We start from the raw sequence: 288,358 nt of genomic DNA on the forward strand, positions 1-288,358 counted from the left end.
TTATGCAGGACAATGCTCAATCCTAGAAAGTACTCCACTGCTTGGCTAGCCAATAAAAACCTTCCTCACCTGACTTAAAAGATTCAAAGATTTACAGTAAGGGAAGACAGTATGCCTCTATGGTATATGTACAGCATTTGGGACGATGTGGTTGCTACTTCAGCAAAACGTTCATGGATGGAATGCTCATGGTAGGTGAAAAGAAGAGTGGTGAATATTTTTGCAAGATTTTATTCAATAGTTTTTTTGTCTTTTGTGTTACTTATTCATTTTAATTATGCTAAAAATGAGGAAACAGGTGAATCTTATAATCTTACATCCACAGACACTAGGCGCAATTTTACCACAGGAAACCACAAGATTTTAGACACTAGGCACATATCCTCGAAAAAGACAAGAACTGCCTTATAGAACAGGCTACAGTTACAGTGCTGCGTATATGGTACTTCTTCTGAGAACCAGAGCTTGTTGAATCTGTTTACTAATCACATTTAACCTACAGTTACTGACAAAGTTTTATATTAGGAGTAGCAAGGTGGCGCAGCTGGAAGTGTGGTTGTTGAAGTGCCAATATATCACCTCAGGTTATGTGTGCCAGCAGAGCAACTGATATATACTAATGAGCCAACACATTAGGACTCCCACATTCACCCAGAAATGTACATGGCCAAGCCTATTTTGTAACAACAGATCATGTCAGAAATATATTAAATGTTGGTAGTTACTCATAGTACTTATAGTACTCATAGTTACTCAGCAAGTGACCAAGTGACTTTGATAAGGACCAAATCATTATGGCCAGACGACTGGGTTAAAGTATCTACTTACAGACAGTGGTGAGTACCCACCAACAGTGGTCCCAGAAGGGATAACCCATGACCTGCCAATTGGGTAAAGGCTATGGTGTCTGGGAAAGTCCAACACAAGGGCTACTGTGGCTTAAATAGCAGATAATACTGGTCATGAGGTGAACTACACAAAAATGCATCAAACCCCTCTTTGTATGGGGCCATGCTGAGGCATGCCATTTAAAGTGCCCATGCTACCTCCTGTCCACCATTAAGGCATCAAAACTGGACAAGCAGGCTAACTCCTCAAAAAGATTCCAATACCCGGTGGAAATGTGTTACTTCTTATTCAGGAGAAACTCTATTCTGAATTATTCTGGTAGCTTAAGGCCCTGTGTAATTCTTTTAATTCTGGAAAAAAATAGAAGTTAAAACAGTGTAACTCTCGGAACCTTCAAAAACAGTCCCCATTTAGCAGTTTCCAGCACTCAGTTCCTCAAATAAAATATTTTGGAACCTTGGTGAAAATGCACATATACACACACAGTACACAAATAGAACAGGCATATCCAGCTCTGTGTCTCAAATGGCACCCTACTATGCATTCTTCACAAACTCCAAAGTATATTATGGGTGCTCTGCATTCTCTAGTCTAAATTGTTTAGGCACTAAACTACTACAGTGCATTGTAGGTTTTTAGGAGTGCACAGCATAGTCCAAACATGATTCTAAATGGCAAAGTTCCCTTATAAGTGCAATATATAGTCAACAAGTTGTTTTTGAACATACAATTAAGTGTCTATCGAGCATTAAGAAGAAAGCAGAACAAATATTTAACCCAGTGTGCTGGCAGTATACTTCATACAAAAAAGATGCCACGTAATATGATTTGCACCATAAAGACTGTGTAATGGCACTCTGGTAGAGCAGTGATCTATTACTGTAGCCGTCCGGGTTCCAATCTCAGCGGTACTATTGGTCAGCTGTGCGTCCACACATACGATTGGCTATGTCTGGGAGGGTGGATTTGTCTGAAACCAAATACCCTGATGTCCAGGGTATCTGTGCGTTCCGCCCAGTGTTTCATATAACGCAGTTGCTGTAGTTCTGGATCTCAAACTGCTTTGCACTGCATGCGGTGAGAACTCCTGCATGTGATTAGCCAAACTGTATTATCTGTCACAGCACAGGGAAGTCCCCTATGTGTTTTATCACATAATTAAATAAAAAAGTAATTATATTTTAGGCACAATATTACCACAGGAAGGACACACATACACAGTTAATAAGGAAAAGCACTTAACTCTACAACGACATTAAAGGAATGGCTGTTTATACCCCTTATTAAGTTTTTAATAAAGGCTCATGTCATAAACAAGTTAGTTAAATAAATAATAAGACATGAATGATTGAGAAATAGGATTCTTGGTTTCATGGACCCTTTAGAGCACACACACACACTGTCAGTAGCATAGCAGAGGCACCATTTCTCTTATGGTCTATATGCCAAACTTTCTTTAATTGTTTGAAGTATACTGCCAGTTTTACACAAATAAAAGAAAAAGAGAATGAAAGAGAGAGCTTTCTAAAGGATTTACTGTTAGTATGTATGCTAATATATCATGATTAGTACGGCTCCACACTTTGGTCACCGAAGATTCGCAGGTGCCAACTCTGCAGTGAAAACACAGTCATTTAAAGGCATGGTGATTCCAGTTAGTCCACGTTTCACAAAGCTGCTCCCTCAATACGCATTAGATAAAGTCTTCAACATCATTAAAGTCCAAATATCAGTCTGCTGAAGCCAGCTTCTTTTCCCATCCAACACTACCCTGTACAGAGAGGTCCTAGAAGTGATTATTGATGGGTGATATGAAGAAGCTGCAGAGTGTAACCGAGTAATATATTTAGTAAGACTCTGTAGTACTGATGCACTATTAAGGTATAGATACAGGTCCAGAGATGCCATAATCAAAGCATCAACAGGTGCATCTCCAAAAAATAGAATACCATGAAAATGGTCATTTTTGTTTATAATTAATTAATAAGGTAAACTGTCTTTTATTTTATATTCATTACATGAAGTGACATTTCAAGCCTTTTTTGTTTTAATGTTGATGAGTATGGCTGATAAATTATTAGAATATTCCAATAGGAAAAGATATACACCACTAAAATGTCCCACTTCTGACAAGGATGTTCATTTATACACTCAACACTTGGTTGACACTCATTTACCACAAATTATGCATCAATGAGGCACAGCATGGTGTCCCTAAGCTTGTGGCACTGCTGAGATGTTATGGAAGCCCAGGTTGCTTTAGTAGTGGCCTTCAGTTTGTCTGTCATTTTCCTCCTGACAATCCCCTATAGATTCTCTATTGGCCTAAGGTCCAGACATTTGGCTGGTCAATCAAGAACAGTAATATCATAGTAGTAGTAGTAGTTTTGGCCATGTGGGCAGGTGCTAAATCCTGCTGGAAAAGAAAATCGGCATCTCCATAAAGCTTGTCAGCAGATGTAAGCGTATTGAAGATCTAAATACTTCTAGATGGCTGTGTTAATAAAACACCAGCAGATGACATGGCACTCCAAACCATTACAGACTTAATACTTCACATCTTGGATTCTGTGTCTCTCCACTTGATTTCCAAATAAAATGCAAAATTTACTTTCATCTGAGTACGGGTAAGACGCCTCTATTGTCGTCTCTGGTTCTGGAGTGGCTTGATATTAGGAATAGAGCAGTTGTAGCCCCTTCCCTTGAGATGAATGTGGTGGCTCTTGATGCTCTGACACCAGTCTTAGTCCAATCTTTGTGAAGCTCTCCCGAGTTCTTCAATCTGCTTTTCTTGACAATGCTCTCAAGGCTGGAGTCAACCATGTTGCTCGTGCACCTTTTCTTACCACATGTTCCCCATCCAGTCAACTTCCCATTGATATGCTTTGATACAGCACTCCTGCGGACAACCAGCTTTTTAGCAATGACTTTCTGTGGCTTACCCTCCTTGTAGAGGGTGTCGATGATAGTCTTCTGGACAACTGTTAGGTCAGCAGTCTTTCCCATGATTGTCGTTGCATGTGCTAAACTCGACCCGGTTTAAATATTAATTTACTCAAACGTAAATTAAATGTTCTAGTAAACTGATATACAGGTTTTTTTATAAGCTTTAAGCCCTAAGGATCAACATTAAACAAAGGCATTAAATAAATCACTTTACATGTAATGAACATAAAATATGCAAACCTAATTTTCGGAAAAGCTGAGACTTGTAAAATGCAGTAAAAAAAGATAAAAGTAGCACTTAAATGACAAAAGTAGCATTTAAGGCCTGCAACACACTTCAAAAAAGTTGGGACAGAGGCGTGTTTACCCCTGTGTTTCATCATTTTCCTATTAATGAGACTGTTACAGTTTAACAAGTGGAATTTTACTCCATCCTTGCTTGATATGAGACTTCAGCAGCTTAACAGTCTGTCACCACTGTCTGATTCTTTTTTTGGTAATGCACCATACCTTTTTAAGTACACACACTCTGTCTTCAAAGCCAAACTGTTGTAGTGCAAGGCCTGGCATTTTCTTTTACTAAAAAAATCATGGGCTTTCCAGGAAAAGATGTTGCTTTGATGGCAGCAAGAGTCTCTCCTAAATCCCAATACATGCCATCTTTGCCAATGGAATCTTGACACATATGCAAGTCACCCATGCCCGAGGGCACTGATGCATCCCTATGCCAAGAGGTTGGCTGTTGCACCTTTCACTATTAACAGTCTGGATCCATTTTTGTCTTTGGCACAGATAACTTAACAAGTATTTTCCTAAAAACCAGCTGAAACAAGGACATATATGACCACAGCACACATTTCAACTGTCAGTTGGGCCATGTGAGATGAGCCCAGGCTTGTGGCGTTTTGTACAGAATTGATGTCTGGCTTTCACTTTGTGTACTAGAGTTTCAGGATGCATTACTTGATGCAGTTGTGAACTGTGTTAAGTGACAATGGTTTTCTAAAGTACTCCAGAGCCCATGTGGCTATATTTATCACAGCAGCAAGACAATATAACATCTGCGGGCTCGAACAGAACCTGCAAGGACTGAGATTTTCTCTGGATTTTGTGAAACTTTTCACAATCGTATATACAGTAGATGGTAAAAGACATAACTTATTTGCAATCCTGAGTTGAGAAATGTTCTTTTTGAACTGTTGCTTTGGTGAGGTTTGGTACAAGCCATGACCCATCATTGCACAGACTGATCCTTTGGTGGATCCTGCTTTAATACCAATCATGATTCTCTCACCTGTTACTAATTTACTTGCTTATTGCGGAATGTTTCAGAACACTGTATCCTAAATATTTTATCAAATTTTCACTCCTATTTTACCTTGTTACAAATGTTTGAATGTCTTGCAGGCATTAAATTCTAAAGTACAATTCTAAACAAGGTTGATCAGTGAACACATTGGAAATCTTTTCTTTCCACTGTTATCAGTTAAATAAAGATTTAAGAGACTTAACAAATCACCCTCTTGTTTTATAGCATTTTACTACATTTTCTGACTTTTACAAAAAGGAGATTTGCATGACAGTTTACCTTTTTTTAAATTACATTATGAACAAAAACTTATTTTTTTTCATGATATTCTATTTTTCAGATGCACCTGTATGGTGAAGCAGCAGAATCCAGTTCCTTACATGCCCCTCAGGCAATTATTCTTCATTAGTATTGACTAGGTGTTGGGTTTGATTTAATGAGGTCAAAGTGCAAAAAGAGAACAAGCTATGGGGTCACTGATGCAATAATCAGTGGAACAAGAGGATAGTCAGTTGCTGCCAAGCTCATCAGGCATGTCAGTAGTATCAGTAGTACTTTCCAGACCTCCTTTTGCACGCCAGATCTTCACTGTCCGATCACTGTAGACGGAAAGAAAAACAAGAAATGTCATTATAAATATATTGTATTGAAGTATCTGTGGTAAAAATTATGAACTGTCCAGTGCAAACTGCAATTCTACTCCTAATTTTGTAAATTATGAGCAACTACACAAGAGTGATTAATTTCTAGATCTTGTTTCTGCACAGTTAAATGTTAAAAGTTAATCAACACTGAATTGTCCTATAGGTGAATGGGTGTGTGAATTGTGTGTGTGTATGTGCGTCTGCTCTGCCATTGACTGGAGCCCCGTCCAGGGTGTTACTGTGTGCCTTGCGCCCATTGAAAAGCTGGGATAGGCTCCAGAACCCTGCCCCGTGACCCTAATTGGATAAGCGGTTAAGAAAGTGAGTCTGACACTACAATGACAGTCTGTCTGGGTGAGCTTCCACGACCACTGCTGCTCCCTCGCACCATGGGTGGTGCTCTTACAGGGTGTCCCTAACCTCAGGAAAGCGGGATGTCACAATAAGGGTATTCTGTCAGGCAATAGGCAAGGCCCATATAATTGAAACCAGGGTGAGTTGCCGGGAAACAGTGCTAACATTCGTCCATCATCAAAAACCGGAGTGAACCTCCCAGTCCGGCATTGCGACTTTAAGAGAAGAAGGGTGCCAGCTAATGCACAGACAAAGGAGACAGGGTCGCTGACAAAGTCCCGACATAAACTGTAAGCCATGCCACCTGGGTAAATTAGTGCTCACAGATCCCAGGTGGCTGTCATTAGAAGAATGACAAGCCACCATGTGACACTGTGCTCCCTCTGACAGGTGAAGAGAGCCACGTAAAAGGGCCAGATGTGCAACGTGGGCAGACTGCCGGCCGTCACTCGACAGCTGCCCCGTTACAATATATCCCTGACATTTTTATATGACCAAATGTATGAGGACACCTAAACATAAGCTTGCTTTGGGTTTCAATTCAAATAAATGGCAATTAACATGTAGGTGACCCACTCCACCTTTGCACTGGCTGTGCCATTGGGCGGCACGGTGGCTAAGTGGGTAGCACTGTCGCATCACAGCAAGAAGGTCCTGGGTTCGATCCCCAGGTGGGGCGGTCCGGGTCCTTTCTGTGTGGAGTTTGCATGTTCTCCCCGTGTCCACGTGGGTTTCCTCCGGGTGCTCCGGTTTCCTCCCACAGTCCAAAGACATGCAAGTGAGGTGAATTGGAGATACTAAATTGTCCATGACTATGTTCGATATAACCTTGTGAACTGATGAACTTTGTGTAAAGAGTAACTACCGTTCCTGTCATGAATGTAACCAAAGTGTAAAACATGACGTTAAAATCCTAATAAACAAACAAACAAACAAAAACTGTGCCATTGTTTTCTGTGGAGTGAGGCGGTTCTGCTTAACTTTGCAGCTGCACTACCTTGAGCGTTGCACACCGCTCCTAATTTTCCTCCCTATCTAGTCGGATGCAATTACCTGATTGCATTACTCTTTCTCCACTCCTTACTGATGAAAGCCGTGACTAACATACACCCCCTCCGACACGTGTACGCGACTGCATCTTTTTACATGCATAGGGAGAATTCATATGGGGCTCAGTCTCGCACAATACAAAGTCATGCACTCATCTCCGTTATCCTCTGATGCAGGCACAGATCAGCCAGCAGAGGTCGTAATTGCATCAGTTATATATAAGGCCCTAACTAATTCATGCCTGTGAAAATCGCGTCACATACCCTGAAATGAGCCATCTCCCGTGTAAAATGCAATAGCTGTGAAATTCGAAATTTAACATTTGTGTTTAGCGATTTAACGTTTTTCATTCGCGTAGCATATAAAATAGGAGGCGCAATATGCAATATAAGGTGGTCCTAGCAATCATATGGCAATTAAGTCAGTGTAACAGAGTTTTTTGTGGTGTAGTGTGCTGACAAGGTTTGATGTATGTGTTCACATACTGAGTGCATTTTGTCCCTTTGAGGATTTTATAGTAAATGGAAAAGTGTGCTTCTCTACACATGTGATCAACCTCAAAAGAACAAGCCAGTAAAGTATTCTGCTCCCGATAGTTGTCTATGTACAGTTTATTTATTTCTTTATAAACTCAGCAAACTCTAAAGACGCTCAGTTACACTAGCAATCGGTTAGACGGTTAGATGCCCAAGATGTCGAAGTCAGAAAAACAAATCTTGAGTAACTGCAAAACTCCCAACCAATTCTGTGAACGCAGAGGGGGCTGTGTCGAAACACGGACGAGTATTTTCGCTGAATGTTCTAGGTTAACATTTAAGGCTGTGCTGTGTGTTGTAGCATCTTTTTATTCTATCATTCGTTTTATGAGTGTTTTCTTCTTTAAAAATATGTGAAATCTGTGATTTTTGAAAAATGAGGTCTGTAAAATTAAGCACATTTTCCCATGAATTTAGTAGAGCTCTAGTTATGAGGAATCCCCCCTGGCATCCAACTCTGATGGATGAGCCAATCATTGTTCGTGTAGGCGCCCAGCCTGCCTGTGGCAGAGCTGAAATGTAAACTCACGAGTCAATGTGTGTGGGTGTGTACGTGGTACTCACTCAGACGCAGTAAACACTAAGCTGCTGTTGGTAGAGATGCCATTGATAGGGCTCTCGTGTCCCCGAAGCTCTCCGAGCGAGCTCAATGTGTCCGTGTGCCAGAGTTTTAGCACTCCTCCTCTACATCCGCTCAGCAGTGCAGGAGAGCCTGGCACCACACCCAGAGCACACACCCAGTCCCGATGGGCATTCGGTACCTGCTGCTCCAACACACAAACAACTCGTAAAAAAATGGTTTAGTCAACTTATCGATTGAGTTCTATAATTTACATGCAGTTCTTCAGCCTTGACAGAACTCACTTACTGCCTGACTGAACAATAATCCTCTCTCTGGCGTGCAGCAGGGATTTATTGATTTATGAAGCTTACCTGCAGCAGGTCTTTACGAGCCAGGTCCCATTTCTTGATACCATTATCTCGTGATCCACTGAACAGGCAGTCTCCCTGTACGACCACCGACTCGATGCCGTCATAGTGCGGAGGTTCCAAGTTGTAAGTAGGACTGATGCTACCCAGAGCTCCTTCTGTTACATCAAACATCTACAACAAGAAAAATAGGCCATCAAACAATAATCCTTTGACTGTATGGCCACAACTATGTGGACACCTAACCATGGGCTTGCTGGCTGTTCCATTTAAAAACCATGGACACTGAGGCGCCCAGGTGGTGCAGCAAAATATTTCGCTAGCACACCAGCGCCGAGATTCTGAACATGTCGGTTCAAATCTTGGCTCTGCCACCGATCAGCTGGGCGCCATCTAGTTCCTGCAGCAGACAATAATTGGCCACCTTGTCTGCTGGGTGGGATGACCGAACTAGGTGGGTGGGGGGACCCTGATTAGCAGATAGAGGTGCCAAAAAGAAGGGGTCCGCTAGGACTGCGCACGTGTCAGAGGGCACGCAAGCAGTGATCCCCAGAATTTACATTTTCAGCATTTAGCAGACACTCTAATCCAAAGTGACTTACAGAAGAGCTTCCATAGTAAATATTACCTTACTCTAGTTTAAGTAGACACCAGTCCAAGAACACAAATCTGCTAAAACCCTGATAGAACCAAAGGTTTTTTTTTTTCCCCAGAAATGTATTGAGCATTAGTAAGTAAGTACATGTCTACAAGTCAGTTTAAGTGCTTGGAAAGAGGAGGGTTTTTAATAGTTTTTTAAAGACAGCGAGAGACTCAGATGTTCGGACAGACAGGGGAAGCTCGTTCCACCACTTGGGTACTAGAACAGAGAAGAGCCCTGATGCTCGTCTTCCTCGAGTCCTGGTTGGAGGATCAAGTCAAGCGAGACTAGTGGCTTGGAGGTTGCGTGGTACAGAGCGGGGTTTGATTAGAACGCAAAGGTAACTTGGGGCTGGTCCATTTTTGGCTTTGTAGGCGAACATCAGTGTTTTAAACTGAATGCGTGCAGCTACAGGAAGCCAGTGAAGAGATCGCAGCAGTGGGGTGGCAGCGTTTAGGTTGGTTTAAAACCAGGCGAGCAGCAGTAGAAGACGGAAGAAGGGGAGAAAATGCATAGATAAATAGAAAAAAAACCATGGACATCAATATGAAGTTTGCGTTCACTTTGTGGTTATGACAGCTCTCACTGTTCTGGGAAGGCTTTTTAAACAATTAAAATGTGTCTGTAAGAATTTTGTCAAACAAGAATTTAAGAGGCACTTATGGTTCACTGCTGACATTCTAATTTGTCTCAGATTTATACAGTGACCTGCACAGAGCACAGAATTCAACCACAATATTGTTACTTCACATCAAATTTGTGAAACCATGTCTATGTGACCTTTCTAAGAAAAGAGCTTTTCCTAAACTCTTATACAACTGCATGAACATTATTTCATATAATTGATATTATATACCTGCTAGTAATAAGTGTGTCTGAAATAATAATTATAAATAATAATTTTGAGGGGTTTCCCCAAACTGTTGACCACAGTGTCTCTTCCAGTATAAAACATCCTAATAAAATGAACACCATAGAGTGAGATAAGCACATTCACCTTTATGTAGTGATCTTTAGAGCCAGTGATGACCAGATCTTGGCCGTTGCTGGAATGATCCACAGTTAGACACATAACTGGGCCGAGATGACCCGTCAGTTTGCCTGTAGAGACAAATCTAAAAATAGCAACACATAAAAGTAAGTTAAATAGCAAAATATTACAATACCATTACAGTTTATTCAGTAATATGATACAATACAATGTGCTTTGTATCAGATGTGGGTAAAAATTTGCCACTGGTAGGCAACTACTAATTTAACACTTATGCATAGTGACATTTTGTCACTTTTTTGATATTTTATTTATGCATTTCCCAATTTAGCATATTCAATTTGTCTTCCGCTGCAGGACAATTTGGTTGCTTGCCTCACGTGCACAGCCCTAACCCTTTTATTTGCCCAAACTTTCTATGAATTCGTATGTGAGGCCAGAATTTGCCATGCCATTTGCGAATTCATAGCCATGCCCTGATCTCCAGGCTCCTCCAATTCCTGTACAGATGCCTCAGGCATCAAAGACCCCACCCACTTTTTCGGTCCAGTGTCTTCCCACAAGGCAGACTTAATTGCCAATTATGCCCGCTGGGGAAGGGGGTGTGTTGGGGGCAGTGTTGAGTTTCAAACTCAGGGAGTTCAGCACTGGTGTGCTAGTGGATTATCCCCCTGTGCCACCTGGGCACTCATTTTGGCACTTTCTAAACCAAACTTTACAGTTGGCACTATTTGGAAAGATATTTCTATTGTAGCATATTGATTATTCTAGTTTGCTAGAGTCCATTTGTGGTGTGCTTTAAACCACTCCATCTATAGCCTGCCATTGCACACTAGGGCACATCCAAAAGTAAAAAGCCTAATTATTATGTTAGCAGGTGTATCAAATTATACAAACACAGAATACTCGGAATCCTTGTACTCTGGAATTCCTTTACATCTCAAAAACATGCATGTTGGTAAATGCCTTCAACTGACATAAGTTGTAGTGAATAAGTGGGTGTTACCCTCTGTTAACATTTCCCTTATTAGTATAAAACAAGTATTAATGATGAATGTATGAACGAGTAAAAAAGTGCTTGGGTGGCACAGTTGTATGAAGTCAGATGGTTGGGCATTTACACAGATTGATTGTTTATAACTGAGGGGGAAGGGAAGGACGAACTGTCTAGCCATTGGGAGGTGCACTTGTCAGGGCGCTCTCAGTGCCGGCCCCAAGTCCAGACAAAAATAAGAAAAGGTTGCATTAGGACAGGCATGTGGATTAAAAACTGTGCCAAATCAGGTATGCAGATAAGAATGATCCTTTGTGGTGACCCCAATACAGGGGCTCAATACAAAATATGAAAGGGTAAAAACATGTACACCTAATTTTAAATAAATCAATTGATTATTTGCACATGATATTATTAATATTCATCTTCGGTCACTGTGAATTTTGCGTGTTCTCCCAGTGTCTGTATTGGATGACTGGCTGTACTAATGGTCCTAGATTGGATTGACTACGTGAATAGATAAGTGTGGTGCCCCATACTGGATTTCCTTACTGTACATGGCCTGTATTCTTGCCTTCCGCCCACTGTGCACTAGGGACACAGAACCCTGTAACCCTAATCAAACATTCATATGAACATGAATAATTAAATGTTTAAGTTCTGGTCGCTGGAAACTGTAAAGTTCCTCTTAAGCCCTGATTGTAACAGTGTTATTGTTTTAATGACATAAAACATAAACAGTTATACTATGACAGACTTCAACATTTGATCTCGATAGCTGTACCTTCTTAGGTCCCACATGCGAACGGAGTTGCCGGCTGCCACATACAGCACTGTGCCTGTGGGGTTGAGGGCGATCTGGTTGATCTGATTCTCTCCAGCAGGTGTAGTCACTGTGCGAGAGGTGTTAGCTGCACATGCATCACCAGTGCTTACCTGACCTGAAGATCTAAAAAGCAGAAGACGGAACAGTGTTATTCAGAGCAAGCTGTCTGCTTTAAATAATACAGTTATCATTCCAGTGGCACTTGGACCTTAGGATGGTTCAATAAATATTTAACAGGATAGGTGCAGTAAGGCTGAAGGCACTGACGTGAGCGTGCGGATGCATTTGGCAGAATCGCGGATGTCCCACACTTTGATGTAGGAGGTGGATACGGTGAAGACCAGGCTGGAACTGTAGCGTACAGACACCACGTTGTTTGGGTGGCCACCCAAAGACATGATCTCCTGCCCGGTGACCAAATTCCACACCTTACATGTACGGTCTAAGGAAAAAAAAACCACACAGCACTAAGAGACTTAAAGGAAATTACAGAGACAGACAATGTCAGTCTCAAATGCCATAAAAAATGTAGGTTAACAATAAACAAGTTTACTATTTTTTATATGAAACAATATCAATAAAGCTGTACCAGCAATCTATTAAAGCTAGCCCACCATCGCTGAGATCTGGGTTCAAATCTCAGACGATGTCTGAAAGGGGTGGCAAAGCCTCGCAATGGACTAGCCTGCTGTGACCCTGACCACGATGGAGCAGTTGATGAAAATGAAGAAAAAAAAAAAAAAGAAAAAAAAAAAAAAGAAAAAAAAAACACTTAGTCTAAAACAATTATGAATGCACTTTTTATAACTTATTATCATATTACATGAAATTATTTCAAAATTTTACAAACCGTATTAAGCACTTAATTCTCAATAATTCTACTTATTGTAGAAATATATATTTTAGTATTATATATTAAAGTATATTTTGCTTTTACTTTATCTCAATCCCTCTAATTTATTTTTAGTTGAAACCAGTTATTGCTCAAAACGTAACTTTATTCTATTTAATTATAGTTTATATCTAAATATATCTATATTTGATTGACTTATTTCTCATTCAATAAAATTAGATGTGTATTTATGTGCCCATTTATTTAATTTCATCCCTTTACAGTTTGACTCTGTAAAACTATAATATACATTCTATTATAGTTACGTTATAGTACATAAGCAAAATATAAAGGATGCAAAGGATAGTCATGTAAGGCAGGGTTTTTTTAATCTTTCTGGACATGGGCCCCCTCTCCATGTGCCGACTGCGAACTTGATGAATGAACTTGGTTTTGGAATGAACAGCCTTGCTAGTGGAGTCCTTGGCTGAAACAACGCAGTGTTACCTTTCCTGATTCCCACTTTCTGTCAGTGGTCAGAAAACTCAGGTGAGCTAACTTTTAGCTCCACGGGCAGAATGAGTCTAACTTGACTACGGCTCTGTGGTAATACTCAGTTTAATTAAGCCTCCGACCTGTAAGAAAAGCGAGTCACATAAAATTTTCTGTAGTAGCTGGTGTTTATTTAAAACCACAGCATTCATTAATAACAGTAAAAACAGAGAGATGACTGAGGAGAGAATTTCAGAAAATGTACACGCTTTGCGACACACGAACCGACTCCTGAATCACTTATAGAGATACTGTGAACCGAGCATCTCCCACTATACACCTCTCTTAAAGACACACACACACACCCATGTCCTACAACAGAAGTCATCAAAAGACAGCAGTCCTTTTTTTTTTTCAGACTGAGCTGGATAACATTAAACGTACGAGTGTGCATGGTCCGCGAGACTAATCAAATATGTCTCCTGTGGGTGAAAAATGAATTGCTTTAGTTTTAGAAGTAAAAAAAATCTTGCAGTGTCGCGCCCCCCTGGACAGGTACTCGCACCCCCCCCCCCCCCCCCCCCCCCCCCCCACAGATTGAAAACCCCTGATGTAAGGGACAGTCATCTGAAAATGATCTATCAGAAGTGAGTCCAGTTATGCAAGCCATACCTTTAGATCCAGTAAACAGAAGATCATCAGTAGAGTCAACACACAGCACAGCTTTACTGTGGCCCTCAGCCACATGCACACACTGCAGAGTACCAGCACGACTGCTCTTCGACATGGGCACTGGATTTATCACTCCTCTGAGAAGGCATACACAACATGTCAGACTTAGTGTGGAATTGCTTTCAGCACAGTATTGAGTTTTTGAAAGGACAGTGCTACGGAAAAGGAATTGTCTTGGTTCTAATTGCTTTTGTTATTGCACAGGTTTACAACAAATGGTTCCAGATTAATAAACAAAAATAATGATTCACAAAGGAAATTTGTTTAAAAATTTATTTAACCATTTAACCGTTAACCATTATTCCATTTATTTAGGAAACAAAGTTATCCAACATGCAAATCACTCTTATAAAAATATTTTAGCCAGCCATGTAAATCAGCCTTAAGCAGTCTAGACTAGGCTGCTAAAGTTTAATCATGAATTCAACTAAAACAGAAGATCCCATATCCAATGCTTGAAAATACATAAGCAAGTTTACATCTAAATAGTTTAAAAAACAAACAAACATAAAATGTTTTGTGGTCTAGTCAGGACCTAAGAGAGATGCTGCGGAGAGACCTGAAACAAGCAGCTCATGTCCAAAATCCTCAGTAGTGTGTCTGATCATATCAAATCATTCAAATCATATCAAGAGTTCAGTTGGAGTCATTGCTGCTTAAGGCAGTGCAACCAGCTATGCAAGTGAAGAAGACATTGTTTTAAGTGCATGTGAACTATATCATTTAAGGGTTTTGTTTATTTATTAGGGTTTTAACATCATGTTTTACACTTTGGTTACATTCATGACAGGAACGGTAGTTACTCATTACACAAGGTTCTTCAGTTCACAAGGTTATATTGAACACAGTCATGGACAATTTAGTATCTCCAATTCACCTCACTTGCGTGTTTTTGGACAGTGGGAGGAAACCGGAGCACCCGGAGAAAACCCACGCAGACACTGGATCGAACCCAGGACCTTCTTGTGTGAGGCGACAGTGCTACCCACTTAGCCACCATGCCACCCTCATTTAAGGGTTAAAGGTTTTAAATCCTTCAGTGAGAGATATGCAATAACAAAGGCAATTGAATAATAGGTAATTGTTTATATCTCATGCAATCATCTTTGCACAGTGCAGCCATCATGTAAATCTAGTAATGATTAAGTACATTATAGCAGATCATACATGCATATACATGCACATAGTTCAGCATATCAGCCACATGCTGCAACGTAAATGTAAAATTAACCAAAAAATGCTCGAACTTAATAAAATTTCCCATAAAATGAATAAAATCAGACCTTTCACCGCTCTCAGGTAGAGGAAACAGCAGTGCTAACTTTAAAAAGGCAAAATAAAACTACAGTACAGTAAATAGAGGCGACATGGTCAGACGTAGGGGAATAGGGACCTCTGGTGGATACACAGTCGGACACTGGCTTCCTTTATCCTTATACAAATACTGAATCTTAAAATAATAAAATGTTATTTTATTTATGATATGTTGTATATAAAATATCATAGCACTGATTCTAAAACTGTGGTAAAGTATCACTGGTGATACTAAAGCCCTTTCTCTCCCCCCAAGTGCTAAATGACTGAAAGAGTTGCTACATTAACTGACAGAAAAAATGACTACTAAATAGATACCTTAAAAAAATACATTTACATACTCATTTTCAGATGCTTGGCAGGTTTTCTTTATATACTTTTAGATTAATATAACCATTCAAATCATACCTCACTACAACTATAAAGCACACATAGCTAATGCTACTTTTTGTAGAATTTTATCTAACATTGTCAAGGCTGAAATGAAACTATTCTATCTATATGACCTGCTGTAGTAACATCTCTAATCCTTGTAATCAATTGTAATAAAACTAAACTTTGTAATTGTGCCACATTATCCAGAAATGCAAGCCTGAGCGCTAATCATGCCACAAACCAATCAATCAGTATTCTTTTGCAGTTTAAGACACTGCATCAGTGTACTTATGTAGAGACTGATCACTGAAGACATGTAAAGGGTGTGATCGGAACATCAACTCCACTGCTTAACTGATTAGATCAATCATTCAAAGAATGAATGGACATTTTGAGCTCGTCTGGTTGGGAAAGTAACGTACACATCATACATAATTCTTTTAAAAAGAACAATACAGCAAATACACAGGTTTTATGTTAGCTACAAGGTCTGCAAAAGTATTAAATAAAACTAAACTTTGAAATTGTGGCTCAACACAGAAATGTGTGCCATATTATCCAGAAGTGCAAGCCTGAGCGCTAATCAGGCCTCAGATCACTCTTTCGCAGTTTAAGACAGTATCTGATTTCAGTGTGCTTATGTGGAGACATCATTGAAGATGTGTAAAGGGTGTGATTGGAGCATCAACATTGAAAGGGTGAATGGACATTTTGAGCTCTCCTGGTTGGAAAAGTAACTTACACATCATACATAATTCTTTTAAAAAGAACAATACAGCAAAAATACAGGTTTTATGTTAGCTACAAGGTCTGCAAAAGTTTGTGTGCATGTGGGGGGTTCAATAAAACTAAACTTGGTAATTGTGGCTCAACACAGAAATATGTGCCATATTATCCAGAATTGTGGCTCAACATTGGAATGTGTGCCATGTTATCCAGAAATGCAAGTCTGAGCGCTAATCATGCCACAAAAGCATTTAACCAGTACTCACAGTTTAAGACACTATCTGATTTCAGTGTGCTTATGTAGAGACTGATCATTGAAGATGTGTAAAGGGTGTGATGGGAGCATCAACTGCACTGCTCAACTGATTAGATCAACCATTGAAAGGGTAAATTGACATTTTGAGCACTCCTGGTTCGAAAAGTAACTTATATGAGCTTCCATGCACCTGACCAACTTAAAGCTTAACTATATGAAAGCGATTTTCTGTCCAATGGCATCTTATGCCTGTACAAACAATATAATCAAGTAGCATTTGGTTTTCTATAATTCAAACCAGTGATCCAGAGCAAGACCAGAGTCCTAACTTTTTATGCTAAAAACAGTAAGAACATGTCTGCATAATGGATTTTGCATAGTTTGTGTTTAAGCTATAAGCTGCTATTAATAATTATAAAAAGAAAGAGAACAAGAGCATCAACAGATACAAGGTTCCAGCCATGTTTTCCTTTTACTCAAGTTTATCTGCTTTGGGAGGACACAGATTAGCAAATGTAAACCTCTCTGAATTGGGTATATATTCGTCTTGAAACAAAACCAACAAGATAAATGCTGATTGTTCAAAGCTATGGAGCTAGAGGCAAAATAGTACATTGTATCCATCATATTACTGCATTAAGTGCTTTAGTCAATGCCACCAGTTTAAAGGAAAGTGTGAGTTAGACAACTGCAGAAGTATTTACAAAATGTATAGCAGCTTGCAAAATAACCCTTATATCCTAAATGTAGGACTACTCACACCAGGCAATGTTGACCAGCAAATCAGCATGCTTCTTCAAAAGCAGGGAAGATTGTTAGGGGAAAAGGGTTTAATTCCAAATGAAATTCTACTGCATGTGCTGCCCTCCATAGCACCAAGCATGGCAGATATTTTGCAAAAATCAGCTCAAAAAAGGAGTAGGGATGTCCTCCAGCCATTAGAACAGTGCTAACTCTTACTGTTTGATCTCTTGGGCTTTAGCCCTGTCTGCTGCTGCTTGTCCCTTGTCATAGGTCTTCCTGCGTGTCAAAGGGGAGGCTTCTGGCACTCGCTTTTCCAACCCTGCTGAAGGTCTGGAGCCAGAGTTTCTAATTTTAATTTCATTACGAAGAAGACAAAAACATAAAACAAATATCCATCAAAGCATAAAATAAAAATAAGCAAACATAAAACAGCATGCAAAAATAATAAGCATACTTGATAATACCATAAAGAAAAAATGCAATTTGCGGTTTTGCATTTTTTTGATGCATTACTTTTCACATGCTCTCTAAGGTAATATTACAACATTCTCTAGTTTATTGCAAAGCTTATAAAGTTTTATATATAAAATGCTAAAAAAGCGGCTGTGAAGTAAAGCAGAATGGCTTACATTTTGTTGTTCTAATGTATGTAGTTTAGTGCCAGATAAAGCATTTTGCTAAATATATTTAATTTTCTTAAATAATCATGTTTATTTAATAAACTCTTCACATACATTTAAAATGTGAAATCTATAATCATAATAAATCCATGATTTGCTTTTTGGTGCTTTTCATACCACACTGCACAGTTTCTAAGGATTCTAATTTTTCTCTGTTTAAAAGCATACTTCTTTATCGGTTAAGATTTAAAAAGACAATAAGACATGACTTAAAGACTCTTCTGCCCTGCTTAAGACAAGGGCACCTTTGAGGTGAGAGATATACCCACATCATTTTTAAACAGGGTATTTTTTTGCTGAATGCAACCTAAAACAGTACAGTTGGTCCTTTTACCTTTTTTGGAAACTCAAATGTCAGACTTGCCATGTGCACATTCACCAATCAGTTTTGTTTGTTTGTTTATTAGAATTGTAAAGTGTAAAGTTTTTACACTTTGGTTACATTCATGACAGAACAGGTAGTTACTCATTACACAAGGTTCATCAGTTCACAAGTTTATATCAAACACAGTCATGGACAATTTTGTATCTCCAGTTCAGCTCACTTGCATGTCTTTGGACTGTGGGAGGAAACCGGAGAACCCGGAGGAAACCCACACAGACAAGGGGAGAACATGCAAACTCCACACAGAAAGGACCTGGGGATCAAACCCAGGACTTTCTTGCTGTGAGGTGACCCACTTAGCCACCGTGCCGCCCTCACCAATCAGTAGTCACTACATCAGATACCTTTGGAATGGATTTGTGATTCGATAATACTTTGAACAAATGCATCAATAAAACCTTTTAAACACATATTCACTTATTTTGACTCATATTAAAATAGCAATCATTCATTGTGGACAAGAATTTCAGTTTAATATTTGTAAAAATTCTTACCCAATTCAACTTCACAGTTAACTTATGGCCACGACTAGTTTAGCAATTTGACTGTAAATGTCAGGACTGAAGTTCCAAGATGTGGTAATACGCATGAAAAATGGAAAAATAAAACTAAAAATAAAATAAAAACTAAGAAACCTTCCAGGCAAACATACATCTTAAAAGCAGCTGTCACAATGCATGCATGAAAAAAGCATTTGTAGTTGTTAGTGTTGTACCAAACGTACATGGTACCAGTCCTAGTAGACAGTGCAGCAGCAGGGATCATGTAGTCCCTGACTGTATTACCCACAGTCTCTAGGTCAGGGCCACCTTCAGGAGTTTCGGGCATCAGAGGAAGAGGATTGGTGAAATCTCCACTGGGTGTGTCAGGACCAGAATCACAGTTATTGGCATAGAGCAACTCCATTTGTGTGGTAGTTCTTCTACGAGCCTATAGAAAAGAAAACAAATGCACATTTTGTGGTTTCTAATCATGATATATAATGCAGACCTAAAGAGAGACATAAAGTCAAGCTGACAGGACATTTAAAAACATTTAATATATTTAAATGCTGGTTGGTGTTATGATGGACAATGTGCTACTTCCTTGCAAGTCACAGCATACAATTACTTAGTCGATACAATTAAGAAGAAATGTTCACCAAGAACTATGTTCACAGCCCTTCAGAAAGCTTTACCTTACTCTTGGACTTGGTTTCTCCACAGAGCTTTAGGAGATCAGATGCCAGCGTGCTGCAAAGTAGTAAAGCTCAAGTTATGACATTATATATCATTACATTATATATAATAATTTATTATTATATATTATACTGACTATATCTACAAGCCTCATAGAAATACATAATCAGTGACCAATGCCAAGTACAAGGGTTCTTCAAAAAGTTTCCGCACTTTTTAAAACTCTATTTATTAAGAATTTAAAAAACAAATTACATCACTTTTCTAGTCACCTTCCGATGCATTTTTTCCAGCGTCGTACCAACTTTTTAATGCCATCAGAAAACAAATATTTTGGTTGAGAGTGTAGCCACTGATGCACCACTAAATTCACATCATCATCACATGTAAATCTTCTTCCCCTTAAAGCTTCTTTGAATGGTCCAAAAAGGTGGAAATCAGATGGCGCTAAATCCAGACTATAAGCTCTCAGTCTCTCAGACACGAACAATTACTACTCCTCCCACCCTCACTGTTTCCAACTAAAATATAAAAGTGCAGAAACTTTTTGAAGATCCCTCAAACATTTTTTGATTTGTGGGATTGTGGTCAAAAATCAGATCTTGACTGATGACTTACTTTCCATCAGCGGCAGGACTCGGTGTTGATTCATCACTGCTACTGTCATCTTCATTCTCTAAACAGAGCCAGAACAAAACAAACGATAAAAAGACTACAGATCTGGACCGATCTTAGTGACAGTGCAGTGCAACCACTACTCTTATTTTACTTCTAGGTGCCACTCTGATGTTTTTGTTATTGTGTACTTCAATCAGTAGTTACGCTCACCTTGAGTTAACAGAACTGTTATAATCTGATTAAAGCTGTGCACTGATATTCTAGAAAAAGCAGATGAGGGCAATGTGAACTTTGCCATGCTTGTAATTCAGTTCTGAAACATGGGTCCATATGGTCCAACCGGGTCTCAAAATCATGAGGTCCATGTTTAGTATAGTTATAATGAAGAAGGAAACCTGAGAACAGGATGTCTTAAGCATAAGGAAACATTAGTATGCGAACCAGGAGATTTGTTAGGGGTCATCTTGACCCCTCTATGGACTTGGACTTTCAGCTAAAGTTAATAGTTAGCATTATTTGTGTAGCTGGAGAACATGTAGAAGTGGGGGCCACTGGCATGGAGAAGCAAGGAAAAAAGGGGTGGAATGAGGGACTCCTCATGCATCTGCAGGTGTAACTGCCAGTCTGTGGTTAGTCTGATGGGGAAAAACACCCATGCACTCAAAACGCAGTAGCGGGGTGATAGGGGCTGGTACTTACCAACAGGAATGTTACCTAGCTCTGTTTCAATTCAGGCAATAGGGGGAACAGAAAAAAAGGCAACACACAAATCAAAACACATTCCCACAGTACAAACGTAACCAAAATCAAACCAAACAATACATTTTACAGAGGCCTAAAACTGCTGAAAAGATGCTTTAAATGATACAAATGTCAAACCAAATTTTAGTTTTTAAACCATATAATAACCGAGCATCTATTCAGGAGTAAAATTAGAACAAAAGAAGTCGGTCAGGTCATGCAGTGGTTCAAATCTGACCAGCCCTGTAAATGTCAATGCGTGTAAGTAAGGTCAAAAGGGCACTTACTTTTAAAAAATACCCATTCATGACCACCCTACAGCAGTTTTTTCCCCTGCCAATTCACTTTTTTTTGCCATAATCTAAACCTTTAATGAAAGTATTGCTCACACTCTGATAAGCCATAACATTAGGACCACCTGCCTGATATGCTCAACAGCTCTGACCCACATAAAGTGGAATCCACAAAAAATCTGAAGGAATTCTGTAGTATTTGGTAGTAGGACATGACCAGCAGGTGCTTTACCTTCTGATCATCCACACTGCATTCTGGGGCAGCACTTTCGCTTCACAGCAAGCAGGTCCTGGGTTCAATCCCCGGTCCGGGTCCTTTCTGTGCAAAGTTTGCATGTCCCCGTGTCTGCATGGGTTTCCTCCGGGAGCTCCGGTTTCCTCCCACAGTCCAAAAACATGCAGTCACGTTAATTGGGGACACTGAATTGCCTAATAGGTGAATGGCTGTTGGTACGTGTGTGTGTATGTGTGTCTGCCCTGCGATGGACTGGCGCCCCATCCAGGGTGTCACTGTGTGCCTTGCGCCCATTGAAAAGCTGGGAAAGGCTCCAGCACTACACGACGACCCTAATTGGATAAGCGGATAAGAAAGTGAGTGAGTAGTCACTCAGGTCTTTATGCTGGTCATAACTGCTGAAGTTAATATGTATACAACGAGTAACTACCATCAGCCCAATATTTAATAAATGACAGTGCCATGCACATTTTGGGGTGTTCCTAATGTTTTGGCTCATCACTATATACTGTATATATAAACACATACACACCGTTTAAATGTGTATGGGAGATAACTTGGAGAATCCAATTCCCTTTGCTTTTGGGAGGTGGGGTAAAAAAAAGACAATCTGATTTTATTATAGAACTTATAGTAGTCTTTAAAAACAGAAAAGTAATTATAATTAAAAAAGCCTGAAAAAGGCCAACAGATTTCTAGTAGACTATGCAGTAGAAAATATCCATAATACATTATACAACTATGTACTTTAAATCAAGTACATCACATTTACTTCAGTGGCAGGGGTAGTTCAGTGGACTAATAATCAGAAAGTTGTTGGTTGCCACTGTTGGGTTTCTGAGCAAGGCCCTTAACCCTTAATAGCTCAAACTGTATTTAGTCATAACTGTAAGTCACTTTGGATAAAAGTAGCTGCTAAATTCCACAAATGTAAATGTGTGCAAGTACAGCAGGGCTGGCCAGAGAGGTTGAGAAATCAGTGTGTGCCAGTGCAGCTATAGACTATAAAAACCGAGAGGCTTACCTTGCAGAGCATTTCCCAGCAGTGCATCCAGCTCTGGGTTAAACTCTGCTTTCTCCTTCAGCATATGGAAGAGCAGTTGGTTCTGAGTGGCACTGTTTATCTCGGTCTGCTTAAGCCGACCCTCCATCACCTTGATCTGAGACTCCTTCTGAGCTGCTTGCAAACCCTGAGACAACGCCCACACGACTTAATCTGAGAACTACTACACATTCAGATGCAGATTATAAGTATACAACACAATGTGCAAGTGGGAGGTTTTCTTGTTGAGTCTGTAAGAAAATCTATTATTACTGCTATTTAATAATTAATTAATTATTAATTATTTTAATAACGCTCTAACAAGTACATATTTGAACACCCACAATGATTTTCACTCTACTCTAAGTCTGACTTGAACTAAATGCTGATTTATGTCTTTATGTCTGTGGGATGCACTCACTCCCCATTCACAAAGAATTTGCATCTTAAGACTCAAATGGCACAATTATTCAAATGTAACCCACTCGAGTCCATGTAGATGAAGGTTATGATTGGCAACATTTCTTTTAGGCTGCTCCGGATATTAGATTTGGCACAGGTTTAACACAGTATACCCTTCCTGACGCAACCCTCCTGTTCCCCTGATGGCTAGGTTTATGTAATGCCATGCGTCTTCTGTAACTGTGAGCCTAGCCTAGGATTCAAACCCCCGGAACGCAGTCACATGAGTTCACAGGTGTAGGTTAAGATCACCAAAGATAAAAGCAATAAGAATTGCATTAAAAGTGGCAGTAACAAAGACACAAAATGAAAAGCAGGAATAAAATAACACCAGCTATCGATACAAGTTTTGAGTCAGGTTTAAGGGATAAATGGTATTTACTGCAACACTTAATAGTGTCTACTGTATATGGTTTGAATTGGATTTTACTGTCACACAAGGTGCAGAAGCAGGTGCAGAAGCAAACTCCTGGGCTCTCTAGAACATCATATAAAATTTATAAAGTCAGACATACTTGCTCAAGGAGTTTATTCAGACTGGGAAAGCTGTTATGACTGTGAGGCGGATTCTTAAAGTCTTTTAGTATTAACTGCACAATTACAAGAATAAATAAGCTGATAAAGATCCAAAGCTTTGTCCTGATGTACTTTAAACTGCCTTTGTATTATTAAGAGGCAGCGTGCATTCCTGAATTATGCCTAGTGTAACTGGAATAGCCTTTAGATTCAACTGTACTCTGATTATAATGATCATTATTCTTCTCCTTTTTTAATTTTTAGTTGATTAATAACTAACATTTTTGAATTATATTAGAAAATTTCTCTTTATCCTCATTTTGACACATAAAAAGAGGTTGATTGTACTATTGTCTTTTTGGGACCAGTTGTCTTTTTTACAAGTATTTGATATCCAGATAAGCATTCGATTAGTAGTTGTTTGATGGACAGGGGTGTGTGGCCTGTCTTGTCGTGGAAAAATAAGGTGAGATGATCAATGAAAACAAAGATTACATGGACTGGACTGGAAGAATTTATTGGCAGGATTGTGGGTTCTTTCAGCAGTGGAATAGCTGAAGAACAAGAAACAGAGCTGTGGCCCTCTTATACTGTTCTAGTCACAACCACATTGGGTGTTGGACTCTGGAACCTCTATTCTGTGCTAACTGTTGTTTTTCATCTGCTTGACATGTAGTCAGAGTCTGCACTTATTCCAGGGCAACGCTTGTCAGACCTCACGATTGAACTTACAAGACCAAATCACAAAAAACTGGCCTTTAGTATTCCAAGTGGCATTTAGTCACATCTGATGGTAAATTGTGAGTATGCATGGTTTTTTTTTCATTTCTCCCCTAATTTGACTCCCAACCTAGTTCCGACTTCCTCTCTGCTGATGTTGATCTATACTCTGACCGAGGAGAGCCGCGACTAACACACGCCCCCTCCAACACGTGTGCAGTTCATATGTGGATCAGCTTTGTGTACAGAGAGACACACCCTGATCCCATTATTCACCGTCTCTGTGCAGGCGTCATCAATCAGGTCGTAACAGCAACCCCCACTGAAAAACAAGCCAGTCGTTGTTTGTGTAGGCACCCAGCCTGCCGGGTGGCAGAGCTGAGATTCAAACCGACGAGTTTGAGATGTCAGCTCTGGTGTGCTAGTGTGTTTTAACTCTTCACAGACACAGACTAAAAGTAATATTCAAAACCAGAACAAAATGCACAAAACATTAACTACAACTAACTAGCACTGAACATTAACACATGGGTACCTTATTAATAGCCATGGTCATGAAGTGATCCATGAGGAAGCGAGCCTCGGAGAGAGTGCAGGAGCTAATCACAGCAGAAACATCCACCGTCTCTCCTTCCTCCTACACACAAACATTTCAGATTTATAATATCTTTCTAATCTTAATACTTATTTATTGGAGTAGATATGTATAGAATCTGTGGGAATCTGTACTGTACCTTTGCCTCCTCCATTTGCATGATGTTGGCCTGGCATTCAGCAATGCTGTCATTGATGTAATCAATGTTGGCCAGCAGGGACTCCAGTTCCTCGATCAGAGACTGCACAGCCTTCTCACCTTCAGGGCCCTCAGCGGCCAACTTTTCCCTCTTTCTGCCTAGCTTGTCCCTCCGGCGTGTTAGCTCCTCACGTTGCTATGGGCACAGTACACATGTTTACATGCAGCCTAATAATCTGTTTATAATCCAGATCAAAGTAGGGTATATGGCTTCAGCCAATAAGAATAAAATTCTTCCAATAAAATGTTAATAAATATCTGACATGCCACACATGATAAATATTTAAAAGATTAGAGTGGAAGGGTGGGGGCTGTTTAATATTTTAAATGAAGACATAAATACCCCCTGTAGAGGGCGGCAATTCATCTCTAGAGATCAGACTCAAATATTGACATATTACTCGAACCTTTTCCCTTTATTTCCCAATCTAGTCATTTCCACTTCGTGATTGTTAATCCGTTATTGCTTGCACAACCCCCGATCTGATCAAGTACAGCTGATCCAAGATCCTCCTGGACACTCATTCAATCTGCGGCTGCTTCCTATAAACTGCCAGTGCTGGGTTCCCACACTGAGCCATATTGTGTATGGAGAGCCACGCTAAGCTTCAAAGTGGGCTTTTATAGTAAAACTGCACTAGAGCACAGCTTGTGATGAAAAGGTAGCATTAAGTATGGCTACCCAAACTACAGCATAGTTCTCAGGATATAGGTACATTTGTTAACCTCAATTATTCAATAACTAAATTTATAAGCTGATAAGACAGGAATGACCACGCAGAAAGCAGGGCCAGATGTGCTCTCTGAGGCTTCCAGCTCCAAAACCTAATGCATCCTCGAGTACTAAACTAGATTATTCCCTCACACGTGCACAAACACTGTTCCCACGTAATATCACCCTGAGAAACATGCAAAGCATCTACCTTCTCAATTTAATATTTTATCTCTGAGACTAATTAGGAGAATCAATTTATACCTTGAGAAGCCGGTTCATATCTGATTCCATGTTGGATATAGTCATGCGCTGCATGATAATGTCAGAGATGCGCCGTTCCAGACTTTGCCATTTTAATCGAGCTACACGGGTATAATAAATCCCAACAGGTCTGCGATGGTACAGTCTGCTGAGACAAGCAGTTAATAAGCTATGAATATTCATTCGTACAGACGGAGTCATACACACATAATAACAAAAAAAGAAAGAAAAAGAACACACATTTTAATGTTTAATATGTACCTGGCTCTGTTTGGTGCTCCTGAGCCTGTGTGTGTACGTCCAGTGGGTGGTCTATAGACGGAGTCCTGTACACCCTCAGGTAGGATGTTTTTCCTGTTTACCTTACCTGACATGGGTCGAACCTGCCGCCTTAGAGCTGTCACCTGCAGAACAAGCCACCATTAACCTACTGCATTATCTACACCATTCACCTACTTTTTCACTCTGTGTAGAACATGTCTTACCTCCTCAGTCTTTCTGCGCAGTATAAGTTCCTGCTGTCTCTTTTGGGCCTCAAGCAGTTTTAGCTGGTGCTACACAGAATCAAGAACAGGCAAGAATAGGCAAAGCATATTAAAATACACTATATGTACCAAAGTATTGGGACACACCTCTTAATCATTTAATTCAGATGTCAGATGCAGCATAGTGCGTAACATCGGCAACACTCCGAATCAATAACTTCAGAGATCCAAACCTCCTCTGGCACAAAAACTGTGCCCAGGAGCTTCGTGACATTGGTTTTCATGGCTGAGCAGCTGAATGCAAGCCTTACATCACCAGTAAAGCATTGCGCCACTAGACTCCGTATCTAAATATAGAATTTATCAACCAAGATTTGTTTGGTGCCCAAAAGCCTCCATTGTTTTGCACTAAATCTTGAAGTTTATGTCATAACTAAATATGCAAGCTGATGGAATGGTGGAACTGGCAGTCATATGCTTCATCAGATCTTAGCATTGAAGTTAATTCCAAAAAAAGAGGTCTTAATAGGGTGTTGGGTGATCATGAGCCATTGAAATAACTTCAATTTAGTCCAAGGAACTATACTTTGGGGATGGAACCTTATTTCTTTAAGTTCGGTAATTAAAAAAATACGATATAACACTATGCAATGTTTATTAAACTGAAATAATTAAATGAGACAAATAAGCAAAATCTGAAAGAAAGCAATTACTTTTTTACATATATAAACATACTCCAAACTGAAGCAGAAATCTGAATAGCATAGTTTAACTTATTTTTATGGGTTTTATTGTAAACATGAAGCTTTAATTGTTAGTGGATATCTGATTCTAAATGTATTTTAGTTAATAAATATTAAAACTGTCTGCACAGTGTCATCATGCACCTCCTGTTTCCTCTGGTCCTTCTTCAGGGAGGCTATCTCACGGGTTCTACGTGTTTCTGCCATCCGGTTCTTCTCCTGCTGCTCCTTCATTTGTTTCATCAGACGCACCTACAAACAGTGAACATAAACAAGCAGCCTGTCAGTTGTGTGCATGTAAAGTGCCTGTATTAGGAGGTTTTTATTTTATTTTTTATTTTTTTTACACTGGTTTGGCTTCTGTAGGTTTCCTGTAGAGCTTGACAAAATCAGTAAACCTCTGTAAGATAGTTTTAGTTCTTCAATACTTCTGTTTAAATCCTCGGCAATGCAAATTATACACATGCTTAAAATTTTTTTTTGTTTGTTTAAAATCAGTTGGTCAAGGCCCGTATATTAATCACTACCATACATAAAGACCAACAGTAATAAAAAGTCTTTAAGTCCTAAATTAGGAACATGGTTTAAACAATATATATTTAGATCAGTAATCTATACATTTACAAAAAATATGACTTAAAAAAAAGTATTATTTGACATCATTATTACATATAGTTATGATCTTCTATATTTAATAATTACATTTGGGTTTAACTTGAGTAAGATTAGTCTTTTTAAGAAAATTCCAGAAAGGCTGAAAATAATATATCAGTCTGGATAGAGTTCCAAAGCCATTTTAGATGCTGGAGGACTCAAATCACAGTGTAAATTATTATCCTCAAACAAAGAATGGCTGAAAGTTTTTCTAAAATGGGATTCAAAAAGGTGATCTATTATGCTTAGCAATGAAAAAATTATAGCCAACCAATAGAAACATAAGCTTTTGTAATAATGTGCTTTGGACAGAAAAATAAAAATGAGACTTTAAGAACTCCTGTCTTCCAAACATGCTTGGAACCAGCTAAGAACCATTGCCAAAAACCCTACCTAATTTTCTGATGTCTAAAAGACTGTTATGATCGACAGTATTAAATGCAGCACTAAGCACAAAAGGCACTAACACTGATATTTAGCCATCACCAGTGAGAATGTCATTCAAAGTCCTCATAAAAGCAGTCTGTGTGCTGTGGACGGAAACCTGACGACTTTCTCAATAATTTTACACATGAAAAGAAGATTAGAAAAAGGGCTATAAATATTAAGAGGCAACCCATTCACTATTTGCGGTAAATTATTTCTTTGCATTTCTTAGTTTCCTGGAACTGTACCAACAACAAACTATTAATATTTTAGTATTTTTTATGAGCCTCTACCAAACTGCACAAAAAGTATGCAATTTTTGATAGATGATTTTTCAGCTGCTAGCTTCAAGTTGCATTGTAGGTTAGAAAGGCTGTTTTCTTAAATCCATTTACCAATATTTTTGAGTTTAACACGTCAACCAAAGAGTAGATACAGCCCAAACAAGATTATTTAAATAGAACTTACTTTTACTTAAGTATTTAGACTAGGACAGCTGTAGCCTAGTGGTTAAGGTACTGGACTAGTAATGAGAAAGTTGCCGGTTCAAGCCCCACCACTGCCAGGTTGCTACTGTTGGGCCCTTGAGCAAGGCCCTTAACCCTCAGTTGCTTAGATTTTATAATTGCTTAGATTGTTAATATGTTTCATTTCTACGTTTTAACTACCAGGCTGCATTGTCATGGTGTTCTGTGTCTACCATAAATTGTTTTTGTTTTCACATATTTAAATGTAAGGCTGTTGTGAGCATTTTGATCTAATGAACAGCTAGCAGTGTTAAAATATCAATTATAAAACGGATAGTTCCGGTCCTAAAATCTGATTGGCTGAGCCGCGTTCGAAGCCGTTGTAAAATCCCCGATAAATGCACACCTATGACCACCTCACATCATTCCATATGAATACGCCACTGAAAAGAAAAAGTTAATGTTAATTTCGCCCTCATGTTGCCTAGCAACACTGTTACTCGAACTATTTTGCGTCGCGGAAGAATGCTTTATTGTAAGTTTATACACAATAAATACATTTATGAATTAAACATTGTTAAATGTGCTAAAATCACAGTAATGCACGGCCTCTCGTGGCTTATTGCTTTAATAAAATATGTTAAAATGTAAAATAATAAAACAACAAATGGGACGTTGTAGCCTAGCGGTTAAAGTACTGGACTGGTAGTTGTAAGCTTGCTGGTTCAAGCCCCACAACTGCCAGGTTGCTACTGTTGGGCCCTTGAGCAAGGCCCTTAATCCTCAATTGCTTAGACAGTATACTGTCACTGTACTTTGGATAAAAGCATCTGCTAAATGCCAAAAATGTAAGTGTAAATAGTACAAAGAAGTGGTTAGAAATACCAAAGTCTTTGACTACAACAACCAATAACCAAGTCCAGATTTTGTGTAGACTCCTTTACAAAATGAGACAGACCAACAGTGTCCAATAAAGCAGAAGGTTCTTTGGTAGTTTTATACATAGGACTATTTATGTAAACATTTAAATCACCAATAATGATCAAGCTATCCATATCAGTTTAAATAAAAATAGAAATGGTCTTCAGTAAACACAGTAGAATTATGTTCATGCTATTTTGGCACTTTGGCACCCTGCTCTACAAACAGGACAAATATGCGTGTAACTACGTCTTACTTTGGTTTTCTTCATTTCCACAACCTCTTGTTGGAGCTTCCTAAGCTGCTTCTCATACTGTGATTGGTTCTTGAGTAGACGAGCGTGTTCTTTCTGTGCGGCCTGTAGCTTCTGCAGTTCTTTATTCATCACACTCAGTTTCTTCTCATATTCTGCTTTTATTCGTTTGGCCTTGTCTTCAGAACAAGACTCCACAGAACCTAGAACATCCACCGGTTATGTATGTGTATGAATATGTAAACCTATCAGAGGTAATAAATGGCATAAAAAATACAAATAATGGCATGACGTTCTTACCCATGTTGTGAAGTACGCGGTCTCTCTCCAGCTGTGTGTTGCGGATCTTGCTCTGCAGCATCATGAGTTTCTGTTCATACTGCTGTTTGAGTGTGTGCAGACGTCGCTGGCTGTTTTCTAGTTCATCTATGAGCTTCTGCTTAATGGCTATCTCACATGTAATGTTGGCCAGGTCTGCCTGAAAGTTTTCTGTACCACACACATCAAAAGTTCAGTTTTCAGAAACATGCTGCAGATTTTTATTTCAGGTTCTATTCATATTGAACTATTCTCAAAATGTACAGAAAACTAGTAGTTTCATGATAACGGAGATGTGTATCTCAGTGTTCTTAATCTATTCTATTTATCAGGTCTGTAATGTGTAGACCAATTAACATAAAACAACTGTAAAACGAATGGAAATCTGATCTCCTTTAAAACAAAGTTACATGAAAGCAAAACAATTTTGTTAAATACTTTCACAAAATCTTCGCAGTATGCTAAAAACAATCCTCTACTGTCACTTTTCATAATATGGTACTTTTTTTGTCTTGAATTATTATTATCACTACATTGTGTAATAATAATGCATTTACCAAAATGTTAGTTTTTTTGTATAGTAATATTACACTGCTTTACTTTTTAATTCCTCATTATTAGTAGTAGCAGAATTAGAGAGATGTTATTGTTTTACTGTCTGATCACAACTGTTATTTAGTATCAAAATATATTTATTGGTGTCTGTACTAAACATTAGGGGTGGGTTTATAAAATCGATTTTTCGATTCGAATCGATCTTTATTTGAACGATACGATATCGATTCATATAAACGCGAGATCGATCTTTTAAATACACCCCTTTTTACGGTGCACACGGAAATCTGTTACCATCTTTAATTTCGCGTGACCAGCCAGTGTTTTTTCATGCAACGAGATCTGACCTGCACATCAGTTTAGCATGGCAGAAGCTCAAGTTATGACCACTACACAACTTTTTGCACTGATTTTCGCTCGGCGACGGGTCGGTGCTGGATTCGGGAGGAACTCGGTGTTCGCTCTGCGATCAAAACTTGGCTCTCAATCAATGTGAGAAACAGCGAGGGGAAACACAGGGGAGAGGTTGTAAACAGGTGGTGGAGCGCAATATAGTTTCTATCAGAATACATCAGCACACGAGTTTTACAGTATTTCTGACCTGATCGTTCTCTACAAAACAAAATATTTATTAACCTCCAACTCACTACAGAACAAGCCATGCTGCTCGTGTTGCCAAATCCACTCAGATTCATTTATTTCATCAGCGCACAAACTTTGATCTCTCGCTACTTGTTGATGTGCATGTTTGGACGTGGTATCATTAAACCTTTCATCACTTCTCACATGTGTTTTCGTGACAAAACGTAGTTTTGGAGACCAGAGAAGCTCGCCTGTGATTCCCCCTGGTGATGGTGTAGTGTAAAACCCCCCATCGCCGATCAGTCGTGTAGTGTGAACATTACAGCGACCAGGTGTTAATCAGAGTGTCGTGTAGTGTAAACTTGGCATAAGCTGTTCAACAGCCAGGTGTATGTTTACATTACATTTACAATGTTGTAGTGTGTCAGACATATAAAATAATAATAAAAAATGAATGTTACTGTTTTCTGTTTTGGATTAATTATTTATGTAAACAAAATACACAAATATTTTTAATAATGAGTGTTCTTTGTACAATTATCACATTCGTTCTCTGAACATCTGTACATATTTAAACAAAACCTGTTAATGTAACTCAAATATGCCTAAATGTGTTGAATCGAAATTTAATCGAAAATCGAAAATCGAAGATCGAATCGAATCGGGACCTTGTGAATCGGAATCGAATCGATCCAGGAAATTAGTGGCGATACCCAGCCCTACTAAACATTAGGATGTATTGTATCGAAAACCCTCCAATGTAACCAAATTAAAACAATCATGCAAAAGAGTGAGCAAAAATTCTTAAAAAACTCATCTTAAACATGTAATTGCAGTCGTTACTGCCAAGGGTGACACAGTTGTTAGTTTTAGAGGGCAATTACTTTTTTTTACATGGGTGATACAGGTTTGAAAAAAAATTGTCTTCAATAAATGGAATAATCAAAAGTTGCATTGAATTCAGGTAATACAACTAAATTTAATATGTTACCAATAAGCAAAGGTGGAGATAATTGGGAAGAGGCAAATACTTTTTACAGCACATGAAATCCGACAAAATTTTATGACTTTATGTTTATGATTTTGTCAGTGTCATGACTGTGTTCACTGCATTGAACGGTTTTCAGTTCTTTTCTCAGTACAGTTAATGCTCCCTGTTGCAGTCTAATGTTCTCAACCCAAATCCAAATCTCAGCAGTGCCACCAGGTTGGTTGAGCACTCAAAAGACACAATACACCAATACAGAGGAAAGACAGGCGGAATATGCATTCACCCAATGCCGCTGCAAAAGTGATGCCTACTGTCTAACAGATGGGTGGCTGCTTCACATGTGTTGAAGGGGAGATGTGCTTAATGGCAAGCATAGGAGTTGTGTATGTGGCAGAGATCACATGTGCAATAGAGAATTGAATATAATTGTATATAAGAACAGGTAATTGAATATAAGTAGAGATAAGAGAAGTAAATAGAGCAGTATTTAAGTTATTTTGGAACAGTATACGAGTGGAAAAATATATATATAAAAAAATGCACCTTTCTCATCCAACTCAGAGTCAGAGTCATCAGAGCTTTCATCAGCATCTATATCCTCCTCTTCATCATCTTCCTCTTCCTCATCAGCATCCTCATGATCACTGCCTTCTTGAGCCTCCTGCATAAAGAACAATGTGTTTGGGCAGTGAACTAGGTGTTTTTGTTGGTGGACAGATAACAGATAAAAAGTGAAACAGCATACCATATCTGCCTCCTCTTTGAATGGCTCAGGCTGCTCTCTCTCATTTCCCTTTTCATTGTCATTATCAGGGCTTTCCTCCTTAACAGCACTGAGACATACAAACACATTCACTTTTGTTGTGAGCAGATTAGGGTAAAAGTAATGACTTCATTATGCATGAGATTAACTTGTTAAGAGTTTTTGATTATGCTGCTTACAAGTAAAAGGCCATATTATTTGTGCATGGCGAGTTAAAGACTTTAGAACAAGTGGATTGACTGAACACAGAATGGTAATTAGTTGTTAGTTTATCAGACCTAATATTCTGTACTGTAATATCTCCCCTTCATTATGGTGTTGTAATAACTTGATGTATTTGTAATAAACTGTAGTTAATTTATTCAAGCCTTTTAAATAAACCCTGGGCACACAAGATGCCAGTCCATCAGAGGAGATTGCAAAATCTTTCATTCACCTATAAGGGACAATCATTGGTTTTTGAAAGGGAAGAGCATACCCACACAAGCAGAAGGAGATTATACAGCAAAAATAAAAGTCTACATAACCCTGTTACAATGCCAGATATTTGTGACATAAAATATCAGAGCAAGATGAATAATTTCAGAATCTTTTTCTACCTTTAATGTGACCAATAATCTGTACAATTCTATTGAAAAATAAACTGAAATCATTTAGGGGGAATAAAAAAAAACTTACACTAATGTAGTTGCATAAATATGCAAGCCTTTTAAGTAATACTTGGTTAAACCATCGTTTGATTATATAACAGCATTCAGTCTTGTTGGGTAGGAGTCTATCAGCATGGCACATCTTGATCTGGCAATCTTTGCCCACTCTTCCTTGCAAAAGTGCTCCAAATCTGATTGCAGAAGCATCTTTTGTGCACAACCCTCTTCAGGTCACCCCACAGATCATAATCAGATTCAGGTCTGGGCTCTATGATGGTATAGTTCACTTTCTTTGATTACAAAGCTTGAATTATGAAATGCGTGTTTAATTATTTATGTAATCAATCAGCCTATTTTTTTTTTTTTTTTTTAATTGTATGAGAACTTGGATATACATATATGGGAGATGCTCATCACTGAAAGAAATACAAGAATTTGGTGAATTCAGGTGAAGTGACTTAATTCATTTATATTGGTCAACTTGATAATAAATGTAATAAAAAATAACAATCATTTACAGATCATAGATGATATGTTAATGCATGTTTAAAACACTATGTCAGCTCTCTCTTAAATATGGCAACTATCTGGATAAAAAAAAAAACATAAAATAGTTGGAATGAAGGATCAGTGGTAGGAGATTATAGGGAAAGGGCAAACTCTATGGTCAGGTAGGACACAAGGACAAACCTGTCTTCCTCCACATCCATCTCCTCTTCCTCCTCCACTCTCCTATCCTCCAGTAGCTGCTGGAACCTTCCCAGGTAGCAGGTCAGAGGGCAAGGTCAGGGAGAGGAGAGGAGGCAGGAAGAGGACATCAGTAAGAGAGGAGCAGAATAAACCACAGATCTATGATCCACATCATTCAGTCAGTTAAAAACTGGAGCATTACAATTACATATGGTCTTTAAAGACTCCTGAGCTTTTGCAATTCTGTTTATGGCTGCAATATTTAATATTTATATAGAATATTCAATACCTGTAAAGACAGCATTGAAACCAACAATACTTCATTAGATTTGCATGAAGTAGTAAACTTCTGCATAACACATACACATAGTAAACATGGACATGCACAGTTTTTTGTACTTTTCAGTTTTGTAGTTAATTTACAAAACAGTATTCAAGCACCCTGGTTACATTCATGACAGGAAGGGTAAATAATTCTCATGCCAGTCTAGCTGGGTAATTGTATATCACTAGATTAGAAGTAAAGGAAGAAAACGCTAAAATATAAGGTACATTTAAAAAGTAAGATATACAGTCTTAACAGTTGCAGCCTGAATTTTCTTACACTTTTTCTTTAAAAAAAAAGTTTAACTGCTGACAGCCACACAATGTTAGAGAAGTAGATTTTACTCATGTACGTTGTGGTAATAACAGTCATTAAGCTGTTTAATTACACAGCTGACAGTAATTATCCACACCCACCATACAAAAAGCACTGCAAATACTCACTGCAACAATACACTGTTACCAAGACAACTTCTCAACCTCACTGTTTTAATCATCTTACCTCCTCTTTTTCTTCTTCTCTCTCCTTTTCAGTTTCTCCAGATTTTTTTTCGCCAGCTCAAGTATGTCAGACGTCTCCTGAGACGGGTCGGGGCCAAGAGAGAAAGCAGTAGCGCCTCCATAGAAAGTTGAGCGAGTGGATGCTCTGGACAGATTCTTCCTCAGGTTCTCATTCACTGCCTCACTTTCCAACAGTTTTGCTCTAAAACACAAACATCAAACAGTATGAGGAAGTGCTGAAAATAAGTTATGTAGTACAGCAGCAAATATGGACACATTAAATACCACCACCATCATACTTTACATTTTGTGTTCTGTGAAAATACAATTGGCTTAGCAGCTCCAATATTATTAGTGAAAGTTTATAAGTGTAACATCTGAATTACAGCCTTTACATTAAAAGCATTTGGCAGACACTTTTATTAAGTGACTTCCAGTCACAAAATTCAATGCAAGCAGTTTAGGGTTAAGGGTCTTGATCAGGGGTGACCTGGCAGTGGTGGGTTGGGTAATGCTACCTAACAAATAAAAGCACTTTTTTTATTTTACAAATGTACTCAATGAAAATCATGTAAGTTTTTTCAGTCCATCTTGTTGACAAAAATCTTGAATGGCAGGGTCACTGTGTAGTGCTGAATATTGTTATAATACACCATGTAGAAGTTATGTGCAGCTATAGTACGTTATTTGGCGAATCTAACAATTAACAAATAAAAAAAGCATGCTATACAAAGCACACCACCTATAATAGTGTATTTATTTAAAGAAATGTAGTAATGTAGTAACCATGATAGTAAGTAATAATGATAGCGGCCCTACAAATTACTGAGGTGTCACATTTATGTCAGATGGTTGTATAAGGACCAATATATGTCACTACTCTCCACTGACTAATACTGCACTCTATTCACTTTTTTCTACAGCCACAACATGGTAAAGCTGTCAATTACTCGGGCGGTCCGGTTCCTTTCTGTGTGGAGTTTGCATGTTTTACCCGTGTCTGCGTGGGTTTCCTCTGGGAGCTCCAGTTTCCTCCCACAATCCAAAGACATGCAGTCAGGTGAATTGGAGATACGAGATTTTCCATGACTGTATTTGACATTAAACTTGTGAACTGATGAATCTGATTAATCATCATTAATGTAAGCAAAGTGTGTAAAACATGATGTGAAAATCCTAATAAATAACTCGTTGGTTGTTCAGTAATGTTTTAAGACTCTCAAAAATATGAACATTTTAAAAATTTAATTTAATTTAAAGAAGCTACAAGCTTTTACCCCCTGCTGCAAGGCCCCATGCACACTCAAACATGCACAGACACATTTGACCATAAATATCAAGGAATACTTTCCTGGAAAAAGTTATTCAAATTGTCGATGAGAACATAAGATAAGATGGGATACATATCCAGCATGTTATTGTCCAAATATGGATGTAAATCTATAAACCTTTTTCCAGTTAAAAAGGAATTGTGGATGAATCAGTGTAGCAGTATAAACAAGGGCAGGTGTAGCTTCGCAGTAAAGGTACTGGACTAGTAATCAGAAGGTCGCTGGTTTAATTCCCACCACTGCCAGGTTGCCACTGTTGGGCCCTTGAGCAAGGCCCTTTTGTAATACAAAAATGAAAAGAATATGTGATTTGTTAATTCTTTTAAATCTTTATTTATCTGACAAAAGTAGAAAGATTTGAAATGTTTTCACTGATCATGCCTGCAACACACTCTATAAAAGTTGGAACAGAGGCAAAATAGGCATGACAAAGTTTATAGAATATTCAGATTACAGTGTTCCACAGTAGGCAGGTGAATGGGTAACAGGTGAGGGCATTGTAATTGGGAATAAAAGGAGGATCCACCAAAGGATCAGTCTTTACAAGCAGTGATGGATCGTGCCATACTTTAAGAGTCAATCAGTTGTCAATCAGGTAAAAATAAAACCATTTTTAAGATGTCCAAAAAGAATAGACAAACATTCCACTTCCAACACTACAACAATTAGCGTCCTCAGTTCCCAAACCTTAAAAAAAGTCTAATAGGAAAGGTGATGGGACACAAGGGGTATGCCTCTGTCCCAACTTTTTTGGTGTGTGTTGCATGCATTCAATTCTAAATGTGTTTGTGCTTACAACACTGGGGATTGTTTTCTTTGTATTTAGCAGTTAAATAAAGATTCAAGAGAATTAACAAACTACAGATTCTTCTTTATTGCCTTTTACAAAATGTCCCAACTTTACTGGAAATGGGGTATGTAAAAGACATACTATTTTATCTAGGCAATAGATGAAAACATGATTCCTTGCTAAATGTCAGTGTAGTTAATGTGATCAAATCTGAAGCATAAAGCCCTACACACAATCATTAGCACACAAGAAAAGTCTTTAGCACCTTTTTTTTTTTAAACTGTGAGTATTCAGATATTTTCCTGGACGACATTTCTCATATCCAGTGAGAGGCACAGAACAAAATTGAAGGCCAGGTTAGGCTAGCTGTTTTCAGTGTCTCAGGCGCTCAGGTGGATACTGCCACCTACTGTTCTAAATGTATATTCGTGACCCACAATTACATTCACTCTGCAATTCACACGTTACACTTAATTCAAGCTGTATGTTTTGTACATCATAGAAAGCTTCCAATAGTAAAGAGACCACCCTAGGAGGTAAGTAGTACAAGAAGTGCCCCATGCTATTATAAAGACTGCTATACACATTTGCATAGTCTTGTCTTGAATCTATGCCCATACCTTACAAGCAAGTAATCATACCAGTACAAGACTTAAGATTATGATATACACTGATAAGCCATAACATTAAAACCACCTCCTTGTTTCTACACACACTGTCAATGTTATCAGCTTCACTTTCCATATAGAAGCACTTCGTAGTTTTACAATTACTGACTGTAGTCCATCTGTTTCTCTGCATGCTTTGTTAGCTCCCTTTCATGCTGTCCTTCAATGGTCAGGACTCTCCCAAGACCCCTACAGAGCAGGTATTATGTGGGTGGTGCAGGGTGGTGCACTGCAGTGACATTGACATGGTGGTGGTGTGTTAGTGTGTGTTGTGCTGGTATGAGTGGATCAGACACAGCAATGCTGATGGAGTTTTCAAACACCTCACTGTCACTGCTGGACTGAGAATAGTCCACCAACCAAAAATATATCCAGCCAACAGCACCCTGTGACCACTGATGAAGGTCTAGAAGATGACCAACTCAAACAGCAGCAATAGATGAGTGATCGTATCTGACTTTACATCTACAAGGTGGACCAACTAGGTAGGAGTGTCTAATAGAGTGGACAGTAAGTGGACACAGTATTTAAAAACTCCATCAGTGCTGCTGTGTCTGATCCACTCATACCAGCACAACACACACTAACACACCACCACCATGTCAGTGTCACTGCAGTTCTGAGAATCATCCACCACCTAAATAATACCTGCTCTGTTGTGGTCCTGTGGGGGTCCTGACCATTGAAGAACAGGGTGAAAGCAGGTTAAAAAAGTGAGAGAGACAGGACTACAGTCAGTAATTTTATATGTATAGTGCTTCTATATGGTAAGTGAAGCTGATAAAATGGACAATGTGTGTAGAAACAATGAGGTGGTTTTAATGTTATGGCTGATCAGTGTATATATACCACCCACCACCAGTCCCACCTCTACCATAATATACCATTTAATATACCCCAAATGTATGACTTTTGGAGGAAAAGACATGTTCTGGTTTTGGTCCTCTCTCCAAAACTGGTCTTTCTGAATCCTGTTATGAAAAAAGCAAAGCAAATCTGACTTCCATCTGGTGTCAGTCAAAATCAAAAGTTTACATACATCTGCAAAGGTCATGTCATATCAGTCTTGGAATTTCATGGATCTCTGCTGTCTGATGTTATCCAAAAATTACTAAAAACAGCTCCAGCATGAATTTGAAGCTACTGGAATACAGATGATGCTGTCCTCTGTCAAGTGACCTTCAAATCATTAGTCATAGTATGTCTTTGTTTATGTTATCAGAAACAATCTTTAGTTTTAGAAGCATTTAAGCCCATGATTATATTATAAGCTTCTAATCCATGGCAGCTTGTATTTATTTAGTTTTTTTACTTATCTAATTATTTGTACAAATCCAGCAATTCAGACATTTCCACTTAGAACTAGATGAGAATATGGATTGTCTCTCTGACCCTACCCAGAGACCACTGTTTACAAGCAATCTAGCCCTATTTAAACAGGCACAAAGAAGGCACCAGCTACAATCAATAAGAGGCCATTTATCATTAACACATAAATACTGACACCACCAAATTAATCACTAAAACAATGTATAGTTATGAAATAATAAGTTGCTGTATGTATATTTTAAACCCAGGATATAAAAAAATTAAAAAAAACTGCAGTAACCATAGGGAAAATGAGAAGTACACCATTGAGCAGAAACATTAGGACCATCCACTTTACATGCTGTCAAAACAGCTCTGACTTGCTTGGACTGTGAAGCATTTTGGTACTGGGTACTAGGACATTTAAACTTCTGTATTTTGCAAGGTGGATCATGCTGCAGTGCATCCTGGTGCATCTCTTCAGAAGGTAAACAATGCAAAAATGCAAGGCTGTCCACATGACCTTGGAGAAAGGAGAATTTGTTGGACCAATCAACCTTTATCTAATGGTCTAAAATCCAGTTCTGATGCCTGCATATGCCCATTGTTGGTGCTTTTGATGGGCAGGAGTTAGCATATGCACTTTAACCGGCCTGCAACTATGCAGCCCAATACACAGAGAGTTTTGATGCACTGCATGTTGACACATTTACCTCATAACAAGTCTAAAATTGATCTGCACTTACTAAAATCCAAGACTGCCATGGCACGTCAAACGTTTGACCTTGATTTTTGTCATGTGTGAAATAAACAGTAGCAACACTGACACTGATTCCCTCTAAAAATGACAGACGTATTAAATGCATACAAAACTGTTTAGATTCATTTAAAGTAAATATAATGCAATCCCTGCAAAAGTGTGTCTAAAATAGTATGATACAAAAACAATTAAAACCATAAAAAAATCTAAAAGTAAAGTGGTATACCTTAATTCTTCAATCTCCTTGATGTAGCTCTGTATCATATTCCCAATTTCCTCACTGCCTTCACCTGAATGCAACCAACACAAAGTGGATTTACATACAAAAACATACACAATAGCTCCTCAATGTCTACACTAAACCACATAAATTACACGTGAAGGTATCCAAGGTAGTTTTGATCACATTACACTATAGAGTAAAGTGGATCCCTGTGAATTGTGCACCATTTGGAAATATAGTACATAGTGGTGATGTAGAACAACACATATAATTAAAGAAGTGGGGGTTCAGTGATTGGTGCTGAAGTGTGTCAAAAATAGCTTGTAAAACCCTTAAAGGCACATTTTTGGTGTTATTTAAAATTTTAACCCAATAGAATTTGCTTAGTTAAAAAGTAGATTAGATTTCTTTACACTATGCACACACACATATGTGTAGCTTACCAGCTTTAGCGAGAGTGTGGTTGGCTTGATCACTGAGGAGCTGAGTTAGACGAGCTCGCTGGGCATCGATGGTCTCCTGCATGGCTTTGACACGTACACGAAGGTTCTGATTCTCTGTCTGCAGCATGGAGTTCTCGTGATACATGTCATTGATGCTCTCCATCCCGTCCTCACCAACCATACGCTTTCCCTACACACAGAGTAACATTACATCCACAGTATAAAAGTCTGCCTGATCATCTGTCTATCTAATCGACCTGTCTAGGAATCATTGGGGAATTCAAGATTGGCCATAGGTTGGTAAATTACTCTAGCCCACTACTGCTGAGTGTCAACATGCAGACATGATGGGCTGTGCCTGAGGCCCTGCGATGGATTGGCGTCCTGTCCTGGTTTTGTTACTGCATTGAGCCCAGTGTTTCCAGGGAAGCTGAACCCACTGCAAGCCTGACACGGACAAAGCATGTGGTAAAATATGAAAATGAAATGAAATAACTGTCATTAAGAACCGTCAGCTGATATTATGTCAGCAACGTACTGACATGTGCACCACCCAGTGGCTAGACTCGATAGCACAGATGAGATTTGAATCACCACGACAGACCTCAGCTGTATTTGGCTAATGTATTTATGCCACCCGAGCACCCTTATTACAGCTCCAGTTACAGTGTCAAAATTAGTGCAGTAAAGGATATAAGAATATAATTATGTATGTATCTTATTTATAGTCGTTACCTGATTTATGAAGGTCAATACACTTTTCTCTAATTTTATTTGTGTTTATTTTCTTTATTGATGAACGACTAGGGAAATTTGGATCCTGCTTTCCCTCCAAGGTAAGGGTACTATGCTTTAATTTACAACTTTTTTATATAAATAAAATAAAAACAGTGCTTTTTAATATTTTTGAAATAAATAAACATTCTCATTTTAGTGTTTAGAATTTCAGGGAACCTTAAGACTCATTTTACCAATCCTTATACAGACATTACAATCATTTTGCTTCTAACTATATATACTGTACATCCTAAGTATCCTTTTCATTTACATTTGGTAAGCAAATGAGTACAGCGTGGCACATCTCACCGTCCGGTACTCCATAAGTTCCATCTGCAGTCGTGCAATCTCCGTCCTCAGAGCACTGATCTGCTGGCTGGCTTTGTCCTGGTTCACCATCACTTTGTTTTTAATGTTACGCGCTCGGTTAGCGTACTTCAGTGTGTTTAGGGTCTCCATGAAGTCCCGGTCTGATGGGCTTATGCAGGCAATCATCACTGTTTGGCTGTGGAAACAGTAAAAGAAAGCATAAATTATAAAATACTAATATATTTATAGTATTAATAAACTTAGAACTTAAAGAGCACCTAAAATAAACATTAACATTAAATAAAATTTTAGATAAATATTGCATGCAAACCTGTTGCCACCTAAAGAATCCTGGAGGAGGCGAGTAAGTTTGGAGTCTCTGTAAGGCACATGCCTTGATCGCTTACTTCTGTCTCCTAAGGCACTGATGACATTGCCCAGTGCCAACTGCATCACATATATGGGGAAAACAGGTTGGTCGACTTAATTTATTCACACTTTCCATTTTTGTTCAAAAAGACTAACAGAAATAAAGATTCATTCAGACACACAGTGCTGTAACAGTCTGTGATTTTATATAACCTCCCTTACCAGTCCACAGTTAATGGAAATGCCCTCTTTGGCTCTGTCCCCAGTGGCTCCTGTTCTCTTCAGTCGCTCCGATCCCGCCAGATCAACAAAGTGAAACTTGGCTGTTAACGTCTCAAACTCATCCATGTCGGACGAGCCATTGGCCAGTCGGTTATCAGTCTCGTTCTCCATCTGAAGGCAACAAAGAAGAAAAAAAAACACTTTATTTACCCTGCTAATTAGCAGACTTGAAGCAATTACTCAAGCAGGTTCTAGTAATTGTCTTAAGGTGGCCAAATAGGGAAGTGGTAACTCAGTGGTTAGTGGTAAGTTTTTACAAAGTAAACATATAGAAAAAATCCATAAGCACAACATTTTGGGTACACACAACAGACCCAGTTATCTTGATTTCACAAAAATACTTTAGAGGTTTTTTTAATTCTTTTGTTTTAATAATGCAGTGTGCTCTGTTTTAGTTTTAGAGCTTTAGATTTTATGATCTAATGACTGATGACTTCTTAAGCTAAGATTTATTTTAGTATAATTACTAAATGCAATTAAGAAAAAAAACATTCCATTTACTGATATGACTGGGTAATTTTAGTTTATTTATAGCTTCTAACAATCCAGATCTAGATCTTACCAATCTTTCCAGATGACCAGCAAATTAATAGTAAAATACGATTGAAAACATCAAGCTTTGTTTTTAAAGTAAATTTAAAGTAAATTAAAGTAAATGTACCTCATCAACTGGCCAATCAGTCTATAGACAGTAGCACTACACAGCAAAGAATTATGAAATTATGAAATTATTAAAAGCTTGGGTGGCACATCAGTCTACTACACTAGCTCACCGCCGCTGGGATTTAGGTTTGTATTGCAGCATCGCTATAGGCCAGCCTGGTGTCTACAGGGCATCACTAAAGCCCTGTGATGGACTGGCACTCTGTCCAGGGTGTTCCTGCCTTGTGTTTCCTAGTGAAACTAGGCCTGCCAGAACCCTGACCGGAATAAAGCATTTGATAAAAATAACAAGAAATAAAAAATGAAAGACGGCTGAAAAGTCTGATAACCACTAAGTGCTAATAGAACTGTAATTTGGTGCTTACGTTATCCGAAGGTGTACACACGCGCACTTGGCACAGGTGGATGGTGAAGATGGCATGAGAGCGAGAGCTCTGTACGTTCATTTGTGTGCTGGCTGTGGTTCTTGAGAGAGCACCCAGCTTTAAACACTGCATCATCTGTAACACACATCACAAGCAAACTTTAAAAAGTATATACTGTTCCAAAAGAAATGCCTGTGTGCAGCACTCAGAGTGCATGTTTGAGAAAAGAACTACAAATGATTTTACCTAAAGCTCACTCTATGAGTACCTATTTGTCTGTAAAACTTAATATTCTAGTCTTTTCTCTGTTTGGTATGTTTTGGCTTGACACTCCCCAAACTGTCCATATACATTTACCTATTTAGTGTATTATTTTTACTTAAATTAAAGTTAAAATGTAAATTAACACCTCAGCGACCTACCAAAGAGTTGTATGGATCTTGGTTATCGTTAGGTTTTAGAATTTACACTAATTAATTAAAATGTGTCTAACTCAGGTGCTTATTTTCATGTTTTACCCTTGAGTAGCAGTTTAAATCCCTGGCACATACAAATGCCATTTTGCTTTACTTCAATAATTTGGGTCAAATTACTTTCCTAATGTAACTGAATTGAATTACAGTTTATTAGAACCATGTCACTGATTCAACGACTATATATTTTGGTCTACACTCCAATGCTTAAAAAGTACCACACCAGTTTGATTCAAATGATGCATGTTTCCCAAGGGAAACAAAACAATAAAAATGAGAACTTGCTTAGGCAGTATTTTAAAGTTTTTGTTATAAAGGCATGTATTATATTGTTGAAAGTTAGCTCTTAAGGCTTTTATTGTTAAAGGCTTTAAGGAAACAAATTTTGTATTTTGTTTTTTTTTTCCCTTATTGTAGGCAAACATCAAAAATATTGCACACGGTAATTCCAGCACAGAGAGATAAAATAAATAAATAATAATAATAATAATAACAACATGCTTACTTCAGCCTCTGAAGATACAGTACGTGTGGTCACTCCTACAGTATAAATACCACCCGTGGCATCTTCATGGATCTTAATATGAGATTTCTGCTTCCGGGACTCCATATCCCGTATGGAGTCAAACAGATCTAGAACCTCCTCATTATATAACTACACTCACATCACACACATCCCACAGACACAAACACACACAATAAACAAAAAAGATGATAGTACACAGATAAATGTGCTTTTATTTCACAAAATTACATATGAATTAATTAAATAATTATTTTGTAGTGGGATATTGGATCTTTCATGACTGGGGCATTAATTACAATACATAGAAGTATATTCTGTTCATATAGTATTTTATTGTATTGACTTGTTTTCATAAACAAAGAATAAAGTGCCATTTGGATTCCTTAGGGCAGTAGATCAAGTCTTTCATGTGGATCAAAAATGTTTTATTTTCCCTGCATTCATTTATCAATCTACTTGCACTGACAGTTTGGTTGAAATAGTGCAAACAGTTTCCTACACACTAACCAGAACTACACACTTGTAAGTTGCTTAAGTTAATTTTAAAAGCTTGTGCAGAGAGAAAAGAGAAGCAGTAAACAGCTCTCAGCATCAATAAGGGACTAAAATAGCCAAGCTGCTGCACACCAAGCAGAGCATCACCATGGGAACAACAAAGACCCTAGTGGGACACAACAAAGCCAGCAATGGGCTATGATGTCATAGACTGCATTCAATACTGCACTGTCAGCCTCCGAGACTACAACCCCTGATATAATCCTAATGTGTAACGTGTGTGAGTATAAATAACAGAACTGGAATTGAGTACTGGAGAGGCACCAGTGTGCAGTCCTTCCATGGCTGGTTGTTAGAAAAATGAAAGTATAACAGGCTTAACTAAGACCAGCTCAAGAGATGTCCTATACATGACTGTTTAATTAATCAGGATTTTAACATCATGTTTTACACAATCATGACAGGACAGGTAGTTCAGGTTCAATGTCAAACACAGTCACAGGTAATTTTGCATCTCCAATTTACCTCACTTGCACGTCTTTGGACTGTTGGAGGAAACTGGAGCTCCTGAAGGAAGCCCACACAAATAACATGCAAATTCCACACAGAAAGGACCCAGACTGCTCCAACTAGAAATCAAACCCAGGACCTTCTCACTGTGAAGCGACAGTGCTACCCACTAAGCCACCCTCTATACATGACTGACCTTATAATCTCATCCATATTTCTTTAACTGCATGAAGTTTCAAAAATCTGTCCTGTCTTATATCTAGCAATATATGGATGAGTCATTTTGATTCCACCACACTGTAAATGAGCACAAATAGGACTCCACATCACATGACTGCTGAGAGAAAAACAAATTACAGTAAATCAGTCTGGAGCTATAAAACAGCCCCACAGCAACAATAAAGAAGTCATTCAGTGCGAGTACAGTACCTCCAGGAACTGGGCGTTGACCTTAAACTCGGGCACTGGATGTCCTTGTTCAGTAGCAGCCTGCTGTCTCTGCTCGATGCCCTTGAAGAGGTGACTGACTGCCCGTGGAATGATGCCCAGTTCCTCGTCCGATATGCTCACATCAAAGCCTGTGCCCATTGTGTATGTCTTTCCAGATCCAGTCTGAAAATCAAAAATCAGCCTCTACTAAATGTAGTTGTTGCTCTCCTAATTTTTATGTATTTTTGCATGCCACAATAACTGGCTACAAAGAGAACATGAACATGCTTTTTTTGTCATTTATACATATACACGTGTACAGTACAATGAAATGCCTTTTCCGCATATCCTATTGTGTAGAGCTTTGAGCTATCAATCGGAAGACTGTCGGTTCAAATCCAGGCTCTGCTGTGTACCCACTGTTGGGTCCTTAAGCAAGACCCCTAACCCTGTGTACTCCAGGGGCTGTACAATGGCTGACTGCACTCTGGCCCCAGCTTCCAAACAAGCTGGGATATGTGGGGAAAAAAGCATTTAATTGTACTGTACATCTGGATACGTATAAATGACAAGTAAATACATTCCTCAGCACTAATTGTTTTATGTGGAAAAGGTAAATGCCCCACCAACAAGCGGTGCTGCCAAATGCCTCCACTGAGTACTAGTCTTAAACATCACTGGGAAAAAATTGAGCTCTTCTTTGCAGAATTTCCTTTAAAATATATTTACAATGCAGGGTGAACATGTGTCCTGAAGACCTGGGTGTAATCTTTGCATTTCATCACCATAAGTCCTTTTTTTATGTTTTTCCACGTGCATATGGGTTTTTTCTAGCTTCCCTACACTTCCCAAAACATGCATAAAAAATTAAACACACACACACAGACACACCCACCCACCTGTCCATAAGCAAAAATAGTGGCATTGAATCCCTCGAAGCAGCCATCTATAAGCTTCTCGGTGCAGTTAGCATAAATGGTGTCTTGCTGGGTGTCCATGTCAAAGACATAGTCGAATGTAAAGGCCTTATCCTTTCCCAGAATTACCTGGGGCTCTCCAGGGGTAACAAATGTACAAATGTGACATCCCTCTATCTTCTCCCGTGCCAGCTGAGGACGGATCCTGAGAGAGAGGTAAAAGAGAATGAAAAGAAAAGAGAAATAAAGAGAGAGAGAGAGAGATCAGATATACATTATAATTAGGGCCCTACTAAAATCACTGGAAAATTTCATGGACCTCATCTGACTAAAATCACAGATTTCATGGATTTTTACAAAAAAGTGCCACATTTCATGGCAGTCATTAAATAACTATCATAAATTGAATGCCAGAATAAATGGAAGCTACAATTCACAGCACAGCCTACCTTAACAGTTGACTATAAATCCAGCAACAATCTCAAAAATACTCATCCATGTTTTGACACCCCAAACACCCCCCTCGTGCGTAGTCCTACAATTAGACTGTAGACTAATTGTGGACTGTAGACAATCTGTTTCTCTACATACTTGTTTTAGCCTGCTTTCACCCTGTTCTTCAATGGTCAGGACCCCCACTGGACCACCACAGAGCAGGTATTATTTAGGTGGTGGATGATACTCAGCACCACAGTGACACTGACATGGTGGTGGTGTGTTAGTGTGTGTTGTGCTGGTATGAGTGGATCAGACACAGCAGCGCTGCTGGAGTTTTTAAACACCGTGTCCACTCACTGTCCACTCTATTAGACACTCCTACCTAGTTGGTCCACCTTGTAGATGTAAAGTCAGAGACGATCGCTCATCTATTGCTGCTGTTTGAGTTGGTCATTTTTTAGACCTTCATCAGTGGTCACAGGACGCTGCCCACAGGCGCAGTTGGCTGGATATATTTTTGGTTGGTGGACTATTCTCAGTCCAGCAGTAACAGTGAGGTGTTTAAAAACTCCATCAGTGCTGCTGTGTCTTATCCACTCATACCAGCACAACACACACTAACACACCACCACCATGTCAGTGTCACTGCAGTGCTGAGAATAATCCACCACCCAAATAATACCTACTCTGTGGTGGTCCTGGGAGAGTCCTGATCATTGAAGAACAGCATGAAAGGGGGCTAACAAAGCATGCAGAGAAACAGATGGACTACAGTCAGTAATTGTAGAACTACAAAGTACTCCTATATGGTAAGTGAAGCCGATAAAATGGACAATGCATGTAGAAACAAGGAGGTGGTTTTAATGTTATGGCTTATGGGTGTATAGTTTTCTGCAGTAGATGAGGAATGTTGTTAATTGCAAGTTGAAGCTGAATTCTGATTTACAGATCTCCTAGTGATAATGAAGTGTCTGGCACAGCCAAGCTCCCTCACACTCCACTGCCTTCACCTATGTGTTTAAGACTGATCACACTTTAATAAAATCACAGAGATTAATTACAGGCACAAGCAAATTAAACAAGTGAACTACAGCCGGCAAAATATATTGTTAGTTCTCTCAGACTGTGTGTGAGGGCATGTTTTTAGTCCAAACAACAGCGTGTTTACTGTCCTGGCTAAGCGCTCAGTTTAGACTGCAAACACTCTGTGTGTGTAGTCACATTTCTTAGACACAAACAGGTTAATATGAAATATTACCCAGACTTGCTAACTTTGTATATCTTATAGATAATTCCAAATTATTTACACTGATGTGGCCAGATTTTCATTACTGACTGAAGTGACAACAGCGGTTGTGCTAGCTCTGTGCTAACCCTATGCTGAGTGATCTTGTTGCATTCACTGACTAATTTACTGTGAATTTCTATCAGCCAACCTGTTACTAAAAGTGGCTGGATGTATTTTAGCCACTAACAGTTTATTTTTATTATAATGTTTAAAAGACGAAAAGTAGTATTTCTTGTAATAAATAATTTAGAGACACTATTTTGCTGCTCATAAAGACATTTTAAAGACCAGTACAACCAAAAACGGAAATGAACAGCTGTGCATCAAAAATTACACGGATCAGAAATAACATTATGACCACCTTCCTAATATTGTGTTGGTCCCCCTTTTGCTGCCAAAACAGCCCTGACCCGTCAAGGCATGGACTCCACTATACACCTGAAGATGTGCTGTGGTATCTGGCACCAAGATGTTTGACACATTTCTATCAGAACCAACTTCTTCAGCAATTTGAGCTACAGTAGCTCGTCTGTTTGATTGGACCAAACAGGCCAGCCTTCGCTCTCTACATGCATCAGTGAGCCTTGGCCGCCCGTGACCCTGTCGCCGGTTTACCACTGTTCCCTCCTTGGACCACTTTTGATAGATACTGACCACTGCAGACCGGGAACACCCCACAAGAGCTGCAGTTTTGGAGATGTTCTGACCCAGTAGTCTAGCCATCACAGTTTGGCCCTTGTCAAACTCGCTCAAATCCTTAAGCTTGCCCATTTTTCCTGCTTCTAACACATCAACTTTGAGGATAAAATGTTCACTTGCTGGTTAATATATCCCACCCGCTAACAGGTACTACGAGTGTTATTCACTTCACCTGTCAGTGATCATAATGTTATGCCTGGTCGGTGTATATCAGTATTCTCTAGAGCTGATACCAGTATGGAACTATCAGTCTCAATACAAACACAGTGTTAAAATTGATGAACAATACATACAATGCAAATATAAAAGAACACAACAATTCAATTAAATATAGCTAAGCATTGCCAGTAAAATGGGCTGAAGAGCTCCGTGAGCCTTTCAGTTTTAAGGAGCCAGAACAGCTCAGCAGCGGCGTCTCTGGCACAGAAAGCCCAGTGGGGTACAATTAACTCTGTTTGGGCAGTATCCAACTTGTCAGTGAAACTACACACAAACCTACTTGCTTAATGGATCCAAACACAAACGCATCTCATCAATAAAGTCACAAATACACACATTAACGCAAAGCAGGAGTTAGCAGAAGTGGAGAGCTGAATATGAGTGACATCACCAATAACGGCATTTGATCTCACACTAGTATGGTACCTTGCTATAGAGCATCACATTACAAATTCAAAGATGTCCAGCAGTATATACCTAGGAATACATATCCAAAAAAACATTTCAGAGCAGGGAAACCAAATGCTTTCTGTGTCTCAACCAACAGCCAAAATAACACGGATCGTAATAATGCAAAAAAGAAGAGATGCACAACAATCCTTCATCTGGGCAAAATCCACCAATCCTTCAATGAATTCATTTTTAATTGACAGCCTAAATGATTGATCGACTCATTGACTGATTCATTCATTATAATGCCCTGCCATTAGAAGTGGCTAACAGAACTGTGATGACTGTGGCTAGGTGTGTAGCAGTGGTGTATAAAGTACCTGAAGTCCATACTTGAGTAAAAGTACAAGTATCTTACCAGAAATTTACTTTGATAGAAGTAAAAGTCACCTTTTAGAATATTACTTGAGTAAAGGTCTAAAAGTATCTGATGTTTAATGTACTTAAGTATCAAAAGTAATTTGATATTAAATGTACTTAAGTATTAAAAGTAGAAGTAAAAGTAAATGCTGTTAGTATAAACTGAAGCGGTCATTTTGAAAAATATGAAGATTGTTCTTTTAAGCCTGTAAACCACCTTAACAACCTTTTTCTTCCTTCCATCTGAACATGATTTGTGCCAATTCATGATTATAATCAGCTGTTCACATCACCTATTTGAAATCACATCATTATTTAGTTGTTTTTTTTAACCTTATTAATAGCCCTAAATTGTCCTGTTCCAACTTTTTAAGAATGCATTGTGGGCTTAAAATGCATGTTTATGTATGTTAAGAATTGTAATGAAGTTGACCAGACAAAACACGAAATATTGTGGGTCCATATAAGATGAAAAAAGAGTCGATGCAAATGTAAAAAACACTGCATCTATTTCATTTACATTTTTATACTGTCACATTTTTAATTTAGGTTGTACATTCAAGTCATAGATACTGTATACATCCCAATAACCAAAAACAACTGAATTTTGGCAGAATTAATTTGAAGCAAAATTTTAACAAAACGTGGCACTTTTAGCACTTTAATGATCTGCTCAACCGTTAGTTTAAATTAAAATATATGGGTAAAAATAAGCTGTATTTAAAGAATCTAGTAGAATTTAGTAGAAATATCTACTACCTGATTGACGTGTTAAACTCAAAAAATATGTGTATTCTTACTTTAAGAAAACACAATTTCTAACTTGTGTCAACTAGAAGTCATCAGCTGAAAAATCATCCATAAAAAGTTGAGTTCTTGTTGAGACCATTAAAGGGTTAAAGATGTGCATTTTCCTCAACACCATGAATCTTTCCTCTGTCGGTGTAATACAGAAGTTATCTGAGGAAATATTTATCTGTAGGTGAGTTTTTATAAATAATGGACAAGTCTTCATGTCTGCACTGAAGTAATTACGAACTAATTTAGTGAGATGTTATATTTGTGGTTCAAATGTAATCGAAAATGGTAGCTAGATATCTGAACAATGTTAATGCTAATAATAATAATAATAAACAATGATGCTCTGGATTTACTTTGTTAATCATTCTTAACTTACATCAGTGTGTTGGACGAGGAGATTCTGAAATGCAGATAGTTCAGAATCTTTGGGTGAACGATGCACTTCACTCTGTTTGTTTACACATGCGCAGTAATGTGTTTAACCACCGATCTAATTTACAAGCGCAGATTCGCCAAACCTGCGTGTAGTCTGTCACACATCTCACATCGTTTAGCTAAAAAATTCTTGTCGTTTTATTTTGTAAAGTAAAAGTGAAAGTTAACGATATTTTTTATACTCCAGTAAAGTACAGATATTCCAAAAAACTACTTAAGTACTGTAACGAAGTATTATTACTTCGTTACTATACACCACTGGTGTGTAGCAACCCTAATCATGTAAACAATGTTTACTAAATGTATTGACATAGGCCTATGTAAAGTAATTAACATTCACACAAGTGTTATCAACTGCTCACTTGGTTAGACGAACGCTGACGACCGGCCCCATGTTCATCAAACTAAAACTGCTAGAAGATTTAATGTAACCTCATAATAATTATATTATTTAAAATTTAATGTTGCCAAAATAACAACACAATGGACAACATTCTATATTTATTTGATTTGCGCAAACATGTCTAATCACAGTAAATAAAGCATCATTTTGGGAATGATGTTATGGATCATAGCTAGTGTGAGGAATAGGGGAAGGCTGTGTAGTGCACCTGACACTGGGCTTTGGTGTGGGCTGTGTGTATAAGAGTTCTTTTGTGCAGAGTGGACAGCAGAGGACAATAAAAGGAGGGAAGCACAGAGCTGGCATTGTGTCTGGATATGATACTGGATCTGAACTCTGGGACAACCCTGCACCAGACACTGGAAAGCAGAGACTAAGGGTCGTTGGAAAAATGCAGGTAGATGTAAAGTGGACGATGTTAAGTTTCAGATTCTTTACTACTTTAGATCACCTTTTTAGCCCAATAAGATGTATATTTCAAAATCATCATGAGCTAGTTGGACATCTTATTTCAAAAATGACTATCCCATGGAAATAAGCAGATTCTGAAAAGGCTTTCCACACCATTTTGAAGTGTGTCTGTAGGAATTTGTGCTCATGAGGTAAGAGCATATGTGAGTTAAGGCATTAATGCTGGACAAAATGCTCAGGCCCATAATTTATGTTTTGATATCAGTAGCGTTCAGTATCGTTGAGGTCAGGGCTTTATGTATACTACTGAAGTTCCTTTACACCAAACTAACTAAACCATGTCTTTATTAATCTTACTTTGTGCACAGGGGCACAGTCAATCTGAAGTACAAAAAAGCCTTCCTCAAACAAAGTTAAACGCATAAAACATTTTCTCAATATTTTTTAAACATCAGTTAACATGGTCACTTCCAGCTCACTGCATAATGAAGCCAACTCTACTTGTTTATTTCTTCTGACCGTCTTCCACACTTTCTGTATTCATATAAGGACTTTTTTGTTTAGATTTTTCCACTGAAAAGTGTCATTGGAAATCCATTTATTGCATATATTGCAATTCTTAAGCATGACATCCGTCAATCCGCCACCGTCTGACTGGTGTTTGTGGTTCCTCAAGTGTCTCTGACTCTGAAATCTGTTGGCAACCTCCACTTGGTATTGCTGCTTGGACTAGCCAGTTTTTCAAGATCCAACAGGAGTGGCTTCCTGATTTGCTTCATTTTAGATCTGAGCTTTATTGTCAAAATCAAAGGATTGTGATCAGACTTGCTATCTGCACTAATACATATGCGTGCATTAGTAACCGACTGCTTACACTGCTGACTGACCAGGATGTTGTCCAGGACCATCCTGGACCAGAACAGTGTATTGGTGATAGCTTATGCTCAGCACAGAAATCCACCAGTGTCTGACCCCTATTGTTTCTCACAAGTTTCTTTTGCCATGCACCTGGCGTTTTCCTGGTAGAACCGGACCCACTGCAACCCTGAGGATATGATGAGGATAAATCAGTTTATAAAAATTAAATAATAATAAAAAAGTAATTCAGAAGATGCAGAAATACAAGCCAAATTCGTGAAATAATAAATGGGCTATATAGGCTACTGGAGTCTTAATACAGGTCACTTAATTCCTGGAAATGCATCCTCTGCCTAAATGCAGTATGGGATATATTTGGAATAAACGGATACTGGGTCCACCCAAATACACTTCAGAATATATAAAAATAAATCTAGGAAGCAAAAACATAAATGGCCTCACAGGCTCCTTGTTCTCTATTTCCTCATTAGGCAATTAAAGCTGTGCTGTGTGCAAGCTGGCTAAATGAGACAGCTTTTAGAACACAAGTCAAGTAAAAATTATGACACTGTTGCACCAGTAATTTTTACTGGCTGTTCAAAACAAGCCTTTCCTGAGGAAAGCAATCAAGGACAGCCATGTCTGCATGGTGTAAACAAAAATGATTGTTCTTGCTCCACATGAAAAAGCATTATTTTACAGCCTAATGAACAAAATATAAGCATAAATTAATGTAAATGAACAAATTTTCCAATAAAAATGGTTTAAACATACAGTTGATTTAGAAATTATTCAGACCCCTTGACTTTTTGCACTACTTATGCCCATAATAACGAAATGATAACATTGTTTTAGAGTTTTCTGAAAATGAACTGATTTTAACGTCGTGTTTTACATACTTTGGTAACATTTATGACAGAACAGGTAATTACTCATTGCACAAGATTCCTCAGTGCAAGTCTTTATTGTCAAACACAGTCATAGACAATTTAGTTTTTCCAATTCACCTCACTTGCAGGTCTTTGGACTGTGGGAGGAAACCGGAGCTACCGGATGAAACCCACACATACACGGGGAAAACATGCAAACTCCACACATGGTAATCGAACCCAGGACCTTCTTGCTGTGAGGTGACAGTGTTACCCACTGAGCCACCATGCCACCCTGACATCTCTAATAAACAAGAGTGTTCAGACTCTTAATATGGCCCTCTAGATTGTGGTCAGGTACATCCTGTTTTTATTAATAATCCTAAATATGTGACTACAACTCTCCCTAATTGGACACAACTTACATTGCACTGTCAGCACAAAAAACAAACCATGAAATCAAATAAACTGTCAGCAATCAATTTGTGGCAATAAAGAAACAATATCTACGGCTTTGAGTGTTCGCAAAACCACAGTGGCCACAATAAATCTGAAACAGAAAATTTATGGCACAACCTTGACCTCTCTTGAGTTGTCCATCTGGCTAAATTGGCCATCCAGTCAAAAACAGGCCTTGGTCAAGAGGGTAAGACAGAACTGTTTGGGCAAAACAGGGTTGTCTGTCCACTTCTGGACAGGACTTTTGGGGTTCTTTTAGAGTGACCGTTGAATTCTTTCAAACCCTTCTTGCCTGAATGCTTAATTAATAGGCCTAAACGTTGAGCCAAGCCTTTTTCATTTCACACACTAACAGGGACATAAATAAAGCTCCAATCGATTTAAATAGTAACAGGTGAAGTTCTAGACAAATCTAAAGGACTTTTCTGAATAAGAGATTTCAGTTAATTAATAATTAATTTTTACTTTGTCATTATGGGTGATTAAGTGTAGACTGATTGCCAAAATGGCAGTTTTAAACTGAAAGTCTCTGTTGTTTTAACAGCAATTATAGCTAGCAATTATATTCATGTGATTATTCACAGTATTCAAACAGCAAAAAGAAAAAAAGCTTTATAACACAACAGGTTTGTTCGAGTGTGGTAAACACATGTAAGCAGAAGTGTAATTACGTCCAAGCTGTCCATAAAAAGGCTGCTTTTAGTCTTATTACAGTGCAGAGTCACTCTGCATTTTCTGCCAAAACCAAGACACGCGGTCTGAGGAATCCACAGTCACATAGTTTTCACTCTTAAAAATTTGACTGGGGAAAAATGCTAAGGTCAAGCTGGATAATTTCTAGCTTTCAGTGGAGGTGTCTATTTTGGTGTATTTAAAAAAAAAAAAGAATGCTGAAAATGCAGTGACAACTCTTATTTTATTTCATTTTCACCGACTGCATTATCCTGGTCAGGCAGGGTCTTGGTGGGTTGAGTTTTACTGTGAAACACTGGGTCCAATCTGTCGCAGGGCTTCAGCCGCTTAGAACTGCCGAGATTGGCACTGCCGGGTTTGGCTAGAATAATAGCCCACTGCGCCACCTAAGTGCCTCATGAAAGCTCTCATCTGCTTACAAACTTAGTTAATCTATATAACTAAATTCCACCTTAAACACCAAAGTCATTATGATACATGTTTTTGTGATTGTTAGTGAACAGCTGTGGTTTATCACACAGAAACAAATATTAAGCCAAACCTGCTATAAGCTGCTAAACCTGAATAAGGAATTTAGTTCCACTGATATTCTATTTTAATATGGTAAGTCAGGCTCTTAAAATAGCACAGAAACGTAGCAGAAAATTTAATTCGAGGAACTGTGAAGAATCAGTGACAGCAAATCCCACCAGCGTAGGGTTCTTAAGGAAGAAACGATTAGTTTAAGAAGCTGCTCTTTTATTGATTTGCTATCACTCCACCATCAGGCCTTAAAATCTAAGACTCCTTGCTGAAGAGAGCTGGATGTCAGACTGGATATTATGTAACTTTGTTCTACTTACTTTAGATTGAAGTATTACAGTAACTGAAGTATTACAGGTCAGACCCAAAGCAACCTGGTGTTAAAAAACTTGGGTGTCACTTGGATTCAGGTCCAAACCAGGAATGTGTAGTTCCGGTCCTCTAGTGCTCTCATGTTCGGTCACAATTATTGGCCCAATTATGATATGTTGGGTCATTTGCCTGCACCTGGTTCAGCCCCCTAGGACTAGGTCTGTCTAACCCGACTACAGACAAAGGCAGAAAGCTTGAAGATTTAAAGTCATACAGATTTGTGGTGATCAGGGATGTCTGGGTTGCTTTTGCTCTGCCACACCCATGTGATCACTCTGATATGTTAACATGGAAAAGGTAAGAGCCCTCATGGCAGTGGTACCTTTAAGTTCTACTCTTTAGTTGTGCTTTAATAATTAGGAATGCCAGAGTTTCATGCTATTCCTTGCAAAACGTACATCTTACTATTAACTTAAAATTATGCTCTAGGCCACCCAAGCAGGATAGGTGCCTGTTGAGTCTGGTTGCTTTCAAGGTTTCTTCCTTGTAAAATTTGGGGGGATTTTTTTTGCCATTGTTGCCCCCAGCTTGCTCAACAGGTTTTTCAACCCTAGATTCTGCAGAGTTGCTTTAAAACAATGACAATGATAAAAAGCGCTATACAAGTAAATTTGACTGGACACCGTCTTGTCCAGTATCTCACATATGTGTTTAATTAGGGTACTAGAAAGGTCAAAGCATATGACTTACGTTATGGTCATACTTTTCAAACTATTAAGTGATGCCTCATGTGCTGTGGAAAAAGGCATAGCTGTTCTGAAAAAGACCATTCCCATCAGGATAGAAATGTTTTACCATAAACTAAAAAATTCATAAGTCAAGATAACTATGTATTAATTTGCAATGAACCCTTCCTCTAAGAAGACCTCAAACATCTCATAATGAATAACAAAGCCACCAAAATCCTCACTATAGGAGTCAGGCATTCAAACCTATGCACTCACCCAGTTGTTGAGAATATGGTCAAATCTAATTGACATGTTAATCAATTTGTGTTCTTGTTTTGACTTACATTTGGCAATGATGTACAGGTATCACACTTATTAAATATGCACATTTCAACCTTCAAATTTCAACAAATAGCTTTCCTACATATCTAAATGCAATGTTCCTTCTGAAACACAGGTCAGCTGAGCAGTCATTTTAAATTAAACATTTCTGGCAGACACTTTTTTTTTTCAAAGTGACTTACAGTAATGTGACAGTATACAGTGTAAGCAACTGAGGGTTAAGGACCTAGCTCAAGGTCCCAGTGACAACCTGGCAGTGGTGGGGCTTGAACCAGCAACCTTTTGATTACTGTTCTAGTACCTTAACCGCTAGGCTACAACTGCCCTCTTTTACAATCACTTTATTCCGGTCAGAGCTGCAATGGGCCCGGTTTCCCCTAAATTACTGTATGTGATTAGGACACTGCATCACCTGAGTGCTGTAATTACTTAGAGTTAAAGCCAAAAGACTTAAAGAATATGTATGTCATTTAACTATTCCTAACTAGCCCTACAGTAGTCTTCCTACAACACCACATGTAAATAAATATAAAATATACTAATAATGATAAGTAGCTGTATGTAAATGTAACCAGCATATTTCCAGAACATTGACAATAAACTTTAATGAGAACTTGTGAAACTAAGCTGAAGAAATCAAGGCTATAATTGGATTTTTCTTCTTTTATTCCTTGTCAAAAATTGAGGTCACCTGGGCCTGGTCGTGATTTTATCATATACCACAGAGCCTGGTTGGATGGTTGCTTTACTGTGTGGTGCAGTACTGTCTGTACCCATTCTGTACCCAGTCTGTACCCAGTCTGTACCCATTTTCTTTATTGTGTATGTCATTAACATACTGACACATACTGGTGTACCATGTACAGAAGCAGCATGGCTTTGTCATGCTACACAGCATGTTACAGTAGGGCAACTAATGCCAGATGTAAAATGAAACACAGACACAATGCGCATAACGTGATGTCTGATGAGTATGATCAGTATGCACTGCTGTAGCTTTTTAACTGTAAATCAGCAATAAGAAATCGCAGGCCCACACCGGCTCCCAATGACCGGGCGGCTCCGCACCCACTGTGATAGACAGATGCATGCAGGTTGCTGCGTGAGCCAACATATAAAACATAGCGGTTACACCACGCCATAAACAGTACAGTAATAAATAATGCCCTACCTCAGTGCCACACGGACAGAACTCTCATCCTGTGCGGTTGTCATGATCCCAATGTTAATCGATCCCAAAGGATCTCCACGAATAAACGGATCAATCTGACGACTGAGCAGGCAGCAGGGCGAGCAGTACTCCGTCTCACCTCCGCCTCAAATCTGCCATGTTTTTAAAGTTAGGATATTACTGCAGCCCGGGAGTAATTCCTGCGTTTATGATAATGCATGTTGAGTAAATTACACTGCACACACGCACACACGCACAGAAACGCGCAACAGCACCAATATCAGCCCGCGCGCACACGCAGCACTGAACCCCCGAGCCGCAATGCGTCACCAAATCCCGCCCATTTAATCCAGCCTCTACGTGATGACGTCATATACCTTATTACTAACCTTGCTCCGTATTAATCAATTACCATCTTAAGGTCTTAAAAAACCCCAGTTCAGTATGGAATTTTGAATTTCCTCCTAAGATGTAATTATAAAATCTCTAATATGCCTATAAAGCTTTCCGACTAGGGCGGTCCAGGTCCCTTCTGTGTGGAGTTTGCATGTTCTCCCTGTGTCTGCTTGGGTTTCCTCTAGGAGCTGCGGTTCCCTCCCACAGTCCAAAAACATGCAGTCAAGTTAATTGGAGACACTGAATTGCCCTATAGGTGAATGGGTGTGTGTGTGTGTATGTGTGACTGCCCTGCTACCCGTCCAGGGTGTTACTGTGTGCCTTGTGCCCATTGAAAAGCTGGGATAGGTTCCAGCCCCTGTGACCCTGCTTAAAAACTTTTCTCTTCTGTAATGTTTATAAAAATCATTAAATTGTATTATTTATAAATTCCTGCATTTGCTATTTTTTATTTTTAGTTATATTTAATTTTTTTTACTTTTATTACCTCGAGCAATTTTTAGTTAATTATTATCTAATTTTCATAATGATTTGATGTACTGTAATCATATGTAATATATGCGTTGTTTAATAAAGTTGTTAAAAAAATCAATTACCTGGAGGAGAGGCTAATTGTTGCTAGTTTTGTATGACTAACAAAGCTAAGAGTATTCATTTAAAAATTTGACATAAGATATATCCAGTTAAATCAGTTATTGCCAAATTTGTTAATGTTCAAAGCTCCCATACCCTCTGTGAATATGCTGAAGAAACCATTATTCATTCATGTTTTCAATGCAAGATTTTATCTGACCTGCAAGATCACTTGTATAAACCAATTAAAGTTGCTAACTTTTGGAAGCTAAAGATATAATATGCTAACAATTCCAATAGACAAATAGAATATATTGTATTTTTTATTCTACATGCCATCAGGGAAATCTTTAGGCTCCAAACCAACTCTGCCTCTATTCTTAGTTGAATTTAATTTGCTTCTACAATCCTTAAAACTTAAAGATAAAACTTAAAAATAAAAATAACATTAGATTTATTTATTAGGATTTTAACATCATGTTTTACACACTTTGGTTACATTTATGACAGAAACGGTAGTTAATCACCACACAAGATTCATCAGTTCACAAGTTTAATGTCAAACACAGTCATGGACAATTTTGTATCACTTGCACGTCTTTGGACTGTGGGAGGAAACCAGAGCTCCCTGAGGAAACCCACACAGACCCCGGGAGAACATGCAAACTTCACACAGAAAGGACCCGGACTGCCCCACCTGGGGATCGAACCCAGGAACCTTCTTCCTGTTAGGCGACAGTGCTACCCACTGACCCATTAAATTTATAGATTACTTAAATTGTTTACTTTAATTGATTAGCTTTCCTTGTTGTTTCCTGTGGGTTTTTCTCTTTTTTGTGCTACCTCATACTTTAATACTTGTGTGTTGTGATGTCTTTGTTGCTTATTGCACTATTATTGTATCCTGACCAATATTGTATATACATTTTACATTTTTTGTTCAACATTCATCATAAAATTTAATAAAAAAATTTTTTAATTACCACTTCACCTACATTCATTCAGCATTCATAACTGTTTCGTACAGATAAAAAAGAGGACAGAATCAGAATCAGAATCAGAATCAGAATCGGGCTTTATTGGCCAAGTATGCTCACACATACAAGGAATTTGTTTTTGGTTACACAGATGCTTGCAGTGCACGAAAAATACAATACAGACAATCTTATTCACACAGCTCACTCTCTCTCTAACACACACATTCATACCTGTACACATAGAAAACATTGTAAACATTTAGCATGTGCAATTTACATTGTAATTTTAAAAAGGTGCAGAAGGCCCTGAGCCTATCTGGAAGGACTGAAATAAACCCTGGACAAGCATCAAGGCATCTTAGCCCTGCAATGGATTGGTGCTCAGTGATTCCCGGTAAAACTGGACTTGCTGTGACCCTGACATGGATAAAGCGGTTGATGAATAAATAGAAAGAAGAGTAATTGCTCATTTGCATAGACCCTGCATATTTTCAGTAAACCTATAAAACTCGAATTGATAAATGTTTTTTGGAAAAACAAGGTGTTTAAGTCATTCATTCAAAGAAGCAACAGCTGCCGAAATCATTGCAATTCCAAACGTACCATTACCAAACATTAACCTCATTTGTACAGTTAGTTGGTACTATTGCTACACAGTCTTGCTGGTAGTAATAATTTTTACTGTTTACAGGAAATTGGCACTAGTCTTAAATCCCACAAAGTGCAGTGTTTAAAAATTGACAGCTGAATAAAATTTAGGGGGAACAGGTGTGGGATTATGGACACCCATGTGACTTCCCATGTGCACTCATAAATTTAACACAACCAGACACATTTTGCCAGCACTTATGCAAAAGGTCTTATATAAATATATAAAAAATCTTGTTCTGTAAGTGAAAACAAGTTTATGCATTCTCTATTTAAAAATGTACATTTTCATGCACAAATAATTGTTTAATTTCTAGCTTTAGCATATTGGAAAACGATGAACGATTGGTAAAAAAAAGTTTCACCACCCTACTGTTTCTCAGTTAAGCCTAACTACATTTGCATAAGTAACATGAGTGATTTAGCCACTGTAAGGAAGTTACCCATAGTCTAAAGTATTTTACATTGACAGCAGAGCTGGCACTGACAGGAAACAGCTGACCACTCAGAGCTTCTTGACCTCTTTCCAAATGACAGTGTCCGGTTGCCGAGGCTTCCATTCCATTCAGAGACAGCTACTGATACATTGTACTGAGGGGAATCTTACTGTGTGTAATATTGGAAAGTGTACTCAGTAAGCTAAGATACAGGGGTTGGACAAAATAACTGAAACACCTGGTTTTAGACCACAATAATTTATTAGTATGGTGTAGGGCCTCCTTTTGCGGCCAATACAGCGTCAATTCGTCTTGGAAATGACATATACAAGTCCTGCACAGTGGTCAGAGGGATTTTAAGCAATTCTTCTTGCAGGATAGTGGCCAGGTCACTACGTGATGCTGGTGGAGGAAAACGTTTCCTGACTCGCTTCTCCAAAACACCCCAAAGTGGCTCAATAATATTTAGATCTGGTGACTGTGCAGGCCATGGGAGATGTTCAACTTCACTTTCATGTTCATCAAACCAATCTTTCACCAGTCTTGCTGTGTGTATTGGTGCATTGTCATCCTGATACACGGCACCGCCATTGGATGCACATGGTCCTCCAGAATGGTTCGGTAGTCCTTGGCAGTGACGCGCCCATCTAGCACAAGTATTGGGCCAAGGGAATGCCATGATATGGCAGCCCAAACCATCACTGATCCACCCCCATGCTTCACTCTGGGCATGCAACAGTCTGGGTGGTACGCTTCTTTGGGGCTTCTCCACACCGTAACTCTCCCGGATGTGGGGAAAACAGTAAAGGTGGACTCATCAGAGAACAATACATGTTTCACATTGTCCACAGCCCAAGATTTGCGCTCCTTGCACCATTGAAACCGACGTTTGGCATTGGCACGAGTGACCAAAGGTTTGGCTATAGCAGCCCGGCCGTGTATATTGACCCTGTGGAGCTCCCGACGGACAGTTCTGGTGGAAACAGGAGAGTCGAGGTGCACATTTAATTCTGCCGTGATTTGGGCAGCCGTGGTTTTATGTTTTTTGGATACAATCCGGGTTAGCACCCGAACATCCCTTTCAGACAGCTTCCTCTTGCGTCCACAGTTAATCCTGTTGGATGTGGTTTGTCCTTCTTGGTGGTATGCTGACATTACCCTGGATACCGTGGCTCTTGATACATCACAAAGACTTGCTGTCTTGGTCACAGATGCGCCAGCAAGACGTGCACCAACAATTTGTCCTCTTTTGAACTCTGGTATGTCACCCATAATGTTGTGTGCATTGCAATATTTTGAGCAAAACTGTGCTCTTACCCTGCTAATTGAACCTTCACACTCTGCTCTTACTGGTGCAATGTGCAATTAATGAAGATTGGCCACCAGACTGGTCCAATTTAGCCATGAAACCTCCCACACTAAAATGACAGGTGTTTCAGTTATTTTGTCCAACCCCTGTATGTTAGGATGCTAGGTATGTATTACACTACATGATGCCTTAAGTCTGGCAATGGATTACAGTTTAGTGTATCATGAACTGATTTTATCTGTGGGGTCAGTGGAATGGAGGTAACAGGGTTCAGGCTAAGGATTTAACATTTGTGGCAATGGTAGCTCAGTGGTTAAGGTACTGGACTAATAATCAGAAGGTTGGTGGTTCAAGCCCCGCTGCCACTTTTTTGGCCTCTGAGCAAAGCCCTTAACCCTCAATTGCCTAAATGCCAAAAATGTAAATTTGCTTAACATTTAATTCAATCCGAAAAACAAAACAAAACAAAAACACTTAATTCAGCAAAGTTTCTCTTTTTTTTTTTTAGAATAATCTTTATTTAAAAATAAATATATTTTATACAAAAAATGGAAGTTTGTACAACCAGTTGCTAGTCTGCTACAGATGACACAAGACATTGGAGGGCATTGGAGAAAGCTGACGCATCTGTGCAGCCAACCACCACAAAGCAAGACAGAGTAGTGACATAACATGAACCTTGTTGGTTAAAACCAAATCATTTTTAAACTTTATTTAAAATACAAAAATACAGCCATTCTTAAAACGTTGTAAACTAAATTATTTATAATTGCATATACTTTCAGAGGGAAAAAACAGCATTCAACCACTTTAACATTTGTTAATTACTATACTTCCAGTGCAAGTATCCACTTTAAATTTGCACACAATATTTTGCTGACCACATTCATTTCAAAACACAATGTTCAAACTCTGCAAATAAATAACATTAATAATTGTTGCAAAGCTGATGTCTATGTGTAAAGCAAGCAACTAATGAGCTTTTTTGCAGCATTGTGGTAACATTTTAGCCCAGGTCTCCTTGGAAATTGTCTTTAATTCCCCAAATGGATCCCACTAATAAACTTAATTTAAAAACCCTCAGAAACTGTTCAAATCAATTCAAATCAGGAGATTGGCTATAGGCCATGCATGCATCTTCACTTTCTTTTTCAAGTCTAAAGTTGACTTTATGTTTGACATTTTGTTAAAACATGCATTCATTTGGTTCATTAGTCAATAAGAATGAATTTTTCTTTAATATGTCCCCGAACATCAAATACTTTGAGTATGGTGTTCTTGAGATTACATACACATCATTTTTCCCCAAACATAATGAGTTGAATTATTGCCAGTGTTTTATTTTTGATTGATCTAAATGTATCTATTCTGTTTTGTCTAAATGTCTGGTGTACATCTTAGACATACATCTATGCAAAGTAGTTTTCATTGGTTTAAAAAAAGAGAAATGACTGATGCAGTTTAATGATCACTGCATAACTGTTGTTCTTGCTGTTCTCGGGTCATCTTGCAACTTTTCTAGTGACCGTTGGTTTTCTTCATTAAATAATCTAGTTAGTCTAAAAGCACGCTTGTCTTATGCAACTTATCCTGCATAGTGCACCTGCCTGAGGATGATTTGTAATTTCATGAACTTTCCACTTGCAGATTATTAAAGCAGTTGTATTGACAGGGGCATTTAGAGTGTTTATTATAACTCTGTAGTACAGGAACAATTTTTTTTTCAGCATTGTTTAGCAGTATTTGTAATATAGTAGCTGACTTTGTTTTTCCTTATAAAAAAGAAAATATACTTGTGCATACATTTAAAGGGAAAATATAACCATTTAGGGTGTACATAACAGGGCACATTTAGTGCCAGTCCCAAGCCCAGGTAAATAGGGAGGGTTGAGTCAGGAAGGGCATTTAGAGTAAAAACTGTGCCAAATCAATCTGCAGATCAAAAGGCAGACTTTCATATCAACGACTGCCACTAGTTCTGTTGGTGAGAGGGAAGGAGGATGTTCAGGACATGGTAAGATGGAGATAATCTGCTGTGGTAAACACAGCTGAAAGGAGAAGAATATATCAACTGAATGTACAGTACAGGCCAAAAGTTTGGACACACCTTCTCATTCCTGTGGTTTTTAATTTTTTTTTAAATTTTCTACATTGTAGATTAATACTAAAGACATCCAAACTATGAAGGAACACATATGGAATTATGTAGTAAACAAAAAAGTGTTAAACAAACCAGAATATGTTTTATATTTTAGATTCTTCAAATTAGCCATCTTTTGCTTTAATGACAGATTTGCACACTCTTTGAAATTTTCTCAACCAGCTTTATTAGGTTTCCACCTGGAACGGTTTTCAATGAATGTTTGTGCCTTGTCTAGAGTGAATTTTTGGAATTTGTTGCTTTTTTAATGTGTTTGAGACCATCAGTTGGGTTGTGCAGAGGTAGAGTTGGTAAAATATAAAACATATTCTGGTTTGTTTAACACTTTTTGGTTCACTACATAATTCTTCATAGTTTGGATGTCTTCAGTATTAATCTACAATGTAGAAAATAAAAATAATCAAGAAAAAACATTGAAGAGAAGGTGTGTCCAAACTTTTGGCTGGTGTGTCCAAACTTTTGGCCTGTACTGTATATTATAACAAATACACGTTGTTGAATACTGTTTTGAACCCCTGATTGAATACATATAGTTATTTAGAGTACTGACATTGGTGGAACACACACTCTTAAGTTTCTTAAAGTAAAATGTAAAGAACTGCTAAATTCCTTTATTTTAATAAAAAAACTGCCACTTTGAGCTGTATTCAAGAAAAAAGTCAGAAATAAGGGATCAGTCCCTTTACTAGTCCCTTTACAGAGTTTGTTAACTTTTGTGCTGATCTTAAATAGTTGTTCTTGAAAAGCAGATCCAGGTGTAAGGGCATTTTACTGTAGCTGCAATAGTGGACAATTAAAACATACTTAGTATACCTCTGCATACAAGGATATCTTAAAATACTTCTGTTTATTTGAAGTACTCACTGATATGTAAGCAACTCCTTCCTCTGGTTCCAGTGACCCATAATGCAGTTTTCCTAGTTCCAAACGAGGCTGAAAGATTTAAACCTTTCAAATTTAGTCAACTTTCAAACATGTAAAATTCCAACTGTTAGTATTTTAATAGCTTAAATGTAGTTTAGGGTGTCAGATTTACCCCCACCACATACAGCAGGATTCCAGACACTCAATACTACCATGTAGTAAAGATAGTTAGTCATTTGTCCACTAGTACATACAGAACAGCTTGATTTGGTACCCATTAGTTGAGAAAAGAGTCATATTCCAGAGGATGCATTTGTTTGTATGAGAACAGACTAAAGTGTGAATTACATTTGCATCTGCGACAATTACATTTTATGAGCTCACATTTTAAATAACACTGAAATATGTGCAAAAAACATGACCCACTCAGGATGTATGCTTCAAAAAACTGTGTATAAACCCAGTAGACACAAATTTAAAGGCCACTGCAACACTTGGGTGTTTCATTTTCTTCAACGGCTTTATTCTGGTCAAGGCTGCGTTGGGTCCGGTTTCACTGGGAAACCGGTGAGCACAAGGCAGGACTGAATAATGAACTCAAATAATTTTTCTTTCCACTATTTTTGTTTTAATTCTAATTCAGCTTATCCTCCAGGCCACCCAAGGAGAATGGGTCCCTGCTGAGTCTTGTTCCTCTCAAGGTTTTAAAGAAGTTTTTCTTTGCCACCGTTGCCCTCGGCTTGCTCAACAGGGGTTTTTGGTCTGTCTGTCCTGGATGCTGTAAAGTTGCTCTGAGACAAAGTCTATTGAAAAAAGCACTATACAAATAAATTTGACTTGACTTGAATACCCTGGACAGGGCTCTAATACATCCCAGGGCTTCGGCCACCCCTCCCCCTTAGACACAGCCAATCATGTTGGGCATCTACACAGACACACACTGCTGTTTTACCTGAGAGATAAACTGTCATACATAAAAGACGACAAAGTCCAATCTTTCACTATTTAACTACTTAAATGTTATGTATATACAAATATGCGCATTTGTTTAGTAAACATTTACTAATTATTGATTGATTTAGCAGCATTCTTACAAAATAAAAAAACAACATGTTTTATAAATAATAGTCTGGCTTCATGGTCATATAAAGGACATGTACCATTCGTAACTGATCAATGTCATAAGACCAATGAAATACATTGTTTGGCGCCATCTGGTGGTGCAGAGGGGAATTTGCACAGCCCACTGAAGGATTAGGGCAAAGAGATTTCCTGTGATACCGGCACCACCTTGATATACTATTAAACAACTATTATTATTAGATTTAATGGGTAATTATTAACTGAGATTCAAAGCACCTTAAGGGAAACTTACTCATTTACTCACTGAACTAAGATCAACTAAGTTAATCCCTGCTGAGGCACTGGCTCATAGAGTTTACAGATAAGTAACCTATTAAACTTTGGAAATTTGTGATATATAATTTGCCAGTGTAAATAAGCAAAAGAACATTTTAGTGAACAATCATGCTGATTCTCTGGAATATTTCGGAAACCCTTTAAACCAGAGATTCTAAAAACTAGATGCCATCAAACCCTGCAATTCATTTAGTGCCAGAGGGGAAAAAAGATATGAAGAAAGTGTACCAGCATTTACTACCCATCGGAGAGATCTTCATCTGAGAGAAGGTTTCCCCCTTTTACCCTGATGTAATGTGCGCTTTCGCCACCCGAGCCACCACAGGTGCAGAGTCTCCTGCTGAACAGAGTCTCCATGTCCTCCAACATAAGGCCCTTGGTCTCTGGAAGGCATCCCAGTATAAAGAAGAAGCCCAGCACAGCCAGGCCTGCATACAGAAAGAATGCTCCTGGGAAAGAGAAAACAACCACGCTAAGGGAATGGGCTAGTAAATCAGGTCGTCACAGTTATTGAGCACATAGTATTTAATTAAGTGACCTCAGTCTTTTTCAGTCTCAGTTGATAAACTTACAAGTATCTATCTATCTAAAGTATAAGGCTACAAAAATCATGATATAAATTAGATGCATTTTATCATTATCTGAATACACAGTTCTTTGCTGTGTGCAGTGCACTTGGACCAAACAGCTGATCTGTCATTTATTCTTCTTTTTAGATAATGTTTGATAAAAACAGACCTATTATGTGTTCTGGTCACATCTTATTACTTATAATTAAGGTTCAAGCCATTTCATTGTATCCTACTCAGCTTAACAGTGCTATATTAATAAACAGATTAAATAGATTGAACTGCTCTTCTTTGCTAATGAGTGCATGTTATGTACATAATGGATTTGTGCCTTTTCAGAAGGGGGGGGGGGGTGTATTTAAACCCCAACCCACCTTCCCCTGCCACCCCCAAAAATAAATTAAATATAAATAAACAGTTGGCCACAAAGAGGTGGCAGGTAATATAAATGTTTACCGTAGTATGTGAGGTACTCTGCTACATGGAGAAATGTCAGAGATACGAGGACATTGCAGATCCAGTTAACACCGGCAGAGCAGGCATTGCCTGTGCTTCGAGCCCACAGCGGGTAGATCTCAGAATTTACTGTCCAGGGCATCGGCCCCATCCCTGTTAACAGACCCACAAAAACACTGTGATTAAAACTACTGTGTGAACAACTTTTAATATATTAATTATTAATATCTACATGAATAAAAAAACACGTTGTCTGCATACATGCTGTTAACAAAATTTCAGATACCAACCAGTACCTACACTTGCTGGTCACTGATTAAGTACACATACAACATACATAGCTGCCTATAGCCCCACCTGGGGATCAAACCCAGGACCTTCTTGATGTGAGGTGACCGCACTACCCACTGAGCCTCTGTGCCGCCCACCTTATGCCCAGTAAGTATTTGCATACTCTTATTAAAGTCTGGCTCTGCATGACTAGGTGTATACAATAAAAATGAACCATGAGCGTTAATACAAGTTGTTGTGCCAAATCAATTGGCTTCAATTACAAACACTATTTTTACCTGGAGCAAAGAAGGCCAAGTACAAAATAAGACCCAGCAACACTATCCAGGAATAGGGGGTTGGACAGTAGTTGTAGGCCCAAAATGTATCTGGGTTTCCTTGGGTAGCATTGGAGCACCTGAAGCATATATACAAAAGATATAATCAGAATGATCATATGCTCAACATCTAACAAATTAGTGTTCATTTTTTAGACTTGCTATGTGTATATTTTATAGGGTATGAATGGATATCATAGACCTGGCTTCTATCACTCACTCACTCACTCACTCACTCACTCACTCACTCACTCACTCACTCACTCACTCACTCACTCACTCACTCACTCACTCACTCACTCACTCACTCACTCACTCACTCACTCACTCACTCTCATTGGTGCCTACCATGAATGACACTGTGTATCCTTTTCTAAAAAGCAATAAAGTAGGTACCTATGCTATGAAAAAAACAGCTAATAACGTTTTAAAATATTTGATAACTTTTTGATAGTGGTTTTGTATTCTGATGTTAAAACACTGTAGTCTACTGTGCTGTGGCATTATTTACCATTTTGTTCCTCTGCACTGCTTCAACACTGATGGAAAAGTTGTACTGATTTACTAAGTGGGTTACAAATTAGATTTATGAGATGCTTCACATAATTCATTTTCATTTCATTTCCATAAACCACTGTATCCTGCTCAGGGTTGCATAAGACTGGAAAACACTGAAGGTGAGGCAGAAAAGCCCTGAGAAAGGTGCCAACCCCCTTCAGACATAGCCAATCATGCTTGTGTAGATGCCTGGCTGGCCAATAACCGATTTGAACCCATATCTCAGTGGTAGCGGGCTAGCATAATAGACCAATGACCCATCTGAGCATCAAGAAAAAATGTCCTTAACATGTAAATAACTGTTTCACTGCATATGCATATGGATTTTTTTGCAGCAGCATGAAAACAAATACGTGAGGGGAGACAGTCCTACCTGCCACTCGCCGCTTGCTCCGTGTTTGCTGAATCAACCAGTTCACATGAGGACTCGAATATGGTAGAACCATTCTCCTGGTAGCAAAAACCACAGCGTGGATCCAGCATACACTGCTCACAAAACCTGGGAATATATTTAATCAAGGCCTATTCACACCAGCATTGTCAACATTCACTAACAAACACAGATACAAACAAAACCATTGCACATTACACCAGGATCTCTCACCCATATAATGTGCAAGTTGAGTTAAGGGATGTGGGGTCAGTAGGCTGAGTGGTCACTGGAGGAGAGGCCTGAGCGGTAAGTAGGAATCCCACAGCCAGAACTGCCAGACTGAAACCAGTGCCTGAGAACAAGCAGACAACATCTTACCTTTAACTAACTTGAATCGTTCAGCTTCATTTACTTGCTGATGATCGTCTTTACCATACAGATACTATTCAACAATGAGATCCCTTTGATACTTTGTAAGCTTTTAGGGGACCATGGCTTTTGCTGTAAGATGCAACTAATTAATTCTACTAGAATTATTCTACTAGAAGAGTTAGAATTTATCTGAAATGATTTATCTTGGTCTGATTTTTACATATTTTAACAGGGGTGTGTGGACTGTTTATACTGTAAACACTGCATGTTTTGGTATATCAGATCCTGTCAGAAGAAACTGGAGATTTGGAACACCAGTCTTCCTAATTCATCCATCAGGGACCCCTTGTTTCCTGTGGATCAGGGCACTATAATTTTGGAAAAGTTTATGTACTTCATAACAGAAGTGATTAGTAGACCAAGCATCTCTGGCCACTCACACCCACCTTTTGTTAAACCATCATAATTTCTTACTGTAATGGTCAGGATTTTAGAACATTGCCATCCTCTTGGTGTATGTTACACATGTACTTGCTTAATTTTCAAAAATATAGTAAAGGATAAGTCATCTAACATTTGACTAGAAAAAAAGCTTTATGCACTGTTAACCAACTTAAAATACCCAATTTCATTACACTCCTATCAGTCTGATCAAGTCCTGCATTAATAGTCTAAACAACAGTTCCTCTGCTTTGCATATAACAATAATTCTCACCAGTGATGCTGCCCAGAGTCAGCTTTCTGCGTCCCACTCGTTCTACCAGCCACACTCCCACCAGCGTGAACAGGAAATTGGTGAACGCTGTAGCTGCAGAAAGCCAGATGGCCGTCTTATCATCACGGACTCCTGCCATCTGTAAAATGGTGGCACTATAATACCTATGAAAACAGAAAAAACATTAATTACAACACAAATCCATTATATAAAATATCTGCAAGGTTTTTAACCGAGGCACTGTGATGGATTGGTGTCCTGCATTATGCTAAATAATTCTGAGAAACCCAGACCCACAGCAAAACATTTACATTTGTGGCATTTAGCAGACGCTTAACATGAAAATTAAATTAAATAAACTTTATAGTATAAGGCATCATTCTCAACCTTAGGTTTGGGACACCACATGGGGTCACATAACATGTAAATGGGATTCCAGCTGTTTTTGAAAGATACAGTGTATCACAAAAGTGAGTACACCCCTCACATTTCTGCAAATATTTCATTATATCTTTTCATGGGACAACACTATAGACATGAAACTTGGATATAACTTAGAGTAGTCAGTGTACAACTTGTATAGCAGTGTAGATTTACTGTCTTCTGAAAATAACTCAACACACAGCCATTAATGTCTAAATAGCTGGCAACATAAGTGAGTACACCCCACAGTGAACATGTCCAAATTGTGCCCAAAGTGTCAATATTTTGTGTGACCACCATTATTATCCAGCACTGCCTTAACCCTCCTGGGCATGGAATTCACCAGAGCTACACAGGTTGCTACTGGAATCCTCTTCCACTCCTCCATGATGACATCACGGAGCTGGTGGATGTTAGACACCTTGAACTCCTCCACCTTCCACTTGAGGATGCGCCACAGGTGCTCAATTGGGTTTAGTCCATCACCTTTACCTTCAGCTTCCTCAGCAAGGCAGTTGTCATCTTGGAGGTTGTGTTTGGGGTCGTTATCCTGTTGGAAAACTGCCATGAGGCCCAGTTTTCGAAGGGAGGGGATCATGCTCTGTTACAGAATGTCACAGTACATGTTGGAATTCATGTTTCCCTCAATGAACTGCAGCTCCCCAGTGCCAGCAACACTCAAGCAGCCCAAGACCATGATGCTACCACCACCATGCTTGACTGTAGGCAAGATACAGTTGTCTTGGTACTTCTCACCAGGGCGCCGCCACACATGCTGGACACCATCTGAGCCAAACAAGTTTATCTTGGTCTCGTCAGACCACAGGGCATTCCAGTAATCCATGTTCTTGGACTGCTTGTTTTCAGCAAACTGTTTGCTGGCTTTCTTGTGCGTCAGCTTCCTTCTGGGATGACGACCATGCAGACCGAGTTGATGCAGTGTGCGGCGTATGGTCTGAGCACTGACAGGCTGACCTCCCACGTCTTCAACTTCTGCAGCAATGCTGGCAGCACTCATGTGTCTATTTTTTAAAGCCAACCTCTGGATATGACGCTGAACACGTGGACTCAACTTCTTTGGTCGACCCTGGCGAAGCCTGTTCTGAGTGGAACCTGTCCTGGAAAACCACTGTATGACCTTGGCCACCATGCTGTAGCTCAGTTTCAGGGTGTTAGCAATCTTCTTATAGCCCAGGCCATCTTTGTGGAGAGCAACAATTCTATTTCTCACATCCTCAGAGAGTTCTTTGCCATGAGGTGCCATGTTGAATATCCAGTGGCCAGTATGAGAGAATTGTACCCAAAACACCAAATTTAACAGCCCTGCTCCCCATTTACACCTGGGACCTTGACACATGACACCAGGGAGGGACAACGACACATATGGGCACAATTTGGACATGTTCAATGTGGGGTGTACTCACTTATGTTGCCAGCCATTTAGACATTAATGGCTGTGTGTTGAGTTATTTTCAGAAGACAGTAAATCTACACTGCTATACAAGCTGTACACTGACTACTCTAAGTTATATCCAAGTTTCATGTCTATAGTGTTTTCCCATGAAAAGATATAATGAAATATTTGCAGAAATGTGAGGGGTGTACTCACTTTTGTGATACACTGTATATCAGAAAATACATCTAATTTATAAAGAAATAAAAATTTACAGTTTTTACCATGACATACTGTCACCTTTTTAATTCTGAAATTAGTATGCACTTATTTACAGTGCAGCACTAAAAGAAGAGTCTAAAAGCTAATGGTTGAGGGTGTGGTGACAAAGATTTTAAGCCATTAAAATGATCATTTCATTTTTCAGTAGGGCAGCAGGTTCCCACACAGAGCTGTATCGGGATAGGAGAGTCATGCTATGCTCTGTTTGAATCCCCTACACACATCGGTCCCGTGGACAGCATATGGCAACATATATTTTATATGCATCATGCACATGAAAAATTCAAGTCTTGAATTGCCTGATGACCTTTCTCCTGACAGTCATGTGCGCATTGTTTTCTACTACTCTAACTTGTCTTACATTACTACTACTCAGTAAATGCCTTACATTACTGTGTTAATTCCAGAGAGCTGCTGAAACATCTGAAGGCCACAACCCACAATCAGAGCTCTTCGGGCAGAAGCACAGGTCAAGATTCGCCACAGAACAGTACCCTCTAATAAACAGTCAAGAAAATGCAGACCAGTATTAAACAACCAACATTATTTTCACATTTGTATAGATGTTGAAAAGGTTTTCATTCCAAAACCAATTTTCTCCTGCATCCAAGAGAATTATTTTGGTCACCTGTAGTTAAATCCAATGTATGTGCATGTGTTTGCTTCAGTTTTATTCCATAATTCCCCTTGATTACTGCCATCAGTTGATAGTTCAAGTGTTTTGGAACTTTGAGCATGTCTAATTGTTGCCTTTTGTTAACAGTTAGACGAAATACACACTGTGACTATGATCATTTCAATCAAATGCTGATGAAACAGTAGGATATAAACATCACATTTGTAAGGGGGCACAGCAGACTTTTATGCTAGTGCACCATCAACCACTAACTGTCTGGCATACACGCAAACATGATGGGGATATGGGGGTGGTGGGGTGGTGAAGACAGACACCAAATTTTACTGTGCACATTGTGGTGATCACGCGAACAATATGACGGTTACAAAGGCACATTTTATTCAAAGATGTGTAATTATTTTTGTTGATTAAAATGATCCATCAATGTAGCATGACTAGGTGAAACTGTATGAAAATAATTGCTGCTCACCTCCTGCCTCTTTTTCCTCTTCGTCAATGATGGTTTTGATGCTGTCGTACTCCTCATCCACATTCTCTGTTGCCCTGATTCTCGTGAGCACCTGGCGGGCCTGTTGGGCATGACCTTTCTGGAGAAGCCAGCGAGGACTCTCAGGCAGGAAACAAAAGCCCAAGAACTGCACCACAGCAGGAACGACTGAGAGACCCAGCATATACCTATAGGTATATGTAAGCACACACAAACACACACACACACACACACACACACAATGTATAATGCTGGCATATTGTATTACTGGATTTAGAATTATCATAGGAAAGACTTAATTGAACATACAGTATATATTTTTTTGTCATGATTTTCACATCTAGTGGAATACAAGCACACATTGCAGTGATAATGGTGTGGCATAAAATATATCTATAGAGGAAATTCAAACATTTAAAACGCTTACAGTTTGTTTTACACAGATATTATTCACTATAATTGTGACATAAATTCACATTGTGCAGCAATTAGCATACACAAAATCTTCAGTACTTTAAAAGTGCTTGTCAAGAGAGAGAGGTTGCCTATGACACACCGGTATGGAAATCATTTTTAAAGATGACTTTAGTGTGCAATTTATAGGCTGTACTTGGTATTACAGGTTAAACCTTCTAATTTGTATTTAAAACAGTACTTTTTGTATGTACACCTTTGGTGTCCCACTCAGGTCCTTATTTCACTGTTTATAGCCCTTACCCCCCAACATTAAAATGAGATTTACGCCCTTGTTCTCTTAGCATTTTTATGGCCAGCCCTGACAAAACAGTATTAGGCACAGCGTAAGGTTGTTAATGTGGTAAAAGCTCCAAAACACTATTAACTGTCAGCAGTAATCAAAAGGGATGATGGAATACAACAGAAGCAAACATATGTCCATACATTGGATGTACAAGGAAGAGTCATTTCAAAGTCAACAGTTGTAAGGTCAAAAGTGCTGTGAATTAGAAGCTGCTAACACAAAGGTGACTGTACACAATCAAGCAACAGCGCCAAAGCCACATGTTTTCACATAAGATGCCCCTGCTATTTCTACTTTTTCTGTATGATTTATTTTATCCAGCTTACATTTTGCTCCTTACAATCTACCTATTTAAAGCAGGATTTGTTTTCATGAAGGAAAGTATGCTTCATACCTCCAGCCATTGTGGTTCATATAACTGAAGGCCCCATCCACCAGGCTGGCTATTGACTGGCCACCAGTGATGAAGAGAGTGTTTATAGTCACCAGTTGACCACGGAGCTTGGGAGGAGAAACTTCAGCAATATATACTGGAACAGTCATGGATGCTATACCTGGGGAGGGGATATTACATAATTTTGTGTCATATTTCTTTTGCAAACCGTTAATACCAAAGAATCCAACTTACCTATGCCAAGACCCACGATAAGCCTGCCGATCAGAAGGACCTCTTTACTGGGCGCCACGCTCAGAACGATGCCCCCTACAGTGAAAATGAAACTGGCCAGCAGGATGCAGACACGGCGGCCGAACAGTCCGTTCAGATACCCGCCTGCTAATGCAGACAGCGCCGCAGCTCCCACAGTGATGGAGACCAGCAACTCCTGCCATAGAGAGCTTAGGTTCATCTCTTTCTTGATGAGAAGCATGGCACCGGACACGACACCGGTGTCATAGCCGAAGAGGAAGCCGCCGAGCGCGGAAAAGAACGCAAGACTGTACATAAAGCTTGAGGAGCCATTCTGTGTAGCAGCAACGAGTGAACTGTCTTCAGGAGAAGCTGAGCTAGTGCGCGCATTGATTAGAGTCCGTTTATCTTCAACTTTTCTTCCACTTTCTGTCACCTGCTCCATAACAGCACTTACTCCTCATCTAAATCACGCAGTGCAAAAAAAAAAAAAAAACTTGGTTAAGAAACGATCTACTGCGGAACAACTGCAATCGAGATATATATATATATGGTGGTGGTGGTGTGTTAGTGTGTGTTGTGCTGGTATGAGTGGATCAGACACAGCAGCGCTGCTGGAGTTTTTAAATACCGTGTCCACTCACTGTCCACTCTATTAGACACTCCTACCTAGTTGGTTCACCTTGTAGATGTAAAGTGAGAGATGATGGCTCATCTATTGCTGCTGTTTGAGTTGGTCATCTTCTAGACCTTCATCAGTGGTCACAGGACGCTGCCCACGGGGCGCTTCCGGCTGGATATTTTTGGTTGGTGGACTATTCTCAGTCCAGCAGTGACAGTGAGGTGTTTAAAAACTCCATCAGCACTGCTGTGTCTTATCCACTCATACCAGCACAACACACACTAACACACAACCACCATGTCAGTGTAACTGCAGTGCTGAGAATGATCCACCACCCAAATAATACCTGCTCTGTGGAGGTCCTGGGAGAGTCCTGACCATTGAAGAACAGCATGAAAGGGGGCTAACAAAGCATGCAGAGAAACAGATGGACTACACTCAGTAATTGTAGAACTACAAAGTGCTCCTATATGGTAAGTGAAGCTGATAAAATGGGTTTTAATTAGGGCTGTCAAACGATTAAAATTTTTAATCGCGATTAATCTCAGAATTTCATATAGTTAATCGCGATTAATCGCATTAAAAAAAATCTGTGTAAATGTTATAGAAAACAAGGTTTTTTATGTGAAATGTTACAATTAAAATGGTGAACACATTTTATGCTAAATGTACTGATGTTAAAAACTGCTGGGACAAGAGAAAACTGTAAGGGAGTTTTATTCACTCACATACTAGGCAGTAAATGTCAGATTGTAGGTTAGAATTTCTCCATCAGCAAACATTGTAGATCAGCGGTGCTTTAGGTGGGATAAGGCGTAGTTATTGTAACAGACTTTTCTGTGGTTGTATTGTGACAATGGTTTGATGGCCGTTTCTACACGAAGTGAGTGTGTTTTGACCCTTTGGGGCTTCCATAGTTCATGGACTAACGTGCTTGACTCAGCTTTCCGGTATTTGGTACCTTAACAGAATAAATTAATAAAAGTGTTCTGCTCCCGACAACTTGTGAATATAGCGTGTATTTATTTCTTTATAAGTGCATCACTACAACGCTCGGTTACATTATGTTAACAAACCGCAAATGAAAAACGGTGGCAAGTCCGACATTAAAACGTTTGTTTTAACATAATGTTAACATAATGTAACCGAGCGTTGTAGTTCTACCAGTCAAGTATCAACATTAACTAGAATTTGCGTTAACGGCACTATTATTTTTAATCGCGTTAAATTGAAATCGCGTTAATGCGTTATTATCGCGTTAACTTCGACAGCCCTAGTTTTAATGTTATGGCTGATCAGTATATGTTTCTTACAAGCGCACTTTATGTGAAGACGTTGGACGTTTATGAACATTTGATATTTAATGCCAACCCTGCGGTATAAGTTGTAACAGGTAAAAACAACAATGTATTATTTACAATCCCTACTAAGCAAAGACTCAACTGTGAATTGCTGCTGAAATGCAAAACGCTGAGGTAATTCAGTTGTAATAATACATTATTTAAAAGGTAATCAGTTTATTTTGTATAGAAATGTTAGATGTTTACATCCTAATGTGGATTCCAGCTGGAGTCGATTGTTTCGTGGCGCAAAAGCGAAACTAAAACAGCTGTTATAAGCGAAACAAAACGCGCGACATGTTGACCATAAAGTTTGTCATTTAAAATCTAGTTTTGTTTTTATTCACGCTGTTTTTTTTCCTTTTCCTAGCAGTGCAAACTTACCTATCAGTAATAATCAGCAGCGTACATTCCGGCGCGATACTGTATTTCCTGTTACGACAGCAGTCATATGACTTATGTGTTGTCACCAGGCACGCCTGTCTGTCTGTCTTTCTGTGTGCTCCCCGCAGGACTCCCAGAATAATCGAGAACTGGGAACTTTCGGGAATTCAGGAAGTTTCGGAACTATTAGCTAATTAGGCACTGCTCTGCTTTAGTGCGCTCACTTTGTACTTCTTTACCGTACCATTCTGCTGTTTAAACTAACAATCCAGTCCTTTAACACACGTATTTAATGTCAGCTATTCAGAAGCACGTCCACAGGCACCATGGTGAACAAACAGGATTTGGAGGAAAGCTTAAAAAAGCTGCTTGTGCGACTGAGGAACAACCTCGAAGAGGGGAGGCAGTTGGGCAGCATGGTCCAGATCGTTCAGGATCTTCTGTTCCTTGCACACACTGACGACTGTGGTAAGATTTCATGCTGTGATTTACAGGTTTATATTCCATTTCACTCACTCATTCGTTGGGGGTTATTGAAGTCATGAACATAAATGAACACCCCACGTTGACTGAGCTATTTTTGGCTGAGCGTTATGGTTTAAGAGATATTTTTGTACTTCTCTCTGTCATTCAAGCAGAAGAACTGTTTAAGGACAAAAACGTCCATGAGCCACTGATGCTGGTTCTCACGTCTTGCAGCAACAGTAAACTTCAGCAGGTAAATGTTCCTAATATCTTTTAACTCTTGAGAATGAATCATATACACCGATCAGCCATAACATTAAAACCACCTCCTTGTTTCTACACACTGTCCATTTTATCAGCTCCACTTACCATATTCTACAATTACTGACTGTAGTCCATCTATTTCTCTACATACTTTTTACCCTGCTTTTGCCCTGTTCTTCAATGGTCAGGACCCCCACAGGACCACCACAGAGCAGGTATTATTTAGGTGGTGGATGATTCTCAGCACTGCAGTGACACTGACATGGTGGTGGTGTGTTAGTGTGTGTTGTGCTGATATGAGTGGATCAGACACAGCAGCGCTGCTCAAGTTTTTAAACACCTCACTGTCCCTGCTGGACTGAGAATAGTCCACCAACCAAAAATATGCAGCCAACAGCGCTCCATGGGCAGCGTCCTGTGACCACTGATGAAGGTCTAGAAGATGACCAACTCAAACAGCAGCAATAGATGAGCGACCGTCTCAGACTTTACATCTAACTAGGTAGGAGTGTCTAATAGTGTGGACAGTGAGTGGACACGGTATTTAAAAACTCCAGCAGCGCTGCTTTGTCTTATCCACTCATACCATCATAACACACACTACACACCACCACCATGTCAGTGTCACTGCAGTGCTGAGAATGATCCATCACCTAAATAATACCTGCTCTGTGGTGGTCCTGTGGGGGTCTTGACCATTGAAGAACAGGATGAAACGGGGCTAACAAAGCATGTGGAGAAACAGACGGACTACAGTCAGTAATTGTAGAACTACAAAGTGCTTCTATATGGTAAGTGGAGCTGATAAAAGAAACAGTGTGTGTAGAAACAAGGAGGTGGTTTTAATGTTATGGCTGATCGGTGTAGGTGCTAATACAATTCAAAGGCTGTATTATCTTATTCTCCGGGGTGGCACGGTGGCTCAGTGGTTAGCACTGTCGCCTGTGTACAATCCCCAGGTGGGGTGGTTCGGGTCCTTTTTGTGTGGCGTTTGCATGTTCTTCCCGTGTCTGCGTGGGTTTCCTCCAGGAGCTTCGGTTTCCTCCCACAGTCCAAAGTCATGCAAATGAGGTAAATTGGAGATACAAAATTGTCCATGACTGTGTTTGACATTAAACATGTTAACTGATAAATCTTGTGTAACGAATAACTACTATTTCTGTGGGGAAGTGTGTAAAACATGACGTTAAAGTCCTAATAAATAAATAAATAAATAAATATCTTGTCTTCCAGCTTGCAAACAAAGCTCTTATTTCATGAAAACATTTCATATTATTGTTGCTAAATATGTAAAATGTCAAAAGCAACAAGAGATATATGCAAGTCTTTTTCTACATGTGAGACACTAAACACCTGTTCCTTTTGAAGGTGTTAGACATGATAGTCAGGGGGGCTCTGGTGGCACAGTACTCTCAAGTTAGTCTCAGACACAACTGGCCATTTTTAAGGGAGGGCATGCTAGATGGGGGCTTTTGGCTAAGATCAAGTAAAGTAAGTGTAGTAGATGGGGATTCCCTTTGCTGCATTCTGAGGCTCTCTATATAAATCTGCTGCCAGACGGAAGAGGCGTGTGCTAGCATGCTGCCCTTCCTGGCATGGGAGGGTGTTTTGCAGCTGGCAAAGGTTGTGAGAGTGCAAAGGGGGGAAAAGTCAAAATAATTTATGTAAGTTATGAGTTTATAACCCTTTTGACTGGATGAATTGTTGATTTAGGTGGGATTGTCCCTGCTCTGCCGGCTGATGGAGATCTGTCCTGCCACTCTGGACAAGCTGGTTTATCCCCTCCAAGCTGGGAAAGATTGGGAAGTTCTAGGGGTGCATAAGTATGTATCACTTAAAAAGTTACATAAAATTGAAAATTTGTAGGCAAAGAGAAAGCAGACTTATTTTACTTTATCATCATACCTTCTACTACATCTGCTGAGTATTTGAAAAATGTGTTTACTCCAAGCTCTCAGATAAAGGTAGGCTAAAAGCACTCGAAACGGTCAATTAAATGTTATGAGATTTACAGACATAACTAAAATGTAAAACAAAAACACTTCCACTATACATCAACTAGTAATTGTGGCTAAAGCCACACCTTTTCTTATTACAATCAATCAACACTTTCACCCATGATGACCACGCAGCAATTAGAGCAGCAAGTCTTCTTGGATATTTCTCTGCAGGCTTAGCTCATCTGGATTTGGGCAGTTTATACTATTCTTCATGGCAGATTCTTTAAAGGTCTGTTCGATTGGATGGTGAGCGTCTGTGAACCCCCATCTTTGGGTTTCTTCACAAATGTTTGATGAGGGTTAAGGGCTTTTCCTGTTTCTTTTAAGGACATTCAGAGACTTGACCTGGTTGTTGTTTTGACTGTATGCTCAGGTCATTATAATGTTGAAAGGGCAACTGTCACCTAGGGCTGAAACGATTCCTCGAGTAAATCGATTACTAAAAATCATCGATTCAAATTTTTTGCATCGAGGAATCGTTTAATCCGCACAACCATATACAGCTCACGGTGTTTTACACGGACGACTTTCACTTTTGCGCAGCGTGTTTAGAATCTGAGGGCTGCGTCCCAAATATCTTAAACATAAACAGAATTTAACAGGACTTAATCCGGGTTCTTTTTGCGGACAGTTTAATGAACACTACGTATTTGGACACGTTCGCCGCTCCTGCGAACTGAACGTATCAGTTTTGGACGCAGCCGAGATTTGATAGCGCGGACTGCAAAATATAGAGAGAAAATAGCGAACAGGAGGAGACTGGACAGAGAAAACCACAGAAAGTTTGAGATCATTTTAAGCTGATCAAACTAAAACTCAGTATAACATCCACACCATCAGAGCGTCGTGTTTACTTTACTCATGTTTACTGACTTTACTTCGTTTCAACCACCACAGGCTTTTATGAAGATTTAGGCAAACACACACATACATACATACACACACACACACACACACACACACACACACACACCAGATCTACCTCATCTAGAGACACAATCCTGACAGATTTTTATCCCCCTACAAACACCACAAAACCTCCCAACAAAATATTAAAGCTTTATGGTCTGTGTGAGCTGTAGCTGAAACTTTGAGTTTTGAAAGTTGCACAAATTACAGGCTTATGTTCATGTATTTTTGTTTATTATCATTTATGACTTGATGACCTGATGTTTCAGGTTGCCTGTTTACATTTTAAAAGTAAATTGATTTATTTTTGATTTATTTATTTTTGCATTTAAAAAATGTTAAACTGTCCTGTATGCAAGGAATACAAATGTACAGTTTGGTTTAAGAAACATGTCTTATTTAATCTAATATGTATTTGTTTTTGCTCTTTGTTAAAGCAAAAGTATTTCTTATACGATTACTCGATTAATCGCTGGAATAATCGATAGAATACTTGATTACAAAAATAATCGATAGTTGCAGCCCTACTGTCACCCCAGTCTGTATTTGCTTGAGCTTTGTAGGAGGTTGTGCTTAACTCTAGGGTGTTTCTGTATTTGGCTGCATGCATCTGTCCCTCAGTTTTAAACAGTCTCTGTGTCTGTTACTGCTGAGAAACCTCCATAGCATGATGCTGCCACCACCATGTTTCACTATAGCGATGGTAGCCTGGTAATCTGCATTGCCTGTTTTTATTGCCAGGTATAGTGCTTGCTGTTTTGTCCAAAGAGTTTTTTTTAAAATCTCATTAGCGAAGAGGATCTTTTCAAGTTGTTAAATAGTTTTGTCAATGAGAGATTTCAGTTTTTAATTTAAAATAATTTGTACTTCATCATTATGAGTGAGTAAGTGTAGTTTGATGGGTAAAAATGGCATTTAAATCCATTCAAAATCAAATTCCCAACACAATAAAGTGTGCAAAAAGTTGAGGGGTCTAAATACTTTCTGAATCCACTGCATCTGTTGAAACTAATCTCACTTTATAAACATATTTGATCAAATTTTAAGTATTTATTTATTTAAGTATTCAACAATATGTTTAGCTACAGCGAACGCCCCAAGATTTCAATTTTAAGTAAGTTTATAACTAATAATATTTTATTCATGTTTAGAAGTCATTATAACTTATAACTAACTAACTAGTTTTCTGTGCTTTATTAATAGAAGGTTATGTGTAAAGTTATTTTAATGATATAAACACACCTAATTTAAGCTCAAGCCTAAAGGAAGTCTTATACAAATCTTTACAACACTGAATAAAGGTAAAAGCTTATTCAGTTTTGCAATATATGTGCTATACATAACATTATATTTTAATTTATCATAAATTAATTGGTACACTTGTGTTACTCATATGCTTAAACACATCTGTGTTTGCTTTACAGGCAGATTCTGAAGGTGCTGACCAATTATCACAAAGACTTTAAAGTAATAATAGTAGCACTACGAGCGCTGGCCCTGCTGCTGAGATCCGGTAAGCCTGCTCTTACCAGCTTCTGATTATTTGCTTTACTTAAAATCTATGCCAAAGTAATTTGTCATGTGCAAAAAGTACAATGCATGTTGCCACCTCAAAATTACAGAACATAATATACATAAAAGCATTTAAACTCTACAGAAGGGTCATTATTTATTCATACAGTTAGTGCAATTTATTTGCACACTTAGTACCCAAAAATTGTGAGTAAGAGTAATTGTCAAACTTATTGTGTATAAAGTGATATTGCCAGGTTTAAGTGTACAGCAGATTAGTGGTATGTTTGCTGTATTTTACTTTTGTTAAAAAGTCTGTTGATGTTTCTTAATATTTGCAATTGCTTGGGGGAAGAAACAGTCTGTAACACAACAGCTCTTATATCATCTAGTCAAACCTGACTTTCTGCACTCTGAACTATTTAAACAGTGAGCCTGATTAAATTCCAGCCTTCATTAAAACAGAGTTAGATGAGTTTGGTGTTTGGTGTAGAGGAACCTGCACAAAGCCCTGGCCTTAACCTTTGTGATTAATTTATCTGCTGATTGCAAGTCAGGCTTTCTCATCTAACATCAGTGCCAGACCTCACACATGCTCCTTTAACTGAATGGGCTCAGTTTAACATAGACACACCCCTAAATGCTAGCATTTTTTGCAAATCTTTATCTTAACCAATCTTTAGATCATTATTTCCTTTTTAAACTTCCTCCTCACAGTGTCCAGGGGCAAAATATACTGGCATCCTCTTCCAAGCTAGTTCATTACGGCTCTGGTTGTTTTAAACGTAATTTATATATATATATATATATATATATATATATATATATATATTTATATATACACCGATTAGCCATAACATTAAAACCACCTCCTTGTGTCTACACTCACTGTCCATTTTATCAGCTCCACTTACCATATAGAAGCACTTTGTAGTTCTACAATTACTGACTGTAGTCCATCTGTTTCTCTAAATACTTTTTTAGCCTGCTTTCACCCTGTTCTTCAATGATCAGGACCCCCACAGGACCACCACAGAACAGGTATTATTTAGGTGGTGGATGATTCTCAGCACTGCAGTGACACTGACATGGTGGTGGTGTGTCAGCGTGTGTTGTGCTGGTATAAGTGGATCGCTCATCTATTGCTGCTGTTTGAGTTGGTCATCTTCTAGACCTTCATCAGTGGTCACAGGACGCTGCCTACGGGACGCTGTTGGCTGGATATATTTTTGGTTGGTGGACTATTCTCAGTCCATCAGTGACAGTAAGGTGTTTAAAACTCTATCAGTGATGCTATGTCATATCCACTCATACCAGCACAACACACTAACACACCACCAGCATGTCATTGTCACTGCAGTGCTGAGAATGATGAAAGCAGGAACAGGATGAAAGCAGGCTAACAAAGTATGTAGAGAAACAGATGGACAACAGTCAGTAATTGTAGAACTACAAAGTGCTTCTATACGGTAAGTGGAGCTGATTAAATGGACAATGAGTGTAGAAACAAGGAGGTGGTTTTAATGTTATGGCTGATCGGTGTATATATATATATATATATACAGTATATCTCCATTATCCCCTCATCTGTGCAGGTGCCATCAATCAACCAGCATCCTCCCCCAGACAGGCCTATCATTGTCTGTGTAGGTGCCCAACTGGCCATTAGCAGAGCTGAGATTCAAACTAGAGAGCTAACTAGAGAAGTCAGAATGATAAATGCTTTTGATCTAACCTTGAATTGAACTAAAATAGGTAATCGATTCAGTTGTAGCTGTGCAACTCTTTATAATTTTTCTAGTCCGACAGTGCCACTGCAGTAAAATATCTGTTCATTGGTGGTTATACAGGATTAAAGAATGGTGTAAGGCAGGACTGAACTAGTCCATTACATAGGATGGAGGATTCTGGCTTGAAATGATTTGTGCTTTGTAACATGACTCATTATCATGTTTAAAACAGACATTAAGATGGTCAGTTATGACAATAAATGAATACACATAGTCTGCAACAATACTCTGGCAATACTGGCTGTGGTGGGTCAATGGGTGCTGGCAGACATTTAATCTGAATGTGGGCTTAGTGTTGTTACCCATCTGCCCATCTGCCTCAAGTTTTGAAGTGTTGTGCCTTGACTCACAGTAAACTTAAGTGACTGATGCACATTCAAATTCAAATATGACGTGCTCAAACTAGCCTGTCTGACACATTTATCATGCCTCATTCAGTTGGCCTACCAATTAAAAGGTTGTGCGTTCAAATTCTGGCTCTGCTAAGCAGTCATCATTGGGCCCTCGAGCAAGGCCCCTAACCCTCTCGGCTTCAGGGGCACCTTACAATGGCTGAATCTGGGCCATTAGAACTTCACGAATGAGCATGCATTCCTGCTATACATAAATGAGCGGTTACATGAATGAGTTCCCAATAATGGGGCCAGTGAAAACACATCACAGTATACTACATTTTGTATAATCATGATTGTGCCTTGCTCAGTGTCATTAAAAATGAGGAACCATTTTAAGATTTGTTAGGTTGGCGTGAGATAAGCAGCACAGTATTTTGACAGTTTACACCACATCTTTAGGGATCTAGCTGAACCTAGCTCTAAACAGCAAAGCTATTTTAACTAGTAGAGACATTTCTGTGATCATATGGTCATCCTATTGCTCAGTCCTACTTCAATAGGTTAAACCAAAACTAGTGCATGATTTAAGGTTTAATGTAGGTGTACATAGAATATTGGTGACTGAGTGTGTGTATAACCTCTTTGTTTGCTTTGTTGATGAATGTAGTGTTTTGTGTTTGGCAGATGAGCTGGCACTGCTGGTTCTGGAGGAGGACTTGGATGTGTTTGAGCTGGTGGTGGAATCTATGAAGGAATTTTCTCATAGTGAGGAGCTGCAGCTTCAGGGCTGCTCTGCTCTGCATCTGCTGCTAGAGAGAGGTGGTGAAACTATTACCTTGTCACAATTATGTTTTATTTAGTATTTTATTTAAATTAAGTGGCAAATTCCTGCCCAGAGACAGCTAAATAAAATACCAAAGAACTGAAAATGCAGCTGAAGTACTCTTAATTAATTATGTCTGTGGTTATGTGTTTTGATCAGTTCCAGAGGAACATCTGCAGGAGTTTATTGAAAGAAAGGATCATACTGTGGTTCTGAGTGTGCTCAGTAGGTTTAAGGACAGTGAAAATGTAGTGTTGGCTGCACTGCAGACGCTTATACCATTAGCTGGTCCTGGTAAGTCATACTGTTCTGTAAATATTAATTCTGAACATAATTTATTAATTATGTTTACCCTCATTTATACATGCCTGCCTGCTTATTAAAATTTAATTATTGCTGATATTGTTTCCTGATCACTTGTAAAAATGCTTAATTCTGCATTTCTTATTTTAATACCAGCACAACTATTTAAAGACTTAGGTCAAGGAATGTTGACTGTCCTGGACTTTCCTCCACAGTCACATGACTTAAACCCAATCAAGCATTTATGAAGCTCTTAAATAAGACACAGCCAAGCATTTAGGAACATTACAAGATGCTCCAAGAAATATTGTGAAATCATGGTGGGATACTGTTGATTATGTTTGTGTGTTTATCTGGCTCTTAGCAAGCAATGTGGAAATTCTCATGTCCAAAACGGAAAAGTGCTACAGCTTGGTGTGCCAGGCATTGGAAGCGTGCTCACAGTCGGAGGCTGTACAGGAGACGGGATGCTGCCTGCTGCAAAAATTTACTTCAGGTTGGAAAAAAGTAACACTTTAGTTATTAAATCAAATAAAAGCTCAGTGAGATTGGGCACGCCAAAACCCTGACCACGTTAAAGCAGTTGACACAGAAAGCCACAACGTCCTTTACTTTAGAAACTACACCAGGTGTTGGCAACCCTTTTTGTGTGACATGCCAAAAATAATAAAAAGTAAATAATAAAGTATTCATTGTGCCAAACAATACATTAAAGTCATAGTTGTTTTGTTAGATTTCTTATCTCTAAATGAGCTTTGATGTTTTTTTGCGTCAGTGTGGAGGCGCACACTCAAGATCCAACAAACGACACTTTTACAGCACACACAATCCAGTTTATCTGTTATTAAATCCATATGAATCTGTCCACCCTTGTTAAAATGAATGAACGTCCACCTAAACGCGCATTTAGCTTCTATATTATACTTAGTTCGGACAAACTAGAAGCTCACTTACTTGTCACACCTTGATTATCCTCCTTAACTAGCTTAAATGACTCCACCCAAATATGGTCCTAAACAGTAAGGTGCAGCTCTGACTTTGAAATAACGTCATTGTATTTACTCTCACAAATCAGTGTCCCAGGCAAACATGCCCCATGTGTAATATTTACATTTTATTAATTAATTTAATTTGCTTATACCTTTATTTAAATATAAATACTGTATTAAGTAAAGGTGCAAGAGCCAACATCTGATTTGGAGTGGGATGCATCACTGTCCATGTCATAGGTGGCTTGCATGTGTGTGAAGGTATCATTGATGTTGAGGCGTATATTGGGATTTCAGAGAGACACATGCTACCATAAGTATGACCACTTGGCTGTTGTATTAATGCACCACAACAGTGTGGCTTTGTAGACACAGAGTGCACATGCTTGATTCTTCTGGCTGCAGTTCAGATCTGTCTGAAGAGGAGTAACAGACAATGTGCGAATATGGACTGTTGAGTAGCTTGTATTAAATCTTGTATTAAGCAAGAATGTGGAAAAATCTACTTCCAAAACTCCAACAGTTAATATCCTCACTTCCCAAACGATTAAAAGGTATAATCAGAAAGTTGATGCAAACATGCCCTTTTTAAGAGAGTTTAAGACATTAAATTCTAAAGTTGTTGCTTTTTACAATATGCAAAAAAGTTGGCCAGTAAAAACATTTGAATTGTGTTCTTTGTTCATTTATTTGTCAGTCAAATAAAGGTGCAAACCAAATCAAATTCTTGTTTTTACTGCATTTATGTCCCAACTCTTCAGGAAATGGGGTTTGTAAAGGTAATGTCAATCAAACAAAAAACTAAATAAAAACTAATATGTAATAACTAGGAATGTAATGATGCACCACAAGACAGTTAAAAATCGATTCACATGTGTAAAGATTCAAATTATGTTGAATCGTTTACATGTATAATGAATCGATATTCACTTTAAGCAGCAGAGGGCACTGCAGCTATTCACTTCAACTGGTTGACGTCACTACAGGGTTGCCAGGTTTGGAATGTTCCACCCAAATGTATTTATGTGATGATACTTTCTTTTTTTGTATTATTCATTTATTTATTTAATGTGGGATGTTTTAAAATTTCATTTCAGTTTTTTTACACAAACATAAATGTGCAGCATTGTTTTGGATAGTTTGTACCTACCTCAGAAATAAAAGGACATTCATTATTTAGATAAATAAAAGATAATAAAGATAATAATTTTTTAAAGAGAAATAATAAAAGGAAACTTTGTCATCATTTGTCTTCAATTTAATTTTGTTTAAAAAATCAGGAAACAATCATATTGTGAATCGCATCTTATCATGGGTAGAGTGTATCGTTACATCCCTAGTAATAACACTGGCTGTCAATTCAGAGTTTTGGAACAGGATTAGCAGCATAACCTGTGCTCACTGTAAACTGGTCTTAAATGTTTCTGCCACTCTTACTACATACAGTTTTTACTTCATGTGTGAATAACTTTGTGCATTATTACGTATGTTGCAGAGAGTTACTTCAATATCCTGGTGCTGAACGATGTGCACAGAGTGGCTGTACAAGCTTGTCTTTCCTACCCTAAAAATGCCAAAATCCAGGCTGCTGCTCTTTCCTGTCTGGCTGCACTCAGTAAGTACAACCTTTGGGAAAGCTGTAACTATTTTTGTTCATGCTGAAAGTAATGGCTATTGCACACTGTGCACATTTTTAAAGCAACTTTTCTTTGTGCAACACACACGGTTCTTTCTGTGTGGAGTTAGCATGTTCTTCCTGTGCCTGCATGGGTTTCCTCCGGGAACTCTGCTTTCCTACAGTCCAAAGACATGCAAGTGAGGTGATTTGGAGATACTAAATTGTCCATGACTGTGTTTGACATTAAACTTGTGAACTGATGCATCTGGTCTAACAAATAACTACCATTTCTGTCATGAATGTAACCAAAGTGTGTAAAACATGACCTTAAAAGCCTAAGAAATACAAATACATTGTGCAACACACAACTGTTATGCTTTAGTTTAGGCACTTATGCCACATGTGAGGTGCAATGCAGTCTCTCGATTTAATCTTACTTGCACACATAAGTTTAACACAATAATATTAAAGCATATTTAGGGTTTCCATGTAATTACAATTACAGATTCAATATTTGACTACATTTTAATTGTGAACTGCCACACACAGCACAAGCATACCTTTAGTACTTGTGTGAAATTTGAGCCCAGAATCATGTGGTGGGCTAGCAGTACAGACAGCTGTGCCACCCAAGCAACCCCTTCTTTTGTAACATTTGTTTAGTCCCCCACTCAACTTGTTAGACGTTTTTTTGACAGCTAACATAAAGGATTTGTGTTTTTTTGTTGTTATTTATACACAGTTGTAGCCATGTTTGATTCAGTTCAGTAACTGATTTTTTGCTGTGCACACAGCAAAGACAATTGTGGACAATAAGGGTCTTGAGAGACACAGCAGTGAGGATGAGGATGTGGTTGAGGGGATTAACAGAGAGGAAGAGGAAAATGTTGAAGAGGAAGGCTTGGTTTGGAGAGAGGCTTGCTGTACAGCTTTAGAGAGACATGCCGACAATGTAGTCGTGCAGGTGAGAAAACAGCTCTTGCTGCATTGAGTTTGATATATTGTATGAATGTTTGCCTATTTTTGATGTGTAAATCATTTACAGTGCTTTGTAACTTAATTTTTTCTCTTTTGGTCTCATTAGGAGGCTGCCTGTTGGGCTTTAAACAGCTTGCTGCTTTACGGCAGTGCACGCAATCATATATACATGGAATCCAAAGACAGGTTAGTAAAAACTAGGGCTGGCACCGATCCGATACTCTGTATCGGTATCGGTCCGATATTGGCCCAAATCACTGGATCGGATAACACACAAAGATACGTTCCAACAGAGTGCCATTTATTGCCAGCTTGCATCTTGATGACATCATTAACGTGTGCCACTGATCTACAACTCATCTGCAACAGCCGTTCAGAAATTAAAACACACTGATCTACCTAAACTTTTAGCATTTAAAAAAATCATCTACTACTGCAACATCTAAAAACACTGTTTAAACACAATAGAAATCACTTTATAAATGATAAATCGCTCACCTGAGATAAAGAAAACCTTGTCCGACTTGGAGATATCTCACATCCTCAACGATTAATCCATTAATGTTATGAAATAAAACAAACTGCACCGCTTCCCGTTTAGCCACAGATGTCCAGCCATTAAATCCAGCAGGGTTTAAAAACATGACAGAACTTTAACGGAAAATCTCAACTCCGCGTCAATTCTAATTGGTCCATCGCGTTTGATTGCGCGAACGTAAGTGAAACCAACAATGCTGCTAAATGTTCTGTGTGTAAAAGTTAAAATAAAAACAGCAGTTTTGCATAAGTGTGATGTTGTAGGTTCTGTATTTATTCCTTTAGAATATTTGTAACACAGTCTGAGCATTGTTATTTAGATAGCTAGTTTAACCACGGTGCATTAAGACATGTATTATTACTGCTTAGTTGTTTGACTAGAGAAATGACAGTATCGGATTGGTATTGGTGTCGACAGATACTCAATTTGCAGTATCGGTATCGGATGTAAAAAAAGTGGTATCGAGCCATTCTTACTTTTCACCCACTAGAGATGGGGTCACTCGGAAAGCAGTTGTATGTACATTGCGCACCACTGTCTGTGAACCAACCATCCTTTATGCAGTACTAGCCACAGAGGCCACTGTTCAACCATCCCTCCTCAGATACAGCCAGTTGTGTCTGTTTGGGTGCCCTTCCAGAGCTCATGATCATTCTGGTGGTGGGCTAGCGCATTAAACCCCTGCCCTACTCAAGCACCCATAAGCACCCATTTTTTAGTTTTTACTGGAATGGTTAAACTCTTGAGCTGTTAATCTATCAGGCACTATTGTTTGCCATTGCAAGTTCAACCACTGCTTGCTGATCAAGGTGACTGCCTTAGTGGTGGATAATTCATAAAGGGCATTGTGTGACTCCTTAGCTATCTGCAAGAGTCCCTTGTTCACAGGTGAAAAGAAGCGGCCGATAACTGCATGTATGTTAAAGTGGGTGCATGCTAGTCCAGTGGTGCAAACAGCAAAGCAGTTGCAAACAGGAATTGCAAACAACTAGAAAAAAAATGCAAACAATTGTCTCTTAATGGTCTCTCTCTCTTTTTTTTTATTTTTTATATGTACTAGGCCTCCTGTACACATTCACTTAATCACTGTGATGCTTCACTCCTCAAGTGTTGGTGTGTTTCAGGCAGCAGCAACCACACTGAGCACACTTATACGTCGGCACAGTGAGTTACCATTCTTTTTTTATTTTATTATTCCTAGAATTACTAGAGATACACCATACACAGCATGCAGCCCCATATCTATTGGGTGTTAAGTATATGTGAGAATTAAAGGTAAAAAGCAAAGATTCATTGATTATCTCTCAGTATTTTGGTATTAATTAAATTGCATTACACTTGTGATATGTGTCTGTGTGTGTATTCATTCAGGTAAAATGAGGTCCAATCTGCTGAGCTGTGGTATTCACTACAATATTGTAGAACTTATGAAGAAACATGCACTCTCCAGCACAGTGTGTGAGAGTGCTTGCAGACTTCTCTTCACACTTTTTCAAGGAGGGTAAGACCTCAAATTATTACCTCCTTACCTACCCAGATTTTACTCCATTTCCTTACTAGAGACTTTCTGTTCCCACCAGCAGGAGGATGAGTCTGGATGAAGGGACCATGGCTCTGGGTCAAATCCTGATCGCCATGAAAGATCATAGCTTTCTGCCTGAAGTACAGCTTGAGGGACTAAGAGCCAGTCTGGTGCTCCTCAACCCAGGCAAGAACTCTACAAGTGTCCTATATTAGCAATTTTCTGCTTGGCTCAAAATAGCCCATGTTATTTATTCATAAAGTGGGCCTTCTGGTGATGCAGTGGTTAAACACACTAGAACAGGGTTTTTCAGACCTTTTTTTTGGAAGTGACCCACGTTGACCCAGGCAACACAAAACATTCATCAAATTTAACACAAAATGAAATATATGTAATTAATAAAAATGGTGGCAATCTGGTCCCACTGTGGTTTACAAGATGTAACGTAAAGCCTTCACAAGGGGGTGTTCGTGTACAAGTTAATTTCGTGTTTATGTGCCTGTTAAATTCATTTATTTAATTATTATTATTTTTCTCTGCAACCCAATTTTTGGCTTACGACCCAACCAAGGATCATGACCCAAGGTTTGAAAAATGCTGCACTTAGCCCACTGCCACTAAGATCTGGGGCTTCTTTGAAGCATGATACTGTTGGTGAGTCTTAGCAGGTGACAAAGCTTGCTTGACTGAGTAAAGTTTCACCTATGTCCCATTATCTTCTAACTCATGGTTGGTTTTGAGGTTTTATTGATTATCTGGACCTTTACCATTACATTTGTATTTTTTCTCTGACCACTGTCTTAAGTATTTTTTATTGGGTGCAGCTATGTGTTTTATATTACTAATATTAATCAGTCTGCACCATGTATGAGTTGTGAACTAGAAGATAGTAGTGAGGAGAACATGATGCTAAATCTGAGTTTTGTGTCAGCAGACCGCAGTTTGAGGGAGGAAGGTACATCTGTAGCAGATCCAGACACTTTAGATGTATCTTTGAAAGTTTTGAAGAATCAGTGTGTGATAGAGGGAGCACATGCTGTTTACCTGGAAGCCCTAAACAGGGTAAGGGTTAGCTGTATACCTGCAGCCTCATTTTTCTAGTGTCAGCAGACTAAGAATGCTTACAATTATCAAATTTCAAGAATGTTCTCTTAAAACATTTCTTTAACTATCCTTTGCCTTTATTAGTTTACTCTGTTTAATACAATTTGCACACTTTAGATCATATTTTGTATGTAATTTATTTATTTATTGTTGTCAGTTTGCATCTCAGATGTGCTATTGACCTGCCAGGTGCCAACACAGACACCATTGGCTGTGTCTGAGGGAGGGAATAGTTAAAGGGGCTCCTAATTGCTGCTACAATTGTGGCCTAGCTGGTTAAGGTGCCAGCTTGAGGGATGCTGCATGATGCTATGCTTTAAAAGATCCTGTATTTAACAGGTTATAAGAAGCAGTTGGCAACTGTGTGCATGCTGATGGGGTTGATAGTCTGTAGTTATCCTCTGTCAGGGCAGGGCTCTGCAGCCATGGAGACAGTTACAATTAGGAAAAAGGGGAAAAAGGAAAAAATAGAGTTAACAAAACAAATAATATCTAGGTTTTTTAATTGTAATGTAAGAACATTTGCAGTTATAGTCTAGCGGTCAAGGTACTGGACTAGTAATTGAAACGTCACTGGTTCAAATCACACCACTGCCAGGTTGTCACTGTTGGGCCCTTGAGCAAAACCCTTAACCCTCAATTGCTTGGACAATATACTGTCACAGTACTGTAAGTCACTTTGGATAAAAGCGTCTGCTAATGCCTAAAATGTAAATGTAAACATTATATATTATTTAACATAGTGTTCCAGGGACTAATTCCAGTACTTTAGGGACTAAATCATCTAGAGTATAATTGCTACATAAAGCTAACTGATGTAAACAGAAGCCTTTTTTAACCAAGATGCACTTCTGTCTGCATTAGAATAGCCAGTGGGAGCGGTATTCCCAGAATTCAGCCTGCCACCAGCTAAATTAGTGAATAAAAGTATAAATTTTTTGTTGTATATGTAAAATTATGTTTATTATCATATTGATTTGTGCTGTTTTATGTGTCGTTTAAGTAGTTTGGTAGTGATTGGTGTGTGTTTATTTGACGTCTAGAAGTGTCTTAGTGTTTTCTAGCCCTCTTGTGTGTGTAAAAGCATGGTAAAAGTAGATCTGGTTTACTCTGCCTTTGTTTTCTAATGCCTTATGTATTGACGACATTGATGCCACAATATATTTACTGTTTGAAAGTGAATCCTGTCAATCATGTACTTTTTGTATCATCTGTATTAATGTTTGTTAGTATGTGCACCCAAATCCAGTTCATCAGCAGTGAGGAGATCCAAGAGTGTGGGCTTGTTGTTCTGACAGCTTTGGCTGATTGCTCTGGAGCTGTTGATCTCATGTGCCAACAGGGGGCGATAGATACAGTGCTGCACACACTACAGATGTTTCCTCACAAACGAGGTGAGTGTAATGCCTTAATTTTTGCCCTGATTTTCGCTCGGTGACTGGTCGGTGCTAGATTTGCCGGCTCGGGAGCAACTCGGTGTTCTGGATCTAAGATTGCCCGACTGGCAATTAGTGCTATGTTGAACAGCCAATGAGAATGCAAGATACGGTGTGAGGGGAAACGCAGGGGAGGCGTTGAAAAAAGGTGGGACGGGCATAATATAGTTTATATCAGAATACATCAGCACACACAAGTTTTACAGTATTTCTGACCTTATCGTTCTCTACAAAACATAACACCAACGCTGCATTTCAAAAAATATTTATTAACCTTTAACTTACTATAGAACAATCCATGCTGCTCGCGTAGCCAAATTCACTCAGATTCATTTTTTTTTTTTCCTTGATTTTACGCTGCACATCAGCGCACAAATTTTGATCGCTCGCCACTTGTTGTTTAGGAGACCAGTGAAGCTCGCCTGTGATTCCAGTTGGTGATAGATGGTGTAGTGTGAAACCCCCTATCGCCGATCAGTTGTGTAGTGTGAAAGCCACACTGACTTGAAAGACTCCCGATTACAAGAGATCCAGTGTAGTGTGAACTGTACAGTGACCTGACAACTTGGAAAGTCGTGTAGTGTGAACTTGGCATTAGCCATTGCCTTATCAAAACGGTCCTTTACTCTGGCTGTGTTTGCTCTAGCTGTTATCAGGAGAAGAAATGTCAATAAACAGTGATTCAGTATGTCTTTGTTAGACGTGTTAGTGCTGGTGCTACCAGTGCCTGTGCCTAACATGAAATCATTCCATGCTTATTTACAGCATAAAGACAGCTATGAATAGTGCAGGTGGCTCTATTCTTTAAAAGACTTTACAACATTCTATGTGGCAGCCCTGAATTTTGGGTCTGAGGAAAATAAAAACAACTGTTTTACTGGCAGTTGTAACTAATTATAGGAGCTATGCTGACAAAACTGTTTATAAAAGCCAATACAATATTTAAATTGTCGTCAATATTAATGGTTAATCTGCATTTCTGGGTCGTAAGTTGTAACAAGTTTAATTTTAAAATAAAGTAGATTGTAGCTAGCTATTGTATCAACTCATTTGTGGAGTATCACAGATTTTCAGAACTTGCACAAGTTCTATATTTTAATTTTTCATCTTTTTTTTAACATCCTCAGTTTAATTAACATGTACTGAATAACTGGAAGTCACTTCCAAGAGCAGGTGATTTTTTTTTTATACAGACACTGATAAACTGATAAGGTCAATATAGCAAGCTCAAGTTCTGTTATTTGGCAGTATATAAAATAAGTGTTTACATTAACATACCAAATACTATAAAAATGATTTGAAATAGTAGTGGAAATTAGCATTTCATATTATTCTCATACAACAAAAGACTGTCTAATACATAGTAGTAAACTATTATTTAATTAGACCTGAGATTCTTTAGTGCTATTGTTTTCCTGTGATGTTTCTTTTCTTTTTCTTTTTTTTGCATTTTCTTCCTTTTTCTCCCGACTTTAGCGCATCCAATTTTTGCCCGATTGCATCATGGTTCCTCTCCACTAATGCCGACCTTGGCAGCAGCTGTATGCATTTTATCACCTACACTTGACGAGTGCATATGCGGATCAGCACTGTGTACAGAAAGACACACCCTGATCAGCACTCTTTCCTCGTCTCTGTGCAGGCGCCATCAATCAGCCAGGAGAGGTCGTAGTTGCATCAGTTACGAGGAGACCCTATCCGGCTTAATATCCGATCCTTATATGAACAATGATTGGCCAATCATGTGGCCGCTCAGCCCAGCCAGCAGGCAGGGCTGAGACTCGATACGGTATATTCGATATCCCAGCTGTGGTGTTCCAGTGTGTGTTTTTACCGCTGCACCACCTGAGTGGCCCTTGTGATGTTTCTTTAATTTGAAAACACAAAAGGCAGGTATATTAATAACCTAAAACATGGCGTTAAATCATTTGTGGTATTATTATTATTATTAATATAGTAGTCATTATATGAAATAATAGTATATAATATTGTAATAGACAACTTATTTTTATATTTTACAAATTTGTTTTTGGCAACATTATGTATAAATGTCTTTACATTATTGTAATTTTGTTGATTAATTTGTGGGTAACTACTGTTTTCAAAGTAGCTTGTTTAACAAAGGATTCTGGATGGTCAAAAACCCTTTTACATTTGTTGTATTAAAAACATGCATTGGGAGACTCTTATATCTAATTAACTCTATAGTTTGCCTTTTAAAATGTTCCCCCACACCAGCATTACGTCTACAAAATAGAAAATGTGACATACCTTTGTGTTTTTTTATTAACCTGTTAGCTAGAGTGAAATCTTCCCCTTTATGTGTGTAGATATCCATTACTGGGCTCTAAGCCTCCTGTATCATCTCATGTCAAAGAAGAAGCTCTTACATATGATGGTGCGCGTGCTGGTATCTGTTCTAATTGTCTCTGTGAGACAGCATAAAGAGGATGCAGAGATGCTTCACAAAGTGAGACTTCAGATTTTTTTGCAATATGAGATATTTTTGCCTTTTTTTGTGGAATTTGAGAAAATTAATTACATTTTGTATTGTTTGGTCTGTAGGGTTTTCAGGTGCTGTGGAAGCTGTTGGACACATGTCCAAACGCAGCAGCCGAGCTGGATAAAGAGGGCTTTGAGAAGGAGATCTTCCAACAGTTGAGGGAAAGCTCTTCAGATAAGAGATATGATCCAGTGAGTGAGCATTTGTGTTTGTATAAGTTCTAATAAAAACATTAAAAAGTAAGTAGCAATAATACAATTATACCTTAGAATTATTGTCAGCTTTAGTAAATAATAAAATAAGTATGTGCTTTTTAAGCTTACTTACTAAAATCCCTTATATTTTAATTAAATTGGAAATGTATTTGTATGAAATACAATTATTTCCCAAATATATATTTTTAAACAAAAGCACGTCACTATTGTTAGCTGCATTTACTACTTTGTTCAACTTGCCACTGGCAACATAACATCAATAAATTCTCTCCTATAAACCGTAATAACATTAAAAAGTACAGATTAAGAAACTTAAAAGCACCTTTCTATGGCTTTTAGGCTACTAGGTGTTCCCTTTTGGACTCTAATCTTAAGCAACCCCCACAGGTTCTGGACAGGGGCACTTGATAAAGTGTATAAAGTATCTTAAACAGAGTCCTCTATCAAACAAATTTATTACAGCTTTGGCGGCACGGTGGCTTTGTGAGTAGCACTGTCACCTCACAGCAAAAAGATCCTGGGTTTGGAGCGGTCTGGGTCCTTTCTGTGTGGAGTTTGCATGTTCTCCCCGTGTCTGTGTGGGTTTCCTCTGGGTGCTCCAGTTTCCTTCCACAGTCCAAAGACATGCAAGTGAGGTGAATTGGAGATACAAAATTGTCTGTGATTATGTGTTTGACATTAAACTTGAACTAATAAATCTTGAGGAACCTGTCATGAATGTAACCAAAGTATGTAAAACATGATATTAAAATGTTAAAAGGTTTTTATGTTCTTAACAAATTGACTTTGCTTATAGATTTCACTTGTTGTACACAAGCAATATTTACCCTCATGACATATGTTTATATGTTTTAGCTGCAAAAGCTTAGCCGGATGTGTCTGTCAAAGATGGCAGTGGACAGCGAGATCTGTTACCGGCTACTAGAAAGGGCATGTGAGGAAAGGGATGTGGTCATGGCTGAGTGTCTTATACATTTGGGAGCTGACGTCAATAAAAAAACCAAGACAGAGTCTTTGATATATCAGGTAAATATCCACTGGAGAAGATCAGGGATCAAATAATTACCACCATCAAGTTGCCACTGTTGGGGTCTTGAGCCCTTTAACCCTCAACTGTTAGGATTGTATCCTGTCACTTGTGCATCACATCTGATAAAGTGCCATTTAACTACAAAATCCCATTTTGCTAAATGCAATAAAACCAAGAATCTGTAATTAGTTTATTCTCATATATATGTACTTTTGTCAGTTTAATAACAAATCACAGAATAAACAGATAACACTTTTTTTAATGCATTTTACAAAGATGTCCCAATTATTCCTGAACTGGGGTTTGTAGAAGTACTTCTGAGAACTGCCTAAATAAAGCGTTGATGCTTATTTAGAACAACTGAACAAGGTGGTGGCTTGCAACTCACAACCTTTCCATCAAAGATGACATTAACAGTCCATTAGAGATGACAGCATAAAACAGACTTAAACACACTTGTCTGTAACTCTGACAGTGACATAGCTATTCTTAGCCAATAGGTTTTGAGAAAGAAACGGAAAAAAAAAGAGAAATCTTAAGTCATATTAACTGAAAGCAGTGTAAAAAAGGATACTGTGAAGGTATTGCTAGGATATTGCTATGTTGATAAGTATATAAAAACATCATTACACAAGAATATCAAGTGTAGACCTATATGTGTAACTCTGTGTGTGTGCGCAGGTGTGTGAGCGTGGTGGGCCACTGCCGTTGGTTGAGCTGCTAGTTAGCAGTGGTGTACATGAGCAACAGCTGCGAGGCGCTCTGAGCGTATGCGTGAGAGAACGAGACGGACCACTGGTCGTCCTTCTGCTGGCTCGACTGGGTCTGGACCACACCAACAACGCTCTGTGTCTGGGAGGGTTCAGGCTTGGACATTTGGAAGCCACATGGCTTAGTGCACTTCTGTCGGAGCGCAGAGCTCCCCCTACTACCCCGAAGAGGAATAGTAAGTGAAGTAGTGATGGTTTTGTAGAGGAGCTATTTTGAGTAAGCATACCTGTTGGTTTGCTGGCAATGCAGAGTTAATGTTCGGTATCTGGAGATATTTGTGTCTCTTTATGCAAAATAGGAGTGGCTGGTGGTTCACTGGGTAGCACTGTCGCCTTAAAGCGAGAAGGGTTCGATTTCCAGGTGTAGTGGTCTGGGTCCTTTCTGTGTGGAGTTTGCATGTTCTCCCCGTGTTTGTGTAGGCTTTCTCCAGGCGCTCTGGTTTCCTACCACAGTCCAAAGACATGCAACTGGGGTGAACTGGAGATACAAAATTTTCCATGACTGTGTTTGACATTAAACATTGTGAACTGATGAATCTTGTGTAACCAGTAACTACCTGTCCTGTCATTAATGTAACCGAGGTGTGTAAAACATGATGTTAAACTTTATAAATAAATAAATATTCGAAGTAGCATTTATGAGGCCAGGCAGTAATGTTAGTCGAGAAGTGCTCATTTACAGTTGAGATTCGAATTCATCATTAAGGTGTTCAGTAGGGTTTAGGTCAGGGCTCTGTGCAGGCTGCTGAAGTTTCTCTGTACTAAACTTATCATATCTTTATGACCCTCACTTTGGGCATGGGGCACAGTCATGGTGGAACAGAAATGTCCTTCCCTAGACTGTTGCCATAGCATTTAAAGTATATACATTATTTTATATAAATGTATTTTATACACCAGTTAGCAGTGGGTGTGGTAATAGTAAAGATGAATATTGTGTAGAAAGATGCATACAAACATGTAAGTGGTGTTTTGTTGTAGCTTTTTGTGGCTTTATTTATTGTGTGTGTGTGTGTGTGTGTGTGTGTGTGTGTGTGTGTGTGTAGGTAAGGGGCAGTGTCTGGCCAGATGGATAAAGTCCATGCAGAATAGGAGAAGTCATGTTGTGAGCTGTCCTGGGTATTACTCTGATGAGGGGAGTGATGACTCCTCTTACACCTCACTAGATGACAGTGTGTTTCTTACACTTGAAGACAGCGATGGTACGAGTTATAATTTTAACTTTAGCTCTGAATTATTATTATTTTCTTCTGAAACTGACATGGCTAAGATTGAATCTGACTTTACTAGCTTTAAATGCTTTACTTTGCTAGGAAGTGACAGTTCTGTTTGGGGGATGAGAAGTTTCTGTGATTCACCGGAGCTGAGGGGGCGATCTAAAACAAGGCAAGAGGGTCAGCGAAGACGTGCTTCCTCTGAGGCAAGTGATTCTATGACTGCATAATAATGTATAAAATAGTATTTGTGATGATTATATTACTGCTTACTGTTAAAATAAGGGTTATTTACAATCACAGGTAGTTTATTTGATGTAGTAACAGATTTTTTCGTTATAAGCAAACTATACATGATACATTAGAGTATTTTTATTGTAGGTAGCACAGTGGTGCAGCAGATATAGTACGTGCTGCACAGTACCAGGATTCTGAGGACCTGTGATCAGACCTTACCTCCAGTCACCGTCTAGTTTTTGTCTGATTATCTATTTTTTCCAGCTTCCAAAAATATGCAGGAGTTGGTACGGAAGTTTAAATTAGACCTAGTTAAAATGTGTGTGATGCCCTGCTCTGAATTACTTCCCCGTTCTGGGTTTATATTGACATCCAGTCTTTCCAGGCGACACTGGAGTGTAGGGCTGTCGCGGTGAAATAATTTCCCCCTGCGATATTCAACCTGTCTCAATATCGCGGTATGCGGTGATATCGCCATTTTTTTTTTTTTTTTTTTTTTTTTGAAAATTACTTAATTAATCTGGATTTTAGAGCTATATAAACAAGCTTTATTGTTAGGCTATGATTCGATATATTATTGCTTTATAATGACAAAGATGAGACAGCTTTAAGACCAATGAAATGCGTGTTTAATGTTAAATACAGAACAGAGCAGGGATGCGTGTCTTTTCTCTATTAAACAAGGTTTAAATTTAGCTTCTAGGCTAGATATACACTGTGAAACAAAAGGCTAAATATTTTAAACGCACATCTAATCAAAATATGGTAAAAAAAAAATAGAATAAAGAATAAAGTCTGTAAGAGTTTAAACCTGCGTTATCATGCGCGCTAGAAGAACCAACACGTTCATCTGATGTGGTTTAGAGAGGATCTGAGTGAGGGAGTGATGTTCCCGACGTTACCGATGTTACACTAATACACACGTGTACTGATCCTGCATGCGACTTTACAGATCAAAGCAAATCTAGCCTGGTTATTGCGCCACTATTAACTATCTATTTAGTAGATATAATTAACATAACAATATACGTATACTACATTTTAAGTTATTATTCGTTTCAATACATTTTTATTCAACGAAAAAATACATTTAAATCATTCCAGCAAGCCAGCAAGAGAATATTTGCAGGCTGCAATGCCATATTAACCGTCATTAAGTGTTTTAGTACGCCGAGGCTGTTTGAATATAGTCTAAATTACAAGTATTTTATTGAGTGTAAACTTAATTTGATCATTAATAAACTTGCCTATAATTCCTGTTGCGATTGTTTACATTTTAAAACACAAAGTCTGACACTCAGCAGCAATGCATGAGAACAGGTTGCGGGAAAATGTCGCTGCTAGCTCATTTTCATTATGAATTTATTTAACATTTATTACGCCCGTGAATATCGCGGTGTTGCGGTTGCTTGGCATGCCCTGCGGTTGGCTGGTCTATACCGCGATATTTCAAAATTGCGGTTAGCGCGACAGCCCTACTGGAGTGAACTCACCATGACCCAGATTCCAAAAAAAAATAGTTTGAGTGGCATAGCTGAGTTGCGAACCAACGAGTTGAAATGTCAGCTTTGGTGTGCTAGCGTGTTTTACCGCTGCGCCACCTGAGTGAGTGCCCTGGTAAGGCAATGCAAGTTTATTTGTATAGCACCTTTCATACACAGTGGCAATTCAAAGTGCTTTACATAAGGAAAAAAAAAAAGAAGTTAATTAAAAGCATTAAAACATTCCTGAGATCTAGAACCTCAGAAAGACTTCTTGCAAACATTTAGTTACAATTAAGAACATGAAATTCAAACAAGAGAGATAAAAAACATGAAAAATTAAAAGAAAATATTGTAAAATATACGGTAGTCATATTTTAAAAGACAGAATGGTTGCAGGTTTTTCTTTTCTTACCAGGCATGGTCTACACCAGACTCCTGCATGTGTGGCACTACTGCAGTTTATTATAAACAAGCTTTGCCCAAACTTAATCCAGATATTGAAGCGAATTGTTCTATTTTATTTGAATATTTGACTGTCTCTCTAGGGAAGCCATAATGATACTGAGACTGATCAGCAGGAGTCCTTTTCAAATAGGTTGAACAAGAATGGCATATTTCAAAGAGGTAGGTACATCTCTGCTTATCTTTGTTAAATTGGTAGCATATGAATAGAAATAGAATCTGCTATAAGGTTGTTTCTTTTACATCTGCAGGAATGATTTTTTCAGAGAGCTCTTCCCCCGGTGGTTTACTGTCAAGTATGGACAGAGATCGTATTAGACTGCTGGATCTGTCAGGGAATGAGCTGAACTCTCTGTTATGCTTGATGGATGACAGTGTAGTTCTGCAGCAGCTTGAGCATCTATTACATCTTGATCTGAGCAGCAACAGCCTGTCAGAGTTTCCCCCTGCTCTCTGTGAGGTACCGGCTCACGCCACAACTTCACCAGATCTTAGTGTTTGTATTAAACTGCATTTAAATTTCAAAATGTAAAATGTAATTATTATTATACATTCTACACGTTTTAGAGCTTGAGAAGCCTCACTCGACTGGATCTACAAGGCAACCAGTTGCACACACTTCCTGCTGAACTGCTGAGCCTACCCTCATTAAGCATGCTCAACGTCTCACAGAACTCCGTTGGTCCAGAGCTCTGTTTGGACCCATACGTGTGCTGTCCGTGTCTGCGGCAGCTTAACCTTTCCTACAACAACATCACTGCCTTTCCATACCAGCTGGGCAAAGCCATGGAAAACCTTCGTGAGCTCTCACTGGAGGGGTAGGATAAAAATAAGCTATTCAAGTTTATTTGTGCACAACTTCATAAAATACACTGTGTTTTTTCATTCTACTTTGTTTAATCATTCATATTTAATATTCATCCTGATCTGCTTAATTCTGATTGGAGTTCTGGTCAGTCTGGTGTCACTCAAACACTGGGTGCAAAACAGAAATACAATCTGGACAGGGCACAAGTCCATTTTACAAAATGACCAATTGACACCAAGGGGAGATTTAGAGTTGGCGATGTAGAGGTGAGAGGTACCCTGAGTATCAGGACTAAACCCATTTAAATACACAAACACAGTACAACGTTTATAACTTAAAAAAAACCCTTCTATTCTACCTATACTTTTGTTCTAACACGGATCCAGCAGATTCATGTTCCTAGACTGTTGTGTACTTGTACTAGAGTAAGAAAATATGTACTGATGAAGCACTTTTGTAGTTCTCTGTAGAAAAGGATCATCACTGCATACTTCATTCTTGGAAATGAACTGTGCACATCCACATTAAACAAAAACGTTTAGTGACCTGCAGTATATAAAATATAATCACTTTTTTAACGTCAGGTCTCTTTATGGAACAGATAAAGTGGCTTTAAAATTATTAGTCTGTAAAATATATTTTACCCAGCACATACCTATAAAATTATACAATCATCATCTGTGTTTCTCTTTTTTGCCTCTTTTTTTCTCAGGAATCAAATCTCTGAACTCTCCTTACCTCTCTCTCTCCCTGAACTGAAAGTGTTAGATGTATCCAAAAATAATTTAATGATGATCTCTGATGATGTCCTGTCTTTATGCATTAAGCTGGAAACATTCAGCGCCTCCAACAACAAACTTAGTAAGTTCATTAGATTCATTCATGCACCTACATTATTAATCATTTATTACAATTCTTAGTCTGGTTTTTGAGGTTAATAACATTTTTCTGTTTGAAAAAGGTTATTTGTCACCACTGCCATCTAAATTAACAACACTGAAATTATCCCGGAACAATTATAAAAGTGTGCCTGAAGCAATCGTCAACCTACCAAAGTAAGAGCTTATAACTGTCTTGGATGTTAGGAAAGCCCTGAATGGTCATGGGTTTACTTTTGTTGAGAATGACCAGTTATGTCTTCTCATTATGCCAATGTATTAATGCCATTGTTCCGAAATAATTGTTAATTTTGTCATTTGTTAACAGTTACACAGTAAATTTTCCAGACATATTCCTATGATAACATTATCTATGTTAAGGAAAACATTTGAAATGTTGTATGGTAGGCTACAGACGATACAGGCAAATGTAAACCTACACAATCATGGTTTGACTTAATGTTAAAGATCCAGGTTTTTTACAGAATGCATACTTTTAATTTATGATCATAAGAAAAGAGAATATGTAAATCCATGTCTGTTTAGAGCTTCTATCGTATTCTAATATTATAAAACATCCTAAAATTAGCACATGTCTGACTTGTTGTCTGATGCATCTCATGTGTTTAGTTTGCGATCGTTGGACATGACGAATAATAGTATCACTGTCCTGCCTGGTCCAGAGATCTGGGGCAGTGCTAATCTGAGAGAGCTGATGTTCAGCAAGAACCAGATATCTGTGCTGGAGCTGAGAGAACCTGTTTTTAAGTGGGCTCGTCTGGAGAAGCTGCATCTGAGTGATAACAAGCTCACTGAGGTAGCGGGTGCTTTTATTGCTACTCTCTGTTTGGGGGATAAACAAGGAAATCCTAGCAAAACATTAAGGGTTATATTAAGCTAATGTTGTTATAATGTAAACATGATTTGAAGTAGTATTATGATCCTGAGTTTGACACAATTTTTTCATCATTGCTGTTAGCTTCCCCCTCAAATTGGGCTGCTGGAGGAGTTGACCTCATTAGATGTGAGTGGTAATGAGGGCCTGCATTCTTTTCCTGATGAAATTGGTAAGCTGGGGCGGCTGTGGGATTTGCCCCTGGACAGACTTCAGCTTCAGATGGACCTTAAACTTATTGGAAACAAGACCAAAGACATTGTCAGGTCAGATTCATTGTTTTTTTCCCTTGAGTGTATGAGGTAGTTTACTGGTGTTCTTGTACTAACATTTATTGAAATGCTGGGATTATACACATTATACATACACCGATCAGGCATAACATTATGACCACCTTCCTAATATTGTGTTGGTCCCCCTTTTGCTGCCAAAACAACCCTGACCTGTCGAGGCATGAACTCCACTAGACCACTGAAGGTGTGCTGTAGTTTCTGGCACCAATATGTTAGCAGCAGATCCTTTAACTCCTGTAAGTTGTGAGGTGGGGCCTCCATGGATCGGACTTGTTTGTCCACCACATCCCACAGATGCTCGATTGGATTGAGATCTGGGGAATTTGGAGGCCAAGTCAACACCTCAAACTCGTTGTTGTGCTGCTCAAACCATTCCTGAACCATTCTGGACCACGCGGGCCAGCCTTCACTCCTCCCATGACCCTGTCACCAGTTTACCACTGTTCCTTCCTTGGACCACTGGTCAAACTCACTCAAATCCTTACGCTTGGCCTTTGTTCCTGCTTCTAACACATCAACTTTGAGGATAAAATGTTCCCTTGCTGCCTAATATAGCCCACCCACTAACAGGTGCCATGATGAAGAGATAATCAGTGTTATTCACTTCACCTGTCAGTGGTCATAATGTTATGCCTGGTAGGTGTACACTGTAAAACTAAAAGTATGTGGACACTTAAGGACATCTTTTATTTAACCATGGCCATTAAAATCGAATTTGCTTTCCTCATTAAGGCTAGAACAGGACCTTTAGGGAATGTTTGCACAATATTTTGGAGTGTGTGTGAATTTAAGTCATAAAACCAGTTCTTTATAGACTTTCTTGATAGACATTATAGCATTTAATAGTTGATTTTGTACACTTTTTAGCAATGGGTAATAATAAGCAGGGGTGTCCATACACTTTTGGCCATACTGTGTATATGGGTCACTGATATTTTTTCAAACAGGTTAACAACAGCTTGTGTAAAAATGGCAATTTAATTAAAAGATCTTATTGAAACTGATACTACTTCATTTTCATCAACTGCTTTTTCCGGGTCGGTGGGTCTGACTCTACTGGCAGACACTGGATAGGTGCAGGGTGCAAGCCTATTGCAGGGCTTCAGCCATCCCCCAAAATCCAGACATAGCCAATGACGTCTGTGTAGACTCCCAGCCAACCAGAAGCACCGCGGAGATTTAAACCCAGACACCAAAATAAATTCATAATGAGTATGTTTTAAAACGGGATACTTTGTTTTATCATCCAGAAAATGTCCAATGGTGCAACCATCTGTTGCAAAAGACTTTCTAAAAAAGACTATAACATTTATACACACAACAAAATGTTGTCTGATTTATCAAAAGCAGCTACTGATATGTTTTAATTCATTTAATTTTGACATATCTTCTAATTTCCTGGTAAAATAAAACCAGCCTCTGAAAAACTCTTTTTGATCTTTTATCAAATGTGGTCCCACCTCAAACTGGTTTTCAACAGGCTGGCTATAGAAACAGATGAGAACTTTACTAATACAATAGACTGACACACCTGAATAAAAGAAAAGTAGCCTGCTTAGCCAGGGAAAAGTTAAAAACCTCTGCTTTAAAAATTCAGTGCTTGGTGTATTGATATTAATTTTACTCACTGACCATAAACTCTAGCCAAATTTGCCTTTGTGCCTCTTTTATTTAGGTACTTTCAGCACCGCCTAAAGAAGGCTGTTCCATATTACCGGATGAAGCTGATAGTGGTGGGAACTACAGGCAGTGGAAAGACCACACTGATCCATCAGCTAATGAAGCTCAAACGTTCCCAGTGGTACTGTGGCACACATATCTCCAGCATCACCATCAAAGACTGGACCATCCGAAACTACAAGAAAAACATGGTCTTGAACTTTTGGGACTTCTCAGGTTTGATTCTCATGTAAAAATTAACCTTAATTGTGTTAATTATCGCTGAAAATGTCCTAATGTGTACTAATTGTTCTAATGTGGCTTGTGGTCCTGCAGGTGGAGAGAAGTACAGTGGCTCTCACCCTCACTTTATGAGCTCTCGAGCTCTCTACTTGGTACTGTATGACCTGAGTAAGGGAGTCAGTGAGTTGGATGCAGTCAGACCCTGGCTCTTTAACATCAAAGTGAGTTAAGATTATTGATCTGTTTTTTTTTTTCAGTGCCACCCTGATATTATTCCTGCTTAAAATGTTGAAGACGTTACACTTACATGGCACGGTGGTCAAACATGTTAGCATACCACTGTAAAGTGTTTGAAGTTCAAATATTAACTTGTGTGGAGCAGTCTAATGCTCTTGCTCACCACCTCTGACTTGAGCTTTTGAGTTGGTATCTCAGCTCTGCCATCGGCCAGCTGGGTGGCTACTGTTGGCAATTGTGCCTCTGCTAGCTGGTCATTGATGCATGCACAGAAATGGTAAATAATGAAGAGCAGTATGTAACTCTTTGTACACAATACTGATCACTATGTGAACCCACCTTATGAAGGTAAAAAAGTGGTTGGTTACATTCATTGAAGGGTGTGTGTGTGTGTGTTAGATATGGCCCTCTGCTGTCAGATTAGGGGTCTGCAGCAGTATAAAAGATACAACTGGGTAATCAGATATGACTTGATTTGGGGGTAAAGGGAAAATGCAGAAATGTAGTAGCAGTAATAATAATAATATTAATAATATAAATTATTCTCATTGTCTTAATCTGCTCTCTGTGTTTTTTTCCACATAGGCTTTAGCCCCTCTCTCCCCTGTAATTCTGGTTGGCACTCATCTGGATGAGTGTGAAGAGGGTTTGTTGCTTCAGTGCGAGCATAAGCTCCGTGACGAAGTGCTGTCCATGCCCGGTTTCCCAACCATTAGAGAAAACTTCATGCTCTGTGCCTGTGAGGAGTCCGTCCTGATCAGCAGACTTCGCAAGGTCATCGTCAGAGAGGCCAGCGACTTTAAGGTGATGCAGAAAGAGTGTTAAATTATTATTTTTTTGCAGTGTAAATGCAGACATGTGGAAAGATGTTTTGAGTAATGATTTGAATGATTTATCTGGCTCGTGGTGCTTCTCAATTAAGTTGCTGACCTACAATTCTGTGAACAGATGCAATACTAGAAAATCTGTCAAAGTTTTGGGTATTTTAAGTGCAAACATAATTGATTGGTTAGTCTGTGTTTGAATAGCACACTCTCAGTGCCGTGGATGCTATGTGTTTGAATAGGTCTTTAATCTGACATGTAATACCTCAGTTTTATAGAATGCCTTTATTTGTCATATATACTGTGCATATACAGGCGTACTAATACAACAACATTTTTTCGTCGCATACCCCAGCTTGTTGGGAAGCTGGGGTCAGAGCGCAGGGTCAGCCATTATACGGCGCCCCTGAAGAAGAGAGGGTTGAGGGCCTTGCTCAAGGGCCCAACAGTGCATGGCTGCACGGCAGATTTGGGATTCGAACTCTAAACCTTTCAGTTGATAGCCCAAAGCTCTACAGACTAGGCTACCACTGTCTGAATTAGGTAGAAGAAAGTTACATGCCTTTCAGTCTTTTATGTCGTTTACACAGTTGACAGTTTTGTAAAAAGTTATGCTTAAAGTAGGACATACTAAAAGTAGGCAAACAGATAGACCACTGATTAAATGTATTTTTATAGTATTTGTTACTGAACATCATTTTTATGTGTGCGACACTGGAATTATATGTCCAGATCCAAGGGCAGCCAGTGATGGGGCAGCTGGTTCCTGATTCTTATGTTGAGCTGGAGAGGAGGATTCTGCAAGAGAAAAATCGTGTGCTTGCTGAATTTCCTGTGCTTAGACACCAGCGTCTTATTGAGCTTATTGAGGAGAGCCAGCTGCAGTTGGAGGAGGGAGAACTTGCTCATGCCATTCGCTTTCTAAGTGAGACTGGTAAGCAATACTTGTACAGTGTCTTTCTTTAAGCTGCCTCATCATGTTATCACACCAAAGGATTTTAAATTATTAAAAAATATATTTTCAAAAGGAAACATGATTTGCCCCTTATATTTTGTAAAACAATTTTTTTTTCTAACAAGACAGTTATCCAACACTAACTTTTTAAAAAAATTGGTTGCACCACCCAAGTAGCAAAGACTGCAATTAAATGTGTTATTTAATTTACATTTGTGTTGTTACAGTGTATCACAAAAGTGAGTACACCCCTCACATTTCTGCAAATATTTCATTATATCTTTTCATGGGACAACACTATAGACATGAAACTTGGATATAACTTAGAGTAGTCAGTGTACAGCTTGTATAGCAGTGTAGATTTACTGTCTTCTGAAAATAACTCAACACACAGCCATTAATGTCTAAATAGCTGGCAACATAAGTGAGTACACCCCACAGTGAACATGTCCAAATTGTGCCCAAATGTGTCGTTGTCCCTCCCTGGTGTCATGTGTCAAGGTCCCAGGTGTAAATGGGGAGCAGGGCTGTTAAATTTGGTGTTTTGGGTACAATTCTCTCATACTGGCCACTGGATATTCAACATGGCACCTCATGGCAAAGAACTCTCTGAGGATGTGAGAAATAGAATTGTTGCTCTCCACAAAGATGGCCTGGGCTATAAGAAGATTGCTAACACCCTGAAACTGAGCTACAGCATGGTGGCCAAGGTCATACAGCGGTTTTCCAGGACAGGTTCCACTCGGAACAGGCTTCGCCAGGGTCGACCAAAGAAGTTGAGTCCACGTGTTCGGCGTCATATCCAGAGGTTGGCTTTAAAAAATAGACACACGAGTGCTGCCAGCATTGCTGCAGAGGTTGAAGACGTGGGAGGTCAGCCTGTCAGTGCTCAGACCATACGCCGCACACTGCATCAACTCGGTCTGCATGGTCGTCATCCCAGAAGGAAGCTGACGCATAAGAAAGCCCGCAAACAGTTTGCTGAAGACAAGCAGTCCAAGAACATGGATTACTGGAATGCCCTGTGGTCTGACGAGACCAAGATGAACTTGTTTGGCTCAGATGGTGTCCAGCATGTGTGGCGGTGCCCTGGTGAGAAGTACCAAGACAACTGTATCTTGCCTACAGTCAAGCATGGTGGTGGTAGCATCATGGTCTTGGGCTGCATGAGTGCTACTGGCACTGGGGAGCTGCAGTTCATTGAGGGAAACATGAATTCCAACATGTACTGTGACATTCTGAAACAGAGCATGATCCCCTCCCTTCGAAAACTGGGCCTCATGGCAGTTTTCCAACAGGATAACGACCCCAAACACAACCTCCAAGATGACAACTGCCTTGCTGAGGAAGCTGAAGGTAAAGGTGATGGACTAAACCCAATTGAGCACCTGTGGCGCATCCTCAAGTGGAAGGTGGAGGAGTTCAAGGTGTCTAACATCCACCAGCTCCGTGATGTCATCATGGAGGAGTGGAAGAGGATTCCAGTAGCAACCTGTGCAGCTCTGGTGAATTCCATGCCCAGGAGGGTTAAGGCAGTGCTGGATAATAATGGTGGTCACACAAAATATTGACACTTTGGGCACAATTTGGACATGTTCACTGTGGGGTGTACTCACTTATGTTGCCAGCCATTTAGACATTTATGGCTGTGTGTTGAGTTATTTTCAGAAGACAGTAAATCTACACTGCTATACAAGCTGTACACTGACTACTCTAAGTTATATCCAAGTTTCATGTCTATAGTGTTGTCCCATGAAAAGATATAATGAAATATTTGCAGAAATGTGAGGGGTGTACTCACTTTTGTGATACACTGTATAAACTACTTTTTTTATGCTTCACATTACTTGCCTGTGAAGAAATCTGAGCTCACCTTCCTTTTTAGAACTTGGCAATGAACTACTTATTTTAGGCCCTGCTACAGATTTTTATTTTTTGAGTTTGAGTCAAAAGACTCCAAAACTTTATTATTAAATAACATAATTAAATGTTTACATGTATATATTTATGTGTGTGTGTGTGTGTGTGTGTGTGTGTGTGTGTATGCATGTAAAATTCTAGGTGTACTCCTGCACTTTGATGACCCTGCATTCCAACTTCAAGATTTGTATTTCATCGATCCACAGTGGCTGTGCAACATAATTACTCAGGTCACACACAAACTGTCAAATCACATAAAAAGATCACAAAATCACTAGTTTATCAGGTTGATCTATTGGTCATTTCTTCAGAAGCACCTACCTTTATCACTATGCATATTTTGCAGATATGCAGTTACTAACTGTATGTACCTATCTGTTTTTTTATTATTATTACTTATTTATTAGGATTTTAACGTCGTGTTTTACACACTTTGCTTAGATTCATAACAGAAATGGTAGTTCCTCGATACACAAGATTCACAAGTTTAATATCAAACACAGTCATGGACAATTTTATATCTCCAATTTACCTCACTGCATGTCTTTGGACTGTGGGAGGAAACCGGGGCTCCCGGAGGAAACCCACGCAGACACGGGTAGAACATACAAACTCCACAAATAAAAAGAACCCGGACCACCCCACCTGGGAATAAAACCCAGGACTTTCTTGCTGTGAGGCAACAGTGCTTCCCACCAAGCCACCCTGCATCTATCTGTTGATATGCACAAACTTTCACTTCATTCATGATAACTTTACCATCAAGATCACTCTTGATAGTATTTTGGGTATGTGTATTTTTTTTTTTTTTTTCAATAATATATGTGTCAGGTGTTGTGGTCAAGAGACTCCAATCTCTTACACTATGGCTATTAAAGTAATACAAAAACCAATAAAGGAAAACTTCAGAGACTGGATTCAGTTAAAGAGAAAAAGGCTCCATACTTTATTTTAGATATGATCATAACTGGGCATCAATTTGAAGAATGTGCAAAGTCACTGGTTTGAATTTTGTGTTTGGATATTTGGTTGTAGATCCTGACTCTAAGAAGCCTATGTGAGAGTCCCAGAGGAGTGGTGCAGCACTCAGTGGTGGAGAGATTCCTCAATGAGAGCCGCTGTTTTCCCAAGGAACAGCTCATGCAGTACTTTAAACTGCTGGAGAAGTTCCAAATTGCTCTGCCTTTTGGGGATAAACAACTGCTGGTGCCCAGCAGGTAAATACTTTACTATTTACAAAAAATGCATTACAAATAGCTCCGTAGGTGTAATTGAGTAAATGGGTGTGTGATGCCTAGCAATAGACTGGAGACTTGTCTATGGTATATTTCCATCTTGCGCTAAGTGTTTTTGGTAGGTTCTGGACTCTCTCTAAACTTTGTTTAAAAAAATTACTACAATAAAAGGTAAACATTGGATACTAGAAACTAGAATACAAAAAGAGTTTGGGTTGTTTGAGATGTTGTTTTCTCATGAGGTTGTTAGCGTCAGGGGAAATTCATTGACCGTCTTGACTAGGATTAGTCCAAGTCGCATCCTGTGTGATAGATAAAGTCCTCTAATTTGACACACTTTTTAGTACAGTAATGTGAGATTTGGGACACAGCCTCTTTAAATGATGATGTTATTTGAAGCACTGCCTTTAGGATAGTCGTATATTTGGAAATTTTTGAATTTAGATTGAGTTTGTTCCTTTCCAAATGAGTCTTTGTTCCTGTTAAGCCAAATTAACTTGGCAGATCATCTAGACTTTTGCAATCTATGGACAGTGGTAGCTCAGTGGTTTAGGTACTGGACTAGTGATCAAAAGATTCCTGTTTCAAGCCCCACTTTACTAAGTTACCATGGTGGCAAGCATTGTCACTTGCAGTTGTGAGTCTGCTAATGGTCTAGAATGTTTTAAAGCAGACTCATGACTCGTGCTGTTCAGCATTATGTTTTGAGGAATTTTAACACATACCTTTTGCATTATTTTTCATACAGTCTGTCTGATAACAAGCCAGTAATTGAGCTTCCTCACTGTGAGAATTCTGAGATCATTGTGAGGCTTTATGAGATGCCCTATTTTCCCATGGGTTTTTGGTCCAGGCTGATCAGCCGTCTGCTGGAGTTCTCCCTGTTAATGCTGTCAGAGAGAGGTACTAGTATCAGACCTAATTATCCTCATAAACAGCTTTTAATTTTTACCTATGTTTGTTATCTTTGCTGTGTTTGTCTGGGCTTACTGATGACTAATTACAAATCTTTCTCATTTTTATTATTGCCTTCAGATAAAACTACAAGACCAAACCGAATCTACTGGAGGACCGGGGTGTACCTGAACTGGTCTTCTGAGGCGTACTACCTAGTGGAAGCCTGTTTAATGAAGAACAAGCCTGTTAGCTATGTTAAAATCACTGTGCCCTGCTCACGTAAAGGTGCGATATTATCAAGCCATTACATTTTACTGCAGAAAATTGATGAAACCTAAAATCAGGCTGACCAGGCGCCGACACACATGATTGGCTTTGTCTGAGAATAGTGGGGTCAAAGTTGCATTTGCGGCTTCTGCTGGCTGGTTAATGGCACCTGCACAGAAGTGGTGAAGAATAGTGATCAGTGCATAGCTTTACATACATAATACTGATCCATAAGTGAACCCGCCATGGGCTGGTGAAAAGAAGCAGTTGGCTACTACCCACATGTTGGAGGGAGTCCTCTCAGTCAGGGTAGCGGTTGGCAGCAGTGAGGAGTGATATATCTGGGTAGCTGAATACAACTACATTAGAAGATAAAAGAAAAAAAATGATTTTATCAATTTATTCAAGGTTCACCGTTGATTGTTTAAAGGCTGGTAAAAGTTTTAAAATTAATTTATGTTTCACAAGGAGTGGACTGTCTTTTTTATGTGACTCTTTAAGTACCATGTTTAAGATCATGCTTACCTGAATGGATAAAAAAATCTATTTGTCAGGTCTTTTAGTCTTTGTAATTTTAGTTGTCGTGAAAACCTGATGATAAAAATGTGTGCATACCTTGATAAAAATTCCAGAGTCATTGTAACTAGCAGGCTTAGTATTTTTTGCAGACTCATGTCATATTGTATGTGGTGAAGTGTTTAAATACAATAACAAATGGAGGTTTCTTACTTAGATTTGTAGAGGTTGTTTTTGAGTGATACATATGCACTGCTAATTTTTAAAAATATTTATTATGAATTTCTCCCCTTTATCTCTCGATTTGTAGCGCGTCCAATTGCCCGATCGCGTCATGCTTCCTCTCCACTAATGCCGGCCCCGGCTCTGATTGAGGAGAACGAAGCTAACCCACGCCCCCTCTGACACATGGGCAGCAGCCGTATGCATCTTTTCACCCACACTAGACGAGATCAGCTGCGGATCAGCACTGTGTACGGAGAGACGCATCCTGATCCGCACTCTTTTCCCCGCCTCTGTGCAGGCACCATCAACCAGACAGCAGAGGTCGTAGTTGCATCAGTCATGAGACAGTCCCTATTCAGCTTAATGCCCCGTTCCTATATGAACAACAGGCCAATCAATGTTCTTGTGGCTGCTCAGGCCAGCCGGCAGGCAGAGCTGAGACTCGATACGATGTATTCGAGATCCCAGGTCTGGTGTCAGCGTGTGTTTTTACCGCTGCGCCACCTGAATGGCCTGCACCGCTTGAGCGGCCCTGTTTTGTTCATTTTAAATGGATTATTAAATGTGTACTAATTGTACTTATCTTATTGCTTTGGTAATCTGAGCTATTAGGTAAAATGAATAGCTATCAGGCTAATTGATTCGACAGTAATTAACAAAATTTTATTGTTAAACTTCTTAATGCCTGGCTAGACGCAAACATTTTTGAACCAAACCATGCTTCATGTAGGTTCGTAACATGTATTTCTACCACAAACTCCAGAAAAACTGTTTGAAACATCATTAAACACTAAAGTTCTGACTCCTGTTGTTTCTGTAGGTCACATGCTATTAGGCCAAGTGGTTGATCATATAGACTCTTTGCTGGAGGAGTGGTTTCCTGGTCTCCTCGCCACTGATGTACACGGGGATGGGGAGTCTCTTCTGAAGAAGTGGGCTTGTTACAGCTTTGACGACACACAAGACTGGAATCAGATGCTGCTGGAGGATCTGCTCAAACATATTGAGAAAGGTCTGAATGATCTTCTAACTCATTCATACTAACAATAAATGTTGTATGTTTTTGATCTTTACTGAGCTTTGAACACTGTGGGTGCTGGGTTTTCCTAGATGGTCGGTTGGTGAATCCAGAAAACCCTCACTGTACAATACCCATCTCACAAATATGCCCTGATCTAATGCTGTGTGACCAACCTGCTAGTATCATGCTGAACCATGAGGAGCTTGAGATGGAGCTTTCCAAAGAGTACCTGCTTGGTCAGTGGAGACCCTTGATTACTCAACATTTTTAATGTGTTTGAGCAGATGGAATTAGTTAAAGCAGAGTGATTTGATCCCTCCTGTCATGCTGTGATATCTTTGGCTGCAGGTGATGGAGGCTTTGGCTCAGTGTACAGAGCAATATACAGAAATGAAGATGTTGCTGTGAAGATTTTTAAGAAGCACGCTTCCCATTATTATGTTCATAGACTACTAAGACAGGTAAGGTCTTTTTTTCCCCCTCCAGAGAGACGTTTGGGCTGGTATTCAGAGTGGAGGATGTTATATAATAATTGAATTTTAGCAGCTAGGATGTGTTACTTTGGTTGTACAGGAGCTGACAGTGTTGGGCAGGCTGCATCACCCCAGTCTGGTGGGTCTGCTGGCTGCAGGGAGCTTTCCTCATCTACTAGTGATGGAACTGGCACCATGCGGTTCTCTTGACTCACGGTTTGAACATGAGAATGGCAGATTGAACCGCAAACTGCAACATAGAATAGCATTGCAAGTGGCTGATGGCCTCAGGTAAGCGAACACCCAAGCACCCATTTATTTATTACAGAGGAGGCACAGATGACTGCAACTACTCTTGCTTTGTTCCATCCTGTTACACTCATCTCTTTTTCTTTCTCTTTATGCCTCTGTCCAATCAGTTATTTGCACTCTTCTATGATAATCTACCGGGACTTAAAACCTCACAATGTTCTGCTGTTCAGTTTGAAGGCTGACTCTGAGATAATAGCAAAACTGACTGATTATGGCATCTCTCAGTACTGCTGCAGTATGGGAGTCAAGAGCTCTGAGGGCACTCCAGGTACCACTTCAATAGATTCATTTAAATGAATTACCACTTAAATAAAATGTATTTTTAATCTGAAAAATATAGCTACAAGGTTTACAATCAATCAGGAGGCTGAACTGAATTGAGTTAACAGTGGAAATGTATTTTATGGTTGTATTTTTTTTTTACATGGGTGACTGCATAGCTTGCTCACTTCAACTTTGGACAAAGAAGGCAGATAACCATGATATACACAATATATAAAACTTAGTGTACACATTGGACCTGGTCCCCCAAGTTATTTTTGCAACATTAAATCATATCTATTAGGCACACAAATGTTGCCAAGTTCTTTTAACCAGTAATTGTCATTGATGGGGAACTGATAACTGACAAGCTTACAGCATCCCGTTAGGGCAGCACAGTGGCTCAGTGGGTAGCACTGTCACTGCACAGCAAGAAGGTCCTGGGTTTGATTCCCAGGTGGAGCAGTCCGGGTCCTTTCTGTGTGGAGTTTGCATGTTCTCCCTGTGTCTGTGTGGGTTTCCTTCAAAAGCTCGGGTTTCCTCCCACAGTCCAAAGACATGCAAGTGAGGTGAATTGGAGATACAAAATTCTCTATGACTGTGTTTCACGTTAAACTTGAACTACCTGTCCTGTCATGAATGTAACCGAAGTGTGTAAAACATGTCATTAATAAATAAATAAAATATAGCATCCCATTTCAATATAAAACACATCAAAGAGTTTAATATAAACAAATCACACATGCTTTATTGATTAATAAACAGTGTAAAAGGGCAGTTGTTGCTTAGTGGTTAGGGTACTGGACTAGTAACCTAAAAGGTTGCCGGTTCAAGCCCCACAACCGCCAGGCTGCCACTGTTGGGCCCTTGAGCAAGGCCCTTAACCCTGAATTGCTTAGACTGTATGCTGTCACACTACTGTAAGTTGCTTTGGATAAAAGCGTCTGCTAAATGCAGAAAATGTAAATGTAAAATAGCAAACATGGCAGTAATGTAGAGCAGTAAGTTGAACATAGTGAGCAGAACTAGTTCAGCATTTAGTCTGTAGATTTTAGTCTGTAGTAAACAGTTTATTACAAACTAAACATGCTAATCAAAGAATAAAATTTCAGTCACTCTATTAAAGCCCTTCCTGATAACATTAATGCAGTTATTATTATAGGATAATATGCTGATTTATACATTTATACTAGCTTATTATGCAAAATATCCATATAATATTTGTAAAACAAATGTGCAGAGACACATGCAGTCTAAATACTGACAGAAACTGGTTTTACCCTTGGTGATATAATTGCATAATAGTTCTGATGTTCACTACATAAATGCATACAATTACGAAACTGAATTTGGGTTAGGATGTGTTTCAAATCTGTGTTCTTACTCTATACAGACTGTAGCTGCGCTCTCAATTAGCATAAAATGACATTTTTATCTGACAACATTGTAAAGCCTGTAAAACTAGCATGAATTCTTAAATTACAAGTTAAAATCTCTTTCTGACCATGGGTCACACTTGACGTCAACCACATACTGTCACACTTGTTAGATGCAAGCCCTTTTGCTTTATTGTGCAAAACAGTCTGTTGTCATTTTTTTCCATTCGTTTTTTTAAACAATTTAAATATGGCTAATGTTAATTTTGTACACTTAATCTGTAGCACATGGACAATCAATAGGACAAGCATACAGTGGATATAAAAAGTCTACACACCCATGTAAAAGTTTTGATGTAAAAAAAAAAAAAGAAACCGACCAAGATAAATCATTTCAGGGTTATTTCCTCTTTTAATGTGACCTATAATCTGTAAAATTTGATTGTAGAGCAAACTGAAATCTGTTTTAATTAGATCACACTTATGCAACTGAATAATGAGGTTGCATAAGTTTGCACTCCCTCTTATAATACAGACGTAGCTGTGTTCAGAATTATTTAATCAGACTCATGTTTAATAGTCAGTGACACCTGCCATCAATTATAGTTACTCTGATTAACCCCTGTAAAAAGTTCAACTGTTCCAGTACATTTTTCCTGATATTTACTTAGTTGCATCTTACAGCAAAAGCCATGGTCCACAAAGAGCTAACAAAGCATCAAAGGATCTCATTGTTGAAAACTCAGTTAAGACCATCATCAACAAGTGAATAAAATATGGCACAACACTGACAATACCAAGAACTGGATGTCCCTCCAAAATTGATAAAAAGCCAAGAAGGAACCCCCAAAATTTTTTATTTATTTTTCAATAAATATTGTACAGATTATTGGTCACATTTAAGTTCTGAAAGGATTCATCATGGTATCATTTTTACATCTCGAAAAATTGGCTGTGTAGACTTTTTATATCCACTGTATTTGTTTCTCTGTACTAAAAATGACAGTAACTGCAGCCGTTGCCTAAATGTATTTTTCAGCTAAATGTATAATGTAAAATAATCTTAAAATGACATACTGTTTACAGACAGAACAGAATACTGTTTTTACTGTTCAGTAATTATAGCAGCAAATACATTGACTTGTTCTTTGACCTACAGGTTTCCGGGCACCTGAGGTTGCTCATGGAAATGTTATTTATAACGTTCAGGCAGACATGTATTCTTTTGGTTTGCTCCTATATGATCTTTTGACGTGTGGAGAAAGAATATCAGATGGAGTGAAGTTTCCCAGCGAGTTTGATGAAATAGCTGTGCAGGGAAAACTACCAGGTAATGTACTCAATGCTTCTAGAAGAGCTTTCACCCTAGCTGGGATTAGAAAGCATATCTTTTGAATTTTTGTATATATACTGAGTAAAGAGTTTTTTCGTTCATTTACAGTCAATGCTCATTCTTATCAGGGTTTGGGGCCTGTAAACACTGGTCACAAGGCAGGAATGTATCAATCAAATGAATACATCATACGCTCACTCATTTACTCTGTCACTCACATCTAGGGGCAGTTTAAAGTAGCCAGTCTACAGTATACTGTATCTTTTTGGGAGATAAAATGAAACCAGAGTACCAGAAGAATATTCGAAACTCGTACAGTCGTCAGTTACCAGAGGCATGGTTTGAACCCAAATCTTACAGAGTAGCATTCACGCTGCCTGCTGCAGTAATGTAGGGAGTGAACCCAGCATTGAGTAATCAATATTTAAGGTCACTGCCAGTGTAATCTTTGTCTCCTTTTTTTCAGACCCAGTTAAGCACTACAAATGTTCTCCATGGCCAATGTTTCAGAGTCTGATGAAGCAATGTCTGAGGGAAAACCCAGAGAGCAGACTCACCTCTGCAAAGGTATTTATGTATGTACTTTTGCATGGGACTTAAGCCTGTTTTGACTTCTGAAGTGTATTATTTTTGCATATAGTTTTTAGGCTTCTGGGAGCCTACCTACTGACTATCTGAATACAGTGGTCTGGAGTTTGCTTTAAGTAAACCATGTGTTAAAGTGATATCAACTATTTTTTTTTATTTATTTCAAGAAATCTCAGTTCATGTAGGACAAGGTTAGGAACCACTTCTGAATGTGCGTGACCTTTAAGTCTTTAGACAGCACTGCATGTGAAACCATTAAACCTCTGTGATTAATGTAGTTTGAGGCTTGAGATCACTTCAGAAAACTGTTCTCACCTAACACAGTCCACCGCCGCATCAAGAAATACAACCTGAAATGTGATTAAGCAAAGAGAAAGCCACACAATGATTCTGGGCTGAGGATTCTGGGCTGAGTTTTCTGGGCCAAGCTCATTTCAAATGGACCAAAAACAGTGGAAAGTGGAAGTTTTTTTTTTGTATTAGGAGATTGAGTTGTATGTGCCAAAGATGAAAAAGATCATGTAGACTGTTACTGTTATCAGCGAAAGGTGCAAAAGCCAACGTCTGTCATGGTGTGGTTGACTATTCAGTGCTTCAAGAGAATTTACAAATGATATAATTTGTTTAGATTGCATTTTACCAAATGTCCCAGTGTTATGTAAATGGGGTTTGTAGTTTTGTTGTTGTAATTACAACTTTGTTTGCATTTACAGTGTTTTTGTACACTGTATTGCCAAAAATGTAGAAACATTTTTAGCTTTTTGGTCATCTGCAACGAGGTGAACCCCGTGGGTAATGTCGGTCGATTGGTCTGAGACCCGGAATAAGTTGAGGACTCCGATATGCTTCCTTTTCTGCCTTATTTATTTACACATATATACACACGACGCTATTTACAAATAAACAATTACGCGCACACTGGACGAAACAAAACGAAAAGTTCACAAACATCCACTAACACTCTGATCATGTTTTAACTCACAACTCATTTGACTACAAAGTCATACACCCAGTTGTGGTCTCCCCCTACCACGGTAGATTGCCCCCCTATATTATCTACCTGTGTGGGCTTTTATTGTGGTAGCCCCTCCCCCTCGGCTGAGCCGATATATTTAAAGGGTAGCTAGGTAACAATATGCACCCATTACACAGCTAAACACTAGTAAATACATCAATATTTATACTTATATTAAATCACACAGATGGCCATGGCACTTACCCCTACATACAATTATTTACATTAATTTCAGTGCACCTTTACTCTCCCTTCCTGGTTTTTCTCCCCCTCTCCTTAACAGAGGATAGTACTACCCAGGTAGGTTAAACATCAATATGTCATCGTGATGGGTAAGTTACCCTTACTTCATCACACACCCCCCCCTTTACTCTCGACGCACTCCCAGTGTCGAGACAGGAAGTCAGCCGTGATATTTTCAGACCCTTTTCTATAATTGACCTTGAACCTGTAAGGCTGCAATGAGAGGTACCATCTTGCGATTTTGGCATTTGAGTCCTTCATCCTCCCAATCCATTGCAGTGCTCTGTGGTCTGATTCTAAGACAAAGTCATTTCCCAATAAATAGTACTTTAAAGAGTCCATGGCCCACTTAATAGCCAGGGCCTCCTTTTCAATCGTGGAGTACCTAGTCTCCCTTGGAAAAAGTTTTCTGCTTATGTACAGGACAGGTTTACGATCCTCACCTTTGCCCTGAAGCAGAACTGCACCAAGTCCAGTCCCTGACGCATCCGTCTGGACGACAAAAGGTTGATCAAAGTTCGGGCTTACTAAAACCGGTTCTTTGCACAAAGCTTCTTTAAGGTCTTTGAAAGCAGTTTCACAGCCCTCTGTCCATTTAATCCGTTGAGGCATGTCCTTCTTAGTCAATTCAGTTAGTGGCGCTGCTCTCGTGGAAAAGTTGGGTATAAATCTCCTATACCAACCCACAAGACCCAAAAACGAGCGCACCCTCCTCTTTGTTGTAGGTTGGGGTGTTGCTCTCACAGCCTTTACTTTGTCCACTTGTGGTCTTATACAACCACCGCCAAGCACATAGCCCAAGTAGGAAACTTTCTTCTGAGCTAGATGGCACTTACTTGGATTAGCCGTTAGCCCAGCCTCGCTAATTTTCTTAAAGACAATGTCCAGATGTCTCAGATGTTCCTCCCATGAAGAACTGTAGATCACGACATCGTCTATGTAAGCTGCTGTAAAATCTTCTGTCCCTCTGAGGACTTCGTCCATCAGCCTTTGAAAGGTTGCAGCCGCTCCATGCAGACCGAATGGCATGGATTTGAAATGGTATAGGCCAGTGGCCGTTCTGAACGCTGTTAGCTTCCTAGCGCTCTGGCTAAGTGGCACCTGCCAGTATCCTTTACACAAGTCCATTGTTGAAAGTATCTTTGCTTTGCCTAACCGTTCGATGAGCTCATCAGCTCTGGGCATCGGGTACGGGTCAAAAGCAGAAACTGCATTTAGTTTTGAAAAGTCTACACAAAAGCGAAGACTTCCATCTTTTTTGGGGACCAGAACGACAGGACTGCACCACTCGCTGTTCGATGGTTCTATGACCCCCATGCGCAACATCGCCTCCACTTCCTTTTTCAGCTGTGAGACGAGTCTGGCTGGCACCCTGCAGGTTGTTTGACGAATAGGCTCGTCCTTAGTGAGCCTGATGTTGTGTTGTAGGGTGTTGGTCCGTCCCGGTGTCTCTGAGAAGAGTTTAGGTGGCATGAAGCGCTGTAGCTCCTCCCTCTGCCGCTTACTCAGATGACGCAGATCCACTGATGTCGTATCATGTGCCTCTGAAGGGAAATACTGCTCCTTTTCTTCCTCCTCATCCTCTACAGCTCTGATCCACAGCTGTTCTGCACTGCTGGCCGTTGTCTCGTTCCACAGCCTCAGCATATTGATGTGGAAACTCTGGAGCTGCTTTTTCCTGTTAGGCATGCACAGTTCATAGGTGGTGTCTCCAACCTGCCGTTGTACCACATACGGGCCCTGCCATTTGGCTAACAGGCCAGTGTCGCTGGTGGGCAGTAGGACCAATACCTTTTGTCCCGGTTTAAGCACTCTTTTCCTTGCCGACTTGTCATACCAGCATTTCTGTGCTTCTTGTGCTTTTTCCATATTTTCATGAACAGTCTCAGTGAGCTTACTCAGTCGGTCTCTCATTTTAAGCACGTATGTTAAAATGTTCAGTTTTTCCACTCGGTTTTCTCCCTCCCAGGCCTCTTTTAGGACATCTAGCGGTCCTCTCACTTGTCGTCCATACAACAGTTCAAAGGGCGAGAAGCCTGTTGATGCTTGGGGTACTTCCCGATATGCAAACAAGACATATGGGAGCCATGTGTCCCAGTCTGAGCCGCAGTCGTTAACCACTTTCTTTAAAGTGTGTTTCAGAGTCTTGTTGAACCGTTCAGTCAAGCCGTCAGTCTGAGGGTGATATGGTGTAGTATGGATCCCTTTTATGCCTAATAACTTATATACTTCTTTAATCTGCTTTGAAGTAAAGTTTGTACCTAAGTCAGTTAATATTTCCCTAGGGATTCCGACTCTGGAAATAAGTTGAATTAGGGCGTTAACAATCTGACGTGTTTTAATCTTTTTAAGAGGAAAAGCCTCTGGATATTTAGTTGCATAATCACATATGACTAATATGTAACGATTACCATGTTTGCTCCTGGGTAGGGGACCTACAACATCCATGGCTATTCGGGAAAATGGCACATCTATGATAGGCATGTTCACCAAAGGTACCCTGTCTGACCGTTTCTGAGGTATTGTTAACTGGCACTCAGGGCAGTTTTTACAGAAATTTATGACATCGGCATACTGTCCTGGCCAATAAAACCTTTCCGCTATACGACTGAACGTTTTAGCTTGACCGAAGTGACCTGCCCAAAGATCAGAATGACCCATTTTAAGAACTTCCTCCCTGAGAGTTACCGGGAGTACAAGCTGTTCTCCATGAGTACAACCTCCATCTGTTATGTTCTCTTTTTGTCTTGCCTTATTAAAGAGTGGTTTTAAGGTTTCATCTGTCTCCTGTAGCTGCTCAATGTTGGATGGAAAGCTACTATTTTCTATTTCAGGTGACTGAAGTTTTTCTTTTATTTTAGTCCCTTTTACTTTATCCTTCCTTCTTTCTATTTTAGACTTTTTCTGTTTGCATTCAGCAAAAGGTAACTCCTTCAGTAGTTCAGTTTCCTTAGCTGCCATTTTAGTTTGTTGTCTGGTCATAACCATAATTTCAGCATTATTCATTTGCTCTTTATTTAAAAGATCTACCAGTATTGGTATGTCTCTACCTAATATTATGGGGTAGGGAGCGTTTTGAACTACACCTACGTTAACTAGGTAAGCTTGCCCTTTAATTGTGATGTTTATTACTGTAGTTGGGTAAATCTGTTCATCTCCATGAATGCATTTAACCCTGAGTTTGCCCGTAAAGTGGTATTGTGAGTTTTCTATACAAGCTTGTGTAACCATAGTTTGACTAGCCCCTGTATCAATCAGTGCTTTGTATGATTTGCCGTTTATCTTAACAGATATTATTGTTTCTGTATTACTTTCTTGTGCGATGAAAGCGTTTTCTTTTCTGGGAATGTAACAGAGTTGGTTATTACTAGCAGGTGGGTATTGGCATTCACTAGCTCTGTGACCTATTTGGTTGCAGCTAAAACATTTAATTTTAGGTCGTTCTACTGTGTTTTTAACGTTACTTTTACGCCACTGTGTTTTTGGGGTGAACCTAGGCTGATCGTACACCACACCATATTCGCGTTTCTCAGACTTACCGGATTGCCTGCTGTAGTCTGGTTTAGCGAGCCGGAACTCTCCCTCAGCTTGTCTGGCCGCGACGAAGGCCTCTGCCATCTCGATCGCATGCTGGGCAGAAGTTGGGCTTCGCTCCATTATCCAACTTTTCAGCTCTGGGTGGATGACACTTAAAAACTGTTCTAGGACGATAGTATGTCCGATCTCCTCTTTTGTTTTATCATTGGGTCGTATCCATCTTCCATAGAGTCCCATGAGCCTCGTATACAGTTCTTTTGGCGTTTCGTTTTTTAAAACCATGTCCTTACGGAAACGCTGTCTGTATGTCTCAGGATTAATTTCAAACTTTCTGAGAATAGCTTCTTTTACTTTATCAAAGTCACTTACTTCGTTAGCGTCCATGGCAACGTACGCGACTCGTGCTTTCCCGTCCAGTAACGGGACCAAATGGAAAGCCCAGTCCGTTTTTGGCCATCTGGCTGCCATTGCCAGTCGCTCAAACATTACAAAGTAATTCTCTGGATCATCTGAGTCTTTGAGTTGTGGGAGTCTTGGCCACGCCATCGATGCAATCGGAGCCATCGTAGCCGCTACTCCCACAGTCTCTAGTGCAACCCCGGTCTGCCGCACCGGCTTGTAAATTTTCGTGCGCGTCTCTGTTGTTGATGATGCTGCTGCTGCTGTTGTAGAAGGGTAATCTTCTGTATCTTGCTGCGCTGCCGTTTGCCCTCGGCGAACTTCATCCTGCAGCAAGCCGAACTGATGCTGTAGCGCCCGCCACCTTTGATCTTGTCGCGACGCTTCTTTTCGCTGTTCTTCATCTTTTCGCTGCTGCCGTTCAATGAAGGTCTGGAACATTAGCCGTAGGCTGGTAACCTCGGTTACACTTTCCGTCGGACCTTGCGCTGAGGTTGTTTCGCAGACTTCAGCATCTTCTTCGCCGTGGTTTACTTGTGTAGCCTGGGCGGTTGGAAGTCTCTTTGGAGCCATCGCCAACGTGAGGTAGCCTTCGGAACTGCACCCTCACCGTCGCTTTATGCTCCGGCTCACCTGAAGCCAGTTGTCCTCCTCCGCGTTCTCCCCGAGACTCGTTGCGACACCGCTGCCACCATTTGCAACGAGGTGAACCCCGTGGGTAATGTCGGTCGATTGGTCTGAGACCCGGAATAAGTTGAGGACTCCGATATGCTTCCTTTTCTGCCTTATTTATTTACACATATATACACACGACGCTATTTACAAATAAACAATTACGCGCACACTGGACGAAACAAAACGAAAAGTTCACAAACATCCACTAACACTCTGATCATGTTTTAACTCACAACTCATTTGACTACAAAGTCATACACCCAGTTGTGGTCTCCCCCTACCACGGTAGATTGCCCCCCTATATTATCTACCTGTGTGGGCTTTTATTGTGGTAGCCCCTCCCCCTCGGCTGAGCCGATATATTTAAAGGGTAGCTAGGTAACAATATGCACCCATTACACAGCTAAACACTAGTAAATACATCAATATTTATACTTATATTAAATCACACAGATGGCCATGGCACTTACCCCTACATACAATTATTTACATTAATTTCAGTGCACCTTTACTCTCCCTTCCTGGTTTTTCTCCCCCTCTCCTTAACAGAGGATAGTACTACCCAGGTAGGTTAAACATCAATATGTCATCGTGATGGGTAAGTTACCCTTACTTCATCACATCATCCTTTTCCAAAACAAGGCATATCATTTTGTTTATATACTTCAGTATATACACCAGTTAGCAGTGGCACAAACATATTCAGAGTATTTATTGATCCATTATTTTTAGGAGGCGCAGTGGCTTCTGGGTTTGATCCCCAGGTGAGGCGGTCCAGGTCCTTTCTGTGTGGAGTTTGCATGTTCTCCCCATGTCTGTGTGGCTTTCCTCCGGGAGCTTCGGTTTCCTCCCACAGTCCAAAAACATGCAAGTGAGGTGAATTGGTGATACAAAAAATTGTCCATGACTGACATTAAACTTGTGAACTGATGAATCTTGTGTAACTACATTTTCTGTCATGAATGTAACCAAAGTGTAAAACAACAATCCTAATAATTAAATATGATCCATTATTTTTATCTTAGCACTGACCATAAGAAGTATTTAGAGAAAGTCCCAGCTAGCACCACATGTATGAAATAATTTTTTTCTTTGCCTTAGTCATCATAACACCTTGGCAATGATTAAAAAATTCCGCAACCACCCATTAAACACTGCAGATGATAAAGGGCAGTCATTTAAAAATCTTTAAAATTTCTTATTTCAGCTGCATTGTTGATTAATTACATATTACTAAAATAAATTTTTGAAGAAAACAGAGGACAAAGGACTTCATTTACACCTACTCTGAAGGGAAGTATGTTAATACTAACAATGTAGCAGCCTATGGCTACATAAAGATATAAATCCATGCCTGTTTTACCAAGCAATATAATGAAAACTGGCTAGTAAGTTAATTATAACAGTGTATATTGCATCTTATTGTGTTTAAGCAGTGCTACATGAACTTTCTTAAGGAAAAATATACAATTAAAGGGTACAAAAGACTGACCATTGGCAGAACCTCCACAGCAAAAGGTAGACCATTTGATTACTTGGTGGGGTGTTTATAATGTGTTCTCTTCTGCCTCTGTTCCTCTCCAGGTGTTTGACTATTTAAACTCGGGGGAGATGCTTTGTCTGAATAGTGAGCTGACGGTGCGTGGGCTGTCTAGTGAGTGTTTCACTGCGTCACATAGCAATGGAGGTGTAAATGGGAGTGTGAACATGGGTTCATTGTCTCAAGTTTGGATGGGAAGTGGCAGTAGCAGCCAGGGGCTCGGCCGTGTCACGTGTGTTGATGTAGAGACGGAGAAAATTTCCACACTGGTAATAAGCTATTTTTAATTATATTATAGTAATTGTTCTGTTTTTCAGCAGCACTACTCTGTATACAATATTGTGTTCAGTTCTGTTCTATAGCTCTACACTTTTAATTATAAAAAACATAAAAAGAGAAAAATAAAGAACAAAGTTTGTTTTAAACTTCTTTGCCATAGGGTGAACTGGGGTTTGTTTGTCTTATTAATTGTATGTATTGTATGCTTTAAATTGATTTAAATAAGAGATGTATAGTAATAGCACGGACAGTACTCTAGTTCACAGTTTGGCATTCATATTTCATTCAAGTTAAAATATTTTTTTATTGACATTACCACAAGCAATTATTTAACAATAAGTTAAATAAAAAAACTTCACGTGTGTTCCTGATCTTAAACTATCTTGCAAAATAGCATATACTAAGCAGTGCAGCTTGCCCTAGATGTGTTCTTACTATAGTAACTTACTCCTTAGTGAGAAGAAATTGTTATAAAACACAGCCTAATGTCTCACTGAATCAGTAAATATGCTGAATGTAGCAGAACAACTGAGGTAAGATGCTTGTATTTGCTAAGGAAACAGGTGAGACTCTGGTCAGGAATAGAGGTGGGCAGCAGTAGAGGGAGCGTAATGTGTGTAATTGGTTCTACACTTATTTTACTATATTATTTTCACTCTAAATTTCACTTTTCACTCTTTTTCATACTATAATACATATTATAATATAATAACTTTACTATTTTGTCTTTATGATTTACGTAATTATATACAGTGTTTAAATACAGAGTACCTTTGATACCAAAGTCCAAATTAAATTAAGTATATAAATTATATGTATGATTCCATGTGAGTAATTCATTAGAAAGGTATCGTTTCTTTTAGTCAAGTATAAATACTGGGTACTTTACAGGAGGTTGACCAAAGTCCTGTGCTCTGCCTGGTGACTGTCAGAGTACCTGAACAGACCCATGACTGGCTGGTTGCTGGAACACAGCGCGGATCACTAGTGGTTATGGATACAAGGAGCATTACAGTTTTGCACTGTTTGCGAAGTGTAAAGGATGCGGTGACCTCGTTGTTCTTTCACACTCAGCGCAGGTGCGGAAGTACTTTACTCTTGTGAATACGGGGTTGGCATGAGATAAACTTCAATTTTTTCCTTGTTATTTTAGTAAATCATGTACTTAATACAAGTGTATCTTTTTGTTTTCTTATCAGCTGTTTGAAGAACTACTTATTAGTGGGAACTGCAGATGGGACTCTTGTCATTTATGAGGATTCAGTAATAAAGGTATTATTCATTCTTAATCATTAGCACTGGCTGCAACTAATCACTCTTTATGACTTAATATTGGTCTCAGCCTTCAGAAGGAATTGGAGCCTATGTTTTTTCAGCAGAACTGCTCTAATTTTAAGTTTTTAGGGGTGAACCGCCTAGTTTTGATGATTTTGGACTAGGACATTCTAAAATTTGAATACTGTTATTTTGAACTATTTAGGTGTAAGGTTGCTCTTTCTGCATAACCCAGTTACACCTCAGCTTCAGGTCATGGATAGATGACCTTACATTTTCTTCAGATTTGAAACAGTGAAATTATTTTCTTCCTTACTTGGGGCAAGTCATCTAGGTCTTGTCACAACATAGCACCTCCACACCACCACACTTACTTGACTGCTGGTATAATGTTCTTAACGTGAACTGCTGTATCTGCTTGAATACATATGCATAATAAGACCCTTGTTGTCCAAGGATATGTTCATTAAAAAAATTATAGGTCTAGATCTGGTGATTACCCAGATGCACTTGGATTACAATTGTCAGAAAAGTTGTGATGCTTTTTTGGTTAGTAGTCATTCTTCCTATTCATGTTAGGGAGTTATGAACCCTAGCCAAAACTAGAGGCGTCTGCAGTTCTATCTGTTTATCAGACCAAGATAAATCATTTCAGATTTGTTTCTACCATTAATGTGACTTATTGTTGATAGTTCTATGTAAGGTTCTGATAACATTTTTTCCACATTTACTGAAGGAGAATTTAGTGCCCTAGTACATTAGTACTAGTTACGTTCACGGCAGGAAAGGTTTATGTGGGTGCTTTGTATCCATTAGGAAATCTCTGATATTATATGTGTATTCCTAATTTAGTGATTGTAATTCAGTTCAAAAGTATTTCTGCTTTTCTAGTTAGAACTTAAAAGAGTGAAATTTAAATTAGTTTTTAAAAAGTAATATACACTGAGGGTTAGTTTCCTTTAACAGCACACCCTGTTGTGCTTTTTTCATTCCTACTTGTACATAAGAGAGTTGTATCGAATCATCCTAGACTTATAAATCCAACTTTCTGCTTCTTTACAACTCAGTGTGCTGATGGTGGTCCAGTAAAGGTGGTGCAGGTTGGGAACGTGAACACTCCTCTGATGTGTGTGGCTCCATCAGGTCACCATCTGGACCGTACCACGCTGTGGGCTGGCTGTGGCACCAAAGTGCTGTCACTAACTATGGATTACAACATCTGCAAGAGCATTGACACCAGGCCCAGCTTCTATCAGTTCGTATGGCTACTGTGTTTGCTTAAAATTCTGGAATGGTACTGAACTACTGCTCTCTTATTGCATTGTTCTTGTTATGCTTTTTTTTTAAAGTAAGCAGCGGATAGCCAGCAGCGAGGCATGTATCTCTCGACTAGTGGTGGAGAAGTTTGTGTATCTCAGTAAAAATGGAGGACATACTGTGGAGGTGTGGGATAAAAAGACTGGGAAGATGATTGACTTCATCGACTGCGCACAGTTACTCAGGTATCACTGTTTACACTGCCTGTCATTCTTATCCCCTACATTACCACTGATTTAAGAGCTAAATCAGAACCAAATCAGCTTTCCAGGTTTTGTTTAGGTAACAAATCAAATAGCACATTTAACTTCTGCCTTTTAAAACATTTTGCTATCCATAGTCAATAAACACAATATAATGTAAATAATATTTGTTGCTCTATGGGCTTTTCTTATGTACCAGGTCCAGCTCGAACAAGAAAAACAGGGCTGCCAGTTCTGACATTTTTAGAGAGGTGGAGTCATCATGGGCTCGAGTAAAGGCACTGTTGGTTCAGCACAATGGCACGCTATGGATCGGTACCAGAGCTGGAATCATCCTGCTGGTGGATATGACTACTCATCAGCTACTACAGGCCATCAATTCCGGCTGCCACTCAGTGCGCAGTATGGCCTCTGTACTCATTGGTACCAGCTTTTGCTGTTCATTTCTTTCTACAATTAGCTGCTTACCTAGATAAACGAGGGTTCTTCAAAAAGTTCCTGCACTTTTTTAAAACTCTATTTATTAAGAATTTCAAAAACAAATTACATAACTTTTCCACATATTCACCTTTCTATGCATTTTTCCCAGCATCGTACCAACTTTTTAATGCCATCAGCAAAATATGTTTTTGGTTGAGCGCGTAGCCACTGATGCACCACTGCTTTCACATCATCATCACATGAAAATCTTCTTCCCCTAAAGTTTCTTTGAGCGTCCAAAAAGGTGAAAATCAGATGGCGCTAAATCCAGACTACAAGCTCCCTCTCAGTCTCTCAGACACGACCAATTACTACTCCTCCCGCCCTCACCATTTCTAACCAAAATATAAAAGTGCAAAAACTTTTTGGAGATCTCTCTAGTTTGGATTCTTTAAAATCAGTGTATCTGCATGTAAATAGATGAGGGTAGTGCTCTAGTTCTGCTTCTCGGCTGACAAGATCAGCCTGTACGTAAGCATGCAGGAAATCATAAGAACATGACTGTACTGAATGATACACACAATTAGTATTTGGTAGTGTAGCTAGGTTGAAGTAATATTTAGTACACTAGAAAGTCATTTGGGATGCTGCATCTATTTTGAGAATATTGCAGTTGTTGGAATAGCACATAAAAACAGCAGTAAAACTTTAGTTCCTTTTATTGGGGTGGTCAGGAGAAAGACTTGATTCTGTTCTCGTCTTGTGTTACTGTTTGTGATGAATTTGTATGACTAAAACCACATAACTAAAATCTCAAGTTCCTGCTTCAAAAAACTCTAACCAAATATATTAGGATCAAAAGAATAGCATATCCTGCCACAAATATAATAAACTTAGTGTAACCATGGCATTAAAACCCAAACAATCTTCTCATTTCCACATGGGTATCATTTTTCCCTCAGCTTCGAAAACCATGATGGTAGATTATAGATTATAAATCTTCCACATGTGTGAGTGAGTGAATTGTGTGATGCCCTGCGCTGTCTGTCTGTTATGCCTAGTTCACACTACACGATTTTTGGCCAGATTTCGCTCGGCGACTGGTCGGCGATTGATTTTCCGGGTCGGGAGCAACTCAGCGTTCGCTCGGCGATCAAAACTCGGCTCTCAGTCGCTATGTGTGAACTATCCAACAACTCGACCCGACCGGCTCGCCGAGCGCTCGGCGACTGGATCGAGTTTTCTAGCAAGCCAGATATCTGATCTCAGATGTACGACTGGAAATGAGTGACATGTCGAACAGCCAATGAGAACGCAGGATACAGCGTGAGGGGAAATGCAGGAGAGGATATAGTTTATATCAGGATACACCGGCACACACACGCGTTTTACAGTATTTCTGATTTGATCCTCTACAAAACATAACACCCACGCTGCATTACAAAATTATTAATTAACCTCCAACTTACTACAGAACCATCTATACTGTTTGTGTTGCCAAATCCACTCAGATTCATTTATTTTCCTCTTTGATTTTACGCTGCACATCAGCTCACAAACTTTGATCACTCGCTACTTGTTGACGTGCATTTTTGGACATGGTATCATTAAACCCCTCGTCACTTCTCGCGTTTGTTCTCGTGACTAAACGTAGAGAAGCTCACCTGTGATTCCAGTTGGTGATAGATCGTGTAGTGTGAAACCCCCGATCGCCGATCAGTTGTGTAGTGTGAAATATACACCGACTGAAAGACTCCCGAGTGCAAGAGATTCAGTCGTGTAGTGTGAACTGTACAGCGACCTGACGACTGGGAAAGTCGTGTAGTGTGAACTTGGCATTACTCACAACTCAGTAATAATTGTATCTACATTTAATTTTGGCCAAAACATTAGTGCATGACTTACATTAATACCATCAACTAAACCACTTTTGCAGAGACACAGAACAGAAGAAGTGTGGTCCTGATGTTGGGCAGACGCGTTCGCAAGTCTTCGGACCAGATCAAGTCTCCGTTAGGTAAGTACTTTTTTTTTTATTTTCATCAAATGCTTTATCCAGGTCGCAGCGGGTCCGGTTCCACCATGAATCTCTGTGTGCAAGGCAGGAATACCCTGGACATAGTCATGTCTGTGTAGACGTCTGGCCAGCAAACATTACTGCTAAGATTTGAACCTGGGTTTTAGCAGTGTTGGACTAGCGTAACAGACCAAGCTTTACCCAAGCTTCTGATAAAAATATGTTAATACTGTGTTTTAGTCACTATGTCGGTTTTCAAAGACATTTTAAATCCTTCAGGTTTGTTTTTGTGCTTCTTTGTGTTTCAGGTGAGGACTCAGTGCTAATAACGTGGAGTAGCACTATGCCTCAGGAAGTCAAGGATCTGAACAGACACACTGAGCTAAGAGAACAGATTACAGCCAAAATGAGAGAACAGAACCATGACTAAACTTTTGATTTCTACTTCTTCACAGGATCAGTATGAATTCTCAACACTAAATATTTCACCGTTCACCAATTGGAAATTTTGGTTCAAATTTTAATGTCATATTAAAAAGGGACGGTTTATGTATTCACTCAAAATTTACAGATCATTTGTTTTTTATTATTATGGACATTATTTTAATTGTCAAAAAGTCATTGTGTACTACAGCAAAGTGCACAATTTGCTCAAAGTAAAGCTAGCTTATTTTTGAATATAAAGTTGGCAGGTATGTGTATACAGTAATGGATTGTTATACTGTATGCCTATGTTAGTTTAGTTAAATCATTGATTTACGGGCTGTTTAGATATTTTGTTTTGCATTCGTTTTTTGCGACTATGTAACAATACTATGCTGTATGTAGGGAATTTGTTGCTCAGTGGTTAAGGGACTGCCACTAAGTTGCCACTGTTGAGCCCCTGAGCAAGGCCCTTAAACCTTAATTGCATGCATTGTATTCATTAACAGTTGTATGTTGCTTTGGATAAAAGCATCTGCAAAATGCCATCAATGAAAATGGATGTAGCAGATATTTGGAAAATGTATATAGCTCTTAAAACCATTATTTAACTGGGCTGAAAGCTGTACAACCCTCAGCACAGGTTAGCTGGAGATTTAGTCGTTTTATGTTACTATGAGTACCAGGAGCCTGAGGTTTTAAACAATTGGATATGCACTAAAATTGGGCACAGCAAATATATATTGGAGCAGTTTTTCCAGACACAATATTAAACAGTGACGTTCCTTTTTCAAATACATTTACTTGAATATACTTTACTTTGAATATATTTTATTTTCTAAACAACTGCAGTTCTACTATTTGCTGTATTATTTTGATGTCTTATTGTACACACAGGCTTTATTTATTTCAACACTTGTGACTCCAAATCAACACAGGCTACAATAAACAGTGTAACATGGGTTATTGTGGTAAAACAGCATTTTAAATGGAAAAGATTTCTTTTAGAAAAGAACAAATAGAATACAATGCTTTTGTCATTTATAAATATACACATGTACAGTACATTGAAATTATTTTTCCATACATCCCACCTTGTTTGGAAACTGAGGTCAGAGCTCAGGGTCAGCCATTGTATGGCACCCCTGGAGGCGAAAGTGTTAAGGGCCATGCTCAAGGATAGTGGCTGCATGGCGGAGAAGGGATTCAAACCCACCCTTTTGAATGATTGCCCAAAGCTCTACCCACAAGGCTACCACTGATCTGGATTTGCACCTCTACTACCGTTTACTATTAAAAGAGGTACATTATCCAAATATATAATTATAAGCTTTTGCCTGTTATAAACCTATATTTATAAGGAAGCAGCTTAATGTGACAAAACACTAAGGCACAGTAGGCTTTTTCATGTTAGAGGTTTTAAGGTCTCTTTTTTTGGAATGCACTTATTGTACTGCCATAGCTTTCTTTCATGGCAGTAGACAGCTAAACATCCCACTGGCTTTCTAAAGCTGTGCTTAATCAATTATAGGAAAGCATAGCATAGCGTTCAGGTCATGTCCTTAGCTCTAGGTCATGTAAAAACAGGTAACCTGACTCTGCTCTGGGGTGGTGCAATATTTTTACTTTTCTCCCCTGACCACTTCAAACATTGCGTTGCTGGACATGTCTTTCATGCATAACCATTTGCATGTAATTTCTTGTTGATTTGGATATTTGCTGTGTTAGCATATAAAAGCCATAGGTTTATACACTACATATACTGTATAGCAGAATTTTTGTGTGCACACAACTTTACAGCTTTCTCACACTACATATTTACTTCACATGCTGTAGTACATTTGCCAAAGGGACATTGGACATGAATTGTAAATTAGTTACTGAATGCTGGACCAATAAGCCATATATTAGATAAAGATGTATTTATTTTTCCTTAAACTTGTATGAACATGTTATTGTGTTAATTGTTTTAAAAATGAATTTAGTTTGTATGTTTAATTGTAAAAATGTCTCAAGGTTATGTGTAGTATTGAATTGAAATGGACATAAAGGAAACATTACAAAACCCTAATGATGAGTCCTGTTTTTGTAGAATATTGATCCATGTTTTGACAAGAAATGGTTCTACTATACCATTAACACATACAGTTCATCCAAACTACAAATCCCAATAAAACACCTGTTTTAAAACATAATGTTCTAGTAAAATTAATTTAGTGTTAGTTGTTTTACAGCCATACTAAAGATTAATTTCATTATCTTATAATGTACTTTTTGTCTGCTACATCAGGGTTTTTTTAAACTTTTTTTCAAGTGACCCATATTTTGTCCATGATTTTTTTATGCAACTCAGGCAACACAATGACAAAAAAAACTTGGACTAAATCTTTTTTTTTTTTTTTCATTGGAATCACTGGGCGCAATACAGTAAAATGTGTGCAGGGTAACGATCCATTGCAGGGCCTTGAAAATTGGACCAGTTACTTTAGAAAGGCCCATAACTTTAACTGCACTATGTGGGTGGCTAAGTGGGTAGCACTGTCGCCTCATAGCTAGAAGGTCCTGGGTTCGATCACCAGGTGGGGCGGTCCAAGTCCTTTCTGTGTGGAGTTTGCATGTTCTCCCCGTGTCTGTGTGGGTTTCCTCCAGGGCTCCGGTTTCCTCCCACAGTCCAAAGACATGCAAGTCAGGTGAATTGGAGATTGTTCATTACTGTGGTTGATATAACCTTGTAAATTGATGGATTTTGTGTAACTAGTAACTACCGTATCTGTCATGAATGTAACCAAAGAGTGTAAAATATAACGTTAAACTCCAGATAAAACAAACACTGCACCATGCCACATAGTCTTGTTTCCAGATACATACTAGCCTCAGTGATATTGAAATAGACGAAGTTAGCTCAACCTTGAACCAAGGACATCACCCCCAATATTCAGATATGGTCAAAATGCCACCCTCCCAATATTATGATGTAACAATATACAAAACATTCCACCTAGTAGCTTCATGTAATGTTTTAGTCCGTCAGTGTTTCTATCTGTTGTTGATCGAACGTTTATTACTTTAACACTGTACCACCAGCACTTCATTTCAGCTAAGTCTTTATAACAGCTCTGACTTGTATGAAAATGTTCAAATGAATGTGTCATCCAGTGCTGGAACTGGTATTATTAGTGATGGGAATTTCGGCTCCTTTTAGAGAGCCGGTTCTTTTGGCTCGGCTCACTAAAAAGAGCCGGCTCTTTCGGCTCCCAAGTGGCTCCTTAGATTTTTTTTGTTGCTTAAATTAATATATTACCAAATTACATGTAAAATAAATTACTAATGTAAAAAAAACATTGTATCAAATGTTTATTATTTAAATTGCTTTATTTATATACTCAACATGGAACAGAGTGCTGCAACAATAAATTATAAAATCCAAATCAAAGACCCATCTCAATTAGACAAAAAGATCTAATTGTGTAAATTATTTGTACATTTGCATCTAAAGTGGGACAGCATGGTGGCTAAGTGGTTGGCACTGTCACCTCACGGCAAGAAGGTCCTGGGTTCGATCCCCAGGTGAAGAGCCCGGGTCCTTTCTGTGTGGAGTTTGCATGTCTTTCCCGTGTCCGTGTGGGTTTCCTCCGGGTGCTCCGGTTTCCTCCCACAGTCCAAAGACATGCAACTGAGGTGAATGTTCCTGTCATGAATGTAACCAAAGTGTAAAACATGACGTTAAAATCCTAATAAACAAAACAAAATAAACAAAGTGTCTAGAGTGAAACAACACATCAACGAAGAATCACTCAACAAAATATAAATGAAAATGTGCAAAAGAAAAAGCAGCATCCAGGTGACAGTATTTGTAAGTATTTAGTGAAGATTGGCATTCAGAAAAACCAAGGAGCTCATCTTTGAGGGGTTGATCCTGTTTCTCCTTTCTGTTATGATCTGCCCTGTTAAAAAAGATTCTCTCTGAGGCGACAGATACACAGTCTCTGTGCCATCACATGTATAAGATGTGGGTAGACTGAACACTTGGTCTCCCAGTAAACACTTGGTTCAGTGGGTCTGAACTTCTCTGTAAAAGGGGCTTCTCGTGTCCAAACTTTACTATGTTTCCTCTCACTCATTTTCCTCACCTTTCCAGCGTGTAATGTCTGGCTGTGTAAAGCGCTGAGTTCTCTCTCTCTCTCCCTCCTGTTCGTGTGCACGCTGTCTCTGTGTGTGTGTGTGTGTGTGTGTGTGTGTGTGTGTGTAACCCCTCCCCTCCTGCTCAGTGTAATTACACAAACGCCACCACGCATCTTGACCAGTCACGTGCGGTTTTGACAGAAAAAAAAAACGGGAAAAAACGAATCGGCTCCCAGTCAGGAGCCGGATCCCGTCGTTCACTTTAAAGAGCCGGCTCTTAGAGCCGGATCGTTCGCAACCGACCCATCACTAGTTATTATGTAAAAAAAAAAAAGACATTTGATTAGTAATTGTATGAAGTGAAAAACGTTTAATGTTGCGAGTGCTAACCATATGTTACCAGCAAATTTAGTCAACAATAGTCACGGGCATATTCAATTTCCGTTGTTTTTACATTATATTTGTTAGAAAAACCATTAAAGTGTCAATCATTGTAGCACTGTTTTTAATGACCAACTTAATTCTATTATATAAACAAATTCAGAAATTGACACCTGCAAGACAACAATTTAGTAGACGGATGGGTAATGTAAATATATGTGTAAGTATATAGCTATATGAAATCAAATACTTGTGTCAAGAGCGTTGAATACTTTCTGAATCCACTGCAACTTTTTACAAGAAATGTAATATATCGATTATACACCTTTACAACGATATGGTATTTTGGCTTTATTGCTCGGTCTTAATTCTGGTACTGTACGGAATGTAACGGCCCGCTGAAGCGGTACACCACCAACATTACTTCCTGCGCCACCGTGCCACTACGATAGGGGGCAACACTTATAATATGGCATGAAGGACCCAAACCTAAACGAATGAAATATAGTGCATTAACCTCTTCCGAACATAAACATGTTATTACACGACGCAGTTCGGTGTACTGTGTAGTGCTATAGGGAGCAGAAGTGCAGTAAACACACACACACTGCTTCTCAACATGGTCACATTTACATAAAGTTATTATAACTTGATTATACTCTGGGAATACTATTCATTACAGCTAGCTTAGCTACTGCTACCGAGAACTGTCATTCTCAGTAAGCTTTTTATTGTAATATTTTGTCGGATATTTTCTTCCTTCGTGTGAGTAACATTTACAACTACTTGGTTTTTACTAGAAAAGTTAAATTTTTTTAAATAATAAATCATTTTTTGCCGGCGATGTACATTAGTATGTTTCCCTTGTTTTGACAGCAGTCATTTTGTATTGCTTCATCAGTAGTCGGGCTTTGTAAACAGCGGCTTGTCTTCTCGGCTTTTGACTTTAGTTGGTATTGCTAAGATTAATAAAAGTGTTCCACCTAATGTTTTGTGTTGTAGTTTTAAGTTCAGTAAACATTTTCAGCTAAGTTTAATTTACCTTCTGCTTTTTCTTTTTTCTTTAGACCGTTACGCTTAAAAATGTCGTGTACATGTAGATCTGCCGCTAGACTGCTTCTCAGCTCTGTACACAAAGGTAAGTTAATCCACTTTTAAACACAACAAACAACATACAGGGGTTGGACAAAATAACTGAAACACCTGGTTTTAGACCACAATAATTTATTAGTATGGTGTAGGGCCTCCTTTTGCGGCCAATACAGCGTCAATTCGTCTTGGAAATGACATATACAAGTCCTGCACAGTGGTCAGAGGGATTTTAAGCCATTCTTCTTGCAGGATAGTGGCCAGGTCACTACGTGATGCTGGTGGAGGAAAACGTTTCCTGACTCGCTTCTCCAAAACACCCCAAAGTGGCTCAATAATATTTAGATCTGGTGACTGTGCAGGCCATGGGAGATGTTCAACTTCACTTTCATGTTCATCAAACCAATCTTTCACCAGTCTTGCTGTGTGTATTGGTGCATTGTCATCCTGATACACGGCACCGCCATTGGATGCACATGGTCCTCCAGAATGGTTCGGTAGTCCTTGGCAGTGACGCGCCCATCTAGCACAAGTATTGGGCCAAGGGAATGCCATGATATGGCAGCCCAAACCATCACTGATCCACCCCCATGCTTCACTCTGGGCATGCAACAGTCTGGGTGGTACGCTTCTTTGGGGCTTCTCCACACCGTAACTCTCCCGGATGTGGGGAAAACAGTAAAGGTGGACTCATCAGAGAACAATACATGTTTCACATTGTCCACAGCCCAAGATTTGCGCTCCTTGCACCATTGAAACCGACGTTTGGCATTGGCACGAGTGACCAAAGGTTTGGCTATAGCAGGCCGGCCATGTATATTGACCCTGTGGAGCTCCCGACGGACAGTTCTGGTGGAAACAGGAGAGTTGAGGTGCACATTTAATTCTGCCGTGATTTGGGCAGCCGTGGTTTTATGTTTTTTGGATACAATCCGGGTTAGCACCCGAACATCCCTTTCAGACAGCTTCCTCTTGCGTCCACAGTTAATCCTGTTGGATGTGGTTTGTCCTTCTTGGTGGTATGCTGACATTACCCTGGATACCGTGGCTCTTGATACATCACAAAGACTTGCTGTCTTGGTCACAGATGCGCCAGCAAGACGTGCACCAACAATTTGTCCTCTTTTGAACTCTGGTATGTCACCCATAATGTTGTGTGCATTGCAATATTTTGAGCAAAACTGTGCTCTTACCCTGCTAATTGAACCTTCACACTCTGCTCTTACTGGTGCGATGTGCAATTAATGAAGATTGGCCACCAGACTGGTCCAATTTAGCCATGAAACCTACCACACTAAAATGACAGGTGTTTCAGTTATTTTGTCCAACCCCTGTATGTGCTACACATAACCAAACTATTCTAATAACACGTGTAATGAAATGGTTAATCTTTTAAATAACCTCGATACATGTACTAACTGATATTGTTTTGCCTGAAGCTCCATAAACAAACCTACTGCTTTTTAATCAGACAAGAAATAGTCAAAGCATTTTTACGAAAGCAATCCCTAAGTATATATTCTAATCTGTTTCTTAGTAAAGGAATGTTGTGAATTTTATTTTACATTGGAGTTGTTAGTGGTTGGTTTTCACCCTGCACAATTTAAAGTTGATTGTTTACAAGTACAAAAGGGCCTCAACACAGATCCCTGTGTAATCTGCACTGTATAGTGACCTTATAATGGATTAGATCCAGATTGGTGTTTAACTGTATTCTTGTGAAAATGTACCTTGTGTGAATATATCCCTTAATTCCTGAAGTAGCTTGTTTGTTTACACTCTTCCCCTCTTTTAAAAGTGTCAGATTAATGTTGATGTTTGGTTGGCATTTTACTCTCAGTTCTATTATAACCAATTATTTAAGTTCAATAAATTATAAGTAAAACTATTGTATATATCTATATTTATTTGCTATCTCACTTTGAACAACTTCTAAATGACCATGACTCTTTAAGACCAAATTAATTGTCGATGATAAATGAAGAAACATAAATGCACTTATTTGTTTGGTGTTAGAGAAAGGTGTCTGGGGTAAGAGTTGAGTTTATGAGTGGATATCGGAGTGGATTTCAAGATAAGCTTTTGTGAAATGTATTGTCTCTTTTTCTTACTTTTATTGATGTTGAATTAGTTTTAAAGTAGAATGACCTGCACAATTATAATACAGTTACATACAGTTATTACAATTATATTCCAATATTGACCTGAATATGGCTTAATAAACTGTTAGACAGATTTTCTTAAATTAAAAATTCCTTTTCATACTATAAAATCATGATAAAATTATCAATTAAATAAAAAATTATGGGTTTTTTGCCTTAAAATGGAACCTTAGGTTTCTGTATGTGACCAGTTGATTTCCTATTCTGTTTATGTATATATAAAATAGCAGTTGGGGGTACACCATGATTAAACCATTGGGAACTCAATTATTATCGTTTGCTTTAGCTGTGATGTTATATAAACATCACTCAAAAATTTGTTCAGGGTTGCAACCATGGTGAAAATGAAGAAGCTGTCACAAAAGCTGAGAGAAGAGAATATTTAATTACACCCAGTGGGCAAGGGGTATAAGAAGTCTTCCAAAACCTTGATTCCTAGAGACACCATTGGGAGTATTGTCTGGTAGTTCCAAACTTATGGTGCAAAATTTTGTCTAAAAATTCAGCAATCTCATCAGGACAGCAAAGAAAAACCCCACTGTTACTGCAAAAGACTTACAGACTATACATATTACTAGAGATGCATGAGTACCGATACTGGTATCGGGTATTTGCCCGATACCGCGCTCATTAACTTGTACTCATACTCGCAAACGAGACTCCGATACTAAACATCCGATACCGTGTGCCTAGTGCACTTTGCTGCGTTATGCCTAGTTCACACTACACGATATTTGCCCTGATTTTCGCTCGGCGACTGGTCGGCGCTAGATTTGCCGGCTCGGGAGCAACTTGGCGTTCGCTTGGCGATCAAAACTCGGCTCTCGATCGCTAAGTGTGAACTACCCAACAACTCGATCCGACCGGCTCGCCGAGCGCTCGGCGACCGGATCGATTTTTCTAGCACGTCAGATATCTGATCCAATAGGTATTGGTATCGGTATCGGTATCGGCAAGTACAAAAATACATGTACTTGTACTTGTACTCGGTTGGGAAAAAATGGTATTAATGCATCCCTACATATTACCACAACATCTTTTCTGATGGGGGAGTTAAATAGTTCTGATTGCAATTGTATTATAAGTATATTTAGTACGTAATTTGATTTTAGCACCTATAGTGATTACACTTCTAATACACACAATGAACGTTAACACCAAACCTGTTTTTATGTCATTCATCCAGCTGTTCAACACTGGAGAAATATAGAGACACATAGTGCCATTGAGGCAAATCACCAGTGTTACTGGTCCAGTCACACAGACACTACCACACTGCGAGTGCTTCACATGTAAAAAGTATTTTGTATTAACACACTGTCTGACTCATAAGACTGCATTCCTAAAATATAACTACAATTTCTTTACCTTTAAGCTGAGACATGACCGATGTGTGTACAGGTTATATTTAAAATAAATGTTTTTGTGTGATTGCAGGGTTTTCATGTTCACATATTCAGTTGTACACTCTCAGCAGAGGAGCGAGTCATGAAGCCCATCTGCTTCCAGCAGTGCAGGTCAGATCATTCTCAGAAAGTGCACTGTGTTTTGCCTCCAAGGAGAACACACCAAAAGATGGCTCCAGTGATGGAGGAAAGGTAAAACACCAAACATGTAAAACCGTTTTGATTATTTTAAAATGGATTTTTGTTTTAATAAAATTTATTTTTCATATGAATTTCAATTTAGTTTTTGAGTTTATTAATTTTTATTTTTATTAAGATATATTTGTGTTAATGTATTTTAATTTCAGTTTTAGCTGGTGGGCGCTCAGATTGCACACTGGTAATGTCCGCTAGCCCACTACTGCTGAGATCCAGGTTTTAAATTTTCAGCTGTGCTATCGGCCAGTCGGGCATCTGACATGATTGGTCATGTCATACTTAATTAAAAAGGCTGTTAATTACATTTATTAAAGCAATATGTTTTATAGCTTTGGTTAACCATAATGACCCTGAACTTCTCTGTGCAGAAGAATGTAACAGAGATGGTTGGAAAGAAGTCAGTGGGTTCAGGAGGGACAGGTAAAGGAGGAAGCCAGCTCCGCTGCCCCCGATGTGGAGACCTCTGCACACATGTAGAAACATTTGTGTGTAAGTACATTAAAATAAGTTTGAATATCAGTTGTGCTGCAGTACTTTGCTGTACTTTGCCTTGGCTGTATTGTCGAGGCTTCTGCACTAGCAATGGATAAAAAGTTTACATTCCCCTTTTAAAATGGTGTTTTTTGTAATGTAAACAATAAAACAATCACTTCAAACTTATTTCCACCTTTAATGTGACCTATGATATGTGCAATTCAATTAAAAAACAAATTGAATAGAAGGGAAAAAATAGGGATATAATTGGGGATTTGGCTGTGTTCAGAATGAACCAGTAACATTCAGATGTTGAATAGTAGTCAGAGACACCTGCCATCAAAGTGACTCTGGTTAACCCATAGAAAGTTGAGCTGTTCTAGTAGGATTTTCCTGACATTTACTTGCATTTCATTCTACAGCAAAAGCCATGGTCTACAAAGAGCTTATAAGCTATAAAAGGGATCTCATGGTTAAATCAATCAGGAGAAGGATACTAAAAAAATAAGGCATTACATATTTCACGGAACACAGTTAAGGCTGTCATAAACACGTGGATAAAATATGGAACAACAGTCACATAAGGCAAGGCAAGTTTATTTGTATAGCACCTTTCATACACAGTGGCAATTCAAAGTGCTTTACATAAGGAAAAATTAAAAGCATTAAAACATTCCTGAGATCTAGAACCTCAGAAAGACTCCTTGCAAACATTTAGTTACAATTAAGACAACATGAAATTCAAACGAGAGATAAAAAATTAAGAACATGAAAAATTAAAAAAAAATATTGTAAAATATACCCTACAATTTAAGAAATATGAAATTAAAACAAGAGAGATAAGCAATTAAGAACATGAAAACTAAAGGAAAATATAGTAAAATATACCCTACAGTTTAGAGAATATAAAATTAAAACAAGAGAGATACACGTTATTATAAGTGATTAATTATACATATTAACAGGGAAATTACAGTACTAAATACTAAGACTATCCCACAGACTGACAGCAGACAAAGTAACTTATACTACCGGTCGTCACCAATAGTACAGTGTTCCAGTTCTACTGCCATAACTAAGAACTGTGTTTCCCTTTTTTGATTAAACTTGATAAAAAGACAAAAAAAAACTGGCCGAGGAGGCTGCCAAGAGGCCTACAGCAACATTAAAGGAGCTGTAGGAATTTCTGTCAAGTTCTGATTGTGTACTACATGTGACCACAATCTCGCATATTCTTTATATGTCTGGGCTGGGGGGTAGAGGGGCAAGGCCTTTTCTTACAAAGAAAAACATTCAAGCAGGGCTACATTTTGCAAAAGCCCAAATCACATTTGCCAAAAGCAGGTGGGAAATTGTGTTATGATCTGATGAAACCAAGTTTTTGGCCATAATTCCAAAAGGTATGTTTGGTGCAAAAACAACACTGTGCTTCACCAAAACTTCACCATACCCACAGTGAAGCATGGTGGTGGCAGTATCACGCTTTGGGACTGTTTTTCTTGAGCTGGGGCTATAGTCAAGGTGGAGGAAATTATGAATAGTTCCAAATATCAGTCAATTTTGGTACAAAACTTTTAGTCCTCGGGTAAAAAAACTAAAGATGAAGAGGAATTTTACCTTTTAGCATGACTGACCCAAAGCATACATCCATATCAACAAAACAATGGCTTTACCAGAGGAAGATCAAAGTTTTGGAATGGCTCAACCAGAACACAGAATCCAATTAAAAATCTGTGAGGTGACCCGAAAAAGGCTGTGCACAGGAAATGGCCTCACAATCTGACAGATTTAGAACACTTTTGCCAAGATGAGTGGGCAGAGATTTCCAAGTCAATATGTTTCACTTTATTTTTACTCTCTCAGCAATTTAATTTTGCTTTTCAAATGCACAGATAATAGGTCACAATGAAGGTAGGAAAAAGTTGAAATTCTTTATCTCATTTTAATACAGCACAAAAATCTGCCATTGTAACAGTGTTGCATGGACTTTTTATATCCACTGTACTTGTGTTTGTGTTATCTTGACCCATACCTAATGATCTCTCATTAACATAAGATATAAAGTGGAAAGCAATGTCTTTTTGTAATTGTTTGGATGTGTGTGTGTTTGCCCCTTTAGCTTTTACAAGATTTGTGAAATGTGAAAAATGTCATCACTTTTTTGTGGTGCTTTCGGAATCTGACTCTAAGAAGAGTCTAAACAAGGAAGCAGAATCTGCTGCTGAAGCTGTTCAACTGGCATTTGCTCAGAAACCTCCCCCACCCCCTAAAAAGGTATGAGACTGAATGCCAACCTGCAAGGAATGGCAATTCTTCTGCAATCCTGATGGAACTGTGTTCTGTTATTGTATATAGTGAGCGACCCCAATGTGTGTGGATAAAACTGTGGATATAACTATGCTTTTTTTGTATTGTTTTACTGTAGATCTTTGCCTACCTTGATAAGTATGTTGTTGGCCAGTCATATGCCAAGAAGGTGCTCTCAGTTGCTGTGTACAACCACTACAAAAGGATCTACAACAACCTCCCTGTGGCAGGCAAGCAGCAAACAGAGGCAGAGAAGCAAAGCTCCCTCTTTCCTCGGGGTTGGTGCTACTATAAACTTTTGTGGTTTAGCTTGATTAAAGACAGCCTTGTTTATTGATAAGTAACACTTATTTTGTTTTGATACATGAAACCGCAGTAGAACAGCTTTGTTTTGCGCATTAATGAGAAATGAAGGCAAGCTGTGCTGAAGCTGGCTCTTCTGGTTTCACAACTGACTAGTGATGGGCACAGATACTTGGCAATACCTCACATGTTGATAAATTAGCAATGAAAACATGGAGCATTTGTTTTGGAGCTTTTTTAGCCACGGGTAAATAAATATAACAGATAAATTATACATAATGAATAGTTTAAAATAGAGATCAACATCAAGTGTCTTAGTAAGCTGCTATGCCACCATACAGCAACACTGATCAGCCATAACATTAAAACCACCTCCTTGTTTCTACACTCACTGTCCATTTTATCAGCCCCACTTACCATATAGAAGCACTTTCTAGTTTTACAATTACTAACTGTAGTCCATCTGTTTCTCTGCATGCTTTGTTAGCCCCATTTCATGCTGTTCTTCAATGGTCAGGACTCTCCCAGGACCACCACAGAGCAGGTATTATTTGGGTGGTGGATCATTCTCAGCACTGCAGTGACACTGACATGGTGGTGGTGTGTTAGTGTGTGTTGTGCTGGTATGAGTGGATAAGACACAGCAATGCTGATGGAGTTTTTAAACACCTCAATGTCACTGCTGGACTGAGAATAGTCCACCAACCAAAACCATCTAGCCAACAGTACTCCATGGGCAGCGTCTTGTGACCACTGATAAGACTCTAGAAGATGACCAACTCAAATAGCAGCAATAGATGAGCGATCGTCTCTGACTTTACATCTACAAGGTGGATCAACTAGGTAGGAGTGTCTAACAAAGTGTACAGTGAGTGGACACAGTATTTAAAAACTCCAGCTGCGCTGCTGTGTCTGATCCACTCATACCAGCACAACACACACTAACACACCACCACCATGTCAGTGTCACTGCAGTGCTGAGAATCATCCACCACCTAAATAATACCTGCTCTGTGGTGGTCCTGTGGGGGTCCTGACCATTGAAGAACAGGGGGAAAGGTATTCAGAGAAACAGACTTCAGTTAGTAATTGTAGAACTACAGAGTGCTCCTATATGGTAAGTGGAGCTGATAAAATGGACAGCAAGTGTAAAAACAACGAGGTGGTTTTAATGTAATGGCTGATCAGTGTTCACTAACTCCAAAATCTTTAATAGGTTAAATGGGGTTAAGATCTGGTGTCTCCAAATTTTATAGCATGTCATTTACATTTTATTCATTTGGAAACTCTTATGCGCTATAACATGTATAGGATGTTGTCATCATTCTGGAAGAGTTTAATCCTGTAGGATAGATATATACCATTATATTAATAAGGTAATCAGTCAAAGTCTCTTTGTATTGCTATGAAAAAAAAACATTTAATGTCTGTGCACACCGCTTTCAATACAAGCTGGTTTGACTGGTTGACACAGTAGTGAATTGAAGTATTACTCAGATGTCTTCACTGGTAACACACCATCACAGATGCCTAATTTACTTTGTTGAGTATTCCCATCTTACTTGCTCTCCAGTACAGGCTTTAAATGCTTGGCCTTCCTTTTCCACGTCTAATGTAAAATGTTTTAATATGAAGGTCATTTGTTCTTCTGTTTCTGTAGAGCAGGAGACCAGAAGACGGGAAGATGAATACAAATATACCAGTAAGTTCATCTTAATCACAGCATACTGTATGTACTGTATGTTCTGAGACTGTTAGAAGCCATCATTTGGTAATTTTGTAAATTGTTATTAAATGCTGATTAACAGAGCTGCTGCAGATTACTGGCATCAGTCAATATGACAACGCTCTTGGTGCCTCTGTCCAGCAACATGGCACCCATCAACCAGCACAGGAGAAAAGGGGTGGCGACTTGCTGGACTCTACACACAACAACATCAAGCTGGAGAAAAGTAACATTGTGCTACTTGGCCCTACAGGCTCAGGTATGGGAAACGCAGCTTTTTAAAGACGTCTTCTTTCTTTTGAACCTCTAAAAAGGTCATTGTTTTAAAGCTGCTATAATCAGAGTTAGCAGACTTGGTGACTTTCTGTAGCCTGAAGTATTGGTCCTACATTCTTGATTTAGATTTCTCTTCCCTGTCCACCAGAGACATGTACAAGTGCATTGGTATCATGGTGTAGCAATTAACATGTTCCAGAAAGTGTTGGTGTGGGTAGCACTGCCCTTACTAAGGCCAAGTGAAATGTAGTCTAATGGAAGCAGTCAGTATTAGCGGAACAGTATCGCGACCTATTGATCTAAAGCAGAGCTCAGCAAATAGCAAACACAAAACCTACCACCCTAAACCAGTGGTTCTCAACCAGGGGGGCCTCAGTAAGCCTAGAGGGAGGGTCCTGTTGCATTTAAGAAGAGGATAAAGAATCACATGGGATAGAAAAATCAATAGGCTATTGGCATATGGGAGATATCTTGTGCTGTCATGTACAGTAGATCTATTTTAAACAGCCTGTAGCCTAGGTTGGGTCTTTGAGAATGGACACATTTGATTTGCCCACCACAAAATGCAAAGGTCAACGAATGGCGACTACAAAAGATACAGATTTAGTTGTTAACACAAATCTTACTGTAGTACACCAGGATGAGGAAACTCCCACCACAAGTTCACCAGAAGTAAACCCACTACATCAACCAAAATCAGAAAATACCAAGATTTATACTTTCATCCTAAAAGTTTGTCTTAGATGTTGCTTATGATTTGCTTTTAGGTAAAACCCTTTTGGCACAGACTTTGGCAAGGTGTCTGGATGTCCCCTTTGCTATCTGTGACTGTACCACACTGACCCAGGCAGGCTACGTTGGTGAGGATATTGAGTCTGTTATTGCCAAGCTGCTACAAGATGCTAACTACTCAGTGGAGAAGGCACAGCAAGGTGGGTACTTTAAGGTAGAACACTACATTTTAGCTGTATTTTCTAATATAAGGCAAAAATCTTTTTAGTGTATGTAGGACACAATAAATATGATCTGACAAAGGAGCAGTATCACGCCTGTTATGAAAATTGCATACTGCTAGAAAAGGCTTGCTCAAGGGTTTTTATTAGATGTACAGGTGCTTTCTATACATGAAAGAGAACTGCATGGTGGCTTGGTGGGTAGCACTGTTGCCTCACAGCGAGAAGGTCCTGGGTTTTATTCCAAGATGAAGTGGTCCAGGTCCTTTCGGTGTGGAGTTTGCATATTCTCCCTGTTCTGTGTGGATTTGCTGTGGAAGCTTCGGTTTCCTCCCACAGTCCAAAGACATGTAGGTTAGATAAATTGAAGATACAAAATTGCCTGTGATGGTGTTTGACATTAAACTTGAACTGATAAATCGTGTGTAAACCGTAACTGCCTGTCCTGTCATGAATGTAACCAAAGTGTAAAACATGACTTTAAAATAATTAACTGTATGTAAAAGATTTCAGGCCGACTTGTAGCACAATGATGTAAATGTCGATGTGTTTTTATACTTTGATCCTCAGTCCATGCTTGCACTACTGATGGGAGTAAATAAAGTATGCTTTGTAGACTTTTACAGTGAAATGTGTTTGTTTGGGAGGCTGATTTATCAGAGCAGCAAACTGTGGTAGTAGAACTGAGAGACTAAGATTCAGTCCTAAATTTCTTGTTTGTGTTGACATGCCTGTTTAGCTGTGTAGTAATGACATTTTAATGATCTATTTATAATGTAATGTAGACATATTTGTAAAAAAAAATAGGGTCCCGGAACTTCTATTTATATTCTGTTATCAGCAATGTGTTCCTTACTAGCCAGTGTCTTTGCATCTGTAAGATAACATTTGCTCACAACAGGTCAGACTTTCTGTCATAATGGCAAATTTAATGTCACAATATGATCAAAATTCAAATGAACATAAATAAACATGATTCTAGATGTGGCTTACTGTTTAGATTGCTGTTTAAGGTGGTGTGTATGGATTGTGAATCTCAGCTCTGCTAACAGTCAACTAGGGTGCCCCCTAGCAGGCACAATTGGCAGTGCCTGAGGCAGACAAAATTGGCCACTAGTCTGCTGGGTAAGAAAAGACAGGACTGAAAAGGAGGTGGAGTCTTTGACGCTGTGTAAGACCCCTGGTTAGTAGCCTGAAGTGCCTGTACGGAAGTCAAGTAACGAAGGGGTCAGCGCCTGACTGGCCTCACGCTTGGATTCCCTAAAGTATAGACGAATATGAAGGGGTTGGTGAAATGCACACACGTTGGAAGGACTGTGTGTCAGGCAAATATACACTTCTCAGACGTGATCAGGGTTTTCAGTATGCTAAATTGGGAGAAAAGGGGAGAAAATGCATAAATAAAATAGCGAAAAAAGAATAGCGAATGCTGCAATGTGTATGAATTGTTTATTTTTAAAAAATGGCAGGCCAGCCTCTCTTAACTGAAGAATATCTTTCTAGCCTGCCATGATTCATACGTCAAACATTTTAAGTTCCGATTGTGATTTTGTCAACTTGTCAACTACAGCAAGCAGTCATCTATAAGGCTTTAACCTAGCCACATCATACCTGCAAGCTGTACTAAGAGAAATCTTCAGTTCTTCCTTAGTTAAAAGTTGACTGCCGTCTGACCTGAGGCTCTCATCTTCTGGCACTATACTGACTGTCATTCTGTTGTTTCTATATATTTGGGTTTCTATATATGATGTGGTTTACCATTGCTTTTTATTCTATGCAGTTAAGTTATTGTCATTGCTGTCATTGCACCATTGTGATCGTTCACATTGAAAGTGTCTTATATTGCTGCTGCTCAATATAGATAGTATGTTTAATCTGACACCTCTGCTAAGAGTTTTCTGCCATGAAAGACCCTGAAACTCTCCCTCCTTGATACACAAAATGTGTCCCTTGATAGCCTTCTCACATCAACAAGGCACCAAACCATGTACTAGATGTAGTAGATAGGCTCTGGGGGTGCAGTTTCACTTTCATACAAACTTTTATGCTGGTCCACAGGAATAGTGTTTCTGGATGAGGTGGATAAGATTGGCAGTGTACCAGGAATTCATCAGCTCAGAGATGTTGGAGGAGAAGGAGTCCAGCAGGTCAGAATGTTTCAGAGGTTATCCCTCCATTGACATGCACATACACATCAGAGCTAATGTCCCACTCAGCTACTTATGGGCCTGGGATAGGATCATATCTTTACCAACAGATACAGAATCATGCCAGTCTGCATTGCTATTTATGACCAGCAGAGGGAGCATGGATTAGCAGATGATTGATGTGTTGGTTCCTCTAAACTGACATGGCACTTTTCCACTGGCATGGTGCTGGTGCCAAAATCCTGAACTGTTTGACACTTTTACAGCGCAAAATCACAGGTTGTCAGCCAGAAAAATTGGTGCCGGTCTGACTTCATAAGCTTGATGGTCTGGAACCTTGTTAGCCACACAATTGTTTTGCCTTGACACGCCATCCATTCTACAGAGTCAACTACTTAAATTATTGTAAATATTTTGGTCTTTCTTTTTGTTTTATTACATTAAATAGAAATTCAGTTTGTCTGCTTTTTTGCAGTGTTTAAGAGCAAGGAAATTCTCTCTCTCTCGTGTCAAATAATGTGAAACAATGTTATTCAGATACAGAGGGCAAGCCCCACAGTTCTGATTACATATAATTGTATTAAAAATACATATTTTAGCATAGTATTGCTGCTTTTTACACTTTAGCGGTAGTTTTTTTGTAATATCTGATGTCTGTGTACTCAGGGGTTGTTGAAGCTCCTGGAAGGAACAATTGTAAACGTTCCAGAAAAGAACAGCAGAAAGCTGCGAGGTGAAACTGTGCAGGTGGACACAACCAACATCCTGTTTGTGGCATCAGGAGCCTTTAATGGGCTGGACCGCATCATTAGTCGCAGGAAAAATGAGAAGGTAATGGCAACAGATATCAGGTCTGCACAGTTTGTCTGTTTTAGGTAGGGTTTATTCAGAGACGAGATGGTGGTGAGGATGCCAGCACCTGGTTAAAAAAGATCCATGTGTGTGATTATAAATATTATCATAATATAGTTAGTTTGTTAATTTGATCAGGTTTTAAATTCACAAATATCAAAATCCAAAAAAGTTGGGATAGTAGGTCAAATGCAAAGAAAAAAAACTGTAAACTAGTAATTGAGTACAGAATAAATCAAATAACTTTTTAAATGGGTTATGCTATCATGATATAAAAGGAGTATTGCTAAAAGTCTCAGTCGTTTACCAGCAAGGGTGCTATAAGGTTATTTACTTTGCAAAAAACTCTAGCAGTTTAAAAACATTGTTTTCAATGCATAGATTGTATGTCCAAATAAGGTTTCTAAAACAGGTAACATTGTATTGTTATTATTAAAAGGGAAACATTTAGCAGATACACCTTATAGGAATAGTAATGTAAGGTATCATATGCTTATTATTTACTCTGCCTTTACAGTATCTTGGATTTGGCTCCCCCACTTCCTCATCGAAGGGGCGTCGCGCAGCAGCAGCGGCCGATCTGGCCAATACCACGGGCAGTGAGCAGGATGCTCTGGCTGAAATTGAGGAGAAGGATCGACTCTTGAGGCTGGTGGAGGCACGGGACCTCATTGATTTTGGAATGATTCCGGAGTTTGTAGGTCGTCTGCCCATAGTGGTACCTTTGCACAGCCTGGATGAACAGGCACTGGTGCGCATTCTCACTGAGCCTCGCAATGCTGTGGTGCCTCAGTATCAGGCCCTCTTCAGCATGGACAAGGTAAAATACTCATCTTCAGATTACTATTAATGAAGCTGTGAAGCTATAACTTTTTTGGGAAATGCTTTGTTCTTTAGCTAAAATAGCAAAATATAAGTGACCAAATCCAATTTGTAAGTTTGTACTGTGCTCACTTTTGCTCCTGTAGCCAGTTTGGATGCTATGACAATGATACAGGTGTATTTTTACAGAGGAGGCAGAAGGCAGCCAGTTGGCTTGCTAGCAACATTTCTGTTTTACAATTGATTGTGTTGCCCTTTTCATCTTCAAATGCCAAGACTGATTAGTCACACGGCCAGAAATTTGATTCATGACTGGATTTATATCAACATACAAATCAACATCACGGGCCTGTGGTAGCCTAGTGGGTAGGGCTTTGGGCTATCAACCGGAAGATTGGCGGTTCAAATCCAGGCTCTGCTATGTAGCCACTGTTGGGTCCTTGAGCAAGGCCCTTAACCCTGTCTGCTCCAGGGGCGCCGTAAGTTGGCTGACCCTGCGCTCTGACCCCAGCTTCCAACACCAGCTGGGATATGCGAAGAAAGAATTTCATTGTACTGTACATCTGTATATGTATATATGACAAATAAAGGATATCTTTCTTTCTATCTTTCAAATGTGGCTTGATTTTAATTGGAAGACACTCAAGACAGTGTTTCCAGCTTAAATCATATTAGAGCTTAAACTTTATTTTATTATTTATAGCTGCCACAGCTTTTTGTCTTTATTGTTCAAACGTAACCAGTTTTCCTACTTTCCCCAAAGCTTCTCTACTGTAGTCTGTTACATTAACTTTGTTGCTTTGTGTTGTAGTGTGAGCTGAACGTGACTCCGGATGCACTCAGTGCCATTGCCAGACTGGCTCTTGAAAGGAAGACTGGAGCCAGGGGTCTCAGATCCATCATGGTAAATAACAACCACTCTCTAGCTCAATGTAATGTCCTCTTTCAGATATCTAACTGTATGGTGTTGTGTTGTTTAGGAAAATCTGCTGTTGGAGCCCATGTTTGAAGTGCCAAACTCTGATATAGTGGCTGTAGAGCTTAATAAGAATGTGATTCAAGGCAAATGTGAGCCACACTATATACGGTAATGACACAGAACATACTCATTTGTGATTACTAGAGAAAATGACTAAAATCCTTGTTATGTGAAAGTTTAAATTGTGCATAATTTGGTGGCAAAGGCCACCAAAGATGTATATACCACTGTATGTCTGTGAAATTCAATTATGGATATGGATTTGTAGGGCTCCAGCCAAGTCAGCCGCAGAAGAGGAGTACGACTCTGGCATGGAGGAAGAGAACTGGCCAAGACAGGCTGATGTGCAGCTGTGAATCATTTCATGAGCCACATCATTCTCAGCTTTGCACGAGCACTAATTAGCTGCACAGGCCCGATCGAGGGGCCCACAGTTCGACCTAAAACAAAGATGAGGAACTCACAAAACTCAGCTAAACTAAGAAGTCAGGTAGACCTTCTCATTACCTTCTGGTCCCACTTTTTCTATAACCTGAATAAACAGATGTAAAGAAAAAGACTTCACACAGTAATCCAGTGGGCCTTAAGAGTTCTTAACAATTTTTAAAGATAATATTTTATATATAAAGACAAGTATATATTGTTCCTGAGATTTTTCTGGGTGGTGTTTGAGGATTGCTTGGATCGAGATTGTATAATAGAACTTAATTATTTTAATTAGGTTTTTTTTTAATGTTGGTGCATACAGCTTTAATACCTCTTTAGTGTTTTAGCTTGGATAACAGTTTAGGAGTGGACATACCACTAGTCCTGCCTGAGACAAGCAGATCATGTTTATGGACTATAAGTTTTTGTCACTGGTCATGACAAACAAATGTCTTAGCATATGTCAAGTAACCTAACTTGCTGGACTAGTTGATGTGTAGTTCCTTTTCCGTTCTGGTCATCTTGTAAACTTGCTCAGTGGTCATCATCTTCTTCCATAAGAACTTCAGCAGTTTTCTGATGCACTTGTTCTTAAAGAGTGCATTTTTCTTATAACTTGACCAGGCTTCACTTCCATATGTGGCTGCTGGCCAGACCAAGGTTTTTGGCAATCCTAGCTGCTGATGGTGCTAATTGACATGTTTGTCCATACTCTTGTCAATTTAACCATTATCTCAATGTCCATATTCATTTCTAACTTCACCTGCACATTTTGCAGTATTTGATTTTCTTCTCCCCAAATATAAGGAGTCCACTTGTTTCAATCTTCTACCTTCCACCATAATGCCAAGTATTGCTTCAATTTGTGAAAACCTTTAAAGACAAATGTATTTGTAAAGAGTTTTTTAACAATAGACATAGTCTCAAAGGTAAGACTGATCAACCAAAACCCGCTGCACGTTCTAAACGTCTTTAAGGAATAATCAGCATTCAACACTCATTGAAGAATTAATGTGCATTCTAATCATTTCTGGAATGCATCTACTTGAAAATGCATTACATAAAGCCATCTGCTTTTTGGAATAAATTTGTATTCTGAAGCTGTCTAGAATCGATGTGCATCTAAAAGCCATTTTTGTATTAATAAGTGCCCTAAGTCTAGTCTCAGTTTAAAACTTATTTCAAAGTCAATTCTCATTCTGAACACATTCTAAATAAAAAAAACCGAATTTAAAACACCTAAAGGAATCCATTTGCATATAAATGTGTTAACTGTCCACCTCAACCAAAGTTATTTGAAGGAAACTGGGCTGTTTTATTTTGAGCGTGTATTAATAATCATGCGCCGAGGCATTTGTTGAGAGTTAAGTACATTCAGTACTTGTCCACCACCTCTTACTGTGACATTTTACTACCTCTGTTTAAATCATGCTATCTAAATGTGAAGCTGCTCTAGTGTTTATTATATTTAGTGTGTATCATATTTACACTACCTAGAATGTAGGACTCTTATAAAAACAACACTGATTTAAAAAGCAGTGCACAATCCAGTAATGTAACGAAAACAGCAATGTCCCAAAATAACAGTTTCATAAATGTGTTAAAATGCTCTTCACCCTCTTACTATACCAGATGTACTGTATGCTCAGTTTATATTGCACCCTGTGCACTCAGACTGAGGAGGCCTATAAGAGTCAATAGGTCTCAGTAGTGCTAATGGTTTTAAAATGCAACCTGTGTACACGAGTACTTGTGTAAATGAGGGCTGCATACTTACTTGGGGATCAGTTTGTTTTCAGAACTCACAACAATAACAAAGCATTTGTACGCATCACCTTGAGAGCACATACAGCCGTTAACATTTTTATTCAAATAAGATTTCATTTCAAATGTTTTTATTTGTAAAAGCACTATATTATGCTAAATTATAGATGGCTTTGTTTAAAAACAAATAAAATGTGGATCTATGTACCGTTTTCTGTGTTTTTACTTTATAAGTTGTAAATATTGAGGATGCAACAGAAGTTTTAAACCTACAGGGGGCACTGTTTTTATAATGTTGTATTATGCAGCATAGTATGCAAAAGAACAATCGTTTGCCGAACTGCACTTTTGAGTGATTAGTTAGTGGTAGTTTAATAGCATTTTACAGTCTGCTACATCCTGTTCCTGGATGTTCCTGCTTAATAACGTCTAGCTTTCTAAAATAACCCTGTTTCCTGTTCCTATGTACAAACCCCATTACCGGAAATGTTGGGACATTTTGTAAAATGCAATAAAAAATTTGTTGTTTTAAGTGTAAATGGGTAAAAAATAGCAACTATATTAATTCAAAATGAAATCCACAACACAAAGTGCACAAAAATCCAAGAGGTGAATCCAATGTATTAATGTAATGGATGTGCATTACTTGAAGTAAACAAGTTCACAGTGTTTCTATGACCTTGCTTTGTGCAGGGGGAGAACCTTCCCTAAACTGTTGCTGCAAAGTTAGGAACATAGAATTGTTTTATATAGTTGCACCTTTTTTATATATTGCACCTCTTTGCAGTTGTTGTGGCTGAAATATGTGAATTCAAAAGATTAGAAGAGGTGTCTTAATATTTTTGTCCATATAGTGTATTTTACAGTGCTGGTGATGTTGCCTTGTAAAATGTGCCTTGTTAGATTTACACCACATAGACCACTCAGAATTCCACTTTAGTCTCATACTGCATTTTGTCAATTCGGCCCTTTTACTTTTAGCTGTTTCATAAAGGCACATTTTGGTGTTCCACCCTGGAAACGGTTGATCCATAAACCTCTGAAACTTGGACTACTGGAATTATTTGTTTGTAAATACCGGGTCAAAGTTCAGTCAGATTTAGTACAGCAGTGAATGGTAAATGTGAGATGTGCACTGCCTCACTCCATAGGAAACATGGCTGGTATCATGTGAACACAGTTGGTGTGTTCCTGGCCATTGTAACGAGTGCATTTCAAATCTGTAAGCTAGATATTTATTTCATTTATTCTGTGGACAGACTCCATCATATTAAAAACATCACCAAGAGATGGACTGTTTATCTGTATTAAGTAACTGATACACATTCATAATTTACCTAGTTGTTGTAACAAATTGAGTAAGTTGGCAAAATAATGTTTGTAATAAATAGATCAAAGCTAGTCCTACAAGGAGTGTGGATGTTTTTACTTTCTATTGTAATTTTGTTGAACTGTTAATAAGCCATGGTCTATTTATTAGGAATTACATTATGCACACTGGTGGAAACACCTAACATATTGAAATATGCCTTGTCAAACAATGACAGTAGTTTACAGAGCTGCATGCTTTTAAGTCAATGATAAAAATTAGTAATTAATGTAAATGCCTTGCTTTTGACCTTTGTTAAGGCCAAGCTGATTGACAGATTGAGAACCACTGCTTTATCCTCACAAGCTATGTGTATAGTTGTAGTTTAGAGTTATGCAATCATTTATGTAATATTAGTTCACTTTAGTTTCCCATAACATTTTAGGTTCCATACTTAGCCATAGACATAATCCTAAAATCTGTGGAGTCCCTGAGATAAGCAGTTGGGGGAAATGTTCAGCATGTGTTCTTCAGAAACAGAGACTTCATCTGTTCATCCTCTCTCTAGATCTCTCTCTTTCTCTTTCAGTGATATTTTCTCTCTGCTGACATCCTCCTCAGAACTTCACTACTGAACTGATATGTCAGTTTCTTCTTGACCTTTTTGACTTCCCCTGTCTTGCTGTAATTGCGCAGGGCCCTGGCCATCTTCTGGTAGGTCATTCTCTTGCGATTGCCCTTCTGCTGGCCCCAACGGCTGGCCAGCGTCTCCTTGTGTTTGGAGGAGAACTGAAAGGTGCCTCTTTCTCGGTCCACCCACCAAATGCAGTCTTTCATATCCCCATCACTGAGCAGCTCCAGAAGGAACTGATAAAGACGCATTTTCCTCTTGTTACCTGGTGGACCAAAATAAAAATACTCATAACTTTTCACATTTCAGTAGGAAGCATGACACCAGCAAAAGTTTACAGTCAGTTGTAAGGGAAATCAAGTCAAGTCAAATTTATTTTGTCTTCTATGTATCCTATGGCAGTCCCGGGATTTTAATCTATTCAGTTCTTTGTGATTAAATTATTGGAACACATTTGTCAAACTCAACAAATTAAACACTGATGATTTTGTTAAGGTAGAAATGATAAACTATAATATATACGAGACTGCTCAGCAGTCTGTGGTCGCTGTTGTCTAATTCTCCTCTTCATAATGCAGCATACATTTGAACTGAATACAGATCTGGACTGCAGGGAGGCCAGTCAAGCACATGCACTCTGTGTCTACGAAGCCACGCTGTTGTTGCAGGTTCAGAGTGAGGCCTGGCATTGTCTTGCTGAAATAACCAAGGTCTTCCTGAGAAAAAATGTGACCTTATTGCTTTTAATTGAATTGCACACTACATGACATTTATATGCACTATATTTTATTTAGTACCACTCAGTGTACTAAAGTTAGTAAGCTATTAAACCACATTTCACTGAAGACTACTTATGATTTTATGACTTTTTAGAAACGTTTTGATGAGTAACACACTGTGAGATTGACCTTTAAAAGTTGTGCCAAGAGAAAACTCATTATTCGTTGTTTAGGTAATGGGGAAAACACTTTTTTAATAGATTTCTCTGGATTCTCCCATTCATCTGATGTTACACTCTTTTTCTGTGGTTTGTAAAAAAAGCACATGTAGTATTTGTAATGTGAATTTCCTACTGGATTCCCAGAAACTACACCTACAACAATTGCCTCTTTACTAGCAACACCCACTTCTAATTGTTTATTTGATCAGGTACACCCATTATAGTGCAATTTATTTATTTTTCAACACTGTCCACCTTGTAGAAATTAAACATTATATGTATTTATATATACAGTCAATGTTCAAGGTATTCAGACCCTTTGACTGTTTGCAAAGTTTGTGTTGTGCTTTTAGTTTTAAATGGACATAATCGCTATTTTTAAACATTAATCTACACTTAATTGCCCATAATGACAAAGTGAAAACATGGTTTTTAACCTAAAATGTTTTTGAAAAACTATTATAATTTAAAACTGAAATCTCTTATTTACAAAAGTATTCAGAACCTTCATTCAATACCGTGGTACTTTGTAACTTGACATCCCCTAAACTCAGTCTTTGAAACCTGATGCACTTTATGGAGACATTTGTACCCTTAAATGTGACGTGTTCAGCCTTTATTTAAACAATTATTTATTAAATTTAAAATTAACAATGAACTGCCGTTTTGTTCAGCACTTGACTTGAGCGGTGCTGTCAAACGTCGTCAAAGTGCGCATATGAGACGAATCTGCATTTGTGTGGAATAACTGTCAAATCCACTCTGAAAGCTCCACATGTATCTATGTTTAGCTGTATATTTCACTTTTATACTTGTGTTATGGTTCTGAGAAATTGTAAGTCAACTTTTTCAAGTCTAAAAAGCGTATGGCTAAACAAAAAAAAAAGCTTAAAGTGGATTAATAGGAACACTGAACTTCTCTTAATTAATACTACTCATTAACACTTTCTCCACTAATGAAATTCTTTGCTTGTTATTTTAGTACAATAAGTCACTCTTAAGTCTGTGCACCGCCACAGAACTTAACATGGAAAAAAGCGGAAAAGCACTCATGTAAATGCACCTTTACCGAACGGAATATGGTACTCCAAGATCAAGCATCTCCACTATTAAAAAGCATAAGGAAACAATAAAGAAGTAAAGGTAAAGTGCAGGTTTTATTGTGTTTTTATTTATTTTAACTGTTTTTTTTTATTGTATTTCAGTGTTTTAATATTATGTTTGTGTTAATTTTAGTGAATAAGTGTCAAAGACAACCCCATTATTTTACATTAGCCTAAAATATATGCAGTTCCACAAGACCACGAAATGCATTAACAGGTTTCCCATACATCCTTATAGGAAACAATACTTTGAAACTCAACTCAACACCACTCCCAGAACCAATTAACATCGAGTTTCAAGGTACCACTGTATTTTGTTTTTTAAAAAGTTCCACTTTTGTGACTCCCTGGATGAGTATTCGATGTGTTCTTCATGAACGTTTGGTAGTTTGGCCACTCTTTGAAGGGTCACCACTGTTCAAAGTTTTCTCCAATGGCTTTTAATGTGGTTCACTGGAGTGCTAGAGCCGTAGTAATGGCTTTGTAACCCTTTCCAGACTTGAGACTTAAAATTTCAGTTTTGCATCTGCATTTGAATCTATTTTAGTGATGTTTAGATTTAACATGTATGGCAGTAATCATGCCTGGGTGTATCTTGTGGAATGTAACACAAATTGAATTTAGTTAACTGGTTGATTTAGTAGCTAAGGAGATAATTAGAACACCAGTTCAACTACCCATTCACTTACACATAGTGGTACTTTAGAGTAGCCAACCCACACACTAGAATGACAGCATGGCAGATCAATCCAAACTCCTCACAAACAGTAAGCAGAAGGCAATGTTTATACCCATTTAACCTCATTTTAGCTTTTTTTTTTTTATTTAGTGGTAAAATACGCAGGCAAAACTTTTTATTACACATTTTAATTTCTTTCCTACCTACAATGCCAGTGGAGGTACTGGCATGTGGTTCATCATGGTCCTCCTCCCCCTCAGACACCTCAAATGGTGGACTATGTCCCCCTGCATCTTCATCGTCTGTGCTGCAGTGGACAGGAGGCGAGTGCTGGTATAGGGGGTGAGACACATATGCAAACTGTGGACGAGAGCAATATGGCTTTGTGTTAATCATAAATATCAGGACGGAAGCAGGTACACTAGAGCCCATTGCATAAGAGGAGGAGGCATAGTGATTGGGTCAATCACCTCTTTAGGGCTTTTATATTACAACATGCATAAGGTTATACCCATGGGTTTACAGCAGTTTCAGTAATTTCACAACATGCATTTAGAAGCCTCCCTTACACTTCAAAAACAGACAGAAAATCTATAAAAAAGTCATTTTGTACAGATGGCCCAGTTTTCGTTCTGGCACAGGTGTCTTAGGTATAAAAGAGGATCAATTAAAAAAGCACAATATTTATTATAAGGTATTTAGTTTGTTTTTCAATTTGATATTCAGTTAATATTCAGTAAATTCAATTTGTTTTTCAGGCCACACAAAATCCTTCCTTTTTAACAATTACAATATACACCAATCAGGCATAACATTATGACCACCATCCTAATATTGTGTTGGTTCCCCTTTTGCTGCCCCATATGCAACAAACTCTGATGCACTGTGTATTCTAACACCTTTCTATCAGAACCAGCATTAACTTCTTCAGCAATTTGAGCTACAGTAGCTCATCTGTTGGACCTGACCACACGGGCCAGCCTTCTTTTCCCATGTGCATCAATGAGCCTTGGCTGACCACTGCAGACCGGGAACACCCCACAAGAAAAAATTTTTTTTCCTGCTTCTAACACATCAACTTTGAGGATAAAATTACTTGCTCCCTAATATATCCCACCCACTAACAGGTCCCGTGATGAAGAGATAATCAGTGTTATTCACTTCACCAGTCAGTGGTCATAATGTTATGCCTGGTTGGTGTATTTCTTATGTATAAACATAACAAATGCCACTTACAGGCAGTCTATTTTTGTTACTGTGTTTTAATTTCAGTTTTAAGTTCCATCATTGTTGAATGTCTAAAATGTGCTATGTTGACAAAACAGCAATCCCATACTTGGAAACCACAGAAATACTTATAATGAAAGAGGAACTGCTGTGTGTTAGGAAAGATTTTTTTTTAAACTGCAACACAAGAATACATTTATTTTCAGTTTTAAGTCTTAGCTATATATTTTTTGTGATATTATTAAAGCTAATTTCATATTCTGCTTATTAAATGAATTTGCTTATTAATAACAACCTAACTAAACAATCTAAAACAGTTTAAAGATGCCGTTTTAATTTTTTTAAAATATGTTATATTTTTGTCTCAGCATTTCTCAGTAATACGTTGCTTGTGCCACTATTTTTGAACTGAATGCATGTAGTAGTGCAAATAGTTAAAGTATTTTTGATCCAGTTATACATCACAGTTATACAAAGATTGCAAGTCACTTGAATTTAATACCAAAAGGACTGTTTTATGATTTTAGGCATTTACTGTCAAGTCACTTCCAAAAGCTTTGAGAAGAAATCTTAGTGTTACTGATGGACCAATTAATCAGCAGTTGCTTAACATACATCTTTAAAGAATAAAAACAGGAGATAAAGTAAGCAAATGGTGAAATATATTATTAATTTACTATCCAACAAACATGTTTCGTGGTGAATCTGTTTACTTTATTAATGTGCATTTTGTTTGGGTGACTGGTTTGAAAAAGACTAATATCATATTATATTGTTGTAATGACATCACAGTGTGCATTGTAGTTAGTAAACTGTTTATTTAGGACTAGTTGGAGTTCTGCAGTAATTTGCATTTTTTAACACTGCTTTTTTATCATTTGTAGGTTTTTATTTTACTGACATTTACATTGACTTAACATATCCTTGTGGGTTTATAAATCTATGGAAACAATCAAAATTAAAAGTAAACAAATATGCTAATGTTGATTTTAAAGTTTTATTATCCATATGAACACAGAGAAGTTCCATGTCTTTTACTGCGTTGCAGCTAGACTTTAAATGCATTTCCAAAGATTTCCACCTGAAAAACTGGGTGAAATGAGTGATTGCACACTGGGAAACGAGGCGCTGGTCTATCACATATAAACCCCTTTTTACTGGCACACGGTTTGTAGTGTAGCTATCCACAACCTCAAATCAGAAGAAATGGGGCAGTATGGAAAATGAAACATTTACTTTTATTTAATTGCATACAGTATGGACCCAAGATATTTTGTTTTCTTCTGGTCTTTTATTTGTTAAAATATTTCCATTCCTGCATTTCAGGCCTGCAACAAATTCCACAAAAGTTGGGATAGTAAAGCATCTACCACTTTGTAATGTTGCCATTCCTTCTTACAACACTTATAAGACATTTTGACACCCAGAATACCAAGCAATTAAGTGTTTTAGGTGTTATTTTGTCTTAAGGTGTGCAACATTACAGGGGACAGTCAGGTGTGCAGGCAGGCCAGTTCAGTACCCGTACCCTCCTCTTTCATGCCTTTGTAATGTGTGCAGCATGTGGTTTTGCATTGTCTTGTTGAAAAAGAAATGGACGTCCCTGGAAAAGATGACGTCTTGAAGGCAGCATATGTTGCTCTAAGATCTCAATGTACTTTTCTGCATTAATGCTGCCATCACACAATTGTAAATGACCTTTGCTAAGGGCACTGACACAGCCCCATACCATGACAGACCCTGGCTTTTGGACTTGTTGCTGATAACAGTCTGGATGGTCCTTTTTGACTTTGATCCGGAGCACACAGTGTCCATTTCTTTTAAAAAAGATCTGAAATGCTGATTCATCTGACCACAATACACGTTTCCACTGTGATGGTCCATCCTAGATACCTCAGAGCCCAGAGAACTCAATGCCATTTCTGGACATGGTTAACATAAGGGTTCTTTTTTGCGAAGTAAAATTTTAAGTGGCATTTGTGAATGTAACTCCGTATTGTAGTGTTTGTAAAAGGATTTCCAATGTAATCCCTTGCCCATGTAACTAATGAAGTAATTTATAGCTTAGCTAATTTATTTTTTTAAATAGCCTGATCAACACTTTAAATAAAACTGTGTGTATTTTGTGTGCATGTGTGTGTGTGTGTGTGTGTGTGTGTGTGTGCGTGCGTGCATGTATGTGTGTGTTTGCACACTGATTTTGCTGTCTGTCCCTGATTGAGCCATGCCAGTGACCACAGTCCTCAGTCAGGAAAAGACCACATTGAGCAATCAGTAAGTGAGTTTAGTGTTGCAGTGGTTCTCAGTGCAGATGGCGTCTATCACATCCTGTCTCATGCTCATCTGTGTAAGTTTCAGCACGTTTCATCACATGTCTCACAATCACTCATTGTCTTCAACATCATTAAACTCTTTAAGCATCAAACTCATTTGTACTTGAGATTTTAGATTATTATACTGCAGGTTGTGTTGCTTGTGTATTTAACATTATAAACAGACAATTTACAAGTGGACAAATTGATATACCACATGAAAAGGGTTTTGACTTTAAAGTGAGTACAAGCACAGCTGCAGAGGTGAGTTTTTATTTATTGATTTCACCTATAGCATGGATTGTCTATAAATGAGCTCTAACTAACAGTTCCAAAGAGAGCAAATAGTTAATTTCATGTTGCATATGGGAAGTCTCAAAATTTATGGCAGTGTATGTTAAACATAGGCAACTAGCCTTTAAAGAGGAAAAGTGGTTGCATGCTAAGCTAAGGAAACACTTCAGAGAACTCCTTATTTAATAATATATATGTTATAACACAATTTCAGTGCATTTTATTTTTATTTTTTTAATTAAAGACTAATTGGAACTAAATAAATGATATGAATGTTAGTTTATAAGAAGATATGAGAAGATTAACCTGAGGACCAACCACAGGAACAAAAGCACTTAGTCCTGAATCCAGAGGTGGGTGGTAGGACTCCACATCACTGTAGTAATAAGTGGCAGGATGCAGTTCAGCAAAGTGACTACTAGAAGAAACTTCCAGCTCAGTTTGGTGGGTATGATCAGGGTGGTAATCCCATGTACTTTCTGGAAACAAAACAGAAGAATATTTAGTGTTTTTAAGAGAATTAGAAGATAAATAAATGAAAGAATTAGGTTACTCTACTAATAGTTTTTTATTGTTAGATTTTAAAACATTGAATCAGTCAATGACCACAAATAGCCAAGATCAAGTCAAAATCAAGTCTAAATGGGGTGGAGTTTAATTTAAAAAAAAGAAAGAATTATTGCAGCAATTGTAGAATAATTGTAAATTATATAGTATTGCAGAAACTGATATGCATGATTTTATCTTATTTAAATGTATTATCAGTTATCGCAACTTAAAAAACTGCCCTTAAACTATTTAACTCTAATGTTTTCTTTATAAAAAGAAACCTGCGACCAATTAAGTCTAACTGTTTATTATAATAGGCTGGTGAACGTAGCTTCATATAGATAACTTATTATTGTATAGGCATGACCGTACATAAGTAATGCTACCACATAAACCACATGCCACAATAAGCATAATACATTTACATTTGAATAACTTTTAGTAATAATTATTAGATGCTAAATATGCTGGGAGCTCTGTGCAAATTGTCAGTGGAAGCCCCTCCCCCTAATGTCACAGACTTGGATATTACAGTATTATTAAGTTCAGCTGAATAATTGTAAGTATATTCATGAAGTTTGAGTACATTTATTTTTAACACTTAATAGTCATTTGGGCTTACATATTAGACTAATGTGTTAAACCACAGGAAACCTGCTTACTGCTAGTGCATTATGAAAAGTATATAAATATGATTTACTTACAAAAATATCAATTAGCCATTATTCTGTTAAATGCAATAAATGCATTGAGGTAAGCAAATTAAGTCAAGCCTCAAAAAAGCCTCAAGAGACTGCAAAAAATGTACAGCTAGGTTTGGTAGCAGCTGGCACTGAGGTTTTCATTTGCACAGTAAAGCACATACTAAACACTGAAGGCCTCCATGACCAAACTTCAAGAAATACACCTTTACTGGCCCAAAAGCACAAGAACACTTAGCTCCAGTATGCTCAAAACCATATAAATAAGCCACATATTTTTGGGGGATTCTGGACCAGTAAAACAGAACTGGAACTTTTCAGGCCTGTGGATCAGTGGTATGTCTGCAGGGTGAACAATGAAGCATATGCTGACAAGAACACCCTGCCTACAGTGAAGCATGATTTAATGATGCTATGGAGCTGCTTTGCTTCCTCTGCCACTAAAAACCTGCAGTGTGTGGAGGGCAAGATGGATTCAATCAAGTATCAGGAAATTCTAGAAGAAAACGTCATGCCTTTTGTGAGAAAGCTGAAGCTTGGGCATCATTTGATCTTTCAACAGGACAATAATCCCAAGCATATCTCAAAGTCCACCAAGGCAAGGTAGAAAGGTAGAAATGTATAGAAATACAACACAATAAATCCACAATATTCCAACATGCACAAAGCAGCAAAAAGTCCCTCAAATTGGTTAGCACATTAAGCGTTCTTCTTCTAATCTGGTTTTACAGTTAACCAGATACATTACAAAAAATTCTTGAAAAGCAGACCTCTTGCATCATTAGAAGAAAGATTTGTATAGAATGTGAACCTTGTTGTATAACTTGTAAATATCTATGAAATTTATTATTTCACATAATAATAAAATAAAGTAAAATGAACAAAGGTTAAATGTTAGGTATATAAAATATAAATGTAAAAAACAATGTTTTTGAAAAGACCAATTAGAAATTACTTTTTAAAAGCTTTTTGTTTATTGAACAGGGCATAATACATATATATATATATATATATATATATATATATATATATATATATATATATATATATATATATATATATATATATATATATATATATAAATCATTCTTAAGTACAACATCCATGTGTTCTTAAGTAAGTGATGATTAGTTATTGCCATTAGTTCTTAAATCTGAGAAAATTTGTCTTTTACCAACAATAATATAAATAACTTGTTTTTGATGCCTTTGTCTAAAGTATTTACCAATAAAAAGCCAAAAAAAAATTGCACAAACTAAAAAACAACAATTATTTTTATTACTTACCAATATGACCATCAGCATCAGGGGGTATGTATGGGTAAAAATCATAAGGTGGCCGGTAAACTTGATCATATGCAATAATTTCTTCTGATGACTAAGAGTTTCAAAATGTACAACAAAACAACAACATCAGCATACATACACAGCAGAAATGTTTTCTCTTATTAAACATCAACATAATTTTATTTTAATCTAATTACTTGTATAATCCTTCCACTATTGTATAGTACAACTGTGAGAAATAGTAGTTTAAAAAGGTGTTAGACAGACAGATACTTTGCAGGAAATTTCTTTGTTACAGCAGCTCACATTAGACAAACAACTTGTTACATACATACAATATAAAATATTTACATGTTATAAATATTTAGTGTTAGGCATCTGTGCTTAAGTATCTAATCCCTTTCCTAGATGTTTACATTATAGTTAAAAAAGTTACTTACTGAAGAAATTACATCCATTTTGTCAGGTAATCTTCTCAGTCATACAGTTACAGCTACAGTTCTGTTTTGCACTATTTTATATTATTTTATTTTTATAAGCCTAATAGAGAAAAGAAAATGAAATGGTGACAGGAGTGTCTAAAGTAACACTATAATACCCCTCACTAACGCTTCACACTGCAATGGGAGTTCCTGATTCTGATCAGGTTAAAATGATGCAGCCTATGAGTGTAACGGCATTACACTTTTTAGTCCTGTCACTTCACAGCAACCAATTCTGTTCTCATTTACATCTTTGCTGTCTTTGTACATAATGATTTATGTTTGTGATGTTTAATTTTCAGGATATAAATGACATGTTGGTGTTATACTGGTAATTACTGTATTTAACATATGTTGAATTTGTATAATGGCTTTCAAGCTAAATCAAGTGTTTTGAGTTCCTAAAATTAGTGTTGCTATAGCACTTTTGAGGAATATTTTTATACTTATGACAAAAACAACATTTAAGTTGATTTTTTTTCCTGGCCAATTGAAAATTGTACTGTGTTCAAACCACAGATCTGGTCACTATCTGTGAAGAGTTTGATTTATTAAATTTGACTTTTAATTTTCACTTTATACTGTTCCCAGGCTTGCTAAATACATTTCAGTGGGCGGTTTGGCTGCTCAAAATTGCTCCTAGGTGTGAGTGAGTCAATGGTGTGATGCCCTGCAATTGATTGGCACACTGTTTGGTGAGTTTTCCTGCCATTCACCAAGGGTTAGTGTCAGCCCCTAGATGACCCAGATAAGAACAAAAGCATTTAATTAAGATAAAATTTACATAGTCATAAACGTTATTGATTCATACGGAAGAGTTGTTGGGAAAAGGGAAATACTTGAGCTGTTGGTTTACCGAGTATTTGGATACAAATGAAAAAACCAAGCAATGCGAGGGAAATTTTCTGTTAGAGATAATACATTGTATTAGATAAACAGTGTCAAATGTTAGGGTTAACCAAAGTGAAGTTCCAAAAGTATCTTGTTCCTTTTTTAATCAAAGCAAACCACTGTTGTCACTACTTTTGAGGAAGTAGCTCCTGATGCAGCCCACACAACGGTATTCCGTAATGGGGATTTTATAGCCTGGCTTGCTGTTTCCACCATTGTTTTGGCCAAACATTGAAGATAATTTTATTATAGTTGCACAAGTATGTCTGAAAACTTAATAATAACTTGATTATTATTTGACACCAGTGGTCCAGAAATTATTTACAAACATCTACACATTTTAATGCACAGTTGTTATTTGCATAAATCCAACAAATAGTGGCAAGTACAAAAGATATGACACATTTGGTTTTTATGTTTTATAGCAAATAAATACTGTGCAGAAACTTATTTTTGCTTGGAAAATGAGCACAACAAGAAATTTGAAAGTGTCCATTCTTTTGCATTAGATTGTAAATTTGCAGTTTGGTTTCAGAGTTAGGATTGTGTTTTTGGTAACTTTGGTAAATAATATTGCATACACCATGTAGCCCAAAGTCTATAGACACACAATATCATATTCAAATCCATGGCATTTGTCTCCCATCTTTGTTGCTTTTCACAGCACAACGTCCAATATCAAAACACCACACCCTAGCATTAGAAAAAGGGTGAAATTTTAATACATTAAAATTATAATTACACATAAATCTAAGGTTTTAGTTGAATGAAGAACTGTTTTGAAATATAATGGATCAAAGCTTTATAATTCTGATATCAACAAGTACATCCAAGATCATTTGAGTTATTGCTTAATGCATAGATTTCATAGTTGCTTCACATTTACTTTATTAACATCTAAAGTAAGTAAGAAAATAAACTTTTGGACAGTCTGATAACAAAGAAAAATGTTTTATATTGACAGTCAGACCAAACAGTTCACGCTGGATGATGTTACAGACAGCATGATGTTCACCACAGAATCTCACCATGATATCTCTTTCACATCTGTCACATGCTCAGAGTGAACCCGCTTTCATCTGTAAACAGAATGGGTTGCCAGTAGCAGACCTGCCAATTCTGGTGTTCTCTGGAGAATGCCAAGTGAGCGGCATTGTGCTGAGTTGTGAGCTCAGTTCCTACCCACAGATGTTGGGACCTCATGCCACGCATATGGAGTCAGGTTTTGACACCAGTATGCCGTTGGAGGTCAATTTCTTGGGTTCAGACAGTGTTTCTCCTGTTCTGTCTCATACAAAGGAGCAGATACCGGTCCTGCTGCTGGGTTGATTCCCTTTTACGGCCTTGTCCAACTCTTTTTGTGTAACGTCCTGTGTCTTGGTATCTTGTCCATGCTCTTTAGACTGTGCTGGGAGACACAGCAAACCTTCTTGCAATTACATGTATGGATGTGCAATCCTAGAAATGCTGGACTACTTGTGCAACCTGAATGGGCTGCAGGTACAACCTCATGTAACCAGTAGTGACACTAGCAAAAGTAAAGAAAAAATCAGTCAGAAAGAATAAGGAGAGAGCAATTGTGACAACCACCTTCAAAACCATTTCCTTTTTGGTGGTTGTCTTGCTGTTGCCTCTCCAGTGCACCTGTTGTCATTTTAATTTGTACCAAACCAGGTTAAAGTGATCAATTTAAATGGATTGCTTATGCTTTCACACTGGACAGATTGATATTTCTGAAGTTTAACTGACTTATAGTGTAATGATTAGGAGTTCCCTTTATTTTTTAAAGAAGTATATAAATTACATCACAACTAATACAAATAAAACAAGACCAAGCCCTAATATAAAACAAAAACATACACTGACCCTTTGGAGCACACAGATCATACAACAAAAAAGACAATGAGCAAGAGAGATTTCAAATCTTTATACATTTGAGATGACAGCACATGATGTAAATCCTAAAATGGTCTATTATCAGTTTATTATTATCGGTTAAAGAGTTATCAGTTATACACTGTGATGTTTTATATACTTTTTCTGCTTGGATGGAGGATAATTAGTGTTTAAATAAATGAATTACATACAATAGTTTGTGGTACTAGTTTGAGCAGAGTGTGTTTATTACTTTGGTTAAATGATGAGTAGAACACATGTATGTATGCAGGCATCCATCTAATTCCTGATGGTTTACAAACCTTTTTCTTAAAACAGTTTGCTTGCTTTGAGTCTGCTCTTTTTCAGTGCATACATGATATGCGGACTTTCATTTGCCTTGGTCACCTATGTTGTGTATTTATTCTGGATGATGACTGAATAGCAGAAAGAACCTAAAATCCCAAGTTTTTCTTGGGGTTGATGATTTAATGATGATAAAATATGACAACACATACTTATCAAAATAAAAAAGAAACACCACCAGAAATAGAAATCCTCCCCTTTAAGTTAAAAAGGGAAATATTTCTGTTTTGATTATTATTTTAATTCTAATAATTATTGCAGAGAATTAAATGATTAAGGTATGTTAATGAAATAAGGTCTGTACATTTTGTGACGTTTTTATACTGGAAGAGGTCCTGGGTTCGATCCCCAGTCGGGGCGGTCTGGGTCCTTTCTGTGCGGAGTTAGCATGTTCTCCCCGTGTCTGCGTGGGTTTCCTCCGGAAGCTCCCGTTTCCTCCCACAGTCCAAAAACATGCAGTCAGGTTAACTGGAGACACTGAATTGCCCTATAGGTGAATGGGTGTGTGTGTGTGTATGTATGTCTGCCCTGCAATGGACTGGTGGGAAAAAAAAAGCTGGGATAGGCTCCAGCAAACCGCAACCCTAATTGGATAAGTGGTTACGAAAGTGAGTGAGTGAGTGTTTTGTGTGTCATTGCAGAACATAATTTAAGTAACAAATTACATTACAGATAAAATGTGATTAAGTTCATAGCTTTAATTATTTTCATACAGTATATCAAAACAAATATAACCAACAGGTTACAATGAAGAATGTTTTAAAAATGCAACTTATAACTTATATATGAGTGTACCCAAAATGAAATGCAGTTTAAAGGTGCTCATACCAATAATAACCAATTAAAATACAATGATACTTTTAATTATGAACATTTTTATACTCTTTTGCATATTTTTTGCACTCAGACCAAAACTATCTTTTCCCTCTTCCCTCTTCACCCAACACACACACACACACACACACACACACACACACAATGCAAAAATGGGGAAGTCAGGAACTTTCAGATTCATTTCCTCATGGTGAATGTGTAACTGTGAATAAATGCTGGAGCAATCAGATTAGATTTTTCGCTGCAGTCAGTAAATCAACTGTGTTGCTGGAAAATTCATTATCAGTATAACATTGTTATTATTACATACATTGTCAAATATGTTACATATCATGGCATTAAATATAATTATGCTATTATTTGGAGCTGATGTTTGGGTAGGTGTGTGTAAGTGTGTGTGCAAATTATGTGTGTATTCTCATGTTTTCCCAACACTGCATTGCAGGGTATTTTTTGGCACCACAGGAAGTCCGTTACATCTGTTCACATCTACTGTCTCTGTTGCACAACAGACCAGAAGGGTTCCATCCTCACTGCAACTATCTTAGTCCATTTACTAATCCACCAATGTAGAAAACAAAGGTTTGAATATACACCCTCCATATCCAATCTGCATAAATCTCATTTATCTAGCTAACAATACAACATTTTATCTTTTCAACTGTAAAAGTAAGTTTTCTAAAGTTTGGTTTGGATGAAAGTGTCTGTTAAATGCAGTAAATGTAAATAAACTAGCAGAAAATGCAGACAGAAAAGGAAAAACACGATAAAATACATTATTATATTTAACCATACTGTTTAACATTAAACTGTCATCAACAATCATACTGTACACATCCGCACACACCACACACACACACACACACACACACACACACACACACACACACACACACTTATAGTTTCTCTTTAACCTAGACAATGCAGAAGATGATGACACTAAAGCTGAAGTGTTGCAGGCCTGGGATGTGATTGACAGTTGGATGTTTTGTCCTTATCTCTGTAGACAAACTTCCTGTAGAATCTAACCACACTGAGTGATGATGCACTACACCCAGCCTCAGGTATGTGCAGTTTTGAAAAGCCCATTCAGCCCCATACAGCTCCCTTCTGCCCCTTCTGCCCCTGCCCCCTCCCCATCTCTGACTTAAACCACTGTGAGTACAGTTTTTTTTTATTATTATTTATTCAATTTAATGATTTTAATTTATTTAAAAACACCTTCACACCTTTAAGAATTGGGACCTTGTAGTGGTGAAGGGGCTTATGTGTTTCAGTGATCATTTGAGCCATGCCACCAGAAATATGATGCTCTTTGTAGAACCACCCATGGTGAACAGGTCTGACGGGAGAGGTCAGACAAAAGATGATCTAAAAAATCCCCCTTGAAAGGTGTAGACAAAGACTTGTGTACCCTGCTTAGATTAAGGTTCCAGAACCCATTTCTGGAGCATAGCCTGGTGATGGTATTCACCTGTGAGTGGCTGGTGACCTGGCCACCCATCTACATGCAAGATGGAAGGTGAGGATTGGGTGCAATGCCAGCCTGGCGGCAGTTGTCGGGTGGACAGTTTCAGACAGAGTACAAACTGGCAATGGAAACTGGCTTTGGCAAACATTTGAAACATTGGCAAAGAAAGAGGCCGAGTCAGTGTGTGAAATGTAAAAATATGGACTAGATATGGTCAGCCTTACATGACCTTACAGCATTGGTTTTGGTACCACGTCTCAAATGGAGATGGTCTCTTTCTGGAGTTCCTAATGGAGACTGGTCCCAGGTAAGTGCCTGAGGGCCACAAGGTTGGAGTTTGTACCGGTAGATAAAAGGGGTTGCCTTCTTAAGTCTATGACAGATAGAGTATTTAGCCTTCCTGGAGAAGGTGGAGCAGGTCCTCAAGAAGGTACCCCTATTTTGGGATAGTTTTATTCTTACCACTGTTGCCCTCAGATTGCTCAACAGTGGTTTTTGATCCTGCATTCTGTGAAGTTGCTTTGAGACAATGTCAAAATTGCTCTACAAATACATTTGACTTGGCTCTCTAGTTCTGCTGGGGAGATTTTAATGCTCATGTTGGGAACAATGAAGATACCGTATATGGAAGGGTGTAATCGGCATCCCAGATTTGAACTTGAGAGGTGAGAATTCTGAGTGAGTAATGGACTGCCAATAACAAACACCACGTTCAAACACAGGGCTGCTCATTTGTGTACTACAGCAGGCTGAAAGTCACTGATTGATTATGTGATCAATGCTGTCAAGGCTGTTAGCTGATCACCACATGGTGTTGAGTCGGATTTGCCGCATTGGGCATTGATTGGAGGTTTCTGGTAAACCCAGAGGAGCCTTCTGGGTTGATTGGGAGTGTATGGTAGACACTTTATTGTGAGATGAGTATAATGTACACCTTTGAAAGGACTGCTCTCTGCTGAGTGAAGTCAGGAACATTGAGTATAAATGGTCCTTGTTCAAGTTCAATCGTAAAACCGCAACAAAAAGCTGTGGCAGGAAGACAGTTTGTGCTTCTTCGTATGATGGCAAACAGGACATGCCCAATATAATTTTTCTGTATTCCAAAGAGCACTGTATAATGTTTATTTATATTTGGCTTTGTCTTCCAGATCCCCCATAAATGCCTGATAGAGTTTAGGTCAGGTGACTGTGGAGAAAAGTATATGACTCTTAGCAATAGATGAATTTCTTTGTTGCTAAGCTTTGATGTGTGTTTCGGATCATTACACTGCTATAGTATGAAGTCTTCTCTACAAAAATCCATACGAGAGATTATAGCATATCTCTGAAAAATGGAAAGGGAATTCTTTGTCAGGGAATAGTTGATTCTGTGCAGGCACCTCGGTCTCAAAAAGGCGCACCACCAGACTTGAAATTTTCTACCCACATGCTTGACTGTTGGTTTTATGCACTGTGGTATCACTGTGGTATCTTACATAAATCTTTTTGTTACTGCAATAACTTTTATCAGTTTCATAAAGAACCTTAAACTTAAAATACATCAGTAAACTGGACTTTTTTCAGTCCTCTATGTTTCCGTGCCTTAGCCCATGTCAAGCATTTTGCTCTTTAAGTGGTTTAGAGACAGGAACTTGTCCTTTGAGACCACAATTAAGTGTCTCTTGATGCATGCTCAATAATCCAGGTACACAAATCCACAAAGTTGAATCAGTTTATCTGGACACAAGTTTGTTGTAGATACATTTAAGTAGCTTTCTTATTACTGAATTCTTTTCTGGTTGAAGTCACTCACTTTATTCATCACATTCTGTATTTGTGCCAAAGTTGCTGTTCTGTCTCTCAGCTTTTTATTTTATTATTTTATTTTTTTAAATGGTGTGATTACTGGTCTGCCTAATCATGGTTAGAATAAATATTTTCCAGTTTCATGTAGAATGAGGCCTAGCATTGTCTTGCTAAAATAATCATGGACTTTACCTGGGAAATAACCTGGCAAATTATATTGCCTTAATGGTAGCATATGTCTGTCTAAAATCCCAAAAACATGCCACTGCATTTATGGTACCTTTACACATATGCAACAATGAAAACTAATACCACGACTGATGTTGGCTGTTGCACCTTTTGGAAGTCATATTTACACATACCGCTTTGGTTGGGTTACCAATGCAGTATGTATATATAAGTTTAGATCAGCACATTTAATTTGGCAAGGTTTTTACCCAGGATGCCATTCCTGATGCAACCCTCCATATTTACCTGGGCATGAGATCTGCACTAGGAAAGCACTGATACATGCACCGATACATGCACCCCCACTGATACATGCACCCCCAATGGTTTTGTTTTCTTCCACCTGTCCCAAATTATCTAAATTATCTAAAGAATCTTAGTTCAGTCTTCCCTTCAAGGCCTCAGTCTTCCCTTCAAGGCCACACCCTTCCCCTGCCAAAAAAGAAAATAAAAAATCTGTATCACAATATTCCTCTTTTTTCTGAGTGGTTGGATATTAGTTGCCCATGTTTATTGTTTTCTCTAGTTTTAAATGATATGCAGACACAAGAAGCAAAAGCAAAGACCTTTTATAATACCGTGTGAAATCACATCTCTTTTTACTTGTTGGGGTGAAGATGGGTGAAGGCTGTTTTTTGTCTCCATCTGCTGGACAAATATAATTCTTGACTCAAAATCATAATACCAAAGAAATGTTTTTATTTATTCATTTATTTTCTAGTTGCTTTATCCTGGTCAGACTTGCAATGGGTACAGCACCACCCAAACTCTGGGCCCTAGGCAGAAATTCACCCTGGACAGGGTGCCAGTTCGTTTCAGGACAACACACACACAACACACTTTAAAATTCCATACACACAGTAAACTCTTTACACACAGTGAGTTGAAGATCGAAACCAGCAACACCAAGCCATGAATAGAGTTGAGGATCACCAACAGCATCATTGTTACACCCCACTTTTATGTTTTTATGTAAATGCGATGCTGGACAGCAGGAAGTAAGACAGAACAAAGAAAACAGAATAAGAAAACACTGTACACATATATAATAATTTGAACACGTTAGAATATTGAACACACTAGAAAATCATTTATAGCTTAAAGGGTGCATAAGGGTGGTAAATACAGCAGGTATTGACAGTTTTGCCCTTCTGCATTGCCATTTTTGATCAGCAGAGGGGGCATGGAGGTGCAGATCATTGATGTGCTGGTTCCTATTAATTATTAGCATTAATTTACTTTTCATGTCATGGCTTCTCTTTCACATTTGCCAGCTCCTCTATCTGGTAAACCTGCTTAGCTCTGAAACCAGGCTGCTAGGTCTGGTCCAGTTTTCTTAGCTGTTTTTGGAAACTCACAGCATTTTCAGGCCTTATGACAGAATCTCCCTGGAAGAGGGAATTGCCCCAGAGGTGGCATTATGTCCCTGTTTCCAGAGTGGCCCCGTTCATAAATCAGTGTTTTAGGTCTGCAACACATTCCAAAAAAGTTGGGATGGAGGCAAGATGGGCATATGATCTTCAGTATGTCAACAAAGGACTTGCTAAAGACGTCTATATAACTGACTGTTGTTCTTATTTGTCTGAATACTCATTAAATATCTGCATCTCTTTCTTTTAAAGCAGAGAAGTTTTGCATTAGGGTAGAAATATTGATTGCTGCACAGCCTAGCTGTTTTTTCTGCTGATTTGCTACAACTTTTTGCGGTAATTGCTTATTACTGTATTTTCCTCCTTAATATAAGTCTTAGTGCATCTCTGGTGTAGCACAAATGCCCAGGTTATTGAACTAACCGTACTAATTGGGCAGGGATGTGTAGTATTTATGAACATAAATTGATTACATACACAATTATCTTATCTTAAACATATCCTGCCATAAAGATAATAATCTCAGCATTCTCAGAAGCTAAACATTTGAGTCAATATAGAAAAGACAAAGGTAAATTGATGTAATAAATAGAGAAAAATCCTTTCATTTCAAGTAACCTAAAGGTTGCCAGTTTTGTAACAGTATGTGACATACTCAGTTAAGAATTTATTGAGCTGTTTACATAACTGCAACTTAAAAGCATAATTATCTAAAAGATGTTTTCATACATCACTGCAATGCCAGTGCACCAGACACATTTTGCGCAAATTGGATACAACATTCCTTTTTGAATGCTTTATCACAGCAGAACATCAATGTTAGGATCATTTTTAAAACTTTAAAACATGTTTTATAAGTATATACAATGCCACATTTATTATATGAACAAGTTTCTCAATATTGCCTCCATCTGGCCTGTACAAAAAGTGTGAATTATTATTATTATTGTTGTTGTTGCTATAATTATTATTACTGTTGTTGTTGCTATTATTATTATTGTTCTTGTTCTTGTAGTGAAAATAATTCTAATTTTTAATATTTATTTAATAGTAATAATTTACACTGTGTTTACTAGGGGTGCCTTTCTGTAAGAATACATTCATATTGGTACCTATATGAAAGTTATGTTTGTTGGTGTTTGTTATGGCACTGTAGCCTTTTCCATTCAAGTGTTTTCTTTAATGAATTTATATGTAACCTTTCTATTAAAACTAAAGCATTTAAACACACAATCATGAACATGCTGGATGTCCCATTCAAAAACCATGAGCACAGAGGTACAGTCATGCTGGAATGTTCCAACTTGGTTGCAGCAGTACTGGTTAAGGTCTTTATGATGCATCAAGACAGTGCCCCTGCGACTGTAACTAAATTATTTCAATAGTTTGATATTAGTCTTATATATTAGTGGGGAAAATGGTGTAAATTAGATGCACGTTAATGCTTTTGGGAATGAACTGCACATTTCAGGTCTTGCAACAGTATGTCTTCCCTAGCCAAGAATTTAGCATTGAGGGGCAAAGTCAGTCCTGCTATTCTAAAACATTCCTGCCATATTAGCAACTTGGTACACTGACGGATCCTAACATACAAACTAGTGAATGGAATATGTTTATTTATAATTTTGACATTGTATCCTGCCCAGACTGGTGGTGTCACTAAGACTTTGGCCACCTCCAGGAAGGACGTTAAACTGCAGCACTATGCGAGCACCTGCAATTTCTGCAATTTTAACTTACTTAAAAAAAGTACTGTTTATATTGTGTTATATCATGTTTTGTTTAAGCTACATGATGGAAAACATGCGTGTATGTTTGATTTTATGAAACATTAATTGTGACCAGCATACAACAAGAGACATTTAGAATGTGGGGAAATTACTTTTTCACACCACAGTAGGTAGAGTAAAACGTAATGTTTATATTGTGTTATATCATGTGTATTTAAAGTGCATGATGGAAAACATATGTTTGGGGACAGTGGTAGCCTAGTGGGTAGAGCTTTGGGCTATCAACCGGAAGATTGGCGGTTCAAATCCAGGCTCTGCTATGAAGCCAATGTTGGGTCCTTGAGCAAGGCCCTTAACCCTGTCTGCTTCAGGGGCGCCGTATGATGGCTGACCCTGCGCTCTGACCCCAGCTTCCAAACAAGCTGGGATATGCGAAGAAATAATTTCATTGTACTGTACATGTGTATATGTACAGTGTATCACAAAAGTGAGTACACCCCTCACATTTCTGCAAATATTTTATTATATCTTTTCATGGGACAACACTACAGAAATAAAACTTGGATATAACTTAGAGTAGTCAGTGTACAACTTGTATAGCAGTGTAGATTTACTGTCTTCTGAAAATAACTCAACACACAGCCATGAATGTCTAAATAGCTGGCAACATAAGTGAGTACACCCCACAGTGAACATGTCCAAATTGTGCCCAAAGTGTCAATATTTTGTGTGACCACCATTATTATCCAGCACTGCCTTAACCCTCCTGGGCATGGAATTCACCAGAGCTGCACAGGTTGCTACTGGAATCCTCTTCCACTCCTCCATGATGACATCACGGAGCTGGTGGATGTTAGACACCTTGAACTCCTCCACCTTCCACTTGAGGATGCGCCACAGGTGCTCAATTGGGTTTAGTCCATCACCTTTACCTTCAGCTTCCTCAGCAAGGCAGTTGTCATCTTGGAGGTTGTGTTTGGGGTCGTTATCCTGTTGGAAAACTGCCATGAGGCCCAGTTTTCGAAGGGAGGGGATCATGCTCTGTTTCAGAATGTCACAGCACATGTTGGAATTCATGTTTCCCTCAGTGAACTGCAGCTCCCCAGTGCCAGCAACACTCATGCAGCCCAAGACCATGATGCTACCACCACCATGCTTGACTGTAGGCAAGATACAGTTGTCTTGGTACTTCTCACCAGGGCGCCGCCACACATGCTGGACACCATCTGAGCCAAACAAGTTTATCTTGGTCTCGTCAGACCACAGGGCATTCCAGTAATCCATGTTCTTGGACTGCTTGTTTTCAGCAAACTGTTTGCTGGCTTTCTTGTGCGTCAGCTTCCTTCTGGGATGACGACCATGCAGACTGAGTTGATGTAGTGTGCGGTGTATGGTCTGAGCACTGACAGGCTAACCTCCCACGTCTTCAACCTCTGCAGCAATGCTGGCAGCACTCATGTGTCTATTTTTTAAAGCCAACCTCTGGATATGACGCCGAACACGTGGACTCAACTTCTTTGGTCGACCCTGGCGAAGCCTGTTCCGAGTGGAACCTGTCCTGGAAAACCGCTGTATGACCTTGGCCACCATGCTGTAGCTCATATTCAGGGTGTTAGCAATCTTCTTATAGCCCAGGCCATCTTTGTGGAGAGCAACAATTCTATTTCTCACATCCTCAGAGAGTTCTTTGCCATGAGGTGCCATGTTGAATATCCAGTGGCCAGTATGAAAGAATTGTACCCAAAACACCAAATTTAACAGCCCTGCTCCCCATTTTACACCTGGGACCTTGACACATGACACCAGGGAGGGACAACGACACATTTGGGCACAATTTGGACATGTTCACTGTGGGGTGTACTCACTTATGTTGCCAGCTATTTAGACATTAATGGCTGTGTGTTGAGTTATTTTCAGAAGACAGTAAATCTACACTGCTATACAAGCTGTACACTGACTACTCTAAGTTATATCCAAGTTTCATGTCTATAGTGTTGTCCCATGAAAAGATATAATGAAATATTTGCAGAAATGTGAGGGGTGTACTCACTTTTGTGATACACTGTATATATGACAAATAAAGTACACTGCCTGGTCAAAAAAAAAGGTCACCACCTGGATTTAACTAAGCAAATAGGTAAGAACCTCCCATTGGATAATTACTGCATGGGTGATTATGTTTCAGCTGGCAACAAGTTATTTAACCCTAACTGATGCAGTGAGTAGCTTCTCATTTGTTAAACAACCATGTCGAAAGACACATCCTGTGGTCGTGAAAAAGATGATAATCTGTTTCAGAAGGGTCAAATTATTGGCATGCATCAAGCAGAGAAAACATCTAAGGAGATTGCTGAAACTACTAAAATCAGGTTAAGAACTGTCCAACGCATTATTAAAAAGTGGAAGGACAGTGGGGAAACATCATCTTCGAGGAAGGAATGTGGTCGGAAAAAAATCTTGAATGATCGTGATCGGCGATCACTTAAACGTTTGGTGAAATCAAATGGTAGAAAAACTACAGTAGAACTCAGGTATATGTTGTGAATAGTGAAAGTAAGAGCATTTCCACACGCACAATGTAAAGGGAACTCAAGGGATTGGGACTAAACAGCTGTGTATCCTTAAGAAAACCACTTGTCAGTGGGGATAACCAGCAAAAGCTTTAATTTGCTAGGGAGCATAAAGATTGGACTCTGGAACAATGGAAGAAGGTCATGTGGTCTGATGAGTCCAGATTTACCGTTCCAGAGTGATGGGTGCATCAGGGTAAGAAGAGAGGCGGCTGATGTGATGCACCCATCATGCCTAGTGCCTACCGTACAAGCCTGTGGGGGCAGTGCTATGATCTGGGGTTGCTGCAGTTGGTCAGGTCTAGGTTCAGCAACGTTATGTGCCCAAAGAATGAGGTCAGCTGACTACCTGAATATACTGAACCACCAGGTTATTCCATCAATGGATTTTTTCTTCCCTGATTGCACGGGCATATTCCAAGATGACAATGCCAGGATTCATCGGGCTCAAATTGTGAAAGAGTGGTTCAGGGAGCATGAGACATCATTTTCACACATGGATTGGCCACCACAGAGTGCAGACCTGAACCCCATTGAAAATCTTTGGGATGTGCTGGAGAAGACTTTGCGCAGTGGTCCAAATCTCCCATCATCAATACAAGATCTTGGGGAAAAATTAATGCAACTCTGGACAGAAATAAATGTTGTGACATTGCAGAAGCTTGTGGAAACGATGCCACAGCGAATGCGTGCCGTAATCAAAGCTAAAGGCGGTCCAACTAAATATTAGTGTGTGACCTTTTTCTTCTTATGTTTAATTATATGAAATATTAATTGTGACCAATACTCAGTGAAAGGCAATCAAAATGTGGGGCAAATATTTTTTACTAGGGTAACTAACTATGGTAAAAAAAAATTCCCTCGTGTACCCCTAGATAGGTTAGTATTTGGTCTATTTTTAAAGCAGCGTCTTAGATGGTGGAGTGTGTATAATAGTGATGGTGTTGCACTGATGCTGGTCGAATCACATGCGCTTTCATCAGCTGTTTCCACTCGCCGCATTCTCTCTCTCTCTCTCTCTCTCTCTCTCTCTCTCGTATTTGCTTCCTGGCGAACCCCGAACCGAAACGCGAAATCAAAGAAAAACAACACATCCGTCTAGACGTGAGAGAACGTTACACCTAGACTAACCACCCTCCCGCTATGGCAGCTTTAAGATGATATGCGCTAGGCTGGCACCAGGTGCTGTGAGGATGCTCGGCGGCTACTGAGGGCGCATCATGGCGAGCATGCGGGCGCTGACTGCGTGCGGGCTGCTGCTGGCCTTCTGCGCGCTGGCACTGCTCGCCATAGCCATAAGCACGGATTACTGGTACGAGACGGATGCTCGGCGTCACCGGGAACGCTGCAAGAAATACGCGGGTAAGAGAATCGACCCAGGCTTTATCTACATCTATAACCAGAACCTGCCGCTCCGCATGCTGCCCAGGATCATGCCCAGAGAGAGGCGCGACCTGCTGCCCCTATCATCGGCTATGGAGTCGCGCTGCAGCCGCAGGTTCAACTCGACTGCCACCGGCCTGTGGAGGAAATGCCACCGAGAGGGCTTCGATCAGGAAAACGAGGAGCTCATCTTTAAAGGTGATTACTGGCACTACAGGCCCAGCTCAGGGCATAACAATGTAGGCATGCAATTCATGTAGTATTTGAACTTGTTAGGAATTATTGACCACACAACAGGGTAATGGCTTATAGCATCCTGCAGGCTTCAGTCCTGCACCGACGCCTGCATTGTTTATACAGTATAAGTCCAGATTGTACAAATGAACACTGTAGCTTGTGATACGTGTAAATCTAACACTATAGGTGTCTCACAGCACCACTGACATCAATCCAACATGTTTTATGTGAAATGTAAACAAACAGATTACACTGGGGGAGATGTGGCGCTGTATTTGCTGATCCATGCAATTTTAATCACAGACACTCCATTAAACCCAATCCTTCATAGCACTATAGCAAAACATTGCATTTATTTCTGTATACAGTGCTTCAACCTCTTTTCACAATTATTGCTACAAACCAATAATTTTTTCAATGGGAACTTATTTTTCCAATTATTTTCTTACTTATTCAGCACTCAGCAGTTCAGTAAAAAAGCACACAAAAGAAAACTTGATTGAAACCAACTGTTTCATCCTAATGTGGTGGGTCCATCACCTTTCAGAAACAATAAAAGACCATGGACAGTGTGCCAGTCTATCTTAGGATCTTATGGTACCATACACTCATACACTTCAACACCAAGATGTTACAAGTCAAGGTATATGTCTTTATTAACTATATATATATATACAGTCATGTGAAAAAGTTAGGACACCCTATGAAAACCTTTGTCTTTTTGAACATGTTTAAATATATGGACATTTGAGCTTCATTTGAACAGTAATGAGAGATGGAGCTTATATAACTAAACAACAAAAATATAAAAAATACTTTTAAACACAAGTTGTAAAATGAACAAAAATTGAAATTTATTGTGAGGAAAAAGTACACCCCCACATTTATTACTACTTAAAATGTCTAAAATTAGAATCAGGTGCACCAGATCAGCTGCAATGATTAGACCATCGTTAGATGACATTGGAGTTTTAGTTAAACCTCAGACATTAGTTTGGTTTGCTCTTGATTGTTGAAGTGAGTGGTATCATCATGGTAAGATCTAAAGAGCTCTCTGAGGTCTTCAGAAAGAAGGTTGTAGATGCATTTGGGAAAGGATTTAAAAAGATCTCAAAACTATTAGAAATCAGCCACTCCACTGTCCAGAAAATAATTTACAAGTGGTGAACATTTAAAACAACTGCCAACATGGCCAGGTCAGGCCATCCTAGCAAGTTCAGCCCAAGAGCAGACCGCAAGATGCATAAAGAAGTCTCCAATAATCCTACAATGTCATCACTGGACCTACAGGTAGCCCTTGCCACAGTTGATGTCAAGTTACATGCATCTACCATCAGAAAGAGACAAGTTTGATTTTCATGGGAGGTGAGCAGGGAGGAAACCCTTGCTGTCAAAAAAAAAAAAACATGAGGGCAAGACTAAAGTTTGCCAGAGAACATCTAGACAAAGACCAGGACTTCTGGAACAATGTGCTTTGGACAGATGAATCCAAAGTTAAATTATTTAGGCACAGTAACAGAAGATATGTTTGGTGCAAACCCAACACAGCATTTGAGCACTAGAACCTCATACCAACTGTGAATCATGGAGGTGGAAATGTCATGGTTTGGGGCTGCTTTGCCGCAGCAGGGCCTGGCAAGCTCTTCATTATAGAATCCACGATGAATTCTTCAGCTGAGTTAGAGGGTGGTTGAGAAAAACGTAAGACCATCTGTCCAAAAACTGGCAAGACAAGGCATGGCTCAAAAGAAAGAAATGGAGAGTTCTGGAATGGCCAAGTCAAAGCCCGGATCTTAATCCTATTGAGATGCTGTGGGGTAATTTGAAATGGGCTGTGCATGCAAGAAACCCCTCAAACCTCACACAGCTGAAGAAATTTTGCATGGAGGAGTGTGAAAAACTTTCTCCCAGTTGATGTCAGAGACGGTAGATGGTTATAGGAAACATCTAATTGAGGTTGTTTCAGCCAAATGGGGAAATACCATCTATTAGGGCATAGGGTGTTCTAACTTTTTCCTGACAATACATTTCTATTTTTGTTTATTACATTTTACAACTTGAGTGTAAAAGTAATTTTTCTGTTTTATTTGTTTAGTTATATAAGTTCCAAAAAGACAAAGGTTCTCATGGGGTGTCCTAACTTTTTCACATGACTGTATATATATATACAGTGTATCACAAAAGTGAGTACACCCCTCACATTTCTGCAGATATTTAAGTATATCTTTTCATGGGACAACACTGACAAAATGACACTTTGACACAATGAAAAGTAGTCTGTGTGCAGCTTATATAACAGTGTAAATTTATTCTTCCCTCAAAATAACTCAATATACAGCTATTAATGTCTAAACCACCGGCAACAAAAGTGAGTACACCCCTTAGTGAAAGTTCCTGAAGTGTCAATATTTTGTGTGGCCACCATTATTTCCCAGAACTGCCTTAACTCTCCTGGGCATGGAGTTTACCAGAGCTTCACAGGTTGCCACTGGAATGCTTTTCCACTCCTCCATGACGACATCACGGAGCTGGCGGATATTCGAGACTTTGCGCTCCTCCACCTTCCGCTTGAGGATGCCCCAAAGATGTTCTATTGGGTTTAGATCTGGAGACATGCTTGGCCAGTCCATCACCTTTACCCTCAGCCTCTTCAATAAAGCAGTGGTCGTCTTAGAGGTGTGTTTGGGGTCATTATCATGCTGGAACACTGCCCTCCGACCCAGTTTCCGGAGGGAGGGGATCATGCTCTGCTTCAGTATTTCACAGTACATATTGGAGTTCATGTGTCCCTCAATGAAATGTAGCTCCCCAACACCTGCTGCACTCATGCAGCCCCAGACCATGGCATTCCCACCACCATGCTTGACTGTAGGCATGACACACTTATCTTTGTACTCCTCACCTGATTGCCGCCACACATGCTTGAGAACATCTGAACCAAACAAATTAATATTGGTCTCATCAGACCATAGGACATGGTTCCAGTAATCCATGTCCTTTGTTGACATGTCTTCAGCAAACTGTTTGCGGGCTTTCTTTTGTAGAGACTTCAGAAGAGGCTTCCTTCTGGGGTGACAGCCATGCAGACCAATTTGATGTAGTGTGCGGCGTATGGTCTGAGCACTGATAGGCTGACCCCCCACCTTTTCAATCTCTGCAGCAATGCTGACAGCACTCCTGCGCCTATCTTTCAAAGACAGCAGTTGGATGTGACGCTGAGCACGTGCACTCAGCTTCTTTGGACGACCAACGCGAGGTCTGTTCTGAGTGGACCCTGCTCTTTTAAAACGCTGGATGATCTTGGCCACTGTGCTGCAGCTCAGTTTCAGGGTGTTGGCAATCTTCTTGTAGCCTTGGCCATCTTCATGTAGCGCAACAATTCGTCTTTTAAGATCCTCAGAGAGTTCTTTGCCATGAGGTGCCATGTTGGAACTTTCAGTGACCAGTATGAGAGAGTGTGAGAGCTGTACTACTAAATTGAACACACCTGCTCCCTATGCACACCCGAGACCTAGTAACACTAGCGAGTCACATGACATTTTGGAGGGAAAATTACAAGCAGTGCTCAATTTGGACATTTAGGGGTGTAGTCTCTTAGGGGTGTACTCACTTTTGTTGCCGGTGGTTTAGACATTAATGGCTGTATATTGAGTTATTTTGAGGGAAGAATAAATTTACACTGTTATATAAGCTGCACACAGACTACTTTTCATTGTGTCAAAGTGTCATTTTGTCAGTGTTGTCCCATGAAAAGATATACTTAAATATCTGCAGAAATGTGAGGGGTGTACTCACTTTTGTGATACACTGTATATATATATATATATATATATATATACACACCGATCAGCCATATAAAAGCACTTTGTAGTTCTACAATTACTGACTGTAGTCCATCTGTTTCTCTGCATGCTTTGTTAGCCCCCTTTCATGCTGTTCTTCAATGATCAGGACTCTCACAGGACCACTACAGAGGTATTATTTGGGTGGTGGATCATTCTCAGCACTGCAGTGATACTGACATGGTGGTGGTGTGTTAGTGTGTGTTGTGCTGGTATGAGTTGATAAGAGTTTTTAAACATCTCACTGTCTCTGCTGGACTGAGAATAGTCCACCAACCAAAAATATCATGCCAACGGTGCCCCACAGGCAGCATCATGTGACCACTGATGAAGGTCTAGAACTAACTCAAACAGCAGCAATAGATGAGCGATTGTCTCTGACTTTACATCTACAGGGTGGACCAACTAGGTAGGAGTGTCTAATAGAGTGGACAGTGAGTGGTAACACACTAACACACCACCACCACCATGTCATTGTCACTGCTGTGCTGAGAATGATCCACCACCCAAATAATACCTGCTCTGTGGTGATCCTGTGGGGGTCTTGACCATTGAAGAACAGGGTAAAAGCAGGTTAAAAAGATATGAGGGTAGAAACAAGGAGGTAGTTTTAATGTTATGGTTGATCGGTGTGTATGTGTATATATATACTACAATCACTTAAAATACTTATCACATTCTGTGACACTGAGTTTAATATTTGTATTTTTTTTCTTCTGAGACCACCTGCCCTAGACCTGCCCTCCCTCACTACATCCATAAACCTCCTCTATGGCTTTTGTCTCCTCTAGCATGGCAGCTCCAACCTCAGCACCTTTCTCCTGATATAACTCTCATCTCTCCTCTGCACATGCACATTTTAATGTTTTAGGTTACCAACTTATATGTATGTTGAAAATATAAATATTTATCAAATACGAATCCAGGGCAGCCCAAACTGTCTATGCAGACTAACTTGGCTAGCTCATGTAACATTACTGATGTCTAGCTAGCTCGAAAAATACAGCTGAAATAGAATGTTCAGACAGGCCATGGTCAGGTGTGTATCAGTGTTGATCAGTGATAAATATCATCGTAATGGGCGGCACGGTGGCTCAGTGGGTCTCTGTCACCTCACAGCAAGAAAGTCCTGGGTTTGATTTTCAGGTGGAGCAGTTTGGGTCCTTTCTGTGTGGAGTTGTTTTCCTTTTGTCTGTGTGGGTTTACTCTGGGTGCTCAGTTTTCCTCCTACAGTCCAAAGACATGCAGTCAGGCTAACTGGAGGTAGTAAATTGCCCCTAGGTATGAGTATGTGTGTGTCTGTGTTTGCCCTGTGATGGACTGGCGACCTGTCCAGGTGTTTCTTGCTTTTCGCCCAGCGAATTGTACATATCGTGACCCTCAGTCAGATGAAGCGGTGGTAAAACAAACAATAAATGAACTAATGTTTACCTTAAGCAACACAACTGGCTGTCCTAGCATGGCAGCTCCAACCTCAGCACCTTTTTCCTGATATAACTCTCATCTCTCCTCTGCACATGCACATTTTAATGTTTTCGCCCAGCGAATTGTACATATCGTGACCCTCAGTCAGATAAAGCGGTGGTAAAACAAACAATAAATGAACGAATGTTTACCTTAAGCAACACAACTGGCTGTCCTTGATAATACAATTAAATAATTCAATAATAATTTAATGGCTAATTTATTGAATTTTTTTTTCTTTCGGCTACTCCTATTTTTTTATATCGCCACATCAGATTTGGTAAAGATTTTACTCAGGATGCTCTTCCTTATGCAACCCTTTTTTTTTTTTTTTTATCAAGGCATGGGTCTAGCACTGAAAGCGCACCTCACAAGAGCACACCTTTCAATAGCTAGGTTGTTCAGCCATATTTAGAGTGAAAAAAATAAATGAGTGTGTATTACCCTGTGGTGGTTTGGCATGTACTCCTGTTTTTGTGGCCCTAAGCAGGATAGATAAATAAATATATGTATGTTAATAGATTCATATATTCATGAATACATTAGTCCAATTCTCCCCAACACCCTAGCCCAACATAGCATTGTCAGCCTCTGGAATACACACAACATCCATGCTGTACAGTTCTATACTAACAGAGGCCCTCTCCAACCCAACTAAAGCCATCAGAAAGTATCAGATTCCTAAATAGACTCATGGAGGAATCTGCTAGACTGTAGTATTCTCTTACCGCTCATGCTGGCACCTTGTTAGGACAGCAGGTGTCATTGTTTCAGCAGCAATAAGGCAACACACCACTCGAACCTTCCTTCCTTAGACATGGCCTGCTGTGTCTTTAAAGCCCCTGACCAGCCTTGTAGTACCACTAAGACTCAAACCCTGGTCTCAGGCGTGGTGGGCTAGTGAAATAAACTGCTTCACCACCCACGACCCTTGTATTAATAAAATGAGTAAAGGTGTAAGAATATTTCTGGGCTATTTTGTTATGGTAGTATATTACTCTACATGGAGAATTCTTCGACTAATATAAAAAAAAAAATGCTGAATAGTAATTGAAGTATACAGTGTATCACAAAAGTGAGTACACCCCTCACATTTCTGCAAATATTTCATTATATCTTTTCATGGGACAACACTATAGACATGAAACTTGGATATAACTTAGAGTAGTCAGTGTACAGCTTGTATAGCAGTGTAGATTTACTGTCTTCTGAAAATAACTCAACACACAGCCATTAATGTCTAAATAGCTGGCAACATAAGTGAGTACACCCCACAGTGAACATGTCCAAATTGTGCCCAAATGTGTCGTTGTCCCTCCCTGGTGTCATGTGTCAAGGTCCCAGGTGTAAATGGGGAGCAGGGCTGTTAAATTTGGTGTTTTGGGTACAATTCTCTCATACTGGCCACTGGATATTCAACATGGCACCTCATGGCAAAGAACTCTCTGAGGATGTGAGAAATAGAATTGTTGCTCTCCACAAAGATGGCCTGGGCTATAAGAAGATTGCTAACACCCTGAAACTGAGCTACAGCATGGTGGCCAAGGTCATACAGCGGTTTTCCAGGACAGGTTCCACTCGGAACAGGCTTCACCAGGGTCGACCAAAGAAGTTGAGTCCACGTGTTAGGCGTCATATCCAGAGGTTGGCTTTAAAAAATAGACACATGAGTGCTGCCAGCATTGCTGCAGAGGTTGAAGACGTGGGAGGTCAGCCTGTCTGTGCTCAGACCATACGCCGCACACTGCATCAACTCGGTCTGCATGGTCGTCATCCCAGAAGGAAGCTGACGCACAAGAAAGCCAGCAAACAGTTTGCTGAAGACAAGCAGTCCAAGAACATGGATTACTGGAATGCCCTGTGGTCTGACGAGACCAAGATATACTTGTTTGGCTCAGATGGTGTCCAGCATGTGTGGCGGCGCCCTGGTAAGAAGTACCAAGACAACTGTATCTTGCCTACAGTCAAGCATGGTGGTGGTAGCATCATGGTCTTGGGCTGCATGAGTGTTGCTGGCACTGGGGAGCTGCAGTTCATTGAGGGAAACATGAATTCCAACATGTACTGTGACATTCTGAAACAGAGCATGATCCCCTCCCTTCGAAAACTGGGCCTCATGGCAGTTTTCCAACAGGATAACGACCCCAAACACAACCTCCAAGATGACAACTGCCTTGCTGAGGAAGCTGAAGGTAAAGGTGATGGACTAAACCCAATTGAGCACCTGTGGCGCATCCTCAAGTGGAAGGTGGAGGAGTTCAAGGTGTCTAACATCCACCAGCTCCGTGATGTCATCATGAAGGAGTGGAAGAGGATTCCAGTAGCAACCTGTGCAGCTCTGGTGAATTCCATGCCCAGGAGGGTTAAGGCAGTGCTGGATAATAATGATGGTCACACAAAATATTGACACTTTGGGCACAATTTGGACATGTTCACTGTGGGGTGTACTCACTTATGTTGCCAGCCATTTAGACATTAATGGCTGTGTGTTGAGTTATTTTCAGAAGACAGTAAATCTACACTGCTATACAAGTTGTACACTGACTACTCTAAGTTATATCCAAGTTTCATGTCTATAGTGTTGTCCCATGAAAAGATATAATAAAATATTTGCAGAAATGTGAGGGGTGTACTCACTTTTGTGATACACTGTATATGGTATTTTATATTAAAACAATAATTTACCTGCTATTAAACTCTTACTGCATAGTAGGTCATAGCCTAGTGTTTAAGGTACTGGACTAGTAATCAGAAGGTCACTGGTTCAAACCCACCACTGCCAGGTTGCTGCTGTTGGGCCCTTGATCAAGGCCCTTAACCCTCAATTTCTCAGACTGAATACTGTAACTGTAATGTAAGGCACTTTGAATAAAGGCGTCTGCCAAATGCCAAAACATATAAATGTAAATGTTCTGCTATTAATTTCTCCTACAGTGTTTAATTAAAAGTCTAATAGGTCATACACAGTGCAGGTTGTTAGTTGTGGGGCACATACTTTGTTGGGCACATTTGCCTTTTGTAAAACATATCTTTGCTTTCTGTCTACAGGTCTACTTCAGCGCTGCACTCCGGTGAAATATTACTATTCCTCGTCCAATGTTCCACGCAATCTCCCAGAGAACATAACAAAGACAATACGACAAGACGAGTGGCACGCTCTCCGTAAGTTATCTCCACTGGCATCCAGCTGATTGGCCAGTCCAAGGCCAGATAATGCAGTTGCATAAATCAGCAGAATAGCTGACCGAGAAATCTGCCCCACTAAAATAAGACAATGGAAAAGGCGTACTGACTTTTTCGATCACAGCCATTCATGGTGCTTATTCTTTCTGGCTGATTTCATGCCTTTCTGATCACAGACAATTGAGGAATGAGAGAATAGGGCTGTAGAAAAAGTAGAAATGGCAGAGAAAGTCAAAATCTGATATAATTACCAAACTACATGGTTATTTTAATGAATCAGATGTTCCTAATTATTTTTTGCTTATCTGCTTTTATGTAAAGGAAGTATAATTAAGACTGTTGTATTTTTTAAATTTTTTATATCTTTTTAAATATCTTTACATTTCTATTGTTTAACATATGTATAAACACTTTTATATCTGTATATTATTGAAAGCTGCTGTAACATTGCAAATTTCCCCTGTAAGATAATAAAAGGTTATTTTATCTTACCTTTATCTCTAACAAGATAAGGACAGTACCGTGGTTACAATTACATTGCTTATACTTTGCTTATAAATCCTGAAAATCAGATAGGCTATATTCTAAAGAAATGTTCCATCCTGTGATGGAAGGGGCTTACAAGTGCTCTTTTATTTTGAACAGATTTGCAGAGGATGACCGCAGGGTTTATTGGCATGGCAGTGTCCATCATCCTGTTCGGCTGGTTTATTGGAGTATTGGGCTGCTGTAAGCACAATGAGCTGATGCAGTATGTGGCAGGTCTGCTCTTTCTAATGGGAGGTGAGTTCTGTTTACATGCTCTGGTCTACTAGATGGCAGCAAAGGGCTAAAAGATGGGCTGGGATTAAACTAGCATACTTGTATGTATATACGTATATACAGTATATGTGTGTGTGTGTGTGTGTGTGTGTGTGTGTGTGTGTGTGTGTGTGTGTGTGTGTGTGTATACACTGATCAGCCATAACATTAAAACCACCTCCTTGTTTCTACACACATTGTCCAGTTTATCAGCTCCATTTACCATATAGAAGCACTTTGTAGTTCTACAATTACTGACTGTAGTCCATCTGTTTCTCTGCATGCCTTGTTAGCCCCCTTTCATGCTGTTCTTCAATGGTCATGACTCTCCCAGGACCACTACAGAGAGGTTTTATTTGGGTGGTGGGTCATTTTCAGCACTGACACTGACATGGTGGTGTGTTAGTGTGTGTTGTGCTGGTATGAGTGGATAAGACACAGCAGCGCTGCTGGAGTTTTTAAACACCTCACTGTCTCTGCTGGACTGAGAATAGTCCACCAACCAAAAATATCAAGCCAGCAGCGGCTAGATGAAGGTCTAGAAGATGACCAACTCAAACAGCAGCAATAGATGAGCGATCATCTCTGACTTTACATCTACAAGGTGGACCAACTAGGTAGAAGTGTCTAATAGAGTGGACAGTGAGTATTTTTTAAATGGTATTTAAAAACTACAGCAGCGCTGCTGTGTCTGATCCACTCATACCAGCACAACACACACTAACACACCACCACCATGTCAGTGTCACTGCAGTGCTGAGAATGATCCACCACCTAAATAATACCTGCTCTGTGGTTGTCCTGTGGGGGTCCTGACCATTGAAGCAGAGGGTAAATACAGGCTAAAAAAGTATGTAGAGAAACATATGGACTACAGTCAGTAATTGTAGAACTACAAATATATATATTAGGGCTGTCAAACGATTAAAATTTTTAATCGCGATTAATCTCAGAATTTCATATAGTTAATCGCGATTAATCGCATTAAAAAAAATCTGTGTAAATGTTATAGAAAACAAGGATTTTTAAGTGAAATGTTACAATTACAATGGTGAACACATTTTATGCTAAATGTACTAATGTTAAAAACTGCTGGGACAAGAGAAAACTGTAAGGGAGTTTTATTCACTCACATACTAGGCAGTAATACTATCCAGTGGTTTAATGGATGTTTCTACACGAACTGAGTGTGTTTAGACTAGGGTGGCCAGATTCATAGTAACAAAAAGGAGGACATTACACCCCAAAAAGCCGGACATCTTATTAGGAACAGGGGGACATGCTACTGCAACACACAGAATGAATCCAGAACCCATATAACAGTTTTTGACCAATTTAAGCAAGAATTATATAACAAATGACTGTTTTACTCAAAAGTTTACTTTTTGGCATTTTCACCGCGTTCCTGATCATGAGAGCTGAGTGATTGACTCAGGTAGCGCGGTGTTTACAAAACAGAGAGGGCGGGCGAAATTCAACCACCCAATCACAGACTAGCATTTAGAGGGCGGACCTTCTCCGATTGGCCAGTGGTAGCTCTATAAGGAGTCAAATGAGGCTGTTAAACCAATGAAATACAAAGCATTTGTTTCGACATGTACCTGAGCCAATGGTAAATAATATTGATCAAAAATGAAACCAGTTCACTCCAAAAGGAGGATTTTTAAGTGTCCGTCCTAGCGTTACGTGAATGGAGGACTGGCAGCTTCTTTATTATGCAAGTGCATTACTACGACACTACCACGCTCGGTAACATTATGTTAACAAACCGCAAATAAAAAACGGTGGCAAGTCCGACATTAAAACGTTTGTTCTACCAGTCAAGTCTCAACATGAACTAGAATTTGCGTTAACGGCACAAATTTTTATAATCGCGTTAAATTGAGATTGCGTTAATGCGTTATTATCACGTTAACTTCGACAGCCCTAATATATATATATATATATATATATATATATATATATATATATATATATATATATATATATATATATATATATATATATATATATATATATATTATATTATATGTTGTACACATAGCCCAATTGCACATGAGCCATATTTATTTACTACTTTTTTTTAAATGCATTTTCTCCCTTTTTCTCCCAAATTTTTTACACGTCCAATTTTTTACCCAAATGCGTTATGCTTCCGCTCTACTGGTGCTGACCCCCGCCCTGATTAAGGAGAGCGAACTGACACACGCCCCCTCCAACATGTGAGCAGTAGCCGACTGCCTCTTTTCACCCACACGAGACGAGTTTATATGCCAATCAGCCCTGTGCACGGGGAGCATTATTCCTCGACCCTGTGCAGACGCCATCAATCAGCCAGCAGAGGTCGTAATTGCATCAGTTATGAGGTCCCTATCTGGCTACCTTCCCTGGATGAACAACAGCCAAACATTGTTCATATAGCCGCACAGCCCAGTCAGATGGCAGAGCTGAGATTCGATACGATGTATTCGAAAGCCCAGCTCTGGTGTGCTAGCGTATTTTACCGTTGCGCCACCTGAGCAGCCGTAATGCAGTAATTTGACATACTATTTAATGCAGTCAAAATGGTTGCTGTTGTCATTAGAAGTGCTTAAGTAAGTATTTTAAATAGGGGTTAATCTGTCAAGAGGTCCTTTAGTTTATTAGGTCCTTTAGTTTATTATTGTCTTAAATAGCAAAAACACCAAAGATTCTAAGGGTAAAAAATTATGAGCTCAGGCCATCTATAAAACATTCATTAAAAGCCTCTTTATGCATGGAAAGAGCTTTTGCGTGTTAATTTCTATACATATTTTAATATTGTAAACTTAACAGATGGTCTAAATCAGTATGAAGCAATTTTCTAAAAAGCATGCAGATTATTAAATAGGTTAAATAAAGGACAGACTGTAAATAGAAATAATGCAAAATAGATGTGCATTACGTTAATTTGTTTTCATCTGTGTTCATCAGGGACCTGCTGTATCATCTCTCTGTGCACATGTGTGGCTGGGATAAACTTCGAGCTCTCCCGCTACCCACGCTACCTGTATGGGCTGCCGGAGGACATCGGTCATGGATACGGTTGGTCCATGTTCAGTGCCTGGGGGGGCCTGGGTCTGACCCTGCTAGCTGGATTTCTGTGCACCCTGGCTCCGTCACTACACAGCCCTCAGACCACCACTGTACACAAACCCCGGCAGGAGAACGGCATGGTGTGACAAACTTAACAGAGAACTCCAGAAATTTGAACACATACCTGGCACAAGCTGGAAGACAGCTACCATATAATTATGTGCATGTATGTCACGGAACAAGAGACGGAAGGATTTGATAAAACAGAAGCACACACACTCACAAGCACATGTACACATCCATCCTGCAGAGGTAAACCAGGCTCCTGTCTGTGCACCTTTTCAAATCATAACAACTGGGGGAGGTTTACAGTGATGCTGAGCAGGGAAAATAAGCAATGGAATGATCCAGAAACAAAAAAGCCCTGAACTCGCTATGTATTTTTAAGTGACATGAATTTACAAAGAGCACAAAAAGCAAAATATATCTACTCCCAAAAATCTGTTACTGGGATTACATTTTATTTATTTTTAAGGTGCTCTCACTCCTTTTACTTCTCCCTTATTTATTTTTATCTTCTCTCCTTGTCAATCCAGCTCAGTCTGTCTCAATATGTCACCCTTTGTCACTTCCTTCCTTGTCTGTTTTCATGCCACTGTTTTTTTCTCACCAAAGAAAAACTATTAAAATTAAAACTATTAGTTAGATAAAATATTATGTGTTTTGGCATTGCTCGCTGCATAGAAAAAAATAATTTCAAGTGTCTTCCTGTAGTTTAATTTGTGGTTGTAGCAACTTTATGACAACCTGAGTATAAAAGCACAGAACTCAGAATATTTGGAGATCAGTGCCGAATTATATTAAATATGTAAATCTGAATTTGATAAAAAAAAACAAAAAAAACAATTGAGACAGTATTATAAGGCTTTGAAAGGAAATGGTTTGTTTTTACATTATTCAAGTCTAATAAAATCATGAGTCACAAAAGTTAGCATTTCAAGAACTGTAATTAAGCAGTGTATGCCTGTTTTAAAATCAAATAATAAAGGTCTTTCAGGTAAAGCTGCTGTCTATTATCCTAGACCACCACTACTTAGATCTGGGTTTGAATCTCAGCTGTGCTGTTGGCCAGCCAGATGTCTATACACACATAATTGGCTATGTCTGTTGGTGAACAAAGCTTAGCGATGGATTGGTGAGCTGTCCAATGTTTTCCTGCTTTATATCCAGTGTTTCCTGGACCAGGATAAAAAGGTTGATGCATTGCTCTCCATTATTCATTATCTCTATGCAAGCACCTTTGTCCAGCCAGCCAAGTCCACAATTACAGCTGTACTGAGGATTCCCTTTGACCATTCCTTGGAAATCGTGTCTGTGTAGACACCTATTCGATCGATAGCATAGCTGAGATTGTCTATCGCTGGCTGCGCCCAAGAGGGATATCACCTGCCAGCCCACACAAACACCAAAAAGCGGTTGACTGACTTCCCAGTCTGACAGAAAAGAGAACTGAGTATAGGGCAACCCACCATACCCATTTACATTTTTGGCATTTAGCAGACACTTTTATCCAAAGCGACTTACAGTACTGTGACAGTATATTATCTAAGCAATTAAGGGTTAAGGGCTTTGTTCAAGGGCCCAGCAGTGACAACCTGGCAGTGGTGGGGCTTGAACCAGCAACCTTTCAATTACTAGTCAAGTACCTTAACCACTAAGCTACACCTGCCCCATACCCACAATGTGCAGGACTGCGAACCCGGCATTTAAAAAACTCTCACATTAAAAGCTCATCAAAGCTTAATGAGGTGCAGAGGCAGATAGTTCAAGAAATCAACACTATGAATCTGCTGCACCTCTATGCCCCTTGTCAGTCCTGATGGACAGCAGGTAAACATGTTACTGCCATTTGTGCCCCCTAAGGTAGCTATTCAGGTGTCAACTTTAGGAAAACACTATATAAAAATAGTGTAAAAAGGACAAAAACACCATGAATCATAAACATCACTACTTTTCTAAGTAATTAACTGCAGGATGGTTTAAAACCAACATTTGTGTTATAAAATAAAGGGGAGAACCGAACTCTGCTCATACATTACACAATGGTCTAAATTTCCTCCTATTTTGCAAGTAATCAGCAGCTACATAAAGCATCATCCTTAGGAATGTTTACCTGCTAATAGATACAAAAGTTCACTTACCTTTTTTCCAGCTTGGACTGTAAATAATGAAACATTGTTTTCAATAAAGACGTGAAAGTACAGTTGTCTCTTATCATTTTAGAAATCGCCCCACATGAGTAATAAATGCAAAAAACAACATTTTGCAAATGTAAATATATCATACATACATCGATCAGGCATAACATTAAAACCACCTCCTTGTTTCTACACTCACTGTCCATTTTGTCAGCTCCACTTACCATATAGAAGCACTTTGTAGTTCTAAAGTTACTGACTGTAGTCCATCTGTTTCTCTACATATCTTTTTAGCCTGCTTTCACCCTGTTCTTCAATGGTCAGGACCCCCACAGGACCTTGACAAAGCAGATATTATATGGGTGGTTCTCAGCACTGCAGTGACACTGACATAGTGGTGGTGTGTTAGTGTGTGTTGTGCTGGTATGAGTGGATCAGACACAGCAGCGCTGCTGGAGTTTTTAAATACAGTGTCCAATACTGTCCACTCTATTAGACACTCCTACCTAGTTGGTCCACCTTGTAGATGTAAAGTCAGAGACGATCGCTCATCTATTGCTGCTGTTTGAGTTGGTCATCTTCTAGACCTTCATCAGTGGTCACAGGACGCTGCCCATGGGGCGTTGTTGGCTGGATGTTTTTGGTTGGTGGACTATTCTCAGTCCAGCAGAGACAGTGAGGTGTTTAAAAACTCCAGCAGCGCTGCTGTGTCTTATCCAATCATACCAGCACAACACACATTAACACACCACCACCATGTCAGTGTCACTGCAGTGCTGAGAATGATCCACCACCCAAATAACATCTGCTCTGTAGTGGTCCTGGGAGAGTCCTGACCGTTGAAGAACAGCATGAAAGGGGGCTAACAAAGCATGTAGAGAAACAGATGGACTACAGTCAGTAATTGTATAACTACAAAGTGCTTCTTTATGGTAAGTGGAGCTGATAAAATGGACACAGTGTAGAAACAAGGAGGTGGTTTTAATATTATGGCTGATCGGTGTATATTTAGTCTATCTTTTTTACTTAAGAAATTACTTATAAATACACTGAATTCAGAAAGTATTCAGATCTATGGAACTGATTTTGAATGAATATAATGGCCATTTCTTCCCATCAATTTACACTTAATCACCTATAATAATAAAGTAAAAATGTGTTTTTTGAGTTCATGAAAAATTAATTACAAATAAAAAACTTTTATTCCAAAAAGAATTCAGATCACCAATATAATACTTTTTAGATCTCGTTGTAGCAATGATTTCAGCTACAACTCTTGTTATATGTCTTTAGAGGCTTTGCACACTTGAATTTGGGCAGTTTAGCTCATTGTTTATGACATATTCTCTCAAGCTCCATCAGATTTGATTGCAAACATTGTGAACTGGCATCTTCAGGTTTCTCGACCAATGTTTAATGTAGTCTTAAGTCCATGCTTTGGCTTTTGATGCCCAATTGGACCGGATGGCCAACCCTAAAAGGGTTCACGGTTGTTCCAAGCTTCTTTAATTTCAGAATTATTAAGTCCTGAGTACACTTAAAGCCTTAGAATTTTTCATATTATCGTCCTTATCTATGCCTTTTCATTATTTGATTGCAAAGATTTACAGACAGTTTCTTGGACTATATAAGATATAGGCTATTACACTAACCTAAGGGAAATACTTAGACTTAAAATAAAAAAGGGGCAGAAAATGGGAAGGACATTATCAATCATAAATATACTGTGCAAGACATTATGGTTGCACTGAGGTCACAGTTAAATGTGCCTTACTGCACCATTTAAATACTTTGGTCGACACAGTCACTGCTTGTGGACAGCTTCTACTACTTTTGTCCTTGTAAAATATTCCACTGCTGCTCTTAGAGGAAAAAGGCTAAAATTGTACCTACTGTGTTTTACTGAGCCTTGACCACACTAAATTATGTGGTTGCAGCTAGACAATGGTTTCAATAAACTGACATACTTTGCGTAATCATATTGTATTCACTGCAGTCTAGACATAATATGAACAACCACATCTTAAAGCCATCATTTTATCACTTTAATATAAATAAACATAGGTAGTAAGAAGCCTACCAAACACAAGAAATGATTTCTTAATTCATGTGTGTTCATATATACAGCAGGAAGGTATATGCACTTGTAAGGGACATGTATGCTTCACATCCAGAAGTATGTGGATACCCCTCCTGAAAGTTGAGTTTAGGTGTTGTAGCCACACACACTGCTAACAGGTATATAAAATCACTCGTACATTGTGCTTCCAGGTTTGTGGTGACAATTTGGTCCTTTTATGTTTTAACATGCACAAAGCAGGGTCCATAAAAGCATGGCTTGTTAGGTTTTGCACAGAGCCCTAATCTTAACCTCCTGGGTTTTCAACTTTAACTTGAGTATGAATTGTAACATTGTGAGCCAGACCTTGTCCAACATTAGTGCCTAATCTCACAAAATCTCTTTTGAGTGAATTGGCACAATTTTCCACACAAACACTCCAAAAACTTGTTTTGAAATCAGATGTACAACAAGCTCATAGTCCGGTGTTAACTTTTTTAAGGTACTAAACTGGGAATTTCATAGTACAAATGTCTACAATATAATTAATATAAAGTTTCCCAACACCAACTCTATTTATATCGCATCCCTCAGATTACAACGAGAACATAGTTTGGGTTTTGGCTTTCTAAAACATTTCTTAGTGTGTCCATGGAAATTCATGAGGTCAGGCACTAATGTTAGACCAGAATTACTGGTTTTCAATCTACATTCATACTGATCCTAAATGTGATCCTGAAGTTTCTTCAAACCAAACTGATTAAACTCATTTTTATAGACCTTGTTGTTGTTGAGCACAAAGACACAGCTGGGACATTAAAAAACTTCTTGAATTGTTGCCTCAAAGTTGGAAGCACATAATTTATTTTATTTAACTGATTTTATACACTTGTTTGCAATGGGTGTGGCTAAAACTTAAAAATTAAAACAGATGTCTACATACTTTTGGCTAAATTTCTACCAGGTAAAAGAGCATGTGTAAGAAGGCTTAAAGTTGCTTGTCTTGCATTTATTTGACTCTGACATAAGAGCAAAGGCTGAGACTAGAGACCGGTAGCTTCCCAGTAAACAACCTGCTTTTGTACACAGTGTACTTTTATGCATGCTTGCTTACCCACTGCTATCCCACATTTGAGGACATAAACTAACCGAAATGTTTCAGAAAACCAAAACAGCCTGTCCTTGTTTGCCCCTGTCTTTAGTTATGAACTGGTACGACTGGTACGAAATATAAGGTGACTCACTTATTTACCCTTTCATTTCTTTGTAGGTTTTGGCTTCTGCTTCTTTCTGGCTCTGAGACCTCTGATTCATCACAGCATCCATCAGACTCAAAAGAACCTTCACACTAAAACTCCCACTGTTTCTCTGTTTCTCTGTTACATTAGAACTAAATTGACTATTTATTCAGTTTATGGAAATCCTCAAGTTGTCCATTAAAAAAAATATTTTAGCGGTGAACTAATCCACTACTGAGATCCTAAGCTCTCAAATTTGAATCCCAGGCTGTGCTATTAACTTGGCTAGGTGCTGAAACAGGCACAATTGTTCATACAAGGAAGGGTTGTCGGTTGGGCCTAATTTCCAATTTGCACTTGCGACCTCTGCTGTCTGGTTGAGGCGCCTGCACTAGAGGTGAAATACTTGCAGAGTTCATAGCGTGGCTCTCTGTGCGCAGTCTCTGTAAGGCTCTGTCACTGGCAGGTGAAAAGATGCAGCTGGCAACTGTGTGCCTGTCGGAGGGGGTGCGTGATAGTCTCAGCTCTCCTCAGCCAGTGTGTGGCTCAGAAATCCTGAGCTTAGGGCAAGAACACACCATGAACCAAAGCACAAATCCAGTGCAGGCCATTACACACTTACCCACATACTCACTTGCTCACATTGAGGGGTGATTTAGAGTAGCCAGTTCACCTTTTGCATGTCTTTGGAGGTGGGAGGTAACCGGAGAATTCATTCATTTATTTATTTTCACTACCCACTGGTCTGGGTCATTGGTCTGGATCACAGTGTGTAAGTAGTCTTCCCAGAAAAACTAGGCTAAAGCAAAGACACACACTGGATAGAGCACCTTACCCAATCACCTACTCATTCACACCAAGGGCCAGTGTAGAGTAGCCAGTCCACCTCATGCATGTGCATCTCCTCTTCTACCTATTCTGCCACCGTCATTCCATTTTTGAGCATTAAATTGACAATTTTTCATTTGTATAATGTGAATTGGTTACTGTTAATTGGCCCTGGGTGTGAGTGAGTGAGTGGGTAATATGGGTCATGAACAGTTCATTGCTGATGGCCAGATGAGAAGTCATCCTTTTCCTCTTCTTAGCCTGACAAAGTAAATCATCTGGTTTATGTCCTATACATTACATCTCCAACCTAAAAGCTCTACTTTCCCAACAGAGAGGACACACACACACACACACACACACACATATATATATATATATACATACACACACACATAAGGGTAAAAATTAAGTGAGTAAGAATGACTATGTGACCTGGCTGTCACAATGGCTTGATTATGATTCTGTAAAAAACTGCAGATGTTGGTAATTTTGCTTTTGAACTTTGTTCAACTACATGAACGTTAGCATGTGTGTGTGTGAGAGTGTTGCCCAGTGATGGCTCAGTGTCCTATCCAGGGTGTGTTCCTTCCCTGCGCCCAGTGTTTTTTTTTCTTTTGGAAATGTAATTTTGAGTGTTGAATAAAAGCCGTTTAACGAGCTCTATGTTACAATGTTTTGAACTTTGTTTCAGGTCAGTGGTGCCACTTAGCAATCATGTGAGAATAATGTGTACGAGTGGTTGGGCACATGGTAAGGTAGGGGGTAGGGGGCCAGTGTTGTAAAAGAGCTGAAAGTTGGGCTGTGTTGAGTTGGGGTCCTGTGGGGGAGAAAGGCTGTGAGGTGAGGCAGAGACAGGAAAAGAGGTAATTATAATATTTCTCTCTCGCTTTCTCTCTCACGCTCAGTGTAAATGATACTCTCTCAATGTTTTTATGCTTAGTGCAGTTGCTTTTCCTTTCATTTTAAATTACTGAGTTAAACTGTTAGGGGTGGTTTCCCGGACAGAGATTAAGCCTAGTCCTAGACTAAAACGGCCTTTTAAACTAGATTAAAAGAAATCTGCTTTCTCAGTCATGGCTTAAAATAGGCCTAGATTAAGCCTAATTCTGAATTATCTAATTTGATTTTTTGAAGGAAGATTGGAGCTATTGCAGGACTAAATTGAGGCTTAATTTAAACCTCACAGGAGGCAGGTTTAACTTCAGATTAATGGTGTTTGTCAAAGAAAACAAATGGATTACTTTCACTATGTCAATGCAGATCAGCGAGTACCACCAGCTAGACATTTTACTGCTGACAAAAGTCACCCGTTACTTAATTTTGATGACATTAGTTTTTGAGATCGTTAGAATGTACAACCCCAAATCAGAAAAAGTTGGGACAGTATGGAAAATGCAAATAATTAAAACACAGAGTTTTTACATTTATTTTGGTTTTATTTGATTGCAGACAGGTTGAACCTGAGATATTTCATGTTTTATCTGCTCAACTTCATTTCATTTATTAATAAACATCCAGCACATGTTGCTCTAAGATCTCAATGTACTTTTCTGCATTAATGCTGCATCACAGAAGTGTAAATGACCTTTGCCAAGGGCACTGACCCACCCCCATACCATGACAGACCCTGGCACTGACACAGCCCCATACTATGACAGACCCAGGCTTTTGGACTTGTTGCTGATAACAGTCTGGATGGTCCTTTTCCTCTTTGGTCTGGAGCACACAGAGTCCATTTAAAAAAAAAAAAAAAAAAAAGAGCTGGAATGATGATTCATCTGACCACAATACACGTTTTCACTGTGTGATGGTCCATCCTAGATGCCTCCGAACCCAGAGAAGTTGACGCCGCTTCTGGACATGGTTAACATAAGGCTTCTTTTTTGCACAGTAAAGTTTTAAGTATCATTTGTGCATGTAACTCTGTATTGTAGTGCTTGATAAAGGTTTGATAAACTAATCCGTAGCCCGTAGGCAAGCCGTAGCCTAGTGGTTAAGGCACAGGACTAGTGATCAGAAGGTTGCTGGTTCAAGCCCCCGGTTGCTGCTGTTGGGCCCTTGAGCAAGGCCCTTAACCCTCAGTTGCTCAGACTGTATACTGTACCTGTAATGTAAGTCGCTTTGGATAAAGGCGTCTGCTAAATGCCGAAAATGTAAAATGTAAATGTAATCCCTGACCCATGTGGTTATATCAGCTATTGTTGAGTTGCGGTTCATGATGCAGTGCCGTCTGAGGGATGGAAGATCACGGGTGTTCAGCTTAAGCTTGCACCGTTGGCCTTTACGCACTGAAATTCCTCCCAATTCCTTAAATTGTTTGATATTATGCACTGTAGAGGGAGAAATATGCAAATCCTTTCCAATATTTCTTTGAGGTTCATTGTTTTTAAACATTTCAATCATTTTCTCACACATTTGTTGACAAACTTTGCTCATCAAAGACTTTCCTTTCCTGGATGCTGCAATCATCTGTTTACATCACCTGTTTGGAATCACATAATTATTTAGTTTTTTCACCTTATTACTAGCCCTAAAGGGTGGCACGGTGGCTAAGTGGGTAGCACTGTTGCCTCACAGCAAGAAGGTCCTGGGTTCGATCCCCAGGTGGGGCGGTCCGAGTCCTTTCTGTGTGGAGTTTGCCTGTTCTCCCCGTGTCTGAGTGGGTTCTTTCCGGGTGCTCCGGTTTCCTCCCACAGTCCAAAGACGTGCAAGTGAGGTGAATTGGAGATACAAAATTGTCCATGACTGTGTTTGATATTACTTTGTGAACTGATGAACCTTGTGTGATGAGTAACTACCGTTCTTGTCATGAATGTAACCAAAGTGTAAAACATGACGTTAAAAGCCTAATAAACAAACAAAATACTAGCCCTAAATTGCCCCCATCCCAACTTTTTTGGAATGTGTTGCAGGCCTGAAATGCAAGAATGGAGGTATATTAAGAAATAAAATGAAGTTGAGCAGTACTGTAAGAAACTCTGTGTTTTTATTTTATTTGCATTTTCCATACTATCCCAACTTTTTCATTAAGATTTTTGATCGCAGTCTCTTCTCTGCTGCCATGGTCATACTTATATTTGCTTCTCCAGTTCAATCAATTTTAAGCATTTCTGGATCCATTCCATGTTTTGTAGGCAGCTTTGCTCCACTTAATTCAGACTAGCACAGGTAGTTTTAAATTAAGCTAGTTTGGGACTCCATAGTCCAGGTGTTAGTAATCAGTAGTTAATCTGTGTTTCAGAAAGTCCTTTTTAAAGTCATGATTAACTATTCCAGACTAAGGCCTACTCCTGGCTTAAGTTAAACCCTGTCCGGGAAGCACCCCTTAATGTATTTCTAGCAAATCAGATGTATAGTTAAGTTGCAAATACACAAGTAAAACATAATAAATGAAACTAAAAATTAATGCAAACGAACACATAAAACCAACACAATAAAAAATTAAAAAAAGGACCAATAAGTCACCACAAACTGCAAGAACTCATTGTGTGCCATCCGACATAGATACAACAAGTCTTTGGAATTATACCTGGAACACCATTCATCCAAAACATGCTCCAATCAGCGTTTTTAAGATAGAAATGAAAGGCCTAGCATATGATTTATAAACCCTATTTCCAGAAAAGTTGGGACATTTTGTGAAATGCAATGCAAACAAAAATCTGGGATTTGTAAATTCTCTTATACCATTATTTAACTGACAAAAGTGCAATTTTTTAATTTCATAACTGCAACTCACGAAGTTGGGAAAGGGCTAAAATAAGAGTAAAACATTCCACAATAAGCAGGTGAATTGGTAACAGGTGAGGGAATCATGATTAGGTATCAATGGAGGATCCACCAAAGGCTCAGTGTTTGCAAGCAGGTTTGTGTCAAATTCTGTTAGAGAACTGCCAATCAGAACTGCCAATCAGTTTAAAAAGAGCACTTCTCAATGCAAAATTGAAAATAAGGTTACCACCTACCATACACAATATCATAAAAAGTCAAAAATCATAAAAGATTAAGGAAATTCAGAGAAATACATATGAATATGTGGTGTAGGGTAAGGCTGTAAACAATGTGTGCCACTTTGAGCCCTCAGATGGTGTTTTATAAAAGAACATCATGTGCACAGGTGGCGCAGCGGGACAATCCGCTAGCACACCAGCGCCGAGATTCTGAACTCCTTGGTTCGAAACTCGGCGTTGCCACCGGTCGGCTGGGCGCCATCTAGCGGGCATAATTGGCAGTGCCTGCAGCAGACACTGATTGGCAGCATGACCGGACTATGTGGGTCTTCAAACGCTGTGCAAGGACCCTGATTAGCAGAATGCATGGGCAAAAAGAATGGGCCCGCTAGGACTGCACACGTGTCAGAGGAGGCGTGAGCAGCAACATACTCTTCTTGAATGCAATCAGGGATCCCCAGCAGCAGAAGACAGATTGACCATGTTAAATTGGGAGAAAATGGGAGAAAGTGCATAAATAAATAGAAAAAAATAAGAACATCATGCTAATGTGAGAAAGACAGCCACATGAGCTCAGGAGTACTTCAAGAAACTGTTGTTACACAGTCCACTAATGCATCAAGAAATGCAGAAAATATATTATGTAGAGGCATTTGGACAGCACAGCTGTCTTATTCACTAGCACACCACATTGGAGTGTTTGAACTCATGAGTTTGAATCTCAGCACAGGCATCAACCTTGTCAAGCTTTCACACAGACACAATTGGTCATGTTTGAAAGAGGGACGGTTGGACGGGGTCTCCTCCCTCTGCCTCTGCGATATGCAATCTCTGGTGGTTTACCGTACACAATACGGCTCTGTTGGAAACCAAACACTGGCAGGTGATAAGAAGCGGCCACAGACTGGACACATGTCAGAGGGGGAGTGTGGTGATCCAGCTCTCCTTGATCAGATCGGGTGTTGTGCAAGCAGAGGCGGATTTAGAATTGGGATTTGACAATGGCTAGATTGCGAGATAAAGGTAGAAAAATATCAGATTCTATTCAAATCAAAATCAAAAATCTATTATGCAAAAACAAAGCCATCTGTAAATTCTCTGCAGAAACGCTCTTTGCTCAGCTGGACTGAAAGGCAGTGGAAACTCATGTTTTGGTCAACAAATGAATATTAAATGGCTTATTTTGAGAATTTAGACAGACATATGTTGACAATAAGGTGACGTCTATTCCCAGAAAGTCCATGGTTAGTCTAGCAGGACAATGCCAGGCCTCATTGTGCATGAGTTACAACAGTGTGGCTTTGTAAACACATAGAGCGTGTGCTTGATTGGCCTGCCTGCAGTATAGATCTGTCTCCTATTAAAAACATATGGTGTATCATGAAAAGGAGACCACAGACTCATGAGCAGCTGCAGAAATTTCACTTGAAACACTACAACAGTTAGAGTTCTCAGTTCCCAAATCATTATAAGTGTAATTAAACATGCCTCTGTTCTAACTTTTTAAAATGTAATGCAGATAGCTAATTTAAAATGTTACAATGAGGATGGTCAATGAAAACATTGGAAACCTTATAAAATAAAGCTTCAAGAATACTATCAAATAACATATTCTTGTTTTACTAAATTTTACAAAGTGTACAGTGTATGTTTTTTTGTTTATAGAATTTAAATAATTCCTTCCTCAGAATAGAAATGTTCCATTATATTAATAAGTACCACACTGCAGCATGGATCCTGAGGATCTGGGCTTGATCCTTGTCTCCAGTCACTGTCTGAAGGTTGGACAGTTTTCCCACACGTTTGCTTATGCCAGGTTCACACTACACGACTGTCCAAGTAGTCAGGTTGCTGTACAGTTCACACTACACAACTGGGTGTCCTGTAATCGGGAGTCTTTCAAGTTGATGTGGTTTTCACACTACACGACTGATCAGCGATAGGGGGTTTCACACTACACCATCTATCACCAACTAGAATCGCAGGTGAGCTTCTCTGGTCTCCCAAATCACGTTTTGTCACAAAAACACACGCGAGAAGTGACGAAAGGTTTAATGATACCACGTCCAAAAATGCACGTCAACAAGTTTGTGCGCTGATGTTCAGCGTAAAATCAAGGAGAAATAATACATGAATCTGAGTGGATTTGGCTATGCGAGCAGCAGGGATTGTTCTGTAGTGAGTTGGAGGTTAATAAATATTTTTTTACAATGCGACGTTGGTGTTTTGTAGAGAACGATAAGGTCAGAAATACTGTAAAGCTTGTGTGTGTGCCAATGTATTCTGTTATAAACTATATTACGCCCCTGTCCCACCTTCTTACAACGCCTTCCCTGCATTTCCCCCTTACACCGTATCTTGCGTTCTCATTGGCTGTTCGACATAGCACTCATTGTCAGTTGGGCAACTCAGATCCAGATATTTGGCATGCTAGAAATCTCTCTTTGGTCCTGTTGGATCGAGTTGTTGAGTAGTTCACACATAGTGATTAAGAGCCGATTTAGCTCAAATCTAGCGCAGACCAGTCAGTGAGCGAAAATCAGGGCAAAAATCGTGTATTGGGAACTAGGCATTCGGTTACCTCAAAAACTATGCCAGTAAGGGGGGCTTGCTGCTCTAAATTGCCCCTACTATTGGCATCCTGTGTCCTATTAATTACATTTTACTTACAGTGTATCACAAAAGTGAGTACACCCCTCACATTTCTGCAAATATTTCATTATATCTTTTCATGGGACAACACTATAGAAATTAAACTTGGATATAACTTAGAGTAGTCAGTGTACAGCTTGTATAGCAGTGTAGATTTACTGTCTTCTGAAAATAACTCAACACACAGCCATTAATGTCTAAATAGCTGGCAACATAAGTGAGTACACCCCACAGTGAACATGTCCAAATTGTGCCCAAATGTGTCGTTGTCTTTCCCTGGTGTCATGTGTCAAGGTCCCAGGTGTAAATGGGGAGCAGGGCTGTGAAATTTGGTGTTTTGGGTACAATTCTCTCATACTGGCCACTGGATGTTCAACATGGCACCTCATGGCAAAGAACTCTCTGAGGATGTGAGAAATAGAATTGTTGCTCTCCACAAAGATGGCCTGGACTATAAGAAGATTGCTAACACCCTGAAACTGAGCTACAGCATGGTGGCCAAGGTCATACAGCGGTTTTCCAGGACAGGTTCCACTCGGAACAGGCTTCGCCAGGGTCGACCAAAGAAGTTGAGTCCACGTGTTCGGCGTCATATCCAGAGGTTGGCTTTAAAAAATAGACACATGAGTGCTGCCAGCATTGCTGCAGAGGTTGACGACGTGGGAGGTCAGCCTGTCAGTACTCAGACCATACGCCGCACACTGCATCAACTCGGTCTGCATGGTCGTCATCCCAGAAGAAAGCTGACGTACAAGAAAGCCAGCAAACAGTTTGCTGAAGACAAGCAGTCCAAGAACATGGATTACTGGAATGCCCTGTGGTCTGACGAGACCAAGATAAACTTGTTTGGCTCAGATGGTGTCCAGCATGTGTGGCGGCGCCCTGGTGAGAAGTACCAAGACAACTGTATCTTGCCTACAGTCAAGCATGGTGGTGGTAGCATCATGGTCTTGGGCTGCATGAGTGTTGCTGGCACTGGGGAGCTGCAGTTCATTGAGGGAAACATGAATTTCAACATGTACTGTGACATTCTGAAACAGAGCATGATCCCCTCCCTTCGAAAACTGGGCCTCATGGCAGTTTTCCAACAGGATAACGACCCCAAACACAACCTCCAAGATGACAACTGCCTTGCTGAGGAAGCTGAAGGTAAAGGTGATGGACTAAACCCAATTGAGCACCTGTGGCGCATCCTCAAGTGGAAGATGGAGGAGTTCAAGGTGTCTAACATCCACCAGCTCCGTGATGTCATCATGGAGGAGTGGAAGAGGATTCCAGTAGCAACCTGTGCAGCTCTGGTGAATTCCATGCCCAGGAGGGTTAAGGCAGTGCTGGATAATAATGGTGGTCACACAAAATATTGACACTTTGGGCACAATTTGGACATGTTCACTGTGGGGTGTACTCACTTATGTTGCCAGCTATTTAGACATTAATGGCTGTGTGTTGAGTTATTTTCAGAAGACAGTAAATCTACACTGCTATACAAGTTGTACACTGACTACTCTAAGTTATATCCAAGTTTCATGTCTATAGTGTTGTCCCATGAAAAGATATAATAAAATATTTGCAGAAATGTGAGGGGTGTACTCACTTTTGTGATACACTGTATATGGGAACTGAGGATACTAGAATCATTTACTAATTTGGTGTGTATATAGTGCTACAGCTGGTAGGTGTCATATACAACATGCTTCTGGGGAACCTTACCTCTTCTTAAGGAGTTTGAATGTTTTTCATATGCCTGTTTTTAGTTTCCACTTAGTACTGCGGTTTCCTTCCACCCCAAAATTTGCAGCAGATGAAATGTCTACTCTAAACTGCCCACTGTAAGTTTTTGCATTTGATGCCATGCGATTGGATTGGTGCCCTGTCCAGGGTGTATACCTGCTGTGCTTCTGTAGATTCCAGACCCATCTAAACTCTGGCCAAAATAAATCATTTTTCTTTATTTTTATATATTTTTTATCCTGGTCGGGGTTGTGGAGAGTCTTGTTTCAGTGGGAAACACTGGGCGCAATGCAGGAGTTCCCTGAAAAAGTGCCAGTTCATCAAGGCCTTCAGCAATCCCCCCTCCCTTCCTGGCCAGCCGATGGCACCACTGACATTTTTGTTACTTCATAGAATAGTACACAGCGATTGCCAAAAGGCTGGCTAGTGTTTTCTGTGGTCACATCTGCCCACACAACTTTTGCCTTGCCCATGGGTGAATAAAGCCCTTTTTGATGCTGTTTACTGTACTCTCTTTTTGTGTGTATTAAATACCATAATGTTTACACTTTTATCTTTTTAATTATCTTTTAATACTTTAAATGAGCAATATATTTTATTTCTGCATATACTTGTGATACATGTGCTGTATTATTTATGGTGGTCCAGCCCCAGCTATTTTCTCAGCATGAGTTTAAGTTTTATTTCTTTAGACCTAAGCTGTGGTCTCTCCAGAGGGTGGGCCCAGTGGAACTCGCATGCACAGGATGTTTTCTTGCCCACGTCTCCACACGACAAGGCAGCTTAGACATCTAGTTCTGTTTAATGGCATCTTACTCTTTCTTTAAAACTGAACGCAGAGGAATAAATTAATGCAATATTGAGATTAAAATTATGAAAGTATAAACAGTAACAGTTTTGACAGATTCATATATCTACATCCCCAGTGTCATAAAAAATTATCAGAGAATCTAATCACCATTCTTTTTTGGACAGTGTAAACTCTTGATTTCCACAGCTTGCATGAATTTACTAAAATGTAGTCGAGCTGAAAAATCTGACAGGAAAAGAAGTGTAGGTTTGGCATGCCAAGTGGATTGAAGTATGTATGTGTATAAAAAGTCAGTCCGGGGGTGTTTTGATGAGCCCTGGCTGCTGTTTGTTTACAGAAGGCAGACCCTAGGAGCTATTTCCCCCTACATTAACTCTTGACATCTTCCCCTATTCTCTGTCTTCCAATAATATAACAGCTGTATTGTTTAAAAGCCCTGAGGAAACTGACTATTTGATGAAAAACATGTAGACCTGTGGTTCTCAGCTGGTTTTGACTCAGAATACACATCAGTCCTTTATCATTTATTTATGACTCACATTCATCTCTTTTTTTTTTTTTACAATAGCAGGCTATGACTTCATTCAAAACAAAACACAAAGTAAATTAAACTATAACAAGGGCTAAAAAGTCATTTAGACATTTAAGATTAAAACCAAACCTTCTTAAGCAAAAAATCTGTGCTTTTTCATATGGTCCATGTTTTGTAATAACAATAGTAATAATACAAAGCATATGGGACTTAATATGTCTGCAACTTATATAACATGTTGAAATGATTTCCTAAGAACTACTAAAAAGCTTAAGGTCATATCCAGTAGTTACTCTAGACTGATGGAAAATGCATATAAAAATTGCATATGTTCATATTCAGAGGCGAGATGTTTAGATTAAGCACGGGCCTGAGAACCTCTCAGTAAGCACAAAGTAGTCTCTGCACATGCAGAGCTTAGAATATCAAGCTGTTTCATATTAATTCCCACTGTCAAAACAATTATTAAAACATTCAATAACTCTATAAACCATATAAACTATATACATTAATTTAGGGACTTTAAATTAGGGCCTATTGGTTTTGTCTGTAGAAGTTGATGGAGAGTGAAGCTAATTTACTATAACTATTAAGCTCTGCTGCACAATTTGTCTGCTTTGCTTCTAAAGCAAGTAGTCATAATTAGTTAGCTACTTAGTGAACTGTTGGTAATTAGATACTGGATTAAAATACAAAGCAAATTTTTGATTTATTTGAGGTGAAACTAAGTTTTTGCATAACATTTGGCATAATTAAATAAATATGAATTGTACATGGTGGCATGGTGGCGCAGTGAGTAGAGCTGTTAGCTTACAGCAAATGGGGACTGGGCTCTTTTCTGTGTGGAGTTTGCATGTTCTCCCTGTGTCTGCATGTGTCTACTTCATGCTCTCCAGTTTTCTCCCACAAGTCCAAATACATGCAGTCAGGACAACTGGAGCTACTAAACTTGCCCTAGGTGTGAGTGTGAATGTGTGTCTGCCCTGTATAAACTGGTGACCTGTGCAGGGTGTTTCTTGCCTTTTGCTCGATGAATCAGACCCACCAAGACCCTGACCAGGATAACGTAGTGGTGACAGACAATGAATGAATTAATGAAAAATTACACTATTAAATGTAAATAAATTAAGTGTAAACCAATTTTTTGTACACTTTTTCGCGAGAAAAGACATCCTGTGACCCACTCCATAAATTGTTCTTATGTCAAGACGCTGATTTAGATATTTATATGAAAATAGAAAAAGGATAAATGTACAGAGACCAGCTTTAACAAACACATTCACTTCTGGCATGTAAAAACTAAACTAAGGCAAGCCAAAGAAAGAATGATTAGACTACACTGCTTGTTTTACACTGGCTTAAGTGTGAGAAATGTTTGTGTATGCACCAAAGCCAAACACATCAATTTGACTGTGTCGCTTCTGTTGAGACTTACTTGAAAGGCATGTCAGCAATGAACTCATTTTGTGTTGACAGTAAACAACCAAAATGAGATCCAGATGGGTAGATGCAAGCTGTCAGTAAATAATACCAAATTCACTGACAATCTAGCATTAGCAAATTCACTCTTCTCCTGGTCTCAATCTTTCAGGATCAACCTGAACCTTAGGGGATAGTCTAACAGGAAAGGCTTGGTCTATCCCTAAAGATATATGGGTCGGCACGAGGGATGTGCCATTATGCTGCTCTAAATTTAACTGCTGATATTTCAGTGAATGCATGGACTTGGCCATATTTGATTTTATGCTTCTTGCTAAGCAATAGAGAGATAAACATTTTAAACATGATAATTACCACAGGCTATTATTATATACCACAAAAGAAAAGGAGGAACACTAACAACCAAATACAAAATTACCAAAAATATCAAAGTAACAAAAAAATGCATCCTCAAATATATCCTGAGACGACAGGGGTTCACCATAAGAATAAAGAGACATAATTCAGTAAAAAAAAAGGGTTGTGCTGCAAAACTGCCAATCTACGGACTAATGCCATTTGTATCCAGTGTGGATTCTTTCATAGGATCTGTGAACAAAGAAAATGCAGATAAGCAGAAAAGCCAGTCATGAGCTGGCTATATGGCCTAAATTGAATGGAACTCCTTCAGCTTTTGTAATGAGCTGCAGAGACTGCTGATCAAATGAGGCACAGTAATCTGTGCCTCTATGTCCTCTCTTGACCCATAGTGGCATGGCAGGTGAGCATCATACAGTAATCTGCGTTTTCTGCAGAGCTATATGGCCTGTTAACCCCTGTATGATACAAACACAAGTGCAGTACTTTTTCAGTTTTACCAAAACTGAAGGTAATGCAATTTTTCAAAGCTCTGGCATTATACTGCTTTTTTAATTGGTCACATATGACTATTACTCCCTAAAATGAATTACATACCTGGAAAAACTACAGCAAGAAGGTCCCGAGTTTGATTGCAAGGTGGAGCAGACTAGGCCATTTCTGAGTGAAGTTTGCATGGTCTTCTTATGTGGGTTTACTCTGGGTATACCAGTTTCCTCTGTTCCTCAGTTTCCTATGCCAGTCTTAAAATATGTAAGTTTTGTCAACTAGAGACAATTTTTGTTGTACAAACTGACAAAAAATTGTATGAATGTGACAAAGTGTAAAACATGACATTTAAAGTCTAAGAAATGAATGAATAAATAAATAAATAAATAAATAAATAAATAAATAAACAATACCTTAGTAGCATTTTTTTGTACTGAATCAAGGCAATTTAAATGGACAAAGCAACAGTGACCACCCCTTGGTCATTATTTTAGGCATTTAATTATAGGCATTTAATCTAAAAGACGTTTTTTAGCAACACAAACATCAGTTAATGTGTCTTAAGTTAATTCTCTCATCCAAATATAGCTTTTTAAACATTACGCCAAGGGTTTAATGAGCATGATTGGTACCCAATTTTAAATCACAGAGAGCTCTGGTTACAATAAAGTTACAATAAAGTGTGGTCAGTAGAATTCTGAGGATTGTATTAACAGACAAACTTTACAGATGAGGTTCAACCATCAGTAGTGCAGACATGTAATGAAAGAATCCTCTGTCTAGACTGTCTGAAGGTGTGTTTAGGAAACAATGGGTCACTTTCTTTAAATCTCACAGTTTGATTATTATTCCACATGGTGGAATGGGAGAAGGGAAACGGCCCATACCGTTTTGTGGCACAGGAAATACCTTCTCTCTACACCAGCTTCCTGAACACAACTGATTTTGCTCTTTCGCTTTAATCAGCAATCTGGAAAAAATCCTCACTGACCTTTCTGCTTTAAATAAACACACCTGAAATATTAATTGTATCAAAAGAAACTGAAAAGTAAGATTTTATTTTATAGTCATTAAAGACATAAGAAATTGACCTTGTAAGTTTTGAAAGTTAAACAAATGTACAATAAACAAAAACTTTATATGCCTTTTAATTATTAATTGTGAATGCAATTTATAATGCACATCTGTGTAAGAATGACAATACTTTTGTACCTGCTAAAGAAAAAGTAAGATTTTTAAAAGTACTATTAAAGTACACGGTTTGCAAATAAAGTATTTGAACAAACTGTTTCTCCATGTGTCAACTGAAAACTGTCAGGTCAATAATGCTGATTAGCTGATTAGCAAGAGCGAAAAATTTGTGCTCTGGCACAAGCGAAAGCAATGATGTATTGAGCTTGACACCTCTGTAAACAATGATAAAAACAGTGAAAATGAACAAAAAATGACAAACAGATCGTCTTACTCTTATTTAACTTTGGGGTTAAAGAAACATGACTAGGTTTTGAAATCGTATTGCTGGTGTTAACATTTGGCCCAGTGAGTTTCCTCCGGGTGCTTTAATTTCCTCCCACAAGTCCAAAGACATCCAAAATGTAAGTGTGTGTGTGTGCCCTGTGATGGACTGGTGACCCGTTCAAGGCGTTTTATACGTTCGCCCAATGAATCAGACCCACCGCGACCTTGATCAGGATAAAGTGGTAGTAAAAAAGAAAACGAATGAATGAATAAAAGAAAGTGAAGAACTGAACAGTTTAGTATTAAAGGTTTTAATAGATTAACAAGGCAATGTTATACACAGTCAGGATTTGTTGTTGTTGTTTATTGTTGTTTCACAATCTTTCCACTATTGCCCCCAAGTACTGCTACTTTGTATGCACATCTTATAAAAAGCATCTTGATGAAACTTCTTAATGATTATTTTATGGTGGTAAAACATTTGTATTAAATCTGTTTACTGGCCACTCTGTGTATGTCAAAACAGATCTCAATTCAGCTGTTCAACTGATCGTATTGTGCGTATTCTTGCACCAAATAAACATTTTGATTGAAATTATGTTTACCAACCACTACATCTATCTTAAACAAAACCTTAAAAAACTATTAGCCATTTTTATATTACCATGGTAAAACAGTATTTTGATCAAAACTTAGTTTACTGACCAATTGGTCTGTTCATGTTAAAACAGCACCTTCAACAAAAGTTAGTTGATGATCTTAGATGTTCAAGTATTCATTTTTGAGCCTGTTTAACCTGGTACCATGGCTGCGGATGATGAGGGAAATAAGTTCGTGTTTGTCCTTCAGGCCGGAGGAGATGTCCACAGTCTCCTGTAGGGAGCTCCTGACACTCTGCATGGGACTCAGCAGGGTTTTGGTGAACTCCTGCTCCTCTTTTTGCTCGGACTCCTGGCTCTGCTTGAATTTCACCTCGAGCTCCAGCAGAGATTTCTCCACGCTGGAAAAAGCCTCGGTGATCTGTTCGATCTCTTTTCTTAAATACGTTCCGTACGTATCCTCTCCCTCCAGATCGTAAGAGATGCTTCTCCCGAGTCTCTCCAGCACTCGAGCTGAATCCTCCACTTGTTGCTTGACGGAGATAAAATCGTCTCGGATAAACGAGTCTCTGTCCTCATCCGCTAAACACGGCGAGCGGTCGAGCCATTTAAACAGCATCTGGCACTGCTCGAGATCCTCCGTCTCCTCGTATTCCCCGTCCGGAACAAAGAAGTGATGGAACGTGCCGTTGGACATCTCGGGGTGTAGAGGACCCGTGTACACCGCGTCATACAGCGGTAGTGAGAGCAGTAAGAAAGTAATGGGTGGAATAATTACCAGCATTGTATCCACTCTTAACTTCGCGCTAACCAGCACTGACAAGACTGTCAGCTATAGAAGCCTAGAAGGGCTACTACACACACTCACGCGCGCGCACACATACGCACGTTCGCGCACGCATACACACGCGCGCACACACGCACGCGCACACACAGCACAGATATTAAATGACGTGGTTAAGATTGAGGGCTTCAGGGGGCTTAAAGTTCTTAATGAATTGCACCAAGCTCCAGTTTTGTAAATAACACAATTTTATTGTTTATCATTACAGCACAGAGCATCGACAGTTTGTGCTGGGCAGCAACACCGCCACAAGTAGTGATTCGATTCAATAAATCGGATACAGTTCCGAAGAATCGATTCTTCAAGTCATTGACACTGCAATGGCTAAATTAACTTTTAATTAAGTGTTTAGAATGACCTAAAAGTCCTGTTCAGAGTGTGAATTATACAATGACAAGTGGGGAGGTCAACTTAAATAGGTTTGCAGTTGCGCAAGCCAGATAAGCCACTGTATGTTAATGTAGGTAGATATCTAGCTTATTTAATACACTTTATTCTTGATGGGTTTTTGAATTAGATCAACGTCATACTGATAAATGCTAACATCAGCTACTTTCTAAGTTTTGCCTAAAGTTACAATTCAGCAAATTAAGCATGCTGGCTTTTAACCTCTTTTTTGGGGAGGGGGGCCCAAGTATTAATGTATATATTAATATGTATATATATATATATATATATATAGTGTATCACAAAAGTGAGTACACCCCTCACATTTCTGCAAATATTTAATTATATCTTTTCATGGGACAACACTATAGAAATAAAACTTGGATATAACTTAGAGTATTCAGTGTAATAACTCTGTTTCAGAATGTCACAGTACATGTTGGAATTCATGTTTCCCTCAATGAACTGCAGCTCCCCAGTGCCAGCAACACTCATGCAGCCCAAAACCATGATGCTACCACCACCATGCTTGACTGTAGGCAAGATAAAGTTGTCTTGGTACTTCTCACCAGGGCGCCGCCACACATGCTGGACACCATCTGAGCCAAACAAGTTTATCTTGGTCTCGTCAGACCACAGGGCATTCCAGTAATCCATGTTCTTGGACTGCTTGTCTTCAGCAAACTGTTTGCAACCTCTGCAGCAATGCTGGCAGCACTCATGTGTCTATTTTTTTAAAGCCAACCTCTGGATATGACGCCGAACACGTGGACTCAACTTCTTTGGTCGACCCTGGCGAAGCCTGTTCCGAGTGGAACCTGTCCTGGAAAACCGCTGTATGACCTTGGCCACCATGCTGTAGCTCTGTTTCAGGGTGTTAGCAATCTTCTTATAGCCCAGGCCATCTTTGTGGAGAGCAACAATTCTATTTATCACATCCTCAGAGAGTTCTTTGCCATGAGGTGCCATGTTGAATATCCAGTGGCCAGTATGAGAGAATTGTACCCAAAACACCAAATATAACAGCCCTGCTCCCCATTTACACCTGGGACCTTGACACATGACACCAGGGAGGGACAACAACACATTTGGGCACAATTTGGACATGTTCACTGTGGGCTGTACTCACTTATGTTGCCAGCTATTTAGACATTAATGGCTGTGTGTTGAGTTATTTTCAGAAGACAGTAAATCTACATGCTATACAAGCTGTACACTGACTACTCTAAGTTATATCCAAGTTTCATGTCTATAGTGTTGTCCCATGAAAAGATATAATGAAATATTTGCAGAAATGTGAGGGGTGTACTCACTTTTGTGATACACTGTATATATATATACATATTTTTTTTTTTTTTTTTTTTTTTTTTTTTTAAAGGGGACAGTGGTGGCCTAGTGGGCAGAGCTTTGGGCTATCATCCGGAAGATTGGCGGTTCAAATCCAGGCTCAGCTATGCAGCCACTGTTGGGTGAGCAAGGCCCTTAACCCTCTCAGCTCCAGGGGTGCCGTATGATGGAAGAATTAATCGCGACACACACACACATTGTACACACATACACAGTACCAGTCTTCTCATTCAATGTTTTTTCTTTATTTTTGTAGATTCATCAAAACATGCAGAATTATGTAGGAAACATAAAAAATTGTCAAACAACACATAATATGCTTTAGATTTATCAAAGTAGCCACCTTTTACTTTGATGACAACTTTGTACAGTCTTAGCATTATCTCACTCCGCTTCATGAGGTAGTCACATGGGAATGGTTTTCCAACAGTAATTATGGAGTTTCCTTCCACTCAAACCATCTCATTTGGGTTTAGGTTGGGTAATTGTGGAGGCCAGGTCATTTGACTCAGCAATCCATCACTCTCCTTCTTGGTCAAATAGCCCTTACATAGCCTGGAGGTGTTTTGGGGGTCACTGTCCTGTTGAAAAACAAATGATGGCCCACTAAGCACAAGCCAGATGGGATGGCAGAATGCTGTGGTAGCCATGCTGGTTATCATAGAAAACAACATGCACCTTTAACAATAACATATTTTTAAACAAGATATATACTGTATATATATATACTGTATATAGCTCTGAAAAAAAATAAGAGACCACTCCAGTTTTTTCTTAAATCAGCATCTCCACATGTGTAGCAGCCGTTATGAAGAGAATTCCTTCACAGACACACCTCATTCTACTTAATGAGATGCTGATTAGGTGATCACCTAAACCAAATCCTATCCTAATGAGCAATAGTATAAACACCACTGCTGCTGTCATCACTATTCTCTTGTTATAGAACCCGCTGGATGGCAAAAGCAGTGCTAGTATTACCCAAAAATTAAGTGTAGTCAAAATACAGTGTGGTCAAAAAGTATTTAGTCAGCCACTGATTGTGCAAGTTCTCCTACTTAGAAAGATGAGAGAGGTCTGTAATTTTCATCATAGGTACACTTCAACTATGAGAGACAAAATGAGAAAAAAAAAATCCAGGAAATCACATTGTACGATTTTTAAAGAATTTATTTGTAAATTATGGTGGAAAATAAGTATATAGTCAATAACAAAAGTTCAACTCAATACTTTGAGTTCAACTACAGACCATGCCAAAAAAAAGGGTTCAGTTCTAGCTTTACTGTCAGAAGGATACAGTGAGTATCAAGTTGCTTCCATCCTGACAATTTTGTTTTATAAGAACAAAGTCAAGCAGCAAATACATGGGACAACAAAGCTACAGACTGGCAGAGGGCGAAAACGACACTCTACTGACCGTGATGACCGCCACCTCATTTGAATGTCACTTAACAATCGTAAGATGACATCAAGTGACCTACAAAAAGAATGGCAAGCGGCAGCTGGGGTGAAACGCACAGTGAGGATGGTTTGAAACAGGCTTCTGGAGGCAGGGCTGAAGTCGTGCAAAGCTAGAAAAAAGCTCTTCATTAATGAGAAGCAAAGTAGAGCCAGGCTGAAGTTTGCAAAAGATCATAAGGATTGGACCGTCGAGGACTGGAGTAAGATCATCTTCTCTGATAAGTGCAATTTTCAGCTTTGTCCAATACCAGGTCGTGTAATGGTTAGACGGAGACCTGGAGAGGCCTACAAGGCAGAGTGTCTTGCACCCACTGTGAAATTTGGTGCAGGATCGGTGATGATCTGGGGATGTTTCAGCAACGCAGGAATCAGGCAGATTTATCTTTGTGAAGGACACAAGAATCAAGCCACATATTGGAGGAAAACATGCTTTCTTTCTGCTCTAACAATGTTCCTCAACTCTGATGATGGTTTTTCAGCAGGACAATGCTTCATATCACACAGCCGGGTCAATCAAGGTGTGGAGGAGGGACCACCAGATTAAGACCCTATCATGGCCAGCCCAATCTCCAGACCTGAACCCTATTAAAAACCTATGGAATGTGATCAAGAGTAAAATGGACGGTCACAAGCCATCAAACAATGCCGAGCTCCTGGAATTTCTGCGCCAGAAGTGGCGTCCAGTTACCCAACAGCAATGTAAAAGACTGGTGGAAAGCATGTCAAGACACATAAAAGCTGTGATTAAAAATCAGGATTATTCCACAAAATATTGATTTCTGGACTTTTCCTGAGTTGTAATATTAGTACTAATATTATTAGTGTTGTTTAAAAATGAATATGAGCTTGTTTTCTTTGCATTGTTTGTGGTCTGCAATTTCTGTAAGTGTTTTGTTATTTTGACCATTGGTCATTTTCTAAATAAAAAGATGCTCTAAAATACAATATTTTTATCTGGAATTTGGGAGATATGCTTCCAGTAGTTTATAGAATAAAACAATGCTGCTCAATTTGGTCAAACACATACCCATAATAGAGAAACTGATAATTTTGATATATACAGTATATACACACACATGTATATATATATATATATCTTTCAATGATATAGTGTGAAAATCTTCAGTATTCTAGTGTAGATTAATTTATAATAAAAAAAACCCACCCACAAGAAAAAAAGAACAAGTCCGAAACACAACAAAACCATGAGATACAATAAGATACAGTATCTTAGATCTTAGATGAGTTAATGGATAATGTGTTTCTTCATTCTACCTGCACTTTGATGCCTGTTATCAGCAGTTTTCAACCTGCCAAAAACACCCTTCAATCATTCACACTGACATAGCAGGAATCCCATTCTCAGAGAACACTGGAAGAACCTGAGATTACAGGCAGAACAGTTACATTCAAACTATTCTGCAAGTTATTTAATTATAGTGTTAATTATAACTACAATGGAACCTCAGACGGACCCTGTGGGAAAATTTCAAGTTTGGGACTATGTGGTGTTTGCCTGCCTGTTTTTGATTTCTTCAGGTATTGGAGTCTTCTTTGCAATAAAGGAGAGGAGCAAGGTTTCGTCGAAGGATTTTCTGACAGGGGGCCGACAGCTGACCTGTGGTCCAGTGGCTCTGTCCCTCACGGCAAGCTTCATGTCAGCAGTGACTGTTATTGGAACTCCTTCAGATGTATACAGATTTGGGGCTACGTTTATCATATTTGGCATTGCCTACACATTTGTGGTCATTTTCACAGCAGAGCTCTACCTTCCTGTGTTCTACCGGTCAGGCATTACAAGCACATATGAGGTACAACTCAATTTTATGGTGCTACGATTTTAAGTTAGTCTTGCATAGTGCTACAAAGTGATGCTATCATTTTTATGAGATATACAGAGAAGTGACAAATTAAAAGAAAAAACCCTTTATCAAACATCTTTTTAGATGATGGATGCCACCAGATGAGCTGATATGTGCCTTAACAGAATTTTTTTTTTACTATACTAGGCAGATGAAGGATTATTATTAATATTTTTATGTTTTTTGTCATTTTATGATGTTGATGTTAAAGAGTGATTTGTTATATGTTGCTTCAAGGTATTAAATTAGGTAAAGATCTAGCAATTGTGTCATATAGCAAATAATTTACACAATTTCATTCTAATTAAACCACATGCTCATTCAGTTTTTTTTTCTTAAATTTGTCATCAACTGGCATAAGCTATTAATCCTAAGTTAGGGATGGAAACCTAGATGATTTGTATGCTTTCTTATAGTACCTGGAACTACGCTTTTCAAAGCCAGTCAGAGTAGCTGCTACTCTTATTTACATAGTGCAAACGGTGAGTATAGTACTGTATTTACCTGTCTAAAGTAATTTATTTATTTAAACACCAAGTTTAAAATTACTATTATATTATCTTGTAGATTTTATATGCAGGTGTAGTTGTGTATGCCCCAGCTTTAGCTCTTAATCAAGGTAGGTTAAATCACACCTTGTGAATTTATACATTATTAAAATGTTATTTTCTCTTTGCATAAGAACTAATATAATATTGCTTTGCATGATTTTTGTTTACAATCATATTTTATTCCTCTTTAGTGACAGGATTTACTCTGTGGGGGTCCATATTCGCTACCGGAGTTGTCTGTACCTTCTACTGCACACTGGTGAGTAGGTGTAGCTGATAGATATCAGTTTTATTGTTGAAGAAGACCTTAGGATACCGGTTAGATAAACATTAATCCAACATGCCTGATGTGTTTTTGTATCCATGTGCGGTGCAGGGAGGGCTAAAGGCCGTAGTGTGGTCTGACACATTCCAGATGGTGGTGATGGTGGGTGGTTTTCTTACTGTGCTGATACAAGGAACAGAAAAAAGTGGAGGAATCAGTGAGGTATGGAAGACAGCAGAGGAAGGGCAAAGACTAAATGTATTTGAGTAAGTCTCAAAATATTGTTTATATGGTTTTATTTTGGTGGAATAAACTAATAGATCTTACTTTTTAAATGCATTCTGCCTAAAATAATAACACACACAACTGAAATTATCTTGTGATAAAAATTACCTGTTGCTGCCTATCAGACTGTAAGGATATTACACCATTGATGTGTACTGTTTTTGTTTAACCATGCCACAGTTAAAACCAAATTTTAAATGAAGAATTTCCAAAAGGCATTAAAATAGAAAACCTAATGTCTCTGTTTATGTGACCACTATAAAAAAAAGTAAAAATAAAATAAATAAAATAAAACAAATGTATAATCTACAAACCGGATTCCAAAAAAGTTGGGACACTAAACAAATTGTGAATAAAAACTGAATGCAATGATGTTGAGGTGCCAACATCTAATATTTTATTCAGAATAGAACACAAATCACAGATCAAAAGTTTAAACTGAGAGAATGTATCATTTTAAGGGAAAAATATGTTGTTTCAAAATTTCATGGCATCAACAAATCCCAAAAAAGTTGGGACAAGGCCATTTTTACCACTGTGTGGCATCCCCCCTTCTTCTTACAACACTCAACAGACGTCTGGGGACAGAGGAGACCAGTTTCTCAAGTTTAGAAATAGGAATGCTCTCCCATTCATGTCTAATACAGGCCTCTAACTGTTCAATCGTCTTGGGCCTTCTTTGTCGCACCTTCCTCTTTATGATGCGCCAAATGTTCTCTATAGGTGAAAGATCTGGACTGCAGGCTGGCCATTTCAGTACCCGGATCCTTCTCCTACGTAGCCATGATGTTGTGATTGCTGCAGAATGTGGTCTGGCATTATCTTGTTGAAAAATGCAGGGTCTTCCCTGAAAGAGATGACGTCTAGATGGGAGCATATGTTGTTCTAGAACCTGAACATAGTTCTCTGCATTAATGGTGTCTTTCCAGACATGCAAGCTGCCCATGCCACAAGCACTCATGCAACCCCATACCATCAGTGATGCAGGCTTCTGAACGGAGCGTTGATAACAACTTGGGTTATCCTTGTCCTCTCTGGTCCGGATGACATGGCGTCCCAGTGTTCCATAAAGAACTTCAAATCGTGACTCATCTGACCACAGAACAGTCTTCCATTTTGCCACACTCCATTTTAAATAACCCCTGGCCCAGTGCAAACGTCTGAGCTTGTGGAGCTTGCTTAGAAATGGCTTCCTCTTTGCACTGTAGAGTTTCAGCTGGCAACGGCGGATGGCACGGTGGATTGTGTTCACTGACAATGCTTTCTGGAAGTATTCCTGAGCCCATTCTGTTATTTCCTTGACAGTGGCATTCCTGTTTGAGGTGCAGTGACGTTTAAGGGCCCGGAGATCACGAGCATCCAGTAGAGTTTTACGGCCTTGACCCTTACGCACAGCGATTGTTCCAGATTCTCTGAATCTTTTGATGATGTTATGCACGGTTGATGATGATAACTTAAAAGTCTTTGCTATTTTACGCTGGGTAACACCATTCTGGTATTGCTGCACTATCTTTTTGCGCAACAATGGTGGAATTGGTGATCCTCTTACCATCTTGGCTTCTGAGAGACACTGACACTCTGAGAAGCTCTTTTTATACCCAATCATGTTGTCAATTGACCTAATTAGTGTTAATTGGTCTTCCAGCTGTTCGTTATATGCTCAATTTCCTTTTTCCAGCCACTTATTGCTACTTGTCCCAACTGTTTTGGGATTTGTTGACACTGTGAAATTTTGAATCAACATATTTTTCCTTTAAAATGTTACATTTACTCAGATTAAACTTTTGATCTGTCATCTATGTTCTATTACGAATAAAATATTGACATTTGCCATTTCCTCATCATTGCATTCAGTTTTTATTCACAATTTGTTTAGTGTCCCAACTTTTTTGGAATCCGCTTTGTATAAATAAAGACTTTAGAACAGTATGCTTTAAATAAATTGGTGCTGTGAATGCAAGAATCCTCGGGCTGCGCGGTAGCTAAGTGGGTAGCACCGTCACCTCACAGCAAAAAGGTCCTGGGTTCGATCCCCAGGTGGGGCGATCCGGGTCCTTACTGTGTGGAGTTTGCATGTTCTCCCCGTGTCTGCTCTGGGTGCTCCGGTTTCCTCCCACAGTCCCGAGACATGCAAGTGAGGTGAATTTGAGATACTAAATTGTCCAGGACTGTGTTCGATATTACCTTGTGAACTGATGAATCTTGTGTAATGAGTAACTACCGTTCTTGTCATGAATGTAACCAAAGTGTAAAACAAGACAATAAAATCCTAATAAAACAAAAAACAAACAAAAGCAAGAAACCTCAAAATAAGTAATTCATGTGGAAACTCCAGCAACTCAATATAGTTCGCCAACCATTTTCTTACAACCGTACTTACTGACTGCGGTCAGTGTTATAAACATTTGTCAGGAAACCCCTAATCATTCATGGACAGGAACCACCTCACAGACAGGTTACACTCAGTGACTTTAAATAAACAGTTTTCCCAAGAAAGAAACATCCAGGCTCATCAGTCACTTACAAAAAAGAGCATGTATGATTCCCAAATCTTTAAGATGATGTTATGAAATAAAACAACAGCTTTTTAAATAACAGTAAAGTCTTAATGGAAAGTCTTAGCAGAATCAAATACAGCATTCTACTGCCAAACATACTGTATAATATAATATGTATGTCATTGATTCTTTAAGATTTAGATGACTAGATGTTTTTTGAGTTAAAGTTTTCAAATGGCCTATTTAAAGGTCTGGCTGAAATGCTGTGACAAAAAACTTAAATGAGCAGTTTATTTCTGAAAACATAGCAAAATTTCAGATTTTAATATATAGTGAAGTAAAAGTACTTTAGGACAATGTGAAATGCTAATAAATATGAGAGATCTTCTTTTATATTTTCATTGGAAACGGTGAGGGCGGTAGAAGTAGTAACTGATCGTGTCTGAGAGACTGAGAGGAGCTTATAGTCCAGATTTAGCGCCATCTGATTTGCACCTCTCTGGACCGGTCAAAGAAGCTTTAAGGGGAAGAAGATTTTCATGTGATGATGTGAAAGCAGAGGTGCATCAATGGCTGCTCACTCAACCAAAAACATTTTTTTGCTGATGGCATTTAAAAGTTGGTACGACGCTGGAAGAAATGCATCGTAAGGTGACTATGTAGAAAAGTGATGTAATTTGTTTTTTAAAAGTGCGGAAACTTTTTGAAGAACCCTCTTATATATATTATTTTAGAAGGTGTTTGGTTGCAGTCATTGCTGCCAAATGTTGTTTAACTAGTTATTAAATTTAGTTGGTTTATTTTTTTATAAGGCTAAAAATATAGGTTTTACTTTGTACTTAAAATAAATAAAATAGTTTGTTATGTTTTGATCACTTGTCACTTGTGTTTGATTATTTAAAAGTCCAAAAGCCAGAAAGAAGGAGCAATGACTTTTTAACAGCACTGCATATGGTTGGTGTACCTGATATGGATTAATTATAACGTAATGTGTTGGTTTTCTAGCTTTGACCCCAGTCCTCTGAGACGTCATACATTCTGGACGATCTCTGTTGGGGGACTGTTTACCTGGCTGGGCATCTATGGTGTAAACCAGTCCACTATCCAGAGATGTATATCTTGCAAGACAGAGAAACACGCTCGCTTGTGAGTTTCTATCCATAAGTGTATGTAGCACACCCACCATAATGAAAGATACCAGGATGTCTGTTAAAAAAATTACTCTTTCTTTTAGGGCTCTGTATCTGAATCTGCTGGGTCTGTTACTCATCTTGTCCTGCGGTGTGTTCTCAGGACTCATCATGTATGCCTACTACTCCAAATGTGACCCCTGGACAGCTGGTTATATAAAGGCTCCAGACCAGGTAACACCCTTACCTTATTTTATGCACTGACTGCAATTTCTGTTGGAACTTTCTGTTGCTAGATTTATCTGTCATTAATATAATTCTGAACATCTTTACAGCTCATGCCATACTTTGTACTGGAAGTACTGAGCAGCTTTCCAGGTCTACCTGGCCTTTTTGTGGCATGTGCTTTCAGTGGCACCCTCAGGTAAAACCAGTTCCAGAATTCTCCTCTATTATTGAAGTCATTAAGGCACATTTATATGTGTCATATGTTTAATTCATAATAGGTTAAGCAACAACTTTCTGAGTAGGATTCCAGATTACAGCTTTAGTTGAATATGTGGAATAGATAAAAGTCCTGATGTTTGTTGGTTTCAGCACTGTAGCTGCAAGCATCAATGCTCTGGCCACAGTGACATATGAGGATTTTGTGAGCCAGTATTTCAAAAACCTTTCTAACAGAGCAGCAACATGGACCAGCAAAGGATTGTGTATGTACTTTTTAATCACTTTAAATTCATCTTAAATTTTTAACCAATTCAAACAACTCATGTAGTGTGCTTAGTAGTGTACAGTGTTTTGTTTCTACAGTTTTAGTCAACCATGAAAAATGAATATTGCAGTGCAAATTAGATGCACATTATATACTGTTGAATCAGAATGGTAAACACACTTTATTTAGGTAGTTGTTGGAAAATACACCTCTCATGATCAGAAGGTTGCTGGTCCCACCATTGCCAGTTTGACACTGTTGGGCTTCTGAGCAAGGCCCTCATCACTCAGTTGTTTACACTGTATGCGGTCAAAACAATAAGTTACTTTTGATTTATGTGTCTGCTAAATGCCACATTTAATCATCCTGTTTTATATATAAAAATTGGGACAGTAGGTAAAATGCAAATAAAAACCTAACCAGTGTCATTTACTGATTTAAAACAGCACAAATAATATACAGTACATATACATACATATACATTACATACGTTACATACAATATACATATACATAAATATACAAGTAATTTTTTTGTCCAAAATGGACTAATGTGGAACTCTGCTGAGGTCTGATGAGTCAAACAATCTACATTGTTTTCTGAGGACCATAGAGAGACCAACATAAACTTCAGAAGTCAGCATCTTTCATGGTTTATTTGTCAAGAGGCCCAAATTGCTGAGGGCAACAAATGCTGCCATCTAGACGATGTCTGTATCAGGAAGGGACGTCCTTGCTTTTCTTAGCAAGACAACGTGAAGCCACATTGTGCATGTGTTACAGCAGCATCGCTTCATCGTTAGTGCAGTCCTGGACTGTGCATTAAAAGGGCAATACACAACAACAGCAACCCAGACTGTTGAGCAGCATCAATGGAAAAATTCCCCAGATTATTTCCCAGATGATTACGAAATGTTATTAAAAGATAAGATGCCTCATTTCAAGTCGTTAGGAACATGTTGCACCCATCAAATTTAGAGTTTTTATATACAAAAGCCCTAATAAAGTTAAACATTAACTATGTTGTCCTTGTACCATTTTAATTATGTAAAGGTCAAACAGGATTTACAACTCATTGCTCATTTTTGTGTGGGAAAGCAAGAATGGAAAGAAAATGTCACTTTCACAACTACAACAACTCTTCAAAATCTTTATTTCCCAAATGATTACAGAATGTTATTGAGTGGAAATGTCATGCAAGACAGTGGTAAACATGCCCCCTTTCCATTTTTTGGAATATGATGTAGCCATCAAATTTTGAGTTAAAAACACAGCTGTGAAATTCTATGTTGGTCCATTGTTGTGGAACATCTGGGTGTTTTTTTTTCCTCTGTGATATTAAACTGTGACGGGGCATGTGTATACACATTGGACCAAATATTTACAAACCTGCCACTCTTTATTCTGTCACTGACTAATCTCTATTATTTTGGCTGAACTTTTATGTTAAATACAATTTTTGATTGTATTTCATTTGTATTGATTTAAACCCAAATATTGTTTTGATTAATTTATTAATCATAACTTAATTATTCACAATTCACATTTGAGTGATCTTTAAGTGCTACATATTTTTCAAAGTTCTTCTAGCAACTATAATCATAAAAAGACCCATATCTAATGCAGATTAAACAACAAAAAGATAAATACCAGTGATTGTGTTCTTTTATGCAGGTGTGGTGTTTGGAGTGGCCTGCACCACCATGGCAGTGGTAGCATCATACATGGGAGCCATAATACAGGTGAACAGCAATGTCACATGTCCTGCACATCCCCAATTCTGCTGCAGGCATCTTGAGTCATTTCTAGTGCAGACAGCACAGTTAGCAATTGTAATAATTGCAATTACAATACATTTTCCCTCTCATACAGGCACAGCAAATCATGCCTATGTGCGAGTGCCCAACCGGTTGATAGCCCAGCTAAGATTTAAATTCAGATTTCAGTGGTGGTAGGCTTGTACATTAGATGTCCTTCCACTACATTTTTACTTCATTTAGTACAGAACTCTCCAACAAAACACTGATGTAAACTTTAACCAAACAATATTGCTGTTTTCTACTTCTGACTCAATCCTTTCCTTTACTCTTGTGCTCCAGGCGGCTCTTAGTATCCATGGGATGTGTGGAGGGCCAACACTTGGTCTGTTCTCTTTAGGAATTCTTTTTCCATTCACAAACTCTAAGGTTAGTAGAAATGTCTAACAGTGCATATTGAATGCAATACATTTAAAGAAGTCCAAGGCTGTTGCCATGAACTGAATATTGAAAGGAAGGGGGGTATAGGTGCTGCCATTGTAAAACATTCCTGCCATATCAACAACTGACTGTAACATTGACGGATCTATTGAGTTAAATATGTTTTTTTAAAAATAATTTTACATCAGTATATTGGGACATTGGAGCATATATGAACACTGGGGGCAGCCTTAAAGAAATACAATGTTTTGACCACTGGGTGGATCTATAAACCATCATAAGATCCTTGACAATTTACGATCCATGTAATTGTGTATCCTATAGATATGGAGTACATAGAGGTGCTTTTTAAAAAGATCAGAGCTCATCAGTGGTTGGTTTTGGCATGTGTCAGTTAACTGTGAAGTCACTATGACATGGCTTTCAAATCCTAACAAGCTGGGAAAACCATTGAGCTTTATAGCACATTCTAAGGATTTAATAAATGTTTGTCAAAAAGAAAACTGTGTAACTGTTAACATTAAGGCTGGCATGGCAACTTTTTATTGTTTGTTTTTAATGCAGATGGTGAGCGTACAACATATACATCTATAGCTAATCATACCATTATGTCTTATGTGTGGCCTGCTCTCAGGGAGCTTTAGGAGGTCTGACATTGGGCATTACTCTGTCCTTCTGGGTGGGAATAGGAGCCTTCGTCTACCCTCCCTCTGACAGCAACACTCGGCCCTTGCCTCTGAGTATAGAGAATTGTAACTTTCCGAACACCACAGCTGCTTCAGTCACTGCAGTACCTTTCCTGAGTACCACAGCCAGTGCAGACAGGTAGAGGAAAATATGCATATTCACGTTAACACACGTTTTATTATTGTGGATCACTGTCTGCAAAAACATGTTTTTCTAGTATTGATTTGAGTTTTCTTTACTTACTGTGACATCCTCATACGTATGTGGCTTGCTCTTAGTTGCCCTGTATTGGGGCCTTGTCTAGTGTGCTTCCAGTGTTTAGGCAGATTCCAGGTGTGGTTTGGTAAATACCACTGAAATATGAAAATAACGACCTCATAACTCAGTTGCAGTCTAAGCCTTACTAATGACATAAAATTTCCGTGGGTTTTTTGAGTCATTTTGGCAAGGTGAATAATTTTGTATAGAAGCCACCCCTTGATGGTTGAGTGATAATATTCAATAGAGATGTTTAATATGGCTCTAAATTGGGTGCACAGAACTTGTAAAGTTAATCACACAGTGAATGCAAAAAAAATGCTAGTTGCTTCAGTGTCCAGATAATAACGTCACAGTTATGTATAATCAATATTTTTCCTGCTTCATTCCCAGGTCTGCACTGGCTGAGAACTGGTACTCCATGTCCTATCTGTACTACAGTGCTGTGGGCTATCTGGGCACAGTTATAGGAGGCTTACTCATCTCACTTTTAACAGGTCAGAGCAGGTCGAAGTTATCACACATAGTCTGTTTGGATCTGCCATGACCCTGCATCTACCTGTGACAAATTTAAGCTTATGCATTTTTAGTAGCTAGTCAGCTGTCCTGCTAGTACTGGTTGACAGTAAGAACATGGAATGACTGGTAAGGATAAATTCAGTGAGGTGCTTGGGTAGCACAGTAGTAAATTAGGCTAGCCCTCTACTGCTGGGATCCATCAATCGTAAGGTTGAGAGTTTGAATCCCAGCTCTGCCATGCTGCCACTGTTGGGCCCTTGAGCAAGGCCCTTAACCCTGCCTGCTCCAGGGGCGCTATACAATGACTGACCCTGCGCTCTGACCCCAGCTGGTTTTTTCTTCATATGCAAAGAAAGAATTTCGGTGTACTGTACATCTGTATATGTATAAATGACAAAAAAACAACATTCTATTCTAAACCTTTAAAAGAGGCATATTCCAATTATAGATTTTCATCTCTCATAACTAGCTAGCAAATGCACATGAAGCCTTTTGTGTGCATTTTAAAACAATCAGCATATGAGGACATGATTATAGACAGTGTCTATAATTACCAGTGCTACACATCATATCTGCACCATACTCTATATGGCATAATTGTTCATGTGGGATTTTGTCTTTTTGATTTTAGGCCGATCCAAGCCAGAGGAAATAAAACCAGTGCTTATTAGACCAGTGTGCAACCTGTTCTGCTTCTGGTCAGAGAAATACAAGAAGAAGTGCTGGTGTGGTGTCAACCATGCGGAGGACACAATGGTAAGAAACCTGGTTTTACTCAGCCATAGCAAAAAGGAACTGTGTTTTATCAAATTGAAACACAGCAATGCTGACTCTTCCGTTGCTTATCCTAACAGGATGATGTTGTGGATTTTGGAACAGCGTTGGAAAAACCTTCAGATAACGACTTTAAAACGGAGGAAAATGGAAAGAAGCAGAGCAACAACACGAATGATGAAACACACATGAATGCAGCTTTTGTCCCAGAGACAGCATTCTAGGTTTAGTTAAAATGTTTAAAAATGTCGAATATATATATATATATATTATTATACAGTTATTATACAATATACAATTATTATTTGAAGTGCCTTACACTGCCATATTACAAAGTTATTTACAACCTCAACAGTTTTTACTTAAAAATACAAATCTAAAATAGTTCATAATAAAAGTGATTAAACTTATGTTATGGTCTGTGAGCTTAAAATTGTCTTTTTTGATTGTAGTTTTTAATGTAGCATACCGAGTGATTTGAGAAAATCTGACATGCTATCGCACTGCTTTATTGGTAGATGTCACCCGATCAATAAAAATGTTATTGGCATAGTGACATCTGATAATAAAACAGTGTTTAAATGACCAATTCAAAATTACACAGCATTTTTCATTTTACAAATTTTAAGACACCTGATAGGCATATGCTCAAAACTCAACCCTTACTACCCCCTTACCACTACCCCTACTATTTGATTTTCAGCTCCTCATTTATTTGGGGTCCAAGAAATATCATACACCCAATATCCCAACAACTCTCCCAAACACACACAGCACCCATGTAGCCATGTAATAAAAAAAAACACATCAACAACTTTGTTTAAAAGTTACAATTAATGATTTATTACATAAAAGAAAGATATCCAAATCTGCTATAGATTTGTACAAATTTTCCATATATATTTTTTTACATGTAAACAGGGATGGTGTAAACAAAGCACGCTGTTAATATTGTTTACATCACCACAACAACTTGAGCATTCTGCATGGCTCGCACTGAACTTTTTACTGGACGTTACCAGCTCTTTGGGTATGATGAGAGGTCAGATGGTGATTATCTACCTTATCTTATTCACTGTAACCCATTGAGTGAGCGCATAATAAAAGTTTTATACATGACCCACCATGGCTCATTAAACTATACTCAGCATTAGTATTTCTTAAGAACAATACTGAATTTTATGCTAAAGTCATTGCTTTTATGCATTTTACTCCCAATCCAACTGTATCCAATTACACAATCGCATTTCGCTTCCTATACTGCTGCTGACCTCCACTCTCGTACCAAGGCATGTCTAACACACCCCTATTTGACACGTGTACAGCTCTCTTCACCTGCACGAGGTGGGTACATATGGAGATCTGTATCATACACAAAGAGTTACGCACTGGTCTCCATCATCCCCTGTCTCTGTGCAGGCACCATTGAACAGCCAGCAGAAGTCGCAATACGAATTGCAGCAGCCTTTTTGAATTTAACTGAATTTTCAGTCTAGACTGCATTTTCTCCCAATCACAACTTCTCATGTTTCTTATGTAATACACATAGATAAGTATAGATCATATTGCATGCTTCATTTACTGCATGTGTGCTTTTTAAATCAGTGTGGGCATTTCAAAGAAAGGGAAGTGTAATAATCAGATATCAAAGCATCATATTGTCTCATACAACCCAGTTAAACAGATAAGATGAAACAGTAAAAGGCTGTTGACAGTGTATCACTTGGAAGTCTTGCAGTTCCAGTGAATTATTATGGATATTGTAGACTGAACATGACAAGCAATTGCTTAATTACACGACAAACTGATCACAGATCAGACGCTAAGCAATGCACGACAAGTGCACCAGTACACACACATGGCTTTCTCATACAAATCCCAACAGCTGAAATCATGCATAGATTACGACATACAGTACATCATGGCAAGAAAACTGCATGTTAGGAGAAATCGCTTTCTACATTTCAAACAAATGTGCCAAAAGCTTTTTGACATCTGGTATGGACAACAGCTGCAATTACATCACAGTATGTCAATTGATTAAATAACTGAACAAATAATAAATAATACAGACTATGTGACTATGTATTAAATTATATTTCTGCTGTTGGAATGTTCTAACAGGTTTACTTTAGCTATTGAGGTGCAGGGTAACAAACAGTTCGTTTAAAGTGCTCCATCCCAATAATGAATGTTAACGCATTAATATCCATGCAACTGGAAAGTGCAAAGTTCTTTTTCCTCATAAAGCAGGCTCATTTATAAAACATATCGCCTGCGAACACTGACAGGGGTCTGAAAAGAATAAATGCACAGCCTTGGGTTGTGGAAAGTGAACAATGAACTAGCAGCATTCACAAACTTTACAAATAACACTTAAATTTGGAGCCATAACACCCTATCCCTTTATTTTGTTAGTTTGTTTATCATTAAGCAAAACACTAGAAATAGAAACAATGGAAATGCCAATGGAAATGCAAGGCCAACACAGTGCAGACAATTAGTCTTATAGTACATATTTAATGTATTATTGTGCTACTATAGTGTTCAGTAACATTAGTACCTAAGAGGGTAATAGACTCGCCCACAAACCAATAAGATTGTAAAATGGATAGTATCATAATGCAGCTTGCCCTTGCATGGCATTATACAACCCCAAATCAGAAAAAAATGTTGCGACAGTTTGAATGTATAAAAATTTTTTCTTACATTAACTTTGAATTTTATTCCATTGCAGACAGTATAAACCAAAAATATTTCATGTTTCATTCCTGCATTTCAGATCTTCAATACATTCCAAAAAAGATGGGACAATAAAGCATTTACCTTTTTGTAATGTTGCCATTCCTTTTCACTGCACCTACGTTTTGGCACTGAGGATACCTAGCGTTAAAGTGTTTCAGATGTTATTTTGTCCCATCTTGTTGCTAATAACAATCTGGATGGTCCTTTTTGTCTTTCGTCTGAAGCACACAGCGTACTTATTTGTCTGACCACAGTACATGCTTTCACTGTGTGATGGTCCATCTCAGATGCCTCCAAGCCCAGAGAACTCGGCACTGCTGCTGGACATGGTTAACATAAGGCTTCTTTTTTGCACAGTAAAGTTTTAAGTGGCATTTGTGAATGTAACTCTTTATTGTTGTGCTTGACAAAGGTTTGCCAAAGTAATTCCTTGTCAATGCAGTTATATCAGCTGTTGTTGAAAAACAGTTTTTGAAGCAGTGCTGTTCAGCCAAGCCTTGCGCCTATGCGCAAATCCCTTCCACTCTTTCTTTGAGGTACACTGTTTTTAAACATTTCAATAATTTTCTCATGCATTTTTCCTCAAACTTGAGATTCTCTTCCCATCTTTGCTTCTCAAAGACTCAGTCTTTCATGGATCCTGCATTTGTTTCAAATTATAATTACAAACACATTTTTTTAACCTTATTACACGTCTTAAATTGCCTAACTTTTTTGGAATGTCTTGCAGGCCTGAAATGCAGGAATGTAAGTATATTAAGAAATGAAATAAAGTTCACCAGACTAATCATGAAATATCTCAGGTTCATCCTGTCTGCAATGAAATAAAAGTCAAAGTAAATGTAAGGAAAACTGTGTTTTTATTTTATTTGCATTTTCCACATTGTCCCAACTTTTTCTGATTTGGGGTTGTAAATTTCATTCTGACATGTTTTGGAATTCAAAGACACACATAGCCAAAAGCTTTTGCAATCATGAATTTGTGTTGGGTATATTCACACCAACACGAGAAGGACCGTAGGCAGAAAGTGCATTTACCATTTCCCCCAAAATAGTAGGATTAGCTGGTCAAAGAGGATCAGTAGAAGATCAAAGTTGAAATTATGCAAATTATGAACAGCCATTTATAGTACACTGATGCTGGCTTAAAAGTGTTACAATTATTTGAAAACTAAATTGTAGGGCTAAATATACATAAAGTTCTTACTTCTATTGCAATTTGTAAATAATGTAAGCCAATCAAATCAAAGTTTTGACCAATAATTATTTTCATCCAAACAGTTTACCTAAAAACTTCCTGAACCCCTGATACATTCCAGATAATGTTTCATTTAAATTGGTACAATGTTTTTTTAATGAATGGTATGTCACATTCTTATAGTGACATAACATTTTATGTCAGGTGTTAAAATGACTACCAATGCTTTTAATAGCAGGTTCTTTATAATGCTGCCATAATTTCATAATCTTTTACGAGAAATGATGTAAAGGGAAACGACGTAATCTTATGAGGGCAATTTCAACTCTTCTTTGTTATGTATTATGGCAGTTGTCAATCGGTATCATCTGTGTATTTTATCAGAAAACTGCTAACCAAAGTACACTAAGCGCAATTAGCATGTGATGTGTCGTGTTAAGACAGCTATTGCAGAGATAACCACTAATGTACCACTATAGTATATTATAGGACATAAAATGTCATAAAAACTGTTTATGACATGAATATGTCAGTCCTAATATTTTTTTCATTTTCATCAACTGCTTTATCCTGATCAGAGTTCCACTGTAAAACATCTGGCCAATCCATCGCAGGGCTTCAGTCACCAAAGACATAGCCAGTTAAATTAGCTGGCAGATAGCACTGTTGAGATTCGAACCCTGGATCCCATCAGTGGTGGCTGATGTAATAGATTATTGCAGCACTGTGTACCTACCAGTTTATGATTAAAAGGTAAAGTGTTAACAGTAACAAATTTCACATTTTGCAATTAAACATTTTTAAGCAAGCAAATAAGAAAAGCATTTATACAAAAAAGCTTCTCCTGATTTGTGTCTAATGTAACATTTAATGTAACGTCTTGTGCTACAGTGAATAGATTTGTTTTTAAATGTATATATACATACATACATATACATATACACAGATCAGCCATAACATTAAAACCACCTCCTTGTTTCTACACTCACTGTCCTTTTTATCAGCTCCACTTACCATATAGAAGCACTCTGTAGTTCTACAATTACTGACTAAAGTCCATCTGTTTCTCTGCATGCTTTGTTAGCCCCCTTTCATCCTGTTCTTCAATGGTCAGGACTCTCCCAGGACCACTACAGAGCAGATATTATTTGGGTGGTGGATCATTCTCAGCACTGCAGTGACACTGACATGGTGGTGGTGTGTTAGTGTGTGTTGTGCTGGTATGAGTGGATAAGACACAGCAGCGCTGATGGAGTTTTTAAACACCTCACTGTCTCTGCTGGACTGAGAATAGTCCACCAAACCAAAAATACATCCAGCCAACAGTGCCCAGTGGGCAACGTCCTGTGACCACTGATGAAGGTCTAGAAGATGACCAACTCAAACAGCAGCAATAGATGAACGATCGTCTCTGACTTTACATCTACAAGGTGGATCAACTAGGTAGGAGTGTCTAATAGAAAGGACAGTAAGTAGACACGGTATTTAAAAACTCCAGCAGTGCTGCTGTGTCTGATCCACTCATACCAGCACAAAACACACTAACACACCACCACCATGTCATTGTCACTGCAGGGGCTGAGAATGATCCAACACCCAAATAATACCTGCTCTGTGGTTGTCCTGTGGGGGTTCTGACCATTGATGAAAGGGAGCTAACAAAGTATACAGATGAACAGATGGACTACAGTCAGTAATTGTAGAACTACAAAAGCCTCCTATATAGAAACAAGGAGGTGGTTTTAATACTATGGCTGATCGGTATATATATATATATATATATAAAGCAAGTAGGGTGCAGTACAGCACCGGAGTCCTAGAAAAGTGGGTTCAATCCTTGCATTGGGTGAGCAATTAGGTATTTTCTGCATGTGTCCACATACCTTCCAAAAACATGCAAAAGAAGATTTCAAGGTTTAAGCAAGTAAATATGGGTGATTGTGTGAGAAAAAATGTCAGTGATTCCACACAGACACTCACTAACTTGTGATCCCTGACTGCGAGGGTGAATGCATTTCTGTGGCACCACTGAGAAATCACTAATTTTGTAGTCCCAACCCTGTGCCTCTTTTGCCATGGTGGAAAATATAAACTTAATTTATGAAAAATTATTTTTATCCATCACATTTCATGAAAAACCAGACCTGAGAGATAAACATAGATGAATCATGGGTAACTGCAGAATTAAAGGCAAACCACACCTCAAACAGAAACATTCAGCACACACCTAAACACAGCTACGCTCAGTAAAAAAATTGCCATTTGGACAAGAACACACATTTTACAAAAAAAAAAAGACTAAAGAAATTTAAACAATATATATAAATAGTGGAAACGTACCACCTTTTTTCTAAATAAAATTACCACGTTTTAACATTAAAATCTGCATGCTGTTTTAGAATGATATATTGTCAAACAGTTAATTGCTGTATTTTGCATAAAATGTTTGTTTTTTTTGTAGCCACCAGAAAATTCCTGTTTTTATGTATAGCGTAAAATGTTGGTGAGCACTGAAAGGGGCAAAGCCAGGCAGAGTCCATAGAAGAAACAAAACATGGTTATATATGTAAACTTCCCTTTACTGAGAGAGATTCAGAAAGAGGCTGAATGATAGCAAGACATTAGCTGCCAGAAGGGACGGGGGATGTACCAAAGCCTTACCTCTGCATAGTAAACAATACAATTGCATCCCGTTCCATTTTTAACAAAACCAGGGAGACCAGAAGCAAAGCCAGTAAACGTCTGGAATGAGAGCAGGAGCATAAGTCAGTAAAAGAGGACAAAAAGTACAAGGGTCACGCCCAAAAAACGGGGACTGTAAGGGGACAAGAAAGAATAAGTGGAAGGCCTTGGGCAAGCATCATGCGAGGGGCTCTTTGGTGCAGAGCCACTCTAGGACCGTTCACTCTAGAGAGACCCGTTTTTAATAAACTCATGCCTCAGTTTCACCCACTTACCAGCAATAAAATCCTGAAGTGGGTTTGGCGTGTTCAGTAAAGCTAACCACTTGAAGCTGCACAATATACATGCATGCAAATGCAAATACAGGTATGCTATTTTTCCTGCACCGCCATCCACTGTCTGGATTCTTATTTGCTCTCACATCATTGTTTGTTTCAGAATGTGAGTGTGGCTGAGCGTTTAATATGTCTATCTGTTAGGCACAGCTAAGGCCACTCATGGTGATAACGCTTGCCGTTTTTCTTCCTCTCCTTCTGCAGGTGCTCCAGCTCTGCTTCGTACACCATCTCCTGCATCAGGTACTTCTCCCTACGCATACGTTCACACAGGTCTTTAGGCATGTCTGGGATCAGATGAGCGATGAAGGTTTTAATTCCAAACACAAGGTGCTGGGGACAGGAAGAACAGTGTGTTAGCATAACACCACTATAACTAAAGGTTATACACATTTGCTATGACCTAGGAAACATTACTGATGTAAAATCCTCATGCAGTATCATAGAATGTCCACTTCTTCAACAGCTTTAGTTTTTAGAATTTCATCTACATCTCTGGAAGTTACAATGTGAAAGTGAGACAGTAGGTAGCTAGCAATAGACTATTCTATAATATAATGATTTATATTTATTAACACCTTCATCCTCCATTAAGAAGTCTGAAGACCCAAACAGAAGACGGCACTTATTAATAATTTTTTAATTTATTTCATTTTATGTTTTACCGCCACTTTATCATGGTTAAGGTCATGGTGGGTATGGTTTCCCTGGAATCACTAGGTGTTATGAAGTAACAAACCCCAAACAGTATGCCAATCCATCACGAGGCCTCCGCCATCCTCCCAAGCCGCCCCCCAGACATAGCCTATCATGTCTGTATGTAGACGCCCAACAGCCTAAAAGCAACAATTGGGATTCAATACTAGTGGTAGTGAGCTAGTGTTATTTACTGCTGCACCACCGGAGTGCCCTTGCTACTACTACTACTACTACTTCTACTACTAATACTAATAATAATAATATTAGCTAAGATCAAAGTATGTAAGTACACTGGTACGTTGAAACTCAACGTCAACTTGTTCTGGGAGTGGCGAGAAGTTTAAAAGGCGTTGCCTTTTAAGGCATTTTTTTTCCCATAAGGATGCATGGTAAACCTGTTAATGCATTCCATATTTCAGGCTTATGTAAAATAATGGGATTGTTTTTGATACATATACACCGAAAATAACACAAATATAATATACGTAGAAAACACTGAAATACATTTGAAAACAGTTAAAAATCAATAAAAAATACAATTAAGAATTTATGAGCAGTAATAATTAAGAGAGGTTTAGTGTTTCCATGTCCTTCTTTTAATACATTGTTACGTTAAGCTTTTTTTAATGAGCGTTTTAGTGTTTTAGACTCTCTTGGAAAGCTGATTCTTACAATTTCTCAGCACCTCGAGCTGTAACACAAGTTTAAAAGTGAAACAGGAGGAAAATCCAGCTAAACACAGATACATGTGGACATTTTCAGAGTGAATTTGACGGTTATCCACACAAATGCAGATTTGTCTCATAGTGACTTCGATGATGTCTTCCAGGACAGCTCCAGTCAAGCGCTGAACAAAGCGGTGGTCGCACACACATCGAGTTTCAAGTTTCAAGATTAGGGGATGTCAAGTTACAAGATACCAATGTATGTTTTATTTTCATTAGCGTGAAAGAATCTTCAACTTAAAAAAAGCTGTAAATACCCTATGTCTAAAAGGCGTAGCCATTCTAAATGCCTATTATCTTAAGATTTAAGACCTATGGTAATAAGGGTTGACATATTTACCCTGTTGATTCTTTCACTTGTAACTGTTAGCATTTCTTACGTCCTCCTATGCAGTTCAGCTTGTGATTTTCCGAGTATTAAGTAAATCACAAAAAACTTTCTGTTGTTATGTTTATGCCATGTAAATCTGCAATTTGCATTTCAGGTCTCCTGACCTAATGGTAAAGAACCAGTGATATGAAGACTTAGGGAAAAAAACTCATGACAGCTGGTACTAACACACATAATGAGAAGCGCTCTTTTATTTCCTCACCTCGAAGACGATGATGAAGGCCAGTCTGGCAGCTAGTACATGCCAGAACTGTAAGGTGAACTCATAGGGCTGTGAACTCCATGGTGGAGCTCTGTAGTCCCGGTACCTGTAGAGGAAAACAGAAAGTTCAGATCATTCACACACAAATATACTAACATTTTAATAACCATTAAAATAATCAAGCACATAAACCATTACTTTCATATTTGTACCTGCAGTATCTTGTCTCATACTGACTTCCATTCTTTAGCTCACCCATGTCAAACACAGACAGGCTGCTGTTCATATATCCTCGTAGGCATCTGTCCTCACACAGACATACATGAGTAAACACATGAACACACTGCTAGTTTTATGCTTAGGCATGTTAACACTGCTTACACTCTGTCCTGTTTTATATTGCTAGTGACCTGTATTTCTATAACAATTATAAAAAATGACTAATCTGGTATGCTTACTTTTCATGCTTGTAGCCCTTGTCCACACAAGGTCCATATTTGAAGGCATACACAAATCGAGGAATGTAGTCAGAGGTGATGGCAATGACAAAGGCATTTGTTATAACAGCCACCACCCCTATGCCCTCCAGAATACCATGCCAAATACCTGGGCATATCAAAAAGATAAAAAATACACTGTGAAGTCTATAACAGACACAAATAGATCAAACTTGAAAAAAAGTATTTTCTCCCCAGATTATACCACACCCAAACAAAAAACACTCTAGCACACCAGAGCTGACATTTTGAACTCGTCAGTTCGAAACTCAGCTCTGCCATCTGGCTGGGTTGGCTACATAAACAACGATTGGCTGTTGTTCATACAGGGTGGGAGCCAGATAGGGACCTCATAACTGATGCAGTTACGACCTCTGCTGGCTGGTTGATGGTGCCTGCACAAAGTTGAGGAATACTGCATCGACCAGGGTGTGGCTCTCCGTACACAAATCTGATCCGCATATGAACTTGCCTCGTGCAGGTGAAAAGATGCAGTCGACTACTGCACACGTGTCAGAAGGGGCGTGTCTTAGTCTCGCTCTCCTCAATCAGAAGTGGAGATCAGAATCAGTAGAGAGGAAGCGTAATGCTATCGGGTAATTGAATACAACTAGATTGGGAGGAAAATTGGGAAAAATGCAAAAAATAAATAAATAAATAGAGAATATGTTTTTAAAAGAAATGTTGTTGGCTTTATTAAGATCACTGAGACAAGTACCAATTAAAGTTACAGCAGAAATAAAAATAAAGAAGTAGAAACAAAAAAATTATTTGAAAGAAATGTAGTCAATAAGGAAAAAAAAAATGGTTTCATTCTTTAGTTTCACACACAGGCTAAAGAAGGCGTTGAAAGTCTAACTTGGTCTAACAAAGTATTTATATATATACAGTGTATCACAAAAGTGAGTACACCCCTCACATTTCTGCAGATATTTAAGTATATCTTTTCATGGGACAACACTGACAAAATGACACTTTGACACAATGAAAAGTAGTCTGTGTGCAGCTTATATAACAGTGTAAATTTATTCTTCCCTCAAAATAACTCAATATACAGCCATTAATGTCTAAACCACCGGCAACAACAGTGAGTACACCCCTAAGAGACTACACCCCTAAATGTCCAAATTGAGCACTGCTTGTCATTTTCCCTCCAAAATGTCATGTGATTTGTTAGTGTTACTAGCTCTCAGGTGTGCATATGGGAGCAGGTAGGGCTGGGCGATATATCGAGTTTTAAAGATATATCGATATATTTTCATACGCGATATAAGATAAGACAATATCGCGTATATCGATATACAGTAGATGTTGCGTTCTATTTAGATCCGACAGTTCGTCGTTCCCTTCTCCCAGTTTGTCTCTGCACATGTTCACTTGCCCCGCCTCTCTCCCTCACTGAACACAACTCGCCCCTCCCCCACCACGTGAGTCGCCCGCAGGGCATGTTCTAAACAGCTCTAGTGACTATAGAGCTCCGTCTAAAAATTATATTTTCGTTGTTGATCTCTTTGAATCAATAACACTTGCATTGATGTAGTTTTGAAAATGACAATACTGAATATAACATTTCAAGAACAAAACTGTTTGATGTTTATATGAGCTTTGATCTGGTCTGGGTGCAGAGTTTTATATCGGGCGCAGAACGCTGAGACGAGCGAGCGAGCGCAGCTACTATGGGGAGTGAGATGCGGGTTTTACCCGGAAAAAATAATAATGAAAAAACACACAAGTAAAGCAAAAGAGAACTTAATATTTTAACAATGATTGGGAGGAAAAGTGTGTTTCATTCGGGGGACGACGACAGAGAGCGGCACAATGTGGAGAGAGGCTTCAGTACTACGTGTCACAGAAACGTCCATTTAAATCGTATCTTTTAAAAAATCTTACTTAACTGATCATTTGTATAAACATGGGACAGTACATGATTTGTTCTAAAACAAAAGTAGTGATCAGTACAAACGGGATCAGTACAAACGGGACATTATTTGAAGATGGGACTGTTAATGATTTCCTAAAAAAATGCTACAGAAGTCATAATTTATAAAAAATAAATAAATAAAATTTTGTGATTTTGATCAAAATGCTACAAATATGCTCATTCATACAAAACTGTCAGGAACAATATTTACAAAAATATCAGAGATGTGATCACTCTGACTTTCAGAAATAAATAATGTTACATGTTTAAATATGTGTGTTTCCTGCCATGGTACATCATTGTTAATAATTATTGCAAGAAATAATTAACATGTGATCAGACAGTCTCTTCACATATATGAATATTTATTATTAGTATTATTAATCATAATATTATCATTAAAGGTAAACCATGCAACCTTATGTTATTCAGGAAGTTTGTATCCTACAAGTAGCCCTTTGGCTTACTCAGTACCCTTAAAGTAGCCCTCTGTTTCAAAAAGGTTGGTGACCCCTGATTTAATATATGCCAATAGTTTATTTTTGAGGAATTTCTCTACAGCTTTGTCTCAGAAGTGTCTTTTTGTTATTACTGTATGGGATGAAAAAATATCGAGATGTATATCGTATATCGCCATTCAGCTAAAAAATATCGAGATATTATTTTTGCTCCATATCGCCCAGCCCTAGGAGCAGGTGTGTTCAATTTAGTAGTACAGCTCTCACACTCTCTCATACTGGTCACTGAAAGTTCCAACATGGCACCTCATGGCAAAGAACTCTCTGAGGATCTTAAAAGACGAATTGTTGCGCTACATGAAGATGGCCAAGGCTACAAGAAGATTGCCAACACCCTGAAACTGAGCTTCAGCACAGTGGCCAAGATCATCCAGCGTTTTAAAAGAGCAGGGTCCACTCAGAACAAACCTCGCGTTGGTCGTCCAAAGAAGCTGAGTGCACGTGCTCAGCGTCACATCCAACTGCTGTCTTTGAAAGATAGGCGCAGGAGTGCTGTCAGCATTGCTGCAGAGATTGAAAAGGTGGGGGGACAGCCTGTCAGTGCTCAGACCATACGCCGCACACTACATCAAATTGGTCTGCATGGCTGTCACCCCAGAAGGAAGCCTCTTCTGAAGTCTCTACACAAGAAAGCCCGCAAACAGTTTGCTGAAGACATGTCAACAAAGGACACTTTGGATTACTGGAACCATGTCCTATGGTCTGATGAGACCAAGATTAATTTGTTTGGTTCAGATGGTCTCAAGCATGTGTGGCAGCAATCAGGTGAGGAGTACAAAGATAAGTGTGTCATGCCTACAGTCAAGCAAGGTGGTGGGAATGCCATGGTCTGGGGCTGCATGAGTGCAGCAGGTGTTGGGGAGTTACATTTAATTGAGGGACACATGAACTCCAATATGTACTGTGAAATACTGAGCAGAGCATGATCCCCTCCCTCCGGAAACTGGGTCGCAGGGCAGTGTTCCAGCATGATAATGACCCCAAACACACCTCTAAGACGACCACTGCTTTATTGAAGAGGCTGAGGGTAAAGGTAATGGACTGGCCAAGCATGTCTCCAGACCTAAACCCAATAGAACATCTTTGGGGCATCCTCAAGCGGAAGGTGGAAGAGCGCAAAGTCTCGAATATCCGCCAGCTCCGTGATGTCGTCATGGAGGAGTGGAAAAGCATTCCAGTGGCAACCTGTGAAGCTCTGGTAAACTCCATGCCCAGGAGAGTTAAGGCAGTTCTGGGAAATAATGGTGGCCACACAAAATATTGACACTTCAGGAACTTTCACTAAGGGGTGTACTCACTTTTGTTGCCGGTGGTTTAGACATTAATGGCTGTATATTGAGTTATTTTAAGGGAAGAATAAATTTACACTGTTATATAAGCTGCACACAAACTACTTTTCATTGTGTCAAAGTGTCATTTTGTCAGTGTTGTCCCATGAAAAGATATACTTAAATATCTGCAGAAATGTGAGGGGTGTACTCACTTTTGAGATACACTGTATATATATATATACTGTATATACAGTATATACTGTATATATATATATACATATACATACATATATATATATATATATATATATATATATATATATACTGTATATATGTATATATACAGTGTATCACAAAAGTGAGTACACCCCTCACATTTCTGCAAATATTTCATTATATCTTTTCATGGGACAACACTATAGACATGAAACTTGGACATAACTTAGAGTAGTCAGTGTACAACTTGTATAGCAGTGTAGATTTACTGTCTTCTGAAAATAACTCAACACACAGCCATTAATGTCTAAATAGCTGGCAACATAAGTGAGTACACCCCACAGTGAACATGTCCAAATTGTGCCCAAATATGTCGTTGTCCCTCCCTGGTGTCATGTGTCATGGTCCCAGGTGTAAATGGGGAGCAGGGCTGTTAAATTTGGTGTTTTGGGTACAATTCTCTGATACTGGCCACTGGATATTCAACATGGCACCTCATGGCAAAGAACTCTCTGAGGATGTGAGAAATAGAATTGTTGCTCTCCACAAAGATGGCCTGGGCTATAAGAAAATTGCTAACACCCTAAAACTGAGCTACAGCATGGTGGCCAAGGTCATACAGCGGTTTTCCAGGACAGGTTCCACTCGGAACAGGCTTCGCCAGGGTCGACCAAAGAAGTTGAGTCCACGTGTTCGGCGTCATATCCAGAGGTTGGCTTTAAAAAATAGACACATGAGTGCTGCCAGCATTGCGGCAGAGGTTGAAGACGTGGGAGGTCAGCCTGTCAGTGCTCAGACCATACGCCGCACACTGCATCAACTCGGTCTGCATGGTCGTCATCCCAGAAGGAAGCTGACGCACAAGAAAGCCCGCAAACAGTTTGCTGAAGACAAGCAGTCCAAGAACATGGATTACTGGAATGCCCTGTGGTCTGACGAGACCAAGATAAACTTGTTTGGCTCAGATGGTGTCCAGCATGTGTGGCAGTGCCCTGGTGAGAAGTACCAAGACAACTGTATCTTGCCTACAGTCAAGCATGGTGGTGGTAGCATCATGGTCTTGGGCTGCATGAGTGTTGCTGGCACTGGGGAGCTGCAGTTCATTGAGGGAAACATGAATTCCAACATGTACTGTGACTTTCTGAAACAGAGCATGATCCCCTCCCTTCGAAAACTTGGCCTCATGGCAGTTTTCCAACAGGATAACGACCCCAAACACAACCTCCAAGATGACAACTGCCTTGCTGAGGAAGCTGAAGGTAAAGGTGATGGACTAAACCCAATTGAGCACCTGTGGCGCATTTTCAAGTGGAAGGTGGAGCAGTTCAAGGTGTCTAACATCCACCAGCTCCGTGATGTCATCATGGAGGAGTGGAAGAGGATTCCAGTAGCAACCTGTGCAGCTCTGGTGAATTCCATGCCCAGGAGGGTTAAGGCAGTGATAATAATGGTGGTCACACAAAATATTGACACTTTGGGCACAATTTGGACATGTTCACTGTGGGGTGTACTCACTTATGTTGCCAGCCATTTAGACATTAATGACTGTGTGTTGAGTTATTTTAAGAAGACCAAAAATCTACACTGCTATACAAGTTGTACACTGACTACTCTAAGTTATATCCAAGTTTTATTTCTATAGTGTTGTCCCATGAAAAGATATAATAAAATATTTGCAGAAATGTGAGGGGTGTACTCACTTTTGTGATACACTGTACATATATATATACTTAAGGCCTTTTTTAAATTAGTGGGTCCATCTATTTCAGCTTTCCCTCACTGCAAACAGGTGCATAAAATCAACCATACACTCAAAAAGAATGCAAAAAAAATTGTTTTACGAGATGGTTCACAAGCCTAACATCCCTGAAAAGCAGCTATTGGGTGGGATGGTGTGAACTACATTGGACAGTGGAAATGCATTTGTCTAAGTAATAAATCATGCTTCACCATCTGGAAGTCTGGCAGACAAATCTAGTTTATTAGATCCTAAAGCAACAAGAAAATGCTACTGGTTGCTATATTGTCAGAGCATTATGGTATGTTTTTAAATGATTGTTTGGTTTGTAATTATGGTACTGTTTACACTAATTTACACATGATTGATTCTAGCAGTAATATGCACCGATTAGCCATAACATTAAAACCACCTCCTTGTTTCTACACTCACTATCCATTTTATCAGCTCCACTTACCATATAGAAGCACTTTGTAGTTCTACAATTACTGACTGTAGTCCATCGGTTTCTCTGCATGCTTTGTGAGCCCCCTTTTATGCTGTTCTTCAATGGTCAGGACCCCCACAGGACCACCACAAAGTAGATATTATTTGGGTGGTGAGTCATTCTCAGCACTGCAGTGACACTGACATGGTGGTGTGTTAGTGTGTGTTGTCCTGGTATAAGTGGATAAGACACAGCAGCACTGATGAAGTTTTTAAACACCTCACTGTCACTGCTGGATTGAGAATGGGGCAGCGTCCTGTGAGCACTGATGAAGGTCTTGGAAGATGACCAACTCAAACAGCAGCAATAGATGAGGGATTGTCTTTGACTTTACATCAACAAGGTGGACCAACTAGGTAGGAGTGTCTAATAGAGTGGACAGTGAGTGGACACAGTATTTTAAAAATCCAGCAGTGCTGCTGTGTCCACTCATACCAGCACAACACACACTAACACACCACCACCATGTCAGTGTCACTGCAGTGCTGAGAATCATCCACCACCTAAATAATACCTGCTCTGTAGTGGTCCAGTGGGGGTCCTGATCATTGAAGAACAGGGTGAAAGCAGGCTAAAACAGTATGTAGAGAAACAGATGGACTACAGTTAGTAATTGTAGAACTACAAAGTGCTTCTATATGGTAAGTGGAGCTGATAAAATGGACAGTGAGTGTAGAAACAAGGTTTTAATGTTATGGCTGATCAGTGTACAGGTCCTTCTCAAAAAATTAGCATATTGTGATAAAGTTCATTATTTTCCATAATGTAATGATAAAAATTAAACTTTCATATATTTTAGATTCATTGCACACCAACTGAAATATTTCAGGTCTTTTATTGTTTTAATACTGATGATTTTGGCATACAGCTCATGAAAACCCAAAATTCCTATCTCAAAAAATTAGCATATCATGAAAAGGTTCTCTAAACAAGCTATTAACCTAATCATCTGAATCAACGAATTAACTCTAAACACCTGCAAAAGATTCCTGAGGCTTTTAAAAACTCCCAGCCTGGTTCATTACTCAAAACTGCAATCATGGGTAAGACTGCCGACCTGACTGCTGTCCAGAAGGCCATCATTGACACCCTCAAGCAAGAGGGTAAGACACAGAAAGAAATTTCTGAACGAATAGGCTGTTCCCAGAGTGCTGTATCAAGGCACCTCAGTGGGAAGTCTGTGGGAAGGAAAAAGTGTGGCAGAAAACGCTGCACAACGAGAAGAGGTGACCGGACCCTGAGGAAGATTGTGGAGAAGGGCCGATTCCAGACCTTGGGGGACCTGCGGAAGCAGTGGACTGAGTCTGGAGTAGAAACATCCAGAGCCACCGTGCACAGGCGTGTGCAGGAAATGGGCTACAGGTGCCGCATTCCCCAGGTCAAGCCACTTTTGAACCAGAAACAGCAGCAGAAGCGCCTGACCTGGGCTACAGAGAAGCAGCACTGGACTGTTGCTCAGTGGTCCAAAGTACTGTTTTCGGAAATCAAGGTGCCAGAGTCTGGAGGAAGACTGGGGAGAAGGAAATGCCAAAATGCCTGAAGTCCAGTGTCAAGTACCCACAGTCAGTGATGGTCTGGGGTGCCATGTCAGCTGCTGGTGTTGGTCCACTGTGTTTTATCAAGGGCAGGGTCAATGCAGATTTTGGAGCACTTCATGCTTCCATCTGCTGAAAAGCTTTATGGAGATGATGATTTCATTTTTCAGCACGACCTGGCACCTGCTCACAGTGCCAAAACCACTGGTGAATGGTTTACTGACCATGGTATTACTGTGCTCAATTGGCCTGCCAACTCTCCTGACCTGAACCCCATAGAGAATCTGTGGGATATTGTGAAGAGAAAGTTGAGAGACACAAGACCCAACACTCTGGATGAGCTTAAGGCCGCTATCGAAGCATCCTGGGCCTCCATAACACCTCAGCAGTGCCACAGGCTGATTGCCTCCATGCCACGCCGCATTGAAGCAGTCATTTCTGCAAAAGGATTCCCGACCAAGTATTGAGTGCATAACTGAACATAATTATTTGAAGGTTGACTTTTTTTGTATTAAAAACACTTTTCTTTTATTGGTCGGATGAAATATGCTAATTTTTTGAGATAGGAATTTTGGGTTTTCATGAGCTGTATGCCAAAATCATCAGTATTAAAACAATAAAAGACCTGAAATATTTCAGTTGGTGTGCAATGAATCTAAAATATATGAAAGTTTAATTTTTATCATTACAATTTGGAAAATAATGAACTTTATCACAATATGCTAATTTTTTGAGAAGGACCTGTATATGTTCAAGTTCATGGATATGCAAAATGCTGTATATGCAAATGTATGTCAATATGCCCTGCCACTAATGGTTGGAAGGGGGTAGGTGGCGCAGATGACTGTTTGTGGCAGTCTCTTTAATCTGATGATTTGCAACTCTGCAACTGGGGGAGTCCAGGAATAGAATGCAATGGAATGGCTCTATTTGTCATATATACTGTACATATACAGGTGTACAGTACAACTCATAGTCTTTGCATATCCAAGCTTGTTTGGAAGCCTGGTCAGAGCACAGGGTTAGCCATTGTACGCTGCCCCTGGAGCAGACAGGTTTAAGGGCCTTGCTCAAGGGCCCAACAGTGGCCTTTTAAAGACTGTTCTTGTTGGGCCTTTGCTTTCTTGCTAATTGGCCTTGCATTTGCACAATGTTGCAAACTGGTATCTTTTGGTTCTGTCGGCTCAAGAATACAATATTTTCATTGCTGCAGGCCAGTTTCACCTGGAAACAGAAGGCACAAGGCAGCAATACTTTTAACATGCACAAATCCCCAAGCCCCCCCCCCTCCTCCTAAGACAGCCAATCATGCAGTCTAACCGCCCTGGACAGGCGAGCTGCCACCAGAGGCAGTGTGACAGCACCTTTTTGAGCAAAGCCCCACAGACAAATCCACACTGGACTGCTTTTTCACCATCATGTTTCTCTGCATCCAGCCTGGCTTTGTCTGTGGAGTTGTTTTCATTCAAAAAATTCTATAAATGACACGTAACTCTTTTAATTTCTGTCAGAGTTTTTAATTCTGTAGGCAGAATTGTGACTGCTGGGCTAAACACACTAACCAATATCTGTAGCTCTGGCTGGCATTGGTCTCCTCCACTGTGTCACAAATTTGTATGCATCCAGTCTGATCTCAATAATGTTGTTAAGCAGAGCAAGCAGAGGAGCAAGAGGAAATGCGGCCACGAAGATGGTGGTGAAACCAAACTGGAGGACTACACAGAGAAGACATTATTTATAACAGATTTGCTTAGTTATGATTTAATAATATGTACCAGCAGCATTCACATTAACATCGTAATACATTACATATAAAAACAGGATACAGGACATTTCTAATGTGTAACTACACCTGCTAATAGATTACTTATGGATCCGGCTGGTTTAATCAGTAGGCATCAAAAGACTGTATTCCTCAGCAGTACTCACCCATCTCTAGGTACTCATCAACCAGGCCGTGGGCATTCATGGGCTGCAGATTCCAGTCTTTGTCCCACTGAGGCAGCTGTTCTTTACGTTCTACATTGTTCTGTTCTCCCACTCGCCTCATTTTCCGCCGAGACCACCAGTTCTGTAGCAGCCTAAACACAGTAACAAAGTATGTTTACACATAATTATTCATTCATTCATTGTCTGTTTTACCCCCGCTTTATTCTATCCAATCCTAGCTGCCTTGAAAGGTAGGAAACACCCTGGATAGGTCGCCAGTCCATCACAGAGCAAACATACACACACACATTCACACACACTCATACCTAGAGGGACTTTTTAGTATTTCCAAGTAACCTGACTGTATGTCTTTGGACTGTGAGAAGAAACCAGAGCACCAGGAGGAGAACATATTTATATACACCGATCAGGCATAACATTATGATATCCTTGTTTTTACACACATTGTCCATTTTATCAGCTCCACTGACAATATAGAAGCACTTTGTAGTTCTACAATTACTGACTGTAGTCCATCTATTTCTCTACATACTTTTTTAACCTGCTTTCACCCTGTTCTTCAATGGTCAGGACCCCCACAGGATCACCACAGAGCAGGTATTATTTAGGTGGTGGATGATTCTCAGCACTGCAGTGACACTGACATGGTGGAGGTGTGTTAGTGTGTGTTGTGCTGGTATGAGTTGATCAAACACAGTGCCACTGCTGGAGTTTTTAAATACCGTGTCCACTCACTGTCCACTCATTAGACACTCCTACCTAGTTGGTCCACTTAGTAGATGTGAAGTCAGAGACGATCGCTCATCTATTGCTGCTGTTTGAGTTGGTCATCTTCTAGACCTTCATCAGTGGTCACAGGATGCTGCCTGCGGGGCACTGTTGGCTGGATATTTTTGGTTGGTGGACGATTCTCAGTCCAGCAGTGACAGTAAGGTGTTTAAAAAACTCAATCAGCGCTGCTGTGTCTTATCCACTCATACCAGCACAACACACACTAACACACCAACACCATGTCAGTGTCACTGCAGTGCTGAGAATGACTCACCACTAAAATAATACCTACTCTGTAGTGGTCCAGTGGGGGTCCTGACCATTAAAGAACAGGGTGAAAGGGGGCTAACAAAGCATGCAGAGAAACAGATGGACTACAGTCAGTAATTGTAGAACTACAAAGAGCTTCTATATGGTAAGTGGAGCTGATAAAAGGGACAGTGAGTGTAAAAACAAGGAGGTGGTTTTTAAGTTATGGCTGATTGGTGTATACAATGTATTAAAACACGCTTGCAAATTAACCTTTATTTGGGATCTTAAAAAAAGCACTCTTCTTATTTCAAAAGCCAATTGTATGTCTATTTCTAATGAGAAAAAACACATATTTATATATTATAAACATGCTAGACCAAATGAGCCAGACATTCACAGTAAAGCATTAGTAAAATACTAATTTTTTGTGACCATACTGAGTAGCACAATGGTGCAGCTAAAAGCATTATGGGACCTCACAACCTCACACAATTTGGGTTTTGCATGCTCTTCCGATGTCCAAGGGGGTTTTTACAGGGTTTACAGTGGGAGGGAGTTGGTGTGACTCAAGATGACATTTTTTAAACAAAACATTGCTCATGCAAAGACCGAAGGGAAACAGTGAGGTCAGTGATATTACAAAGAGTAAGCATAAATAAGCATTTACATAGACACAATACTCACGGGTATCCTAGCTCCATAAAATTGTTCCAGAACTGTTTCAACACCATGATCACTCCCATTTGTAAACACAAATCAATCAGACAGCCGCTCGGATGGCACTGCCAATAACACAAAACAAAAAGAGTAAACATGTATGCAGTTTCATTATTACATCAATTAAATAAGCATTATCATGTATCTACAATATTTATGAACATTTCTTATTTTAAAAGTCCTAAGACTAAACTAGTAACTAAAAAGACTTATTGGGCAATTTCATCCAGAGTGACAAAGGTGCAATTCTAATAGCACCTCAAACCACATACTACTGTACTAAATTTAATGTGTAATTAACAGAATTTAGTATTTAGACACACTGTGTAGTAACTTTTATGGAATTTGGGACACATCCAAGCAGGTTAACATTTAAAATGTATAAATATACATTTTGATAAATATTATTTTGTAGCCCACTGTCGCTGGGATCCAGGGCTCAAGTCCCCAGCAATGCAATCGGCTGGTTGAGCGTCTACATACAGCCACGACTGGCTATGTCTGAGAAAAGACCAAAGCCCCATAATAAAGCAGTATATATTTTGTAAAGAATGTTAGCACATACACGGTGGCTCAGTAGCACTGTCACCTCACAACAAGAAGGTCCTGGGTTCGATCCCCAGGCAGGGCGGTCTGGGTCCTTTCTGTGTGGAGTTTGCATGTTCTCCCTGTGTCTGCGTGGGTTTCCTCCGGGAGCTCCAGTTTCCTCCCACAGTCCAAAAACATGCAGTCAGGTTAATTGGAGACACTGAATTGCCCTATAGGTGAATGGTTCGTGTGTAGTTTTAAACTCAGCCCAAGACAATCCTGCTGACACACTGACGTCCTATGAGAAAGTCATTATATAGTTGCACTTTTAATCATCAGGGAGCTAATCAAATGGCATGCATGTTATTCCCTTCCAGCACCAGCACTGATCTGACAGTAATGCAGTGATGTGATGTAAGCATGCTGATGGCACTGCAGTACTGTGATCATAGCATAGTGCAAAGCCGATTTTAGCCTGGCTCCGCTTCACTTACCTCCTCCATTCTCCAGCGGTTAAACAACTTATTATAGTCTCCGGGCCTGCCAGCAAACCTGCAAATACACACACACAGCTCTAAAAATCAATTAGACGTGCTGTTAAATCATGTTAAGATAATGGAAAAAAGAAACGCAGTTCATAGGGGAGCACATAATTTCATAATAAGTGAAGAAAAGAAATACTTTTTGATTAATTTGGGGCAGTTCTGCTGCTACAAAATGTTATTAAAATACTGCTACAAAATTTATTAAAATATACTTTATATTTTATTTGGTTTGTTTAAATAAATAGAACTGAAAGGCTAATACTAAACCGATGCACATTTTTCACAATGGCTGTAGATATTGTGGCAATAATAAGACTTCAAGAAATGAAATAAGGATTATGATGCACACTGTGCTTATGATTTTCAAAGTAGTCAAAATTTTAATGAAAAAAATCCATCGGTTTTATACAGCATTAAATTAAACAATACGGCTGCCTATTATTTATGCCCTTGCTCTGTGTTTTAGACAAAAGTTAGACATCTTAACTGTATTTTATTTTCTATTTCTAATATATTTTGAGAGAATTTTACAGGTGGCGCAGCAATCTGTTACGCTAGCCCAACACCGCTGAGAACCCAGTTTAATCTTTAATAGCCGGGCACCTACACAGACATGATAGGTTATGTCTGAAAGAGGATGATCCTTGAGGGATGGCCCTGTCTGGGGTGTACTCCTGCCTTGCACCCAGTGTTTCCAGGGAAACCAATCCACCACAACAAGTATTATATACTATTGTATTGTATGATATGCATAATGTAGTAGTGTTAAGAAATTAAGCAATTTGGAATCAGAGACAGTGACGACAGAAATTCATCAGAAATTCATGGTCGCAGTTTTGCAATATTTGACCAAAATCAATAACATTTGTATATACATAATCAAATTGTTATATAATCATGTTTGTTTTTCAAAACATCTGTAAAATATTCAAAGCAATCAAAAAGCAAAAGCATTTTACCAAACAAACAATCACCTTCCTAGGAAGAATGCAACATAGAAGGTGGAACTGTTCAGGTTGACAAACTGAAAAAGAAACATCTTGAGAGCAAAGCTGTTCTCCCACTCTGACTCAGTCCGTGGATGCTCTGCAACACAAACCAAAGAAATGTGACTTTTACATAGTGGCTTTCATCCAAAGCGACTTACAATTATGAATAGGTACAATCTGAGCACTTGCAGGTAGAGGGTTTTGCTCAGGGGCCCAATAGTGGCAACGGTGGCGTGTCAATGGCAACTTTGTGATTACTAGTCCAGTCCCTTAACGGCTGAGCTACCACTAAGCTACCAAAGTCTGACTTTTCCTGTGGATGCCATGCAGGTGTTTGTAATACATTAGAGAGCCCCCACTATACATGTACTGTAGGTCAAGAACTGAAGTCAGAGTGCCATTCAGGAATCTGTAACACTGCAGCCTTCAAACTTCTGATTAACACTGAGATTACATGTTTCATAACATGATTCAAACAATAATATTGAACACTTACCTAGATTTGTTAGTAGGTATGCCACCTTCTCATAAACCTGATAAAATAAACAAACATAAAAAACTTACTAAGAAATATTACAACAAGCAAATGTGTTCTGAGTCTGATTGTATTTATTATAGTAATGCTTACAAGATAATACACACTATCATCGTATCTATCTATAAAACTATTACAAACACAGCTGCCAAATTCTGGAGCACAGAGTGCTAGGTAGGTCAACAGAGCCTGAAAATTTGAAAGTCTATTTCTCATCTAAAGAATGAGAAATGAGAACGAGAAAATCTATTTCTCATCAAAAGAATGGTTGAAATTATATCACTGCATTATACAGAATACTATTTATAGGGTGCTCAGGTGTCACAGTGGTAAAGTACGCTAACCCACTACCTTTAAGAACTGGGTATCAAATCTCAGCTGTGCTACTGATCGCTCAAGGGTTGGGAAAAAGGGGAGCTAATGGTCAAAACAGCCTAGCCATTGGGAGGTGCACATGTCATTACACTCTCAGTTCCTAGATGCTTCTGTAAGGAACATAACCACTTTATCTTGTGAGTACTTTGGAAAACCTTTGTTAATTAATAAAGTTCATTCTAAAATCATCAAATCCAAAAATGCTGTTGACTCTTCTGACCTCAAGCTCATTAGAGATGCACTGATGCAAAGTGGAAGTAATGTGTTCTGATTAGTCCACCTTTCTTTTGGAAATAATTGATGTTGTGTTTCCTGGGCCAAAGAGGAACCATCCTAACTATTACCAACAAACAGTCTAATGTCAGCAACTATTATGGTACGGGGGAGTGTTAGTGCCATTAGGATGAATAACTTGCACATCTGTGGAGGCACCATTAATGCTGACTGATTATTACATTAGAGCAATATTTGTTGCCATGCAGACTCTTCAGAGACATCCCTGCTAGCGTTAGTGAAACAGTGCCAAGCCATATTCAAACCGTGGTACAACAGTTTTGTTTTGCAGTAAGAAAGAACAGAAGTTAGACTGCCACATCTGCAGTCCAGACATGGGTACTATTAAAAACATGAGTCGAACTCTGGACAGTCAGGTAGTGCAGTAGTAGCCCCTAATGGATTAGCCCCTGAATCGTAGCTTTGCTGTTGACGGCCAAATGCCTATGTCATTTTGGGAGGGACTGTCAAAGGGATTCCTCACTACTGCTAAAATTGCAGCCTCTATGGACTGGTTAAAGGCATCTATACAGAGATGGTGAATAATGTAGAGCGGTACATAAAATAAGCAATAGTGCTCTATGTCTTCATTTTTTCCCCTGTCTTTGGCAACTGCTCATGTGTCAGAGGGGGTACGGATTTTTGTCAGAGTAGGTGTCTGCAGGAATAAAGGACAGATACAACCGGATAATTTGATACAAATAGATTGAAGGCAAAGGTGATACAATGTAGTGTAAGTTTGACTTTTCACTCTCACTCACTTTCTTAACCGCTTATCCAATTAGGGTCGCGGGGGGTGCTGGAGCCTATCCCGGCTTTTCAATGAGCCCAAGGCACACACTAACACCCTGGACGTGGCGCCAGTCCATCGCAGGGCAGACACACACACATACACACACCTTACCGCCCCACCCCGCCTGGGGATCGAACCCAGGATCTTCTTGCTGTAGGCAACAGCCCTACCCACCGAGCCACCGTGCCGCCCAAAGTTTGATTGAGCAAATTCAAAATTAAAATAACATTGAATTTGTTTAGTTGTGACATATCTTGTATTTGTACTGTTTTTAATTGGATACAGGTCAAAAAGTATTTGACAATTATTGCTTTCTTCTTTTATTTACATTTTTCCACCTTTTTTGTCATGGAGATTTCATTTATTAACTCATTAACTCTGATTTCCAAGCCAGTCTCAGTCAGTTAGTTCTATAGTTTATGTGTAAGCTTACAACTATACAAACATCATTAAACACTGCTTCTATTTAGTTTGTACTAAAACTTGTAAGCAGTACACAAATAAAGAACACTGACCACATTGAGGGACATGATGATCATAAAATTGATGCACACTCCAGTCCCCGAGGTGGCAAACTGCCAGTTCTTCTTCACAAACTCCCACTGAAAGGAGGCAAACTTCTCCATGGCAATGAGACGAAAAACCACTACGGCAAACACCGCTGTCAACACCAGGGAGATCTAAAATAGAGAGATGATGAGACAGTGATGTTTTTACGTTGATATTATGACAAAAAATTGACAAACTAGAGAAATGTTAATATATTCCAGGCTAAGGTTCATTAACAATCCTTTAGTTTGTCTATGTTATTGGAGGCTATTCTGTCAATTCTTTCAGTCTAGCAGCCTCTTGCACCACACATAATATCCAGCAGGTGGCATTAAACACAATTCTGGAGGGCTCTCCATGCAGTGTGTGATATAATTAGCATGTGCAGGTTTTCATGTCGCATTCATGACAACACATCCATCCTTTAAACATTCAGAAAACTTTAGCTTTTGAGGTACGAAACAATAATTTCCCCCATCAGTGCAACGCTTCTGGAATTTCTATAAAAAATACCAAAGAAGAGCTGTTTAATGGCTCAATAATAATGATAATATTCATATTCATTTCTTACATAAACAAATATATAAATAAACAATTTAAGTATCAAACTATCCCAATAGATTTAGTGATCCTAAAGTGACACTGACATGTTTCTTACTCAGAGATGTCAAGGTTTCAGGAAAATTCACTAAATATCCAAGTAGTTTCTGCAAAATGAATTTGGCCACATAACATTAATTGTCTTTATAGCTATGAGAATCAATAGATTTTGTGAAATAGTAAACACAAGCTAAATATAATAAGCAAACATACACTGATAAGTCATAACATTAAAACCACCTCCTTGTTTCTACACTCACTGTCCACTTTATCAGCTCCACTTACCATATAGAAGCATTTTGTAGTTCTACAATTACTGACTGTAATCCATCTGTTTCTCTGCATGCCTTGGTAGCCCCCTTTCATGCTTTCCTTCAATGGTCAGGACTCTCCCAGGACCACCACAGAGCAGGTATTATTTGGGTGGTGGGTCATTCTCAGCACTGCAGTGACACTGACATGGTGGTGGTGTGTTAGTGTGTTGTGCTGGTATGAGTGGATACGACACAGCAGCGCTGATGGAGTTTTTAAAGACCTCACTATCACTGCTGGACTGAGAATAGTCCACCAACCAAAAATATCCAGCCAACAGCGCCCCATAGGCAGCGTCCTGTGACCACTGATGAAGGTCTAGAAGATGACCAACTCAAACAGCAGCAATAGATGAGCGATCGTCTTTGATTTTTCATCTACAAGGTGGACCAACTAGGTAGGAGTGTCTAATAGATTGGACAGTGAGTGGACATGGTATTTAAAAACTCCAGCAGCGCTGCTGTGTCTGATCCACTCATACCATGACAACACACACTAACACACCACCACCATGTCATTGTAACTGCAGTGCTGAGAATGATCCACCACCTAAATAATGCCTTATCTGTGGGGGTCCTGACCACTGAAGAACAAGTTGAAAGCAGTCAGAGAAACATGCAGAGAAACAGATGGACTACAGTCAGTAATTGTAGAACTACAAAGTGCTTCTATATGGTAAGTGGAGCTGATAAAATGGACAGTGAGTGTAGAAACAAGGCGATGGTTATAATGTAATGGCTGATCAGTGTATAATATAATAAGCAAACATTGGGGTAGCAACTGAGGCTGGCAAGACTTATGTGAAAAAGTGGTATCTGCCAAAATGAATCACTCTTGCATTATGTAGTGCAGTGTGCTAGTCTTCAGTTCATCCCATAACTTTCTGGTGAAATATAACAGGATATATAAACCTCCACTTCCAGAAAAGCTGGAGCGTTTTGTAAAGTGCAATGAAAAGAAGATTGATTATTTCAGGAACACGATGTCAGGACTCATTCTGTACAGTGTGTTTTCGTAGACACAGAATGTGTGTGATTGACTGGCCTACTTGCAGTCCAGAACTCTGTGCTATTGAAATTGTATGGTTCAGTATAAAGAGAATTACACATCAGCGAGCACAGACTGTTTAGCTGCTGAAGTCTCTTTATCAAGCAAGAATGGAGAAAGAAAAGTGTGTCTTCAGTTCCCAAACCATTAAAATGAATCTTTAATAGGAAAGCTGATGGAACACAGGTGTAAACACGCCTCTGTCCCAACTTGTTTGCAGTGTATTGCAGACATCAAATTTTAAATGTGTTTGTATTTACAAATCACAATAAAGTTGGTCAGTAAAAACATTGCAAATGCCGCTCAGGTGGCGCAGTGGTAAAAACACACACTGCAACCAGAGCTGGATTCTGATACATCGTATCGAAACCAGCTCTGCCTCACTGGTTCGAGGCTGAGTGGCTGTATGAGCAACGATTGGCCGGTTGCTCAGTTGGGGGGGCGGGAGAAAGAACCAGATGTGGGTCTCTCTCTGTCAGAATGCGATTACGACCTCTGTCAGCTGATTAGAGGCGCCTGCACAGAGATGAGGAAGAGTGCCCTTAGGGTGTGTCTCTCCGCATGCAACGCTAGGTGGTGCCAAACTCATAAATGTGTGTGTGGCAAAAATGCATCTGGCTGCTACCCATGTTTCGGAGGGGATATGGGTTAGCTTCGATCTCCTCGGTCAGGGCAGGGTTCGGCATAGACAGAGAGGAAGCACGATGCAAAATTGAACAATTGGATGCGCTAAAAGGGGGAGAATATGGGGTTTGTAAAGTATTTGGTAAATCTTATTCAAGACAGCAAAGAAAAGCAATGTAAAAAGATCAAACACATACCATAAAGAAGATCCCGGACACGGAGACCATGAGACGACTGAGTTTGTCGGTGAAGGGCTGGAAGGGTTCTGGTCTGCCTGAGATGGGATTCACTCTCTCCTTTCGAGAGTATTTTGCTTCAAATTGGGGCCGAAGGTCCTCCTTTTTGACACATGCATGTTACAGAAATAAAGGTCTTTGGGTCTTCAGAATGTTTTTTAAATCTTTTTAATAGCAATATGATTTATTAATCTACACACAGATTTATAACATCATCATTTGCTTTCACTGGGATTTCCCAGGAATATGATGGCTGATGATGTTCGTGATGCTTTTTCAAACGAACTGGATGGCAGTTGTCTAAACATCAATGGTTTGCTACATAGCTGATTCAGCAATATGCCTATCAAACAAAGCAGCTGTACACCAACAGTACTACAATGTAAATGGGAAAGAGCAACACTGTGGCTCATATTGACGTTGTCCTGGAAAACAGTGCTGATGAGTTTAATGCTGATAGTATTATGCATTATGCACTATATACTTTCTTTAAGACCCAATCAGAAACAACAGGAAACACATCAGGTGATTGTACACATGCTGTGGCAATATGACTAACATGTTGTTTGCAGCAGAAAGCACAGCATGCACTGAGCAGGACATGATATTGATAGGAAGCACACTCACAGAACACACCATGACACAGGATTTACACTAAAAGAAACACAACAAACAGCACAAATATTGCCTAAATTCTGTCTTTATATCTTCACTGTCTAATACTTTTTCTAACTCAACTAATACTATGTAAAGTCAATGGCAAAATGATTGGCACCCTTAAAAAAGGTGTTAAAAGATCTCATTCTTACTTTGATAATGCCATTTCTAATCTTTAATTGAGCTGAAAAATATCACAGCCATTGCCTGATTTATAAAGGTCTTATGCATGACCACTCAACAGTCCTAAACACTTAGGTAAACTCAAAAAAGTAAAACACAATTCAGTTACATTTACATAATAATGTCAGGGGTGCCAAATTGTGACATGATTTTGTTCTAAAATATTATGTGGGCCTTTAAGGTTAAAGATTTACTTTATTTAAAAGCTAAATAAATCTAGGGATATTTGATTAACTTCATTTTTACGCTTCACCAAGGGTCCAAATAATTCTAGAGCTCATGGCATGTCTTACAAAAGTTGAAAAAGATGCTGGCTATCTGTTAATACATCTAGCCCTCACAAATTCTGAGTATGTCTACATAAATAAAGAAGCAGTATCTGTTCTACACTGCTGTTGGTGATGTTGTTAGATGTTCCTCACCTCTTCTTCCTCCCAGTCAATTAAATCCCAGTCATAGGTGAGTTCTGCTCTCCGCCTTTTCCAGAATTCAAGGAAGACAGTGGCTGTGGGAGCAAAAAGCAAAACAGCAAATCAGACATTACCATTACATAAGGGTAAAGTGGTGGATGATCTTCATATTTGGTCATTTCTTCCTTAAATTCCAAGAGTTGATGTACAGTGTATCACAAAAGTGAGTACACCCCTCACATTTCTGCAAATATTTCATTATATCTTTTCATGGGACAACACTATAGACATGAAACTTGGATATAACTTAGAGTAGTCAGTGTACAACTTGTATAGCAGTGTAGATTTACTGTCTTCTGAAAATAACTCAACACACAGCCATTAATGTCTAAATAGCTGGCAACATAAGTGAGTACACCCCACAGTGAACATGTCCAAATTGTGCCCAAATGTGTCGTTGTCCCTCCCTGGTGTCATGTGTCAAGGTCCCAGGTGTAAATGGGGAGCAGGGCTGTTAAATTTGGTGTTTTGGGTACAATTCTCTCATACTGGCCACTGGATATTCAACATGGCACCTCATGGCAAAGAACTCTCTGAGGATGTGAGAAATAGAATTGTTGCTCTCCACAAAGATGGCCTAGGCTATAAGAAGATTGCTAACACCCTGAAACTGAGCTACAGCATGGTGGCCAAGGTCATACAGCGGTTTTCCAGGACAGGTTCCACTCGGAACAGGCTTTGCCAGGATCGACCAAAGAAGTTGAGTCCACGTGTTCGGCGTCATATCCAGAGGTTGGCTTTAAAAAATAGACACATGAGTGCTGCCAGCATTGCTGCAGAGGTTGAAGACGTGGGAGGTCAGCCTGTCAGTGCTCAGACCATACGCCGCACACTGCATCAACTCGGTCTGCATGGTCGTCATCCCAGAAAGAAAGCTGACGCACAAGAAAGCCCGCAAACAGTTTGCTGAAGACAAGCAGTCCAAGAACATGGATTACTGGAATGCCCTGTGGTCTGACGAGACCAAGATAAACTTGTTTGGCTCAGATGGTGTCCAGCATGTGTGGTGGCGCCCTGGTGAGAAGTACCAAGACAACTGTATCTTGCCTACAGTCAAGCATGGTGGTGGTAGCATCATGGTCTTGGGCTGCATGAGTGTTGCTGGCACTGGGGAGCTGCAGTTCATTGAGGGAAACATGAATTCCAACATGTACTGTGACATTCTGAAACAGAGCATGATCCCCTCCCTTCGAAAACTGGGCCTCATGGCAGTTTTCCAACAGGATAACGACCCCAAACACAACCTCCAAGATGACAACTGCCTTGCTGAGGAAGCTGAAGGTAAAGGTGATGGACTAAACCCAATTGAGCACCTGTGGCGCATCCTCAAGTGGAAGGTGGAGGAGTTCAAGGTGTCTAACATCCACCAGCTCTGTGATGTCATCATGGAGGAGTGGAAGAGGATTCCAGTAGCAACCTGTGCAGCTCTGGTGAATTCCATGCCCAGGAGGGTTAAGGCAGTGCTGGATAATAATGGTGGTCACACAAAATATTGACACTTTGGGCACAATTTGGACATGTTCACTGTGGGGTGTACTCACTTATGTTGCCAGCCATTTAGACATTAATGGCTGTGTGTTGAGTTATTTTCAGAAGACAGTAAATCTACACTGCTATACAAGTTGTACGCTGACTACTCTAACTTATATCCAAGTTTCATGTCTATAGTGTTGTCCCATGAAAAGATATAATAAAATATTTGCAGAAATGTGAGGGGTGTACTCACTTTTGTGATACACTGTATATACTGAATATGATTGCGTAAAACCCAGCCTCTGTAAGGCTGATTTTTAAATCTGTCTATCACATCTGTAATTATCAATCCATTTTTATCTACTGTTGAGCTTGATTGCTTCATCATGAACATAACAGTGGAAAAATTTATAGATATGCAAAACTACAACTGCAAACTGTGTATGCTTGTCTTTGTTTTGTATGTTTTAAACAAGAATCCACACTCAAATACACTATCACCACATACTGAGCCACTGTTTCATCCCTGCCTGTTATAATGCACACTCGTTGCTTAAAGTATATACAGGTCCTTCTCAAAAAATTAGCATATTGTGATAAAGTTCATTATTTTCCATAATGTAATGATAAAAATTAAACTTTCATATATTTTAGATTCATTGCACACCAACTGAAATATTTCAGGTCTTTTATTGTTTTAATACTGATGATTTTGGCATACAGCTCATGAAAACCCAAAATTCCTATCTCAAAAAATTAGCATATTTCATCCGACCAATAAAAGAAAAGTGTTTTTAATACAAAAAAAGTCAACCTTCAAATAATTATGTTCAGTTATGCACTCAATACTTGGTCGGGAATCCTTTTGCAGAAATGACTGCTTCAATGCGGCGTGGCATGGAGGCAATCAGCCTGTGGCACTGCTGAGGTGTTATGGAGGCCCAGGATGCTTCGATAGCGGCCTTAAGCTCATCCAGAGTGTTGGGTCTTGTGTCTCTCAACTTTCTCTTCACAATATCCCACAGATTCTCTATGGGGTTCAGGTCAGGAGAGTTGGCAGGCCAATTGAGCACAGTAATACCATGGTCAGTAAACCATTCACCAGTGGTTTTGGCACTGTGAGCAGGTGCCAGGTCGTGCTGAAAAATGAAATCTTCATCTCCATAAAGCTTTTCAGCAGATGGAAGCATGAAGTGCTCCAAAATCTCCTGATAGCTAGCTGCATTGACCCTGCCCTTGATAAAACACAGTGGACCAACACCAGCAGCTGACATGGCACCCCAGACCATCACTGACTGTGGGTACTTGACACTGGACTTCAGGCATTTTGGCATTTCCTTCTCCCCAGTCTTCCTCCAGACTCTGGCACCTTGATTTCCGAAAACAGTACTTTGGACCACTGAGCAACAGTCCAGTGCTGCTTCTCTGTAGCCCAGGTCAGGCGCTTCTGCCGCTGTTTCTGGTTCAAAAGTGGCTTGACCTGGGGAATGCGGCACCTGTAGCCCATTTCCTGCACACGCCTGTGCACGGTGGCTCTGGATGTTTCTACTCCAGACTCAGTCCACTGCTTCCGCAGGTCCCCCAAGGTCTGGAATCGGCCCTTCTCCACAATCTTCCTCAGGGTCCGGTCACCTCTTCTCGTTGTGCAGCGTTTTCTGCCACACTTTTTCCTTCCCACAGACTTCCCACTGAGGTGCCTTGATACAGCACTCTGGGAACAGCCTATTCGTTCAGAAATTTATTTCTGTGTCTTACCCTCTTGCTTGAGGGTGTCAATGATGGCCTTCTGGACAGCAGTCAGGTCGGCAGTCTTACCCATGATTGCAGTTTTGAGTAATGAACCAGGCTGGGAGTTTTTAAAAGCCTCAGGAATCTTTTGCAGGTGTTTAGAGTTAATTCGTTGATTCAGATGATTAGGTTAATAGCTCGTTTAGAGAACCTTTTCATGATATGCTAATTTTTTGAGATAGGAATTTTGGGTTTTCATGAGCTGTATGCCAAAATCATCAGTATTAAAACAATAAAAGACCTGAAATATTTCAGTTGGTGTGCAATGAATCTAAAATATATGAAAGTTTAATTTTTATCATTACATTATGGAAAATAATGAACTTTATCACAATATGCAAATTTTTTTAGAAGGACCTGTAGGCCTGAATAAACGCAACTGCTCCCTCTCCTCAGTCACGGCCAATTATTTCTGTGTAGACGCCTGGCGGGCTGGTAGCCCTAAGCCTTGAGCCTGGATCTCAGTGATGATGTTCTAGCGTGGTAGACCACTATGCCACTATATTTTACAAAACAGTTCATGTGTACAGTACATAGAAAAAGAATCTAGCTGTTACTTGTCCTAGATTCATTTAATATTTTTTAAATACAGGTTTTATATAGAGGTGACAGACAGTTACATTCTTTATTGCAAGTGTCTCCATTGAGATCTGTTGATGCATGCTCAATAATCCAGGTATACAAATCCACAAAGTTGAATCAGTTCATCTGGACACAAGTTTGTTGTAGAGATACGTTTCGTCACTCAATCCGAATGACTTCTTCAGTCTGAGCTGGTGTTGAATACCCCAACCTTATATGCAGTTGATTTGCATAACAACCGATGACCGCCCATTGCATAACAATGGAACTGGTGATCAGGTCCATATGAAATTCACAATGACCATTAATTACAATGGCCATGTGTGTCTTTCACACATGATTGGGGTAACGCTCCAATGACGGCGTTGTACGATGGTGAGAGATGTACTCTCAGGCCCCCTCCCCGGTTCAGAGATGGTCGTTCCCTCTTCACGTACAGTGTATCACAAAAGTGAGTACACCCCTCACATTTCTGCAGATATTTAAGTATATCTTTTCATGTGACAACACTGACAAAATGACACTTTGACACAATGAAAAGTAGTCTGTGTGCAGCTTATATAACAGTGTACATTTATTCTTCCCTCAAAATAACTCAATATACAGCCATTAATGTCTAAACCACCGGCAACAAAAGTGAGTACACCCCTTAGTGAAAGTTCCTGAAGTGTCAATATTTTGTGTGGCCACCATTATTTCCCAGAACTGCCTTAACTCTCCTGGGCATGGAGTTTATCAGAGCTTCACAGGTTGCCACTGGAATGCTTTTCCACTCCTCCATGACGACATCACGGAGCTGGCGGATATTCGAGACTTTGCGCTCCTCCACCTTCCGCTTGAGGATGCCCCAAAGATGTTCTATTGGGTTTAGGTCTGGAGACATGCTTGGCCAGTCCATCACCTTTACCCTCAGCCTCTTCAATAAAGCAGTGGTCGTCTTAGAGGTGTGTTTGGGGTCATTATCATGCTGGAACACTGCCCTGCGACCCAGTTTCCGGAGGGAGGGGATCATGCTCTGCTTCAGTATTTCACAGTACATATTGGAGTTCATGTGTCCCTCAATGAAATGTAACTCCCCAACACCTGCTGCACTCATGCAGCCCCAGACCATGGCATTCCCACCACCATGCTTGACTGTAGGCATGACACACTTATCTTTGTACTCCTCACCTGATTGCCGCCACACATGCTTGAGACCATCTGAACCAAACAAATTAATCTTGGTCTCATCAGACCATAGGACATGGTTCCAGTAATCCATGTCCTTTGTTGACATGTCTTCAGCAAACTGTTTGCGGGCTTTCTTGTGTAGAGACTTCAGAAGAGGCTTCCTTCTGGGGTGACAGCCATGCAGACCAATTTGATGTAGTGTGCGGCGTATGGTCTGAGCACTGACAGGCTGACCCCCCACCTTTTCAATCTCTGCAGCAATGCTGACAGCACTCCTGCGCCTATCTTTCAAAGACAACAGTTGGATGTGACGCTGAGCACGTGCACTTAGCTTCTTTGGACGACCAACGCGAGGTCTGTTCTGAGTGGACCCTGCTCTTTTAAAACGCTGGATGATCTTGGCCACTGTGCTGCAGCTCAGTTTCAGGGTGTTGGCAATCTTCTTGTAGCCTTGGCCATCTTCATGTAGCGCAACAATTCGTCTTTTAAGATCCTCAGAGAGTTCTTTGCCATGAGGTGCCATGTTGGAACTTTCAGTGACCAGTATGAGAGAGTGTGAGAGCTGTACTACTAAATTGAACACACCTGCTCCCTATGCACACCTGAGACCTAGTAACACTAATGAGTCACATGACATTTTGGAGGGAAAATGACAAGCAGTGCTCAATTTGGACATTTAGGGGTGTAGTCTCTTAGGGGTGTACTCACTTTTGTTGCCGGTGGTTTAGACATTAATGGCTGTATATTGAGTTATTTTGAGGGAAGAATAAATTTACACTGTTATATAAGCTGCACACAGACTACTTTTCATTGTGTCAAAGTGTCATTTTGTCAGTGTTGTCCCATGAAAAGATATACTTAAATATCTGCAGAAATGTGAGGGGTGTACTCACTTTTGTGATACACTGTAAATGGCCTCTTTGACTCCACGTTCAAACCAGCGTTCCTCCTTGTCAAGGATCTGCACATCGTCATTAAATGAGTGGCCGCTGGCTTGCAGGTGGGTGTAAGTCCTGGCCAGAAGAGGTCGATCTTCTATGTTGGGCCATCCGTTTTGCCAGTGGCTGTTTAGTTTCCCCGATGTACAGTTCCCGGCAATCCTCCCGGCACCTAACAGCATACACTACGTTACTCTGTTTGTGTCGAGGAACCCGGTCCTTAGGGTGAACTAATTTCTGGCGTAGCGTGTTCTGGGGTTTGAAAGCAACTGAAACACGGTGTTTGGAGAATAACCGTCTTAATTGTTCCGATACTCCCGCCACATACGGAATCACCACTGGTTTGCGCTTAGACCGCGGTTGTTCTTCCCCTCCCTTCGATCCACTGGAGCTGTGTTTGGGCATTTTTCCCGCTTTTACGAATGCCCAGTTGGGATAACCACATTCACCCAGGGCCTTCTTGACATGAGATTTCTCTCTATCCTTGGCCGTAGTGTCTGTGGGGATGCTGTTCGCCAGGTGGTGCAGCGTCCTGATGACTCCTAGTTTGTGCTCCAAAGGATGATGGGAGTCAAACCTTAAGTACTGGTCCGTGTGCGTTGGTTTGCGGTAAACATTTACTTTCAACCGTCCCCCATCTTTACTAGCAATTTCACAGTCTAAGAAGGCTAAAACGTTGTCGCTTGCATCCTCCCTTGTGAACTTGATGTGTTTGTCCACCGAGTTGATGTGGTCCGTGAAATGTGGTACTTCCTCTGATTTTATTTTAACCCAGGTGTCGTCCACATATCTGAACCAATGACTCGGTGGTGTCCCTGAGTAGGTCCTTAGTGCCTTCTTTTCCACTTCCTCCATGTACAGGTTTGCAACAATAGGTGAGACGGGGGACCCCATAGCACACCCATGTTTCTGTTTGTAGAACTGTCCTCTGTACGAGAAGTAGGTGGACTGAAGACACAGTTCTAGGAGTGTGCACACCTGGCCCGTGGTAAGTCCATACTGCCTCAGCAACCGGAATGCATGTGAAGAGGGATGTAACATCATACGAGACCATTGTTTCCTCCGTCTCAAGGATGACGCCCTTCACCTTGTCCACAAAGTCCATGGTGTTCTGAATGTGATGTTCCGTGCTACCTACCAATGGGTTGAGAATCAATGCTAGAAACTTGGAAATGTTATAAGTCACAGAGTTGATCATACAAACAATGGGTCGTAAAGGTACATCCTGTTTGTGTATCTTAGGTAACCCATACAGACTAGGAGTAGTCTGTCAAATCAACTGCATATAAGGTTGGGGTATTCAACACCAGCTCAGACTGAAGAAGTCATTCGGATTGAGTGACGAAACGTATCTCTACAACAAACTTGTGTCCAGATGAACTGATTCAACTTTGTGGATCTCCATTGAGATGAACGCTTCCCATTTTTTATTACATGCTTTTAGAAATGTGTTTGGATGGATTTTGGGTTATAAGCTGTTACATACAATTATTTTACCTGACTATAGTAATGCCTATATTTTATATAGGTAGGATTTTTGGGCCCTGTTGTGACTACTGAGCTTTAAGCAGTTAGCAAGATGGACTATGCTTAGACCCAGCCATGTTTAAACAACTGAACAAAGACTAGAGCATGCATATGAATAAGACTAACAGCTGCCTGAAACCTTGTTTTCTGTAGCTCTGTTGTTTTTCTTTTAATTAAATGGCTCCGTCTTTTCTCACAGGAAGTGCTTAAGCCATAAGCTTTAGCCAGTTAATTAAACTTACTGCTGCATACATAATGATATGGTGCACGGTGAGAAAAGGACACTCTGGCACTGACCATCCATTGATTTGTCCATTTACACAGACAAGATTAACTTTTAATCTATGTGATTAGTAACTAAAACTTAACCACCCTCTATAATGCAAACTTTTGGCTGTGTGCAGGCCAAAGTGTGCTGAGACCATTAGACAACCCCACACAGTCACGAGCTGCAATAAATTTGGAGAGACAAGGTAAGCACACAAGATAATCGATCGCCTGTGCATGTGCCTCAAGCAGACAGTAGAGAGGGCATCATTGTACAACTAATAAATTCAATCTTTTTCTTCCCTTAGGCAAAGTCAATCATGTCTGTGTGCATGGCTGGCTAGGGTTAGCACCGTCTGGGATTCACACTCAAGAGCGCGAGTAATGTTGAGCTAGTGCATTAGACCACATTGGTCATTTATTAAGCTTTAGCTTTAGCTCCTCAATAAGATCACTGTCCTGCACCATCTTTTCTAAATAAAATTATAATACATATGGTGTTTTAATCACAGCTCGATAAGTGCCATCTAAAATGTCTAAAATCTCTGTTAAGTCTAATCAGATAATTTATTCACCCCTAATGCCTTGTGAATGGGGGCACTGTCACCCTAGAATATACATACAGCTCCCATTAAGATCACTCTATGCTGATTTATAATGACCATTTCTTTAAAATGGACATGTGTTTTCAAATGATTTCAAGTAAATGGTTTAACAGATTATATCAATGTTACCTTTTTATTTATGCAACACATGCCATGATGTAAATAAAACATATCAAAATCTGTTGCCATCTTTATATATTATGTGTCTCCTCTTATTTATTCTGATATTAATTAATTTATTTATTTCATTTATCACTAGCCTGTGGTTGTTTACATGGTGTCCAATGTTTAACTCTGGCAATTGTTCAACCATGCTAACTAATTAATGCCATTGTTTTCAGGTATACATGACAAAATATGTTACATAATAAAATGAAAATTGACATACTAGTTATTAGATTATTACTTGGATTGAGATGAATTTTGTTGCACCTTTCAGGCTACTTTGTTCCAAGCTACTCAAGATTAGTGTTCCTATGATAAGATCATGCCTGACTTCATAAAAACAGACACAAAGCTTGTACAATTAAATAAATGTCTAAAGAAGAATAAAGAAAAAAAAGAAGAGTGATGACTACTTTCTTCCCCACTGTTTTTAGTACTTAATGTGAATCAGAATTTTTTTTTATAGAAATAAAACTTAAACTTTAAATTCCCTCACCCCATATCGCCATGAAGATGGCAAAAAAGACAGTGCCTCCATTATCAAAGAGATGAGTCACCTGAGGAGAACACAAATGTGAAAACCACCAAAAGCATTTTGAAATATATTATAATAATCAGTAAATCATTAAGTATAATAATCATTAAAGCTGCAACTAGATCATTAACATTTGGAATATTGAGTATGTCATAATGTCTACTTCTAATGATAAAACATTAATTAACACAAGATTAGTTTTGCACATTGGGACTTGTTTTTTTTGAATGAATGAAACTAAAAACAAGAGGATAAACAAGAATAGAATGTATTCATAAATGCATTTCGTTTGTTTTATTGTCTTAATAGGATGAAATATCACTTCTGCATTATCCCTGTCCTATCCACTTTCTCCATGGCAGGTTGCAGATGTTTTTGTGTCTTTCATTTGTTAGTGGATTTTAGTCACAGTATTATTTAACCTTGATGAAATATTTGCAAGAATGGGTGTGAGATTCGTTTTCCAGCCTTGCTACACTCACAATTTAAATGTCATAAATAACACTCCCTTTTACGCTCACATGAGGGGAAAATCCTAATTTTAGCATAAACTGTCATCACTTAAAAAAAGAAAGTACAGGAAACCTTGTTTTTATAGAATAGGCAACCAGAAACAAAAAATAGTTTGGGAAAAATGATATCCTAAACATTTATTTGTGGATTTATGTACTTTTTTTGGTATTAGCTTTGTCTTTGCCTGATCAGGATAGCAAAGGGCCTATCCTAGATACACTAGTCACAAGTTAGGAATACACCCTGGAAAGAGCACCAGTGCACCACAGCACATTACTCTTTACCCATTTACACTCTCCTACACATAGGGCTAATTTAGAGTAGCTGGGGAGTAAATTAGGTAGATCATTTACATACTAATAGTTAAAAGCTTTGGAGAGTACCTTTGCATAGACGCAGCTGTCGCTCAGTATCCAGGCGCTGCAGTTAACTTCACACATGGGGCACATGATGGTGGTGTTGGCCTCACAGATCTCTTTACTGTTTAAGAAAAAAACATATTATAAAGCCCTTAAAAAGCTCCAAATATGGTAGCACATATGTTCCTGATATTATGTTTAATATCATTTCATTATCAACAGATTTTTCCCGGTCAAGGTTGCAATGGGTCTGGTTCACCTGGAATTGCTGGGCAAGCAAGGCAAGGCAAGCATACCCTGGACAGGGTGCCAATCCATTGCAGGGCTTCGACCACCCCTTTATTCCAGACAGACATGGTCCAACAGAATAATATATTGGTGTGCTTTTTGTGTTATTAGTATTTAAGCCATTTAGACTGTCATAAAAAAGGTAAATAATGTTGGTTATAAACATTTTTTTTTTAAAGGAGAGATTGTAAAAGGTCTGGCAGGACTTACCTTACTTGGCTGGAGTCCATGGTGAAAAGACCATAAAGGAAGACAAAAAGACCGACCAGAGCTGCTGGGATTAACATCCCTGTGTACCAACCTAGCCAAGCAAAATAAAAGCCAATCTTCTCACCAAAGTACCTCCTGTGAAAGAAAGAAACAGACAAGTTAAATTCTAAGTCATTTTCTTACTTTTTGAATTCAGTGAAACAAGCTTTAGATGGATAAAACAAACAACCAATTGAGTGAAGCCTCAAGCTGTTCCAGAATGACTGATCCCATGTGCACAAAGAAAGCTCTATAAAAACACTGTTTGGTGAGTTTGGTGTTGTGGAACTTGCATGGTCTCTTCTTTGTGATGGATTGGAATGTCAGTTGTGAGCCAGTCCTTCTCTTTTAACATTAATGGCTGACTTCACATATATTCTTTTGACTAAATGGGCACTAAATGCGCAAAATGGACACAACACAAAATGTTGTAAATGCCTTTTCAGATTAATAAAGGCTGTTATACACCGATCAGGCATACATTACGACCACCTTCCTAATATTGTGTTGGTCCTCCTTTTGCTGCCAAAACAGCCCTGACCCATCGAGGCATGGACTCCACTAGACCATTGAAGGTGTGCTGTGGTATCTGGCACCAAGATGTTAGCAGCAGATTCTTTAACTCCTGTAAGTTGTGAGGTGGGGCCTCCATGGATCGGACTTGTTTGTCCACCACATCCCACAGGTGCTCGATTGGATTGAGATCTGGGGAATTTTGAGGCCAGGTCAACACCTCAAACTCGGTGTTGTGCTCCTCAAACCATTCCTGAACCATGTTTGCTTTGTGGCAGGGCGCCCTGCTGAAAGAGGCCACAGCCATCAGGGAATACTGTTTCCATCAAAGGGTGTACATGGTCTGCAACAATGCTTAGGTAGGTGGTACGTGTCAAAGTAACATCCACATGGATGGCAGGACCCAAGGTTTCCCAACAGAACATTGCCCAAAGCATCACACTGCCTCTGCCGGCTTGCCTTCTTCATATAGTGCATCCTGTTGCCATGTGTTCTCCAGATAAGCAACGCACACGCACCCGGCCATCCACATGATGTAAAAGAAAACGTGATTTATCAGACCAGGCCACCTTCTTCTACTGCTCCTTGGTCCAGTTCCAATGCTCACGTGCCCATTGTTGGCTCTTTTGGCGGTGGACAGGGGTCAGCATGGGCACCCTGACTGGTCTGATGAAGTTGAAGTCCTTTTACCATTAGTTTTCCATTTTTGTCCTCCTTATCTTTTTTTCTTATGCCTGGCAGCTTATGGCTTATTTAAAAAAAGTCTTTTAGGTTATTCACTGGACTTGAACTATTTAAATATTGACAGTAAATGAAATGAAATAAAATATTTACAGAAGCTATCAATAATTCTACAGCTCAGTGATTATTTCATTTCACAGTTTTAGTTCATCTTTAGGTAATAGGCTGTGGATTAATTACGCAAAATTACATATTGTGCAAATTCTGTCCATCAGTACATTTAATCACAGCTTTATAGAGAAAGAGTCTAAAAGCACTGAAGTATGGAACTTCGAGCTGAAGTCTTCAAATTTCATTTTTCCATTAGTATAAAATAATGGCTTGTAAGTATTTAATGCTACGACAGTGATTGCAGCAAGGGGATTCATTTACCTTATGAGGTCCAAAGGCTGGTATTTGTACCAGATGCCCCAGCGAGCCCATCTCTCATAGAGCAAGTGTCTGTGATTCTGAGCACCGTGGGTCTTTATGGGGTGCCTACTCTTGTAGCTGCCCTAAAAAATAACAATGCTTAAAATGAGATAATACCAAGAACTAAAAAACACTACATAATATTTGCTCAGTAATTTGATGAACCTACCTCATGAGGGGGAAATGCAGCCTCATATGTGCTATTACCAAGTAAACGATTGATACCTTGTAGAAAGAGACATATACATGTATGAATATATTGCTTTTGGCAGTGTACTCATCTACAATTATTTGCTGCTCATGTATATAGGGGTCGTCACAGCGGATTTGGTCCGCATACTAGATTTGGCACAGTTTTTACCCTGGTTGCCCTTCTGGATGCAAACCTCCTATTGTTATTTGTCTTTCCAATGGCTAGGCTGATTCAAACACCCTTCCGCCAACCTCAGATGTTAGCCAATCATGTTCTTGCGGATGCACAACCGGCCAGTGGGACCACTGAGATTCACACTGATCAGTGTGTTTATGTAAAAATCAAATATTAATCTGATCAACAGTCAATTAAAGAAGCATAAAAGTATAAAAAATCAGACTCCAAAAAACAAAAATCCATTTAAATGTGTCTCTATATTTAGTGAGGCAGTAAGTTAACTTTCCAATTATGAGGTAGTAGAATCATTTTGTATAATTGTATTATTTTGAAGGTACATTGGTAGTCTAATGGGTAGGGCTTTGTATATGTAAATCAATTCAATATTACAGAATAGTAAACTACTATGTTTGATGTAGCCTTATTACCCCACAAGGGTTGTAAAAGCTCTATGCACAGCATGGAATTTGATTACTGTAATAGGCTTCTCCTTTTAAATCTCATTATAAAAGCTTATCCTTCATAAATTAAGGAAATATGAAATCAGTTGTGGTGCTAATGTATATGATTACTTTTCTCAGTCCTCAGATATAATAGCACTAATATTATAACAGTTTCTTTGATGTACATTGTGCATTTACTTACAACACAGGAGGGAGCAACACTCAACATACAAACAGCTAAAGTCATAAATTTACATACATTTTAGACATATTCACTTAAATTACGGACTTTAATCTTAATACACATTCTCTCTTAGGTCAGTTAGGATCACTACTATATTTTAAGAATGTGTAAAGTCAGAATAATACTAGAGAGAGTGATTTATTTCAGCTCTTATACATTTCATCACATTCCCAGTTGCTCAGAATTTTACATACACGTGGCATTGCCTTTAAATTGTTTAACTTGGGTCAGATGTTTCTTATGCTTTTTGCGATAAGCTGCTGAAATTTTGGCCCATTCCTCTTGACAGAACTGATGTAACTAAATTAGGTTTACAGTCCTCTTTGCTCACAAATGCTTTTTTAGTTCTGCTATAGATTTTCTATGGTATTGAGGTCAGGGTTTTGGGATGGCCACTCCTTCACTTTGTTGTCCTTAAGCCATTTTGCCACAAATTTAGAAGTTTGCTTGGCGTCAGACCCATTTGTGCCCAAACTTTAACTTCTTGGCTGGTGTGTTGAGATGTTGTTGATAATGATGTATACTTCCTTTCTCATAATAGCATCTATTTTGTGTAGTCCCTCACCCCTACAACATGCTGCTGGGGATAAATGGCTTTTAGTGATTTCAACTAAAGTGTATGTAAACTTATGACTTCAACTGTATATGTTACATAATATAAACATAATATAAAAAAGTCAAATACAGGGTAATCACAAAGCACAAAAATATTTATAATGCAAGGCAGAATAGATTTAAAAAATATATCACATCCCCAGATATATTTTATAGTAGATCTAGATTCTGGCCATACTGAAAGTTTTGAAAACAAATTTGTAAGGTAGTTACTGAGACTTACAAATATATTTCAATAAACAAAATAATGTGATAATAGAAACTCTAACAGGGCAGGTCACCGGGTGCAGCCCTACAAGAATTGAAAATGAACCCAATTTGCAGGATGCTTCACCAAGGTAGAACAATACTGTAGCTTAAAAGCTATGAACAAAATGGGTAAAGTAAAAACAAAAGCGATGGTCAAATTAATTAAAACAAACAAAGTAACAAATAAAAGTAACTATATACAAAAACTATATACATGTAATATGTCTGTACATCTTATTGTAACTATTGGTTTCAATTTTCTACATACTCACTGGGTTTGGATTTTTGGGTATTTAGGATTTACACTGGTGCACAAAGGGGTCCATGAGGAAACAGCACAGGATTTTACGCACCTTCCCATGTACACCCTGAATGGCCAGTCAGCAGCCGTTCATGCTGGCAGTAATAATTAAACACAGACAGACAACACAGAGGAGGAGCTGTGGAAAAATGCACAGTATGTGACCAGGATAGATAAACCTAAGGGTGTGAGTGGACTACAGTGGACCAGAGGCACAGCTACCGTGCCTTCTTAATCTATTAAAAACCCTTCAGACCTGTACTGGATTACATTTTCCAATAATACTTAATAACTTATAAACTAACTTATTATTACTGTTTGCTCTTTTTTGGGAAAAGTCACTTCAGAATGTGAATGTAAGGGTTCACTTCCAATCAGCAACAACAGCGCTAGTGTTGTAAGGCTTCCATTCAGACCAGTCAAGTACTTTTATGCCAACATTGGCAGGTCATTTATTATGGCGCTTACTTTGTGCATTGCATTGTGTGGATTGTCGTGTGGAAAATTTTTCCCAAATTTGCAATAAAATAATTATTTAGATTGTAACTGTATTTTGTAAGATTAAGATTTCTCAGTGCTGGGATTAGCGGTCCAGCCCAAATTACCAAACTTTACAGTTGGCACTATACATTTAGGCAGGCTCTGTTCTTCTGGCATCTGCCAAGCCAAAATTTGTTCATCAGACTGTTCATCAGATAAAGAGTGATTTCTCATTTCAGACAATGTGTTTCCTCTAATTCAAAGTCTAATCTTTAATTGCTCTATAACCCTCCAGTCTATATTTGGTAATAAACATGATGAGCTTGTGTAAGGAAACCCAAATACCTGTAAGAAACAGGCATGGGAATAACATATGAAACTCCTCACAGATTGTAACTGGAGGCAGGGATTAAACCAAAGCCATGTGTAGGACTTACTTTACCAGCTGTGCCCCCTTGCTCACAAATAACACAATAATAATAATATATAGAGAGTATAATTTATAGAAAAAAATATATGATAATATGAATAATTATCTTTCTAGTGAGATTTTGAGAATCTGCCATAACAAACAGTAAGAACTGAGTGATTTTTTAAATCTATTTATTTTTGTTTTGCACATCAGGATTTGTAAAGGATTTACAGCTATTTGGTGAACATGATCTAGTGAACAGATGATAGTAGGGTTTAAGACATTAGCATAAAATCCCTTTGAATTCTAAGGCCTAACTTTAATCAGAAAAACATGTCATCATATCAAATGCAAACAGACCTGAAAGCCAAATAAAAAATGTGTATGATGAGAGAAAGAGATTATAAAACAAGAGATGTGCAGCTTTGGTTAAGTTAGTTCAGTCATAAAACTGGCTGTCACATAACCCACAGTTGTAATTTCTGTATCTGCTGATTATAATCATGGTGTGATTAAACACATTCTGTCTAAATCAATAACTTACAAAGAACTGTAATTTTTAAGCTCTTATATGTTGCTTAATCAAGCTTAGTTCAAGCTGGAGGTGGTGTGTACCCTTGTGTTTAATAACTACAAAAAAAACCACACCATAAGCCATTTAATTTCTATAGGTGCTGATCAAACTTGCACAAGAAGAATACATTTTGGACCATACTGAGATTTCTCATATCAACCATCAAGTCCTGCAACAGCATCTTAGCTGGGTTAAGGTCAGGACTTTGTCTTGGCCAGTTCATAACATAAATGTTTGCTTGGCATGTGTAAATGATGAAACAATGGGTTCAATATAGAAATTAAATGCACAATTGTTAAGGTGTTATTAGTTTAGGCAGAACGTGCAGTGCAGCACTTAAGACTATTGACCAGATGGATGGAAGTTTAAAGCTTGGCTATATTAAGCTGCCACTGCTGGGTCCCTAAGCATGGATTGTTGTTCTGTCTGGGATGTGTTACTGCATTGCGCCCAGTGATTAAAAAAAAAAAAACACTTGACCCTGGACAAGATAAAGTGATGATAAAACATGAAAATGAAATAAAAAATAATAGAATAATAATTGACTATCTGCAATGGATTGGCGTGTACCAAAGTTTCCAGTAAAACTGAAAAAGGATAAAGCGGTTTAGGAAAATAAAATAAAATAAAATAATTGATTTTACAGATTTATAATAAACAATAACAGTTGTGGACTGACTGCTACACAATGTCCTTTACAAGTATATGACATTAACTTAAAATCTAAAGGCTTACCCATCTTGGACTTGCCGTCCTCGTATTTTGTGCGTTGTAAAACATGATGCACGATTCTGCTTCTTGTAGAGTTGGAGAAGAATGAATCCCTGTTGTTGATGGTAAAACTACAATAAAAACAATACATATTTAAGCCCAAAACCATTAAAGTGTATAGTTTTATTTTTCTCAAAGGTTATGCTATCTTTTTATCTATTCTATCTATTATAAAAAAGTGATATATGAATGTAGTAGAAATACAGTTAGAATGGCTAACAATTTCTTTTTAAAATCCTAATAGTGAAGAAAAGTTCTCTCTTGCTAGAGGTACACAGCATTTGATACATTATTGAAAATGAAATAGCTAAGCCTAAGGGGGTACTGTCATAGTCGAGTGGTGTGTTTTGTAAATTGCTCAGTGTAGTGATGACCAGCTGTCTCAGACAGAAAAAGTGAATTCAATCTGTGTTGGTTAAGACATCACAGCTGTTGCAGCAAAAAATCTAAATCATTTCTTTTCTCATCATCTGTCCTCTTATGTCCTCCGATTTACACCACCCACAAACAAAAGCCAGAAAAACACCATGTGTCCAGTGTTTTACAGTGAAATTGGACCTGCCGCAACCCTATATACAATTATATATACTGTATAATTACACACAATCTTTTGTTCTATGGAATTACATGCAACATTAGATACTACTATTCTAACATTGAACCTAATCTCATAAACAAAATAATTCATTGTTTAAATGATTCAGTCATTTTGCTAAAATCAGCACACAGTATCTCAGTAACAGTATCTTAGTAACAATGCCATTACATACAGAATAAAGTGCTGGTTGCTTTCTGGTAAATGGAAAGATGAATACTGGACATTTGTTATTAGATACTAAAATTAATGCATTCTTTTCTTATGGTACTTTTGTTTTAAACCAGCCTAAATGACCAGAACTGACAATGCAGCATTTGTGTATGTTGAGGACCTATGGCTGTTCTTGTCTATGCCCTGTGGTAAAGTTCAAGCAACACAAAAGAAGAAAAAAAGCAGCATAAAATATGGTATAATGATTCACACAGGGTTTGAGTGTGTAAAACAACAACACCAACAAAAGACTTTATTAACTCTTAATCTTGATAACATGATCTGAGTTGTGTCCTATTAATATGTAAAACAGTAAATATTTGGCTTTAATTTTGCTTAAATTAATTCTTATTTTTTATTGATGAACAAAACATATAACAAAACACTCCTATGCCATGTTACAAAATTGCATGGCCAGTCTGTGCGCTGACTGGTTGCTAGACTAACAATATGTATCTTTTAATGTAAAAAAAAAAAATATTTTTTAAAAGTTGTCCTAAAAATGTTTTTTTTTGACTGAGAAGAGCCATGCCACCGCTTCTTTTCACCAGAGAGCTGCGTATGGAGAGACATGCTATGATGTGCTATCCCCTTCTAGTGCAGGTGCCTCTAACCAGCCAGCTAACGCTGCTATTAAGGCAGCATTGGGGAACCTATTCTTATTTCTTCATATTTCTTCTTTTAATTTAGTATTTTTAAAAATTAGAGTATAACTAAATGTTTACTTTTATGGTAAGTGGGCTATAGGAAAGAAAAAAATTGGCTCACTGATGCATTCTTGACCTGCTGAAGGGGGCAGTGTAACAATCAGTCTCCTCTAAATCAGGCAATGCCTCCTTATCCAACTTCATGGGGTTCCTTGGCAGCCAACTCTTTATCTGGCGAAATCTCAAATGAAATCGACTATAAAAAGAGACAGCAAGAAAGAGAGACAGAGACAGAGAGAGAGAGAAAATGAGAAGAAGTAAAAGCAGAATGCAAACCCATTTGCAAATTTTTTGACAGAATAGCCCGCAGAATGTGAGCAGAATGTGGCTTGAAATTGTCTTGCTGAAAATCGAGACATTATCATTTATTCAGATTCTACACTGGTATGGACTGTAGATGATAAAATCCCTTAATCCTCTGCAATTATGCATTGAGAACTATTAGACTAAATGCTATATGTCTATATGCACAAATAATTAATGCCACACTAATGTTTTCTAGAGGCAGATGACACCATATGACCCAGAGTTTTAATCTTCTCTAATCCAGCTTCACCACAGATTACCTCAGAGGTTTCCCGTCCTTCAAGACCTCCAAACATGACCTGATCCAATGACATTCACATTTTATACTGATATTTTTGGTAAATATGGAGTGCTGATCTACATAGACACAGATTTTTGTTTAGATGAACACAGGATACAGAATCAGTGTGTACAAGAAACCTACCCTCCCATGGTCGTCTTCTTCCACTCTGAGAAGTAGCACTTTTTCCTACAAAACACATCCAAATAAAACTTGAATTTATGTACAATTTTTATATGATCTTATTTGAATAAAGAACTTTAAATAATAATTGTAGAGTCTCAAAAGATATTACCTAAAAAACAAGAAAATCAGACAAATAAGAAACACAAGTCTAGACCTATAAACAGGATTTTGAGATGTTAAGGGATTTAGTCTGAGAGCTACAACTTAAACAGAAAAAGCTATTTACACACTGAAAGCTTTCTAGGAATCCTGTGTTTATGAAGTCCCACTTCAACACTTTTTTAAAGCATAAAAACATGACTTCTTAATATCAGGTTACATGCATGTATTATTTTATATGTAATAAAGGCTCGAAACATTTACAAAACACTTGGGTGACTGAAATACTATAATGAACCATCAATATACTCTATTATGTGCTACAGACATTCATAAACTATTGAATGTTGTAATGCACTATAAGTCAGGGCTAGGTATAATAGTATCAGCACCTCTGGAGCTAGTCCTTAGTGAAGGTGGTACTCAGCCATGTTTTGTAAGAAAAACTTTGCATTATGTATGAAACTGGCAAATAATATAGGTTAGCAAAAAGTGTGAGGTCTGCACAAAAAAGATTGCGGCTCATTATATATTCTGTTCAGCTGACTAAGGTTAGCGCAAATAGCATTTTGAGCCTTATTTTTGCACCTCTGAAATCCAGATGTAAATCTGTGAACTTTTTTTATAGTTGAAGGCCGTGTTTCTTTTGTGTGTGTGTAGCTTTACTTAAAGCTGTTTTACTGATTCCTGGTGCTCAGAACAACTCATTACAATGTTCGTTAAAGTACTTGGCGTTCAAAACCCTAAATGATACATATTTTAGTGTGTAATGACCTGTAAGAAGTGTCTACCTTTCTAATGTTTTATTACCATTTTAATTAAATGCTTACTTGACTTACAGCCTAAAATGGCTTTGTCTGTTTTACCTTCTTGCGCCCAGTGATTTCAGGTAGGGCTAAAACCACCGTGACTCTGATCAGGATAAAGCAATGCGTAAAAATACAACACTTCTGATTTTTTCAGGCATTATACAATATTGTTTACACTTATATAAGTATTTTGAATGCATTTTTAATACAGGGTTCATAAAATGTGTAGACATATGTAACATTTATAAAAATAAAATTATTTTTTTTGGTTTTTAGTTAAAATTTGCCAGGTATTAGGGTGTGTATGAGGAAATGTATGCGCTGATGCTAGTGAGAATATATTTTTAATTAAATCACTGTTCAGCAATATACAGTGTATGTGCATATGAAAATGAAAGAGAAATAAAAGTGCTCTGACCTGTACCTGAATGGCATTCGAATGTTCATTTGTTCTGCGTATTTACAGAGCGTGTCCCATGGAGCATGGATCTTTACAAACATAATGTCGTTGTTGGTTAATGAGGGCTGAAAAAAAGATAAGTTAATCCTTAATCACATACATATCAGTAGTTGGGTCATGTCCTAAATCACAATGACCTCATACATTTGTTCAGTGTTGTCGTCATTAAAGGTTTTTTTCACTGTAGAAGCAAACTGATAGTGGTAACTATTAAGTGTAGTAGCAAACTGATAGTGGTAACTAGTAACTGATAACTGGAGTAGCCAAGTGATAGTAGTAACTAGTAACTGATAATTGGAGTAGCCAAGTGACAGTAGTAACTACAAACCCCATTGTACTTTCTAAAAAAGCAATAAAACTAAAATTCGTTATTAGTTAATTTACTTTAACCTTTATTTAACAGACAAAAGGACAAAGAAAATACTTTCAGGGTTTTAAATAACAAATTTAATTCTATTTGTTAAATATAAATACATTTAGAAATTGATGCTCTGTCCCAAAAACGTTGGGACAGATGCCGAACTGCAGGCAGACTGGGCAAACAAACACACTCTACATCTACAAAGCCACGCTGTTGTAAGCCTTTTCATCAATGGTACCTTCACATTTATGCACATCACCCATGCCTTGGGCACTGATGCCATCACAGATGCTGGTTTTTGCAATTGGATGGTCTTTTTCATCTTTGTCACATAGAATCTGATGTCCATTTTTGCCAAAAACAAAATAAAATGGGGACTCGTCTGACAATGAAACACGTTTTCACTGTCTATCAGTCCATCACAGATGAATTTGGGACCAGAAAACTTGCCCGTGCTTTAAAGCAAAATGAATATAAGACTTACTCTTTGCATAATAAAGTTTCAGGTTGCATTTCTTAATGAAGCAGTGGTGGACTGTGTTAAGTGACAACAATTTTCCAAAGTACTTGCAAGCCCATGTTGCTATGTTTATCACGATAACATGATGGTTTCTCAAGCAATATCGCCTGAGGGCTTTATGAAAATGGACATTTTAAAGCAGTTTTCTATCCTTGGCCTTTAGGCACTGAGAGTTCTTCCGAATCTTTCTCCCTAAATCTTTTAATGAAATGATAAACAGTAGATGGTAAAGGATATGAATTATTTGCAATCTTGCACTAAGAAACATTGTCTTTAAACACACAATTCTTTCATGAGGTTTAGCACAAAGTGGTAAACCAAGACCTATCCATGCTTGCAAAGACTAAGCCTTTGGTGAAGGCTTCTTTTATACTCAGTCTTGATGACTTCATCTTTTACCAGTTAAACTGCTAAATGTGGAACTTTCCTTAGTTTGTTTTTTTGTTTACAAAATACAATTAGATTAGTTAGTGAAAACACAAAAAAATGTTTTTTGTTCTTTTAATGGTTAAATAAAAGCAATTTAACACATATTATTTTGTAGTTTTCACTGCAATTTTGAAAATGAAGTTTGTAGTAACCCTATTAGCAAATGAACACAATAAAACAAGTGTCTATTTAAAACTCACAGAATAAATTATTTACAATTTCTTTCAACAGAAGTGGAAATTTCTAGGGCACAAGCCTGAATATTTTGTGAAGAAGACAGCAGCCCCACTTCTCAACTACTGCAAAAATAGAGCAACTTGCTGATGCTCTTTCACCCGCAAAAATACTGTTTCAACAGAAACCTATCCAGACCTTAGTTTTTACAAGATTAACACATAATCTACCTTATAATTACTTTTTTTGTGCACAAAGTAAGATGCACATAGTAAGGAGTTATTAAAGAAATTGTAAGCTTTCTTTTTGTAAGGCAAAGAATGTCTGGGCATATACTGTACTTTTGCTTTACTCTTTAATGCTGAATCTTTTTGTGGTAGGGAATGGTTTTAAATATATAAGTACATATTAGCCTCCATAAGTAAGTGTATTTAAATGTAATTTTTATTTTTAGATTTTATTTTCATTATTCTCTCACAATGAAGCAAACACACATGTTAGACATCACGTTAGGCAAAAAAAATTATTGCATATATATAAATATATGTTCATCCACTCTTCATAATTCTGTCCATTTCTGCAATGCATCAGTATCACTCGCAACAAATGGACAGTAGGTGCAGAGTTGTTGGGTTTAAAAGCCTTACACACTCCAAAGTTTTTCCAAAGGCTTTGGAATTTGATGTCCAACAAGCTCATAGTCAGGTTTTCACACACTTCTGGTAGTATAGTGTAGTAATTCTAAGAATTTACTGAGGAAGCTGCTGTCCCACACTTCTAGCATCCCATCTCTACAGCTGACCTATTTCATTCTTAAAAATTTCACATCTTCCTTCTTCTTTTCTCTAGTACTCCTGCAGTGTGCACCATCTCCCAAAACACAAATAACTCTGATTCACACAGTCAACTGTGATATAATAAAATATCATATTATAATTGTACCAATTAAAATTCACATCCACCTAATGTCCTTTTTCCTCAAAGGAAAACTTAAAACGATGGAAGTCTAAGAAACTCTTTCTCTGTAATGCCAGAAGTCTCAAAATACCTCTTTCTCCAGCATCAGTCCCTCTGCACGCAGGTTTCTTTCAAAAGTACATCTTTTCTCAACCTGAGAGCTGGATTTCTTATACACCAGGATATAGTCGATGCGTTTTTTACCATCTCTGAACAAAAGTCCGGTGGGTCTCGCTGTATTATTTTCCTGAAAATAATAAAAATATATTAGCCCAAAGTCTCATTTTAGCAAAAGTAACTTTTAAGTTATGCAATAGCGTTATACTATGGTAAGTCTGTAGACAAAAATGCCATAGGATGTGTTTGGTGTCAAAATGCCAAATTTATACTGTGTTTTTATAATGTCTATCTACATTTATATTGTCTTCCTTTACCACAGACACGGCCTCATAACACAAGAGATGTACCGGTTTTTCTTCTTAAGGCACAAACTTGTATTTGCACTTTCCCAGTTTTCATTAAATTACCTTCCTTCTGCTTCACCTTTCTCTTTTTGGACATTTTGGGATTATTTGTAAATATTTCTCAACATCACTTGTTGGAAAACCGCCTCAGTTAAACGCTGATGTGGAAACACTGCCATCTAGTGGCGGGATGCGGTCACTTTGCGGGTCACAAAATCGGCATGCATTGTAGGAGATGCAGTTTATGTACGATTTTACAGTGTATTTTAAGACAATCATACGTCTTTTAAGCTCTTGCTGGCTACATAAAATGATGTGGTGGGCCGGATTTGGTCCGTGGGCCTTAAGTTTGACACGTGTTCTAGATTCTTAATCTAGCTTGCAATCCAAACAAAACATGACAAAAGGTAATTGTACTAACAACAAATGAAAACTAACAGTTAAAAATGCAATTTTAGTAATACAAGAATTTAAATCAAACTGAACTGATTTATAGAAGGTACACTGTTGTTAAACACAATGATCTACATTTAATATAAAAAAAAAAAATTAGTTTAGCTCACTGATTTATTGAAAAAATGCTCAAGCTGATTTAATAACAGCACTATAAAGGGCTTCATTTTTTAGATCAGCTAAAACATCCATTTTCGACTTTGCTTTAATGCATTGACATGTTGTGATTTTAATGGAGTGGAACAGGGTATTTGTAACAGGACAGGTTGTGCATTGCGTATTAAGTGAGGCAAAACCTCGTATTTTTAGGAATAAAAGAAAAAGAATCCAAGCGCACATGTTTTAACCAAGATAGACCAATACTGTGTCAAAAAAGCCTCTAACAAAAAAGTAGACAATCACAAATAAATAAGGTGGCTAAAATAACTTCCAGTTCTTGGAAAAAAGGAAAGCCAGCCTGGAGTGGCAATGCATAAGCAACACCCCAACCACACCAACCGGTGCACACTGTGTATAATGTGGATTAACGAGCAGGGTCCGCTACGGAAAAGGAACATCACAACACCTCTGGGGCAATCCGCTCCCCCAGGGCGATTCCATAATGAGGTCCAAAAAGCTGTGACACCGGGTGAGTTCCCAGAATAAAAAAAGTATGCTGGTATCACACGCCAGTGGAAAACCAGACTGGACCAAGCAGACGGGTATCACCGTTTCAGAGAAAAACAGACTTGCCGCACCAACTGGCTGGCAAGTGTGAGAGGGAGAAACCTTGATACACACTGATCAGCAATAACATTAAAACCACCTCCTTGTTTCTACACTCACTGTCCATTTTATCAGCTCCACTTACCATATAGAAGCACTTTATTTAATTATTGACTGTAGTCCATCATTTCTCTGCATACTGTTTTAGCCTGCTTTCACCCTGTTCTTCAATGGTCAGGACCACCACAGAGCAGATATTATTTAGGTGGTGGATGATTCTCAGCAATGCAGTTACAATGACATGGTGGTGGTGTGTTAGTGTGTGTTGTGCTGGTATGAGTGGATCAGACACAGCAGCGCTGCTGGAGTTTTTAAATACCATGTCCACTCACTGTCAACTCTATTAGACACTCCTACCTAGTTGGTCCACCTTGTAGATGTAAAGTCAGAGACGATCGCTCATCTATTGCTGCTGTTTGAGTTGGTCATCTTCTAGACCTTCATCAGTGGTCACAGGACGCTGCCCACGGGGCGCTGTTGGCTGGATGTTTTTGGTTGGTGGACTACTCTCAGTCCAGCAGTGACAAAGAGGTGTTTAAAAACTCCATCAGCGCTGCTGTGTCTTATCCACTCATACCAGCACAGCACACACTAACACACCACCACCATGTCAGTGTTACTGCAGTGCTGAGAATGATCCAATGCCCAAATAATACCTGCTCTGTAGTGGTCCTGGGAGAGTCCTGACCATTGAAGAACAGCATGATAGGGGGCTAACAAAGTATGCAGAGAAACAGATGGACTACAGTCAGTAATTGTCGAACTACAAAGTGCTTCTATATGGTAAGTGGAGCTGATAAAATGGACAGTGAGTGTAGAAACAAGGAGGTGGTTTTAATGTTATGGCTGATCGGTGTATACTGACTGTTACTGATTTCAGGTTCAGAGCTAAACATTAAGTACTGGGCTATAAATGATTCCACTTGATGTTTTTACGCACTAATACACCAAAACAGCTCCAATTACAAGTCTTATAACAGAAGAGGCTGTGAGAGGTTTGGCAAATGAGCAAATGAGGAAAAAAAGTGCTGTATACCTGAACAGAGTCCACGCGAGCCCCAAGCCTGCCTCTGGAGGCAGGCATCTGCTGAATGAGGAGTGACTCATCTGTCCTGGACTCATATGCTGCTGTCTCCATCTCTTCTACATACTGATCATTACTAACATCTGTCACAAAGAAAAAAAAACACAGACAGGTAAAATCAATAATTCACATATGCGAATGTAAAAAAATAAAGACACTTGAACATGCAGAAGGTACACTGACTAAACTAAACTGCCATTTAGGTGTGTAAATGAGTAAATATGTAAGTAAGTTACACCCTGTTAAGTGTGTGTTACAACCTTGTACCCAGTATATCTGTGTGGTGCTGGACCAACTGCAACCTCGACCAAAATAAAGAGGTTTGTAAAATTGATAATAGAAATACTGTAAGCTACACAAGACAACATACTTCTCTACAGCTATATTGCACTAATCGTTTCTTAACCTCAAGACTTCTAAAGGTTTTAAAGATCTGCTGCTTTTGCCATAATCATGGGTTCTCTGGATACTTGGTTTTCATTCCACCTTCCAAACACCTTCTGGTTGGTGGACTGGCAGATCAAAATTGCCTGTAGTTATAATATAAGGATAAAGAGATGATTTATGCCCTGCAATTGTTAGACACAAACTCTGCTTTTGACCCAGTGCAAACATCTCTATTATTTATTAGTTAGGATTTTAATGTTAATGTTTTATAAATATAAAGTTTATAATTTGTTATTTTTGGTTCCATTTATGACAGGATGGGTAGTTACAAGTCACACATGATTTATCAGTTCAGGTTTAATGTCAAATTCCAGTTAGGTGAATTATATTCTTTATTCACCTAACCTACATGTCTTTGGACTGTGAGACAAAACCAGAGCTACTGGAGAAAGCCCTTGCAGACAGAGGGAAAACATGCAAAATCCACACAGAAAAGATCTGGAAAGCTCTAACTTGGAATCAAACCCAAAACCTTCTCGCTGTGAGGCAACAGTGCTATCCATTAAGTCACTGTGGTGTAAATGTCTGTAAGATCATTTTTACAGCCTAGGGCAGTTAGTACACAATTCAGCAGTGACAGGTTATGATGGTGCATGAGCCAAGGTTCTTGGAGAGAGCATGTGCTAGCCCTTACTCTTATACATTTGGTAGCTGTCATTATAAACTAGTTGAATGGTTAACTGGATAAAAAAGGATGTCAGCATCTCATACATTTTTGTTAGATAATCTTACTATTTAAACTGATTTCATGATGGAGGATATGACTACTATTAGTCCCACATTGCCAGAAAGGCACTTTGCAGGTCCATGTTGTTCCTCAAGGTACGAAGGTACAAAGGTACGAAGCGTACAAACCCAATAACCAGAAAAAGTTGGAGCATTTTGTAAAATGCATAAAAAGAATCTGTAATTTGTTAATTGCCATGAATTTTTATTGTGACAAATTAGAAAGACATAGAAAGAAGAGATCCTAGTGTTTTCAGTGATTAACTTAACTGTATTTTGTAAACATAAACACCTTTACAAATTGATGCCGGCGACACACTCTCATATCATTCTTGCTTGGTAATGAGACTTCAGCTGCTCAACAGTCTGTAGTCACTATTGTCTGATTCTCCTCTTTATGATGCACCATACATTTTCAATAGAAGACAGATCTAGACTGCAGGCAGGCCAGTCAAGCACATGCACTCTGTGTGGACAAAGCCAGGCTGAGTGCAGAATGAGGCCTGGCATTGTCTTGTTGATATAATCATTGACTTCCCAGTATAAAATACAGCCGCAGCAGCAAATATACACCTTTGCATCAATGATATCTTTTCACACTTGCAAGTCACTCATGCCGTGAGCACTGATGCACCCCCCACACGATGACTGTTGTTGGATTTTAGTCTGGATAGTTTTTTCAGGTTTGTCACCGAGAAGTCAATGCCATTCTTTCACAAAACTAGCTGAAATGTGGACTAATTTGACCACAAAACAGATTTCTCTAGTCCTTTTAATCCTTTTAAGATGAACTTGCACCCAGAGAACTCTGTGGTATTTCTGCATATAATCGATGTCTAGCTTTCTCTTTGAGTAACAGAGTTTCAGGTTGCATTTCTTGATGCAGTGGCAGACAGTTTTCTAAAGTACTCCCGAGCCCATGTGGCTATATTTATCACAGTAGCATTACGGTTTCTCATGCAATGTCGTCTAAGGGCTTGAAGGTCATGCACATTGCAATCAGAGATTTCACCAGATACTCTGAATCTCACAATATTATATTTGGTAGATGGTGAAGGATCTTGCAATCTTGCATTGAGAAATGTTCTTTTTGAATTTATGAACAATTCTTTCATGAAGTTTGGAACACAGTGGTGAGCAACGACCCATCATTTCATGTACAGACAGCTTTTTGGTGAATCCTCCTGTTATACCCAATCATGATTCCCTCACTTGTGACCATTTGACCTGCTTATTGTGGAATGTTTCAGAACACCATAGCTTTAATATTCTACAAACTTTTTACTCTTATTTTACCACTGTCCCTACTTTTTTTAAGTGTGTTGCAGGCATCAAACATTAAATATGTTTATCTTTACAAAATACAGTGAATTTGCTGAACAGTTTATTTAATCAATCAAAAAAGAAAAGAAATCAACTTTCTACAGTGATGGCTCATCCATTTTGCTATCCTAAATGCTCTTGGAGAGCTGTCATGCTTGTTAAATTAATTCAGCATATCGGTCTTATTCATGCACCTGCCAGAGGACATTTTCAAAGTATGAGTATGAGTACACATGTACCACAAGCATAAGCACACTGTGTTACCATTAGCTAATGTTAATGAGGCTCAGGATCTGGTGGGTGATGAGGAGAAATTTAACGATGATGTCATTTAGACTATACATTTAGCTTAACTTCTTGTCTGTTGTGTTTGTTATGTCCACTGTAAAATTAACTATGTTTTTAACGTCTCACTACACAACACACTGAAAAACTTTAAGAATATGTTTTGTGAATTAATGGCAAACATGATGGTATTTAAAGTACTGCCACAACTCAATTCACTTTCCCTGAGGCAACTGCTGAGATCAGCACAGAGAGCACTAAGCAATTCTAAGTGATTATGCTAATAGAGGATAACAAGCAGCTGGTTGATTGGCCAGTAAACATGGAGGATTTTAGAAGAAAAATCTCCAGTAAGCTAACCTCCCTGAATCTGCTAAAGGTCAGAATTTCAAACAAAACAATCACATATTC

The 288,358-nt window shown here is 38.9% G+C and overlaps 9 protein-coding genes across 13 annotated transcripts in view; 4 read left to right on the top strand and 5 right to left on the bottom strand.

Moving 5' to 3' along the window:
• Nucleotides 1-5,345: 5,345 nt before the first annotated feature.
• On the bottom strand, nt 5,346-58,876 carry kif21a (kinesin family member 21A). 3 transcript variants are annotated; one of them, XM_062991594.1, is made up of 35 exons: nt 58,599-58,876; nt 47,123-47,345; nt 46,224-46,406; nt 44,769-44,918; nt 43,791-43,925; nt 42,703-42,873; nt 42,443-42,558; nt 42,112-42,307; nt 41,026-41,215; nt 40,586-40,649; nt 35,504-35,704; nt 34,678-34,743; nt 33,320-33,407; nt 33,118-33,235; nt 30,429-30,617; nt 30,132-30,331; nt 27,552-27,659; nt 26,665-26,733; nt 26,441-26,583; nt 26,180-26,324; nt 25,145-25,339; nt 24,946-25,047; nt 22,695-22,860; nt 21,101-21,121; nt 20,402-20,459; nt 19,783-19,837; nt 19,330-19,535; nt 17,757-17,885; nt 14,066-14,202; nt 12,337-12,511; nt 12,028-12,192; nt 10,256-10,373; nt 8,622-8,792; nt 8,253-8,452; nt 5,346-5,703 (listed from the first exon to the last, which is right to left on the bottom strand). In XM_062991594.1, exons 1-35 carry the CDS (start codon nt 58,640-58,642, stop codon nt 5,613-5,615), a joined length of 4,788 nt encoding a protein of 1,595 aa, XP_062847664.1. In that variant the 5' UTR covers nt 58,643-58,876; the 3' UTR covers nt 5,346-5,612. The 3 variants fall into 3 exon arrangements, with proteins under 3 accessions (XP_062847664.1, XP_062847656.1, XP_062847671.1); XM_062991586.1 differs by having other exon boundaries at nt 26,180-26,327; XM_062991601.1 differs by lacking the exon at nt 34,678-34,743 and having other exon boundaries at nt 26,180-26,327.
• A 6,857-nt stretch (nt 58,877-65,733) lies between these two features.
• slc2a13b (solute carrier family 2 member 13b) lies at nt 65,734-76,088 on the bottom strand. The gene is made up of 12 exons (XM_063001876.1): nt 75,644-76,088; nt 75,410-75,569; nt 74,238-74,443; nt 73,520-73,628; nt 71,034-71,197; nt 70,178-70,298; nt 69,947-70,072; nt 68,977-69,095; nt 68,408-68,560; nt 67,668-67,831; nt 65,964-66,032; nt 65,734-65,876 (listed from the first exon to the last, which is right to left on the bottom strand). Exons 1-12 carry the CDS (start codon nt 76,086-76,088, stop codon nt 65,868-65,870), a joined length of 1,845 nt encoding a protein of 614 aa, XP_062857946.1. The 3' UTR covers nt 65,734-65,867.
• A 2,040-nt stretch (nt 76,089-78,128) lies between these two features.
• Nucleotides 78,129-135,120, top strand: lrrk2 (leucine-rich repeat kinase 2). The gene is made up of 52 exons (XM_062991612.1): nt 78,129-78,457; nt 78,628-78,707; nt 80,432-80,541; nt 83,052-83,140; nt 85,949-86,083; nt 86,247-86,381; nt 86,755-86,886; nt 88,875-88,994; nt 89,792-89,961; nt 90,082-90,161; nt 91,574-91,677; nt 91,885-92,014; nt 92,094-92,221; nt 92,970-93,097; nt 94,389-94,533; nt 96,906-97,045; nt 97,141-97,269; nt 98,149-98,319; nt 99,005-99,269; nt 100,140-100,295; nt 100,407-100,517; nt 101,425-101,450; nt 102,610-102,652; nt 102,742-102,950; nt 103,058-103,308; nt 104,011-104,159; nt 104,260-104,353; nt 104,807-104,993; nt 105,156-105,337; nt 107,040-107,260; nt 107,360-107,487; nt 108,089-108,307; nt 109,060-109,261; nt 111,344-111,432; nt 112,238-112,419; nt 113,186-113,340; nt 113,473-113,619; nt 115,163-115,354; nt 115,453-115,599; nt 115,712-115,824; nt 115,937-116,127; nt 116,256-116,416; nt 118,945-119,115; nt 119,585-119,685; nt 127,160-127,384; nt 128,286-128,473; nt 128,594-128,666; nt 129,737-129,924; nt 130,019-130,171; nt 130,389-130,612; nt 132,546-132,626; nt 132,935-135,120. The coding sequence occupies exons 1-52, from the start codon at nt 78,316-78,318 to the stop codon at nt 133,054-133,056; spliced, it is 7,614 nt and encodes a 2,537-aa protein (XP_062847682.1). The 5' UTR covers nt 78,129-78,315; the 3' UTR covers nt 133,057-135,120.
• A 2,961-nt stretch (nt 135,121-138,081) lies between these two features.
• clpxb (caseinolytic mitochondrial matrix peptidase chaperone subunit Xb) lies at nt 138,082-155,648 on the top strand. Of its 3 annotated transcripts, none has more exons than XM_062991621.1 (15): nt 138,082-138,317; nt 138,620-138,690; nt 142,241-142,401; nt 142,776-142,896; nt 145,001-145,155; nt 145,307-145,466; nt 147,152-147,193; nt 147,300-147,476; nt 148,261-148,425; nt 150,505-150,593; nt 151,260-151,424; nt 151,963-152,265; nt 153,079-153,171; nt 153,248-153,354; nt 153,515-155,648. In XM_062991621.1, exons 2-15 carry the CDS (start codon nt 138,636-138,638, stop codon nt 153,600-153,602), a joined length of 1,881 nt encoding a protein of 626 aa, XP_062847691.1. In that variant the 5' UTR covers nt 138,082-138,317; nt 138,620-138,635; the 3' UTR covers nt 153,603-155,648. The 3 variants fall into 3 exon arrangements, with proteins under 3 accessions (XP_062847691.1, XP_062847708.1, XP_062847699.1); XM_062991638.1 differs by having other exon boundaries at nt 138,082-138,271; XM_062991629.1 differs by lacking the exon at nt 138,082-138,317 and adding an exon at nt 138,485-138,505.
• Nucleotides 155,649-156,021: 373 nt separating this feature from the next.
• On the bottom strand, nt 156,022-167,051 carry spi1a (Spi-1 proto-oncogene a). The gene is made up of 5 exons (XM_062991645.1): nt 166,908-167,051; nt 166,468-166,558; nt 164,238-164,410; nt 160,302-160,458; nt 156,022-157,641 (listed from the first exon to the last, which is right to left on the bottom strand). Exons 1-5 carry the CDS (start codon nt 166,923-166,925, stop codon nt 157,331-157,333), a joined length of 750 nt encoding a protein of 249 aa, XP_062847715.1. The 5' UTR covers nt 166,926-167,051; the 3' UTR covers nt 156,022-157,330.
• Nucleotides 167,052-181,285: 14,234 nt separating this feature from the next.
• On the top strand, nt 181,286-194,679 carry tmem276a (transmembrane protein 276a). The gene is made up of 4 exons (XM_063001887.1): nt 181,286-181,650; nt 190,044-190,157; nt 190,824-190,961; nt 193,932-194,679. The coding sequence occupies exons 1-4, from the start codon at nt 181,290-181,292 to the stop codon at nt 194,177-194,179; spliced, it is 861 nt and encodes a 286-aa protein (XP_062857957.1). The 5' UTR covers nt 181,286-181,289; the 3' UTR covers nt 194,180-194,679.
• Nucleotides 194,680-214,538: 19,859 nt separating this feature from the next.
• fibina (fin bud initiation factor a) lies at nt 214,539-215,162 on the bottom strand. Its single transcript, XM_063001899.1, has one exon. The coding sequence runs from the start codon at nt 215,160-215,162 to the stop codon at nt 214,539-214,541; it is 624 nt and encodes a 207-aa protein (XP_062857969.1).
• A 4,712-nt stretch (nt 215,163-219,874) lies between these two features.
• On the top strand, nt 219,875-230,520 carry slc5a12 (solute carrier family 5 member 12). The gene is made up of 15 exons (XM_062999003.1): nt 219,875-220,228; nt 220,696-220,761; nt 220,847-220,898; nt 221,022-221,089; nt 221,207-221,361; nt 224,884-225,024; nt 225,113-225,242; nt 225,344-225,432; nt 225,606-225,718; nt 227,394-227,461; nt 227,819-227,905; nt 228,552-228,742; nt 229,256-229,359; nt 230,013-230,137; nt 230,236-230,520. Exons 1-15 carry the CDS (start codon nt 219,875-219,877, stop codon nt 230,377-230,379), a joined length of 1,887 nt encoding a protein of 628 aa, XP_062855073.1. The 3' UTR covers nt 230,380-230,520.
• Nucleotides 230,521-237,256: 6,736 nt separating this feature from the next.
• Nucleotides 237,257-288,358, bottom strand: part of ano3 (anoctamin 3) — an 81,017-nt gene continuing 29,915 nt past the window's right edge. The window contains exons 3-26 of the mRNA XM_063001910.1: nt 285,119-285,249; nt 282,492-282,647; nt 279,924-280,024; nt 278,550-278,594; nt 277,881-278,015; nt 276,269-276,375; nt 272,015-272,070; nt 271,807-271,928; nt 270,142-270,276; nt 269,668-269,764; nt 268,733-268,793; nt 259,674-259,756; nt 258,373-258,513; nt 255,559-255,723; nt 253,564-253,600; nt 253,053-253,164; nt 252,028-252,085; nt 250,973-251,070; nt 249,245-249,396; nt 248,878-249,030; nt 239,591-239,738; nt 239,345-239,434; nt 239,133-239,238; nt 237,257-237,448 (exon numbers count right to left, since the gene is read on the bottom strand). Coding sequence (XP_062857980.1) covers nt 237,266-237,448; nt 239,133-239,238; nt 239,345-239,434; nt 239,591-239,738; nt 248,878-249,030; nt 249,245-249,396; nt 250,973-251,070; nt 252,028-252,085; nt 253,053-253,164; nt 253,564-253,600; nt 255,559-255,723; nt 258,373-258,513; nt 259,674-259,756; nt 268,733-268,793; nt 269,668-269,764; nt 270,142-270,276; nt 271,807-271,928; nt 272,015-272,070; nt 276,269-276,375; nt 277,881-278,015; nt 278,550-278,594; nt 279,924-280,024; nt 282,492-282,647; nt 285,119-285,249 — 2,672 coding nt within the window. The 3' untranslated portion in view covers nt 237,257-237,265. The remainder of the gene's footprint in view (nt 237,449-239,132; nt 239,239-239,344; nt 239,435-239,590; nt 239,739-248,877; nt 249,031-249,244; nt 249,397-250,972; nt 251,071-252,027; nt 252,086-253,052; nt 253,165-253,563; nt 253,601-255,558; nt 255,724-258,372; nt 258,514-259,673; nt 259,757-268,732; nt 268,794-269,667; nt 269,765-270,141; nt 270,277-271,806; nt 271,929-272,014; nt 272,071-276,268; nt 276,376-277,880; nt 278,016-278,549; nt 278,595-279,923; nt 280,025-282,491; nt 282,648-285,118; nt 285,250-288,358) is intronic.

Source organism: Trichomycterus rosablanca, chromosome 1 (assembly GCF_030014385.1).
Source record: "Trichomycterus rosablanca isolate fTriRos1 chromosome 1, fTriRos1.hap1, whole genome shotgun sequence".
NCBI lineage: Eukaryota > Metazoa > Chordata > Actinopteri > Siluriformes > Trichomycteridae > Trichomycterus > Trichomycterus rosablanca.

Bases quoted from the DNA above. Each gene is read 5' to 3' on its own strand.
- kif21a (XM_062991586.1), bottom strand. From the start codon at position 58,642: ATGACAACCGCACAGGATGAGAGTTCTGTCCGTGTGGCACTGAG. The intron at 34,744-35,503 runs GTAAGATGATTA...CTACCTGGGAAG, and splicing joins GAGAAGAAGAAAAAGAGGAG to GTTCCAGCAGCTACTGGAGG. The intron at 21,122-22,694 runs GTAAGCCTCTCG...GAATTGAAACAG, and splicing joins GCTGGGAAATGCTCTGCAAG to AGCTAGGTAACATTCCTGTT.
- slc2a13b (XM_063001876.1), bottom strand. From the start codon at position 76,088: ATGGAGCAGGTGACAGAAAGTGGAAGAAAAGTTGAAGATAAACGGACT. The intron at 73,629-74,237 runs GTGAGCAGCAAT...ACTGTTTATTAG, and splicing joins AGAGGAAAAAGAGGCAGGAG to AGGGTACTGTTCTGTGGCGA. The intron at 70,073-70,177 runs GTGAGAGATCCT...ATATATTCCCAG, and splicing joins TCAACTTGCACATTATATGG to GTTTTGTGAGCAGTGTATGC.
- lrrk2 (XM_062991612.1), top strand. From the start codon at position 78,316: ATGGTGAACAAACAGGATTTGGAGGAAAGCTTAAAAAAGCTGCTTGTG. The intron at 92,222-92,969 runs GCAAGAACTCTA...TTGTGTCAGCAG, and splicing joins TCTGGTGCTCCTCAACCCAG to ACCGCAGTTTGAGGGAGGAA. The intron at 97,046-97,140 runs GTGAGACTTCAG...TTTGGTCTGTAG, and splicing joins ATGCAGAGATGCTTCACAAA to GGTTTTCAGGTGCTGTGGAA.
- clpxb (XM_062991621.1), top strand. From the start codon at position 138,636: ATGTCGTGTACATGTAGATCTGCCGCTAGACTGCTTCTCAGCTCTGTA. The intron at 145,156-145,306 runs GTATGAGACTGA...GTTTTACTGTAG, and splicing joins CTCCCCCACCCCCTAAAAAG to ATCTTTGCCTACCTTGATAA. The intron at 148,426-150,504 runs GTGGGTACTTTA...GCTGGTCCACAG, and splicing joins AGTGGAGAAGGCACAGCAAG to GAATAGTGTTTCTGGATGAG.
- spi1a (XM_062991645.1), bottom strand. The intron at 164,411-166,467 runs GTAAGTAATAAA...TTTTGTTTCCAG, and splicing joins TGATGCTGATGGTCATATTG to AAAGTACATGGGATTACCAC. The intron at 157,642-160,301 runs GTAGGAAAGAAA...TTGGTCCACCAG, and splicing joins TACCTCCACTGGCATTGTAG to GTAACAAGAGGAAAATGCGT.
- tmem276a (XM_063001887.1), top strand. From the start codon at position 181,290: ATGGCGAGCATGCGGGCGCTGACTGCGTGCGGGCTGCTGCTGGCCTTC. The intron at 190,158-190,823 runs GTAAGTTATCTC...TATTTTGAACAG, and splicing joins AGACGAGTGGCACGCTCTCC to ATTTGCAGAGGATGACCGCA. The intron at 190,962-193,931 runs GTGAGTTCTGTT...TGTGTTCATCAG, and splicing joins TCTGCTCTTTCTAATGGGAG to GGACCTGCTGTATCATCTCT.
- fibina (XM_063001899.1), bottom strand. From the start codon at position 215,162: ATGCTGGTAATTATTCCACCCATTACTTTCTTACTGCTCTCACTACCG.
- slc5a12 (XM_062999003.1), top strand. From the start codon at position 219,875: ATGGAACCTCAGACGGACCCTGTGGGAAAATTTCAAGTTTGGGACTAT. The intron at 227,462-227,818 runs GTGAACAGCAAT...CTTGTGCTCCAG, and splicing joins ACATGGGAGCCATAATACAG to GCGGCTCTTAGTATCCATGG. The intron at 227,906-228,551 runs GTTAGTAGAAAT...GCCTGCTCTCAG, and splicing joins TTCCATTCACAAACTCTAAG to GGAGCTTTAGGAGGTCTGAC.